General features: G+C 41.9%; 1 protein-coding gene and 1 long non-coding RNA gene across 3 annotated transcripts; both read left to right on the top strand.

Moving 5' to 3' along the window:
- Nucleotides 1-51,492: 51,492 nt before the first annotated feature.
- EPHA5 (EPH receptor A5) lies at nucleotides 51,493-248,261 on the top strand. The gene is made up of 18 exons (XM_015861732.3): nucleotides 51,493-51,973; nucleotides 65,880-65,944; nucleotides 91,031-91,694; nucleotides 153,261-153,416; nucleotides 159,801-160,136; nucleotides 191,445-191,569; nucleotides 194,578-194,737; nucleotides 198,675-198,780; nucleotides 208,530-208,595; nucleotides 215,090-215,157; nucleotides 216,911-217,036; nucleotides 218,159-218,344; nucleotides 223,851-223,912; nucleotides 224,713-224,922; nucleotides 226,884-227,033; nucleotides 231,696-231,889; nucleotides 234,879-235,034; nucleotides 243,862-248,261. Exons 1-18 carry the CDS (start codon nucleotides 51,493-51,495, stop codon nucleotides 243,965-243,967), a joined length of 3,417 nt encoding a protein of 1,138 aa, XP_015717218.2. The 3' UTR covers nucleotides 243,968-248,261.
- A 6,371-nt stretch (nucleotides 248,262-254,632) lies between these two features.
- LOC107313333 (uncharacterized) lies at nucleotides 254,633-269,318 on the top strand. Of its 2 annotated transcripts, none has more exons than XR_014945886.1 (3): nucleotides 254,633-254,717; nucleotides 268,406-268,480; nucleotides 269,189-269,318. It is a non-coding gene; the product is annotated as an uncharacterized LOC107313333 (long non-coding RNA). The 2 variants fall into 2 exon arrangements; XR_014945885.1 differs by lacking the exon at nucleotides 254,633-254,717 and adding an exon at nucleotides 265,465-265,583.
- Nucleotides 269,319-288,358: the final 19,040 nt, after the last annotated feature.

Genomic DNA, 288,358 nt, shown 5'->3' with positions numbered 1-288,358 from the left:
ATTAATGGTTATTCTCCTAGCCCTATCATTTCCTGCTGTCCATGTTATCAGAGGTACTGTGGGATCACATAAACAGCTGGTGCCAAAGCAAAAATGTAGGGTCAATGGGGCATTGGAGAGATGTAAATACCTCATCCTCGTATTTCTTGCTCCTATGGCTGCTCTGAAAGTAATGCCTATCATTCTAATATGTTGGCCCACTATATCAGAGGTGGATGCTGATGTTATGGCAGTAGAGGTTGAACCTTTCTACCAATATTCAGTTCCATTTTGTCGCCATGTGACAGATGGCAGTCTGACAGAATGGCATCTGATGTGGAAGGGTGTCTGAAGCGAAGGTGTGTCACTGAAATCCTCCAGGCAGAATCAAAGGCACCTGCTGACATTCATCAGCACTTGCTGAATGTTGATGGAGTCCAAAGAGTGGATGTGAGCACGGTGAGGTGGTGGGTGGTACGTTTCAGCAGTGACATGAGAGACAAGACACATTCTGGACGGCCATGCACAGTTGTCACATCATGAAATGAAAAACATCTCTAACAGCTCATCCACACAAAGCAACTAATGATGGTGACCATGCTGAAAAATACTGTTTTATAACTTAGAATTTCATCAAACAGTGCTATTGTGCTCGTTGTATCTGCTGTAGTTTCCATGGAAATAAATAAAAGGCATAACTTTAACTGTGACTTATGTATTTATATTCAAAGCCAAACTTCCTGCAGGTGCTGTTCTCAGCAATCTCTTTTGTCAAAAGGATTTCCAAGTCTGAAAGTACCAGCAGTGCTAACTCACAGAAGGGCAATCACCTTTCATCTGGTCACTCCATCTAAGGAAATGCACCCATACAGTAACGATAGCTGCGGTTTGGGTCTCCACAAAATCCTTGGGGGGTACTGAAATATACATAGGTCTTAAATGCAAGCTTGGATTCCACAAACTCATATTTCACTTAAAAAGTCAGAAAGCACACTAGCAAATAAACTTAATGAAAAACAATTGCTCTTGCTTCAACAATCACAGAACACAATTACTTTGCATATGAACGCGCTATTTCCCCTACACCAAGACAGGACAAAGGGTTGAGTTAAAATGTAGATTGTAAAACAACAAATTCCCATTTCCCCTATGTCATCCAAGACAAGTAGCAAAACTGTTTTAAAACAAAAAACAAAACAAAAAAAACAAAACAAAAAAACAAAAAAAAAAGCCAACAAAACCCAACCAACCAAAAAAAAAAAAAAAAACAAAAAAAAAAAAAAAAGGGGGATGAGAGCCCTTAGCATTTCAGTACTGGGCTCAGTAATGCAGTATATATATTTTGTAAGCAGAGGAAAATTCAGCCCCCAAGCCTGCTTTTTCATGAAGGGGGTTGCAAGTCACCCTTCCTGGGAAGATAGCTCCATGACTGCCAGATGAGAATGTCAGCCAAATAGAGGTGAGTTTAATCCTGCCCCCAAAGTTATGCTATTCCCACAAAAACTCTGCAATTCAAGATGATCACACAGTCTTATAAGACAAAAACTAGAGGACAACTGAGAAGGTTGCTAGATAACTAGTAAAACTTCTGTAGAAGTTGGTGAGCACTCATTTACAACTTCAAGCTGCCACAACTCCCTCTGCAGACAGCATGGGCCAATGCATTAGCCACAATGACCAGAGTCGACATAGGACCTGATCTGAACGGTGTGTTTTAAGCAAAGTTCCTCTCAAAGTTGTTAGGGATGCTTTGTCATCTTCCTTGCACAGAAGCTTCTCCAGAAGAATTAATTCTGTTATCTTTCCACTTCCACAAACCTGAATGGTCGTTAAGAAAGCGGAATTGAAGTGTCATTCCCAAAGATTCTCAGGTGACTAAGCTAGCATGGCTAATGATTTTTTAATATCTTTTTATGCCTTCAAGAAAAGTGATGTAAGTAATGCAGTATTTTGTTTTTCAATTCTATAAACCCATTTGTTTTTGTCTCATTTCAGAGTCCCTCTGGAGCAGCTCTCCAATTGGGCTTATTTTGTATTTGTTGAAATATATATCCATTTATTGTCCTAGTAACAGAGTTGAAAGGCAGGAAGCATAATAACTTTCAATTTCTGAGAAGTCATTTCTTTCTGGCTAACCTGGTCTCTCTGACCCAGAAGAAAGTGTATCATCATTGAATTAATTTTCTTCCAAAAAAAGAAGAGCCTAATATGAAATAAGCTACAGGGAACTGTGTGGAATAGGAATAATAGCAGACTGATATATTCATTTTATGTAACTACTTCTGCTCTTTTATGTGCCAAGTAAATTATTCTATTCTTCCAGTTCTTGTGGCTTGTTAAACATTAGAGGTGTTATTATAGCTGCAGCGAGAAGAATCTTATTCCAGTACTATTTAAAACTGCTATTAAAAAAAAAAAAAAAAAAAAAAAAAAAGTAATGCAATGCATCTGTGCTTAGATAGAGATACTATTAGGTATAAAACAAAACCAGCCAAAGATAAACTAAAAAAGAATTACATAAATTGCAGGAGGTAAGTGCATTTCATAGAAAGTAATACAAGCAGTATTTTTCAGGCTAGTGACTACTTTAGAGAAATTAGAGACAGATTACCGCTCATTAGGATTTTTTACTTAGACCTTCATAAACATTTGAGCAAGCTTGTCCACAGCATTAAAACATCCTCCTTAGACCAGTTCAGAAAGTAAATACTAGGACACTCAGTTATCTAAAATGACTTATTTCCTTCCAAGCTTACGTTACTGCTGTCTTACAACTTACGGAGAACTCAAGCTGAAAATTAGTACTGTATTGGCTAATGCTGACTCCTAAGAATTTAGGAGGCCAGCTAAAGGAGATACCTAAAGAGGAATTCTACTTTTATGAAGCTAAAAGTTGATATTTCACTTTTTCCTTTTCTGGAGGAAACATATACTGACTCTACTTATGGCAATAATAGGTGCTTTTACCACAGGACTTAGCAACCTATTTTCATAAGACAATACAGTATTTTTTGAGACGTTGTTTAGCATATAGACTTTGTGCTTCCATACACCAGGTCACTGCTCCTTGTCTTTCCAAATGTGAGACTTTATTTTCTTTTGTGAGAGGGAGGCTTTTCCCAGTTTAGACTGCAGCTGTTCATCTTCTCATCAAGAACCAGAAGCTAGCCTGGCTCTGTGATGCTCCCATCAAGTGTTTCCACATTGCACATGGCTCCATATGGAGCTAAGGTTGTGCCAGCAGAAGAAAAATAGCTCTCATCTCAGATATGTTTTTCAAGCAGCTTGTTCCTTCCTCTGTGTGAACATGCACTGACAGCCTGTCTCTCTCCTGTCTAAGCTTCAGCATCCCAAAGATGGTTGTTGGACTGCAAGCAGCAACTGTCTGCTGATTGTTCTGCTTTTTTAATGATGATGTGGAAGAGGTGATATCACTGATACCCCAGATAGAGGCTGTTCAAACAGCATCTCCTAATCTTCCATCCCATTTCCTTTCCAAAAAAATTACTTGTCACGCTATGGGCAGCAAATCTCAAAATCCAACTGTCTGCTGTTTAGACTTTCTATAAACAGAAACAAAATAAATAACCCCCATTTCAATACTAGTCTCAGGAAGTCAGTACTTCTTCTGCCACCTGTTTTCTCCATAGTTATTCACATGAGAAGGAAGTGATGGCCTTTCCCTCTTCCTACTGTGCTATCTGGTACCATCAAGCTGAAAATAGTATGCTAAATGCCTTTCAAGAACCAGCCAAAGCAGGGTAATCCAATTCCACCTTCTGCTTGTGTTATCTGCACTAATGCTGACCTAATGGGGGCTTGAAGATCTGACTACAGGAGGTTCATATAGAAAACTCCCTTCAGATCTCCCATCCTTTTAAGCTCCTATTAGTGAAATAGTATATTATAGTTCACACACTCAGCTCCTGTCTGCCAGCTTTAGCAAGGGCCAGGACTGGCTCACTTCACCGCTGGAAAAAGTTCAGCTTGTGTACAGCATTTGCTTGCCAGCCATCCTGCCAAGGCAGCTTTATATTCCACTTCAGGCTTCCCGTACAGCCAAAGCAGCATTTCCATGAATTTGTTAGCTACAGATTTTTATTTTTTTAATATAGTGACAAGTGAGAAAGCTTTATACCAGAGGATTTATAAGGCAGGTGAGCCTTAATTGGCCCTGTATCTTTCTCTGGCCTTAACACTCATGCTAAATGTGTGTAAAAGCTGTTGCATCAGCAGTTCTTTGTTATATTCCCTTTGTAAACTATCACACATGAGACAAATTAAGGCAATGTCAAGTTCATCTTCCAGAACTTGCACTTCCCATTGTAAAGCTGGAAGGCAATGGAACCCTTGATTGTTGTAGAAAATAATGTCAAATGTAAGCAATATTAAATTGTTTTGCATTTAAAAGATTTCAAGTCAAGCACACTGAAGATAGCCCTATTTGCTTCAATGACTTTTCTAAGTACCCACGCTGTGGTTGTGCTCATTTGACTCCAGACCTTGTTTTTATGATGTGGTTGGGTCTTAAGTACACTTGTCCTTAAACATGTTATAGAAAGATCGATACAAATTAGATCATTCTGTCTTAAGATAACTCCTCCCCAAACAATCCCATAAATTCTGATTTTGTGATTCAGTGTAATTATGTAATGCTTGTTCAAGGCCGAATACACTGATAGGTTGACATTCAAGGCAACTTTGAGCTATTCTTGTCAGTAATGATCACATACCCAAGTAATAAAATTAATCAGACCTCTTGGCGCTGTACTCTAGTGCTTTGAGAGCTCCTCGGATCGCCATATTCAAGAATGCCTCCAAAGTAGAAAAGGCTGTAGAATTCCCATCAAAGTTGTGTTTTGCTGTCATATGCCCTTTCTTCTTTTAAAATACTTCCATCTGCCTCCTACAGCGCTTGATGCAGCATCTCTGTGTGCAAATAGCATGCTCCTCTATAATTAGCTTCCTCCTCTGTGACTTAATCAGTGATATTGTAAACCAGACACTGTGATAATTTGATCAGCTCAGTGGTGGTGAATTGTAGCATGACTAAAAAGTCCAGGCTGGCTCTAACTATAGGAGAAGCATCTGCTTGAGGGGAAGCGCAATTCAGTAGTTAGGGTCACAGCATATGATTGCATTTAAATCCTATAGCTAATCCTTGTTCCTACTCCCCAGGCAATGTCCCACTCCCTAGACCAAAGAGGCATACTTCCAATAGGCACGTGAACGTTCTCTGCCCCTTTGATACCCAGTGAATATCAGTTACTCCATACACTGCTTACACAGAGGGGGAGGGATACCTCCATCTTCTGCAGAAGAGGTCATCATCCCACAATTACATGTTTTCTCATTATGCAAAATTTAGGTTTCAGGGCTCTTTGAGCAGAGAGAACAAAAACATACACCTCCTCTGGCCATATGAAAGAATGGAAAGTTATCATGAGAAGTAAGGTCTTCCTCTTTGTGGAAAAAAAAAAAAGAAATACCAGTAGTACCACAGGATTTCGTGCAGCACACTGACCACAAGCCACACTTCACACATGGCAATGAGGCCAAGGTAGGCAAACAGGTGGCATAGCTGTGGGTCCTAATTGTGCCTGCAAGGAAATCTCTTCCCAGGTTTTGTTTTTTTTCCTTCTGGTGCTTTGTAACCTGTTAGATGAGTGGGCATATTATAGGGAACCTCTGCATTTCTTCTGTTTTAGCGGGGAGCTGTGCCCCACAAAAAAGATGTACCATTGCTTTGACCAAGCTCTTCATTGATTCTGTCATTACCAGTAGCAGGCAGTATGCTGCAATCTACATATTACCTTGAAAAATTTCAAACACGTATGAATAAGTGGATTTGTTTAGTTCTCTTCCCTACCTTTTCAAAACAGCAGCAGATTTCTGCAGTACATTAGGCGGCTGTACATATTCTGGCTTCAAGCCATCCATAGTAAGATGTCATTGAACCAAGAAGTTTCCTTTTGCAGTGTCATTCTCCCTAGCTTTCTTGGGTAACTCCTGGCTGTGTTACTACATGCAAATTGCACTCTATGATCTGCTAATGAGTTCTCAAGCTGGAATGCACACTCAAATAGCTGAAAGTCACTTACATAATTCATCTTTTTCAGTAAGCCTGGTTTCAGACATACACAGATTGTGCATGCCATTTGGAGCAATTTGCTCTGCATCGATAAGGTGCCATTGTTTCTATGTGTGTGTGTGTCAACTCTGTATTTGCAGGTGTATGCTTGCATGGAGGTAGCATGAGCAAGCTTCTTTGCCTCATGCTGGTAATTACTTCACAGCACTTAGTGCCAAAGCTCTCAATCCACGCTCTCACTCAATAGCAGATTTCTCTCTTTCATGTATGTCAGCTGGGTGTGAATTTCAGAGCATATGATACAATGAAGAATAATATGCAGTGCAATTCTTTTCAAGGAATTCTGCAGAGAATATTCAATGTTGGAGTACCAGGGCAGTTCTGGGAGTAGCAAAGGATGACTTGGACAAAAGAAAATGACCACACACTGTGAAGAAAATCCATAAACAGATGAGAAGTCAGGCTACAAGGGGAAGGTGGATTCATGTTACATGTCTGATAATTCAGGGCAGAGAGATTCTTTGGATGCAATTAGAAGAAACAGGTATCAACATTTAATGTAATTGACTACCTTCTCAGGACACAGGAGAAGCATCCTTAGGCTGTGTTTGCGTATCACCAAGAGGGAAGAAATTCATGAATGGAATAATGGAATACTACCTCCTCAGAGGTCAAATTCCACCCTTAATGAACCACAATGATACATGTCTGGTTTCTTGCCCCATCAGCTACCTAAACTGAAAACACATCATGCCCCAAACAGGGGGATCATTCCGTTCAAAGATCTGCCCTTTTCCTCATGGCAGCAAAATAAATAGTGCAAGCTGTGCAGGCTGTTGGAGATGTCATTGACTAATGGGATAAACATACTGCATCAGCCCCTCTACTGGGACAGGTGGAAGCATTCACAATCCACTTTATATTAAAGGCCAGAAAGAAATAAATGAGCAGTAATAAAAACCATCTTAACATCGAAGTCCCTGGAGATTTTCAAGAAACACATAGATATGGCACAAAGGGACATGACTAGTGGGCATGGTGGGAATGAGCCAATAATTTGATTACAATACCTTAGTGGTCTTTTCTAACCTTATCAATTCTAACCTTAATTATTCTAATGATTCAGAGATTTTAAATTGTTTAAATAAGAAAAGCTGCTACAGCGATGCAGAGCTGGATTGTGTTTCTTCTCCCTGAAAGGACTGTTACCAGGGACCCAATTCTGTGACTCCAAAGCACAAACCAAACCACACTCCCAGAGACATTGTCAAGTGCCAGTGGAGAACTGTAGAGACTCTGCAAGCAGTGCTGCAGCATGATTCCATGATTGTGTTGTCTCCTGTGGCTTGCATAGCATGCCAGAAAAGAACAACAACAACAAAAAAACCAGAAGCTTTTTAAGACTGAGAGTGTCTCAAGGAACAGGCACCTTGCCCAGTGTGACAAGCCTTTTTCTTTGCTTGGGAATGTCCAAACATTCTCAAGTTTTCATGTTTGTTTTGTACAAAGACAAGAGGATGGATTCTGTCTTACTTTCAGTGGATTGCTCTTGTGCCATGATAGGTCTTAGTTGATGCAGAACTCTGAAAAAACATTCAAAGAAGTTAGCAGCACAAATGCCATTGAAAAATTGCATCCCTGGCACTTCTAAATCCTTTGGCAGCCACTGGGAAAACTGCCCAGTATTAATACAGGCCCTAAATACTCAAAAGACTTTGTCACTGGAAGCAGCATTGCAGTGGGAAGTCACACTGGTGCATCTCTGTAGTATAAATTATTAGCCAAAATGACAACACAGCCCAATTCACTACGGGAAAGAAGAGAAGTCTTGCCAAACTTCCAAAAGAGCAATAAAGTTAGGATACAAGGATGAGCTCTGGAAGGATATTAAAGAAAACAAGACACCTCTAAAACAGTTACTTTTTTTTTTCTGATAAATTCCCTCAGAGTACATTCCTAGATCTCACCTTGGCATCCCTTGCTATTCTGAAGCATCCACTTTCTAAGAAAGCTCTCCAAGGCATCCATGTTTTAATGCTTTTCACAACAAATAAAACTCAGCCAGAACAAAGTTGTCTTTTCCTGGCCTCTCACTTTGGCAAACACATTAGGAGCCTACAGAGCACACTCTGCACATTGCAATTTCTGGAAAGGGTAAAGCTTATCCTTGCAGAAAGTCAGTCACAACAACAGCACCCAAACAGCAGGTTTGCATATGGGCCATGTACTGTGGCAAAGCAAGTACTTAAGGAGGGATCCAATTCTGGGTCTTCAAAGGATTCTTGAAATGTGTTTTACATATGCCATGCCTTAAATTATTTGCCATAAAGCTGTTGCATAGTTCTACATCTTGGTATCTGAGAAAAGCGTTCATTAGGACATGTCTGACACCACTGCTAAAAGAGCACAAACAGTGATTTTTTTTGTTTTCTGAAAAGGTGCTGGAAAGTTAGAGAGAAGGCAGTTTCACCATGACCATAGTTTGCAGAAGAAGAAACCTCTGCATCAAGAAACTGAAATTAGTGCACTCCAATTAAGTTACTAAAGAAAGTTGAGAGTGGAGCACGAGTAGCTTAATTAAGTTCTGGATTTTGAAGGTATTTTTCCCCATTTAACTAATGGAGAATGATGTAATGAAGTAGCAGCTGAGAATGGAAGGCAGATAGAAAGAGGGCTCAGATTTTAATAGTACTTAACAGGAATTTAATTATTGCAACAAAATATTGGACCTTGTTAACTACAGAAGTTCTAATCAAAACTGCACGTCTTTATGAAGAAATGCTTCTGTTACCTAGAGATTACTTTCTCACTAAGTGAGGACACTACCTACTATTGCAACATCTTGTGACAGCAGGGGTCATGTGTTCTGATACCAAAATGCCTGCATCGGGTTACCACTGCTACCCTCAACCAGATCCCATGACATAGAAACAAATATTTTAGGGATATTAAGTCCCTAAGTATCCTGTGCTCATTTGAATAACAGCTCACCTCCTTCCTCCCATCCCATAGCCAAAGCGCCACTTAGAAATGAGGTCTTCACAGAGTTTTCCTCTGAGGAAGCTACCAAGCTGACAAACAAAAATCTGATTTTGACAATCCTGTAGTGACATCTCTACATGAAGGAAGGCTGGTTTCTTGTTTGTTTTTATGTAAAGGACTGCTTCATTTCCTCTTGGGACAAAACCTTATACAATGACTTTGCTAAAAGCATTAAGAACAACAATTAACACATTTGTCGAACTTAAAGATGTGTATTTTCTACTTCATTGCCTCAGGTTCTTGAACATATAGCCAGAACAAGAGCCCACTGACCAGGCAAATCACCCAGCAAGACATACCCCTATATTATGGCCCTTCACCAGCAGGTTAACCTTTAATAATGTCTCATTCTGCAGTGAGAAACATCTGCTTCAAGGGAAGGGGTGGTTCCTTACATTGAGATAGTAAATTCTGGCAGGTATCCACTGCTGTTATACATCTTTTCCTAAATTCCAGCGTGAAACAACTTTCAATGACTTAAATACAAGAAGAACATAACATATTCATGCCCTGTTTAGCAGCTATTGCATTGCTTTATGAATTCACCATACACAGTTAAGTAACATATTCACATACATTGTGGGATCCAAGTACTCTATGTATCACAACATGTTTTTAATCACATGCCACTCACTCTAATCCAGTATCAGCAAAACAAACCTTTTGAAATACTTTTTCTTGTATCCAACATTTGGATATTGAATTTGGACAAATGGAAGGGATTCCATAAAGACAATCTCTAAATGATAGCAGCAGAAAGCATAATTAGATTCCTCTTTTGGATTAGCATAAAGTCATCTGCATGTACTTAAGTAGCAAGGCTTAAATACTTTGCTGCTCAAAGATTGATGGATATGTCAGATCTGCAACGATATGGAGATTTTTTTGATTGCTGAATTCCCAGCACTCCAACATTCTGATTCCAGTCTGAGTATTACTAGCTGCATTCAAGCCCTACATTTTTTCCACTGCCTGGATGAATTTTAGTAATGTAAGAGCTGCTGAGTAGATTTCCTACAAACTGAAATGCTTGAAGGGAGTTTGGCACCAAAGTTTCCTGAAAAAAATTCTCCTTAAGGCTGCTTTGCAGCAGTCTGATAAGTATCTAAGACGCTTCCCAGTAACAAGTAGCATACAACAAGCATTTACATATCAGTCCAATTAATGGTATATACAGATGTGAATCAAGATTGTCTATATTACACATGTCAAGAAAAAACAGTCACCCATAGCCAAGTCACCTTAGAAATATTAACCCTTATTCAATGCCCTCTACTATTAAAAAAAATAAATAAAGCAAATGCATTTTATGTTTTACCCTAAAGGCTTACTACAGAAGAGCAAAGCAAACCTTATCCAATGATTGGCTGAAAATTCAACACTGGAGGAAACCCCAGGTGACCAGTTACTGCTCTAATTTCCTTGTTCAAATACAATTCCTCTGTAACTAGAATTTCACTGTAGTTGCATGGATGTACAACTATTCGCATGAACAAACCTGAGCCCAAATCTTCATTTTATTATGACATAGCAGAACAGCCTTGAGTTGAGGATCAGTAGGCCGCTTCAGGATTCATCGCCACAACTGTAAAGCTTTGAGCAAACTAAACTTCTTATCCTTTTTGTTGCTTAATTGCACAGCAAGCTCTTAGAGGAAGTGGCTCTTCATTCCAGGCTATTCATACTGCATGTAGTGTGACACGACTCTGACTTCTGTCAGGGTTTGTATGCAGAACTTCATATGATAGTGATACAACCATTACATAGCCTGAAATCTGATTCCCTTAAGCTTAGACTCCACTTAGTCCTGTCACACCCTGTGAAATTTGCCCCCCTCTATCAAAATACCAGGATTCCCACAGGAGTTCATTCATAACTCAAGCTTCCTTTATAAGACTTCATAGCACTCACAGCAGGTGTCCGAGGTGTGTGAATTATTTAAACACCTTGGTTATTATTTTTTGTAATACTTCATTTCTTCTTAGCTTCCTCACAAAGTTCAAAGGCATCAGTTTAAGTCTCTGCAATGAATCACTTTAAATTATTTCTTTGAAGCACCATCTCACAATGGGACTCAACTATGAGTTTTTTCATATGTATATTTTTGTTTTTTTTTTCTTAAAGATGCTGCAACAGGTGAATGACAGATACTTAGCAAAACCCCCGTTGTTTAACATGGTAGTCAGCTACCCAGCCAATGCTTTTACTGTCTTGTCTACCACCTAGTGTTAACAAAACATTTAAAAGCTCTGAGTCAGATCCAGAGCCTGTGAATTGGGATGTGTCCTCTGACACCCTGGGCCAGATATTCACCTGCTTCACACCACGATGAGTCACCCCTGAGACATGCAAAAGGTAATTCCACCCAGAGAAGAGCTTTCAGTAGAGTGTGATTAGGGATCTTAAAGAAAAGAACAACAGCTTTTTCGTATAGTAATGGTTAACCTGTCCCATCCTAGGGAAAATACTGATATTTAACCTGACATTGGTTTCTTCTCTGGACCAAGTAAACAATTATTGAGCTTTCTGGCTTCAGTTCATTGAAAAACTTCCAGGAACATATGATTTCTTAGATTTTTTTTTTTTTTAAACAATGGTTATGGACACAAGCCAGGCCTCTCCTCAGACAAAGGAGATTTAGACTACTAGATTGTGATATGATTTAGTAACTTGTATTGCTATGTATTTTTTCACCTCAGCTATTAGATGAAGTAGTAACCAGGACAGGTATGGGTGAAAACAGCTAAATACAATAACATTATTATTTCAAAAGCAACTGCATTTTTGTTTTCCCACTACACTTGAATGTTGAACTTGAAAAAACAAAAAGTTGTTTCAGTTGACAATGAGCTTCAGAACTGTGGCACCAAGTTGTCACAGTCTTAATACACCATACATTTCTGCTAACCATCTGGCTGCTGTCGGTGCATTTGCTGCTCTGGGAGAATGTAATTTACAAACAACCTCAACAAATATCATGTGCATTAAAGTGAGAAACAAATGATATTTCAGCATTGTAGAGGAGCTTCAAGATCAAAATTATTATTATTATTAGCATTTTTATTGCTTTTTCTGTCTATAGCCCAGCAAGCTCAGAGACTGAGGGCCCAGTCAATAACCTTACAGGCACCTGCTTGGCTACACAGGATGAGGTGTGCAGAGACTGTAAAGTCATCCTGTGAGCAGTTCAAAGGAACCAGCTCCAGAGCCCAAGCTCCCTCAATCAGACAAGAGCTAGAACTTGAAAGACATATCAACCAACACTAGGGCTTATGGCCCTGGATTCAGGAGCTTTTTTCCACCTACTGCAGGTCACTAAACAAGCACAAGATCCCTTAATATTGAACACATGCAAGTCCCTGTAAGTATGCAGAGATTCAGGTGAGGGGAGGTTCTTTATAGCCATTCAGGACTTTAAGGAACAAGTATTAAGATATTTATGGTCGTCAGTTACCAAAGTAGAGACTTTCTTTAAGGAAACCTGAAGGAAAAAAATAAACAAAGTGGAATTCATTAATCTTTTAATGTTTTTGAAAGAGTTCAGATAGTAAATATTTTACCAGTGCTTCTAATTAGTGAACATATAGTCATCTAGTCTTGAAAATAGAATGTATGGAAAATTTCTAATCAAGTTGAATGTTAACAGATGGGACTTTACAAGCAGTCAGCATTTATCTAATCCTTCTTCTATTTAAAGAAATTGGAATTTTACCACTTGCTTCAGGAGAAACAGGTCTGGGCCAATTTTAAACATTCCTGTGCTATTAAATATATAACTACTACCAGATTGAGGCAAAGTTACAGTCTCACTTCAAGACAGCTAGATAACTAGATAAGAACTGATCATTTTTAACACCAATTGCATTAATTCCATCCTACTATTTTATATACAGGTGTTAATCAGGACTGAATTGCTATTCAAGACACTACAGGGTCTTACAATATGATCTTTTGAACTCCAGCTCAACAGCAATTTGAATGATACAAAAGGAACATACAGAACAAGTTCTTCTGGAGATACGGTTCAACTCTCAGACTGATCCACATGGCATTAAGAGTTGGACTCTTAAAAGTTGGTCCTTTCCAACTCAGGATATTGTATGGTTCCACTTGATCTGAAGGCTCATCCTTAGGTTACAAGTGCAGATTCCCTTGTAAGGGTACACTACCTTTGCAAGTGAACAGCAAAATATTATCCTACCTTTAAGTGTTAGCAATTGCATTCCTCTCACATATATGAAGCCTTACAGCAGAATGTGTCCTAGCAACTGAAAAAGCATTTCATACAAATCACTTCCACAATCAAGAAGACTTTGCACACAGGAACTCACATAACCTGATATTCCTCAACATTCTGAAAAAATATATATACTAACTTGTATTAATGATGGATTTTATTCCCCCACACTACTCATGAACATGTAGTTGGCTAGTTACAAATGACACATTATCTGTGGATTTAATTTTCCATGGAGGGTTGTAATCAGTACTCTTTTTCCAGTGCTGTTATTTCAAGGGAAGTGCTTTAGTTCAGTTAGGCACTTTGTGCCTGAATATCACTATATACAGGATATACCTCATTTTGTTCCTACAATGCAGCTTCTCGAATCATCATGGGTTTCAGGCATCTCAGAAATAGGTTCTCCAGAATAGGTGAATACAAAGCAAGCAGAGGAAATACTGCACTGTTATAGTTAATCTTTAGACACTTGAGTCTGAACTGAGTGCAGCTGCCAGCATTCTTGGCTATATTACACAATTTTTAAAGGCAGTGTCATCTTCAAGAAATTATTTATACTAAACTCCAATAAAACTCCAGAGATTTTGTAAGTAAAAATTCAAGAAAATGCACCAAAGAAATGTTTTTTGTTATAAGAATATTTCAACTATACAAAAGTGTGGTATCTGTACAACAGCTACATCAAGAATAACTGTATGAACCAGCTCCTCCAAGAGTTATTGTTCACATTCCGAGTCTGACTGGTGGCCTGTGTGAAAATGAAAAATGCCAGATGCAGTGTAGATAAAACTACTTCCCAATGCTAATCTGCAGAATTCCACCACAAGATTCCAACAGAAGATGCCTCAAAAGCATTTGAAACAGACGCATTTGTTTCAATATATAGAATGCTATCAGTGGTAAGGAAAAATATGAAATAAAGTTACTTTCTGAGTTGAATCAACTTGTACTATTTAAATACTGAAGAAAACTTTCTTTATAGAAAACATACTGCACTGTAGAATGTTTACAGCTCCCCCCAGTACTGGCCACCACTGTGGACAGACTTTGCTGGGGTATGAGGTTGATCCAGTCAAACTGATTCACAGCAAATAATCCAAGAGCCTTATTCAAATATTTAGAATAAAATATCTCAGGTTCACTTTCTATCAACATAACCTTTGTTTTATGCATCTCTGCCTGCCCTTGATTTGCAACTACACATACAGAGCGCTCAAGAGTAGACATCTTGTTTTTCTGCCCTCCTTCACAAAAGCAGCCAGTAGTAACTAACACTCTTATACAGAAAACACAGAGTCAGTTTTAATTAAAATTTATTCCTTGTGCAAAACAAACGTGAAAAATCAGGTGCCAAACTGCTTATTCTGTTTTTAGCCAGAACAACACTCAGGCAAGCATTTATCCATACAAACAGAATTTCCCAGCTCACAGAGTGCATGAGCAGTTGCTGATCAGCAGTCCATGGGAGGAGTAGAGTACATGGGAGCAGCAAAGCTGCTGAGGATAACAACAACGGGAGAAGCTGGTAGAGATATGGTTGGTGAAAGATGTGGAAAAGCAGCACTGAGAAAATGCTGTTATATCTACAGAAATAACTGAAGCAATTCACAGGCCCCATGGGGGCAGCCAAGACACTTCAAGGTCTTTTCCTCTGTGATCATCATCTTCCCAGAGTTCCCATCTTACGTGTCAGAGCAAGGCATGAAATTAACTCATCCAGAGCACAGGAACCAGATCACTCTCCACAGTTCTATGTGACACACTGTGCCAGGGCTACACCAGAGCTCTCAGAACCCAAGACTGTCCACTGTTCCATGATAGTACATGGGGCAGGAAGCATGGAGTGGCCACTCCATAGCTTCTGGAAGCTGGAGACATGAAAAGGAATGACATAACCTGCTCTGTGTGCCTTATAGCTGTGAATGTTTTGCATTTTGGTTTATGGCTGCCTCAAGATTGGAAGACATACGCTTGCACTGTTCAAAAACATGCTGCAGATGCACTGGATTTTTCAGAGGAGCATCTACCCCAGCTCAAGAACCCAAGTGCCTGGGAAAGCAGGGACCTTATGGTATTCACAGGCACAAGCTAACTGAAGGATTTCCCCCAGAAAATCCTTTTTCATTTAACTGCCCCTAAAGACAACACAAAAAAGCCAGAGTTTTAAGCATTAGCAGGAGGAGTTGAACAATTGCTGAAAATACATCACACTTTAAATCCAGAAAGCCTCCTGCTTCTATGCTTCCAGCTGTAAAAGCCCTGGCAGAGAGATCCAGCTAGAGCTGAGCTTCAAGCAGCTTGACAGGGGATGCTGGACACATTGAACAGCATAGACAGAAGGCAAGCAAGCAGGTGGCCCTGGCCTTAAACCCAGTTACCAAGACCCACACAAAGCTGCAGGAGTTGTCTTCTACTCCTTCAATGAGACATCAAGGGCAAGCTCTGCCTTCTCTTGGGGTACCATTGTGACAATCAGAACAGCACAGTCCACACGCTCCCTACCTAATCTGATTCTTCTTATCCTCTAACCCTTTCCTCCTCAATAAATGGAAGGAATGCAGAGTCACCATGAATACTGAGAGGCAATGGGATGAAGGCAAACCATTTTGTCATTTTGGCAAAAAATCTGTATTCCTGACTTTGAAGAAGGTTCCACCTCCTGCCACACTTCAGCCTCAGAAACAAATCAAACAGATCAAGGTTTTTTTTCAGCTGCTGAATCGTTCACTCTAATTCCCTCTCTCACCTCATCCCAGTACTTCTGCTTTGCTCAGTGTCTTGCAACAAAAAAAGCAAACACGTAAAAAAAAAATTCATGGATCTGTATAAGCAAAAATGCAGTTTTAGGAACATCTTGTTTTCCATTTATTTTTATGCACTGCACATTTTTTCCTTCTGTCTCTGGTGAGAGACCCAACCACGAGGACCAAGCTCACCATTCTACTGGTAATCTGGGAAAGACTGGAAAGCAGATTGGCCTCTGAAGAATGAATCATTGCAGGAGCTGTCTATCCTACAATGCCACTCACTATTTGAGAAGTGTTCTTGTCCCTGATGTGTAACACCAGATGCTCAGTGAATTAGAAGGGCAAAGCCTTTCTCCTCAGTCCTTCTGCATTATACCTAGAAGTTAACTGACTCCTTTGCCTCCTCTTAATACTTCATCAGAAAAACAGTATTCACTTTCTGTAGCCCTTAGAAAAGATGAAATATTTCATGCAACTCCAGTTCAACATGTTGAAGAGTCTCAGTAAGGAAAGGCAAAACCATTCAGAGGAAGTTCTGTTAAGAAATTAAAATTCCCACATTAACAGAGTAGAAGGATGTCACTTACTAGTGTTTGCTAATGAGTAAATAAAACAGGAGGGAAAAGCTGGACAAAGTAAAAAGGATCTGTAGGATTTAATGGTCAAGTGTCTAGCCTGCCACTGTCATCTTCCCTGTTCTTTACAAGATCTTGGCTCAGAATCAAGCTAAGCAGTTTGCAAATCTAATTTGAATTCTTAAGCAAGTCTAATTTATCATGCTCCTTTCTAAGGTCAAATACATTCTGTATTCTTTTTCAAAGTTTTCCAGTGCAAATACTGTAGCAGCATAATAAGAACAAACTCTTATTTTATGGAAAACTTCCATCAAAAAGAAAATCCCTGTTACGAATTTCAGCTTTTGTAGTGCACTTCAGTACACTCATTGGTTTTCACAGGAGCCTTGTACACCTTGCAACTGCCATTTCCAAAATGTTTATATACATATATTTGTAATGCTCAGAGAAAATGAATTAAGTCGAAAGACACCTGAGTGCAGCAAACTTGGGAATTGTATCCTCTCAATACAAGTGCTTTGCTAAACCTTAGAGATGAGTAGAACAGTAATTGATAGACTTGACAGGACCAAAGGATAGCTCAGGAATATTAATTGCTAAATATCAGGATTAGTTTCAAGTATGGCTCCTACTCTAATAAATGACAAACCAGAAGGCTTAAAATCACATCAGAAATAGTGGAAGATGAGTTTAGTATGTTTGGCTACATAGTGGAAGCACAAATTTTAGAGTACAAATCCAGTTCTCTTCTCTAAAGACTATCCAAGCTCACAAGGGATACAAAATTACCTGCAAAGACTTCATGTGCTATGGAAGGAACACTGTCAACTCTCAGACTTCAGCTGCAATCTTCAGAAAAGCCTGAGTGAGCCAGCACTAAATACCACTGAAATTAAATGCATACAGAATCTGATTTTCTTAAATAAGCACTTGTGCACAGCTACTAATAATTCAGGTAAGCAGTTCCGTGCTGCTTGATTCCATCTTGCTCTACAGTAGAATAAACAATTTTATTGAAAAGATTCTTCTACTCTTTTTCATTGGCCTTTTATTTTTCTTTTATATTTCAAACTTTTGCCATAACAGATGGGCTCTCAGGACAATCAGTCCAAACTCAAAAAAAAAAAGAGGAGAAAAAAATTCAGAGTAATTCTCTGAAAACGTAAACCTTCAGTAGCACTGCAGGATGCTGGAGAAGTAAGAACCACCGTTTGTTGTAGTGGGACATGACAGATGTTGCCTCCCAGTGGCAGTGGGATTCTCCTGTTTCTGAGAATATCATATTGGACTTATCCCTGCACCAGGACTCTACATGGCCCAAGTCTTGGAGCACACTATTTTTAAGTGAAATTACAAATTTGAGCTTGGTGACTGGAAGAAGCATAGCCTAACACGTCAAGCAAAGTGCTACTCTTCATTTTGCTTTTATCTCACAGTATTTAAAGCTGTTTGCAGTGTTAGACCGAATCCTGAGGGAGGTAAACTAAGGAGACTGCAGAGGAGAGCAGAGGACTAAGGAGAAACTAAGGAGAGCAGAGGAGAAATGTTTAAATGCATATAACATAGAAACTCACAGCATAAAGTCTCAGTTATCATGAGCATGCACTGCCAGAGCCAGGTGCATGACAAATACTCATTTCACAGTGGGCATTAAGTATGTGTGCATAGGTATGTTTCTTTGGCACCTAGTTCAAATATCATGGTGTAAGCATTGATCTGATAGGCTTAGAGGAGGAAGTCTACAAATACACATAAAAGCATACAGAGTTTCAGCCAAAGACCTGACCACAGAAGTCCCCATTTTGATGAGCTGACTACTGACTCAGAAATTCCCATCTCCAGGTGATTTTCAAAATCTGAAGTTTATTTATTCTGTGAGATGCTGGATAACTACAGGGCAGACAAAAAAGTCTTTGTGTCAAAGGCACAGGACTTCTGCTTTTAGTGGTGAACCTCAGCAAACTCAGTCCAGAGGTTAATGGACAAAGCACAATTTTAATGAAGCCTGTGCCAGTTGTTATACCAGCTCTCAAGTTCTTAAACTCATTAAGTCTTGACAGTTATGATTTTTCTCACCTTTAAAAGTTGGGATTATTTAAAAAAAAATTTTCAGTACCGAAGTGTGGTGCTCAAGGAAAACAAATCCAGCCCCAATTCTTCAATAATATGCAAGAGACACACTGAACGCCCTCCAGACATTGTTCTTACACTAAGTTCCAGTGCTCAAAAGTTAAAATTCAGGCTAGCTCACAAGGACAGGTTTCCCAGGTGGCAAACAAACACAAACAAAAATGAGCACAGGGAAAGAGTTTATCAACCAAGAGTCTTCATTAAGTCAACATTTACCTGGCTTTTTAAGACAGTGTCATATACTCTGCTCCAAATGCAGTCAAGCTCTTCTAAAGATTTTCATCAACTTATTTATTATATCCAAGCTACACCACAACATGATGGAAACAGGCCCCAAACTGACCCATCCCAGAGAAGTTACCACAGATGCTTTTTCTTGATAAAGCATTTGTTAGCACTTACAATGCTCTTTGCTCAGAAGCACATTCACAATCTTTCCTGAAGAGGGGTGTTTCCTTTGAATCAGGGAGTCTCACCCTGTTCCTATCTTTAGTCACATCTCACTTTTTTTATTCTTTTCACAGCTTTTGACTATTGTAACATCAGGATGGACCATTTTCTCCCACGCTGGATAAAGACATGGTATCTCACAACAGGGCTCCAACATCAGTGTAAGAAAGGTGTAAAACAAACAACTGAAACCCAAAATAGTCTCAGAACACTTTGGAGAAGATGTTGAACAAGAGAATTTATCCCTTTCTCTGATATCAGGACTAATGATTGATCTAAGCAAATTATGAATCACTGTAATCTTTACACTGTACCAGCGTATAATTTCTCAAAGCATCTCCCTGCATCTGTTCTTGGACATTTGGACACATTTTGACACTTCTGTCATCTCTTTCTGTCTATTTGCCTTGAGAAGCCTGTTCAATAACATACTGCCTTTCACAATAGTCACGACAAGGGAATTATAGGTTGTTATTCTATTCTTGTCGGCTGGAATGTCTTTTAACTACTTATTGTTTATTTAAAAACAATAATCCTCCATTTTAAAGATTCACAGAGCAAATAAGATGACTTGTTTTTCTGAAAAGAAAATTGCCCCGCAGACGTTAGATGGTCATGCAACCAGTCTGGGGTGACAGCTGGTATTTAAATGGAAAATTAATTCTTCTCAGTCTGTCAAAGCAGGAACATCATCTTCCAAAAGAAGTGTGAGATTGCTTAAGCCCCTGCATATCATAAAGCCACTGACAGCAAGAAACGAGTAAGGAGAAATTAGAAATCATCCTTTCCCCATGAAACCTGCAGCTCACTTCCAAACTCTGCTTCCAGATCCCATGGGGTGGAGGTGGTTCAGTAGGGTAGCAGAGGCTAGCTTTCATCTAACAATGGTGGCAACCCAACAAATCTAGGGAGACTGCACAACTAGAATAAAGTCACAAGTTTTGTTGTTTCTTTCTTTTTTTTTTAAGTCTGCTTTTAAGTGCTTGAGACATGAGGAAAGATGAGAGAATAGGGCTGCTCAGAGCCACAATTGCTCCTCACTGTGGGATGCCACCAGTAACTTATTTCACTCTATAGAGCAGCTTATCCTCTGCCATATCTCTCCAACCTGCTTTTAGGAGGAGCTGCCCCAATGAGTGTTCCCTGTTGGGTGCCTAGGAAAAATCTTTGTGTGCACTGTGCTGTGCAAACTATTTTCAGCTCTACCGCCTTTCCCTGTCTGCACCCTCTCTGCAAAGACTTTCTCATACAGCCACTGTGTAGCATAGCAGTAGAACCCAAGAATAAAATCCTCAGCAGCTTTTCAGGAGGTCCTTCATGCTGTACATACCAGAGAAAGAAATTCTCCACTGAATTTTCGACCTATGTGCATTTGTGATACTATGTTTAGGCTCTGTTTGAGGAGTGTCTCAATGGCTGACACAAAACAAAAGACCATTAATGCAGACCATTTCTTTTCACAACAATGACCTCAAAGCTGAAATATTCTAAAAGATGTATTGAAACAACCTTTAGCTGAAGTACATCCATTTAGTTTCTGGTATTTCGAAGTAGTGACTCCCACTTGAAGATATGTCTGAATACGTTCATGATCATCTTCAAGTCACAGCCTTCTAATTTCTATTATACAGATAAACCTCTGCTAATGAAGCACTTGCCATTGTCCCCGTCCTCCCACAGCACTGTAGTAGGGCACTACTAAACCAGAGAGACATGAGACATAGAGGAAGCTGGGGCAAGCCCACAGGCTCATCTTCAGGCAACCTGACTGAAGCAACACAAAACTCACTTCGCAGAGCTAGGAAGTGAGCAAACAGTAGGCATGTATAAACTGATGTTTATGTACACTAGATCATGCTAGCCTTTACTTCAGTAAAATACTCAGTTTCATCTTGAAGCCATAAGCTTTGCCACTGTAGGTTTTTCAAGCAGGAGATAATAAGCATAGAAATGCACATGTAGGTCGTAAGTGAACACTTGTGATGTTACAAACACCATGAGCAGCACACAGCTTTAGCTTGTGAAAGACCTGCTGTATACCACATTGCATGCTTCTGCCAAACTGATGATCTGGATGCAGATCATTGGTTCTGACTGCAGATGTTAGGAGTGCACCATTCCTAACAAATGCATAATCTGATTAAATATGAAATGCACTGATATTGTCAAAACCCATTAATCACTTTCAAGACACATTAATGTAGGCTTTACTGACAGCTGCGATGATTGCACTGTCTCCGTAGGTAACATGGCTCAAAGTTACCTCACTGAATCTCAAAGAGGAAAAGATAAAGAGTATGCAGGATACACTTAAGTGCACTTTACATGTACTTATATCATGGAAAACCTGAGTTACACTTACACTCATACAGTGGAGGAAGCTGTTAAATATCTGTTTAACTTGCCCAAGATACATGGATTCAGAACAAACTACAAGCATGGCAACTCTCCAAGTTAAAACAGCTTCATGGAGACACTCTGTGATCTCTCCACAGAACTGGGGGGAAACCTATAGATATTTCAAGCACAACAAATATTGCAAACTGACCCAGCAAACCAGAACTGTGCACTGAGTACATTGCACAGGAGGGCTTCCACATGATTAGGGCATAAATATTACAAGTGAAGAATTCCTGAAATAACTGCATGTCCAAGACCCATGCTTGGGGCAATCTTCTATCCCTATCTTCCATTCTCTACATCACATGACTACAGACCTGTCATATCATCACAGTCACTTCTCTATGGTTTTTTAGTTATTACTCAGAAATGGCCTCACTTTTTTTTTAATCTCCAGTTTTTTAATCCCACCTAAACCATCTTGTCAATCTAGGGACTTCATTCTGCAATTTACAGGATCGAATAGAGGATAAATGAGAAACCTTACAGCTTCAGAAGGAACAAAGATTAGCACAGCAGACCAGTGTGAATTGTTGATCAAAAGAACAGGGTCTATACTGTAAACTTATCAAAGCAGATACTTCTACTATGCATTGCCACAGTATTTGTTTCAGTGGGGCGTCATCTTATTGGAGACTAGTGGGTTAACAACTTAATAAATTGCAAAACACTGTTAGATAGAGGCATTTCAGGAGAAAAAATAAAAAATAAGGAATACTCAGTTACAGACCTACAAAGGTGCTGAAATGTGCATCAGGAAGGCATTACATAGAAGTATATCAGCATATAGCAGCAAATGAGAAATGGTGCTTTGTGCCACATAGGTGGGAGAAAATTACTACAAGGAAACCACGTTTCTGCTCTGCCTCGTAATGAAACCTTGAAAGCCTGAAAGATGCAGTGCTGCACAGTAATGCCAGAAGCAGAATGGAGGGGCTTTAAGTAGACACTGATGTAAGTTAAATGGTACAAGTGCCAGGCTCATTATCCCTAAGAATTTATGAGATAATCGCCAACATGCAAAACTTGAACATTGCTAGGTTTTTGTACAAGGTTTCTTGTTGTACTGAACTCATTTTTAACCTTCCAATTGCCTTGGCAATCAGAAGAAACATCATGGACTGTGATTCAAAAATCACTATAGTAACTGTTACCTGACACTACAGCTGAGGAATTCCTATCATGACCCCTGAGTAAATGCCTCTAATGGTGCTCCATAAAAGCAGACAAAATCCATGAACAGAGCAACTCAAAGTAGAATTTCTTTATGGTTGAAGATTCTATTATAACAGAAACATAGCACATTAGAAGAATAGACATCTGTTATTTCAGATAGGATCCATTTTTTTCTCCTTTGGGAAATACTGCTATCTTCTAGGCCAGAATCTGAGCTATGACCATACTTTCATGAGAATTGTATTTATAGGTTTTTCATGGATCCTTCCCCATCTTGCTTCCTTGCCAGACACCTCTCCTATTGGGTTTGCTTCTATATCACCTACACACTCTGCCATTAATAATGCAGAGGAAGGAGGTGAAGCCAGGCCCTAGTGCCTACATCAAATACATTATGTGAAATGCACAACATGCCACATCACTGAAAAGGTAAGCTCATTTTCCCAGCACTGTACAAAGTAAAGTGGGCTCAAACACCATCAAAGCTCACACACACACAAAAAGACAACTGGTCCACAGAAGAGAATACAGCCTCAGAATCAATACAAGCACACACTAAATGCTGAAATACCCCTAAAGAAAAAGTCAGGCTCTGTAATTACTTTCTACCAAGATTCTTAGCTAGTTGGGGATTTAAGCAAGGGTTTCATTAGCTTGCTACAAAATAGTAATGGTAGAGAATGGTGCAGTTCTTCATAGATAATACATAGAGTTTACCAACAGTGCAGACAGCACAGGCATTCAGCAGCAAGAAGCAGCTCTCCCCTTTGGAACTCACATGTTCCTGGTTGTTGAGGGCAGGAAAGGACTTCTGCTCCTTGCAGCATTTGAATATGCTGCCTTCCTTTTTATTAAATATCTCCTGCTGTAGGTTAGTGTTACTCTGGAACAACAATGGAAGCTCACAGCATCACTCACAAGAGAGCTCAACCCAAGGATCCCCTAAAAGGGTTCAGTGAAAGCCACATTCAGAGTGCTAATCCAGAAGCTATCTACTCTTAGGACCATTCCCCCCATGAAGGCCTAGAATACTGTGAAAAGAAAAGCATGTATTCCACAATGAACTACTGAAAAATATTTTCTACTTTTTGTAAACATTACATTATCAATAAATGAGCACTTAACTCCTCCACATATACAATACAAAGCACGTATCTGACCTGTAAGGCAACAACCTGAAATAAACCTAAGTAATCACTAGTACAGTCCATTTCATGTGTTAACATTTTTTACACAAAATTTGCATTTACGCTAAGGCTGTCATTTAGCACTGTTGCAGAATAAGACAACCACTCTCCCATCAGAGCACCTAGGAGTCAGTGACATAGTGTTGCACAGAGTCATGCTTGTGTTTTTACATTCCTATCTTTAATAAAAATATCAATTTCCTAAGCCTTTATTACAGCAGCACTAAAAATACAAGCTTCTCTGCCAGCTGTCACTCACCCAGTCTACCTCCAAATCACCTCCGCTCCTATCAGCTGATTGTCACTCCTAAACTGTGCTGCAGAGACAGTTTGTTCTCTCATTTGAGGAACTACTGGCTCTCAGGATTCACATGCAAGGCTGGTTAGGCCAGCAGTGGGCTCTCCCCTGTCTCTCCAGGGCAGATGTAAGGAACAGCAGAGAAGTGCAGCATCGAAAACCAAGACTGATTCATGATGCACTAAATAAGCCAGTAATACTCAAAGCTAGGATTATCATGACCATGCATTTATGTTTCATTTTCTCCCAAGTTTATTACTACTGCCACACCATCAATAGCAATCACAGAACACCTCACCCTGCTGGAAGCACCACCCTCTGAGCATGGGACACATCTTCCCTAATGTTGCCCTGATGCCTCTGCAGTTCAGCCTCAGGAGCCCTTGCTGGGGGCAGTGAAAACCAGGCTTACAATTGCAATGAGCCTTCCTGGATTCATCTGACCCAAAAAAGCACTACAAAGAAACACACATACCCCAAGGCAATGCTGGACATTAAATGGGAAATCATCTCCCCAGCATGGGGAAGAAGGAGGTGACTCACCCAGATATAAGGGTGACTCAATCATGGAAGGCAGATGGATACAACTCCCTCACAGGTCTCAAACTACAAAGCAAGCATCAGCAGCTGCACCCAGATCAAATACATTTCAAGTTTGTGTTTTTGTTTTTTTAAAGAAGCAACACAGACTGGAGCATACCTCATCATTTCTCATGAAAATAACTAGTTTTCATATTAAAACAGAACACTGATGGAGGTGAGAACTTCTGTGTGCTTGCTGACATTCATTGTGTCATAGCTCAGGATAAAAGGCTGCCACAGGAGCAGGAAAAAATGTTACAGTTATCAGATCTATTCTGGCTTGCACCCCTGCAAAAAGCCTTCTCCACAGCAGGAGAGCTGAAACCTCCTGCAAGTTCAGAGAGTTCTGAGAACAAGGTGATATTCCTCCCAGAAAAAAAAATAAAAAAAAGACGACAGGATCAAGCAAAGCATTCTGCAAATCCCTGCATCTCAGAGCGGAGAACGAGAAAATCCAGAAATAGTTTCAGCTACACTGCTCAGATGGCAGATCCCACTGGAAGCATTTTATCTTATTTTAAATAAAATCTATCCTGGGATCAACTTGCAACAAGCTGAGGAGGAAGCAAGGTGCAGCCATAGTTGCCTGGGTACAGAAGGCCACAGAACCACTATTTCTCCTTCACACCTTACTGAGCTGTGGATACGATCCCACTTTCAGACTGCCTGTCAAATCCTAGGACTTAGCCTAGCTTGTACAAAAACATTTTACTGCCTGAATATAAACTATTTAAATAAAACATATCAGGGAGCCTGTGTAAACTGTACTGATGGACAGCATCAGAAAAGCATTCCATTATTATTCATCCCATATCAAGATGAATGCAAGTGAAGTTTATAACAAGAGCTCAATCAAATATCAAAGTCAACACAGAACTGTCACAGAAAAACAAATATCCCACACACCATGATCTCCCACATGTGATAGTTAAAATGTGCTTAAAAGCGGGGCAAGAGTTGGAGCAAAATCTGTGCCAAGTGTTGGCTCTGGCAGAGCACAGTTCCAGGAATAACACAGCATAAGCAAGAGAATTATTCACAGAAGATAACATGGTCTGAATTTTTATTATTCTGGAATTTGCTGAAATGCAGCTTGGAGAGAAGAAGCCAGGCTGCTGATGTGTGTGACAATAGTTGAGAATGTTGTCGGTATTTCACAGACAACACGCTGTCCTTTTCAATAGCATCAGCTCTGTGTCTCCATGTAATCAGTTTAGTTTAAGATTAGAACTGGAGCCTATGGCCAGAGAGCCTTAACACTTCCACAGCACTTTAACAGTCAACATTTTGGGGAAAAAATGATCAGGTGATCCAGAGTGCATGCACTTTGCTAGCTGTCAGGAGGTTAATGGTGTGCCTCAAGCACAAGGCTAAATTAGGATGTGAACACCTTAATCTACAGTTGCAAATGCTGACAGCAATGGCACTTCATCAACTATTTTTGCAGTCTTATTTGCTACATATCTCCCTGATTTCTCAAGCCTGTGCAACCAGCCCTCCCTCATCTCCACATAAATTAGCTAAATGACCTCTTGTAGCCTGCTTGAAATGAAAATTGTCATCCGAAAGAGAAAATAGCTGTTCTAAATGTTTGCAGGGAATGGAGAGGGTGTTAAGGATTGCAAGCTTCTCTGCAATACAAAAACTTCAAATTCATGTGTGAGAAAGTCTTACCTAATATTTGGAGCCAAGAAATTAATAATCTTCTATAGAAAAAGCAGTTTTTTCCCCCCATATTTGCATTTAATATTTAACATTAACAGGTTACAGACCTTGTTTAGGAAAAGCATTGCCACAGCAGAGATTAAATTGGTCTTTATTTGTTACATGCATTGTATAACAGATTCTGTGCCATGCTTCTAAAGAAAAGTGATGGATAGAGATGTCTGAGTGGCCACCAGATTCAATGACACTGTGCTCTTAAAAGCTTTACTGCAAGTACAGATTAAAGCCAAAAGGCAGAGACAGCTTTAACTTTACACTGGTGGTGTTTGAGACGAGAAACCCAAGTTAGAAAACAAATTCAAGTACTGGCCACAAGTGCAATAAAACACTAGTTCTTCAGTTTGTTATATGCATCCCTGAAAGGATTAATTTAAAGACTGCAGCAGAAACGAGTCAGTGGACTGACCCAGGAGTAAATTATTTCCTCCAGGACTGAGTGCCTCTGAGCACATTGTTATCACAGCAAAATATGAAGTAGTTTTAGCAAAAGAGGGAAGCCCCTAATAATCTCCTCCCAGGAGGTTCCATAACCCATCAGGTAGGGAGGAGGGGAGGCTGTCAGCTCCTCCCACCTGCTGCCTGTGCTCTTACACAGTCCAAGATGTCAGCAGTCTCTTTCCACCGCCAGAGCACAAGAGTGGCTCACACCTAGCACCCTGAGGTCCTTTCTGGCTGAAAGATCCCCTCGGAGATCATGCACAGCTCTTACTATTGCCCTATGAATTTGAGATATTCATTACTACAAACAACTTGAAACTTTGCTGCACAAAAACCTAGCCACATTCACATTGTACTGACTCATCCTCTGCTGGACAGGACTTGACATTCATGCTGGCTGAATTACATAAGGTCCCTGGCATACACCCCATCCTGCATTGGGCCTACTACATGACAGCCTTACACATGGGCATATTACTCATCCCACCAAATTGGGGTCAAGACTGCTGCCAGCATGTTCCATCCCTTTGTACAAAGGATAGGTAGAGGAGTTCAACAGCAAACATCCTTGTACAGATTCCCTTGTAGTTCTCTTGTCACCAGTATCTTGGAAAATTATGACTCATGAACCACAACTCATCTCAGCTTTAAGAGTTTGAGAGCAATGTCCAATGCACAGTGCACTAGCCTTCACATTTTTCCAACTGTTTGGAAACAGGAAAAGCCACTTCTCCCAAGTTCACCAACTGCTGAGTGTTTGTCAGACACTCTAAGAATCCCACTATTCACTGGCTGAGTAGGCAGCCATCTCACCTTTAATGGTGTGGACCAAAGCTCGGTAAGCATGAGTTGTGATCTTGCACCAACACTACCTGTCCACATGTGTAGAAAGCTAAACGGGATGGAACAAAAACATATAGTAGTGATATATTCAGTTATGCCTTCATCTCAATTAAGATACTCACCATCCACACACTACACCTGTGACCAAGTCTAAAGTGCGATCCCCAGATGAGACTGAAACTGAAAAGAAAAATCTAAAGTGCTTTAGCTGATGAAGCTCTTAAGAGGGCAGAAAGAGGGAATTCTCACCAGAAAAACATCCTCAAGAAAAACAGAAACAAGTTAAAGAGTATATTATATATCCACTACTGCAGGGCAAACAATTTATTTTCATTCTAAGAGCCAAACAGGTCTCTAAATTTGACTTTTAAATGAGTGAATGATACTTATGGCAGAATAACAAGACTACAGTATACTTGTTTGTTGAAAAGCCTAATATACGGCCAGCCTGAGTATTTGCACATCTCTATACAAAATGGCACTTCAAGCACACAACATACACTACCTGAACAGCATGATAGAGGTCCAAGCTGCCCCACCCCACCTGTGATGCTCACTTGGTCAGTTCACACATAGGCAAGGCTATGACTGGCACATATGATTGCAGCAGGTGAGACCCAGATATCTGAGAAATGCCCCAGGTTTCTTTCCACATTACCTGCATAAGCAGAATTACTCACAGAAGGTGAAATGGTCTAAATCAGAGGAATACCTACAGAATCCTAAATAATGACCAAGTATTTGGAAATCAACTATATATCAAAAACCATTTGTTTCATCAAGTCACAGCTTAGCCTGCCTATTATTCCTGCTGTATGAACACTGAGTTTCTCTACATCCAAAAGATGGATATTTTCTCTGGAGAAAAATAAATAGGCACAAGCACCCCAAAAACTCTGGGACAACACACCATGCATACCAGAAAGCGATGCAAATTATCCAAGCTGACCCTAGAGCCTGTTCACCTTCCCCTTTGGCAGAGACACCTGCAGCCATTACACAGAGAAATACAACTTCAAAACTGCCAGACAAGTAAATCTTGGAGAAAAAAGACACTGTATCAATGAGGCTTGGAAAATTCTGCGCTATATTACACATCACATATAACCATACAAGTTTTGCATATTCTGTCAAGTGCCCCTAAATCCCTTTATGCAATATCACTAAGCTGTATTAAGAAAATTTTTCACTGGCTGAGAATCAGACACTGAGGAAAATACACAATGTATTTGGGGGTCATCTTTCTTCATAACGACCATTAACACAATGCTATTAAGTACTTAAAATTATGCCTGAAAGTTTTTCTTCAAATAGCAAATGAAAGTAAATCAGTATTCTTGTCTTGAGATCTTAAGATTAGCATTGCTCCAAGATGAAAATAGCCTAGAAGGAAGGGCTTCTAGTACAAATTTAGAGTACTTTCTACCCAAAATAATTCAGTGCTAAGATGTTCTTCCTCTGTACACATTTGCTATAGGGCTACTTCTAAATGACTTTTGTGGCACCTCTGACTTACAAGAATTCTACCTGGATGGCCCAAGCCTCAGCCTTCATTTGTTTGCAGCTGGGTTTCCCGAGTCCTAAATCCTATGGGGGCTTCTGAAGTGACTGCCCTACACACCCAATTGTTCTCTAATTGCAGCCCGTGCTTCAGAGGGACCAGTGAAAGAGTACAGACAGACAATTCAGCAGCTCCATCACAGCCCCAGAGTGCCTCAAAGACTGACCAAAACCTCATTAGTTTCACACAGCTACAGTAAAAGGGTAAAGTTCCACAGAGGCAAAAGATTGAAGTCTGACTAAGCAGCAAGGTGTTATAGCCATTATTTCCCAATGCAATAGTGAAGGGCTTATTTACATTTGTTATCCAGAGTGCAAACTACTGGCAAACACCCCACAGCAGGTTTACTGAGTGTTTTATCTGCAGGAGAAATTTTCATCTCTTTGGTGATTCAAGTCCAGCAAGCACAAGATGTAAAAAGATAACTTTCATTATTACAACAGAATGTTTTTTCATAGCAGTTGTTACCCCATTTGGAAAATATTGCTTGATATCCTGTAATCCCTCTGCATCTGTCATTTCAGTTTATTAGTTCCCTGAGTATATTCAAAGCTGTAAATGGAGAAACTGAGCTGTCCGGATTTCAAATTGAAGATGGGAGCCAACTGACAAAATACCACATAGCTGTTTCAGTTTAATAATCCCGTGTGGACAGATGATGCATCTACTATTCTCTCCGAAGCTTATTTCCTAAATTCAGTTATTATGCAGATGGTAAAAATCTATTCTTTGAGGGTCAGGATTAAAGCCAATGGAAAGTGCCATGTAATTCACTGAGAGAAAAAAAATAGCTATTACTGCTACCTGGAAGGTAATACCCATTTCCAATATAAAACACTACATTTTATGACAGCTAACGTTTTCCAAACCCTTCCTAAGCACCCAAACCTTAAAAATCACCTAATGCCAGACACAGCAGAGAAGCAAGCAGTACAGTATGACAACGGTTGCTTTCCATACCACATACTCCAAGCCAGCAAATGGCCTGTGGGAAGATCATTCTCTCTCTCCTTCAAAACTGAGTGCCCTGGTATGCAGAGCAGGGCACAGGTGCCTACCCTAACAAAACTCCAGAGTGACTGAAGAGCTTCTGCACATACCAAAGCTCCCCTGGCAGAAGAAACCAAGTAGCCTTTTCCCCTTTAGCCTCCCCAAGGACTTCTCAAGCAGAGCAATGCCTAGGTCCTGTGAAGAGTCGTGGCATCCTCACTCAGCCTGAGAAATAAACACATGCCACCTGGGCACAATGATGCGTAGTATAAATCAAGTGATTGGTACAATAGCTTTAGGCACCTCCATGCCATCTCTGCAGCATAACAAATACAGCATATGTAAAAATCACCTAATGATCCAAACCCAGAAAAATATTATGCTAGTGTCTTAGAATAAGTTGACAATATTTATTACTTTGGAAGTTACTAATTCATACAGTTAGAACACTATTTTTCACTAGAAAGAAAAGGAGTTCAATTTAACCCTGGTATTTAAATATACTTGCTAAATGTAGTAGGGCATTGTTGAAGACAAATTAATTTAAGCATGAGGCTGACTATAAAACATCACAATCGCCCTTCCAAGACAAACACACTTGAAGAACATTTAGATCTTTTTAAAGAAAATTAGTCATTGACTTAAAACATCTTCACTTGGTCGCAATAAAACATAGTTCTCCAGCCCAGATGCATTTTCCACACTTTGTACACCTGCAAAACAGGCACTGACCAAAGCTCCATTTTTGTATTCCGAGTTCTTCCTCTCATCTACAGAGTTGGCTAACATTCAGTTTTACCTGAGGCATTTGCAGTCTTATTAAGGGGCATAGTGAGCTAAAAAAGGTATGACCTACTCATGGAGGCAAACTGTGATTATCAAAGAGAAAGCCACAGGGTATTCATCATTAAAAACTGAATTAACAAGGCATTCTGCATTTCCTCTGTAGAGCTTCCTTTGACAGAGAATTTAAAGGATGCTCTGGATTCAGGAACTCAATAAATACATTGAATGTCATAGCAAGCCTTCCAGTGCACATCCTGACCCATACTGGCATAGTACCACACTAAGTACAATGCAAGATCAGGCTTGGAAGTCATCCTTTAGAAATCTAGACCTTGGCCAGTAAATCCAGGTATACTAAATACTGCTTCTAGTGCCAAACATAAGAGCTTCCCCATGCTGGCTACCAGCAGATATACTTCTTTTTGCCATCCCCCCCCCCCCCCCCCAAGGAGCTCCGTTTAGCCAGTACTCTGCCAATCCCAGAAGGGAGAGGTGGGAAGCATTTGTTACAGTATCCATCTGAATTTCATTTTTCTCTAGCAGGGGTTGTTTTCAGTCTGCCTGCTTTGTGTGTGTATTTTTTATACAATCCTGTTCTTTTCCTCAAGTTAATGCACTCCACACAGACCTTTTTGACTAACAGGTATTGTGTTTTTAATCTAAGTTCTCTATAGAGGGACGCAAGCTATCAATATCTTTGAGCAACTCCCTACTGCAGTCAGCAGGGAATTCTTCCCAAAAAGAATCAATGGCACAACAAACCCTATGGTTGTTGGGGCTCTTTATATATAGCGTTATAGCTTTTAAATGAATCCTGACATTGATCCTTAAAAAAAATTAACAACAATAAATGAAAAGAAGGGGGGAAAAAAAGAAGACAAAATACTTGTGGCAGTCAAATGGCTGTTAAGGGCAAAGATAGTACCATCACGCTGCTAGAATATTATATGTAGAACCCTGATAATGTCATAAAATACCTTTACTGTAAGCCCAGCAGGTATTTGTGGGGATTTGGATGCATCATTTGATTATTTATTATAGAAGCAGCTGAAAAAAAAAAGTAAAGCAGAACTATCACTACCAGAAGAGAAGGGCTGCAAAAAATTTGGTCTGACACAACGATGTTCAACAATATGCAAAAGCCTTCAAGCACAACTCCACCACTAAGAGCATAAGGACTAGCTCTGCTATAGCATTAGGCACTTGGACAGCCTTAACTATTAGATGCGAAAAAGTTAGTGTACTGTGGGGCTGGCAAAGCTTCTCCAAACTACAAGATTCATTTTTTACTATCTAAGAAGTCTCCTCCACCCCTCAGAACTTTAATGGGGTTGTGATTAATTGCACTAAAGTGGATTTGGCCCAGTCTTTCCAGTGCAATGCTATTGATTTACTCCCATAGTACAAGTAGCCCACCAGATCTTGACATTGAAATATGATCTTATTTAATGACACCCTCTTAGTAATTTCTTCCAGATTTCTCTGTTGTTCATTCTAGGATTTAGATTTAATTTTGGTGCTGTTATGTTGCATATACTTTTATTGTGCTGTTTACAAAATGATTCTTGCAATTAATTACAGGCAATAAGATTATGGCTAAAATACTTAGAGAATACTGATTAGATAATTAATGATTGGATGTTGATTGTAGCATTTTATTGAACATACACTGTGGGATGGCCTCCTCTTTCCTTTTTTGGTCTTTCTTGCTCAAGTTCTAATAGGTAATTGAATAAATGATTAGTGAGAAAGTAGATTACATGAATCATATTTAACCCCTTGGCACTAAGACAGAAATCCAGAGTAATATAATGTGAGGAATATAAGGAATCAATTTCTTTTGTATTTTCATTGTAGTAATTACAGGCTGAAAATAGTTTTAAATCAGACAGTGCAAAATTGGCAAATAGGCTGGACCTGAACTAAGAAGCCTCTGTGCAGTAGCAGGTGGTGTTAGAGTAGCTGCCTGTCAGCAAGGACAGGACCAACCAGCAAGCAAAAGGACTGGTAAGGACACAGAAGAGCTTGGCCATGTCATCTGGTGTGATCACACCAGAAGTCAAATTGTGGACCACAGGAAAAATACATTCTTTCAGGGTCTGGGTCTGAAACAAGATACCAAGTTGCCCTTCCCCTGCTGTCCCTAAGCTTCTCTGCAAGCCTTCTGCCAAGCCAAACCTCTATCTCTTCCCCAAGGTGAAGCCATAACATGGACAACATATTTCTAAGCAGGAGATGGATGAGCAGCTGGTGCAGCCACAAGGAAGTTCAGCTTGACCAAAAGCCACACATCAAAATAATGCAATTGAGGCCATCTGGTGTGCTTTCAGAAAACTAGCAAGATGTATAGAATCACAAAAGCAAACACTGTGTATACATATTATGATATAGTCTAATTAAGAGAGCTCCTATTGACTTCAGCCTCAGCTTTGAAAACTCATCACTTCTGAAAGTCATGTCTCCAACAGACATATGTCAAGTGAGTAATCTGTATTCAGGCCACTGAAGCAAAGGTCCTTGCAGCTGTCTTCCCTTGACAGAGCCACAGAGAAAGTTCATTCCATATCATAACAAAAGTAGGGGCTCGTGACAAAAAAAAAAAGTCAGCTAGTATTTAGACACCTGTTGATTCTTCATATACAAAATTGGACAAATGAAAGCTGCCAGGCAGCCTTAACTGCAGTCCTCTCGGAAAAGCAAAGCACATTTCCCCAGGTATTTGGCTTCCTTCCCTACTACTTCCAGCTTCTGATGTTGCTCAAAAAGCACTGATGTCTTCTCAATAGGACCCAAGAGATCCTAGGTGATCTCAGTAACCCTTGTGTGTTCCTTTCTTTCAGCTCAGGATATTCTATGAAATCAAGAATAGGACAACATGACTGACAACTTACATTTACTCAAAGATATCAACCCACACTGCCAGAGGATGAGTTATGGTCATTTTCTACCATTCTATAGAAAAAAAAAACCACAAGTGATAAAACCTCAAACTGTTCAGGAATTACTTCACATGATTTCAGCCAATACAGTTACCTGGCACCCCCAGTAAAATGGAACACACAGAAGCAGATGGAACATTTGAGTCTGGTTCTGCAAGACATTTCAGGCAGTTTCAACATTGCTGTGAATCCTGTAGGAGATGCATCTTGCTCTGTACAAAGATGCCATTTACCTATCCCTAAGCCTCAAGTAGGCCCATCTCATGCCTGAAAACACAACTTCTTTTTAAGCCAAAGCCTTGGAAAGAAAAGTCACCATACTGCAAAGGAAAAGATCATTCAGACATCACCTTGTGACCTTTGCTTCCAACTTTCAGCAGTCAATGAACTGTAGCTTATCATAGAAAAACAGATTTAAGTACTTAAAGGATTATTTACCCTCTTTAGGAGCTGTACAATTGGGTCCAAAGGTGTAGGCTTCCCTAAAATCCCTCTGTAGAGGACAAAACATTTTGTGCTCAGCCTTCTGGTAAAGCTCAGGCTTCCACATACTTGCCTAGGAGGTAAAAGCTTTGGGAAAACACCTCAGCTCCAGGTGCTGGGTTGTTGTTCACAATTGTTCTGATGTCAGTCTCCACGGGTAGGTGGAAGCATAAGCTTCACAAGGATGCAAAATTTCTGTGGTGTGCCTTTGACACAGGTCTCTATTTTACCACTTATGTGACAAATTGCTAAATTCACTGAGATAAGTTGCATGCATTAACATCAGAGCCCAGCTGTACTATGATCAACATTATTCCACTATGAGTCAAACCACCCTGAGTACAACAGATGACATGCCAGCCTATTCTGAATATATTCTCACATTGATTTAATGAATGAAGATGAATTATCTTGCCTCAATCTACTACCAAAGATAGTAGATAAATATACATTCCTGCAAGACAGACCTATTCACTCATGAAAGAGCAAATTAAGCTATCATTTGCCTGAGGCATGTAACTTTCACATCTACCTGTATTTCTTCAACTGTCAGTTCAGTAGTATTTTCCAATGAAGCAGATATGTCAAGATCCATTTTCAGCAGACAAAGGAAACTAGCAGGGAGACGAGTAGGCAAGATTTCTCTCTGCCTACAATTAAAAACCCACATTACCAGCTGATGATGATATAGTCATACATTTGAAGGAAATTACATATTGGGCACAATCTTCCTCTACACAGCATGATCATGGATAATTAATATACATTACTGCTAAGAACACTACTACAAGCCCCTGGCTAGAACCTGATTTTGTGAGAATTCCATTCAAATTGAGAGGGTCACAGTCTGTTCTATCATATTATCGATATCTCCAATATGTGTAAGACAAGGCACAAGATTGTTACTAATACAACACAAGCTTTCTCAAGTTTCAGAACCCTGTTGTCTTGGAGTAAAACCAGCAGTGCTGCTGGGTTGTGTATTCACAGCTAACAAGGAATTCAATGCATTTTGTTCTACCTATGTACAGCATCCAACATCTGATAGGTCAGTAAGATTTCAAGGAGTAGCATCTATCTTTAAGAGGAAGAGCATAGGAAGCATTTCATTTTAACAATTCTGTCCTGCAGTTGCACTTGCACACCAGACTGTGGCAGCCACCAGGCTACTGGAAGCTTGCCTGCGCTGTACAAGCCATTTATCCTTGTCAACCCACAAAGCAGCTTCTCACATCAAGGTTTAACTGCTTCCCATAGTGCTCCACCAAGGGCTAGATCCCTGCACCTTAAATCACCTATGTCCAAAGTTTGTATGAACTGCATAGCAAGACAGAATGTTCATTTCCATTTCACTTTGGAGTCTCTAGCTATTTTTCACTATATGCAGTATCTGTTTGCAGGCTACTGCCGCTCTGCAAAAGAGAGCACAGGATTGAATATTAAGAGCACACCATCTCTATCCCCTCATCCACATAACCAAGAGAACCATTGTCAAAAATTCAACATCTTAATTCATGGCACATACATCAAAATCAAATAAAGTGGAGTCACAGAACATACTATGAGCCATAGGAAGACAAAGGTGCTACTGTATGTTCACAAGACCAAGAGCTCAGCATCTCCAAAACAGGAGCACTTTGAATTTACACTCCTTCCCTATCACCACACAGGTCAACTCCACATGTATCACCAGTTACCATCCATCAAGTCAATTCACTAAATAAATGTCAAGCCTTTGATTCAAGTGCCAATACATTTGACACAGCCATTAGAATTTACTACATTAATACTGCACAGACAATAAGTTGTCCATTTTAAGCCCATGCTTTGTAATAGCAAGAAAAGTTACTAACTTCCCATGTTAAAAAATCTCACAAGAAGCAGCAAGTCCTTCGTTGCTCCAAGCAGCAAACAAGATACATCAGAAAAGAAACTGGCAGCTAAACTCTTGCTGAAGATTTCAGAAGAACAAGTAGAATTCAAGAAGGAACTACATTGGACTCCTTTTCCAGCCTTAACTGTACACAACAAACATTTCGAAAAATCTATAACTGTTCTCCAGATATATGTATAGATAGGTCAGGAATAGCAGACAGCATAACCAAGTGAAATATATGAAATAATTCCATCTTCTCTATCTCCATCTTCAGTCAACTTCTACTTTGTGGCATCAAGAACCCCTGTTTATATTAATTTAATTATTTGCCTTTGACTTACTAAGTCAAATTTCTCATGCTATTTTGCAGTCCATTAATGAGATTAGCTAAACTTCAGCTCTGAGCTGCAACTTATTCTTCTGTACACTGCAGGAAGTCAGCAACCCTTGAGTGGTATTGATGGGGCCTCATTCAAATGCCGTTAAGTTCACATTGAGTATTTAGCCACATGTTGTTTTCAGGACATGTATAAGCTATCTTATGCATTAATCACTAGACAGAAGTTACCTCTTGTTCAAATAGCTCAGATAAATGAAAAACTTAAGTTCTAGTCTCTTCTACAAGAGACTAGAAGTGCAAAAACATCAGTATGGAAGACTGGGTATCCCCCATCTTCAAAGCAGCCTGCTATGTAATCTAAAGAACTCAGTTCCTGAACTTGGTTAAGTCTTGATCTACTGACAACAGTATGTTTATGGTCCACATTTGTTATTGCAGGTTAGGCTTGAAACATATCAATTAAAAAAAAGAAATTCCTACAGACTGAAAACAAGAGATTTTAAGCTTGTCTGGAGATGCATCTTAACTTCTGGTTAAGTCAAATGTTTTACTCCAAGCATTTCCATTTCAGAGAATTGCATGGATGTTTTGATCAACCAGTGAATAACTGGATTAAGAATGTTAGTCCAATGGGCTGCCAAAGCAACATCTTCCTCAGGCAAACTTCTTCAACCAAGCCCAACAGCTTCTTACTTCACCAAGAAGCATGCTGTGCAGTTACCACTAGCTCTGCAGTGTTTCTCAAGATGGAGAATACTTTGAGGAAAACCCATGAGCATTCATACTATCTGAAATGCAGCTTAATAAATATTTTGCCCTGAGGCTAGACTGCAAAATGCTATGAAAACAAGAGGAAATCAGAAGCTTAACAGGAAGAAATACTTGCAAGTAATTACTTTATGAAGGACCCAGTACAGCATAAACACCATGAAGGCAACTTATATTTTTCTCACCTGTAAAGCAAAGAACCAAGTAACAGTCACATAACAATCACACTTCCAGAAAGTGGGAACACCTCTGTCATATATATTCACATGCACCAAAACAACTAACTGATCTCACCTGAGATGCCCTCATACTACTCTGGTCCCCAGTGGACAGTTAAACATACTGTTGGCAGGTAGAGCCAAACAGGCATTAAAATAAGAATCAGAACTTTGGCTAAAAAAAAACCCTTATCATCCCCATCTACATAATGCATAGTTTACTTGACAAGTATTACCTGATTTTTTTTACTAGTCATCTAAAGAGACAAGAGTCATGCTCTTTTCTAATGGCTTTAATATGCCCAGCTCTAAGTAGAAGGGAAGAGTTGGTGGTGATCTGCAACAAGCCTCAGATTTTATACTCATAAGCCATGATCCATTTTCCAGAGTCTTTGCCATGTCTGGCATATCATAAGCCAACTCTATGATCCGTATTTCTTACTTAAAATACAAGTCCTATCTTAACAGCTTGCTACCAGAAGTTGATTTTTAGTAACTTCTGCTGTTAATCCACATTTACTATCAGATACAGCACAAGCATGTGGAAGAAAACATACAAAACAGAGAAGCCCTCAAAATCAACTGGCCATGGCAGCTGTATGTTGAAGGAAAAGTAGCCCATCAATTACTTTTTCCACTACAGTAACTTCTATAAATTAGAATGTGAAATAGCCCTTTTGAAATAAAAACCATGGAAATATCACCAGAAAGAAAAGTGAAATTGTCAAGGATGAAGTCAGGAATTACATCAAGTTAAACCTACCAAGGGGAACAAGCACTTCTAGCAAAGATTCCCATACATACTGCGCATTACACAGGTTAAAGGTGCCAAAAATCACCTGTGCAGATCTTACCTATTGCTTTCAGGTATACATCCATACTACAGCTTTTTGCAAGTATTCCACAATTTTCCATTGGGATAACTTATACTCTAAACTTAGCAGTAAAACAGTTGCTTTCCAGAAGGGCCTTAAGGGTATTTCCTGCACCCATCTTCTCCACTGAACACTAACAAAGTTGGGGAGGCAAGTCCACCGCTACTGCAGTACTACAATATATCCTATTATAGCAATGGAGAGATAAGCAACCAACTTTGCATACCCTGGATTTTGCCAAAGAACTTTCCTGATGAGGCATCACAAACACTCAAAAACTGAAAGGCAGGGATGGGTGCCTGGGCTCCTCAGGCTGGGCTGTTTCATTCTTCCCACATATATAGCCCTTGCTTCTCCCCTAGCAGTATACAACTAATGGAACAAGAAGGGCACCTTACACTCACTGTTAACATGGCAAAAGCCCTTAGGGAGCTGTACAGTTGCAATTGTACAATTGTAAAGTTGACAGATAACCAGAGGTTATATAGAAAAGAAGATAAACAACAAATGCTCACCAGTGTTGAGACCTGCAGTAAGGATGGGTGCTCACTGATGCCAAGGCTCACTACAAAACTCCACACAGGAACAATCTCCAGAAAGAAATCCTGTTTAGTGGTGGTCAGCCCTAAATAAAATATAGGAGAGGTGGAGCCAAGCTCCACTCCTTCTGGGAACACAGCTGAATTACCTTCACCTGTGCTCCCACAGCTGACTCATTGATTGCCTCAGGTGGTTAATCAGAGATTCGGGCTGTGATCAACAGTTTCCCCTACAGGAGTCCAGTAAGAAAGTCTCTTACACTGCATAGAAAGAGTAAGGTATCAATTTCTATAAGTTTCACAAAACCTAATATCACCATATGCGTTCTAGACTGTAAACCCAAGATATGCAGATTAATAGAACAAAGTGAAGTGAAACAGTTAAATGCTATTAACAGAATTCTAAAAGCATACTAGTAGCATGAGTAAAGATGTTTGGTACTGTGCAATTGTAAGAGAAGCTATTTGCATTTTTATTTAGTAAAGACCATATATGAAATCTGGTTGGCAGTCCTTGTTTAATACACAAGAATCTTAACCAGGAGAGGGACAGTTAACATAAGACCATCAAGGACTTAAATAACCCATTCAGCATATTATGTACAAGCACATACAACTTCCTATTGTAGGACCAAAACATTTTTCCATAGTTTCTTGCATATGCCTAGTTTCATACACCTGAAACTTCTTCAGGCACACTAGCAAAATTAGCCACAATATTAAGTTCAGTATGTACTTCAGCAGAGAAGCAAAACCAGATCAGTGCATGCACAGCTGAGTATGGTGTACTGAATCACACAGAGTGTTTTCACCTGTACGTAGCAGGCAAAGCTTAACTAACTCAACTGAAACAATCAGGCTTTTTACTCCCTAGGAAAAGCATCTTATAGGAAGAAAATCACTATTCATATGAAATATGGAAGTAGAAGAAGAGGAACTCAAAGAAAGGGTTACTCAATTATTTCTGAGAGAAAACAGAAGAGGTTATTTATTACCACATTGAAGAAAAGCTTCCTCTACATCCTAAAGCCTAGAAACCCTGTCTTCGATATCTAACATGAAACATATATGTAACTGAAAACCAGTGTTCACCAGCACACCTGAATAGCTCCAGCCTACTCCTATACAGCAACTGCTTAAGAAAAAAGCCCACAAAATGTTGCTTACAAGAAAAGAAACTGAAGAGTTTATCAAGTGAAGATGACCTATAAAAGTTTTTAAACACCTCAAAACCTATACCCCAATAATGAAACAGTCACAACTCAGAGGTTTTAAAGGCTTGTAGCTCACTACACCTTAGTCCCTCACAAGAAGCTAAACAGCAGCAATCTCACTTACCAAAAAACAAACAACAAAAACAAAACTAAACACCAGAATAACCACTCAATTTAATGAATAAAGCATCCTTATCTTCCTGATGCTCATAACGACTCCCTGGGAGCACAACCCCCTCTTACTATGCTAACAGACAAAATGGCAGGAACTCCACATGGCAACTTTATATTCTTTGAGTTTTATCAGTTTCTTTAACATTTTATTTTCTATTTCTTGTTGGTTTTTGTTTTTCCTAGTTCAGAATGCTATGGAAGTTGTTAATTAAGATGTTTTAATAAGGGCTGATATTTCCTAACAAAGGGAAATAAAGAAAGGAACAGGCAAATAGACTTCTAAACTTTGCTTAGCTGGCACAATGTAAGGTTGTTGCTCTGACTATAATTGGAGTTATGTTTAAAAATAAAATTTTGATCTATTTTTCTTAAAGGTTTTCAGTTCTGTTTAACTGCATGTGGTATTAACATTTCTTTAGTTTACATACTGTTACCAGTAATAGTCTGAGTGGTTCAGATTTTCTAATTATAATTAATGAGGCAGAATTTCAGTGCTCTCCTGACCTTCTGGAAGAGTCTTTCTGAACATCCTTCTATCACTATAGGTAAGCTGTAAACAGCAACTTGCATTAAAATAAAACTTAATTACATTTCTGATTGGAAAAAGTAATGGAGATACTTTGAGTAGCAGCTTCCTGCTCTATGAAAACAAGTTGTTCAATTTCTAGCTCTGTCAGGTGTAAGGGTAGCTAATGTAAAGATGTCAACAAAGATGATGGTAGATATTCAAAGGGTATTAACAAAGGAAAACTCACCAACATGAATATCTTGACTGGAAAGCTGAAACAGTCTCCACTGGGAAGCAATCTCCAAGAGATGCTGCCTCAGTGGTGGTCAGCCCTTAAATGAGGTCATAGAGGAGGTGGAGTCGAGCTCCACCCCTTCCGGGAGCACAGCTAAATTACTCTCACCTGTGCTCCCACAGCTGACCTGACACTTGCCTCAGCTGATTAATCAGAGGATCAGGCTGTGATTTCCCATAGTCAGGACAGTAGAATTTAGATACCTAATAGTTTTTTAGTTAGAGGCTTTTGGTTCTTTATTGTTTCAGTTGCCCTATGTTTCAACACTAAACAGAATTCTTTTGGAAGGTAAAACAAGCAGGACTGAGGCTGTTGGGCAGTTCTTGGTTGCCTCTCTTCTACTTGAATGAGTTTCCCCACTTACAGCCTAAAAATTATGATCCTTTGCCAAATGCTGCATCTCTAATCTGGCATGCCAGTGCAATGTGATTTCCAGTTTGCTGGCAGCCCATCTTGCTCAGAGTAATTGTAAACAGTGATGCTGGTATTTTTATTGGCTAATTTTACAAGCTGGCATCTGCTGTCAGCAGCTTCATGTAAACACACTCCTGCTGCAGCATCTGTTCTGCTGCATATTGCCCTTACCCTAGAACTTGCATGGTGCTGGAGAAGGAATGATAAAGCTCTCTTCTGAAAGGAGGTGTATTGGAAACTGGGAGCAGAGTAAGAGGCTCAGACCTTCTCCTGGAACTGGATTTCTAGAAATTGAATGCTTGAGTCTATTCAAGAACAGATTTCTAAATGGCTTTCAGTCTCTCTGTAGTGTCCATCCCCGCTCACTGGTTGAGCAAACTGACCTTTTCTTAATGAAAAGTTTGAAAATGCGTGAAGGTGATCAGAACAATGGGCTGCTATATAAATAAAAGATGAATTTTTTGTGTGAACAAAATTTGACAGACAGAATTGACTGGCTAGCAGGAAAGTTAAGGCCCAAATGTAATAGATGGATATGGACATCAGAAAAGATCATTCTCCAGTCCATCTGGAGACCTGTATAAAGAGGTAGGTATACATTTAGAGTTAAACTTTTCTTCTCAATGGATGAGATGAGAGCTAATCAGTGGCAATATCACACAGTCTAGATTTTTTTTTTTTAAGCCAGGTCAATGAAATAACAGATTTATGCAAGAAAACTTAGTTGAATTTTAATAAGTATATAGTGAGCTAGTACCATAAAGTTTCCTCATGCTCCTTCATTCATGTCTATCATAAACATAATTGCTTGGAATGCCTAGTGTATGCGGTGTATGTCACTGTCAGATTTCCTTGAAGAAGAGAGATGGGAAAGAAAGCAGTGGTAGAAGTTTGCTTTTTAGTTTTACTGGGAAGTGTTGAGACTTTTTGGCTTTAGAAGTTCATATGAGGTCTTGGATTCGTGCTAGAAAAAAAAAAAAAAGAAGTCGGTTGCAGACTGGAGGGATCTACATTACTTCATAAATATGGACTAGGAAGTAGGAGCCTTTACTCCTGTGTTGCACCATGCCCAAGTGAGATTTCACGGCTGTTGCTGCTCTCCTGTGAAAATTAGGATTTCTTTCCTACTCAGTATGTTTCTCTGCCTCCAGTGGGAGGAAAAAAATACTGAGAAAGTTGCTGATATAAAAATTGAGCACATTCTGCTTTCCTGGAGGTGTGGGCAGACTGGCAGTGGCCTCTTCTCCATGGATGTGAAGATGTTCCCTTCTTCCAGATTAGGGGCTCAGACCCAGAGGAGCTACCTGATTTACAGGTGTCCAGATCCAGGAGTGGCAACTGTGAGGAGTGTTAGTAGGCCCAAGGTTCTTGTAAATGAAATAAAGAGCTTGGTGTGGAGGAAATAGCTTCATAGTATCTACCACCAACAAAGCATACTCCGGGTGATTATCACAGTACTTACTAAAATGCTTATCCTTGGCGCAGATAGTTTTCCTGGCCAGGTGATAATACTATGTATCTTGTGGATGCTGATCTACATCTCTGAGATGAGCCCTGCTTATCTTATTTTTGATCCCTTTTTGCTTAGGGGACTTCTTGAGAAAGAAGAGATGGTGAATTCTGTGCTTCCCTTGAAACACAGAGCTTGCAGCAGAATAATTGCATCTTATTTGAGGGAGAAAGAACAAACATGCAAATTCCTGATGAGCTGGCTAAGTGATTGCCAGCAAGACAGAAGTAGATTTGTATCTCCTGATATGATTCTTCCCTCCCTTGTAAATGCGTTTTTTAGTATTTCATTACTATGTGGGGAAGAGTCATATTTGTTGCTATAAATATGACAAGTGAACTTGCTTGTTTGTGTTGAAGTGGTTATAAGTATGTGCATAAACAGTGCAGACCTGCAAAAAAATGTTTGATATTTAAGGGGCTTAGGTACTGTGAAATATGAAGTGAGAGTGTGTGAATGCTGTTTGATTTAACTAGGCTTACCATCATTGTATGGTGCATTGCTAAGATGGGATACATCTTGTGATGGTTCTTGTTCAGTGACTAGGCTCTGAACTGCAATAATGCATTGACCAGAAGCTGTAGTAAGGATGAGCATTCAGTAAGACTTCGTGTAAATGGCTTGATAATGACTTCTGTTCAGCCTGCTCTTTTCATTATTTGCTGCTGTATGTAGTTTTGCTGTATAAAGGAGCTATGCAATCAGTGCATATGTAATGGTTTTATTAAAGTTTAAATGTTTATAACAGGCTCAGTATTTCCTGAAGTTAATGTCTTTGGGTGACTATTGCGCTCTGGGTAAAATGTCTATTTTGTGCCCTGGACCAGAGACCCATTACGAGTTCACATTATGAAATATTCTGCTCTAGGCTACAGCTGTAATCTGATTGCCACTCCTTTTTCTGCTTTCTCTGCATGTGCCCCATGTCTTTCAACTCCTAACTGAATGGAATTGTAATCACCTACTCTTCTGTTTAGCTGTGGGCAGAATTAAAGACAGAAAACAGGAGCCAGAAGTGTCTGGGAGTTTGCATGTGGGAAGGTAGAATCTACAAGAGGATGAACTGGGATTAAAGCAAAGGTGCTAAAGCTCAGATGATCTCAGAAGAGACAGAAAAGGGAACGAAGTTGAGAGAATAAAAAGAAGAAGCTATAAAAGGAGAAATAATTCATAATGAGAAGCCAATTCTTATTTATAGCCATCTCATGATGCTGATGGTGTTTATACTGCAGTACTGTCCAGTACACTGGGCAATACTTCAGAGAGAACTGGAAGAAATGCAGAGAAACTGACTCAGGGTTGAGGTTAGGAAGCAGAAGTCCAGCTGGAATTGGGTCTTGCAAAGGATGTCAAACATTAAAAGGATTTTCTGAAGGAAATGGGTGACAAGAGGAAGACCAGAGGAAAATGTGGACCTGCAGCTGAATGAGTCAGGGCATTTGGTGACACAGGACAGAGGGAAGGCTGAGGTACTGAGTGCCTTTCCGGGCTCACTCTTTATTAGTAAGAATGGACTTCAGGAATCCCAGGCCCTAGAGACTGAGTGGAAGTGTAGAGCAAGGAGGAAGTGCCCTTGGTACGAGAGGATCAGGTCAGGAAATAGTTAAGATAATTGAATTTGCATTTAAGTTCATGGGCCCCAATAGGATGCATCCATGTTTGCTGAGGCTGCTCTGTCTTTGAATGATGATGGTGATCAGCAATGCCCAAGAACTGGAGGGAAGTGTATGTGTATGTTACTCTGTCAGTCATATCTACAAGATGGGAATCTAGGAAACTGCAGGCTGGTTAGCTTCATCTTGATCCCTGGAAAAGTGACTGAGCAATTAATTAATCCTGGGCATGCTTCCAGGTACATGATGGTCATCAGGAATAGTCAGCATGGACTCACCAATGGGAGATTGTGCTTGACCAGCCTGATAAACTTAGAATGAAATGACTGGCTGGGTATAAAAGGAGAGAGCAATGGATGCTGTCTACTCAGATTTTCAGTGAGACTCTTGGTACTCATTCCCATTAGATCCTCCTGAGAAGCTGTTACAAGTATCAGCTTTGTGAGTTGACAGTGAGGTGGATTAAAAGCTGGCTGAATGTCCAGTCCCCAGATGCAGACATCAGCAGCACAAAGTTTTGTTGAGCTGTTCCTGGAGGATCAGTACTGAGACTGATTCTGTTCAGCACCTTCATTAATGAAGAAGATTTTTCTAGCTGTAAACAAAATGCTGGCTGGAAGGCTTGCCTCTTTATTGCAACGGGACCCTCAAGCTGGGTGGCTGTGTGTAAAAGGCTTAGGGCTTTTTGCTTTTTTCCCCCCCAGATCGAACACAGATAAGCTGTTTAGTAATAGATTTTGTTTACAGCTTTCAGATTTTCCCTTTTTCATTCTTAAAGTTGAATGCCAATGCATACACATGCACTATGTCATTATTTCTGCCAGAATTCCTCAAGACAGTTTGTCACGGATGACTGAGACCAGTCCCACCTTGTCCCTGTGTTATCTAAAACTATTAAAAAATGCACATGTAAATTAAATATATTTACACTTGCTGAAGGACTTCTCCATGAGGAGATGCTAGAGTTTTGCAAGTGAAATATTTCTGAGTTTGGAACTCAAGGCTTATTAATGGCCCAACTCGAACACCGCATAGAAATGAGAGGAAATAAATATGTTCCTGTGCTTTGAAAACAGTTGCAATTAGCTGATGGAAGGGACTCAAAGACTATAGCTGTGATCCAGATGCCATCTCATAAGAACTTAAATGAATGTGTTGGCAGCTGAAATTGCTGAGCATTTGCAAATATTTGAGATATGAAGTGACTGACAATGATGTGATTTATTTGAGAAATCATTAGGGGTAGGTTGAAATAGAGAAGTGAGTATCAAACAGCTCTGCTTGGAGGAGTGGTGCATGATGAAATGGATTTGCTTTCCCCAGATGATCAAAGGATAGATGCAGTTGGCCTTAGTGTGGAATACAGGGCAGTAGCTTGAGTTAAAAAAACTGGTCTGCCCATGATCAAAGAAATTCAGAGTAGCCATCCAGATTACCCTTAGAGATTAAAGAAGGTGGCATTGACCTTACGAAATACAGTTCAGGAAGAAACAGAGTTCTGGACAGCACTGTATGCAGGAGATTAATGTACTTCACTATTAAATGATACATTAATACAGTGATTTTCATCATTATATCCATTATTGTGTTTGTACCTTGAACAAATGTTCATTTAATGAGTGAAGTGCTGAATGTGAACCCTTGAACTCTAGTAATGTCTATACCTGCTAGCATAGATCCTGATCCAAAATGACATGCTGGAAAAGGAAAAGTGAGAATGAAGAGCAAATGGATGCTTTAATGGCTTTTGAGCTCAGTTCAGGTCTGTCACACACCTTCTGTATGACCTTGAGTAAGTTATTCAAGAGCTAGGTTATCACAAAGCACTCTAGTGCCTGCAAGAGTATCCAAGTCACTTGCCCAAGTGTGTGCAGTGACTACTAAAGCTCCTGACCGAGTGTCTCGAGGAGATAAGCCAGTTCCTCTTCAGATCTGCTGATTCTTATTGATACAAGAAAAAGATCATTTCATTAATATTGTAAGGATGTTGTCCTTGATCTAGAAGAGCAGTAATCAATTCAGCAATCTTTATCTGCATCTTTAACGTCTCTTCTGCTTCTATCTATCTGTACAGGAGCGGTAACGCTGCACTCCCTAACAGAGGTAGGTTGGGAAGATGGATTCAAGAGCATGAGGTGCTGAGCTTTTGCTGTTAGTGAATACAAATAGCTTATGATGAGAAATGTGGAAGTGAGTCTGTTATTAAATTTATACAGGTCTAACAATGTAATCAAATTAGCCTTTGCACTTTCTCCTGTGCTCCACTCTCTACATTAGAGTATCTTCATAAATCTCTTCAAAGCTATTTCATTTGTTCCCTTTAATGCTCTCCTGGTGTGATGCAAAGAAACACCTAAATACTTGGTAAGTAGTGAGTGGGCTGCAAGCGCTAACAGCTGTATCTGCTGCTATGCCTGGTGCTCAGGAGTGCAACTTGGATCATTTTGCTGATCAGTCTAATCGAGATTAACACATGCAATGATACATGCTGAGCCCTCTGGGCCTTTGCTCACAGATGGACAGTGTGATTTTAACACCTAAGATCTGGCTCCATGGGGGGTCATTACAGTGCAGTGATAGAAGGGAGCGGTGACACAGCATTTGCAAATGAGTACTGCCAGGTTGAGGGTGTTTTACCAGGACCAAAGGCTGGTGATGAAGCACTCCAAAATAAAATGCCAGGCTGAAATGTCAGGCTTTCTCTAAGCCTTTTCTGTCTGAAACCAATATTCACATACTTTTCCCATGGATTTTCACAGCTTTGGATCTAATTTCAGGCTGTAAATGAAATGAACAGATTTAAGGCACTCAGTTTCCAGAAGCTGCTGTGGTTCTTTGTTGCTTTTTTTTTTTGTGGGGGTGGGGGAAGAAATGTGGTTTTGGGGCCATACAAATGTTGCGATTTTGAACTTGCATGGGCAGTGCTTTATTTACCACTTGCTCATTTTTCTTCATGCAAATACTGGTTTGTTGGTTAACACCTTTCTCTTGCTGGAATACGAAGATTTCAGTAGTGCCTGAGGGGCACAATCACTGACATACCTCATTTGGCCAAGGGGTGGCCCACCTGCACTTGTCCAACATTCCTGTCCGTGCTGATCCCCGGTACTGAGCTTTCTATTGTCTGCTGTGGCTTGCTACTGCTTTCTGCATTCCTACACAGGCTGCTGTGGAGTTTCTTGAACACAGCCATTTTGTGTTAAACTGTACTTGCAGTCGTGTTACAGATCAGAATGCATCTATCTGCTACGCAAAGCTGCTTACTGCTCCCAGACTCCTTTTGCTTTTAATATGCATTTGTTTGCTGTGGATTTGTTGTTGTTGTTTTTTTTTCTTAATAAAAGGCAGTCCTCCTATTTCAAGGGGACTGGGGGGGTGGGGGCTGAACAGTAATTACTAAGTTTTGTGAGGGTATTCCTTAAAGGTGTAATTTTCTCTGGCTCTTGGGGGGGGGATGGGAGGTGGGGTTGGGGGAAGACCTTTCAAAGTAAAATGGAAAGGCTTATATGCCTAATTAAACAATTGGTTGTATTACAGTGGGGCTTCTATTCCATTAATGTAATGAAGATGTGGTTTCAGTGGGACTGTTTACATTTATAGTATGAAACTGAACCTTTTCTCAGACAGTGGTCCTATTGAATATGGGGATGCACTAAATATGATCCCCCTATGCTTTAGCAAAGATAAGGATATAGGGCATGTATTAGTTGGCAGTTTGGGGTTCCTGAAATAATCTGAAGGATAAACTCTTCTATTGTTTCAGTGTGTTCCGCTGATGATAGGATAAGCAGTACACCAATGAAATGGCAATGCAGAATGAGAAGATGGTCAGGGCACGGAAATGATGCACAAGAAATAACATATGCGGGAGAGAAATGAAACTGAACTTGTAAAACTGAGCTTTTGTGTATCTATGAGAAAAAATCAGAAATGCACTAACTCTGGTTTAAAAAATAGTTTGTGTTGCCTAATAGCTAACAGCAAATTAGGTATGAAGTGGCAAGGTATGTTGGGCAAAGCTGTCATTTTCTGATACCATAAGCAAAAGCATTTTAGAGCTAGTTGCTTATTATGGCTTTAGTATGATTACACTTCTGGGCAAACTATTATGAGATGTTGGGAAAACTGGAGGGGGTTTGGAGTATAACAGTACAGTATAACACTAGAAATGACTCATGAGAAAAATTTAAAGGATGAAATACAAGACCTTAGCTAAGCAGTGATTAAGAGGCTACACCGTTTGCAGAAGTGAAAAGGCTTAAATGTCAGGGGCAGAAAGGAATTAACAAGATGCAAAAAGAATAACTTGGACAGATTATAGAATACAGTCATCTGGGGACAAGCGGCATGAGCCTGAGATGGCTGAATAGTTTGAGACCCCCTAGATTGTGACTTTTTAAAATGTTAATTCTATTCAAATCCATGGCATACTCTTTGGTGGGAGATGGGAAGGGATCCCAGAAGAATATCCAGCTTCTTTTCGATTACTCACCTTTTCTGATGCATGAGTGCTGGTGAATGCTGGACAACTTCCTACCACTCAGGTGCTGCAGAGGGAGATGCTTCTGAACAGCACCATTTCAGCATCTCTCTTCTTGGCTGCTGTTGCGGAGCTAGGCAGATGGGCCATGTGCTCAGTGTAGGATGCCTTTGCTGTTGAGAGAAGGCTACCAGGAATGTTGCAGCACCGTGCTAATCTTTCTGTCTTCTCCTGAGGGGCCAACTGCATGCACTGAAGAAGCAAAAGGCAGGAGGCGTTGTCTGCTGCAGGCACCAAAAAAGATGTGTGGCAAAACCAGGAGCTGTAGAAGACTGAGCCAACAGAACCCATAAGTACATGAAGTTGCAGAAGCATTTTATAATGCTGAATTTATTACTATTTTTAATGGTACTCAATGACAACTTGGGAAATCAGTTTGGGATTCTGTAATGCAACCTAGAGCATGGTGGCTGCTCTTAAATAGGTTATGAGTCACGTGAAGCTCATCTCAGTGTTTCCCAGAAAATTAAGATGTTGCTAATGTATCATTTGAAATGCCCCTAAATTACAAGCCTGCCAGTCCAAACAATAGCTAGTGACTGTCAAATAGCAGCTGAAAAAGGGGAGCAAACAAGTTTGTGACATGAGATTGTGATAAGAGACCTGTCTTGCCCCTCAGCTGGCAGAAGCTCCCATGGAGCTTGGCATTTTACTTGTTCTTTGTCATGCTACCCCTTTCAATATACCAGCAAGGTGCTGTTTCTGAGATCATTTTTGTGCTTTGCCTTGATTTCTGGGGGCAAAACCTATGGTGCTTAGTGGAAAAGCATTGGCATAAGTATACCACATGGGGCTATTACCACTATCAATCTCATGCAGGGCTGCATCGTGATCGATATGCTCAGTCACGACAATTTATCTGTTCAAGCAGCTACACAATGGGGATAGTTCTGATGGCAAACCTTAGCTCCTTCTGAGCTACAGATGAGGAGGTGATTTGAGTAGTGAAGATCTGACCCACTGCCATAAACAGATGCGTGCCATGCCTTTCATTTACTCGTTACTTAAGTTATGTACTTCGTGCTGTAAAGCAAAGCCTCTTCCTTGTCCTCCTGGTGGCAGTAAAAATGTTGGATTGCTCGTGAGGTACAGCATCCTCTTGCATCACGAGCAAATGCTTCTGAAAACAATACAGTTCAGGATTACGTATATGTTTTGGTGATAGCCCAGATGGTTCACATGTGGTACGAGGGTGCAAAGAAACACACTGTCTAGCTTCTGTTTGAGTAAAGAATGAGTGATGCCACTGTAGAGAGCCTGCATAATCAGAAATTCCTGGTTAAAGACTGAATGCATAGAAAACTGGCCATCTGGATCTCCTCTTAATGCTGGGACTTTGTGATGTAACTTGCAATTTGCTTGAAGCTCTGAACCTGAAACGTGCCCTTTGGAGAGACAGCCTTGCATTTGCAAGTACTCAGTCTTCAGTACTTTTTCTAACATGAACAGGCCAGAATCTTGGCAATGGGGAAACGCAAAGTATAGTTTATAGGGCCTTACAGCGTTATGATTTAGCTAATCCTGCAACGTGGCTGTCAGCCTCATCTGGAGCTGAGGAGGCTGAAGGGTCTCCCCACAGAGCAGTGGCACAAAGGAGGCACCGCAAGGTCACCCATCACCTCTGCTGCAGGTGCACCTACCAGGCTCAGTTTTGTTATTTAGTTGTCCTGAGGCAGGGCTACGGGCTGCAGGTGAGGAAACCTCCAACGAGTAAGTTTTGGTGTATATGGGAGTTGTTGTTGGTTTTGTTGCCGTTGTTCGTTTGTTTTCAGGAAGCAATTAGGGCCTTGTCTTGACCAAAAGTCAGAAATTTCACCAGAGGAAACAAAACTGTGCCCTGCCGGCAGAAAGGTGGAACATAGCTGAGAAACAGCATCCCACCTGCCAGAAGCGCACCTAGCTGTACGCCGGCTTGTGCTGTTCTTGCGGTATTTTTGTTTTAATGGATGGCGACCACCCTTTCTCTGAGGTTTGCTCAGAGATGTGGGTGGGATGAGCTGAGAGTGAAGCCGTGGCTGGGGGCGCGCGCACAACACGGGGCCACCCCGCAGGCACCCACAGCCGACCCCGGGACCGCTATTTTCGGGCCGGCCGCCGGGGCGCCCCCCGCCGCGGGGAGCTCCGTTCCCGCACGGGGCGGCAACGCCGGGTCCGCCCCGTCAGGGGCGTCTCCTCGGCTGTGGCACGGGGCCGCCTCCCTCGTCCCCGCCTCCCGGCTCCCCAGTCGCGCCGGCGGCTGGACGGGAGCGGAGCGGAGCCGCGGCGCGCTGCCTGCCCGCCCCGTCCCGACCCCGACCCATGCGCTGAGGGGCGGCGGGATGGGGCTGCGGGGCGGTGGCGGCCGTGCCGGGGGGCCGGCTCCCGGCTGGACGTGCCTGCTGCTGTGCGCCGCGCTCCGGAGCCTGCTGGCCAGCCCGGGCAGCGAGGGTGAGCGGGGACGGGGTGGTCGGGGCAGAGCCCCACGTCGGGCTGCTTTTATTCGATGTCGTAGCATTTTACGGGGGCGAGCTTGGAAAGCGAGCGAACGCGTTCTGCCGGGTGCTGGTGGCTTGCACAGGTGTGCGTGCAGCCGGGGAGTTGCACAGGTGAACGGGCGAGGAGCTCACGCAGCTCGGGGTGTCCGCGGGGCTCCCGCTCCCCGCAGCGCGCTGACTTCGTGCCTCGGAACGCAGCCACGCTCAGCCCGCAGCGCCGCATCGCCGAGCTGCGCTGCTTTGGGGCGTCTGAAATCCCCGGGAAGCCGGCAGCCTTAAATACACGTTGAGCTCTCCTGTCCAGCGGGGCGCTTCCATGCTTTTCTTTTTTATTCCTTAGTTTTTTTTCCCTTTCCCTCCTTCCCCCCCCTTTTCATTATTTTTTGGCATCCTTATGCAGGCTGAGGTGGTAAAGCAGGGGATGGGGAACTTGAGCATCCCGGAGGGGGATGCAGGCTGCTTTTGTGATGCGCAGTAACTGCAATTCGCAGTCATTTGCGAAAGTCCTTTGGTGGGAGGAGGGATGCGGGGGGCGGCGAGGAGAGCAATCGGCAGCATGTCAAAGACGCGGCCCGAGGTGGCCGGCGAGCTGTAATTTGTTGTGGCAGGGTGCAAATAATGCCAATCGCGACTCGAACGAGAAGTACAGAGGGAGGGGAAAACGCTGCTCTTTTAAGTGCATGGATGTTTCACGTTCAATATTAGGGCAAATCTCAGAGGAGTGAGGTGTGGGCACAGGCTGCCCAGGGACGTCACTGTCCCCGGAGGTGTTCAAGAGCTGTAGCGATGTGGCGCTGACGGACGCGGTCGGTGGGCACGGTGGGATGGGTCGCTGGTTGGGCTGGATGATCTTAGAGGCTTTTTTTCCCAGCCTTAGTGGTCGTGTGTTTAGCGTCCAGGATATGCGTTGCTTCGGGCATTCTTGAAACGGCTTTGTCTCTCCCCGAGTGGGACAGCAATGGGCCCCATCCTGCAGCCCCGCGCTGCTCTGGCTGCTGTCAGCCGACTGCTGCCGAACAACCCCGCTCCTGGGATGGGTTCACCTGCCTGTCCGGGTGTGCTCACACTTGACGTCGATTTGGGTTTAAAAAGTTGGCTTTGGCTGCTTACGGGTTCTGCAGAGAACCCCTCCCCTGGGACTGGCTGTCCTGCCCAGCTGGTGGGAGGTTTTGCCTTTGCTGGGGTGGAGGTGGCAGTCTCAGAGCTGAGAACGTTTTATGAAGTTGTTTGCATTGGTTGTCGTGGGTCTTGCTGTTATCCATCGTTCTGCTCAGCGTGGTTAAAAAACAACTAGCAGTCTTTGTATATAACATGTATGAACATTTCCCATCCTCTGTGCAACTATGTAATTGCTGTGTTCACAAACTCCACGTTTTCTGTTTTACTAAAGCTTACTGTGATACACAGTGGCGTTGCAGGACAAGATACGTACAGTTGGCAACTCCTTGTTCCTGTCTTACCCTCTAGCACACAGAGACTATGGGGAAAGCTCTTTAGTAATCTACGCTAAGATTTGAAGGGAGAAAAGAATGAGTTGTTTGGGATCCATAGGCTGAAAATAGCTTTTGGAAAGTGCAGCTGAGTTTCAGCAGCTCCTGACATATGTTTTTTTGTGTGTGGAAGTATTGTTAATGTCCATTAGGTATCTTCAGTTACAGGTTGCAGAGTGAATATTGGGGAAACTGAATTAAATTTCTGCCCTGTTTTCTTCTTCTGAAGAAATAAAAGCAATTTGTATTTCGGCTGCTCTTTTCTCAAGCTGTGTATTAAAAGCCAGACGTGCTGTGAAGGATGAGGGCTCAATGCTATTTCACATCCCGGGTATTGTCTAGCTGTTAACAGAGTTCATTCGTTACAATTAGAGGTTTCCCTCCTCCCTTTGACTGCTTTTACAAATTCAGAAACCTGTTACAATGCAAATATTCCAAAGAGCGCTGTGACAATATTACATATAATTTGGAAACGTGGGTATTTCACAAGTAGCTGACTGCTTTCAGATGCATTGCCTATGAAAATGTGCAGGGAGCTGCTGCCCTCAAGTTACCATTGTGCTTGAATGAACTTAGGGCTTTCCACAGAAATAAAATACGTTTGCTATTGTGATAGCAATCAGAAACACATTGCTTCAGCCTGGGAGGGGGTGAAAAGGTGTTGATACTGTAATTACTTGGATTATATATTTACGGTAGCCTTGCACTTTTGAAGCAATGGTCTGTGTGAACCTGAATAGATTTGCTGTGTGGATTGAGTCTTTTTTTTTTCTTTCTTTCTTTCTTATTTTTTCCCCCACTGGCAGCACCTTGTGACCTGTCCCAGGCACCAGAGGCAGCCCTGCAATGGACAGATGGGTTCCCTGTACCTCCTTTGGTTTAGAAATGCATGTTTTAAATCATTCTGGTGCTTGGGAAGTGGCTTTTATAAATTATTTATGGAAAAGATAGAACAAACAAAGGAAATACTTGGAGACATGCACCCCATGCCTCCCGTCACCCCAAACTTCATGGTTTGTTACACATAGCCTGCGGGTTGGAGTTGGTTTGCAGGTCTTCACCCAGATGATCTCAAAAAGTGCCACGTACGCCAAGTCCCAAAAGAATAGAGTATCTGGGATATTCTGCATGCTTGGAACAAAGTAACTCAACAACTTGCAAGCATAATTGTCCTTAAATAGAAGGTGTATTTCACTTCAAGGGCTTTTCAGCATAAGCCAGCGCTGAGAAGGAGGTGCTATCACAGTGGGTTACTTTAAAGCAGATGAGAAGAAATGCAGTTTCAATAACGGATATTGACTTAGAGGGAAGGTGAAGAAGGCAAAGTGTCTATGACGTGTGGTATGTGTTGCACTGGTTTTAGGGATTTAAGCTGAAGAACCACCTTCTAGTCCTAAAGTCCTGAGTTTGATCCTCCCCCTCTGAAATCTAGTGGGGATTTTTGAAGCACAGTTTCTCTTGATGTATCATTTTTTGATTTGAATAAAGGAATGTGAATGCAATTAAAGGGGCGGGTCTGGTAGAGGCAAAAATAGCGGAAGGTGGTAATTTGCAGATTATTCATGACAGAGCCCAGAATGAGCCTACCTGTTCTAAATGACTTGACTTCAGTGTGTTTTGCTCCATACTGATGTATAATTTCTGTCGTGGAGCACTGGCTAAATGAATATTTAGGTGTAACATCACAGTGTTTATCATTAACCATTGAATGCAGTTCTTTTTCAACGTGTTTTGTAGAAGCAGGTGTGAAAATCCTCTTATTTCTCATCCATCCATTTCTATTAGTCAAATGCTTTGGGTAAAAATAGACACGTGAACTTTTTGTTTTGCATATATTGCTCTGTATAACTTAGCTTCATCTGTTGCACGTTCACATGGCTATTGCATTTTTTTTGCAGTGTTGTAGGTGCAGGTAGCGTGTGCATGCTTTGTGTATGCAGGATGGGCAATCCTGGGCACGTGGCACTGCTCAGCAGAGTTCTGAGAGGAATTTATTCTTTTTGTGTACTGGAGCAGCTCCTTATGTGCTTTCTGTAACAGCGCCACGTAGCCTCGGCGCTGTACATTTATTTTAGTTATAGGAACGATCCCATTAACTTGAAAATTTACTGCGGTGGAATTACTGGAATGAGGAGGGACAACTCATGTCTAATGGTCTTTTTGGGATCAGCCTGATGTGATGTATGGCTTTTCAAGAGGTTTAGAATGACTCAGTCATAATTTTATAATGGAAACTGCTATCCTTTTGACAGTAAAACGGCATTTGAAACGCAGCACTTTCAAGTATATGACTAAAAGCATTACTGCCTAATGACACATGTTTTATTTAATAATAATAATAATAAAAGGAAATCAGCAATAAGTAAAATTGACTGCAGTACAATACCTGTTTGCTTTTGAGGTATATTTTAAAAATTGGAATAAATAGTGGAAAACTGGCAAACTATCTTAAACAGAACCGCTGACAGGCCGTCAGCTTACCACATCATAAATGTTGACACCATAATTTGAAACATAAAGCAGCTATTTGCAGATCAATTTACAGGTGGATAAACTGACAGGTACTATGGGGGAGCAGGAATAGTCAGTGGGCTCATCTGGCAGTTTCTTTCTCCTCCCTTCCCACTCCCACAGTTACCTCATGTTTTGGCCCCACCACCTCCTCATCCACCTCCTTATCTGCTCTGCTGTTGCTGTGAAATAAGGAAACTGAATCTCACCAATAAATGTGTGTTTATTCTTTCTAGTAAATACAGAAATAAACATTTTGTAGCAAACAATGGGAGGGAAGGTGGGAGCAGGATTTCATGAGTTGCTTCAGAAATTGGAAGGCCAGGACAGTTTACTACATGATGCCTTGTTCTCCAGTCTCACTGGATTTAAGCTTTATTGTTCTGAGGATTTCTGTCCCTTGTTCCCAACATGCAGCTTTCTCAACCTGAGGGAGAGTAGTTGAGCCATGGTGTTGGGTCCTGCTGTGTTTCAGGTCTCACTTAGAAGTGGGCTGGCAGGCCCCAAGTATTTCTGACCTGGGGTTGCAAGTAAGTTTTTAGCAGTCCAGTAAATCCTGCCACAGGTGTATCATTCTCACTGCCATAAAGGTTAGTGAGCTATGGGGCCTGATTTCAACCACTGTGGTCTTACACTAGGTATTTTTCCTTACCCAGACAATGTTAGAAAAATACATAGAAATACTACTTTAATGATTGTATCAGAATGAACCATTTTTAAAGTAGCTTAGTCCTTACTAAAGTCATTTTCTTTGATCTGTTCTGTAAAGTTGCTACGTATTTTAAACCAGAAGTGCTTTTTCTTTGAAAATACATTTTGTATTTGACATGTCTGTGTATTTTATGGGACAAATGGAATGGAGAGATGAAAAGTCCTCTGCTCATATGGTGCTTGTTCCCTCACCTTGCTCTCTGGCTGGATGTGGAGGTGACAGATTTTGAGTGTTTGATGCCCCAACAGCTCTCGTGGCTGACTATATCGACAGACTTGAGCACTGAGTCTCAGTAGCTTAGGTCTCTGTAGGGATTTATTACCCTTTTAGTCATCTTTCTGACCTGTTATTATCACTTTCAGTTTCAGTTCTGGTATTTGCACTGGCTTTGGTCAGTGCAGTATCTGAGTCTCTCCAAAGGTTTAAGGCACTTATCCTCCTGGAGGTAGAAAGCAATTATCCCTATCTTCTGTGGGGAGGCTGATGGGGAAGGGAGAGGAGCACTGCCAAATGCAGCCTTGCAGCATGTGGCTTCTGGGTTCAGGAGGTGTGGGCAGGCTGCCCTGCGCTATGCATATGGGTACAGCCTTCCTCTCCTTACAAATAACAGTAAGATGCTTTTGGCCAGAAGTATTGAAGTTTTCAGCACGTACTGTAACAGGCTTGCTTGGGTTGAGACACTGGTGGGAAACACTACCTTTTTTTCCCCTCCTTGGTATTTGAGATGTGCAGGAGATATTTAAGGAGTCTTTGGCCAGTTTGAGCTTCTCTGGTGACCATTAGTTGGCTGGATGAGAGAGGTCTCTTGGAGAAGGTGATGTAGCATTTGCTGTCATGGCAGGTTGGGGAATACATCTGTGAGAACATCTGCCAGCCTGAAGGACAGGGCAGTTATTGTCCCTTTTCTTTCTCCTGGCAAGCTCCCAAGTAGGGTGCATGTGGAGAGGAAATGGTTTTCTTTCTGGACATCAAAGCTACCTGCAAGCAGGTATTTTCAGATGTGCTATTTGGAATTCAGGCATGTCAGTCCCTTGGAATTTACTCCAAGTCACCCAGAGAGCATTTAGAAGAGAGAGTAGGACACTGGAATTGCATGCTTCTGTGCCAACTCCCTGTGCAACTTCATTGCAGCATAGCAGGCAGTACTTAAATTGTTTTGCAAAGGTATCTGCTCCTTGGTTCTCTAATTTGAATCATTTACTGTAAGGAAGGATTTGGAGCAACTGGTTTAGACTTTGTGATTGTCTGAAGGGACAGAGAAACTTCTTAATTATTCAGAATTGATAATGTGCATTCCATGATGTTTCTGAGTGGATTTGTATCAATTTCTGTTTCACTGTCAAAACAGCGAAATTAGTTGAAATTAGCTTCATATGGGCCTTCTGTTATTATCTCCAAAATCCGGTCATTCTATTATCCGTCTCATGTTCATACATAGTGTCTTCCTAAAACGTGTTGGCAGTCTGCTCTTTCCACTAGCAACTTCCACTTTCTTCCTTCTGAAATAGAAGGGATAAGCTGTCAACCCCCTGAAAAGCCAGTAGATCATCTTAAACAATTTTTTGCTCCCAAATGCTATCTAAGCATTATGTCAGTTCTTTTTTTTCTACTCGAGTGAACTCAGTGGCAGCAGAGTAGTCATTATTGTCAACAGGAAGGCTTTATTGGTGCTGGACAGTGAGGTCTTGCAAGTCCACTGGTAGTGAAAGCTGACAGCCTTGACAGTTCTGGATGTGTCTGGTGAGTTTCTTTCTTCCTGTTGCATCTAGTTATGTGCACAACAGAATTTGATGCCAATGTCTTTGAGGACCTGTTTTCAGAACAGGGATCGAGTTGCTTGTAGTTGGCAATGTTCTGAATGAGGGCAAAATGTGAGATTTCATTTCAACACTGCCAGCAGGTGGTTTGATTGCATTGGGAATCTGCTGGGATTTTAGGGCTTCACTTGTGTGTGTGCTTAATGAGGTGCTTGATTTAAGTAGCGTCTCAAAGAAATTGCCTCTGTCCTTCAGCCACTTGCAGAGACCTTGGTAGTGGTTGGGTCTGCAGGCTGTGCTGGTGTTTTCTTGTTCTGCTTAGACCTCTGTGGTTCTTGCTGGCTGTTTTGCCTTCTCAGTGGAAGCTTCTTTCTGGTTGCCAATAGCAGGGTGTTAGTAATTTCCTCCAGTACTGTTTGCCACAACCAGTCTCAGTCTGGAGAGATGCTGTTGTGTTGGCATGGTATTGTTTCCAGTCAGTCTTACAAGTGGGGCTAGGGAACATTTTACCAACATTCTCTCTTCCCTCACCCTTAATACATATATATATTTAAATTAAATAGCGGTTTTGGTGGGAGTAAAAGTTTGCCATTAAAAAAAAAAAAAAAAAAGGAAACCATACTGAAAATTAAGTTTCCAGGTTCTTTGATGTCAAGTTAATAAATGTGCAAATGGCTGCCTCTTGCCTTGAGTGCAAATCCTTGGAAGGGGGAAAACCTGTGGTTTCCTATTTGTTTTTTTTTCCTGTTTGTTCAGTAAAGCTGAAGTGAGCTCATTGTCCCAGTCCCAAGTGCTATGGCCAGTGCTGTGCCTGTGGAAAAAACATGGCTAACCCAAATAACTTGGACAAAGGGCAGGATCACACTCCTTTAAACAGTGTGTACAAACAGCAATTATCTGGTGTTTTTTGCATTATGTCTGTAACATTTTCTGGCCATTGTTATGATCGCTGTTGTCCACCTGCCTTCCAAACTTATGAATCCGTGATGTAGATTCTAGCATTTTGGCACTTGCTATGAAATGGAATCATTAGAAAGCTAAGAGCAGAACAAAGCCAATGTAATAAAATATAAATCTGCAGTTAATATTAGTTTGCAAGTTCATTAAGTAGTGTATTTTTTTCTTCCTCCAGTGGGCTATAAATAATAGGTACTGCTACAGCTTGCACTCTGCTGTAGCTGGTTTTCACTGCTGGAAATATCTCTGAGGTTTTTTCCTGCTTGTTTTTGTCCAAATTCAGTGTAGCTAATTAATACAAAACATCTGCTCCCTGGTGACTTTGATTTCTTTCAGGAGTTTATTTTTTTTCATTTGTTTTTGCTATCTTGGATTATTTTTGACTGTCAGTCATTGGAGCGCCTTGGATTTATACTTTTTGAGGAAATATTTGGCAGAACTGGGAAAACAGTTGGAAAACAAATGGTAACGATACTGCAATAAAACAAGCAAAGATTTATGAAGCAGAAAAACTTCCACTCACGATGATGAAGAGTCCTCTGCAGTCAGTGCATCCTAGTGGTGCTGTGAACTCCAGGTGTGCAGGAGGAAGGATGGGGAGGTTTGCAGTGTAAGGAGAAACCAGCTCTGCTAATGGTGATGAGTTTGGCAGCTCTACCCCCTGCCTTGGGCTGGGGGAAAGGGGTGGAGTGTGGAGGTGCAAGGTTTGGTGGAGAGCTTGAGATGCTATTCAGGAGACCTCCTGATGAGGTCTTGTCATGCACCTCGACCCCCATCCAGCAGAGCATTTCACCTCATGTTTAATTTATAGTGTGTGAATATTCTCATGGGAATTTTCTCACGACTGTTTTAAATGGAGTTGCTCCCACAAGCTCCGAATGTTGGGTCAGAGCTGGGGCTACCTTGATTTAGCTCTGACCTTTCTGTGGATGGTTACATCCCGTGGAGTACAGTGCAGAGGAGGCCAGGAGCTGCGGGAGGAGCCTTGAGGATGTAGGAGCACTTACTGGATTTGCACCTTTTTTCATATGGGAGTTCAGACTTGGGTTACTGAAAACAGTGCTCAGATTCCTGTGGAATTCATAAGAAATGTATTAAAGCGTTGTTCTGTTTCAGTTTTTTTTTTTTTTTTTTTTTTTTTTTTTTTTTTTTTTAAACCACTTTCTTTCAAATGCTTTTCTTTAAAAATGTCCTACTTAGGAAATCGTGATGTTTTGAAATATTCATGTGGGCTTTAAGTGGAGGTTTCTTTACTCTTGCTCATGTTGTGATGGGATATTGATTTGGTCAAAGAGGATATTTTTCTTTCCTGCTTTAGTTGTATTTCAGTGAAATAATAAAAGCAGATTGATATGACTTTACAGCTTTGTGGTATAAACTGTCAGTTCGTGATATCCTGACTGTTTTGCCTGTTCCAGAGTGATTTCTCATTAATAAGATCATTAGGCTGTGCCATGCGGTAAATCCTTTGCCTTCAAGTGGTGAGAGTCTGTGGTATCTAAGGAGTAATGGGCTCAAAGACAATTGCAGCCCAGAATAGTCAAGTCTTTCATATTCCTACAGGAGCCATGAATGTTCTTCTGGTAGATCCTTGGATATTAAAATGGCAGGAGGACATGTGGCTGGCAAGTTGAGAAGCACTCAGTGTTTTATCCTGCTTGTGGGGGGTTTCTGTTTTTCAGGTAGCTTTCTTTCCCCTTCTGAAACTGGATCAGAGCAATTGAAATTGCTTCAGCTGATTCTGCTGCAGACTAGAGCTAGAGAAACCATCTCACTTGGGTGGAGTGAATAAAGTCGTGAGTTGCTGGCTTCAACCTCAGACTTTGTGCTATTGTGATAGCACGGCCCTGCTTTCAGTTGTGCCATCTGATGCTGCCACATAGCACTGTGTACTAGGTGGCTGCATCAGATGGGATGCTCTGCTGTGTGGGCAGGTGCGTTGGCTTAGGTCAGCGTTGAATGCTCTCATCATTTCTGTGCTTCCTTCTAGCTACAATCCCAGCGTAGTCATGGTGAAGCTGCTAAATGCCTATTGGATGAACATGATGAGGACATCTGAATGAAAAGTCAGACCCAGTCTCCCATTAGAGATTCATGAGTGAAAGGACAGCAGTAATTCACCAGCTAGAGTTCAGGGCAGAGGTTTAGTTCACTTCTGGTTTTGTTCCAACTTGATTGCTCACCCGTAGTAAGCAGTCTATCTGAGAACAAGAATGTATGCAAATTCCCTCGGCTATTATTCTGTATTAAAAAAAAAAAAAAAAAAAAAGGAAAAAAGGCTGTGGTATGACTTTAGACTTAATCATCATTTATCCTACCCTGAAGGCATGGAAGTTAATGATGATATAGATCTGTGTGGTTTTGTGTTCCCCTTGACTGAGCATTAGAAATAATTAGGGCTTGTGGGATGGATGCACTGCTGGTGGAGATGAGCAAAACACACTTTTGAATCAATGTATGTGGCTCTTCCAAGTTCTCTGGCAAAGATACAGGTGCTAAGTGTGTACTTATTGGCTCTGAGGTTTCTTGCTTGTTGAGACACATCAGGCTGATGCTGAAGAGAAAGGAAGTGGGAATAAATGAGTTCTGTTCCTTTGGAAGTTTTTGAGGTGGTGGGTTAAGCAGAGTTGCTAGCAATTTCTGGAGAGTCTTTTTTCAGTGGGATGAGCTCCCCTGCATCCCAAGGGCTGCTGAGTGCGGGGCTGGGCTATGCCCAGGGCTCCCAAACTGTACAGGAGCTGACATTGACCCTCCTGAAGGATGAGAGATTTTCCTGAATTACCACCTCCCTATCAACAGAGCATTTGGTAATTAGGCAGCAGTGGCCAAAATGCCTGCTGCTGATTGGCACAGGTTTGATGGGGAGGAACTGCTTCAACTGTTTCCGCTGCTCCTGAGGAGATCTGTAGTCTTTTTTTTTTTTTAATCCTGTTGTGGGTCAAACCAGAGGGACTTTCAGCTATTTTTGTTCAGGTGCAGAATAGCTTCACATGATGAGTGGTGAAAGCATCTCATTAGGATGGCACCAGCTCTTTGGGGAAAAAAAAAAAAAACAAAAAAAAACCTGTTTTAGTAGAGAATTTACACACTGTAGCTATGTACTTTACCTGCCATTTGCCCACTGTTTTTCTCCCAGCCTGGCCAATCTGCTTAAAAGCTGTTTCAGCAATCTGCAGTTTCTTAACAAAAGCCATTTCAACAAAAATAACATTGCTGCTGCGGTTGGGAAGGAGGGGAAGGTGACGCTGTCACCCTCACCTGCAGGCGCTCCTGCAGCTGAGACCTTGTGGGATCCTCCCTGGGATGTGGCCGCAGGGCTCCAGCCTGCTCTGGGGCAGGATCAGGGTGCGTTTGGGTGCTGGCAGTTTATATAAATGCATTTCCTGAAGATGGCTGGGTGGGTGCTGATGGGGAAAATGCAGAAGCCTTGTGTCTGGGTGGAGTGGTGTAATTTCTGTTTATGGAGGGATTTCTGGGATTCTGAAAGCAAAACATTTCCGTCTTAGCAGGCAATTTAGCGCAACTACTGGCTGAATACATTCCTCAGCAAATCAATACAGTGCAGTATTTTAGAAGATATACTGCAAAGGCAGTTCTGTGCAGAAGCCCATGGGGCACGCTGTGACCGTGAAGGCCCATCATGCAAGGAGCTTTTCGAGTCTCCATCCAGAGCAGCCTAGAGTTTTGTGTCACTGGTGGCTTTTGTTCTCTTGGCATGAATTTCAGGTTACTGCACTGTGCCTGTCTAAAGGTGCATCTCATCCCTTCCTATTTATTTTGCTCTGTTTGCTCTGTTTAGAATCCAATTGAAGAAAGAGAGGAAATGTCTTTTTTTTTTTTTTTTTTTCCCTAACTGGAGATTTAGTATTCATCTCTGCTGGCTGATTTACCGATAGAAAAATTCCCACTGACTTGAGTTAGAGTGGAATGGATTGTATTATCTTTTCATATGCAGAAAATTATTTTGAAATTGAAGTTAATAACAGCAATTTAAAAATTGTCATTGTTGGATAATATAATATTTATTTTTATCGTGTTCTTTTTATGATCTGATGTTTGAATAAAAGCACTTTTCCTGCTTTTTGCTTAATTAGCACATCATGAAGAACTTTGTGGCATCAAACATGCCATCTAATTACATTCATTAGTAGCATCTTTGGGACAAGTTTTAATTAAGTTGTACAGTGTAGATCAATACTTGTTTTGCATCCATTGCATTTTACGACAGGAATATGCTCTTCTGCACAGTTTAATTACAGTGATTGTAATAGGAGGAATTTGGGTAACCTGCCATTTTGTTGGCAGGTTTCTCCTCTTTTTTGAAATGGTTTACGTCTGTAATATAGAACGTGTTTGTTACATGTCCTGTTTTGAAGAATATTTTAAGATCACCTTTGTGATCTCAATGAGAATATGCAATAGGATTAGGAGCGCTTGGGTACTAATCTTTGACTTCATCTGAACTAGGAATAGAAGATAACATGAAGACACATCAGGAGGGCAAAAGCTGGCTGTTATTGGGTGGCATCTGTAAGGGTGGATGAAAGCAATATGTTTATTTTACATAGGCTGTGGCATGGAAAGCCACCTAATTTTGCTTCTTTTTTATGAACATTCAGTAAAATCCCTCAATTTTGTTTCTGGTGAATGTCCTCTGATTTGGTACCATTATGAGCACCCAAGTGTGGTTTATGTTTTAGAAACAACACCCAGACGAGGCAGAAAATCTCTTGAGTTCTGTCCAAGAGCAAGTTCTAGTCCAGAGCATGCTGGACTAATGATTGCAAACACTGCAGATATCCACATAGATGAATCTCCTTTAGGCATCTGGCTTCCTTAAAATTTCAAAGGAAGTTGACTTCTATTTTAGTGTAAGATATGTCCAATTTTATTATTTGTGCCTCTGTGTACATAATACAGCTTGCTGTTAAGTTCTTGAGCTTCTGTACAATTAGGTCATTGACTCTTTAGGGAAAAATAGACACTCTGAAGTGGAATGCCACTTACAGGAACTTGGGGAGTCTTTTTCTTGTCTTCTTGTGCTCTCTAAATACTGTATTTGTGATGTCTGGGGTAATCAGTTGGCAGTGTTTTAATTTTGTTGATGGTGCAGCACAGGTCACCCTGCTGCTTTGATTGGGTTTGCACTGGTGTGTTTGTGCAGAGATGGAAAATGAACCTCAGATAAGTACTAGGGCTGAGAATTGATATTCCCATTCTTTCTGCTTCTGTGTACGTGCTATTTCTTTTCTCTACCGATTTTTAAGTACTTAAATGGGCTTCTTCCTAAAGGACTGGGCATGTATCCTCCTCTTATTTCCAGCTTGTTCTTGGGTTAACTCATCTTCAGCCTGAAAGTCTTGAAGTTGGACTTCCTGTGGGATTTCTAAATGATGCAGATATTGGAGACCATGAATTGAAGACTTGGGGAGATTTGTTCCTTTTTTTTGGGGGAGATTTGTTCTTTTCAGGCTGAACATGGATGTGAAAATGAGGTTGTGCTATGCAGATAAATGTACTGTGGAAAGCAAGAATTATAGTTTGAAGGATTTTTGTGCTTTGTAAAGTAGATTCCTCTTAGACTGAATTTCTGTGTAACAGCTATTGATTTGGAGGCTAATTGTTAGTCTGGGAGACTGAAAATCCCAAGTACAGGAGATGACACTGGAAAGCTCAGCACCAAAAGCTACTGTAATTTTCCTCAGCTGAATTAACCGAGTGTAGATATATTTTTTTAATTATTTCATGCTCTGTACTCAATATTTCAGGAAATATGAGGGGAAATATTGTAAGCTTGAGGATAATTTTTATTGCTCTTTAATGTAAATTGTTTGTTAATTGCTCTGACTTAACAGACTCGATGTATCTTTGTATCTTTGGGCGGGGAGAAGTCAATCCCTTGGATGTGTTATAATGAAGTTGTTGAGTCTTGGAACAGCATGCAAGGGAGAGAAAAGAATAGATTCCCGATAACTGTAATAATGTCAGACTTCTATGTAGAGTACTTCAAAACTTGAATCCACAATAACCAGAGTACTCTCCATGTTGTTTCTTGTTTTGTGTTTGTCTTGAAGGCTTGATTATGCTAAAGACCATACCAATATAGAAGGAACACCGGTATCTGCTGCATGTCTTATAGAGAGTGTATGTAGTTACTTCACTCCCAAAAAGTGCAGACCCAAAGAACTTAAAGCAAGAGTCTGGATCTTGTAGAAATTTAGAGCATGTGCAACTTTCAGTTGCAGATACCATAGAGTATGACCTCATTGTGAGAGGAATTACTGCATTGTTGTTTTGTCTTACAGAAACTCAGCTTCCTTGGTTAATTATAAACAGCCTATTTACCATAGCCACCCAAATCATGACATATTTACTGAAATTTATAATACATATATCTTACCAATTTTATTTTATTTTTTTTCTTACTTTCAGTGAATTTACTGGACTCACGCACAGTAATGGGGGATCTAGGATGGATAGCCTACCCAAAAAATGGGGTAAGTCTCTGTTGTTGTTTGCTTTTTCACTCTCAAATTACACTAATCGTTTCCATTCGGAAAGTAGACTACTGGGTTTTAAAACTCCCTGGAGTGATTTGTCTGCAATGGAAGGAAAAATACATAAAACAACGTGCTGGGACTGGAAAAATGGAGCTGTGTAGCTGGGGGATTGATTTATTTATGCAGTAGATCCAGCCACAAATATCTTAATAATAGAAAAAACTGAGTTAATCCCCTCACTTGTCTCCTTACCAACAAAACCATGAGATTATATAAACTTAAGTGATGAATTCAGGTTCTTTACTTGAGCATGTAGGGGTAAATGTACAACAGTTCTCTGCAAATTTTCTTTTGAAACACAGGGTTTGGAACATTACTGTTAACTTTAAATGAAGAGGACTGTTCAGGGTCCAGATAAAATTTTGGCAGCTGATAACTCTGGAACATGAGGTGAGCTTTAAGCATGTTGAAAAGTCTGTGTTCCTTCCATTAACAGTTCTGAGGGCTGAAGGAACCTGGCTTCCTAATTTAAAACCAGTCCAGGTACATTAATACTCATCAGTGTGCCCACTTGGCCTGACTGAGTCATATGACCAAAATTCACAAGAATTGGTGTGGCTGAAGCACCCTTGATGCTGTACTGTAACAGAGAACTTTGATAGCCTTGCACACTGTTAAGTATTCCTGTCAGTTCCTGGGGTACAAAAGCAACATCTGATGTATCCTGAGATAGAAATACTGCATAGTTGTGCTCCCTGATAAAGCAGCTTTCAGGAATGTGGTATTCTAGAGTTTTAGATATCAGGTGTAATGGGCTGCAGAATTATCTTGCACTCCAGTTTGACTGCCATAAAACAGGGTGGTAATGTTTATACAGTGTAGCTAACCCTGTGCATATATTCTATAGGCTGATTTACAGTCTGGCTTTCCATATTTTGTGCAGATAAAAGGCAGTAGAAATGGCAGCCTCACTAAGACAAGTTGTCTGCTTGCAAGCCCTGGTCATGGCAGAAATGTAAAAACACACAGGGAGCTTAGTGTGTCCTGAAGCCAGTTCCAGAGCTACATCACGTTGTTGTCAAAGTCGATAGCAATATACTTTTTCTCTTGATTTAGAGATGAGAACTGAACTTGCTCCCCTTGCATATGTGGGCACCAGAATAACTAGTTCCAGATGTGCAGGCAGATCATTATGTTGGTGCTATGTCAAACTACAAAGATTCTGATGTCTACATCTTAATGTCCACTTTGTCCCTTCTGCACATTTGTCAGTATTCTCCCCAGACTATAAAGCAGTGGCTGTATAATCTTGTGTCCTTGTAGGAATGTCAGTAGAGAAATAACTAGGCCCGAAGTGTTCAGAATGTATCCAGATCTGTGTGTGTAGATGAGTAAATGAAAAGCTACATATTCTATGTATAAGGCTCAGTTACTTTTTCATTATTTAAATAAACTTTTTTATACTTACAAGCTGAGGTTCCCACCAGCACCTGGAAGTGCACTTATGAATGCCAAGTTAATGGTTACTGCCTCAATTGGGAGATTTTTTTTCTTTGATTTAACTAATGCAAATAATAAATGAATCAGACAGTTGGTTTTTGAATTTTCAGAAATCTCTTGTTAATCTTCTTTGTTTTCATGGGACTATAAAAATCCATGAGCTTAGCCCAGTTGTTTCCTTTGGCCTAATATATTTGCAATGTTTTATAAATACTGGGAAAAAAAAATCTTTCCAGACCTAATTCTTTAACCCCTTTATCCGCTCTCAATCAGCTGTTCTGCAGTCATATTCCTTGGCTTGATTTAGAAATACACACACACACACACATATATACACATATATTTAAGGTCTACCTTGTGTAAAGATTTTAAGTCTTACTTCACTATTTGAATTTACATAGAGGTAGATTAATTATTAAACCATGACAGAGATAATGTAGGCAAGTTTGTTTGAAGTATTCTCATCCTAATTTTTCTCAGGACATCTAGAAATATTTGAAGTTCCTGCACAGTTTCCAATCAAGGAAAGGAGCAGAAATCTGATAGTGTCGTATGTATGTGAGTTTAGTAACTTAAACTGTTCGGTAACAATTTCAGTGGTGATGTAGTTCCAGCTACAGATATATCTCCTTTTGAAGCAACCTTCAACTCTGTTTTGATAATTCTCCAATTGTTTTTTATTGTGAATCTTAAGGAAATCAGTATTTTTCTTAGAACCACATCTACTAGAAGTAGGAGGTTATTGGCAGCAGAGTTCCTCATGCAAAGAAAGTAAGCAATTTAGACTTTGTAGATTTGTAGGATTGTCTGGGAGAAGTCATAAATGCAACACAAGGGCTTAAGGGGAGAAGTTTTGAGAACTTCTGTGTTTATTCTTGGGGAAAAAAGAGGCAACAAAAGAAAGCAGTGGGGTAAGAGGTTCAGTCATATGAAAAGAACTTGCTTCTGGCAGATCCTTTATGGTAACTGTCATATTCTAGATTTGTTTCAGATTTATACCATGGTGTTCTTTGTGTATTGAAGCTGTACGTCTTTCCTTCCATGCTCCATAGAGATCAAGCTACACTCACTTAGCCTGCTACTTACCTCATGTTTGCTGAACACAATGGAAAAAATGCACACTGCTCTGGGAAACGAAGGTAGCCATGGGGGGAGGAGACTGACTGGCCCATCTGGAGACAAATTAGGCTTAGAACTACTTCAGTTTCATAGCTGTAATTCCAAATAAAGCACGTTTTCTGCTTTAGTCCCTGTATGATCAGAAGAATTTGGTTTGCTGCAAAATAGCACGCATCAGGTAACCTTTGGAATAACAGGCTTTGGGGAAAAGAAGAGAAGCACTTTAGGGTTGCCTCAGCAGCACTCTGCCTAGCGAGGTGCTTGTTTGGTCCAGGTTTTGGCAGTGTCTAGTATTTTTTTTAATGCTTGCTGGGTTTCATTTTGCCTCTGGTTGTGGAAGGCAAGAAAAATCTCCATGTACAGACACACACAGGTGTCCTTCTGTAGTGGAAATGGGAGGTCACGGTTTGAAACAGTGATTGAGCAGCTGGTGGGAAGGCAGGGCCAACCCAGAGGAGCTCTGGCAGGTGTAATGTACCTGAGTGATCAGAAAGGGTGGTGCTAGAATCCACCCCTTCCCAGACAACATTTAAGTGTTGGCAATGGAGGCAGGGCTATCTTGTTAGAGATCCCTGTGTATCTGAGTCCTCCTGAAGGTAAGCATCTTCTTTCCTTTATTTCTGCGCCCATGGCTGTTGCATTTGAGCAAACTCTCACTTGTTGCAGCCTAGGACCTTGCTACTCTGCTGTCATTGCTGTGCTTCTATTGTGCTACAATTTGTATGTATATGAAGCATTGAGAAACCAGCAGAAATGAAACGTGATGTGGCCAAATGTACTTGGTGTGAGGAACCAGATGTTGTACAGAAGGAGGTGCTTTTTTTCTGCTGCTTTGCTCTAAATTAATGAATTCTGATAGCATGGCTTTCTTGCTACCCCAGGAGGGCTTCCCTGGCAGTGCAGTGTTTGGCAACTTGCAGCAGTCATATGTGACTCTTAAGCCTGTTGTTCTATTTGTTGAAGCATGAGCAAGGCCCGCATGGGGTCTGCATGGTGATGGATCTCAGAAAGGGGACCTTCTCTCTGTCTGTGGTGCATAATCATTGTGGAAATACTGTTCCTTTTGTAGCTTGTGTGTTGAGAATGTATCATGTTACTACATGCCAGAGGGTCAATTCCCACTTTGTTCTGCGGTGTAAGTTTACCTTAATCTGGAGAATGTTGCTGGGATTACTGGAGGTGATATCAGAAATATCACAAATGTTTGGCTCCCTCTTTATTAAAATATATGCTTCTGTAGCAAGCATCCAGTACCTCTTTTACCTCCAAACTAAATTGGAAAGTTACCAAAACTGGGCATATCAGGAATTTGTGTGCATTATATGAGGCCGTGATGCTGACCTACTCGGACTTACAGAAACTGCCTGTACTTGCCTGTGCTAAGTATAGTTTTTTATCAAATGGAGACTCCCAGTAGAAGGAACAACAGGAAGTACTGTGAGAAACAGCTGGGTCAGATCGGGCAGTGTTTGTAGGCTGTATTGCTGCCTCTTCTCCTTTGACTTAGCAGGAGGCTCTGCAGGATGCATTTTGGCTCCCCACAAAGCCAATGCTTGGGTGGAAGTTACAGAGAGTTCCAAGTAAATCTCTGCTGTTTGGCCTTGGTCTGACCATGTAAAAACAACCACTTTAGCAGTAACCATGCAATTGCAAAAGTTACTGATTCAAATCGGCGCTTTTTAGATGGCTTGACTTATTCATCAGTTATGCCTGATTTATTTCAGTGGCTGTGACAGTGCTGATTTACTTGCTTCAGATCATCCCCCCCCTTCAGGATTTATTTTTAAAAGTTTTTTTTTTTTCTTTTTTTTTTTTTTTTTCCCCTTACTCTTTTCTTGCCAAATTGGAGCACACCTGCTTCACTTATGTGTCTTCCACCTCCCATTGATTTCCTTGAACTTCCTGTAGCTCAGAACAGGAAGGCTCTGTGGTCCTTGGAGTATTGGCTATGTGCTGCGGCTCATTGCACAGCTCATGTTCAGGGGTTTTCTAGGCTCAGACAGGAAAATAAACATGCACTAAGGAATCTTATCCTGTGGAGATGTTAAAGGATGCTGGGATCGCTCATAATTCTTTATTCACTGCAGAAAATGAGAGCGATAGCTGACTTACTGCAAGAGGAACAGCAGTTGCCCTGCTTTTGGTGGTCAATAGGGCCAAATAATGAAAGCAGGGGGAGTAAATTCAGCCACAGATTGTGTGAGTTGCTTGTTATTTATGTGTAGGATTTCAGTAAGCTTTCTTTTATTATTTTACTTTTATTTTGGAGGGGGTGGTGAGCAGCGTTTCTGGCTCATTCTTTTGAGGACAGGTACCCTAGGGTGCCTCTTTGAAGTTAAAAATAATGGCAGTTTAGATTACTCAGCATGGTTTGCGAATACATTCATGTTTTTTCTGTCGATCTCGGTTCAGATAGAGATTTTATACAGAAATCCTGGATTGGAAGCAGCATTTGCCCTCGGGGTTAGAAATAAAATAAAGGGGAGGAATAGGGGGAATGAGAGGAGGAGGAGAATTCTTGGCACCATTGAGCTGTGTCATGTAGCTATGATTACAACTGGCATTTTCAGGGCAGTACTTTTTGGCAGCTCATGTTTTCTCTTGCAAATGCTGCTGCTCGGCTGTGACCAGTGCAGCAGAGGAAGCAGAGGGATCCGTACTATGGCAAGAATACATTTCTTGCTGCAGCAGGGAGTGTGCTGGAGATTAAAGTAATACTCAAGCAGGTGAAAAAATATTTTAATGATTCCTGAAAAACCTGGTGTTTGGCTGTTTATTTGCACATATGTTTGCTCACATAGACATTAGAAAGAAGCATAGTCCACATCTGCAAATTATTTGACGCAAGCTCAAGTAATCCAAACCAAAGCTGTACTGGGCGTTTTTCATTATATACAAGATAAATCATTTTTACATAAGGAATTTCTGGGATGATATTGAGAGATAATATACACGTGAGGGCATTGTTTTCCCCTAAGTTTCCTTATGGTAAAATGTAAATCTATATATATCTTACCTTCTGTCTTCTTTGAACATTCCCCTTGTTTCTTTTGTTCCTATATAGTCATCTCATATCCCGCAGTGGTGTTTTCTTCCTCTTTTAGTATATCAGTGTGATAGATGCATTCTATAGCATAATTGTAACAAAAGAACTTGAGCTTTGAGTCAGAAAAGGCGGCAAGTTAATAATGTAGAACCTTTGTGATAATTGAACTAAATTACGTTTGAGGTCATGTTTCAAACACTGAAAGCTCTCAAAGTTGCTAGAGTTAAAGGAGAAAGGTGACCCTGAGAGCTGAGTTCAGCCAGCTGACTGCTGGTAGAATCTGTAGGTTTGCCTATTGTGTTAGAAGCACTGGCAGTGCTATTTCAGCTACTTTTGTTTCACAGAGCTCGAATATACCAATCAAAATCTAAAAGATGCTCAGGTTTAGTGGGAGAAATGAGAGGTTCCTATTGTGTGGTGAGGATGATGGAGGTGGATGCAGCAGTGAGTGTTGGATTGGCTCATAACAGTCTTGAGGAAGGGAATGTGCTGTTGCTCAGGTTTGCAGTGGGTAGGACAAGAAAAGCAGGATTTATTTCAGCTAAGCTGATTCAGGTGAAATTTGATGGAAAGTACTTTGTCCTGCTCCAGCTTTGAGGCAGATAAGGCATTTCCTTCCCAGGAGGTCTCTGATAGCAGATCAGGCTGCTGTCTGTTACTTTGGACAAGCAGTATTCATCCCTTCTGGAGGAACAGATGGATGATCTTTTTTGACCTCTTTCAGCTCTATATACAAATGGCAATAGATTGAAAGCACACATCCAGAACAAGATCTCTGTCTTTCAAATGTTGTTTTTCTCCTTTCCCTGCTTATAAAGCACCTTCACTCATCCAACACCCTGTATTTAAGACCAGCTTTTTTAATGTCTGGAACATATTGCCAATGGTATGTAACTTCTTTTAGATTAGAATACCTCATGCTGTAGAACAGCTTTCATTGAACTGCCTTGCTGTTCTATGCATGTCCTTTCCCACGTCTTCTTTACTATCTGAAGTTAAATCTTCTCCACTTGTGCACACTCTTAATTTTTTTTGTTTTGGACTCTTATCTACCTGTTGTTTGGTTTCTGTGCTGTTGGTGTGAATCAAGCCTTTACTGGATAGCAGCATCTGGCAAGGCATAGGTCTTATTAAAAGAGATCAAAAATGCCTGGAATACTCTGAAATACTGTGAAGATAAATTAATACTAGCGAGATTAAGAATAAAGCAAATCTTTATCTCTGTTAGAGCTGTATTAGTAGAATTATACACTACAGTCTTGGTCTTGAAAATCCACCACAGAAGAATTGAAGGCTGATCCTCCAGTATATCTTTTTGTAAATACAGTTGTCAGCATTAGGTTCCTCTGCACAGGCTCATTGGGCAAACAATAATCTCCTTTCATGCTAAAAAGTCTTTTTTCTCCAGTGTCTAAGAATTACGTTTGGGGATAAAAGAGCTTTGAAGAGCTTTATCTTCTAAAACCATTGTTTTCTCTGTTACTTTTGTGCCGGCTCCAGAAATATTGGTGTCCAACAGTTAGAAACCGTACAATTAAAATGCATAAGCATAGTGCTATCATGAAGAGTCTGAAATTTTGCAGAATAAGAAGTTATCATTATTGTATATGTGTGCCACAGCTCAGGGTTTATAAAATACGTATTAGGATTTTATAGTTTATGTTGATGGATTTGTACTACGTTACTTATGCTACTTACTACTTCATATCCTAATATATATATATATAAATCACTGGAGTACTTACAGTATAATCACATAATCTGTTTATATGACTGAAAATGCGTTGGCCTTGGTCTTGCCCCCTTTGACGGCGTATATTTTTATTCGGATTAATAGCTTTTTGGGCTAAATAAATCAAACACAAGACTGCAGCTTTGAATTTATTTAGTGTTCTTTTTATAATGAGGACAGTTGGTTTTCTTTTCACGGTACTCATTCAGGAAAGCCAGATCAGAAAGCATGAAAGAAAATGAGTGCTAACTTGAAGGGGAGAAAACAAACAGACATGGTAAGTTTTAGTCTAGAAGGTGAATATCTTAAAATGCAGGTTGCCTGAAAATAGCATGTAAAAACAGAAGCTGCTTTTGTTTGTGGCTGCTTTGTGTATTGGACAGGGGGAAAAAAAATGACAGTAAAAGTTAGGAAGTCCTTCTGAAGACCTATTAGCTACCTTACAGCCAATAAGGAAAGCTTTTTGACTGACTTCTGATCAGTGCAAACTCCTGTTATGTGGCTATACAAGAAATAGTTTAGCAGCCAAATGTCTCAGGCTGCGCAAGCAGACCTCGATTTGTTTTCAAGCTCTTTAATGGGAATGATCAGAATTCTCAGAGGTAGAAAATGGCAGCTGTCCTGAGTCCTGCTTGTTGGTCTGTGTGGCAGAAGCAGGCTGTCTTTTCAGTTACTGAAGCAAATGCATGCGCATACAAAATAGGAGGGCTGGGACTGGGTTTTTAGGCAGACAAATAAAATGCTGGTCTTTTAGTTAGAATCTTTTTACCTCAAAATATTTTTGTTTCCTACAGTCTGATTTATCTTAGATGTTTTGATAGCGGGAGAAGAAGCATGCTACAATCTATTATTTAGTGTGCTTCACTAAAGCAGTCAGTATTCATGAGATCTGTCAGTTTTAATGTTGACAGTACTGTGGCAAAACAGATGTGAGATTAAGTACCAGGGTACACATGGATGTAAGTACATATTTCCAGGGATTGTGTCCTAGCTCTTTTCCAAAGAAAAGTGGTAGATTTCTAACCGCCTTTTAGGCTCTTCTCAACACAAATGATGAAATGCTGTTAAAGGGAATGTGAGTGACACCCAGCTATCAGTCATCTCTGTTCTACCCCTGTGATGTTGTGCACTGCCTCACCGATGTGATCGATTGCTTGCATCCCACAGACTGAATAGTGAGTATAAAAGAATTGCAGAACATGATCGGATTCTGGAGTTCATTTCAGTGCTGCTTCACCTGTCTTGACAGAGGGTTTGGAGAAAAAAGAGGCCTTGTTGTCCTATGAGGCATTGTGAAAACTTAGGAGAGAGAACAGTTATTTTTCCCATGCATGATGGGAAACTAACATTGCTGATTTTTATTTTACTTTATAACTGGAATCACATCAGTGATGTAGTGAAGATTTAGAGTTGGGAGTAAGACTTGCATAATACCGGGCTCCATCACTGCCTGTTCAGAGCTACCTCTGAATACTGCGCAGGAATTGTAAGGAACAATCTATGAACAAGTTCCCATATAGCTGCAGGCAGGATCAGACCCCGGGGCTGGCTGGAAGCTGGCCCTGCACAAGAGTAGTGCCTGGTGCTCCCTGTTGTTTCAGTGCCCCAGTGGAGGGGCTGAACAGGTTACCTCTGGGGCAGCATTGGTGAGAAGCAAAGACTACTCATGTTATTCTGAAAACTGAATATATCAGACTAGGCTGAAAGTGACTCAGTGCAGCTCTGGCTTCACCTTCTGATGCATTTCAAGAAGTGAAGTGAGAATGGCTACTTGGTTCTTGCCAAAATTCTCTGATGAGCATTTGACTTGCACTTTCTTGCTTATTTATCTTCTGTGTTGATTATGCCAGCAAATGCCAGGCCACTGCTTTCATTATATTGAGTTCTGATTTAATAAAATGACTGGTAGAGAAAATCAAATTGTTCATTGTATTATGAGAAGAGATGTTTAATTTGTAAGAGAAGCTATCCAATTTTAAAGCTAGTTTCACTTCAGGAGAGTGCATCTTATTGACTTTTGGGGTAAATGGGCTACCTATGTGTTGAAACACATCAAATAGTGTCCTGTAGATTTGTTACTGTGCCGAAGTAAGATGAACCAGAAGCTTGTGAAGCTGTGTGCTTTCTGAGGATAATTACCCTCCTTGGGATGCTGTTTCACAGCATCAAAGGAAGAAACTCTTGGCTTTGAAGCAGGGGAAGAATTGAACCCTTGTGCTGTACAAGTTCTGATTTGACTTCAGCAAAAATTTCTGGGGGTCAGTGACCTGTCCCTCATCTTCCAATGTCTTCCTGTAGTATTATTTACTTGTAGTATTGACAGTTCCATAATGTTGTGCAGAAGATCCAGTTGGCAGAAGATAATGTAGTATTTTCTAATGTTGTTTGAGACGCTGGTGTACACTGTTAATCTGTTTGCAGTCATTTTCCAGTGGTGAGGAATTGCTGCATGCTTGGCTGCTCTCCTGCCTTGCCTTTGGCTGTGAGCTACATGAACAATACATGAGTGAGAACCCCAGGATGGAATCATAGAATTACTAAGGTTGGAAAAGACATCAAAGATCATCAAGTCCAACCGCAGCCTAACCATAGTACCCTAACTCTAACAACCCTCTGCTAAATCGTATCTCTGAGCATCACATCCAAATGGCTCTTAAACGCATCTAGGGACAGTGACTCAAACACCTCCCTGGGCAGCCTATTCCAGTGTTTAACTACCCTTTCTGTAAAGAAGCGTTTCCTAACATCCAACCTAAACTTGAGGCCATTTCCCCTCATCCTGTCACCAGTGAGAAGAGACTTGCCTCGCTCTTACTGTAAGCACATTTCAGATACTGGAGGAGAGTGATAAGGTCTCTCCTCAGCCTAGTTATCCCCAGACTAAACAGCTCCAGCTCCCTCAACCTCTCCTTACAGGGCTGATTTTCCAAGCCCTTCACAAGCCTTGTTGCCCTTTTCTGGACCTGCTCCGGTACCTCCCTGTCCTTTTTATACTGAGGTGCTCAAAAGTGAACACAGTACTCAAGGTGAAGCCTCACCTATGCCGAGTACAGGGGCAGGATGACTTCCCTAGTCCTGCTCACCACACCATTACTGATACAAGCCAGGATGCCATTGGCCTTCTTGGCCACCTGGGCACACTGCTGGCTCATATTCAGCTGACTGTCCATCAGCACTCCAGTGGGGCCTTGGTTTTTTTTGCTAGCTTTTTGAGCTACCCTTGTATGCTCAGTCTACAAAATCCTGATACTGACACTGTGGTTGTCCTGGCTTCTTGTTGTAGCCTTGGAGGTGTTCCTGAAGTTAGCCATTAGAATTTTAGAGGACTGTCAAAACAATATGGCTGTGTATGACATCCATTTCGCATCGCTTGCTCCTTGTTCAATCAGCAGAAATGGACAACAAAATGTGGCCCCTGGTGTTCTGTTCAGAGACCTTGGGGTGTTCAGTTTTGTTTCATTAGCTTTATTTTCCTCCAGAAGTAGAAATATGTGTACTTCAGCATGCTTTGCCTTGGTTTCAAACCTCCCAGCTGTTTATGGTTGGGCAGCTGTTGAAGCTCTATGCAAGACATCATTTTAAGTGCTGTTAGGTGTTGTGGGGCACGCACTGACTGTTCTTGTTGATTGCAATGCAAATGTATAGTAAGCCTGTAAATCATAGCAAGTGTTGTGATTAAAAATCATTACAATAACATAAGATTATTTTGTTTATTGCAAATCCTTCTAGACTACACAATTAAAATCATAACCACAAGTATAATCCTGTGAGATAGTCACTTCATTACAATCTCCTTCTGGTGTACTGTTTGTGTTGTTTTGATGCCAGATTGAATAACTGAGTGCTCCTCTGTAGTTAACTTTAGTGGGAGCCTATTTTGATTTCTTTTGTATTCCCTGCTAATTGTGATGTTTTTTTTAACGTGATGATTTCAGTTCTAGTGGTGTGAAAATCAACCTAAAATGGTAAAAGAAGTTTTAGAAAAGAATTGCTGGGTTTCATGCCTATCACAATAGATGTTTTGTCAGATGATGAGAAAATAAATGACTTGCAGCCATTGATACCTGGTGGCTGGGAGCAGGTCAGTGGTTGCTGCGGAATTACAGCATGTCTGATTTGAGCTGCTGAACAAGAGTGGAACAAGTAGGTCACTCGGAAACAGATTTCAGACCTGATCAAGCCTTCCCCTGCAGTTTCAGATATTAATCTCCTTTCTGGTGTGGTACCTTTTATTTTTTCCCCCAGCGTGTTACACATCCTGTTTCCCGTGCAAAGAAAGTGTGAGTGGGATGAGGAGCAGCTTGTGCCAGTCGGGCAGAGCACAGCGACTCTGGGTGTTGGAGCGATTCTGATAAATGCCCAGATTGAGATAATCAAAGTCTACCAGGGGATTTAGTTGTTTCCCTGCTTATTAATTTTAATGATAATTGAGTATCAGTGCCCATTACACAGACTGTACAGCTCAGCTCCAAGCTTCCTAAGCCCTGTATATTCAGTTTTAAAATGTTACTTATTCAGAGCCTGGTATACTTAATGTAGAGGGGTGGTCTTGGTGTGGATAGGCGGGAGCTACTGTGTCCCTTGGAGTCACAGTAATGCAGTCTGGCAGAGCCTGTTTCTCAGAGCTGTGCAAGTGTATTGAACTGGCAAATGTCTTTAGCCTCCAGGGGATTTGGTTATGATGCTGCCTGTATAATGTTTGTAAAAGGCTTCTTCTGTGAAGAGTTGGAGAGTAAGCAGGGAATCCTAAGCAGCCCTTGCTTGGTATTTGCAAAGCTGTTCTGTTGCCTACACAAGCCCTTCAGGCTCCCCTTGTGTTTGCTTTTGAGCTCTCCCACTTCTGGGCCCAGCTCTTCCCCTCCTAGTCTGGGACATCTTCCCCACAGCTCTGCAAGGACAGGGCTCTCTGACAGGCAGGGAGTGAGTCCCTGTGCATCTCTGTAGGCATCACACGGTCTTCAGCAGAGGCAAGAATCTCCGAGATGAGCTTTTTGGGTGAGAGGTTTTTCCCTTATGAATTCTGTGGTGCTTTTCTCCCTGCAGTAGTATGCTTAGTGTCCCTGTTGAGCAAGAACAGAGTGAACAACTGAGGCCCAAGTTAGGTGTTTGTGCCATAGGCCCCTCTTGGGTTCTCTTCTTAAGAGAGGGTCTAGGTTGGCAGAGCCTAGAAGGCTTCATCTAAAAAAGCAAGCAAACAAAACACATGGGTCTGCTTCCCACTTTTTTGTTTGTTTTGCCTATTCAAAAATAAAGCAGAGAACAGAAAATAATGAAGACAAATCTTTTTCCACAGACAATGCTCTGACCATAAAAAAACACTGCTTGGCAGGTTTCCTTTCTGTGCTCTACATGTGGATTTGAATCAGAGAACCACACTACTATTCTCCTATCTTACAGTCTAAATATATAAGTAATCAAAATAAAAATAGGAAAGTAAGTTAGGCAACTCCCTGCTGTTCAAATATGTTAATTGCAAACTATTGACATTCTACTCATGCTGTTTCTTACTGACTTACAGTTTCCTTGCTTGTGAAGTAAAACAATCAATTAAAAACACTATCACAGTATTAGCTAGTTTTCATTTAGGAATAAGAGATGTATGAATGAGTGAACTGAAGATAATGGTGGTTTCATTGGATTTAAGGCCACTGGGGCTATTGCAGTTACGTTGGTTGATCTCCTGTGGCACGCACAGTGTGGAAACTTGCACAGGGGTCCTTGCAACAGGTCTGCAACTTTGCTTTGACCTACATCGTATCTTATGGAGATTGATTTCTGCTTTGATTAAAGACTTCTTGTGGGGAGTATACCCTGTTCCTTTGCATCTTGTGCCCAACAGTAAGATGTTCTTGTTGCAAAACAAATATTTATATCCTGAATTAGTCCAATTTCAGTTCTCACCGCCTTCTCCTGTTAACTTTACAAATGCCTTCTTGTTATTTTTCTTCTCCTCTTCCCCTTGCCCTTTTCAGGCAATTAGAGGCCACAAGCAGATCTCTTGTTTGCTTGTTTGTTTTACAGATTTCTTCAGCTGTAAAGGCAGGCTTTTGATCTCTAGAGTAGTTGTAGACATTCTTTCCTGGGCCCTTTACAATCTATTGCATCCTTTTTGAAGTGTTGCCATTTGAAGTGAGAGCAGCTTTCCAACAGTGGCCTTAGTAAAGCATTGCATTATCTTCTTGTTTGCTCTGTAAGGCAAACGGATCAAGTGCTGAAGAAAATCACCCCTGAGCTGGGTGCCAAGTAGAAAGCAAGCAGTATTTCAGTGGTTGTTCAGATGGGTGCTGTGACAGAGGAGCTGGAGTATGGTACCATATGTGTCTATGACCAGGAGCTGTGCTGAAGCTTCTGCTTATCAGCTGGACACTTGTTATTTTGGAGGAGGGGTGCAAGTTCATTGATCACTGTGTGGTGGGGTTCAGTCCTTGGCTCAGCACAGCCTTAGTGCAGGTAAAGGCTTCGTGCCTTCAAAGCCAAACCCTGTGTGGTTCCTTGGGACACCATGTTCCTGAGCAAAATAAATTTGTGCAGCCCATGCATACACTTGGTGTGAACACCCATGTGGCACATACTGTAGAGGGACAGGTGATAGCTTTAAAATGTTTGTGATAAGGAGACAGAATGGGAGAAGACAGCTGTAAAGATGCAACAGTAGGTTTTTTGTTTGTTTGTTTGTTTTAATCTTTCCCCTAAATTGTGTGTTCTTTTAGCATAAAGTTTCTTTCGCAGCGTAGTGCTTGAAATTTCTTTGTGCACCACAACTTATGGGCAAGGGCGCTCATTATAAAAAGCTTTAGACATTGTGCAATATGGGGGCAACTTCTCAACATCTGAGTGCCATATTTTTAGTGTTGTAACTTTCTGTGGATGTGTGTTTCACTCAGAATCGTGTCAGTTAACCATGTAACCTGGAGAAGTGCTGTTTCCTATGCTAATTAATTATTCCCTTGAGAATTGAACTTTTTGTTTATTTTTAGAGTGCATTCGTTCATCTCCTCCCTTTCAAATTTCAACTCTCTGTGAAACGCATCCAGTTCTAGTTAGAGGAACAAGTCTGAAGCTGAAGAGACAAAGATTGAAAGGGGATTGATTTCATGGTTTAACTGCTAAATAATAATGAATCTGGGTTTGTAATTTCATGTTTGTGTGAAGTGGTCAATCTGTTCTTTCTGTTGTGACAGCAAGCTGTAGAATAGGAATAAATAATCATCTTGTTTGTGTGCTGAGTAGTGCCTTTCCTCCAGGGGACCCCTGAAATTCTGGTGAAACAAACTGTTTTAAATAATCTTCAGGCTACAGATGAGGATTATCTTGCCTGGCAGTAAGATGCTGTTGCTGTGATTCAGCTGTGTTACATCTGCACAGTGCACAAATCTGAGAGCTGAGTGCATTCAACAGTGTGCTGGCTGCCCAGATGTCTCTTGCATGTATCCAAGGAAGTCCTTGCTTGCAGTTTTGAGTGGCCCTTGGTGAGCCCAAGTAGTGCTGAAATGCAGCTTTTCCAGATCTCCCTTTGAAGGTTTCAAGTAAGGGTTCAACTCCTGTGGCAGGTTCTCCATGTGGTTGTCTGTCCTCAGCACATGAAATGACAAAGCTCTCCCTTACCTTCTTCAGAAGTTTTTAACTTCTAAAACAGTTTTCCCCTATTTTGCAGTATCACAGCTGTTTGCTGAAGCAGCATTTATGTTTGAAATGCAGACTTCTCAGCTCAGTATTTAGCAGGTTGTTGTATTTGTGTTCCTGGCTGTGGCATGTTGATACTCAATTGTTGGATTTTTTGGTTTTTTTTTCAGATGATGTCAGAAACCTGGGAAGAGCAGATGGGAGTTGGTGTCAGGTTGTGGGTCAGGAAAAATGACTGATGAAATATAGAACCTCTTTGGAAATGTATCTCCCCTGGGATGGTTTGAGCATAGGCATCCATCATTTAACAACCCCTTGCCCCCTAAAAACAAATGCAGAAACTACCACCACATCCATTTCTTCTCAGCAACAGTGGTGATGTAATGGCACAGGCTGCCCAAGGCAGTGGCGGATTTGCTATCCCTGGAGATAGATGTTCAAGAAATGTGCATATGTGGCACTGAGGGACGTGGTCAGTGGGGATGGTCTGGGAGTTGGGCTGGATGATCTTAGAGGTCTTTTTCAACCTTAATGATGCTATGTATCTGTTTCTTCATTTCCACATTTAAGGCCACACTGAGGGCAGATGGCACCTCAGTCTTGTATGTTGACATCCCTGTAATTCCAGTTCTATATTTAAGAAGTAACAAGTCTGTTGTAGTGGGGATTAAATCCCATGGAATAAAAAGTAACTAAAAGTTACATTATGTTGTAAAATAAGCATGACAAGCAACCACATATATAATTTACTGCCTATAGTGGGTAAGTACTTAACAGTCATAATAAACGCATTCTGTTCATTCATTTTTAGATCTTAGCATACTGATTCAGACCATAACTAAAAGTGACTATACAATCAATCTGAGGCTTTTTATGCTGGTTTAATAACATAGAACTGCTGAGGGTCTTTTAATTAAATAATTATTCTTTGTTCAATATGAATAGATTGCCTCAGTATAGGGATTGTCGGGAGGAACGTGCAAAATCCACCCTGAACTGATCACGTTTTAGCTACTTACTGTAATCTGCGCATAGACTTTGTTGTGCATATAAGTGAAAGCAGTGCAAAAACCTGGAAAAAATGTAGTCAAATACTAAAAATGCAATGACTAATTTGCAGCTGATCAAAGAAAAGTGTGTTAAGGCCCAATTTGATGGTGTGGTGAACAAAGTTATAGCTGTCTAACAAATAGGAAAAGCGGATTTTCTACAGGGTTCGGCTTCCAGCAGCTTTCTTTGTTTTTGGTGACAGTTGTAAGGTGCTCAGCACTTAGGAAATAGAGCTGAGCTGCCTTTCTAGGAAACAGCTCTTCAGAAAATCTGGCTTTCAGTTTTCTTACAAGTAGCCTCATGTATTAAAGAGTTGGCAAATGGAGTTGTTAGGAGGAGTTACAATAAATTGCATGGTGTGTTTGCCTGCTGTGCAGGGCAATTCCCATAAGAGGATCTGCACAGACAGGCCAGCCTTTGCATTTCTTCTGTCGGGGTGCATTGGAAATGCAAAGTCTGCTTGGTGTCGGGGATGACTTCAGATGGCCCTGCCACCATGGCACATCATTAATGCTGCTCACGGTGACCGGACTGAGAGGGCTTCAGTGTTTATTAGGGGAATATAATCATTTAAGCCTGAATAAGCTTCAAAGCTCTAATGTGGCTGTTTGGCCAACATAAATGAGATGTAAATTTGTGCTGAATAGCCACTGATGACAGAAAGATGATTAATGCAAAATTTGACATTGATTTATGGGTGCACTTGTCAGGACCTGAGCCATGAATGTAATATTATCTCTATGAAAAGCTTTGGGTGGATGAGAGACCAGGGAGCGGGGCTAAAATAGAGCATTTGCTGGAGGGTGTGATACAGTGTGAGGGTTGTCTGTAATGTAGTCAAATCTGGCGTATGCCTGAGAGGTTGGGCTCTTCCTGCTTAGTGCATGTATAATTGTATTGCTTTGAAGCATTTCAGAAAACTATTTTACTTCCACTAAATGTGCTTTAGTTTTTCTTCTTTTACTCCAAAATATTTTTTAAAACATGTAAAATCTCACTCCTAGGAAATGATAAGTAGCTGATGGCCATGATAAAGATGAATGACTCAGTACTGTGTTTTGCAGAAAGTACTTGTTCTCTTCCCCTACTGTGTTGCATGCATTAAAAACAGGCCAAATGTATTGCCATCCCAGTTGTAGACCATGAGAAGCCTTACATAAGTTTTTGTTTTTCTATATGTTGGGACAAACAGTAAGAGGGAAGGCTTCCTTTCTCATCTAATCCTTTTGAAAGTTGTTCCACAAGCCGCTTGGTATCGTCAGATGAGAAGCACTGTCCTGAAAGCTTTGAAAATGGAAGCTTTTGGTGATAAATCTAAAACGTATGTCACACTGTGCTGAGCCCTTCTAAAAATCTGCCTCCGTCAGTCTTCCGGTGTTAAACTGTGCTGCTGCTGCTCTTTGCTGCAGCTCTTGTTAAATTGTTCTGCAATGACTGTTACATTAAGCAGTGAAAAATGATTTAATGGTATTGTGTTTCTCCATTGCTACTTTCATGCTCGTCTCCATTGTCTTAGCATCAGATGCTGGACAGCAGTGTGAAATGTGCATCTGATTCAGATGCATGAAGAATTTAAAACATTAATTAAAAAAATAAATAAATGAAAAGGAAAAAAGGAGGGGGAGTAAGGGGGAGTTTGGTGAGGAACACAGTGCTTTGTTCTGGGAACAGGTCAGAGCAGCTGCTGATTAGGCATGCTGGAGTGGGGCTGATGCTCCTTTTTATTTCAGCTGCTGTAACCTCCAGCTGGGTTCTCCTTCCAATTGGATTTCAGTCCTGACATCTTTCATTGATCATGCAAATGATCAAAGTCTGAGCAAAACTTCTGTCCCATTTTCATTTTCCTGTTACACGTTACAGTGCAGCACTGAAGTCTAGGTGACTTTGTCCTGGTGTTACATTAAACAACTTCAGTTGTGCAGGTCTTGAAACAGATAATATATTTCATCACAAGCATGTTCTGCAGAACATTTTTAACATTTTAATTGCTCTCCTTTCTTACAGACTTTCAGGATGGGATTTGCTTTAGCAAATTACCATGAATGTTTTGTGATATTATCTCAACTTTGCAGATGCCTGCACTGGTATTCATCTTGTAAGCAGTGTGGAGCAACTGAAGAGTTACCAAAACCTTTGTGTTGTATTACAGTAAGGAGTCTTCAGCAGTACCCATGGCAGAAATGAAAGAAAGAGGTGTGGCAGCAAGCTGTGCGTGTTATGGATACAAGGGAACTTGGGAGAATCATTCAGGTAGCAAGATTAAATGTTTAAATCATAGAGAATGGTGAGGCCCTGTCATGGGATGTCCAGAGAAGCTGTGTGTTCCCTGTTCCTGGAGGTGTTAAAGGCCAGATTGGGTGAGGCCCTGGACAGCTTGGTCCAGTGGGTGGCAACTGGGTGAGCTTTGAGTTCCCTTCCAACCCAAGCTCTTCTATGATTTTAGCAGAGGGTTGTTAGAGTTAGGATACTATGGTTAGGCTGTGGTTGGACTTGATGATCTTTGAGGTCTTTTACAACCTGAGTGATTCCATGATTCTATGAAGTTCTCCATGCAACTTCAGGTCACTTCAGCTGTGTCTTCATGTTAAGCACTTCCTGTTAGTTGCAGTCTTGCTTAGTTTCACAGTTTCAGCATGAGTCTTTCCTATTTCTTGCGTTTCCTTATGCCTCTGAGCAACCTGTGTGGGAACTCTTCTTTGTATTACTTTGGGAAGAAGAGGAACAGTTTTGTCATTGGAAAAATCTGGGAAATCCAGCTTATATCACTTCTAGCATCCATGACTGTGCATGGGACCTTAAAATCTTTACCCTGCTTGACTTAAAAAATTCAAAATGCCATAAGAGACCAAAATATGCACCCTGTGACTTAAATCCTAGGAACTGTGTTATTTTTTTGTTTGGTTGGCAGCAGTGGAGTTGGGATGGGGCATGATGGCACTTAACTTTCACCAAACACATTTATCTAGTTCTCTTTCGTAATGGAAATCTGACATTAATAATTACCTTGTCTTTATTAATTCTACTCCTGACCTTGACTGTGTGGCAAGCAGTACATAAAACCAATTGAAACTGAGACTTGGTAAATCTGGATACAATGGTAAGTAGCCTGTAGCATGGATTAGGACCCTTTTTTTCTGTTCCTAACACCTTTGCTGACCACGTGTTAAAAATAATCTGTCAAAAGCTTATGTCTGGCTGTTCCTTTAAAGTGGCTGCAGTGAGAATTTGCCTTTGAGTTTTGTGGGGGCAGTGAAAACATGATTTAGAGAAGTCTGGTCTCTGCTAGGCAGCTATCATCACCTGTGGAATGGGGAATATGTGAGTGCTCGCTGGTTAATAACAAAAATGGAGAGAAAAAAGTTTGCTAGTCAAATGAAGCATGTCTCAGAGACATTTTAGATTTCCAGTTCATAACTTTCCACTTTGCAGTTGGCATCTTCTTCCCAGCTTCTGTTTATGAAAAATGATTCCCTAGCTCCTGCCTAGAAAATTGACTGTAGCAAGTGGGGAAACTTGCATTTACTTTGGATAATGTAGAACCTGGTCCCAAGATATTCAGAAGTTAGCCAGACTGTTCAGCTTGGGGGCCAAAGAAGAGTGGCGCTGAGAGAAAGAGAGGACTGCCGTCCAGTAGGTAAGGGTGAAAAATGCAGCTTAAAAGTTTTGGTATTGTTATTTGTGCATTTTCTGAGGTGACAAACTGAGGAAAATGTTCCAAACCATGAGAAAATCCTCAGTTCCTTCTTTGGGAGCTTTGCTTTTTAAATCAATTTTATTAGAACAGACTTTAGTTTGAGCAGGGAGATTGATCATATTTTTTCTGTTCTCTTTGTTTGTTCTCTATCAAGATTTGTGCTTGACAAGTAGCTGTTGTCAATGGAGTTATGTATCTCTATGTATGTATAAATGCTTTAGTTTAAAAATGCCGTCCAAATGAAGTTTGAGGGAATATTGTACTTACGGAAATGCCAGGATCCCTGGTGGTTAGGATTGCTCTTGATATTTAAAAGTTTTAATGAACATGAGGCCAAATACCATTTTCATTGATCACAGAAGTCTCCTTTTGTTACTGGCTCCTGTCCTGAAAGGAGCTCCAAAAAGCAGACGCTGTGTAGCTGTCTCTTCATCTTTCATTGTATGAAGGGATGCTGATGTGAAACAGAAGTCTGTCTGTACAAGTAATACCTCTTTTGTTTTGGAAGCTGAAATTTAAGAAGTATATTTGAGGTGGAAGAAAAAGTTTGGGTTACTCTACAGCAGTCTCTACAACTACTCTACAACTCTACAGTATTTGTTTTGTCTACCACCTACTTTTCCTCATTTAAACTTAGGCTGAGAAGATGCCAAATACCTGCCTGGGGAGGTTATCAAGATCACTTGTTTTCCTCTTTACTGTTTTTTCACTTCGTTTCTCAGTTTTCTTTGTGTTCATGAGTGGTTTTGGTCTTCTGATTTCTGCTGTTGTTTGGAATCTATAATTACCTGGAAAGTCACCTAGCTATGGTTGGTGTCCTTCCACTGTCTGGCTTGTGGGAGGGTGAGCAAATACCCTAATTGAGGGTAGTGCCCCAAAGCAGCACTTGGTCTTAAGCCTGAGTCCTTATATTGGCATAAATGCTTCAGAATTTTCATCTGACTACTGCTTAAAGTGGGCCCCAGTGACCCAGCAGTGGTGGAGGGGAGTTGGGCAGAGCCATTTAGCTGTGTATATGGAGGTGGTGTGCAGTGGCACGCTTGTTTTCAGCTGCTTGCTGTATCCTTGTTTTTCTTTCATTGAAAACTGAAATGCCCTCAGTGAAAACCAGCCTGCCATCAAATCTTATGGCTCCAAAAAGCTGAAAATGGGCACGATGGCAGTGGATCATAGGATGTAGGATAAAACCAGCAATATTGGTGGTAGGCTTTGAAAACGTTAAAATTTGGCCAATCGTGTTTAAGTGATGTTTTGTAACACGCAATATGGTGATGCAGTCATGATCACTTTATAGCTAGCACAGTGCTACGAAACTTCCAACCCTGCAGAAAATGATGTGCAGAGCTCTGCCTGGCTTTCACTAGAGATTTAGCCTTACACAACATTGCTGAAGTGAAGCCATGCAGAGGAGAGCCTGCTCAGGTGCACTTATTTGCTTTAATGCTGGAAAATGATAGCAGGGGGAAAGCTGGTGAGCAGCTTAAAAAAATAAAAAATAAAAAAAAAAGCCTGAAATTGTGGGGCTCTGGGATGAGGGAGAGCAACAAACCGATGGAAGGAGCTGGCTGGGAGAAGCGAAAACATGCGTGTGGGAGCAGGGCTGGGGACTATCGATTTGCAGCCAGGTCTGAACATCAGCTTAATGAAAGGTAATTGAAGAGCCTGCCCAGATATCGCTGGGATGGAAGGCAGAGGGAATTGCACAGAGCTGAGCACTGTGCCATCCTGTCCTTCTGGAAGGGCAGCGGGTTTCTCTGGGTAATGCCATGCTCTTCTCTATGCTTGAGGTACACGGAGTTCAAGTTCTTTGCACAATGTAGGAAGGAGCAGTCAAAGAAAAGGGTAGGAAAAGGCAAGTTATGTAATGGTATGGAGCTTGTGGGCAAGTGCAGGTGAAAGAGACCAGAGCTGCTATAGAGATGTCATGTTAAGAGACAAGAGGCAGAAAGTTGGTTATATTGGAGAGTGTGAAGGGGAAAAAGAAGATATGGGGGAGGATGATGTGCAACAGGAAACTTAATCATTTTTCTCTGGAGGAAAAAGGATGAAAATATGTACAACTTCTTTGAATTTTACATCTTTGATTCAGCAGCTTGCATAGTTATCCAGCTTAAGTTGCTCAGTTCTGTATAGAAAAATGGGAGAGGACTAATAGGGAGGAAGTGAGGCATCTTGTACCCATAAACCTATGAAGTAAGCAGTGGTAGCAGAAGCAGCTTGCACAGTCCTCATGTAGAATGAAGGAAGTGCTGTAGGGGTTTCTGGGCAGTCCTGGGAACCCTTTTGTCTAATGCTCTTAAGATTCCCTTCCCTCTTATGACTCCTAGGATTTAGTTAAATGCCTAATTGTTTTTAGCAGCCCTAAAATGTGTGAAATTGGGTTTGAAATGTGTGTGCCAACTTTGGTGGCTGCTTCAGATGGAGATGAGTAACAGAAATTTCCCTTAAAATAAAAATAAATAAATAAATCACCAGAGGCCAAATAAGAGCTTTGAAATCTTCATTTCCTGTGTCAGTATTTGTTTTTGGGGCAGCAGCTTTTGCTGTGCTGCAGTAGCACGTTGCAGTCCTGGAATCCCAGAGATTAGAAATACGCCTGACCAGCGGACAGATGGTGAATGTTTTAGAATTGTCCATTTAACCCAAGGCTGCTCCACTGAATGCTTTTTAGCCCTTATATGTGTATTAGTTGGACGTGTGATATCTTTGGCCTTTCCATAGGCAGACGATGTGCATGAATTACTTGCTTCCTATTGATGAAGCCGAGTGCATCTCGAGCGCCTGTTAACTTGCCAGCAGTGGCGTACTGGAAATTTCTGATTCAGAAATAGGTCTTCTATGAATGATTTAACATCAGGCCATTGAAATGCATTTGTGTTTTCCTTCTTACAGCTATTAAAGACTTAGAGAAAACATTTAGCACCAAATTAATGTTGCATTTTTGTTTTAATCCTGCAGATGGGGTTGATTTATATTTCAAAAATATGTGCTGCAGAGAGGAATTAAAATGTTACACGTTTTGTTTAGTTGTACTTAATATTTTTTCGTGCAAATATTTTCAGCTAGATGCTGTCATTTTAATGTGCTGTGTTTTCCTTTTCATTAACCATTACGGTGCAACATTTCATCCTGCACTGTTTCTAGATAGTTTGTATTCCTTTATTGTTTGGAGGAGTTGTCTGGGGTCTGCAATAATTGGGAAGCTGCAACCAGGCAGAAGGTGCCAAGGCTCTCTTCCCTTGTCCCCTCTTCAAGGAGGGATGAAAAAGCAGAGCTGTGGCAGGCTGCCTGCAGTCTCATGGGTGAGGCATACCCAGCTATGCTAACTGGAAGAGAAAGAAATGGCACACTCTCACATGCAGATAGGAAGGAGTGAGATGGGATTAGATGGCTCCGATACAGTCTACTTGGTTCTCCCTTGATAATTACACAGAAAATAAGCAGGCTTAAGTCATTAGCATTTCACTTTCCTCTTGCTCTTATGGCTGCTTTAGGTCTGATGGCAGGTGGTGATGGCAGGATTGCTTGGATTTGGGGTTCCCTACTAGAAGGTCAGCATGGCCTGAAGCCTGAGATGTTAGAGGATGTGGCATTTGTTGAAATTGAAATGAGACCTCAGCTCAATACTTTGTTCTTCCTCCTCATCATTAATTGCTCTCAAGGAATGAAAGCAACCATTAGTACCACTGGATTTGATTGTTGAACAAAGGAACTTTCTTCTACTACCACTAACACAACCCTTGGAGCTGAGCTTAACTCTTGGAAATGTGCTTAATTTTGTGAGTGAAGAGCATAAAGGTTGCCTTTGAAAATTGATTTAAATTAAAGAAGTGTTTTTTCTGAGGATGTTTGGTATGCTGTCAAGCTAAATCATTAATGATATAATTGCAACATCACAGTCTCTGCAAACATCAGTTCTCTAAAAGAAATGCCCATTAGATACCCTCTAAATGTCATATAGAGTTGTACTGTATTCTGTGGCCTTCTGTAAATGTCTCCACTTCCTAGAGCAGTTTGGCCTCAGCAGTTCCCATCTCAAACTTTTTTCACTGAGCACTTCCCCTGCCTGCTGGTTTGATGGGAAGATGGCAGAGGATCACTCAAACCTTCAGCTGGAAAGAGCAAAACTTACTGGGGTCGTTGCAGCAGGGACCTACACCTCAGGTGGGAGAAGTGGAAGAGTGAAACACTCCTCCTTCTCAAAAGGAATCTCCAGCTAGATCAAAATAAGACCTTGCATTTCTATGGTTTCATATCGAAAGAAACTGCTTCTCCCCAAAGATAGGCAAATGTTCAGCTTGGAATATAGCTATTACCTTGTATCAAAGCGCCTTTAAATTACCTTCTCTGTCCACAGCGGTGATTAGAAGCAGGCAGCAGTGTGGAGCAGAGGCTTTGGGAATTAAGCTCTTATAGATGAACAGTTTAGAAGTAGGAGAGAGGAACATAACTGATATCACTAGTTCTCCTGGCTTCTTTACTGCTTGTGGGTTAATCTAATCTCTTAATGTGATACTGCACTTGTCAAAAGCAGAAAGGAAATGTTAATGTCGTGTGTTCCTATTGTAGGCATTGTTGCAGTGCTGAACCAGGAAAAAGCGTTCTTTCCAAGTGATTCAGTCTAGTATGTGACCAAAATTAAAGCAACAAAGCAGTTGCTACAGTTGCCATAAACAGCTGGGAGAAGTGATCTTGAAAACCTTCCTTGCATGTTCAAAACAGACCAAGCTTTTTGTGTTCCTGTCACAGATGAAACTATTCTGCTCTTTCCATGAGCAGAAACTCTAGCACTCTTGGGAAGGAGGGGCACATTTACTTCATGCGCCACTGCTGATTTTACGGCAAACTGTTCATCTGGAGAGATCAGCTGGAGAAATGTGCTTGTCTTTGTTGTGCAAGGCAGCAATTTGAGGATGTGATAGAAAGGAACCTAGGGAAGCAGGGACAGATGGACTGTAATGGCTTTTCACCTGTGTGTATGATAGGAAAAGGCCAACCCATGGCCCCATCTGCTTTTGTTTTGCCATTTGGAGTGCTAGTGGAGAGACCTGGTGGTATGTTTTCTCACTTCTGAAAAGTCTGAACCAGAAGGTTTTAATTAGCATCTTTTTATATTTCTAAAGGGTGTTTTATCTAGTACATTTATTATTGAGTATGTATCAAGCTTCCAGTATGGAAAACGCTGTCATATAAAACATTTTTTTCTCTATTAAGCATCCAGCTATAAAACTCTGAATCTCAAGGTGATCTTCAATGGGAAAGCTAATATTTGGGGAAATTGTAACTTTTAAAAAAGTGATATTTCTTCTCTTTACACAGTGGGAAGAAATTGGTGAGGTGGATGAAAACTATGCTCCGATACACACATACCAAGTATGCAAGGTAATGGAACAGAATCAGAACAACTGGCTTCTGACCAGCTGGATCTCTAATGAAGGGGCTTCCCGTATCTTCATTGAACTCAAATTTACCCTGAGGGACTGTAACAGCCTTCCAGGAGGACTTGGGACTTGCAAAGAGACTTTTAACATGTACTACTTTGAGTCAGATGATGAAGATGGGAGGAACATCAGAGAGAATCAGTACATCAAAATAGATACCATTGCTGCTGATGAGAGCTTCACAGAGTTAGACCTCGGCGACAGAATCTTGAAGTTAAACACAGAAGTGAGAGATGTTGGGCCTCTAACAAAAAAAGGATTTTACCTTGCTTTCCAGGATGTGGGTGCCTGCATCGCCCTGGTCTCTGTGCGTGTATACTACAAGAAATGCCCATCAGTGATCCGCAACCTGGCACGCTTTCCAGATACCATCACAGGAGCAGATTCCTCGCAGCTGCTAGAAGTATCAGGCGTCTGTGTCAACCACTCAGTGACTGATGAGGCACCAAAGATGCACTGCAGCGCTGAGGGAGAATGGCTGGTGCCCATCGGGAAGTGTTTGTGCAAGGCAGGGTACGAGGAAAAGAACAATACCTGCCAAGGTAAGGGTTTGCAGGGGGATGCTGTGCTGAAGTGGCCACAGTGATGTGCAGCCTTGGCTTTTTTTCCTCTTCCTTTCATTGTGTCTGGTTGAGGTGACTGTGGCAGGTTGGATTCCCTCTTCCACTGAGCTCCTTTGAATGGCTGTGGCAGTGAAGAGGCCTTGGATGGATGTAATGGGACTCCATACTTATGTACAGGTCTCTCCAGTGCTTTGAAATTTATTTCCCACTATGAGATGTGTTTTTCATTTGCATGTAAAAGACCTTTTTTTTTTTTTCCTATTGCTCTTTGAGGTGAGGGCGGAGATGGTAGAGCGGGGAAGGTTTGGTATTTTCTTCTCTGGTAAATATTTAATATAAAGCTGCTCGGAGTTAAATGTGAAGCCCCACTGGTAACAATGCTCTCATATATGCTCAAGTTTGCACAGAAGTGGCTGACTGAGGTTTCTGGGTTGATGTTCAGTATAGGTCTCCTGAACTGGGGCCTCGAGGAAGTGATCTAGGGTGTCTTGAAGCTTAAAACTTGAATACTTTTTGAAAAGTGCAACATACAGTGAGGTGGTACAGAAAGTATGGCGTTTTGTATTGCACATTTGTTTGTAAAATTTGTCCTTCTGTTGTAGATGTGTAACTGTTTAAAAGAAAACCTGTTTTGGAGAGATGGGGAAAAGTTTTGCACAGACTTCCTTTTGCAAAACTTACTTTTTCATCATCATTTGCATCTCCTATCTTCTTACCTTCTGCTTGTGGCCACTTAGAGGGAACCTGTGGAGAAAGACGAAGTATTCACTTCCAGCTGAAGGCAGTGTTGTGTTTTGTCTTCACCTTGGTTCGGAAAGTTATCTTTGGCACTTACTGTTGATTCATAGGATGGATATATGCCTATCTGAAGTGACCTGCGGCCAAGATCCTGTAGTTGTCAGCTTAGTACAAGTCTATTGTATCTCAATTTTTCCTAAGAGTTAATTAACTGGTAAACTTTCTTTTGACTAGGAGAATCTCCTTTTTCTGCAGTCAGCATTGCAAAATGAGGTTTTTTGCTTTCATGTGCCAATAGAGGTATTTCTCCCATATGTGGGTGAAGACATCTGGCTTTTGCTGTTTGACACTGCACAAAGGGGTACCAAAGGTGAACACTGGCTCAAGTTGAGGAAATATAGACTGTTGCAGATGAAGGAGATGTGCCAGATATTTCAGCAAGAATCTGCCTCATTATGGCTAAAATTACTGCATACTGAAGTAACATGCCTTTGACGTGGCCATGTGGTCACACACCACATCCTTATCTCTAAACTATAGAGAGATGATTTGGAGGGTGGACTATTGTGTGGATAAGGAATTGGTTGGAAGTTTGCAGCCGTAGGGTTGTGGTCAATGGCTTATGTTCAGGTAGCGGCCAGTGATAAGCACTGCCCTCCAGGGATCTGTCTTGAGACCAGTAGTCTTTAACATCTTTATCAGTGGCATAGATGTTGGGATTGAGTATCCTTCCCCATACACACACGCAGGTTTGCTAATGACACCACGCTGAGTGGTGTAGTTGATATGACAGAAGGAAGAGATGCCATTCAGAGGGACCTTGGTAATCTCAAGAGGCGGACCTATGTGAGCCTAATGAGGATCAACAAAGCAGAATGCAGTGTTTTGCACTTGGGTTGGAATAAACCCAGATACATATACAGACTGAGAGAACTCCTTGGGAGTAGTCTGGCTGAGAAGGTCTTGGGGTCCTGGTAGATGAAAAAGTTAATATGAGCCAGAAGTGCATACTTGCAGCCCAGAAGGCCAATGTTATCCTGGGCTGAATGAGAAGAGGGGTGGCCAGCAGGGAGAGGGAGGTGGTTGTCCCTCTCAGTTCTGCCCTTGTGAGGCCCCACTTTGAGTACTGCATCCAGGCCTGGGACCCCCATTACAGGAAAGATGTAGAGCTGTTGGAGTGGGTCCAAAGGAGGACCAAGAAGGTGATCCATGGGCTGGAGCACTTCCCCTACGAAGACAAGCTGATGGAGCTGGGCTTATTCAGTCTGGAGAAGATAAGGCTGCAGGGAGACCTCATTAAGGCCTTCCAGTATTTAAAGAGAACTTAAACTTGAGAGAAATCAACTTTGGATTTAGATTAGATGTTAGGAGGAAGTTTTTCATTGAGAGAGTGGTGAGGTGTTGGAACAGGTTGCCCAGAAAAGTTTTAGATTATCCATCCCTGGAAGTGTTCAAGGCCAGGCTGGATGGGGCTCTGGGTAACCTGATCTAGAACTGGATCTAGCTGATGGCAACCCTGCTTGTGGCAGAGAAGGGTTGGAATTTGATGATCTTTGAGGTCTCTTTCAATCTAAGACATTCTGTGATTCTAAGTGCCTATGGCAAAGTCAGTTTGAGGGCCCCATTTAGATGTCCCGTGTTTAACCCAGGTCACAGTGCCAAATGTCTCCTGATGGTTGTCACACAAAGGTGTTCAGATGATAGAAGACATCAGCCTTAGGTTGTCCAGAATGTCTGCATTCACTGAGTTCAGAGTACACGCTGATGTTGTTTGTGACTGAAACATTTTCTGGTTGGGATGTTGCTATATTTACAAGGATGAGGTTTTTTATAGGAGAGTAAAGGAAATCTGCAGCCCGTCAGCAGGGTAACTTACAATTAGGAAGGTGCAATGCCAGTTTTGCTTTGATACTGGTGATTCTTTCACAGCCTGACTCATGCTTAGGAAATGCATGCTATGCTCCTAGCAGACATAATGGTAGTCTTGGCAGTGTGTTCTGTAGATCTGACAAACACCTAAGTAACTTCTGACCTCTGGTTTGTAAATCTATTGCAAGTGGTCTCCCCTTTTGCTTTCTTTTACAGTTAAGGAGGTTATTACTGCTTCGGGAAACATTTTCAACCCTGAAGAGCCTGGCTTTGTTTATTAAAATTTCTTGTGCAAAGATGACATTTTCCAAGCTCTAGTGTCATGTCTGGACAAAGCAAACTACAGTCTAATAAGAGACGATGTAAATCCCAGTCGCCCTCACAGACATATGGGAACTATTGAAATCCCTTCTGCCTACAAATCATTAATTGGCAACGATGTTCTGAATTCATCATCTTGTCAGCAGGGTTCCTGTTTGAAGAAGGCACTGACAGTAACAGCTGAGCAGTTTCTCTCGCTGGGGACACTGAGGTTGTAAATATGACATGGCCTAATCTCCTTATATAATGTGCTCGCTCTCTCAATTAATAATGGCAACTGGGCTGTATTTACTGTAAAGAACCCAAACTACTTGTATTTTACACCTCCTCTGGCAACTATTAGCAACAATGAGACAACTGGAGGTAAATGGTGACTGTTTTGGGACACATTTATAAAGAACCAGTTCTGAGGTTCATTATTCACAAGAATAAATTATGGTACTAGTTTACAATAAAAACTGAAAGCAATTGTTCTGAATTTCTATGCAGTCTTACAGAGCAATGATTTGGTGCAGCTGAAGGACTCATGGTGATTGGCTTTACCCTAGTTCACCTGGTACTGTCTGAATGGATCCTTTAGCAGTGCTCCTGAGCATTTTTGGTTGCTTGAAAATGCCTGGTGGTGGTCGCCCTGTTAGCAGGCAGTATGTTCACAAAGGCCGGACCCTAAAATGCTGTAAAACCAGTGTGTTGCCACTGAAGTCTGTGAGGTCTTCACCCATTTAGGGTTTTGGACAAAGAAATATATCAGCTCTGCTTTTCCCATTCCATCTTTTCTGCTTTGTCAGAGGCAAGTCTAGTTGTAAATTCAGGTTTAGTTGCTTACCATTTGGGGTTTGTGTTTTCATCCTCACTGAACACAGCCCAGTGTTTTCTTACTCAGAACCAAGAAGTGCTTGTTTTTATCACTTTAGAGCCTCTGGTGCCCATCCTCCTGGAAAGAAAGTGATGCTGACCTGTTGATCAGGAGAGACCCAAATACACACTATTTATTTCAGCGGTGAGGTTCCGGTAGTCACGTGGAGCCACAGAGCTGTAACTGCAGATTTAATTAGTTAGCAGTGCCTGATATTTTTTCAGCTGCCTTTCAGAGCCAAATCACAAATTAATAAAATATTTGAGTTAAAACCAAACAAAACCAAACAAATAAAAACACCCCAAACCCATGAACAACAGCATTGAAAGAGAGCCAAGCTGAAAAAGCAAGTAATGATTTCAGGTGGGTCACCAGGTTCTCCTGTCCAAGGGTCAGTGTGTACTGCTGCTTGAGGAGACATCAAAGGAGTGTAGACAGTTTTAATCAGCTTCAAGATATGGACAAGATTACAGATGTAGCAGGTTTTTCTTAACTGCTTTCTGAGGAAAGAACTTTGAAACTGAGGGGTGGGCAGTGATGGGTCAGCATATGGCTTCCTCTTTCTAGAAAGGATCTACTGACAGAGGAAACAGTTGGATTATTTTTGTAAAACAGCTCTACAAGATTCAAGTTCTTCTGCTTTCTTCAGCGTTGGTATTTGTTGTTTGATTATTCTTTCTCTAGTCAACTTTGCTAAATATCACTGTGCTTTTACAACCAATATTTAATTTGATGATTGTTCATTAATTGTGTTGAAGTTCAGCCCAGCTCTTGCCAAGAGAAATAAGAATTTCCTACATGAAACAAAGACTGCAGAAATAAATGCTGTTGGCAGAAATGTTTTACTCTGGATATAATTAAAATCGGTTGACAAGGGTTGCTAGCTTATGCAGATCAGAAATTTTCCTGCCAAATTGATGCTTGGGTCATTTTGTTGGTAACTGGTCAGAATTGAAGCGGAGTTACTCCCGCAGAGTTACCCTAATCTTCCTATTTTGCAGAAAAACAAACAGGTAATGTTCAGTGTGTGTGGTTTTTCCCAGGAGGCAGTTGCTGCAGTTGACTTCTCCATCCCCTCATTTCTAGGGGATGGAAATGTGTTGCTGCACAGGTAACTTTGGAGTTGGGGTCTGACTTTGAAGCAGCCTGGGTTTCTGGTTGTACACATGATGTAGATGCAGAACATGGGCAACTTTTCTTCTGCCCTCTCCCCAGCTTTCTTCTGTTCCTAGGGCTGGCTGAATTCTCACTCCAGATTCCTTGTTATGGATACCAGAAAGGCAGCGTGTTACTAAATCCTGCCTGTCTTCTCGGGGCCTTTCCCAATGGGACTCGGTGAGCAAGGCGAGCACACTTTCACCCTCATGGTAGAGTAGAATGCAAGCCAAGTCTGGGAATAACAAAAAATCTCTTCTTAATTGTTCTACTGGGAGGTGATTACATGGCAAGAAAAACATTGATGGAAATGTTCAGTATATGGAAAATACTGAATTTGGAAATACTGTTGCCCCTCCTGGGAGTTCTTTGCCCATCATTCATCCTTCTGCATTTTTCTGATTAAAACAAAATTGGCTGGGAGTATAACGTAGTAGGTGTTTATATAATTATGAGCTGAAGCGCCTAGTTAATTTTAATTAGGCACAAAACCAACCAGCATCAAAATAGCTGAGTTTTTGGCTACACAGTTTGTATTATTTTTACAAATTTAAAGTAAATCACTTGACTGCTACATGGCAGAAATACGTAGTTCTTAGTGGAGGGTGAATGGTTTTATTCTGCAGAGGTGTATGCATGTATATATATTTAGGTGGTCTTGTTCTGCAGCTGACATATTTGAGAGCAAGGGGGTGTTAGCTAGAGATCAAAACTTTTGCAGCAGTACTGTTTGTATAATATTACTTGTTTCATTTTACATGTCTCTTTGCCTTCATGGGAGGCATGGTTTGTACTTTAAGGCAATATATTGTACTTTGATAATGAGTTTTCACCTTCTGCACTACCTTGCATGCTTGGAACCCCTTGTGATTCTGAAGATCTTTCTTCATTCTCCAGCAGTGCTTTTAGGCTGTTACTTTTCCTAACTTAACTTTCCTATTCCTTCCGCTGTGGCCACTATGCGCTAACAGGACATAAAGTATACAAGTAGTGGTTGGCAATGCAGAGAACTTCACTGGTAAAAAACTGCTGGTAATCTTTAGCAAAAGGGTGGCTGCGAGCTGTCAAATTGCCATAGATCCACCAGTGCTTGTCTGTCAGAACCCTCATTCCACAGAATTTATATTGAGTGTTAAAATGAAGATGTGCTATTGCATATTTTCTTCATACAGTAGGTTTTCACTTTTGTCTTATTCATTTAGAATCACTTAACAGTAGTTAATGATGTGTTGACATTTCAATTATAAGCTTTTCTCAGTGCATGCTTTATTTCTTGACCATTTTAACTTGCTTTGAGTTAACACTGAGGTTGAAATGTAGGTTTCAGAAAAGAAGGGTGAATTTTGTCTTGTCTGACTGTAGTTGCAATTTACCTTTTTTTTTTTTTTAAGCTTCATAAATGTCTCTTGTATAAGGTAAGGGTTTAGTAGAATGCAGTGCGAGGGAGGAGACTGCAACACAGATGTCTGCACAGAGAAGTGGCTGGTTTTCATCTGAACAGGGATGGCTGTGTATTATTCTGAAAGCTTGCTCCCTTTTATCACTGGATTTAATCTAACATAGACACTGTGGTGTCCACAGACAACACATGGTTAAGGTTGCATTGAGCTTAGTACTGATATGCCACCATTTTTTATTTCCCTCAGGACGGTGATAAAATTTTTAATGCTGGAGTGAACTCAGAGACAAAGGCTGGGTGTTTTATAAAACTCAACTGTATATCCAAAACAGATTAAAGAAAGAAAAGGCAAAAGAGAAGATGCTGCTGGGTCTGTGGAAGTCCCTTCTTGCTTTCATATGCTTGTCCTACCTTTATAAATATAGGTCCTTAAACTGTTGTAGTTTAAAGAATTGAGCTTTCAGATGACAACTTTCTCCTTGCTGTAAATGACAGCAAATCTGGTTAAGGCCAAGAAAGATGTTTTCCTTGTAAAGTTTAAGCTCTAAAAGCTGCAGCTCACATCCACTGGCTGGGGAGGAAACAAGGCCATCACTGCCCTGTTCTGCTTCAGGTTACATTCCCTGAAAAGACTGATGGGAGAGGATATACACCTGCTGCTCTGCTGCCTTGCTTTGTAGCTTGACATCCTTATGCAGCCCAGATGGTGGAGATGGACTCATGCTCTGCTCCTGTGCTGTGTTCAGCAGCCAAAATCCCACTAGCTATGGGGGCACAGGAGACAGCGCTGGCCTGGAAGCTGGCCCATCCTAGTGTGGCCTGTTTTCATGGTGGGCTTTGAGTGGCTTGTGAGAAGATTCAGTGGCACTTGGGTTTCTTTACAAGGAAAGAAGTACTTGATACAGACCATGACAGTATTTGCAGTTTATACAGAAGGCTCTTCTCAGGATCTCAAAGGATCTGCTTTACAAAGGAGGCTGCAGTCGCTGTTTCCCCATTTAACAAATGCTTTTGGGCTGATGCTGAGGTGCTCATTGACAGCCAGAGGCTGGGAAGTGCTGGACAGCAGCACAGAAACTCTAAGCTGGTATTGAAACAGAAATTGTCCTTTGCAAAATATTTTCCAAGCTCTGAATTTTTTTTGTTTGTTTCTTTAAATACATTATGTTGTGTAAAGGTTTTTTGTTTTGTTTTGTTTTTCCTTCATTGAAAGCTGTGCTTAAAATTAGGTTATTAAATCATTACTTTGGGACCTAAAACTTTCTTTTCAGGCACTCGTTAGCATTTGCTGAAGCCAGTGGATGCTCGGCAGTTCTAGACTGTTTGTTTTCGTACCTCAAAATTAGGTACTTCCCTTCAAAAAATGTTTGGCCTGGAGATATGTATTCTGAAGGAGGATCTCACAGCAGCTCAAGCTTCTGCCTGGGATGGAAGCTGTGCCAGGGAGTCTGTGTCAGCCTGAAAGTCCGTTTTGCTGCCAAAGCTGTGTGGTAACTGAGCACCAGACCCCCTACGTCTAAAGCATCCCTTGCATCAGCAGATTCATCTGTCCCTCCACATGTGTGACTGGTATCACTTGGACAAAGTGAGCCCGCCTGAGGAGCCAGCATCATCTATATTGAACTCCAGAGTCGTGGTTGCTGCCTGCCAAGTGAAACGGCTGCCTCCTGCGTGGTTCACAGGGGTCATCCTGCTGCAGTACTAATTCCCCAAATCATGCATTAGATGTCTTGCACGTGGTTGGACAGTCTGTCATCCCATTCCAGCAGTGATGGAGGTCACAGCCTCTGCCTTGGAAAGCTGTCTGAGAAGGAAGCTTTTTTAATTACTGCAGAACAAGAGGAAAAGCAGCTCCCTATGAGCATGGGGAATGTGCTAATTTGGTATTCGGCAGAAGCAGCCTCTGGGTTGCAGCTTCCTAGCTCCGAGCTGCTTTGTAGACTGTCTGCTGCCCAGGCAGCTGCACAGCCAGCACCGTGGGCTTCATTGCTTCATTGCTATGTCAGTTCAAGAAATGCTAGCAGTGCTGGCATCTTGGGACAGGGTCCCTCACTGTGCTCCTACAAATCCAAGACCATTGTTTGTGTTAATTACCGGGATGCTCAGATAAAAGGCTTTCTCTTCTTTCTACAGACAAAGCCAGCCAGCATTATCCATTTATTTTTAAAGACATTTTTTAGTAGAGCTTTTACATTATTTTGCTTTGCTCTCACAGTTCAAGCATGATTTAATATGTCAAAACTGGTTTGCTTAGCTGGCCTTGATTGTCTTGCATACTTCCACTAAAGCAGGGCAGTCATCTTTCCAGGCATGCTGCTGCCCAGACAAATGAAGTGTCACAGCAGTGAGGACTTGCTCTTGTGTTGTGACAGCGGTCGCTTCCTCTAGCAAAGCTGGCAATAGGGAATTTAGCCTCCAGTGATGCCCATAGATGCTTCTTGGGTCAGAGCAGCATGGGCCCACACATATATACATACATGCAGAGACAAGCTTATGCTTGAGAGATTTAATAAATCGTTCATGTGAAAAGAAATTTTGGCCCAGACTGGGATTCTAGCTAGTACATGAGGAAGAAAGAAAAACTGTCCAGTTGATGCCCATGCTTGTGGAGCCTCAGGAATAGCATAGGGAGTTCTTACTTCAGAGTAGTGCCTCTGAACTGATTCACGTGGGTACAGTTTGCCTGAAAGAAGTGAATTGCCATGTGGTGTTGTACTTTCTGCGGTCAGTGGGAATTTTACCATTGATTTTGTTAGGAAGGAGATGATAATCCCATTCTTAACAACTAAGATGATTTCCTGGCTTAGATCTTGAGTGATGCACTGACTGCCAGAAGAGCACAGCCTATAAAATAGTTATTAAGCTTATAGTAATAGACATAGCCAAGATCAAATAATGATAGGGTCCCGATCTCTTCTGAACCTCCTGAGTATTTAGAGAGATGCTGTCTCTTCCTCATGGTCAGTGACACAGGCTTAAGTTCATCCATAAGTTTCTCTCCAGTGTACTCTAAGTAAGAAGTTTTGAGTCATTCTTTGCTCTTCTGTGCCTTAAAATAACACATCAGCCTTACGGTCCTGCTTGCAGAACTTGGTGCATGGCAGAAAGTCTTCCCTAAGCTGCTGCTTCAATGCTGTGAGCTTATCTGACTTCTGCTCTACACATGGCATCCTCAACACTGCCACCTTTGGGCTCCTTCCTCCTGGACGCATTGATGGTAAATCCTCTGCACTCAGGTCAGGCATCTTCTGGTTGTTTTTTTACTGGTGTGTTCTGGGTGAGGGAGTTCACTCTCTGTTGTGTGGGATGGCTGCCAGATGGAAATCTGGTGCTTCGGGACAAGCAAAATGATTGTATGTTACTGTTATTGACTGAGGTCTGAGAATGGCTAATGGCATTGACAGGAGCTGTGTTATCCTGGTGGTGAGGGCAGCCAGTCGTGCATTGACTCTGAAATGCAGTGTGTTAAATGCATTGGTGGTAGGAGGGGGGCCAGTGGCCCCTGCCTGTCCTTGAACAATGTTGTAGGGTGCTGTTTGGTTTGGTTTGGTGATCTCCCAGTGATTTGAGAAGTGCTTGGAGGAAGCCAAAAAGTCTGTTTTGCTGGTCTCTTGCCAAGAAGAAAAGATGGAGAAAGATCTGACCTTGGCACATTTAGCAGTTGGCCAGCGCCACCTGAAAATCTGATCCTCTGACTGAAAACCTGAGGTTGAATGTGTGCTGTTAGGGAAGATGTTTACCAGGGTTTCTGTTTGCGATGCCTTCCGTGCATGTCACTGAAAACTTGGCTTGGTTGTGGCTGGGCAAGTCTTTGGCTGTGCAAATCCTTGGCTGCACTGTGTGCACCGTGAATGGTTGAGAACATGCTGGTTCTTACAGCCACCCATGTCCTTAATGCCACATACAGCTCTGGGCTAACAGGAACATGAATACATCACAGGAAGCACAAGGTCAGACAAAACCAGACTTGGTGCTTTCGGATGGAGACATTTGCTTTGAGGTCAGAAGTAAAAATGTCTCAGCTTGAAGCTAGTGTTCATTTTCAGTGAGCTGCTGCTGGAAGCTTTTTTCCACTCTGATCAGGGGAAGCCAAGGCCATGTCACAGCAGTGCTGCACATATGTTGAGTCCCTTTGTGTTTTGCATGGTGTACACTCATGCAAGCAACGTGTGCTACAAGTACACAGAGAAACAAAAACAACCTCTCAGTTTATTTATTGAGCAAAGGCTTTTGGTTTAACAAATTCATATTTTACATGTTCCAAAGGCTGATTTCCAGATGCCACTGGGAAAAGAGTTGGGCCACATTCAAATTAGCCTTATTGTTCCGTAATATCTTACTGGAGTACAAGGTTAATTAGTACTATAGGCAGTATGCATTATTCATCACAGCAATCAGGCTTTTCTTCTGTTGGGCTGTCGTGTGCGGCAAATTGTTTCCCTTCCAATAACAAATCCATGATATATTATTTTCATATTTAATCCTGCCAAATGATTTTTGTGATATATAAATTATGTGGGCACTCTGATGCTGATGGAAAACATTTCAGATGTCAAAAAAGACTATAATTTTTACGTTTAACTCTGGGCTTCTTTAGCTGGTTTGGGCAACCTCCAGGACAATAGGAAACAGAAGATGATTTTGTTAATGCCTATTTTCAGTCTGGCCTGAACTGGAGATAGTGATGTCAGTAGATCTATGTTGTTTTAGATCAGTAGTGTTTTTGCTGCTAATGATCAACCATATCTCACTGTAGGCTTGAGCTGCTGAAATCACGTTGCTCCTGCACATGGCTGCCTGCAGTACCTCAGCACAGACTTCTGCTGTGTCTCCCTTCCCTCCCAAGGGTTGTAGCTGGGGAAAGGGCTCCTCCAAGCACTGGGGCTGAATACAAGGCATCTTTGGTAGCAGCCTGTGCCAGCGGTTCTGCCAGCTACAGCATCCCATTCAGGCTGCAGCTATCAGCAGAGGAAATGCTGGCCAACATGCTTGTAGGAAAGCTGTGGCTTTCCCTTGCACAGCCTGCTCGCTGTTAAGTGGATTTGTCTGCCTTCCCTTCTCAGTTCAGGGACAAAAATAAAAGCCACCATTACTTCATCTACTGCATGTAACGAGTCCACCTGAGACAAGGTAATACAGTAGGGGGAGTTGCTCAGTGCTGAGTAATATGATTCTTCCTTTCCCTAAAGGTAAGATGCTTTCACCTCTGCAATCCTGCTGCCTTCACTTGTGCTGTGTTCAGGAGGCTGAATCATTCCTACAGCCCAAGATCGTGGTGGTGCAGGTGTCAGGTGCCTACACTTCCTGGGTCAGCACTTGGAAAATATGGTGAGCTATAGTGGGCCTTCTCTGCTATAGTGTTTACTCAAAGAATTAATATTATTCTTTAAGTATCTTTGGGAGGTCTTTCACTGCTGCTTTCTAACTGTTTTTGATATGTGGCTCAGGCTGCCTTCTGGATGAGTTTTGCAACTGCAGCCTTCCCAGTCAGCTGTACATACATGCATTAAGTGTGTAGATGGGATGCTGGCTAGTTGGAATTACTGTTGATGTAGATAATGTTGGACCCCAGCTAAGATCAGTTTGTGCAACGTATCCAGCTAAGTGAAGCTACCTCTGGAAGCAAGGAGTTTATATTTTCAAGAAGCAGATTAAGAGACGTGAAGGTACAGAAGGCTGGGTGACTTGCCGGGGGTGCACAGACCCTCCTGACTGCATAGTCAGTAGGCTTTTCCAGCTTCTACCACTCTTACTTCAAGATCTCTCTCAGTTCTTCCCATCTCTTGCTTTTGAGAAGGATGTAGGCAGGCATGTTCTTGCTTTCCTATCTAATATGGCCCAGCCTCCTTGCACAGGCCAGCATTCCTTGCAGAGCAATGCAGTGCTATCTGGGCCCTTGGGAGGAACTTGCACTGATGTCACTGGAGGATACAAATGGCAGATTTTGGCTTTAAGTAGCCCATGGCAACGAATCTACCATATTATGCCAACCTTGCTGATGTGCTGGTGATGAATGCTTGAGATTCCTTTGTGTTAGAAATGCAAGTAAATATTTTCCAGCAAATCTGACTCATTTCCTTTCTGCCCTTCTTGTTTTGTGTGTGCTTTATTTTCCCTTCCTGAGTTTTCCTTCAATAGAAATAGAGCAATCCATTTCTGTGGCTGCTCTCCTGCTTGCCTCCTCTTGGCTAGGAAAGAGGAATTTCAGGGGTGTGATTTTTTGCAGATGGGTGTAGAATATGCATTTTGAAAGCGAGCAGCCTGATGTGTCTGAGGGTTTTCTGGTGCATTTGGGGAACAGATTCTCAGCAACAGTCTATTGGTGGATAAACTGCCCTATTGCACTTCTGTATGAAACAACGAGCAAATGTCTCTGGGCCTTTGATTTAGGTGCTGCTATGGTAGAAATAATCATAGAAATGAAGAGGTGATGATCAGTAATAGTCTTCCCCCAATTGTTACGCAGCACTTAAAACAATTATTGAGATGCCTTTCAGCTGATCGCTGCCTTCAGGATTGCAGAAAACTGCGTTTGTGAATTAACTTGAATTGCTTCAGGTTAAAATCTAAGGATGAGAACAGAGTGTTTGCTTAAAAGTTGATTATAGGCAGCAGAATAATAAGTAAATTGTGCCTAAGTTATAATTATGTAAATCACCAAAAGTAGAATGGCTTTGTCAGCTTAGTCCTTAAGAGTTTCATCAATAACTTATGAGCTTCAGTAAATGCGCAGTGCTTGTATGCTACTTTGTTGCATGGTATAATGACATAAAGGCAAAGAAATTTTAATTTTTCTTAAGTATTCTTGGGGACAAAATAAAGAAAAAAACTCTCAGCAATCGGTGGCTTGTGAATTTAGTGTTGTAGATCAGCATGGTAGGAAGCATTAATGAGAGAATCTTCTGCAGATGCTGTGTCCATACATCTCTGAAATAGCTCTTGGGGGCAAAACTAGACTGTGTGGCTAATAAATAATAGAATAGCTTCACTCCCTCTCCTCTTCCTTTTCTTAGTTTTACATGAGATGAAGCACTGCTTGGAAAAAGTAGTATGTTTTTGTCTACGCCAGAATATAACAACCACCATTGTTATCCTAGAAGAAAGTTATATTTCTGCCGTCACGTTTTGATTTTGAAGCAGTCAGACTATGGATCTCCTGAGTCTAAAGGAGGGAAGCAACTATCAGATGTGGTGAGGCTTTGTCATTCCTTTGCTGGGAAGATTTTCTTTGTGTACCTGAAGCTGAAACAGCACAAGGAGGAGCTGTGTGTTGCCAGGCTGAGTAGAGGAGCAGACTCTGATGCTCTGCTCAGATGTGGCCTACAAGTACAAGCACTACCTACATCTGATGGTGGTGCTCCAGCAGTGGGGAGTATTCACCACTGCCTGGGGCAAAGATGTGTGCTCCTGGCTGGCAGGTCTGTCTCAAAGAGTGGCCTCTCAACATAGAGACAGGACTGAGCACAGTAAAGGGAGCAAAATACTTGGGGACTCTGTGTTTGGCTTTCTTTTTACTTCTATTCCATGCAAGTTTTAGGTACATTTACTCAAGAAGGATATGGTGCTAACTGTGCATGGGTCTGACCCATGGTTTCCTGGAAAGTGATCCCTAAAACTCTGGCTTATTTATTTATTTACTTATTTATTACAGTGCTAAATTTTGGACTCCACTTTGACTTTTCTTTCAATGCTAGGAGATCAAAATCACCTAGATAGTTTAAAAATCACCACATTTCTACATGTTTCTGATCTTGATTTTTGGAGAAGAATCAGCTTCTACTTTAAATAGCTCATTCAGATGTATTGAAAAATATGTAATTTCCTGGGCTTTTACACAGCAACAATGAAAAGTTAGTAGTGCTGACATGTGGCTGATGTAGCCTTTCCAAAGCCATGAAGGTTCTGCAGTGATAATGAGAAGTTGAACACTCAGCCTCAGCTAATTCAGTATACCTTTGGATTGGAACTCTCAGGATCTTTTTTCATATCATGACTTGTGTAAGATATTTTATCTCCTTGCCTTCATTTTAACTGGGAATGTTCAGCCTGGAGAAGAGGAGGCTCAGGGGAGACCTTATTGCTCTCTCTAACTTCCTGAAGGGAGGTTGTAGTGAGCTGGGGGTCAGCCTCTTCTCTCGTGTCATTAGTGATAGGACCAGAGGGAATGGTTTCAAGCTATGGCAGGGGAGATTCAAGCTGGACATTAGGAAGTATTACTTCTCAGTAAGGGTGGTCAGGCACTGGAATGGACTGTCCAGGGAGGTGATGGAGTCACCGACCTTGGGGGTATTCAAGGAATGAGTGGTTGTTGTGTTGAGGGACATGGTTTAGTGGGAGCTATTGGTAATAGGTGAATGGTTGGACTGGATGATCTTTTAGGTCTTTTCCAACCTTGGTGATTCTATGATTCTATAGGGAAGCAGTGAAGATGGGAGTTGCCATGATCACATACCATTTAATGGAGACAGACTTCTAGGCTTTGGACATTAGCTTACTCGGCTGCACGTCCATGGAGGTACAGTGACTGTTCCTGTTCCTGTTAGTGTGCATAGATGTGTATCTACTGTATTTTACAGAATCTCCAAATTGAAGGGCGTGGAAGGGACCTTAAGAGATCATGAACTACCTGCTAAAGCCAGTACGCTACAATAGGTCACGCAGGTAGGCATTCAGATGGGTCTCGAGTATCTCCACAGAAGGAGATTTAACAACCTCTCTGGGCAACCTGTTCCAGTGCTCTGTCACTCTTACGATAAAGTTCTTCCACATGCTTGTATGGAAATTCCTGTGTTGAATTTTTAGACTATTATTCCTTGCCCTATTGCTATGCACCACAGAGAAGAGCCTCATCTGTTCATCCTACTTCCCTTTAAATATTTATAAATATTAATTGGGTCCCCGCCCCCAACCTTCCTCCAGGCCCATAATAATTTTTGTGGTTCACTGCTGGACTCCTTCCAGGAGATCCCCATCTTTTTTGAACTGGGGAGCCCAGAATTGGAAACAAAAGTCTGAATTTGGCCTCACCAGGGCAGAGTAGAGGGGGAGAGTCACCTTTCTTGACCTGCTGGCCACACTGTGTTTAATGCAACCCGGGATACCAGTGGCCTTGGCCACAAGGGCACACAGCAGGCTCATGGCCAACCTGTTGTCCACCAGAACACCCAAGTCTTTCTCTGCAGAGCTCCTCTCCAGCAGGACTTCCCCCAGCCTGTACTGATACATGTGGTAAATTTTAGCTGCTCTCAAGTGAGTGCCCTGCAGTTCATGTAATGCAATTTGTTAGTTTAGAGTGGAGGAATTTTTTTTGTTTTATTCTTTTGCTGTTTACCTGGGTCCGGATTTCCACTGTAGCTCCAAGATATTTCAGTGAGGTTGGGAAAGCTAGAGACAAGAGAACAACATACATTTATTGTGTGAGTATTTTGTTTCTAATATTTCAAGCTATGGAGAAATAGGAGTTGTTTAACATTTCATAGCAGTTCATCTAAAGGTATGTGGTATTACTGAGGTATCTGTATCGTCAAGTTTAACAAAAGGATGGATTAAGTATTTCGCTCTATGCCGAACTGTAAGAATGATTTGCGGCCTCTTTCCTTTTGCTGAAGCACTGGACTCTAGATATGCTGCAGCGTTTGCTTTAAAATAGCATTTCACTGAGAATGGTGTTTCCACATACTTAATTATCTCTTTAAAGAGAGTGAAAGCAGATCAGTGCCTTACAAAGCAATATGCTTCTGTTTTACATCCCGTGGCACTTTTCTTCTCACATGGAAATGAAAACAATGGCTTTGTTTCCGCTTCACACAAAGCTGGCTATCTGCTGTTGAGATGAAATCCCTCAGACTTGCAGCTTTTGCAGTCAAAAGATTAGCGAGCCAAAATATACCACAAGTGCAAAGTTACCAATAAATGATGATTAAATAGTGTTTAGAGGGAAGCCTGCTGTGAGCTTTCAGTACCTTCAGCTGAACCATTTTATAACGTTGTGTTACCAGGATATTTCATTGTACGCAGGAAGGCAGGGGAATAATAAAATGTATGTGCCAGAATTCCCATGCGCTGGTGAATTCCTTGAATTTATCAGGCTCGCTGGTGTGCCTCCAGATATTTTCCTCAAAATGATGACTAGTTCTTTAATTACACTTAGAGCCGTGTTGTTGTTGTTTGAAACTACAGATTGAATTTAGCAACGTAAGCGTCATTAATCTGGTGAAATAAAAATGTCTAGTTTTTTAATAAGGTCTCAATTTAATGTTTTTAAATACTCTGAAGAGATTTAATGCTAAAACAGCTGATATAAATCTGCTCCACTCCTCTGTAATTCTCTCTCAAGCATGTGCCTCTTTCCAAGGGAACTTGGCTCACACTAATTTCAAAGCTGTTTACTGCCTGCATGAATTTGATGGTCTATAACTTTTATTGTTAGAAGTTGTTAACATCAGAGCTGACCAGGAAGCTGAAGTGGCGGAGTCTATATATAGTATTAATTGTCCTATATTTATTTATTTATTTATTTTTGTGAAGTACTGCAGAAAGGTCCTGGTCAGGAGTTAGATCCCAGATACCATACTGAAGCCTGTTTGAAAGAGTTTACAGGCTTACATTGTACTGCATTCTTAGCTTGACAGGTGAGTTGCTTTCTCTGGCCTCCATTCTGCTTTTGGTGATGTAAACTGAGACAAATCAGTACCACTGTGTTGGTGTTGCTGGCTGCACAAGAGTGGGAGCTGGAGCTCTGTCAAGCCGTGTAGCTGCCTCAGCCTGGCACATGAAGGTCTCGTGCAGTGCTAAATGGAGTAGAAATATGCTATTGTTTTTGTGATTACATTTGCAATGCTTTATTCCTAAATAAGCTCCTTTTTCTTTTTTTCCTTTGGCATTTTATTTTCCCCATTTTTAACTAAACAAATCATCAGATTGGTACATTTCACATGAGGAATGGAGTGTATTATTTGGGTTTTGTTTTTGTTTAGAGACTAAAAAAAACAAAACAGGCACAGCATTGGTATTCCTTCCTATGTAAATCTTTATGGCCTTTTCATTAAGCTTATGTTCATTCAAGCAAACTTCTTACTTCTGAGGACCTTGTCACCGTTTATGCCAGCATAAAGTGAGTCCAGATTAATTCCCTTCTGCACTGTTTCCTTGTGTGAGGCAAGGAATAGCTGAGAAAATCTTGCTTTGTAGGTTAAAATAGAACTGCCTGCATAGCACTGAGGGTATTTAGCTATCCTAATAGTAAATATTGCAGTTGAGAGGTGGTGGTATTCACAGGGGAGCTGAATCACTGCAGTCACTTCTGAGCAACAAAGAGCGGAAACTGTACCAGCCTTAAAGATGAATCGGTGCTGCAGTGATTAAAAGGATATATGTTTCCCATGCTCCACGTAAGAGTCAGCATTGCTTTCCCTGGGGATTTTGTCAGTCTGTAAATAAAAGATGCCTCTGGTTTCCTTGGGGAGCAGCTTAAGGTCTGAGAACATCGTTTGCCGTCAGATATTCCTCATTAGGCAGCGGCTGGCGCAGTGCAAGGAGGGTTAGGTGCTGAGCTTTGGCTCTTTTCCTTCCCTCACTGAGTCAGCCCTTCCCTTTCTGGGGTTTGGTGTCCCACTGTTGGTTGGGGAGGAGGATTTGGCAGGTATCTCCTCATTTGTGGAGAGGGGAAAAGAGGGTTTCTTTGGGAACTGAGTGTTGTGCGAGGCTAAGAGAAGGTTGAGAACATCCTCTACCCCTCACTGTGGGGGGCAGGGAGGCTATATGTTTGCTAGCCCAGGGCTGGCAGGGCACAGGGGCTCCTTGGTACTGACATGTGGTTAATGAGTGCTGCTTTTCTCCATCTATGTGTGAGCTACTTAGCAAGCAAGCTGGGGAAGGCGAGGGGCACCTCGTGAGCCCAGGCACTGTCCTGCTCTTTAATTATTACTCTTTCCAAATCCCTCAGTATTCACAGCTCAATTTATGCGCTAATTGATCCTTTTAATAATCAAAAGATAGAGACTACAAAGGTAGCACGGGGGTGTTCTGCCGGCAGTGCCACTACGCAGCTCTGATAAATTATGTGTGGCAAATGTCTCGCTGCCTCATGGCACTTGGCTTCTATCAACTGGCACATCATCTGCCCGTAGCTTCTGTGGTAGAAGCTGCTATGGGAAAGAAGAAGGGCAAGGGGAAAGCAGCTGCAGTGTGCTGTGGTTCTGTTGGAGTTGAGGATGCTGAGGCACAGGGGTGGATGTAGCTGGGGGCTGCAGCACAGAGGATTTCTGCCACTAGTGACTGTTATGGAGGGAGCAGAGGCTCCTTCCCCAGACGGGAGCAAGGAGCACAGCACTGAGTTTGTCAGTTAGCCCCAGCTCCTCCCAAGGCACAGAAATAGGGTTCCTGGTGTTCGCTGCTTCCCTTGGCTTCTCTGTCAGCATCTTGCTTTTGTCTCCAGTGAGATCCAAGGCAGAGCAAAATCTCACTTCCTCAGACTGTTTGGCTCCTCTCTCTGCCATAGCATACGCCAAGACATTTAGCTGGAGCTGCTTGAAATGCAGCTATAATTATCAAGTACACATCTACTCTCATCCTCTCCCACTCACCCTCTGGTACCTTGTGCTGGGTGTTGCTTTCCCTGCAAACCACCCTGCTTGTTGCTGGTGCTTCCTGCCCTCCTCTCCCTCCCATTGCTCCCCAGTGTGGGAGAGCTCACTGCCGCATCCTGCAGACCTGCTCATGCTGTCCCAAGACTGGTTTCAAACTGGTAACCACGAAAAATGGTTTCTAAACCACCTATTTATAATTTTGGGCCATTTGCACTCAGAGCCTGTAAGTATTTTTCCATGGAGGCTCTCTGTGATATTTAACCTCCTTATCCAGAGCTGAGTATCTGTATCTTTGGAAAAGTCCTTGTAATTTTGGAGGAAACTATTTTTGGTGCCTTAGCTTCAGGCAAGATGACTGTGTTGCGAGATGTTAAGAGAAACTGCTTCCCTCCAGGGTGTCTTGCTGCCTGCTGATACACGGTCAGCAAGGCCAGCCTTTGTGGAGAGAAAGCAGGTTTGCTGTGTGCGTTCTTTACTTTTTAATCGGTTCTTTCACAGCATTGGCAAGAGACGCTCACCATGGAAGAAATACACAAATATTTTCACTCTGAACTATAATGGAATTGGTAAGAGCCTTGAAGTGGAAACTGCTTTCTTAATTTCTTGGTAAGGTTGTGGAAAGTGAAGAGATTATTTGATTTGCTAACAGGGCTTGGAAAGCTCACCTGGGAGATTCTGCTATCCATAATGGTTGCACGTCTGTGCAGAAATAAGAGTCGAGCAAAAATAACCAGATGTGCCTAGTACACTGAAAACAGTCATGATACTGTTTTGAATAATACACAACTGAGGGATCTTGCTGGAGGTGAGATAAGATGTAAATATAGAAGAATAAAGATTGAGGCATGAGTGGTGCAAACTGGGAGGATCAGCTAGGTGTGCCACATCATTATTTACAAATACATCAGTTTATCTTTTTCAGAAGCTGCTGAGAATCAGAATTTTCTGGCCTTTCTCGAAAAGGGGTGATTTTCTTTTCCCTTTGTTTTCATGGGAAGTAATGAACTGAGCACAAGCTGATTTGTTTCGGGAAAGCTTCTACCCTGTTAACTAGGGACATAAAGAATTTATGCTGAAGATGTTGTGAGCCAGAGCTGCTTATAGCTCACAGCTTTCCTGTTAACCCATCCTTTGACTCTCTCTCTCATTTGCGATGGAATGGATGTTGGTGGGAGGGGAAGATGTTGGCATTCCTACAAGTGCGTAATGTGCTGAGTATAACAAAAATAGTTCATTGTTTGAAAACAGAATTTGTCAAAAGCAGTTGGTGAACATTTATTGAGTTCTTCCTGCTCTCTCTGCTGAAGGTTGATGGGAGTTGTGGGTGGCTGGGTAAGGGCTGGTGACTGAGCAGCCTGAAGGAGGAGGTGTTTTAGCAACATCCAAACTTTAGAGAAATGTAACTCAGCCGCACTGCTATCATACAACCTCATTGGCATAGGCCAAATGTTAGTACAGGCGGGTTTTTGAATAGAGTAAGCTTCAGACTGTGATATTGATTAGTTTATTGGGGGGGGGGGTGTGGAGGGGAAGGAAGAAGCTCTGAGATGTAGGAACTTGTGTGGTTTTCTCTCATCTGACCTTTTGTTTGCTTTGCAGAATGGTGTTTAGGAAAGAGAATGGTTTTAGGGGATTGGATATTCATTTCCAATTGATAGGTCCCAGTTTGTCTCAAGCCAAGAGTGACCAGATATAATTACCGTACGGTGACTATATAAAAATAGTTATTTGAGTGTGGGAAAAGAGGGAAAGGAGAGGAAATGGGTATTGGCAAAGTGTTTTTGCCTCTTGCAGTTGTCAGTATCACAGTATTACAAATGTACACATGCAGAAATTGTGTGGTTTGCTTAACAGGCATTAATTCTAAATCCTACTTTTATGTCAAATTCTTTGATTTGCCTCCCAGATTTTGTAAAGCCTGCAAACATAACTGGAAAAAGGATGGAGGTTGTGATTCTAATGGGTCATTTAATTAAAAATACCTGCTGTAATGAAAATAAGAGACCTGGCAAGAGTGGCAACAAAACATAAACATTTTGCAGCTGACAACTGGTAGCACAACTCTCCAATGGGGACGTGTGTTCCAAGAATAACTGGGATGTTTTTTCTGGCCTGAATTTGCTCATAGGTAAGACTAGATTAGCATAATAAAACCTACTTGGCTTTAACGTTTCAGTGCTTGCAGCTAATGTCTTCTTCATCAGAGGCAAACAACTGTACGCATATGAAAATCAACCTTGCTGTCCACATCAGTAATAATTGCTAAGAGGACTTGAAATAATAGAGGTGAGTTTTGGGAATATGTGCTGCTATTACCTGAGCTATATGAATTCTTCATTGAAAAGAATGTTACTCCTCAGAGCTGCCATTCTGTCACTTTTCTTTCCCAGCAAATTAAGATATTATCTGTGCTCTAGTAAATAATTTAAGATCAGTACACTTGGCAAGTTCTTATCTTGTCCAGTATGTTTAAGATGAAATATTATACAGTGTGTTTCCAAATGAAGTGTTGCATGCATGATAAAGAGTCATTATATTGTGCCTCACAGATGACATCATACCTAGTAATACATTAGTGTGGGTAGTTGTAGCTGTGCAGCTCTCAGGAGTCAATTATTTTGTCAGCCAGTGCTGCCTCATGAAAACAGCAGTTTTTTCACTGGGGCCAGGCAACTAGCCATGAAAGATAAACTAAAGTGGATGTTTGAGTGTGAAATGTGGGATTGCAAGGTTAGCGCAGGCTAAGTCGCACATAAGATGTAGAGAGATGTGAGAGTGATGCTTTTTTCTCTTGTCCAGCTTAATGACAGTAGCAGATGGCCAAAGTGCAGAATCAAGTGTTCCGCTTTAAACACAAGGGGGAGAAACAGAATTGTTCTGAACAGGTGCTCGTGCCTCCTTCAGGATGAATACATGCTTAATGCGTTTTTGAGGAGGAGGCAGTGTGCTGACATGCTTCATGCTTAGAAGGAGGATTTTAGCTATTGTGATTAATATTTATTAGCTACCCAGTTGTTGTGTCTACATGAGATGTAAACTTGGTCCAGGATAGAAGCTTCTAAGGAAAAACTGAGGACTACTTCTTACCTGTATTATTATATATACATAATATACATATTGAGTTATATTTTATGTATTTTGAAGATACTGTTGATGTTAATCTGCGAACAGTCAGTGTACCTATTTAAATTATAACGTGGCATACATCATTTACACATTAGCTGGTTTAGCCTTGTTTTATGTGTTTTTCCATTTCCTAAAATGATAATGCTCTAAACATCTCATTAATCTGGGGAGACAATGGACATTTTCACATGACATGACAATGTGACATTGACCCCTTGTCAAGGGGAATGGCAAATCATAGGTCACCTAGCGTAAACTTTGAATTGCAGATTGTGCAGGATGGCTGCAGCACGGTCTCTTCCTACACCATCAACAATGCCACCTATACTGCCGATGAACTGCAGGTACCGCATTAGCTTGAAATCCTGTCTTTCACCACATTATTTCCTTTGGTGAAAGTTGCTTTCAAATTTTGCTCAAAAATTGCACATAAGGTAGTTCGTTCTCATGCTTAAATAGGCCCACAGCCTACTTGAAGTCCTGAAGATGCTGATGCCCAATGGATTTAGTATTAAATTGGTACTGATGAAGATGGGAGGAATAAAAACTTGAAGCAAAGTTTTTGATGTTCTTTAGTACAGGTGAATCCTTGTTTGCTGCCATAACACTGTTCATACAAGTCCAAAAGCTTTTGAGGTAGTCAAAATTATTCCAGAGTAGATTGTGGCTGGAAAATGAAGCTCCATGTGAAAAAGAAACACTTGTCCTGATTAAAGCAAGAATGCTCATTGGAAATGTTCGTGACTTTAATAACCTTTTTCTCTGGAGTCTGTGTACTACATAGTGTGTGTTTCAGATGATGTCATTCTCTAAGGAGGATGTTGGGCCTCCTTTGGAGGCTATCCACATCAGGATGACTATTTTGAGACTTGCTGCAATGCAACCTAGTGAGGTGCCATGCAGTTAGGTTATGTTTCTAATAGCAACCCAGCAGGTTTTGTTTAAGTATCCCAGTGGGATGAAGGAGGTGAAATGAGAAGCATGCAGGGTTTGCTGATGTGCAGAAGCAGCCTGAGGCCTGGCATGCTGGTTCTTGGCATCAGTCAGTCTGCAATCTCATTGCAGATGGTGATGGGGAAGCCCTGCTCATGGCATGGGCCATGTGGGGGCTGCAGAACTTAAAGGAGTGGGTATGGTCAACCAACAGATGCTCCTGACTGCTTCTGCGCCATGGGCTTTCCTTTCTGTTCCTCCACTGCTGTGAATTAATTTGGAGCAGCGCTGTGCTGTCTGTCATGATTTTGTTCAAAAGGAGGAGCTGGTAATTGCATTAAATCGATCTTGCAAACAGCGGGGGACTGTGGCCATTGTTTTCTTCTTTCTCATCTCGCAGTCTTAAGGCCAGCATTTCTGTGGGTGACTTTCTAAAAATTAGGCCTTCTTTCAGGTATTTGTGTTGGCTTCTAAAATATGTAGTTACGAGCTCTTGCAAATCTACCTTTTCCACCAATTATCTCATAAAGTTTTTTTCATAGATTATTTTCTGGCTAGAAATTACGTATGCAGATTCAACAGCAGGAATCATTCCTTCTCCCTGCATCCAAAAGGGCAGGAAGGGAATGTATTTCCCCATCAAAAGACAGGTTTTAGAAACTTTCAGTAGCTTTTAATGCTTCTGGAGATGGAGAGCTTTTTTTGGTACATGCTGCTCATCCCTTTGCACACTGGCCAATGGAACATCTTGACCCCAGTGATGCTGGGGTAACTGGAGAGCCTTGTCTCACCTGCCACACTAAGTAAAAGTGAGGGTGCTCTCACCCTTCAGAAAAGGGAATTTAACCCACCTTGTTTCCTGCCAAGTGATTAGAGCAAAGTTTGGTTAATATAGAAAGCTGTTCCCTTCTCCCATGTTTCCTTGCACAGCGTTTCCATGTGCTGAAATACAGATAATATTCCAAGAAAAATGAAAAAAATGAAGTAGTACTGCTTCCAGAAAGTAAAAATTCTGTTCTCTCACCATCATGACGAAGTACTGGAGAAATAGTTCAAGTATTCAGGATAAACTTATGTGCAAAATGAGAACTAACTATGAAAAAATAGGTCCTCTGAATCACCTAAGTCTATGCTTGGGCTCCTGTGCAATTATGCTGGCAGTCAGGCTTTGAGTCAGAGTAAGTAGAAGTTGACAGAGTAGTGAAAGCTTTTTCTAATTAGGTGGTTTCTGCAGGTGTCCAAATAATGATTAAGAAGGGTAATTTTAAGTGAGCCTTTTAAAAAAGGCCATTTTGGAGGCAGGATTTCATTCTCCCTCTGAAAATTCAGATGTTTGAGACTTGATGTTTTACTGCAGGTGCATGTTTAAGAAGTACATCCTGATTTCTGAAAGCTTAATAGGAAGTTCAGGGAATTTATCAAAATCTGGAGAAGGCATTGCAGCCTGCTGTGAGCATATCCATCTCTCCATAAATAAAGAGTGGAGCCTAGGATATTTAAAGTACTGCTTTTGACCTTGTACAAGTCTCTTTTTCTGCCTGTTTCCCACTTTTTTTCAGATCAGCCTGGTTATACTATCTTTCAGGGTGAAGTACATCCAATGGCACAGACTTCCTGACCTTATATGGGGCATAATTGGTGCTTCTCAGTCACATCTAACAGTGTGCTTGGCACTCAGTTTTTGTGTACCCATCTGTTTGCCCTCAATAATGCTAGCTATCATCTGAGAGTCCAAGAGCACTTCTGCTTTATCCTGGCCGTTTACATCCACTAAGGTATTAACACTAAGAGGTGTTGAGCAGTAGGAAAATGAGATATTTGTTGTTAGCAATGGGTCAAGTCTATGGGTTGATCAACCAAGCCTGGAATTTGCTGAAGCTCTTGGGGCCAGGCATGCGCTTGCCACACAGCAGCACACAAGCACCAGGGTGCGGCATCGGCAGCCGGATTGCTAATATTTATTGAAAATGAACAGCCTGTGAAATCACTGTGAAAACACTGCATTGTGGAAAGGCTGCAGAGAGACCTGGGGGCAGCTGTTGGGACGAGACATCACAGACGCTTCTTTGGAAATGAGCAATGCGCCACTAAAGAGCAGTCAGCTCATTTGTGGAGTGTGCCCTCGGCGCTACCCACACAGAAGAATCCACTGTGCTTGTTGCTTGTGTTACAGCAGGATTGAGCTGACAAGCTAAGTGCTTCCCTTGGAGTTTTTACAATAGGACTTTCAAATGCTTCCCAACAATGCTGAATTGGTGAGTTGATAGCTTGCTGCATTACAGAAAGCCCCGTTACTATGCATTAATTCACTGTCTGTCTGGCCTCGATCCTAAATTTTGCTATATTTATAGATGAAAACTAGAGAGGAAAGAAGGATTGGTACCGGTTTTAGATTAATGCAGTCCAGAAATTAACACTGGTTCAATAATGTAAAAGTTAAAGATAGACATAGACATTAAAAGTATTACTTTACAATGGGGCGTATTGTAACTCTAACAGGACCTGAGCTGGGAATCTAAGGCTTTTTGTAATAAAAGCAGTTGTCAGACCTGAGCATCTCAAAGGGATAAGTCCAGCCATCAACTACCTGAAGAGTAAAGACAAGCACCTTAGAAACAACTTTTGAAAGGCACCCACATTCCGTTGTGCTCCCTGGAGGCCAACATCTGAAAAGCAGTTCAGGTGGTTTTCTGGAGCTTGAAATCCCATATGCCTTCCCCAAGGACTCTGTGAAGCAGTGTTACACCCACGAGGTGCCAGACCTTTTTTGGTGCCTCCAACTCAGATAGAAAAAATCTGGCACCCATAGAGTTATTCCTGCTTGGAGAAATGTATGTTACATACCTGGGTGCTGCTTTGGGGCACAATTGAGAGAATTTGCCTTCTCTAATTGTATTTATCTCCTTAATATCCTGGGGTTTCTTACCTCTTTAAACTGGATTGGTTTGAATTAGGTTCATTCCTTAGATCTTCTCTCTCCTGTGCTGCTGCTGCACTTGAGGTAAATGGCAAGTCATCCCAAATCATGAGCTTGTGGGAAATGTCAGGACTGTGGATAGTTTTAGTATCTTTTAAAGCAAGTCTGCTTTACCAATCTGAACTTTTTTCCTTTGTAATTTTGACATGAGAGATATTTTGTGGGGGGAGAAATTTGTTCAGCTTTTTTACCCTCTGGCAACTCTACAGGAGGTGTTGAGTGTGTTTCCTTTGATTTTCGCTCGTCCTTGTAAAAAGGCTGCATCAATAAAACAGGTTCCAGGTAACGAATACCTTTTGGATATTTGCAGCTCAGTACCACTAAGATGGAAGAACAGTTGTTTCTTTTTGCTTGTTTGGTTGTGTTTTTTTGGATTTTTTCCCTCCTAGGCAGTTTTTACCTTTTTCAAAACTCTCCCTGTTTCTTGTTTATTTAGGTCATCTGTTGGGGGATTACGGGAGGGAGGCTCCCTGCTATCTTAATTTCAGCTTTATTTTCTACTTAAATGTCATGCTGGCATCACACAGGACATTCTCAGTTCTGAACCTGAGACGTTTCGCTGTTCCGCTTGCTGTTGAGTGGTAATGCCCTATCAACTCCAAAAGGCAATTAATGCAGTTTCCCCAAAATGACTTCTGTAAAAATGAAGTGTAATTGGAAAGTAGTTGCCCATTACAGTGATTTATCTTGTCACCGACTGATTTGTTATTTAACTCTAAAGCATTTTATTCATGTCTTTGGAAAGTAACTGCGTGACCTAAGTAAAAATGTTAAACTTATTAATCATAGTAAGTTTTCTCTGCTGGGTTTATCATATACATGAATTATGTAGCTTGTAAAACAGTTGTTTATTATTCTAAGAAAATACAGTGCCGTGCTACAGGCAGCACATAATTTTCTTTCTAATTTTATTAATGTTAAGTTTAAATTCTTCAATAGATAAAAAGGTTACATGCAACTAGGTTCATTTTTTAGAGTCCCTTTGAAGATAAAGATGCTGCGTCCACAGTGAATCCGTTTGTTATTATTAATTTGCAAAGTGTTCTTATTAAGTTGCTCCTGAGAAGAGAATCACCCTCTTTCCCTCAAGACCTCCCCCCACACACACACTCTCTGGGTGATGGATTGCAATAATTTAGGCCTTTCTAAGCTTTATAGATTCCAAAATTTTTACAAATGTGTAATCTTTAATATTAGAAAATAGCCTTTATTACCTATTGGATTCCTTTACGCTTCTGCTGGAAAGGAGTGTGACTAATAACACTACCTTCCCTGATTGCTGTAAGAGTAATAGCTGTGAAGGAGGGTTTTGAAAGCATAAGTGCCAGCCATGGCAGGGCTGTGGAATTTCTTATGGGAGCAGGAAAAGTTGAAGATGATCTGCTACACTTCTGTACAAAACAATTTAAAACAACAGTAACAACAACAAAAAGGAGGGCAGCTCTGGTTGTGATGAATTGCTGAATTGCTTGAGGTTCCAGAAATGAGCCAAATGACATTGCAGATCTCAGGAGAAACGGTGGCCTTGCTGTAGAGGAGGAGCTGAAGGACATGGCCTTCCCTGTCTCTGCTTGCCAGAGTGGTGTGTGATTCCCAGAAGAAGGCACTGTGCTATGTGCAATGAGGAATACAAATAAATCAGTTTTCCTTTTAGTTGGAGAATTTTCCGGTACTAACAGGGAAAGATGAGCTCGAACAAATTCATTTAGTACATAGCGATGCTTAGTTTGATTCAGTCCTTTGAGATTTGTCGTCCTCGTGAGGACTAAGTGCCAGCAATAGGAATAGATTGCAGTTGTGCTGTCTGTGTTGCAAGTGTCCCTGGATCAAACTGAGGAACAAAAGAGAGAACACAGCAGCACGGCCAGCTCTGAGTGCTTGTTGTGCTGCCCTGTGAGGGAGATGAACCTCCATATAGTAGGATATATGGTATCCTGCCATACTAGAGTGACATCTCTTTGATTTCCAGGTCTGATAGTTAAATTTGAAAACTCTCCTGATTTATTTTCAGGGTCCTTTGGAGTAAGATTGCTCCAATCTGTGGGTTGCCACAGTTTTGTTTCATGCTGCCATGGGACAGCAGTAGTTGTGTGTCAGTACCAGAGCCTCTTTTGCTTTCCATCTTTGTGTGGGCCTCAGCAAAGTAAGATGAGATACAAATCCAGTTTGTATCTATTACTTACCTGGTTTTGTGCTCCATCACTGGAGGATCTGAGCAGTTTATTTATAGGACCATCCGCATCCTTCTTTTTCCTGCCTGTCCCTGTGTCATTGCAAGTGATAAGGTGAGGCTCTGATTTGGGATTTGAAGACATATGTGTGTTAATATCCTGTTGAATAAAAAATGCAGCTCTATGGATCTTTTTCTAATTTCCTTCTATCTGTAATGTCAAAGATATTCATTATATGATCTCATTTTATTTTATTACCTTACTCTTTTTAATTTTTATTTTATTCATAACAAAAAACATAGGATAAGCAGAAAAGATGAGGATCAAATACAAGACTAGCAACAGATAAAGAACTTGTAACATGAAAAAGGAAATTTCAGACATTAATATTTAATAATAGTTGTAACAGAAGGGGGAAGTTTTTGTAGGGAGGGAAGGATGGGAGGGAAAAGATGTAGGAAGAACATTGGGTTTGGAGGGACTGATCTGCCCGAGTAGTCTGGATCCTACTGTATACTTACCCTGGTTCAACTTGAGGCCATTTCCCCTCATCCTATTACCTGTGAGAAGGGACTTGCCCCACTCTCGCTGTAAGCATCTTTCAGATAGAGGAAGAGAGCAACAAGGTCTCCCCTCAGCCTCCTTTTCCCCAGACTAAACAGCCCTAGTTCCCTCAGCCTCTCCTCATAGGGCATATTCTCCAAGCCCTTCACAAGCCTTGTTGCCCTTCTTAGGACCTGCTCCAGCACCTCAATGTCCTGTCTGTACTGAGGTGCTCCAAACTGAAATAGAGCATTTGAGGTGAGGCCTCACCAAGGCCGAGTACAGAAAGTCATTTATCCTATTTCTTAAGTGAGATAACAGATGGATGAGCCTTTTGCTTTTTAAGAAGCATGCTACAGGAATGTGGCCTCTTGGCCTCCTGTCCTGCTGCAGCTCACAGGGAGCAGGGTTATGTCTAGTCAAGGTTCACAGAGGGCTCACTCTGTCTCATCCATAAATGTTATCCAAGAGAGGTTGCACTCTGTGTGGCTTGTGTGTGAGACTCAGCTCTTGAATGGTCCAAACAGCTGCTAATTTGTGATATAGCTATATATACTATTGTATCCCAATTTGAGTGCCAACACTGGGGTAGATTTTGGTGCCTCTGAGCAGGGCATGGCTGCTTTTATGTCCATGAATGCAGGACAAAAGAAAGCAAAAAACATGGGTTTTACAGGTGAATACCCAGCATATTGCAATTTGTGAGTTGAATATTGATGATGCGAAGTAAGAGGCACTGTGGCTGCTGTGGTTTCTGGCCTTTAATATTGGCCAAACCATTGCTGAAGCAGCCTTACCATGTTTGTCTTGTCTATTATGGATCTGAGGGGTTTCCCCTCAGGCACTCACAGAGGCCACCGCTGTGTACTGCCCCTAGCAGTCCCATTGCCAGCAGTGCATGGCCCTGTCCTGGCCAGGCAACCTGCACAGGGCAGAAGGCTGACTGACATTCAGATGACTGTTTGTCACAGACCGTCTCCCCATGTTACTCGACATGCTGTAATCCGCTTTTGTACTTTCCTAGTTCATTTCATTAGCTTGGCACTCCCTGTCTAAATATAAAAATGCACGCTGAAAAATCGATTACTGTCACTTGTCTGTGTGCTTCATTTACCCTGCCTCATAAATGCCTGGGGATAATTGGCAACAATGGAAAAGTTAGCAGCCTGCCTGTGTCAGCAAGGTCGTGGAAGCGCAAAATGGGCTCCTGCCATCACATTGCAGGTCAGCTTTGAGCAGAGGTAGGGTTCTGGGGATCATTTTTGCTGGGAAAAGCTTTCTTTCCCATAACTGATCTCTGACCATCCCTTTTTCACAGCTGTACGGACAGCTTTCTGTTCAGAGGGCTGGCAGGGCGCAAGCCTTCTTGGGTTTATAGCAGTGAAATAAGTCCATGCGCGTGCATTTTGAACGTGGTTCCTCAGTTTGTATCTGATTTGAAACTTATAGTTCTGTGGAGATCCAGTGCATAAAGTTTTCCAAAGGGGAATAAGCCTTTGGCTGTATTTGCTGTACTGCTGTCTTTCTAGCCAGAGATATGACTTCAAGTATAATGTCAGGCAGATTATAAACTCTCTAGGGTGCCTTGTATTGTAGTCTTCCTAATCTGTAATATTCTCAGGCTCTTCGTATTGATTGATTTCTCTTTTTTCATTCTTGATGTTTAAAGTGAGGAAAAATATAATTACTGAAATGCAAACGTTAGTGCTAGACATTTCAGCTGCTTTGATCTGTTTTGTATTCCTGGTTAATCAGCTGCAAGTCCCAGGGTGTCAGCGGGTGGTCCTGTATCACCACTTAATGCGGCTCTATGGGCCGAGCCTTGACATCTTGCAATTTAAACTGTATTACTTAATGGGGCAGCTGAGGTTTTGCCCTGTCATCTTGAATAATATTCCACGATATTATTTAATGTGGTGTTAACTTTCAACAAGGGCATGACTAAACATTAAAAATTAAATTTTTTTGACATTTGTCTGTCGTTCATTACGGCTGGTGAGCAGTTTGGCGTCCTTTTTAAGTAACTCTGCATCCAGCATGGATAACATGCTTGGAACATAATGAGCTGTTGAAAGATTATAGCAACGAAAGGTCAAATAATCACTTGAACATGGATAAAAATTATTCTTGAAAACCATGTTTGGCTGCTTCGTCATTGGACACAGCTAAAATGTTTTTAAACACAACAAACAAAAACTCCTATCATTCTGCTTTCTTAAGATAAATATCACAGAAATAGATAACAAAAGAGGAAGAGGACAAACTTATGTTTTAGCATTGTTTTAGAGAAATAAAAGGCTCTGACTTTCCAGGGAGACTTGCCGAATGTTTTGCGAGTGTGTTTTTCTCTCAGTACAAATTAATTACTAATTGCCTGTTATGTGGTGTGTTGATATTAGTTCTTTCTTCCTCATCATATCTTGAGACATCTTTGCCTCCCACTCCTTAAGGAGGTCAGGGCTTCGGCCTCCACTGGAATCCCAAATGAGGTTTGTCAGTCAAGCGTAGCAAAATCTAATCTCATCCAGAGAAAAAGAAGAAAACAGACCAGAAAATGATCTGATTTTCCGATTTCATGGCCAAGGTTACCCCGGGAAGTGCTGAAAGTGGCATTTAAAGCCCGTAACTAAGGTGGCATGCCAAACTAAGCACTAATAACAGAGCAACCGTGCGGAAAGATATCGCTTTAACAATTTTACAGTTGCTAAGTGTGAAAATTGTAGTGTGGGCAAGCTCCTGGAATCTGTGGCAATTGGTTCAAAGAGCTGGAATCACTCAGCGCGAAAATGCTCTCGGCCCCTGTAACTCTTAAACACCGATGTGGTCGGCTCTTGCTTTTGCTGTTCAGACATAAGGCTGAACAGCTTCATTAAAGACACATGTGGTTTTTTTCTCTGAAAATTAAAAAAAAGAAAAAAGAAAAAGAAAAAAGCACCAGCACTGCATGAAATGGGGGTTGTTGGCTTGATACGATGGTGTATTAAGTATCAGCCTGTGCCATGCAAGCCTGAAAGAGGAAAGAAATAAGTAGCTTCATTTAAAAGTGTATATATTTTTTGAGCCCTGTCCTATTTTTTTTTTTTTGCCTCTCAGACCTGCATTAGACAGTGCATATTGGGAAGGTGCTCAAGGAGCAGATTCAGAGCAAGCACACATTCGTGTTTCTGAACTTATCTGCAAGCTGGTTTGTGCAAGAAGTAGCAAACTACTTCAGAGAATCATCTGTCAAATGAGATACTTGGTGAGTTTAGTTTGTATATCAAAGGGGTGGCTACTGCAGAAGGCACTAGGTTAGAAGTTGAGATTTACGTTAGGTGGATAGCCAGAACTGATGTCTGTAATAACTCTTCCTGTGAGCACGCAGTACCTCAGAATAAGCATCCTCATGGCTGATCCAGTGTCGGTGTCCTTGTAGCTGAGGTCATTTGTGTGCCTAAATGAGGCTGTGGGGACCAAGCTGTAGGTGGCTGTTAGTTAAGGTCATGGCGCTTGATCAGCTGACATTACACCGAGGCTGGGGAAATTACCCCTGCTGCTCTTGGACTCAGGGAGGGAATAAAGTCTTATTGATTTGTCAGCATAATTATAACATGCTGTTGAAAAGTCTGTCCTGGTCTGTGTGAAACACAGACAGGGAACTCTTCAAGGGCAGTGTAATTTTTATGTGAAGATTTCATTGTCAAGAAATTTTTTGTGCTGTGTTTCTCACATTGAAAACCTTGCAGACTTTGTGTGTCTTTTCTCCCTGGCAAGTTTTAACTCTCACCTTTTAAAAATGAAGGTTCTTGTGTGATAGCACTAGAGAGGCAAAATGTGTCAGTTGCTGGTTGGACGGCAATGAGCTATTTCTGCAGAGATTTCTTCTCTCACCTCGTGCTGATGTCAGTGTCATGCCTTCTCAGCCGTGAGAAGTCTAAAGCAGCTTACATTTAATACTGCCTCCTGGAGCCCGGTGAGGAACAAGTTCTTTTGTTTGAGGGATGATGCAAACAGATGTCTGCACCCTGCACCGCCTTGTACTGTGGGCTGCCTGATGTAGGGTGAGGAGCATTTGGGCAGGCAAAATCCTTGCTTAGGTGGCTGGGAAGCAAGTAGGATGCTTCAGCACAGCCTTCTGCAATTGCTGCTTAGCTTGGCAGCAAGGACTCAGAGCTGACTCACTTAGATTAAAGATCATTAGTTGCTCTTTCTGTTTTGCTTTCAGAGGAACTCTGTGTGCAGTGCTTACACCTCTGTTCTTAGGGGTTGTGCTACCTGCATGAAACAGGAAAATAAAGCAGTCCACTAGCATTTTTTGGGGGGTAGTCTATTCCTTCTAGCTCCTCCAGAGGGTCTGGGAATGCTGGGAGTGTCTGCAAAAAGCTACCTTTGTTGGGGAGCTGTCTGAGCAGCTTCTGAATGTGGGAGCAGTAGCATCCTGCTGCCACCAGCTCTGGTGTGGCGTGGCATCAGGCTCTGGTTGGGTTGTTTCTTTTTTGTTTTTTTTTTATTTTGTTGTTGTTTTGTTGTTGTTTGTTGTTTTTATGTTTAGCATCAGCAGAAGAAAGAATCTATTTGCAATCAGGCTGCATTGTAGTTGTAATCTGTGGCAATTGTGGACATAGATTTGTCAGATGTTCACATGTATCTTCTTAAATGAGGAATCTGTCTAGGACTGGCTCAGTTTAAGGACAGGAGAAAGGCTGTTTCAGCGGGTTTGGCCTCAAAAATATGATGGGCTTGTATGAGTACTTAAAACCACATCCACTGGCATGTATTGCAAGCGTTTTTCTGATGCCCAGAGTGTATAATAAGTATTTACCTACATAATTGTCTTTAGAATGCATTTTACATACTTTAACCCATTTATCACTTATTTCACTGTATTGTTGGAGTTTCTTACAGCAAGAGGTATCTGGAATTCTTTCTGCCTCCTAAATGAGCTGGTGTGACTTTTTAAGTTCTCAGTGACACGTGGTAGATATTTTGGGGTTTATCAGTAACAGAGAGCAAGGATTGCTTCCTTTCTATCTAACTGTTTTGGGTGGTGGGGGAGAGGTGAGGCTGACTGTCACCAGGCTCTCACTATGCTCAATGACTGTCTGTCACATGGCTGAGTCAGAGATTCCACTGCTGGCTGACCGCTGGTATCTCTGCGGGTGGCAGAGGCAGCTGTTAGAGGCTAATGTGTGTTAACCTGTGTTTTTGTATCACAGTCTGCTTTCTGAACCCTAGGGAAGGGTGGAATGAGGAGCAGACCTCAGGATCAGGAAGAGAGCTGGCTGGGAAGCCTCAGAAGAAAGCAGAGTGCTTTGAGTTCAGTCCCTGCCTGCACTCATGGAGGATGGAAAAAATAAGGCTGTTTTTGTAAGACATCATTTTGCTGTTGTTTTTCTGATAGATGCTTTGAAAAAAGGAAGGAGCCCAGACTGACTGCTTCCTGCTTGTACCTTCTGTTGCATTCCCTGGCAGCTGTGTATTTAAGTGGTGAATCTGTGCACCCCTTCTTCCCCAGGGAAGAGCAGTAACCCTTGAGTAATGTGCCAGGTCTGCTCTCCAAGGTGTGCTGCATGCCCTGAGTATGTTTCATTGAATTAAGACACGTGGAGAGCAGCTGTTTTATGTTATTTGACACAAAAGAAGGTGTGATTGAGGTGGGGATGACAAGGCTGTTTGTTCTTCCTGGGTGGATAGAGACCCACGTGGTTTCTCTTCTGCTTTGAGTTTCCCATTGCAAACTTGCAGTTCATCCCTTTAACAACAGGGAGCTTATGCTGTCAAGTGCCCAGCACTGTTGTAGCTTTGCCCTGCAGCAGCCTGGCTGCTAGTGCTATAGCACTGGGTCTCCATGCCACCATCAGTAGAGATGCTTCCTGTAGAAAAGGGTACAGAGACAGGCACAAGATGAAAGAGGATTTCATAAGTCTGCAAGGGGCACTTAGAGGTGATTTCTCTGTCCCAAAGTCAATCTTTCTTTGCATGACACTGGTGAACAGAGAAATGGAGGCTGTTGATAACAAGGAGGGCCTTTGTGCTGCCTGCACTGACATACAGTTTTAGCAGATTGCCCAAAATCCAGTGAAGTACAAATTGTATCCCATTGCTACCTGCTGCCTGGCTTCCATTTTGCATTAAGCACAGCTCCTCCAGAGTCTCTGGACTTTGGTTTACAGCCAGGCAAGTCAGTTCCTCCAGGTTGTCTCCACTTCTGAACAGGTGGCTAATCCACTAAATAATGAACCTCTTTTTCTAACAAAAAAAAAACCAAAAAAAAAAAACCACCCAAAAAACCCTTCAAATGATGAAGCATTAGCTCCTAAACCACCTAGGGAAGCAGCATCTGGTGTGTCTATTAAGCCATATGCACTCAAATTCAATATAGCAACAGAAAAAGACAGGGTGAACATTAATTAAGAAGTCCACTGATGATAAAAACTGACTCCTCTGGAGAAATGATCTGTACTTAAAATAGTGTGATTTAAGGGAGAAAGAAAAAAGAAAGAAAGAGTCCCATTTGGCACATGCTGAAATGTGAGTATTCTAAAACAAAGGATGTCTTAAGGAGAAAAATTCGAAAAATGGTACGATGGGTCCTTTCGAGTGTCCTTTACTGCACATCACTTTCAGATCAAAGCCTGGTTCCCAGTTATTCCTTTATGGAGATTTTGTTCTGGAAGCATTGATCTTACGTTTAGAACAGTCCCTGAGCAGTCTTTGTGCAGGGTAGTTGCATTGGCTCTTCTCTGACTTTCTCAAATGGATGGAGTGACCAGGCAAGGGACTGTTTGGTTTTTTAAAAAGCAAAAATAAACCCTTGTATAAAAAGACACCTTCTTGGGTTGCAGATGGGTGTGTGCTTAGGAGTGCTGGCGTATAGGAAACTGTCTGATACAGTTTGTGTATGTGTGTTGGGCTGACAAGCAGGTACTGCACAGCAGTGGTCTGTCTACCAAGACAGGTCAGTACTGTGTTCATGGGGGCTTCAGACCTTAAGTCATGATGTGGTGGATTCCCATACTGTGTGTGTTCTGATCTCTTGGCTGTGTCTGTAAGCCCATCTGACAACATTCTGATCTGTTCCTGTGGGGGTTTTTGACTCTAGAGGCTGCTATAAATTAACCTAAATGAGCAGCCGTGGTACTGTGTGAAAAGAATGTAGCTAAACATTTTGAGGGTGCATGAAGTATGTGAGTCATCAAGAAAGCTCATTGCTATGGACATGGTTATGACAGTAGGAACCGAGTGTTTACCATGAATGCTTCTGAATATAAAAAAAAGCTTTTACATTCTTCCTGTAACTTTGGCTAAGATAATCTCTTTGCGGAGTGAAAGCGTTTGGGTTATGGAGAACCGATGGGAATTATTTAAATGCATGAACTATCTAGCAATTCTTAGAGGAAAGATCATTTAGAAATAGTTTCCAATGAAAAGTTTTGAGTAACCATAATTGTAGGTGTGTCTCAGTACTTTGCTCTGACAGGATCCAGATGATGTGTAGCAGGAATGTGCCTGAGTTCTCCCTCAGTGTCCAGCGCTCTTCTTTCCTACTGAATTTCACAGATTGTAGTATTTTTGTATTAAAAGTCTCGCATTTTACAGACAGACAGACCTTTTATACACATCTTTTCCCTACTGGAAGATCCCTTCTGTGTTATTTTTATATTTTCGATGTATTTCATTATGAATAGTTGTGTCTTTGCTGTCATGCCAAACCAGTGGCAGAGAGAAAGCCCTCTTAATGGTGTGACCAGACACCCAAAACCAAGACTAAGACCTTGACACGAAAGAAATGACAGTAAATATATTTTAACATACACACATGTTCTTATATGTACACTTACAAATGCTTATAGGTACTCTCATACTAAATAAAGGAATCCTGAAGGCAAATTGAGCATTAAAGATAAACAAAACTGATTTTTTGCCTGACTCCTATACTCCAAAACTCAAGAAATAAAATAAAACAATCAGATATCTTCCATAATCTCCACATGGAAATGATTCACCAGCACAGATCCCAAACAGACATGATGCACATTTCTGGTGTTACAAAAGAAGCACTTTCTTGTCTGCAGTGGGAAGCAATAGCTACTTTCATTCCTTATTCGCATTCATTGGGGCAGTCACTAACCTCTTCCCAGATATGAACAACATCGAAAGAGCCTCGGGGTTATGACAATAAGTGGAGTTTTAGTCCTGAGGCTCAGAGACACGCAGGACATGCATAAGCTCCAGCTTGCCTTGAGACTTGGGCTTGTTTGCTAGCTGTTGAATGGTAAATGTGCTTATCTTGAAGGCAGAGTTTTGTTTTAGAGTATTTAGATACTCTATATACTCTAAATATACTATATTTAGAGTATATGCTGTAATTGCTGGTAGGCCCAGAATGCTCAGTAGGCTGCTATTCACTGTATATGTGGTACAGAGCGGTCTGCAGATTGACTTTCAGAGTGGAGCTGAGCTGTAGGGGCTCTCTCCAGGGTTAAGCCATACAGTGAACGCAAACTGGTTTGTGGTCAGCTGTCATCAGCAGTGTCTGCTTGCTCTCCAGAGATACAGGCTGAGCACCAAGGTACAGCACATTGTCTGCTGTTCCACTGCTTGTTACCATGGTTGTCCTGACTCATCCCTCAGACTTTGTGATTCCTGTTCCCTTGACTGTCCTCTTCCATTCCACTTGCCAGAAATGAGCAAAAAGGTAAATTTTGAAGACTTTTTGCTTCCAGCACTAAGCTTGGATGATATACAGTGTAGAAGTGGCCTTCCTGTGCCATAGAGAAACACACAGCCACGTGCCAGTCACCAGGGGTAGTTCACTGCACAGCTTGAAGTGGATTTGCATTAAAAGCATCTAGCAAATTCACCTGTTGGTGGTCTTAAAATTCGCCAAGCAAATCTGTGAATCTACAGGAGGACTCTGCTACTTAACTCACCTAGAAGTAAGGTTGGCAGTTATTAAAAAAGGTCAGAAATACATTTGACGTTTCCCGTGCAAACACAAGCAAATCTCCCCCTTAAGGGAGGCAGAGCCTTCATGTAATGGGATTTAGGAAGTTTCTCTCCTCTTTAAGACCTTGTTAGGTGATGTGATTGCTTTGCCACCTAAAACAGGCCAATATGAGGGACTTTTGATGGCTGTCAATCAGCCAGGAAAGTGAATGAAGTCAGATGATGGTGATAAATTGCTTGCTGTGTTGGCTGCAGAAGGGGTTAGGACAGGGCAATTGTCTGCCTGGAGCGATGTGGAGCAGGTGCACCTGCACCTTCACACGGTAATGGGAAGTGCATTATATTACACTTAATCTGTGCACGCATGTGTGAGTCAGTGCTTCAAGGTATTGTGGGCTTATTACTGTATCATAAAATCTTTAGCAGGATTTAAGCAGGGAAACAAAAAAAAGAAAAAAAAAGAAAAAGAAAATAGGTAGCAAGCAAGGAAAAAAAGTTAATTTCTCTGGCAAGGTCAGTACAACCCCACAGAGAGCAACACTGCTGTATTAATCCACGCCAGCAAGTTTCATTTCTTTTCCCTTTAAGTCTTTTTCCCTGGCTTTTTCCATGCAATCTGTGTTTTGTGTACCCTTTCCATCTCAGCCTTCATTCTCTCATATGAATTTTGTGCTTTCCTTCTTTGTCTTGCATGTGAGGTGGCACCAAACTTGACTTTTGCTCTGTCCCATCAAGGGAGGTGATGCTGATCCATGTTACTGAGCCCAGAGTGATGCTGCAGGGGTAAAAAAACCAAACATCTGCAAAAGACTATGTCTGCAGGGATGCTAAGAGTATGTGATTGAGCAAAGCTCAGTAGGGAACATCCAGAATAACACTGCAATTCTGTATGGGAAATAATGTCATTTGGAAAGATCCTCATGGTTGAGGTTGGAGCTGCAGGTTCAGCTGAAACTTTTGCTGACTGGATCTCTTATTGGTAGTTTGTTTGCTTCTCTGCTTTTACCATTGGTGGAGGCCAAGAAGACACACTTCCTTTGGTCCCTGAATGCCAAGGTGCAGCAAGTGAGGTTACTGAGCTGTATCTGTACCAAGCTGTATATGAGGTAAGCAAACGCTCTCCCTGCTTAGGGTGGTGTTTGTAATGCTAAGAATGTGAATGCTTTCTTGTTTTCAGTGCAGTTTTGAAGAGTTAATCATTGATCTAACGAAATCATAGTGCAAATCCTAAACCAGCAAATCCTCTTCTAGTCTTTCATGCTGACTTCTTAGAAATACCCATTCAACTGTGTGTGTTGGCATGTAGTTACACAAAACCAGCTAATTTTGGTTTCCTAACTTAAGTCCTTCTTGGTTGTTCCAGTTTTTTAGAGTGAGATTTCCAAGGGAAGCAATCTAGGCCTGTATGTAGACATATAAGTGAAATACATGGATTAAAAGCCCGGTCCTCTGGTAGCTAATGGTCACTCCTGTTTTTCTGTAGGGGTTTAAGTCACTAGGAGAGCCTGGGCACTGACACTTACCTTATAAAAATAATAATCTAATTTCTTGTGCTATTATAGAGCTTTTTGAAGCAACCAATATTGCTGCAAGTGATTTTATCTTAGCTTGTCAAATCAATCAATGTTGGGCTTCCAAATGCATTTATGTATTTCACGATCAGATATGCAGGGTTTCTGAAAGTCTGATTCTACTTGGAAAGTTTTCACCCAAAAGTTGTTGTAAATGTTGTAAATGAATTTCTGTAGAGGGTGCTAAGTATGCTAAGCCTTTGTTATATTGGTGCTTTTTGGTTATTAAAGTCCAGAAGGGAGTATGGTCTGGTTGTGACTCAAAAGCATCTTTTTGCAGAATCCAAAGTCAACTAGAGAAATATGCTGGACTCACTTATGGAAAAAATAAAAGTCTGCTTAAGCAGTATCCTTATTAAATTAGAATTTGTAGCATGGGATGAAAAAATGCCTCACTGCGAAGGGATATGCTTGTAATTATCAATTCTCTGCAGTAGTGCTTGATGAAGGTTTTAGATGGAGTGTATGTCTGGGAATTCAGCTTAGGCACAGATGCCGCAATCAGTCCCATGGCAAGCAGCAGCAATTTTCCCCATGTCTCTCTTGTGAAATCCTCGCAGCAGCATTTACCTGCATTCATACCTCAGCAGCAAGTGCTCGCACAGAAAGGAGATGGTAGGTACAATTCTCCCTTCAGGTTACTCTTTTCTTAAGAAATACTAGTTGCTTGTAAAGCTAAGTAATGGAGATAGAAGGAGGCATTCAGGAGGAAGTCTGTGATCCGAATACCTGCACAGTAAGGGGTTCAGCTGTAGGCACTCTCAGATCACAACTAGTCACACTTTGATGAAACCCAAAGGTAAACACCCAGTGTCCCAGAAACAAACATTGCTGCATTCACCCGTTAAAACAGGCTTTTGTAGGTGTGTGGCCTGGGAGCCTTGCTTGGATCCTCACTCTGAGAGCCAGTGGTTCTCATCCAGGAGCTGGAATGCTGTGGTTTTAATGCAGTCAAGGTTTTAAAAACACTTTGCTTCTGAATTACAAATTGTGGTGCTGTTATAATGTGAGAATAGGTAGCTGAGGTGACAGCACAAATTCTTCTGGTGCATGTAGACCAGCACAATTTCCCATGCATATGGATGAAAAGAGAGCAACTATTTGTATTTTCCCCAATAGGTTCTACCAGTGTCTGACATATTACTATACATCTTCCAACAGAATAACAAAGAAAACAATAGTTTTCCTCTGAGGTCTCATTGGCTCTCACTAAGAGTTCTGGCTTGGTATTAACAAGTAAACAATGTTTGCTTCTCCTAGATTTCCTTATGCTACAGAGACAAAATAAAATTACCGGGAAGAAGTTTTATAAACGAGTTACTGCTTTTTTCCTTTCTGAAAACAAACCAAACGCTGCGCGCTGAAAGGAACAAGGGGAGAATCACTGAAGGAGGAGGTGATTGGATATATATTTATTGCATTTGTAAGAGTACATTATTGCTGATTCAATGAAATAAGAAAATTGTTTAGGCTTGCCTGAATGAGCATTACTTTATCTAATCAACCTTTTCTAAATTGGTCTTAATGTACTTCTATAAATACATTACATCCAAACTCCAGGTTGTGTGGGCAGCATCAATTCTGCTCTACTGTGGCACCAAAATATGCCAACCTTTTATTGAATGCTTCAGAACATTATACTTCTTTTTTTTTTCTCCCTCCGCCCCCCTCCTGAAATTAATGGGAATTAGCTGACAAGCAAATGCTTTGTGAGAGCCGTTCTTTGGTTGTCTGTAGTGGGATGTTGGCTTCTCTGAGCACAAACTTGGGCTGCCTCATGGATAGTGCTGGTGTTGCTGACTCTCTGGTAGCCATTTGCATCCTTCTGACCTAAAGGATCTGGCTTCCTTACCTCTGTGTGGAGGATGCTGAAAGTACAGAAGCCAAACTGCTTTGGCATTTAAATACTGAGGATGCTCTGGCTTGGGATGCCATGCGCTACTACCTATCTTGATTTTGTGACTGTTGTTAAGAGCAGCCCACAACTTCAAAGACAAAATCTGAGATGCACACAAAGGGGTAAGATTCTAGGAGGCACATGTTGTGTTAGCTTTTGTCAGGGCTCTAACAGCAGCATGTCTGAGCTGTGGTTTATGGAGAAGAATTTGTATCTCTTGGAAGATAACTCCTAACATGTGACCCAGAGGGCTGGTTTCACTCCACCGAGAAAAGAAGCTCAGTAATTTCAGGCACCACTGCTGTGGTGGCATTGATCCAGTTGTGGGCAAGGGAGGAACCACAGCTGGACTCAAAAAGAAGCCCCATGGGCTTTGCCATGAGGAGATTGAGTGGGGGCTAATTCTCCTGCTTGTGCTGGTGTACAGGGAGTTTCTTCATAAGCAGATAAATGAGGGACTGACTGTAGGCTGATTGTTTACGCCTTTCTAGCACAGCATGCAGCTTCTTGCTTCTACTGGAAATAAAGCTAGGGCTGTTCCCTTAAACCCATTAAGTGCTTGTAATTGTGTTGTTATTAAGTTGAAATGATATATCTAAAGGTCTTCATGCATGGATCATGAAGAAGCTAAGTAGCATTACAGGGCTGGGAAGCAGTAAGCCATGGATTCATGCAAAAAAAAACAAACCCAACCAATAAAAAACAAATAAAAAAAAAAAAAAAAAAAAAAAAGCCCACAAAACCCTTGTCAGTTTTGCCTTTGATAAGCAGTTAATTTAGCTCAGAATTGGCGGAATTCCCTGTAGTTTGTGTAGGGAATTTCTAGGTTATGCTGTGAACATCAGAGTAATATACAGTTATCTGAGACAACTGACAAGTGTTCAAGCATGACAGCTATTGGGAAAGCAAATTCCAGAGACAGGTTGAATCTGAATATATTATCATGTATAGGCTGCTGTATGTGTGTGTTATGACAGAACAAGAAGCGGTAGCAGAACAGTTTTAGTTCATTTAATGATACTAGAGCCTATATCAGCATTAGTAAGTGAGGTGATGCACTGGGAATAGGTCTATAGAGTTAAGAAGCTGCAGTAGTAGCCTCGTACTTCTTGCAGGGCTCTTGCTTTGGCTCTGGCCTGGTACTTTGGAAAACCCCAGAGCTGTTGAACATGGAAAGTGCACTCCCAGGGTACACCCTTGGGTTGCTTCTTCTCCCCCCAAGGCTGCTGTGTACGTTCAGTATTGCATGCTAAAGCACAGTAAAATGAAATAATCAAGAGATTTAGCTCAGAAACATTCCTGAGCCGAACATGCAATGGAAAATACTGTGAAAATGTACTTAGATTTCTCTTTTTTTCCAACCCTGTACCTGTAAACAAGGTGTCTTTTGTCTGACAAACCATGGCTGTCTTCATTTTGCTCTTTTCTGAAATACATTAGTGTTGCAGGAGTGGGCTTTCAAAATACCGTTGTTAGTTTACTGTTCAGGTAGTGGGTCAGTCAAAGGTGACACCTTTAGCAAACAAAAGTATGGACACTGCAAAGAGGCAATAAAAGCAGATGGATGGTGTTCGTCAGGGATTGGTATCAGTACTATTTAATATCTTTGTTGGCTGCATTTACAGTGGGCTTGAGTGCATCATCAGGATGTCCAGCCAGCTGAATGGGGTGGTCAGCGTGCTGCAGGGAAGGGATACCATCCTGGGGGTACTGGATGGGCTTGAGACGTGGGCCTGTACAAAAGTTGTGCCAAACAACATGTGCAAGTGTAAGGTCCTGCATCTGGCTTAGGGCAGCCCCAAGCAGAAATGCTGACCAGGCAAAGAATGGATTGAGAACAGTTATGAGGAGAAGCACTCGGGGGTACTGGCTGATCTAGAACTCATCATGAGCCAGCAAGGTGTGTTGCAGCTCAGCCAACTGTATTCTGGACTGCACAGGAGGAAGTACAGCTGATAGGTCCGGGACTGTGTTAGAAGAGAACCAGAGGAGGCCACGATGATGATCAAGAGGGCCAGAGCACCTCTGCTATGAAGACAGACTGAGAGAGTTGGGGTTGTTCAGCCTGGTGACTCCAGGAAAAACTCTCTGTGGTCTTCTAGTACCTAAAGGGGCCTGTGGGAAAACTGGAGAGGGACTCTTTATCAAGGAGCATAGTGATAGGACAAGGAGTAACGGCTTTAAACGAAGGTAATTTTATATGATACGAGAAAGAAGTTCTTCATTGTGAATGTGGAGAGGCACTGGTTCAGGCTGCCCAGAGAAGCTGTGAATGTCCCATCCCTGGAGATGTTCACAGCCAGGCTAGATGGGGCCCTAGCAGCCTGATCCAGTGGCAGATGTCCCTGCCCATGGCACAGGGTCTGGAACTATGTGATCTTTTAGGTCCTTCTAACCTAAGCCATTATCTGATTCCATTTCTCTCCTCTGAGAAGGATTTAGGAAGCCTTTATTTTTCCTCTTGACGTTGATGTGGAGGTATCTATGATTCTATGTCAATACGGAGAAGATAAACTATTTTACATAAATTCAAGTCTTGTTTGAAATGGAGTTCTCTGTGAGAAAGGAGGACTTGAAACAAGATGAGGCTAGGCATGAAGCTTTTTGTTCAGAGCTATGGGGAAAGCTTTATGGACTAGCATTCTATTTTTCTGATGATACCTGGGATTTTGGTTCATAACCAGAACTCTGACAGGGTATTTCTCACTTCACTGTAAGACCTCAGCAGGTTGTGTCCTAGGGGTGTGCAAGCTGTCATGTTTAATACACAGACATTAGGGAGCAGACCAAGGTGTGGCTGGCTGTAGTTGACAACAAATTTTTCCACACAAAGTCACACCAACTGGAGAACTGAGCTACAAGAAACTCAAAGTTAATGCAAAATTAAATAACTTAGAAACTGCAGCAGAGGATCTCATGACTATTCATTTTTGGTGTTAAAATGTCTGTAGGATTGGGGGTTAGAAGGCAAGACACTTGCATGGTAAGGTCTCTTGGGGCCAAAACACCATGTAGGGAAGTAGTAGCTATTACATTTGGAGGCTTTGCAGAAGTACAGGTTCAAGAAACCTGACAACAAACAGATTATATTTGATCCCTACAAGGAGATATGAGAAGTTTAATGCATAGCCTTCTGCAACAGCAAAAACGTCATCGTTTATAACCTTTTAAGCAGCAATCTCATTGAAGGGAAATAACAGATAGCAATCTGGTTATTTATTTATTTGACATACTTTAAAAAAGATGAGAGCTAGTTTCTACATTTGTTCATCTTCAGAATGACATACAGCTCTCAGAGTCAGCCACACATAAGTTTCATAGACCGTGGCGGTATATTTTGGCTTTTAAGAGCTATCGGGTAAATCCAGAGACTAGCAGATAATATACTCAGCTTGAAAATGATAAGCATGGAGATATGAAAGCCATTTCTTTTCCTGCTGTTGAAATGGAAAGATTAGTGGAAATGTCATGGCTTAGAATTCATGAAGCAATGTTTCCCTAATCAGCCATCACTCTAAATTGCCTGAATACAGTATGTTTGTCTTTATTACTTTTATTTAAGTAGACTGTGCCTGTGTGAAGGTAGGCTGTAAAAAGTGTTATATAAAATATGAGACTCTTTCATATCATATTCCACATTATCAGGCTTAACTACTGATTGTTGTTATGTCTGTGATTAGCTATTGTAAAATGGAATCATGGAATGGTTTAAGTTGGGAGGGACCTTTAGGGTCATTTAATTCCAACTCATCTGCTATAGGCGGGAACACCTCCCACTAGACCAGGCTGCTCAAAGCCCCATCCAGCCTGGCCTTGAACGCCTCCAGGGAGGGATGATCCACAGCCTCACTGGACAACCTGTTCCATTGTCTCACCACCTCACGGTAACATATTTCTTCCTAGAGTCACATATGGGTTCAGCTTTTTAGAAACTGTGATCCAAAGACTTGTGTGCTTATCAAAATGCAGCACTGCTTGCCATCCATTTCCCTTTGTCCAGGATCTGGCCCATGTATCTCACTGCTGCCAGCTTTTGCTCCAGAGTAAGTAGGATGTAAAGTTTTGCTTTGCTTTGAAAGAGATTTTGGCAACATGGGAGTAACTTGCTGCTTTCAGACACAAGTGGTGACAGCTGGGAGGACATGTTTGTAATATTGCACCTGTTGTTCTCAGGAGACACATCTGCATTAGAAAATGCCTGGCTTCCAGAAACAGAATTTGCATGATCATGTACTATATATATATAAATTTAATTATATATACATCAATTGTGTACCCAGATTTTCATCTGTGATGCTTTGAATGGCTGCTCAGTACATCATGGTGGTGATGTTTATAGAGAATGAGCATTTATATGGCTTTCTTGCTTTTGCATGTTTTTCGAGGCTCTTGTGATGTCATGCTGATCTATGCAGGCAGCCTTTCTCAAGGAGCAGATGCTACTGCACAACAGTGGGTTCTTTCATCTTCAGTACTCTAACTTACAGTAGACTGTAGGCCGTTTGCAAGCTGCAGTATCTGAAGGAGCACGGTGGATTGTTCTCTCCACTTTGCTTGGGGTCGATATCTCTCCTGTGCCTACAGCAAGCTGTCACCAGGTATGCTGGGCAATAAGCAGGTGAGCAGAGCTGAGGGTGAAAATAAGCAGGTGAGGAGGGTCAGTACTCTTTGCCTTGTGCATATTAGAGCTAGGCATGGAAAAGAAAACATGCTCTTAGCTCTTCCTGGGACTCAAAAGTGCTTCAGCTTCCCTATTTTTAAAGGAAGCAAGCTGAAAAGTAATTCTGCTTACTCCTAAATGTGTGGGGGGAACAGAAAGAGGGGGATATTCCCTGGTAAAGAACGCTTACAGGCTAAGTAGATGATGAGGGGCATAAAGTGGAAAAGCACAAAAAACTATGAAATGATATGGGATACCTTCCTAGCTAGTGACTTTGTAATGGGAACCCCACAGGCCCAGTGAACTTGCCAAAAAATACTGCATGCTATTTTGAGGTAATATTACCTCTTTTTAATCCAACACAGAGAAAATTCATGTTCTCTGGTCTGTGCTGAGATTTATGGCAGTGCAGGATATTAGTACTTTTCCGATTACAGCTCTGTGGCAGTGGGAGACTTAGATGCATGCCTCTTGCTGCTAGAAAGCTGACAGCGTATGCTTATGTCTGCATGTGTATTAGCAAGGGTTATTAATTTCTTTTGGATGCAAAACTAAAATTAGTGTCCCTTGGCTTTTTCCTAACTGAAAATGGCTTTTTAAATATGTAAGAATCAGAAATCATTTTCTTGATACCTGGGTCCTTTTCTGAGCCTATCATTCACATGATCATTTGTCATTAGGCACAGTGGGCAGGAGGTTAATTGTAATTGTGCAGTCACCTGGACTATTGTGTGATTTGAAGCAGAGTTTCTCTGCTGTGTCAGGTCCAACAGTATATTATTTGAATGCGTTAGTGCCAGGCTGCTCTTTAAATCTGCCAGGGAACTGAGGAAGAAGTGATTTAAGCGTTCGATTTAGTGCTCTCTTCTTGCTGTCCGCTTCAGGCCACTTTACTAGCGATAGCAGAATGTGAGCAGAATTAAAATACAGATGTGTCAGAGTTTTGGGAAAAAAAAAACAATCAAATCAAAAGTAGCCAACAAGAATGAAGAGCCCTTCATCTTGGTAACTTAATACCGTGCATCTTTGTTGACAACTCTATATGTAAATCACTAATTATTCTAAACTACTCAGTTCCCCTCCAGGAAATCCAGACTTCAACATTAAAGGCTAGCGGTAATGAATGAAAGCCTTACACTGATTCCCCACAGGTTTTATTAAGCTGCAGAGAAAACCCAAGGTTTTTTGCATCACGAATAACAGTGATAGAGGGGTCAGCAATTTACCTACATCGGAGGAGATTACTGGGTTTGGGGCAGTAATTGTAAGCACTTGAAGGCTTAGGTAATGCATACTTTCTGTGGTGAAATGGTGAATGAAAGAGGGCAGCCTCTGTTAGGCTTGAGTTTCCCCCTCATTGCTTCATGTCAGAGCTGTGGTCTAGGAATATGATGCAGGTGTGCAGCTGATCCAAGAAGCCCCATCATTCATCTTTTTTCTACATGCTTTACCCCAGATTTCCCAGTCTTCCCTTTTTCAGGCTGGCAATTCATTTGCAAAACTACCAGGTAGCTAGAACTGGGTTTGTTGACTTAGCTGATGGCTGATCCAACTCTTGGGCTTGCAGAGAGTGTTTCTGAAGCCACATGCCCTCTCTCAGCATGCTGTACACCAGAGTGCGCTGCAGCGTGTGTATGCAATGGTGGGTGAGTGAGAGGAATGGCACTCAGGACAGTATAGCTTACCTGGTTGTGGAAGAATTATGATAACATGGGAGAGCTCAACCTGGGTTCTTGGCTTTAGCAGAGCTCCCACTCGGAGCTGTAGGGCTTCCTCTTCTGCGTAAGTACCAATATGTCTCTTGTGTGGCTGACTCTTGTCCTTCAGTGTGCCGAGCGACACCTTAGTGGTCCCATGTGAGCTGCAGGGCTGCAGCACGTGAGGAAAGAATTGTGATTTCTCCTCTTGTGTGGTTTGGCCTGCAAACTTCATACTGGTTTGCAGGATCTTTGAAAGGAGATGGCAGGGAGAAGATTCACAGCTGGTGTGGCTGTGTGAGCAATAGGAAGGCGTGAGCAAGCAATGGGGAGGCATGATTAAGCATCATGCGGCCCAGAGAAGGTGAAGGTAAGCCTTTGTTTTTCCTGGCCATGTTGGCTGGAGGCAGCACTGATGTGGCTGATCCTGCATGGAGGCCCTGTAGTGACTTTGTGTTTCCTGAAGGGTGAGGTCAGGTTAAAACCCTGTTGTTCAACACCTTGCTTAATTCTAGATTCTAAAGTGAGTTATGTATTTACTCCTGTTCTTAAATCTGTCTTTATCACAATCTTGCAGAGGTGCAGGAATTATTCAGCTATCAGAATTCGTTTGTTACCTTTATTCACCATCTGGTTATCATAAATCACTAAACTCTTATTACTGTCTAAATGCTTTGTTCATTTTATATGCTTTCATTTTTGCTCATTCTTACTGTATTTTATTGTAGCCCAAGTGCTTCTGATACAAAGCAAGCTCTTTGCAGAGGGGAGACAAGCTGAAGGTTTCTAAATTTGGGACTGTAAGTAGAGCAAATTCCTACATTATTTCTTGAGAAGACAGCTTCATTGCATTCTGAATCCTTTCTGCAAGCGGGAGAAGGGCAGACCTGGAAAGCAAAATTCCTATTTGGATTTCATTTTAAATCCAATTTCATGGGAGCAAAGGAAAGCTTTCTTTTTTATTTTTTTTCTTCTCTCTTTTTTTTTTTTTTTCCCTCCTTCTCTTTAAAAAGAAAAGAAGTGAGACGAGCCAAAAAATCTTCCTGTGAATGAATGTGCTGTGCTCTTGATGTCTTCCCCATTGCTGACCTTTTGTCTTTTCTCTCCTCCACTTTATATTATCCTTGGCCACCTTTCTTGAAGGAGCTATTGATTAAAGGATGCAAACCGCTTCAGATCCTGCATATCAAGCTGCTCTTTTTTTTCAAGTTGTTCAGTATGTGAAGAGCATCCATTTCTGCACTGCAGTGCAGTTTTACCCAGAGATACCTGGTCTCTCCGGCAATCATTTTTTTTTTTCCCTTTGCCCTCCCATCCTGCTAAATGGACATCCTGTCAAATACTGTTTGCACAGACTGACAGCTATAGAGGTCTTGGAGTAAAAGCCAGATCCGTGCACATACTCTAACAAACAGAATCAAAATGTCAAGGCACATGTGAGATATATCACTATGCTTCCCTGTCAGATTTTGCTAATATCACCTGGATAAATTGACAGAGGAACACCTGCAGCGAGTTAACCTATTTTTATTAGTGCTTGTTTCACATATTTATATTTGGATAAAAATACAAGGAAAGCTTTCAATTATTTGATGACAGGATGGAATGCCCCCTGTTCTTCATACGGATAGACAATCAGGTCAGGGAAGCCACTTTCAAACAGCAGAGCAATTAATAAAGAAAAAAATAATTTCACAGTCTGTTGTTAAATTAGCAATTCTTCAGTGTGTCTGTAGTTCCTGGCAGAATTAATATGCACTCTGAAGCCTTGGGCAGTCTTGGCGTGTATCATTTACCCAGCAGCTGTAAGAGCAAAATGCAGAGGAAGGGTACTCCATTGCAAGGGAAATAGCGGAATTATCTATTTAGTAATCATTCAGCAGCCTATTTGCTTATAATCAATATGAAAAGAAACAGTTGGATTTGGGTTGCATCTCTCATTCTTTCAAGGCAGAAGTAGCAAAAACAGAGGTTGGAAAACGATGTGTTAAGTAACACAGAGGAAAAAAATAGGTAGGGAGCAACATACATTTGAGCAGGGAGAAGAAAGTATACAATAAGAGTGCAATAAATTTCCCCTGTGTTGAAGGAGAATATTTTATAGCAGCTTTTTGCAAATTAAATGCATCTACATAAATAATGTAGCAGCACATTTAATTGCAACTATTTATTTTTAAATTTGCCTGGTTGACAGGAGAATTTCTTTGCAGAATAATGAACCCTGGGTTTCTGCCACTTGCACAGCTTCTATTAAAAAAAAAAAAAAAAAAAAAAAAAAAAAGAATACTATTTTAGCAAATTGTCAGAGCCACAGAAGTACCTGGCTCCTCTCTAGTGCATCTAGGGAAAAAAATAACCAAAGCACCAACAGCAGAAATAACCACCAAAATCCAGAAGTACATCTGTATGTAATCATTGTTGGGTGGAGTTTGAGAGAAGACAGGGAAACAAAATATAACCAATCCTTACTTAGGTCAAGAAATGCCTAATTTGTCTTCCAGTGTACCACTTCAATTAGAGGATACATAATGGGCTCTTTGTCTGCCTCCTACTGTTGGTGTTGGTTTTCCAGCTTTCTTCTGAAAAAGACAAGAAGCCCATTCTCTCTTTTGCACAAGACTGATTCTTCAGATTCTCATGGAATCTCTAGGTCTCAGGGCTTCTGAGAGGAGAAGAGAGAGTGTCTTCACAGGACATTCCTACCTAACACAAGATACGTATCTCAGTATTTGGTAAGTCTTAACGAAAAGATGTGGAAGATGACCTGTGGGATGGAAAATTGTTAGGAGTGGTCTTGTATGAGACAAGTTGCAGTCTTCTCTTGCAAGGTATTGGTTTGCCAAAACTCCCAGTTGGCTTCCTGCATGCTGAATCCAGGGCAAAATTCATGCCAATGCTGCTCTCCTTCCTCCCCTCTTGTTGTCTTCAAGTCTTTCCTTGAACAAATCAACTGTGGATGTCTTCTGCAATGCAGGGTTCTTGCTTTTTTTTCTCAACCAGTCTTAGGAAGACTGTTTCAGTTGACAGAAAGTGTAGGTACACAACAGGAATTTCAAATACACTGCTGATTTCCAGAGTAAACAGATTCATGCAGGCAGTGCTTATTTCTCTGGTTGTAGCTAGAGAGCCAATTAAGGAACAGTATCTCCGTACAATAATTTGAGAATAAAATCTCCATAAATCAAGCCTTGGAAGCTCAAATTCAGACTGTGAGAATGACCAGTATCGCAGCTGCAAATTTTACATCAAGATAGCGTTCGTGTTATTTTCTAATCGGTTAGGGAGAAATAGGTTTATTGAGGAGAGATTTGAGTAAGGGTACATGTAGCAAGCAGGAAGGTAGCATTTGCTTTGCCTTCCTTTTACTTCACATCTTAATTTTTGTTGCAGCCAGTTATGTCCAACAGCTATTTGGGGGGAAAGAACCAAGACTGTGAGACTGTGAACAGGGACACCCGGCTCCCAAGAGTAGAATGCTTGAATGTGTATGCTTTTTTCTCAGAATAATACTGTTTATAGTCTGGAAAAGAAAATACTTTCTTGGGATATAACTGCATGTTATTAGTGTCAGGAGTTCAGGAGTTTCGATGTTTTTCTCTCTGGGCAAGGTTCACAACAGTTCTTAAGTTCTACTTAATGTCAAGAATGATCCAGCTCCAGCATCCAAAAGCCATGAGGCAGCCCATCCAAAGAGTACTGCAATTGGCTGCAAAACCAAGAAGTTTGAAGTGTCAAGTTGTATTGATTGAACTTGGATCTGAGCTGTTGTGCTCACATGCAGCAAGTTCTCCTTCAGAATGGGAGAGTTCTTAATTAAGTTGGAAATTCTCTTGTTGCTGCAGGACTAGAGCTCAAAGAATTGCTCTAAATATTGTTGTGGCCAGAGCTGGCTAAGCCTCAGATTGTGCTCTGCAGTGCTTGTTTCTAAAGAGGAGCTATTCGGCAGAGGTATTTGGCTAGGCAAATGAACTGTGGATACTTTTTGATTTGACCCAGAGGAGTAGTTTAGTCAACTTAACAAATAGTTTCAGTATTTTGGTGTCCAGTCAATTAAACTGAAGTCACAGAGTGCTGTATTTGTGTACAATTAGGTTAGTGGTTGATGTTTCAGTACTGACTTTGTAGCACGTGTGGAATGAAGTGCTATGTTCAGCTTTCCTAGTTAAATTTCTCTGAACATTAATCATATAATCACAGAATGGCTTGGGTTGGATGGGACCATGAAGACCATCCAGCTTTAGACTCCTGCAATGGGATAGTTGCCACCCACTGAATCAGGCTGCCCGGGCTCCAGCCTGAACACGAACATCTTCAGGGATGGGGTTCTCTGAGCAGCCTGTGCTAGAACATCACCACCCTCTTAGTGAAATATTTCCTCCTAACGTATAATCTGAATCTCTCTCTTTTAGTTTAAAGCTGTTCCCCCTTGTCCTATCACTATCTACCTTTGTAACACATCAGACTCCCTCTTGCTTTTAAGCTTTCTTTATCTACTGAAAGGCATGCCTGGTCTTTCTGCCTGGAGCTGTCCCTTCTCCAGGGTGAACAAGCCCAGCGGCCTTGTCCTTTCTTTGTAGGAAAGGTGCTTCAGCATTTTGATCATCGTCATACCCTCTTCAGGACCCACTCCAGGAGCTCCATGTCTTTTCCTGTAGCTCTTTGCCTACCAGGACCCCCCGAGTCCTTCCCCATAGGGTTGCTCCCAATAAGTCCTTTTCCCAGTTTGTATACACATATCTGGGACTGCCCTAAACCAAGTGCAACATATTGCACTTTGCTTTGTTGAATCTCTTAAGATTCTTGTGAACCCACTTTTCAACCTTGTCCGTGTCTCCTTAGATGGCATCCCTTCCTTCTGTTATATCAGCTGTACTGCTCAGCTTGGTGTCATCAGCAAACTTGCTGACTGTGCACTTGATCCCACTGTCTGTGTCATTTATAAATGCTAAGGAACATTGGTCTCAAGAGCGATTAATACTTGCCTTATCTTTTTGCACATCCCCTTCAATTTCTTGCAGCCTAACCAAAGCATCAGAATTTAGCTTGGTGACAACCCCATCTCTTTAACTCTGTTTTGCATGCTCTTATCCAAAAAAAACCACCAGTTTCTGAGGGAGGAGACACAACCGAGGGGAAACATTCCCCAGGAGTCTCAACTGCATTTGTGACTTTCAGCCTCCTGCTCCTCTGGCAGCACTGCTTAGCATCGCCTTTGCTTTACATTTGTAAATACACTTCCCTAGAGTCACTTTTACGTGCATGAACCCAATTTAACACACTTAGTTCAGGCAACTCTGGATAAACCCTTCCTGCATTTTGTCATAAGGACTGTAAAAGATCCATCTACGTCGCCCTCTGATGGAATTTGAATAGATGTGTCTGGAGTGACATATGCCCAACCATAAATTTTAGGGAAACAATTTTAGAATAAATTGTCTACGGCCAATCCTACCAAATTTACCTCCTGAGACAGATGATCATAAAGCTAGAAGCAAACAAGCCCTTAAACATTTGTGACAGGCTCTGAAAAGAGCCTTTATTGAGGTACCGGCATCTCCATAGATTGGATGCACTGCCCAGTTTAGACTGAAGTGCTAAATGAAGTCACCAGAAGAAAAGGTGTTTTTTATACCACCTGAAATTCTGGTCTATGCAAGTGAAGTTGTGCAAGATAGTCAGCCAGAAGGAAATACTTCAAGCGTTTTCGTTCTTCCTACTGTTTTCACATGTTCAGCTTACTAGTTGAAGCTAAATCCTTTAAATGTTGGTAGAGTAAACACAGATGACATAAATCATCAAAATAAATCCTCCCAAATGTCATATTTCTTAACCACAATTGGTTGCAATTGTCCAAACCACAGCATAATTAGAGAATCTTTCTTTCTTTGGCCAGGCTCCAACTCTGTATGGCTGACTGACTCAGAAAACTAAAAACCTTTTTGCAGAGGTATGCCAGCAAACATGTGGCTTTGAAGAACTCTATTTTCCAGGAGATTTTACTGACTGGTTTTTGCACTGCTCTCTGTAATATGCGTATACAGACGTACACAGGGAGATTTGGGCTGGATCATTTTCAAGTTTGATCCTGTCCCACTGTTGCCACTAGAGATGATGGTTGTTATTGCTATTCAGTCAGCACTGCTATTGAACTCAGGGGAGTCCTGCGGCCTGTCCATCAATCCTCCCCTGGCTTAGCACACAATGCAGCTTGCATGTTTAAGTTACCATTCACATAACAAAGGATGCACTAGGCTGTGTCTGTTTGTGTGCAGAGCCCTCAAAACAGTCTTGTTCCTCTCGGATTACTCAAGAGCTAGGCATCTCAAGTTATGTTTACAAGCACGAAGAAACAAATCTGTCTGCCTTCCTCTGTATCTTAAACTGTATTTTTCCCCTTGGTGCAGCATTGTAAATCATCGCTTCTTCTGTTTAAGTTAGCAAAATGATTTCAGTTTGTCATCATTAAAAAAGAGAGATGGTAATTTAAGCATAATTTAAGTGCATCTTGGTCTCACACCTCAGGAAACAAAGAAAAGATGCAAAGATTTTATAGATGTGTAGATTCGTGGAGATAGATATTTTATAGCTATAATAGCAAGAGGATGCAGACTGCCTTTCATTGTTATGAGATAGATAGCTGGGGCTTTCTGAGGCTGTCCTAGGTCGCACTTTGTCACCAGAGGTGTAAGGGCTGCAGACACACCCTGGGCTGCCTAAAGGGCACTGGCACATCACAGGGAAGGAGCACCATGTCCATGAAGCCATGACCCAGCTCAGACACTGATATGAGAGCATCTGGAGTGAGCCAGTTGGCACTACCAGCCTGCAGGCGAAGGTGGTGAAGCCACCTGGGGAAACAAAGTGAAACTGCATGTTGGAGAGGCCAGGTTTTTTAATGTTTGTGTCATCATCTGGACCTGCTGTCACCCTTCCAGCCCCATCAAAAATGTAAATGGAGGACAGAAGTGACGTAAAAAGGTGCTTTGCGTCAAATCAGCTTGTGCTTCTTGTGAGAGCGACAAAGTCCTTGTGCATATGGATGGCTTGCAAGAGCACGTACTTGCCGGTCACAGAAATTCCATTTCTGCAAGGAAACTGCTTTCATTTGGAATGTACAACTTTCTCCTAGTTTGTTTTGAACAGGGTTTTTGGAGAAAAAGAAAAGTAAAGCATGTGGCATTCCTCTGCTAAGGAGACTTGTGAGTGCATGTCCATGTAGTATAAGGAAAGAAAAACATAATTTCATGGGGTTTTTTTGTGGCAAAACCTGTGTTTGCAGTGAGTGTCAGGAAGTCAAAGTACAGAAAAGAATTGAGTCATAGAATGGCATAGAATGGCTTGGGTTGGAAGGGACCTAAAGGATCACCAAGTTCCAACTTTCCTGCCACAGGGTTGCCAGCCACTGGTTGAAGCACTAGGTCAGGCTGCCCAGAGTCCCATCCAACCTGGACTTGAACACCTCCATGGATATCTACAATCTACAGCACAGGCTCTCCAGGCAGCCTGTGCCAGTGTCTCACTGCCCCCTCAGAGGAACATTTCCCCCTGGCATCTAATCAAAATCTTTCCTCCTTTAATTTAAAACCATTCCTTGTTGTCCTATCGCTATCTACCTGAGTAAAAGTTGAGTCTGGATTGCAAAGGTGAGTAATTTGAAGATTACTTGGTATTAACCCTGCTTCCAGCAAAACCAGGAGGAGCATCCTCGTATAGTTCTGAGTGCTTCTGAAAAATACTTTGTTTCCCCTCAGAGCATTTATTTTCCATAGCTTGCTTTCCTTCTGTGAAATCAAACCCAAATGATAGCATTGTTTTCGTATGTATGTGAGGATAAATCTCCTTCCTTGTTCCTTTATCACACTGCTGAGAGTTTAGGCTTCACTCAGAGGTTTTGTCTTACTAATCATTCCAAAATCTACTTTGGAGCAAAGTCAAAATGTACAGAAATATAGTCCATTAAGGCCTTAACATAATCGCAAGCATTTTCAAATGTATTGTGTTCAAGTTATCTTTATGGCTTGCAAATGTGGCTGACTTGGGAATTGGATGAATTTTTCAGAGCAATGCCATGTGATGAAGTTTTATACCATTTAGAAGAAACACATTAATGTCATTAGTAGCAGTTAATTCTTAGTTTTCCAGCAACTATGCTCATGTCATAAATTTCTGTGTGACAATTTAGTGAGTCACGTGGGGGAAAAAGTGGTGTTTGCAAGGGGAAGAAGTGAAAGTACTAATTTATTTATATTCTGGTTTTCAAGGTTGTTTTGGTATTGAGAGCTGGAGTACGTTTCAATGCATAGTGGCAGTAATTTAGCCTGATTTAGCATAGGCTTGGTCAGAACAGTAGCAAAAGACACAATATTTTCATAGAATCACAGATTCCTTTGAGCTGGAAGGGACCTTAAAATGCCATCTGGTCCAACCCCCCTGCAGAGAACAGGGACACCTACAGCTACACATCAGGTGCTCAGAGCCCAGTCCAGCCTGACCTTGAGTGTCTTCAGGGATGGGGCATCCACCACCTCTCTGGCCAACCTGTGCCAGTGCTTTGCTATCCTGTAATAGCCCAGATACGTGGTGATTTTCTTAGAACAAAAATGTTCAAGACTTCTTCCTGCTTGGGATGTGTGAATCATCTTTCCTTCAGGGTAAGGTCTTGAGTCTGTCTTCAAGATGTGAAGCCCTCCAAAAACTCGCTTATTCATCCAGCTCTAGGAACCTCTTTTAAAAGACTTTTAGCAAGTCTCATTGTGGCAGCATCGGGTGATGGAGTTGCTGAAGGTTGCTGGCAAGTCTGCAGGATTTGGGCAAACTGGCAGCTTTGAATTACAGAGTTTTATTAGTGGATATTTATTTAATTTCCTTCAAATCCCTAAGGCGTGCTGCAGGAAGCAACAGAGTGCTATTGCAGATAGAATGGCTGACCCTAAAGGAGATATAATCAGGGCATTTTACACATTTTCTATAGCTTTATAGCTTTGGCAGCAATTTCAGTGTCAGCCTGCAGCTCAAGGAATGCTGTTAGGATGGGCAGGATTAGCTCTTGGGAGCCCACTTGTAAATTCTGCAGGAAGAAACTCAATTGTGGGCTGTTTTTTTTTTCTTCTTCTTCTTTTTTTCTTTCTTTTTCCCAGCATAATTCCTGGTTGTTTTCAAAAGAGCACAGAGATCATCTGTTTATATTCATTGGGAGACATGAAGACAGTCTGCTGTGTTTTTGTTTTGTTTTGTCTTGTAAGTAAAAGTGCATGTTAGGAGCACAAGCTGAGGGTTGGAGCCTCTCAGCAGTTTAATTGATTCCACATTGTAAAGATTGTACCTCACTAAACCCTTTTTCTTTAGGTTTTGGGCACATCTAAGAGGCAGCAGCTCTCTCTTCTTGGTTTAAGTGCTTCAAGGCATGGCAGCTCCAGAGACTAGAACAGGGGTTAGTTTATTTGTAGCTTGTTTTTGCTCAAATCCTTCAACTCACAAGGCATATTCCCTGCGCTGGTGTGATGTGCTAATGAAGGCAGAGTTGATGAGCTACAGAGCTGCTCTCCTTTCTGCTGAATACACATAACACATCCTACTTGGGTTTCATCCGAGAGGCAGCTTGGTGTGGATTACAGAGCTCAGATATATCCATGGGGCAGAGTTTTCTGCATGTTTATGCTGTGGTTGCTCCTAAAAGCCGTGGTAATTTGACAGTCCCTGCCTGAAGAAGTTTGCAGTTTGAAAAGGCTAATCAGTCTAAAGCATGAGAAGGAGGAACAAAAATAGTTTGTGGTTTGCTCCTGGGCAAGATGTAGTCTGGGAAGGAAGCAGGTTTCAGTTGGATAACCTGTGTTGTCTAGAGTAGATGTTCTTATCCTCATTAATTTTTGTTTTCATTCCTTAGCTTTATGGATTAGCAACGCTACCTTATGAGCTATATTTGTAGTTTCTGATTACTGTGGAGACTAATTTGGTACTCTGCAAGGAAGATGGTGTAATTCCTATTTGAGCTTTATTTTCTGGGATATACAAAAGGTTGCTTTGCTGATACTAAGCATTTAAGTACTCCAGGCTTATCCTCCCAGAATTACAAGAGTGTGAAGGGTTGGACCTTTCTCATATCCCCTGGGCTTTCAGGGCTTTATAAGGTCATGCTCCCTGGCTCTTCTCTCCACGGGGACAAGGTCTAGATTCAGACCAATATTAATTTGATGTCATGATAGCCGAGTGCTTCCTGCGTTGCAGATGATGGATGCTTTTACTGCTGCGGCTATGTACATGGGTTTGGTTCTTGGTCAGGTGGGGAGGCTGGGAGGAGGTCCTTATTCCCAGCACCCATGCCTGAGCAACTTGCTGGGGGCTGCCTGGGCCAGTGTGCATCGTAGCCAGGGAGGAAAGGAGGTCTGTGCAGTGGATGCAGCATTCAGCTGAAGTTCGGGTATGGTTACAGAGCTGTGGCTGCAAATCATTTGATGGTAAGGCTTGCAGAAAATAACCTCAAGTAGTCACAGCTATTTGATGTTACTGGCTTGTTCTGCCTACTTTTTCCACTCACTGGTGCTCTCTGTCTTTAGTACTGATAGAGCACATGAAAGTTCAGCACAGCATTTGAAGAGGCCAATTTATATTGTAAGAGTCCCAATGATTCCTCCTTTGTTTACATGCATTATAAGACCTGATGTCCTAGTAGCGTGGCTCTTGGGAGATCCCATCTATAAGATACGAAGCCAAGTTCTAATCTGACTGCCAGCTGGAGGGATCAGCTCGTGCTGGTGTTGTCCTGAGAAGCTCTGGCTGCCATCACTCACTGCAGTGATCTTGTGCCGGCCTGGCCCAAAGCACTGGCATCAAGAGGCTGCACGGCTGCTAAAGCTCTGTGCCTGTGACTTTTTGTGGTTGCTACTGAAAATGAAAAAGTGAAACTAATTTGCTGGTAATGGATGTGCTGCTAACAGAAACACATCCTCCCTAACACCCGCAGGTTGCTTATGGCATATTTTCTGTATCTAAAAATATTCTTTTTTTTTTTTTTTTCCCCAGCAACTAATTTCATTTAAAGACTGTTTTCACACATCAGTGGCTGTTAATCAGTTAAGGAGTTATCAGTTTTAATATTAGAAAGAAAGAAGTAGGTGTCATTGACAACTTATAACCATTTCATTTCTGTTCAGCTGGCTTGCAGCAGATTATGAGGAATCTTAGGCTCATCTTATTTCTCCGCCTTTTCCCACCCTCTTTCAAAGAGAGATAATACCATTAAATGAATGGCTGTACTGTGCTAATTCTACATATCTTTTGAAGAACCATTGAATTAGAAATACTGAGATAAAAATATAAGACTAAAATAAGATTTAATTAGAAATTAATCTCCAGACTCCCATGTAATTTTAAATAAAATCATGTATACTTCATGAGAAGATTTTAAGGTTGACTGTCAGAAGAGGAACGGTAGGACAACAGACTAAAACCCAAGGTATATGCTTATAAGGCACAGGCTGCTTATGGCTCTGTTTTGCTGCAAATCCAGATCACAAAATCATAGAATCATAGAATCCTTAGTGTTGGAAGAGACCTCTGAAGACCACTTAGTCCAGCTGTCCCACAGTGAACAGGGATAAATATCCAACTGTTTGTCAGCAAAGGCAGAAAAATAATATGCTAGCCCTTGCTTTTTGGCTGTTGAGCTTGTCCAGGACTGTGCTCCTCACGCTATCATGACAGAGGGACCTGTCTTGGGCAGAGGAGGGACCTGTCTGGACCAGGGGAGATTCAGATGACACAAAAATTGGTCTGGTTTAGTTTGATTTCACATCCCTCATTAAAAAGAAGGGTTATTGGTGTTGTGAATCTGTTGGCAGTACATTTACTCATGAAAACAAAACATTCCCTTCAAGCTGAGCTATGTATCATACCGTCGTTAACAAACTGCACCTCGTTGAAAATATGTCGAGGAAAACTGATTTACGTTGCATTGGCTGCTTTGCACACAATAGAAGCACAGTAAACTCTCGTGCCATAATGATTTAATGATTTTCTGTCTGTCTTGATGGGTCATAATGAGATAAATTCAAGTCCTTTTCTGAAGGCTAATTACTTCGAGTACACACTAGACGTGGGCTGCACTCTTTATACTTTGCATTTGTTTGTATTTTCATTTTGCTATCTCTGTTGTCTGGGTGTGCAAGTGAGTGTTGATCTGTCTTTGAAATACAAATCAGAGGCTAGCAAGGAGCCATGTCATGGTCTCCTCTACCTGAAGACCCTCCAGAGAATTTGTAACAATTCCTGCTGTACAGATAGGGCAGCATCTGAAGATAGCTGTGAAGTAAATAAAGTGTTAGAAACTGAGGGATGTGCCGTCAGATATCAGGGCAGCTTGCGGCAATTATCTAGAATAAGTTTGGCCAGAGGTATGTTCACTGTGCCCCATGCTTGGATGCAAGATGATGACTGTGTGCTCCAGTACTCGCAGCCTAAATATGGAAAAATAATTGAATGCTGAGCAATTTTGGAAATTGCTTGCAAGGTCCAGGCAAAACTGGAGGTGGAGCCTGTGGAGGTGTATGGTTTGCTCCTGGATTGCCATCCCTTTTGCTGCATGGGTGGCCTCCATCAGCAAACACTTGCTGGTTGATTCCAAGGGATTTTTTCCCTGTATTGTAGAGAGCTGATATCAGAATAGCTGCCATACCAAATAAAATACCGTGTGTTTTTGATACGGGTTGGTGTGCAAGAGTCTCACCTTCGGTAAAAAAGTTTGTGATGTAAAAGGGAAGATGTCAAGAGAGTTTCTCTGGTACTACAGGAAGCAGAGTCAACTTTAGAGCCAGTTGTCCTACTTGGTCCTTCAAAGAAAAAGGGATTAATGATAAAAAAAATTACACTTAATCTGCAGGAAAGTTGAACTCAGTCATCACATCTTTTGGCTGAGTTTTTAGCGCATGACCTTCATGCTGTGTTTGACTGGGACATTGATGGTGGGCTAATATAAATGCTTCTGCTGTGAGCCCGTTTTCAGCTGGGGACGTTTGAGTGCAGATGGAAAGGTTCTGGGATTTCCAGGTAACTTCATTAAGTCTTTATGGCAAGGCCTGTCCATCATTGATACTATACTGGACATAAGAGCATCTCTGAAGGGAAAAATGTGGCAGCTTTTTGGAGTCAGGAAGCATGTTTACATATCTTTGCTTTTTGAGGTGACCAACAAATCAGGTTTTGCGCAGGTTTTATCTGTGCTTTGTTTTTCTTCATGCTAACTGTGGGCTTGTAATTCTGCATACCAACTATATGATTACAGGTCCACTTGGCTTTTTTCTAAAGGCAAGGTGGAAACACGCAAACCTGTGATTGTCACTGCTTGTGCTGCACGCACACAAAGGTGAATGAATGCAGACGTCATTGCTTAGGTGAAACAGTGCTTGTTCCACAAGCTTGGAAACAAAGTATTACTGTACTGAGTTCAAATTCTGATAAAAGAAATAAAAATAAAGAAAAAACCAAGCTACCCTTAACCAATATATTACATTTGTGAGAACACAAGAATTTCTTATATAGAGCCTTTGTGCTTTATCGTGCATATATATTGGAGCCAGAAGGAGCACCCTGCATGGCAAGCATGAAGTACTTTAAAATTCATCATAGGTTTTCAGAGTAAGAAGCCCTAGGGAAGTAGCCTTATCACAATGTCTTAAAGCTTTCGATCTCAAGATCCCCTCCACCGCTGTATTGTTACTGTTTACCGAGACATTGATTTCTGGGTATAGAACGTCTTAAACAAAAACCACAAGATGTATTTTACGTGCTTTTCTAAAACTGAATGAAGAAAGTCCCAAACTCAATAATGTTTTCTAAAGCAGAAAGAAAAGATGTTACCTCATGCATTCAACACAGAAAATAAATACTCAGCGAAGGCAGATGCTAGGGGGGAAATACAGTCAACAGATTCTCATTCTCTTTTCATGCAGGTATTTAAAGATGCTTGTACACTGGTGGAGTAGACTTGTTTTGAAATATACAAACCAAATAGCTTGTGAGTGTTTTTCTGTTTTCTTTGTAGCTGAAGACGTGTTTTTAAAAGGAAATGTGAAGACACTAATTTTATGATGGGAGAGCTTAGTCTGTGGTTCTTCTTTTTACAGTATGCAGACCTGGGTTCTTCAAAGCTTCACCCCACAGTCCATCCTGCAGCAAATGTCCCCCTCACAGCTACACGCTTGATGAAGCATCCACATCTTGCCTGTGTGAAGAGCACTATTTTAGGAGGGAATCAGACCCACCTACAATGGCCTGTACAAGTAAGCATGTGCTTATAGGGTTGTTTTTAATCCTTTTGAGCTATTCCTGTACTGTGACTAGACATTATGATCCTAATGTGCTTTTACAGGCTCTGGGCTTCAGTCTGAGCTAGTCTGACACAGTCTTAATGTCACTAGCTTTATCCACCATACCTCCAGTTACATGAGGAGACTCAGGCCTTTCATTTGGAAAGCTGCTGTTTAGCTTGAGGGGCACTTAAGTAACAAACAGAAGCTCCATCTCTTGCAGTTTGCTCTTCAAGCAACCAAAGATGTTCTCAGCCAACAGCACTGCACTCAAGTGTGTGCACGGGTACCTGGGTCAGGCACATGTGTGTAGGAAACTATGGGTAGTTATTGTCTGCTCTAGCTATAAGTGGAGTATATATGGGCCTTCTTAGCATCATTTCTCAACTCATTTTCAGTAGATAGTGAGGGAGAGAGCCTTGCCTTTCCAAGCTACCTGGAGATTGTTATTCTTCAAGGTAGTCTCAAAACTTGCAAGGAGAAAATCCTTCTCCAAACCAGTATAAAAAAAATCAAAGAGCTTATCTCCTGTTGTGGGGAGGGTTGTATAACAAGCAAATTGGGGTGTTAGGAGTAGTTGAATTGGTGAAATCAGAATCACTAGTTTTACCCTTGTCCACTTATTCTTTCATCTGTAGCTTGAAGGCTGGTTGTTCTGTTTGTTTTGTATTTTAAGTATGTAGGGCATCAGTTTCTGTACCCCCACCTAGTATCCCTGTATATTGCACAGGCCATGGTTTTTTGTGGGTCCAGGTCTGTCAGGATCCAAAGGTAATATTGCAAGCAAAAGTGATTAGAAGGGACTGAAGAGGAGCTGAATTACTGCAGTAGGAGCAGGCAGAGCTTCCAGGGGACATCAGCAATAGATAAAAAGCAAATGTGTAAGTTCAGTCCACATGCTTGCTCAGAGCCACCTGGAAATGGTATAGAGATGACTTCCATCCTGTTTCTTTTGCATCATCCTTTCCAGGAATGGGAAGTTCACAGCTGAATAGATGCTAGATCCCCTTAAAGTTGTGTCAGTGGCACATTAGTGTGCATCATGTCACAGGGCTTTTCTCCTGGCTGTCCTCCCTGCAGGGATGAGGACAGATTTATAAGCAGAATGGAAAAGAGCAGAGAGCAAAGAACTGCAGAGACAGACATGAAAACTGGGGTTGGATGTGGCACTTACTGTGCCTTCATCCTGTTGAATAAAGCTGTCTTTTCTAGCTTCTTAAATTGGCACTTCAAAAAAGAGAAGGAAAAAGGCTCTTCCCATTGGAGAGTCTCTTCACATAGGAGGACTGCCTGCTCTCAGCAGATCTCTTCCCACCTGGAATAGTCACTTGGCAGAGGAAACACAGGAGAAACAAGGCCCTTGATCTCAATATTTACCTTTTACCAGTTAAGGAACTTGAAGCACATGGCTGTTGAAGTTGTGCTACAGGGAAGAAGACAGCCTCAGGCAGTGTCACAGTGGCCAGTACTGTACCATCAAAGTGGTGGCTAGGATGGGCTATGGCATGAGAAGCTGAGAACAGGACTCCCTGATGGCTATTTTAACCTTGAAACATGTCTTTAAAAACTTTGATAAATGAGAGAAAAGACCAGTATTGGTGCTACTGGGAAATGGGAAGAGAGGAGAACTCTGAAAAGGCACACAAAAGCAGCTTCTTTTCAGCAGACAAAACCAAAGCCAATGCAGAGTAATGCCACACAGTCCTGTTGGTGAGTTAGCACAGAGAAGAAGCAACCAACCCTGAAGAAGAGATTTATGCAAGCCCATGACCTGAGCATAGAGGTTTCTGGCACAGTCTGAATCCTGTAAGTAAAGACTGTAATTTATGATGCCATGAATAGTGTAGGGTTGGTATTCCTTTTACTTATTTTGTTTACTTGGGTTTTATTTTGTTGTTGGTAGTTTGTTTTTTGTTGTTGATGATTAGTTTGGGATTTTGTTTGTTTGTTGCTGTTTGAGGGTTTTATTGTTTCATTTTTGATTGATTATTTTGAAAGCTTACTATAAGCTTGTTTAAAGTCCAGGCAGTGGTGTGTGAAGCTGTATTTGGATGTGACTTGGCAGGATACCGAGTGCTTCTGAGGCAAATGAGAGTTTTAATGCTGACCCAGGCACTGCTTAGCTTTTCTAGCCCACTCTTTGAGAGGATGCTGTTATGCCACATATAGAGTGAACTGGTACATTAGTATAAGGTATTGAAGCATCTCTGGTGAGATTTATACTTACTACTCCCAAAAGCTGAGTGCATCATCTGAGCCCTGTCTGTGTGCTAAGTCACCCTCCCTTGTCCTACACATTTTTTCTTGGGATTTTGTGCTAATCCAGCTGTGTCTGTGCTAGAGGTGGTAAGGAGAGCCTGTGCATTACCCCAGCTCAGTTGCAGACAAAGTAAATTTTGACAGGGATAGTAAAGAGTAGGTAGGAACACTAACATTTTGAACCCAATCCTGTAAAGATTTGCAGGATTGTCATGAACTGAAACACAAGCAAGACGGACTGAAGTCATGATGGACAGGAAAACACTGTTAAGTTTTGTGAATGTTTCTATTATTTATTACAGCAGAAGTTAATAATATTCATAGAATTCCCTCAACTTGAAATCTAGTTAATTTTAGAGAACACATCAATGTTTGTTTCCAGCTCTACACCTGCAAGGTCCCCATGCCAGTTGGTGTAGCTATAAAATCACATTTTCTTAATTTAAAGTTAATGCCTTTTGCATTCAAGATGCCAAGAGTCTCTCCACCACTACCACCATTGCAAAAGAAAACTGCTAGACCACTGTCAACTGTTCAGATAAGCATAAGGTAGGGGACGCAACACCAATACATACCAGTTCCTTAAGCATGTTTTATAAGTAATGCTTGGCAGTTTTTAAATTTATAGAGCTGTGATGCGGTCCAAAAGAGATGTTACCATCAAACAAAAAATATTTGGTCCTGACAGGCTTTTGAGAATTCTTAGTATTGTTATATGTATCTCCCACAAAGTTTTTGAGCTCGATTTCTTCTTGATAAGTAGTCCTAAATTCAGTTCTTGCAGAAGAACAGTTTAAAATGAAAACATACAATTTTGCACTCATTTTCCCCTCTCCCATCTCTGATGATTAATCCTATTGTAGTTCAAAGTATACAGAGAAAGTATGAGTGAAGGTGAATGGCACAAAAAACATAGAAGGAGGAGTGTGATTTATGGGATGCACTGATGTTTTTGTAGTGTTTGGTGTAACATTCTGTTCTCAAACTCTGTGTACACACACATATGTATATAAAATACATATTTGTGTCTTAGGGGAAATTTCTCTCTCGAGTTATTTTTTAAAAGTATGCATATCAGCAAACAACAGGTTAGCTGGCCATCAAGGAAAATCATATCTTCAACAAATTAAAAAAAAAAAAAAAAAAGGCAAAGACGAATATGTTCTTCTTCAACGAAGGGAAGTTATAAATGAAAACAGAGCTTCTTAACAGATCTAGGGCCCCACCTTTTCAGAAGCTAAAACACTGGTTTGTTCTCCCAGCTGAGATTTTCCAAAGCTTTACTCATGTGCAGTTTTAGGATTCTTCAGGCAGGTCCTGTTAGATATGTGCAGACAGCTAAAGACCTTTCTGAGAGCCCCTCTGAGAATGCTAATTTTACAGGTTACCCATTCCCACTATCTTCAAAGTGTGTTTTTAAGTCATCAAGAAGAGCAGTTGACTCTTCTGTGCAAAGCAAGTACAAACCTCCGCTGCCTTTACAAAAGTGATTATTTATCCCCTGTTAAAGGCATGTTGTCCAGTAAATGTTTTTTGTGGGTTGGGTTTTTTTTTTTGGAGGGGGGGGGGGTTGTGTCTGAGTTCTTTTATTTTTCTCTTAGAGTACTGGTAGCAGTGAAAGTGCATTCATCCAGCAGAAGGAAAGATCGGACAATTTAACCAGTAAAAAAAACCCTGAGTGCAGTGGATATAACTCCACACAGCTCTTGAGATGGATTTCATAGCTCCCATTATATCAGTATGAGGATGAGAGGCCAGAAAATAGTTCTGACTGCTGCTGTCCTGTGGTGTCATTAGCTAACCAGCACTGTCCCCCCGTGGTGCTACTGGCAAGAGGCGACTTGTAGGAATGCTCAGCCTGGGCAGGACCAGCTCTGCCACCAGTACGCATCAGCTCCCTCAGCTGCCTTCTGCCCAGGGAGGGGGTACTTCTTCCCCATTTATACCAATGTGAAGCTGTTGTTGTGGTCCTCTTACAGAGGAACATCCTGGCTTCGCTGGGAGTTGCTGGCATGGCTGCTGTTAAGCTTCTGCTCCTCAGACCTGAGTCCGTGCTTCACCTGGGCCATGGCAGCAAGTAGGCCCTCAGCTTTAATTCAGTGTGCACAGATAGCTGGCAGCCAGGGCACTCACTGCATCTCCTCACTGCATCCATCTCCCTGGGAGGTGATCTCCTTCCAGCCCTACCCAAAGGGATATGGACCAAAGCTAGCAACCTGCTTACTTTCCACATAAGCAAACAGTTTTCATGCATAGGTCAGAAAATGCAGTGTATCTCTGACAAAGCTGAGCTGCCATTTCCTTAACTAACCTAGCTTTGGTCTTTGACTCTTTTTTTCAGAAGGAAAATAAATAAATAAATAAATCAGGAATATTTATTTCCCTCTGGCGTTGAGTTTCTTGTTGAATCAGAATAGCTTGAGTTGAGATCATTGCAGCGTTTCATAAGCACTACCAATTTATAGACTTAAAAAGGGGAGTAGGGAGGGAAAATAGTGCAAAACCGAAGGTAGCTTTGGTTTTGCAACATTTCCCGTTTTAAATAACAAATTGAATTCAATCATCACGACAAAACTAGAAGACGACAGACTAAGACAGGCTGTTAAATTTGTATGGGTTTCTGGCTGATAAAACCAGCTGACAGGCTCTTTTCAAGGAGTTGCTCATGGGTTTTGATGACTTCATTCAAATTGTGCAGGAGGCTGTTGCCTTCAGTTGTCTGCCTTCTTGGAAAAATCCCAGTCTTAGCTCTATAGCTTCTGGTAATGCTGCCACTAAAACCTGTCCCTCATTTCTTTGATCAGTTTCTCCATGCTAGTCACTTGCATGAGATTCTTGCTATCCTTTCACATTGTCTTTAGGGCGTATCGTCAGCTTGCCCTTCATCTCCAAGTCTATTAAAACAAAAAGTTTCTCAAAATATTTTCTGGGCACTGTTTCCCTTTTCCTCGCCAGATGGTTAGATTGGGTGAAGCGTGAGCATTTCAAGTTGGCTGTGGCCTCTGAGCTGAGAGACCTGCCTGGGCTGTCCTGCTCATCTCACTGGGAGACACCTACAGAGCAGTGCCAGGGGTTGCAGGACTAACTGGTGATAATGCACACTGTCAGTTGCCTCTGATTTTTGGAAAGGTGCATGCCAGCACCTTCAGCATGTAAGTGGTATTGAGGATGTCTTCAGATGGGCAGCACAGCCACCTGCTGAATTGGGAACTGCTTTTGGAAATTGCGACCTGAGCATGTAATGCAGCTTTCTTTGCCCAGCCACAGCCTCTCCCAGCAGGATGAAGGAAAACCAGACCACATCTGCAGGAGCTCTGATAGTTCCACAACAGCTGTTCCTCCTTAGATAGCATTGCCAGTGCCATACTCACATATACTGAGTGTGGAGGCTTGGCAAAATAAGCAAGCACAGTGTGACTAACCAACCGTGCTAGTGCTGAGAGCTTGGCAGGGACCACGAAGGCTGCTGTTGAGTAGCCAAGATATGGCTGTGTTTCCAGTGGCCTGTGTAGATTACCATCTGCTTTGAGGTACATAGAGTGGCTTGCTTAGGTATGATTTGGATGCCCAGACCTAGGTTTTACTGTTGCCAAAGAGCTAATTGGCAGAGGTGGGTGGATGGATAGAATTCAGTGTCTGAATTGACAGAGTAGTGGGAATACACCAGTATGTATCTTTTTTAAGGCTTTTTTAAGGCTAGTAACACAGGGGCACTGGGGCAAGAATGGGGAACCTTGCCTCCCAGGTAAGCCAAAATTGACTTGGACAGAGCAAAGATTTGCAGCTCCCTTAACAAGCAGAACAAAGAGAATACCAGGTGCAATGCCCCAGTATGAAATGTGCTGTCATTATTATTTTTGAGCCAGACCCGTGTCTTGCCCTCACTTAGAGATGGCTGTGTCCCAACACAAACCCCTTAAGGTAAGGTGGGAAAGCTTGAATCCCCATCTTCTGTCTTCTTTAGCTGTTGCTGCAAAGTGTCTGTGTGCTTTTTGGCACACGAGCAACACAGCATCTCTTTTCAACCAAAGAGTAGTAGAGAGCAGGATGACTGATAATACTGTTTTTACCATGTGTTTTTCTCACTTTGCAAACCAGGACCCCCCTCTGCTCCCCGGAGTGCCATCTCAAATGTTAACGAGACTAGTGTCTTTCTGGAATGGATTCCCCCTGCTGATACTGGTGGAAGGAAAGATGTGTCTTATTATATTGCATGCAAGAAGTGCAACTCACACTCAGGTCTGTGCGAGGCATGTGGCAGTCATGTCAGGTACCTCCCCCAGCAAACCGGCCTGAAAAACACCTCTGTCATGATGGTGGATCTGCTTGCTCATACAAACTATACCTTTGAAATTGAGGCAGTGAATGGAGTGTCCGACCAGAACCCTGGAGCCCGACAGTTTGTGTCTGTAAATGTAACCACAAACCAGGCAGGTAAGTGGATCTTCAACCTGGGAAAATGTCTGGGGTGGGCGCCTGAGCAAGTCAGACCCATTGAGGGCTTCTGCTTGAAATGGGTGGAAATCCCCCACATGTAGGGCTGGACTGTGGACCTTTTGAATATGTTGGGTGGTGGGGTGGTTGTGTCTTGCAGGCTATACCGTAGTCTTCAACGTGTTTGCTTTCAGCAGGACACATGTAGCATCTGTGGCTTTTTTCTGTTATACTAAGTAGCAACTTGGAGTTCCCACCACTTTGCAGTTCTATGTATCTGCTCACTAAAACAGAGGGAATATAATTACCTCTCTTGTCGGGAAAGGGCAGTCCCTAAGAGTTCATTTTGACTCCACATGTCAGTGGCCTAAAACAACCAAACTTTATGCTTACCCTAAGAAAATAGTCTTGAGCGACTTCAGGAAAATCAGTTCCTCTCCTGCATTGTGACATACAGTGCAGTGTCACTGCATCTCCAATGAGGTAGGACTGAGATGTCATTGCATACTGTGTCATTGGCTTTGTACTGTGCAGACAGATCTAGTATATTGGTTTGTTCCTTTGTCTAGAGCTCAGATTTGCCTGCCATCCCTTTGGAAGCCTAGAGAGAGAAAAAAAAACTGCTGTGTTTGGGGCAAGCTGCTTTGGCGCTTCAGAACCCTGTGCCTTGAACACAGGCAGGCGTGGAGTTGACATTGTCACTTGTCATTTGGAGGTGTGATCGGAGAGAAAAACATTACTACTTTTTCTGTGCACATCAACACATCAGGCACATCACATAACTTCTCTAAGACCCAGAGAACCCGCCCATACACATACATTTCCATTCTCTTTTAGTCTCTTGTATGCTCTGTGTTTTAAGTTCTTTCCTACTGCCTACTTATTTTGCTTCCCGCTACTTAAATTAAGGCCCCCAGTGGCACTTGCCTGCTGTGGACCCCACGAAGGAGCCTGAATTAGTAGAATTTGAGACCTTGTAGACTGTGCTGCCTGATCAGAGGATCCAGTGCTTGCCTTCTTCTTACGAAGATTTAGCCAGGAAATGTGGTGTGATATGTAGAGTAACAGCTAGATGGAGATTGGCAGATCCTCACTGTGAAGCAGAAACGAGTTAGCTGGAGCAGGACTGCATTTCATTCCTGCTGCTCAGGTATACATGTGTGGGCTTGGCTGCCAGCAGTGAGAATGTGATTGTATTGGACTTTCTCAGATACCTGCCCAGATAATTAGACTGAATTGTCAAAATGTTGGACAAATTGTTCAGATATATTTCAGGGAGAGCAGATAAAGGCATGCTGGGGTTACTGCTCACTGCTAATGGATATAGCAAGGAATCTTCCAGAGGAGCTTCAGTGGATGGCAGTATGACACCTGTTGGAGGCACCTGTTTAGTGCAGATCAGTGGGAATCTTGGTCCTAATGCTGTTTACTGTTGTCCTCCTACTGGGAAGGTTGCTGCCAGTAACTACTGCTGGAAAAAAAAATAAAAGTATTTTCTTGTTAGTGGGCTTGTATTAGCATTTCATTGCTGGCGTTACTTTTTCCCTGATATATGGAATTAAATCCACATAACCCTCTGTAAATGTAGCTTTATGAGAGAAGATGTCACATTGCTGATCACTTCTGTCTGGGAGGACATGGCTCTGTTCTGAGTTACGTGCCAAATTCCTGATAGTTGCAGCTAGATTTATCTGCATAGCTGGCTTCTTGTGTCTCAAGCCTCCCTTGCACAGGTATTGCCTACAGCTTTGTACTGGAAGATCAATTTTAGGAAACGGTAGACCTGTTGGTTTCATGTGATAAATACAACTCCTGTTAAAGACAGTGGGTAAGTTTAGCTTCTGGTTTAGTCTCTGTGCTACCCTTGCAGAGGTGCAACGCAACTAGGGGAGACATAGGCAAGAGTAGTACTAATGGATCAAGCCACAAGTGTTTAATGAGCTGTGTAGCATTCAAATGGCATCTGTATACTCTTGTGTTTGAGTCAATAGGAGGTGCTTGCAGAGTCCACCCATCATCCACAGGGATTGTGCAGGGGATTTTGTTGTTGCTGGAGCTGGTCCCACCCAGTTCATTATAAAAAGAGAGCCAGGCTTGTTTGTTTGAGCTGTACAATTTCTGCATCAAACATGTTTCTCAGTAATCTTCCTTGCTCTCTGCTCTCTGGGCACTCCCTGGGATGACAGTCACTTTGTGCCAGAAACAAAGCGGCTATAGACAAGGATTGGGCAAATCATATGCACGTGTGGAAAGTGGCTATCTGTTTTATATAGGTTCATCTGAAAAATGTCCTTTGGTGTTAGTAATGGAGGTGTGCAGGCCGAGTGGTCTATGGTTGGCCATAACCAGAGGTGCTAGATATCTCTGAAAGAGCCTCACCTTTAGCTGTTCTCTCAAATCAAAGCAGGCACAGCACATGGGGCTTCAGCAGGGTCTCAGCAGCCTCATCTCCACAGGAAACCAGCACCAAGAGATGCTGCTCTGTGGACCCATTCTTTCTCTCACATGGATTTTCTGCCTGTGTGATTACATTTCTATGAAGGCTGGTATGATTAAGTAGAAAGTCACTAAAGAACAGGTAGTGTTACAGGGCCAACTGCAGCAATAGGAGAACAAGAACTGCATGCTGTGGAAAATGAAAACATTTCTGCCATGGGTTAGGTCTAGCTGTTTGAGGCCTGCTGGCTGGTAGACACTAACCCAGTTCTGTAGGGAAATGCCAGGATTTATTTTGCTGTTTTGGCTTTGGCCACCAAGAAAAAACATGCTAATTTCAGGACTGCAGAGAATGTGCAAGCAGCAGGATGTTGGCTGTGCTGAGTCTTCAATGCATGGGAGCTTTTGGCAGTAGAAACTGTGTCTGGTTTGGGTTCTTGAAGGGATTGCTTCCTGAGGAAAATGTGTTCCTCTCCAAACTAATTTGTTCCCCTTCCTTCTCTCCCCAATTTGAAATAACGATAAAAAGAACTGGCACTGGCAGTCAGTCTGGCATTCACAGTCTGATGTAATTTTCCTCCAAACTTTTGAAATCAAGTTTAGAAGTAAGAGAGAAATAATCTTTATGCACAAATGAGGCAGATGAGCACACTTCCCCAGGGATGTGATGGTATCTGGGATGGGATCAGTCTATATTGGATTCAGTGTCCTCCATCCGAGTAGTGATTCCCCTGTCACAACCTTCTTTTCCTTGCTGATCCCCAAGCCTTTGTTATTTCTCTGTGAGTTTGCAGGTGTTTTCTACTAGATACCTTCATGGATCTGGAATGGTTGAACAATGCAGCCAGTCAGGAAAGGTGGAAACTGCACTGACCTCCACCATGACACCTCAAAGCTGCAGGAGGCAAAAAAGAGGACTCTTTATGCCTCTCCTTTCTCTTCCTACACCTCCTAAATATCTGGTGCAGGTCCCTCCTCAGGTCTAAGTACTCTGTCCCTGCCCGCCATGCAGTTAGACCATCTATTTCTGATAGTGCAAGTAGAGGGCATTTCTTGGATTCAAGAGTCAAGAAACCTTGTGTGGATTGGCCAGAGCATGGTTGTCCCCACTGGGACAGCTGTAAAATAAGCACACATGGGAGTTCTCGGCACAGATGGCACGGAGCCATCTGTAATGTGGTCTGAATGCATTAGAAAGTGTGCCTCATACACATGGGCTGGAACCCAGTGAATAATTCATAACTGGCAACAACAGGATTAAGTTAGCCTTCCTTTTCATGTTGGTGGTTTTACTCAAATTCTTATCTTTTTGAAATTGCCACCTAATGACCATTTCAACACTATTTCCAGAGAGCAGTCTGCCGGTGCTGCTAATACTGAAGTTGGCTTTTCACATGACAATGTATGATGTTTATTCTTAGAGATTTCACCAAGCTGGGTGATTAAGTAATGCTATCATTCTAGACAAAGATGTGCATCTCCCCTGAGGTCTTTCATCTTATCTGCCCTGTGCACAGAAGGCACCTACCATGAATTCTCGCTCAGGGATGTGTATCTTGTAATGGCCCTGTAGGGAGCAAGTGGTTGTGATTCATGGTTGCCTGTTTGCCCATTGTATCATCATCCACACACACAGTGGGAAGGCACAGCATTAAAAACCCTTCTGGGCTTAAAACCAGTTGTAGCCAACCTAAACAGTGGAGCAGTTTTTTTTGCCTTTCATTTCTAGCATCATCCATGCTGGACATGGGCAAGAGGTGGGGGGCCCAGGATTGGGGCAGTTCTTTCGCTGATTCCTCACATGCCATGGACACTTTATATTTGAAGACCTTTTTTCTGTGTGTGTGTGTTTTCAGATAAGCCCGTTTTCTACTTGAAAAGCTGGAAATCAGCATTCAGTCCAACTCTGTGACCTGTATGGTATTTTCACGCCTTTTGGGGAAAAGGGGGAGGAAAGGTCTGGATGTGCTTGGAGGAGTTTGTGTGTCTAATGCTTCAAGAAACCTGCATGCCTGAGGCCAAAACAGAGATACAAGTTGTGTCCTGTGGTGCTGCAGTGATCTTTAAGCAAAGATGTTGGAGGACGGGACCTGACAACCCATGCTGCTGCCTGGGAAGCCGTGCCAGGTTCTTCCTTGACCAAAAGAAAATGGTAAATGCTTGGAGCAGCTAGAAAGCTGTCAGGAGCAGAGAGGTGCACTGAGAGCCATGACCCTCACTCTGACTATGCAGACTGTGACACTGCAGTTGCAAGGAGCAAAAGAGAAGAGATTTTCCTTAGCACTCAGGATGAACCAGCCTTTGAAAAGCAGCAAGGTGCAGTTTGAAAAAGGAAACCTACAGTGTAGGGTTTGTTACAATCTTAGGTCAACAACTGCATGCTCTTGAAAGAGTCAGACTGCAGCTCCTCACACCCTGAGAAGAACATACCAGAAAATGAGGCAAGTAGATGGCAGTACTCAATGCATTGGGAAGCTGTGTTCTCTGAAATTGCCTTTGGGAAAGGTCCAGTTCAAGACCTATAAGGTTCAGGGTCTCATTCTGACAAATTGCATGTCTCACCAGCTTGCTTGGTTTGTCCCGCAGAGGGGAGCAGCTTGCTTATTTTCTTTAGGAAAAACAAAACATTTCCAAGAGGATTTTCCAGTAAGTGCAGCATATTGTATGTGACTGTCTCACACAGGAAGCAAGACTCATTTTGCAACTCTGCTTTGTAACCAGAACTTCAAGCCTAAGGCCTGCAAAAGCTTAAATGCATGCTTATTTCTCTGAAAGTCCTTTTCCACAGCCAGGCTGCTGAGCAGAGCTCAGCTGTAAATGTCAGTTGTTACAGTACTCGATCCATTGAGGTGCATCATCTTCTGGACAGTGGATGCCATAAAAAAGGTGTGAGCACAAGGCACACTAATGTTTCCATAGTGTGCTCCCAAACCTCCTGGGAGACTCTCTTTGTACTTTATAGCCCTTAATGGATTTTTCTTCCATGAATTTGTCTAATCATTTTATGAACTCCAAGAAAATTTTAGCAGCTGCAGGCAATTCAATATGAATTTGGTATGTCTGATAGTTTAAGCTATGCTTTAAATTCACGTTGGTCAGAGATGAGCTTTTAGTGGCAAAAATAGAAGGTTTAAGACTTGCAATTAGATGCTTATTTGGAAATCACTGTCATTTAGAGATGCTGCACTAGCTTCCACTGTATTAACGCAGGTATTAAGAACTCACCATTTAACTTAAATTGCACACTCCTGAAAGCAAAACGTTGTCTTGCAAACCACTATGGACTGATACAGGGATATTTTAATAAATAGAAGCATAATGGGTACTGCCTTGGAGACCACCTTCTGCCTTGTTGGGAGGGTTTCTGTGTTGGAAAACAGGTGTTCGGGCTTTATTCTCTGAGAGGAAGGATCTTCCATCCATCCTTTCATGTGGCAGTTAAGTCCGCAGAGAAATTTTGAGTGGTTCTCAGCCCAGCCCTTGCTTCATCTCTTGAAATTGCTGGAGTTTTTCCCACTTGATTGCAGTGGGAAAAAATGCCCACTATGGCTTCAAAGTCTGGGTGTTCTTGAGAAGTCTGCCTTTTATGCTCTTCGACTTTTTATCTCCAGCTGAATCTCAAGCCCACTGGGGAGCTTTGCTGTTTTGCTATGTATCAAGCTTACAGCGAGTGATTGAGCAAGGAAAATAATTTCATTTGTGGAATCCTATCCTGTATGCTATCCATCAAGTATTTTATGTAGGTAGAAACCTAAATAGTGTAAGAAGATAAGTGCACGTAACACCAGCAGAGGCAATCAGTGGCAGTTTTGTGACAACCAGGCTGTCCTTCATTGAATTTACTTTATCTTTGAAGCATGGTTGCATGTAGTTATAGCAATTGTAGGTAGTTAGAGAAAAGTAAAGCCTGAAAACCGGTGATGCACAAAAGGTCTGTGGGTTGTTTTTTGTCTTTTTTGCTTTTGTTTTTTAGTGGCTGCATTCATTCTGAATGCAAAATCTTTTTCAGTCACTATCCTATTCCAGAGTTGCAAGTTCACCTCAGCCCAGATGGCTGGGTGTCTGCTACCAAATGAATTATGGATCAATTGAATATTTTATAGCTTTATGTGTAACTCCCCAGGTGGTAATTGCCACTTTCTCATAGTTTGGTGTAAGCATTTTTATTATACTTAGAATATGAGAAACACATACCTGAACATTGAAGGAATTAATTGAAATTTAAAAACAAACAAACAACAAAAAAAACCCCACCTAATTCTGAGTAATTTCAAAGATTATTTTTATTCTTAAAAGTATACTAATCCTGTTGATATATTAGGACATTAAAAGAGGAAATAAAAACATTTTCCTGCATCTGCAGACAGACATTCCATTTTTGACACTGAATTATGTATAGCTGGAAATAAAAATAGTAAGTAATGGTTGTCCACCCTCTCCCTAAAAGAAGGGCAGAAATGCACTGAAGTTCTCAATCCCCAAATTTGACACTGCTGATGAACTTCAGGCAGTGTTGCTTATTGCATGTTATGTGATATGTTTTTCATTCATCTTACTGCGTATCTTTATAGGAAAGCAGTTAGGGTTCCCTTCAAAGCATGCCACTTGTGAGACAGTCACATGAGCTACAAAAAACAAACGCCTGGTTACACATGAGGAAACTTCATGTGTGGGATGCACCCAAGTAGTGCCACACAGCTGAGTATAAGGGAAGGAGAGCTGCCCAAAATCATAGAATCATGGAATGGCCTGGGTTGAAAAGGACCATGATGGTCATCTAGTTTCAAGCGCCCTGTTACATGCAGGGTTGCTAACCACTAGACCAGGCTGCCCAGAGCCACATACTCAACTGGAGGTTCTGCAGCCAACAGGGCTGACACTATTTCCCACCTAACTCCAAAGCCATCAGCAGTGAAACCTTAGACCTGGGCAGCCATAGCAGAGGCTGGGCATCCCCAGTCTGGGTTGTTAGCAGTGCATCAGGTGCAAATGCTGGGATTTTTGAAAGAGCACAGAGCAGCCTGTGCTGAAATTAGATATTCTTTTCCCACACTAAAAGCTGAGCATGAAAGCTTCACAAGGTCAGAGCCATATGAAGCTCATGTTTTTGCAGAGCACCCTTGATGTTATATTGCATGAGTGAGAAAGCTGCTTTAAAATTTTATTTCCCATTTTGCTGGCATTCTTTTAAAGAATTACCAAGTAATCTTATATTAATCTAATTCTAATCACCTTAAAACGCAGTCTTAGGGGCCAAGGAGTTCTTTGTGTTGCGCTGAGCACAGTACTTGGCAGAGAGCAAAAGTAAAGCATCCAAAATGATTTTGCTGCCCAGATGACATCAATGTATAGATTTTTTTTTGAATGCAGCTTCTGAATTTTACTGCTAATAAGATCCTATTCAGCTCTTTAGTCTCCATCTGCAAGCTGATAATTCCTTTGTGTGATACGTTAATTCTCTGATTTTAGCACTAAAAGTAATTTCACAATTTTAGCAGCCTGCATAGATGACATTTCTCAAAGTGCTTTTATGATACCAAGGCTCAAAAATAGCCAAAAAAAGACTGTAAAAATATTTTCAGAGCTGCTAAATAAATAGCAGGGGACTAGTAGGTATTTAATAGATGTCCCATTTGCTCTCTGGCTGCCGTATCTTTAACATACCACGTAAGCTCTTTATAGTAATCTTCCTCAAAAGTTAAATATGACAGTGCAGAAGTCAGAGTAGTTGGAAGCATATGAGTTTCAGTCCTTATGCACTGAGTGAGCTGTGGTACAGGAATGCCATTCACGGTGTAGCAACTGCACAGTACTTCTTTTCTTTCCTGTGAAACTCTAGTGATGATAAGAATGCAAATGAATGTGAAGCTGTAAGAAAGCACACAGCAGCATGCTAGCAGGTCCTGCGTCCAAAGAGGGCTTCCAGTCCTGCAGCATGTCTTATCAAGGTGGGTCACTTTAATATTCAGGTTGTAATTTATCTATTTATTTGTTCACATGACTGGGTTTTTCCTCTTGTTTGCTTCCTCTTATTGCTGATTCATCTGGTGTCTGCCCCCCCTCCCCTGGAGCAGGCTGGCTCATGCATCTTAGGAAGGATCTCACTGTATCCAACCTGAGCTCCAGCTTGCAATGTGAATGAATTACAGCCTCCTGCTCAGGATTTTACAGCATTGCATAGGTTGAAATGCTTTTCTCTCCTGAATTGCTTGTTATTGGAGAAGTGCAATTCAGCAAGGGCGTAAAGATTTTTCCAGATCTCCTTTTGTGGTTGTTGGTACAGTACACTTCAAAAGCTAATTGCCCCTTGCTTGTTGCTGGAAAAACATCTGAAATGCTACTTCTAGCACTGAAATTTCTTGCTAAGGGTTAATGTAATAGCAGAGCCTAGGCTGGTTGTGCTTTATTCCAACCTGCACTCTCTCCTCCTTTGAGGCTGCAGAGCTCTATCGAGAGAGCTGAAAGCAGTTCCAAGGTGACAGGCATCTGAACAATAAACTCTATTTCCCTGAGAGCAGCTGGGCCAAAGTTCAGGTACATGCAAATACTGCAAAAAGCTCAGGGTTTGAAAGCTTTAATTAAAGCACGCTTCAGATGTACTCATTTGCTGGCATGGTGGAATGCTTTCTGCATCTCCTGATCCTGGAGGAATAGTTCTGATCAAAGCAAGTAACTAATGGGATTTCTGGTTAGATCAGTACAATAGAAATCACCAGAAGGAAAGCAGCATTATTTATTTACTTGCCGCCTTCTTCAAGATTGATAATTTTATAAATATGGGGTCTGATCAAAAGGCCCTGTCCAAACTGCTGCACAACACCCAGTGCTGCAGTGGTATTGGTCCAGGCCTGCAGTGAGCAGGCACCAGGCGAGGGATTTTTGTGCTGCAATGCAGCAAGCCAGGCCAATGTGCTTCTCTGTGAGAAGCACAGAGCATGCTGGCCCCATGGAGTAAGTGCTTCAGCTTGAACAAGCCTTTAAGGGAGAGCTGCCTCATGACAATGGATGGGAAGTAAAACACAAAATGTTAAGCATCTGGCAAAATCTACCCTGTGTATTTGTGGTCTGAGGACAGGTCAAATGATTGGAAAAGACCCTCTGCTCAGGAGCTCAGCTTATACATGGCCATATTTCCAAAAGCAAACCTGCATGCCCATTGAGTTTGGAGGCATCCCAGGGATGGCTGCCACAGGGTGGACAAGTGTGTCATAGGGCAGAAACAGTGCTGGAGCTCTGTGTCAGCCATCCTGGATGGCAGCCAGAGGCTCTGCACAACTCTGCTTCCTGTCTCCCTGCACATCCAAAGCCAGGCAGCTCCAGTGTGAGCCACAAGGACTATGCACCAAGCAGGCTGTGCTTTAATTTCTGCACAGTGCTGAGCACTGCAGGGTGTTTGGCAGAGAGAGCCAAAGGTGCCTCAAAAGCAACCTGGTAGAATTAGGTGGAAAATGCCTGCACCTGCTCACTGCCTTCCAGAGGGCATGCATAGAAATTGCCCACCATGCTTCTGCACCCTGCCGTATGGAACTTTTTGTATGTGCTTTCTTTGTTTCTGCTAGGTTCGTTTGACATGCAGTTACCTAAATCTTTGTGACAGTACCCTTGAAACAAAAAGTCTTTGGAATTATGTCTCCTTTTAAACTGGCATTAGTGGCTGAGGTAAGGTGTGCTTCTTTGCTTTGTGCCCTAAATGAGATGAAAGGAAACAAGGTTGAATCAGATAGTAGCAATAACAGTGTGTTTCCCTTCTCTCTTTCACTTCGGAAAGGTTTACAGGACCCTGTGTGCAGCTCAGGGTCTTCAAAGCTTCTTCCCATCTTTTCTGCAGTATGCCTCAAAATGAGGAGAGAAACCATTTCTCAGCCAAGTAAATTATTAATTGCAGTATTCCTTGAGTTGACTGTCATACAGTTCTGCATTGGTGTGGCTTGTTACTGAGTATAGGCCTTTGTGACCATTGTCCTGTCACCCCCAGGGCTCTGCCCTCCTAGCAGTGGGTTCCTGCCTTGAATCATCAAAACACTCTGCTCTGAGGTTCTGCCTCATTCAGAGGCAAAGGGTAGCACTAAGCATGAAATCACTCGCTGACCTTGGCAGAGACTTACAGTGTGAGCCTCTAAATGCCTGGCCATGCAAGGGCAGTTTCCACAGAGAGATGCTCTCACCCAGTTCAGTAAGCTGGAAGGCCGTTGCTGCAGAAATTACCAGGTTATTTAATTTATTGTATATCTCTTGGTACCAGGTGTGACTCAGTTACCGCAAGGAGGTCTAGGGGAGCTGGAGGATGACTGGGCAGGATGCACATGAGGGCACACACCCATCTTCACCTTTTCCAAAATTGCACACAACAACTAGCAAAGCTGGATGTGCGTGAAGGACAAAATGCCCTGTGCTCTCTGTGGAGATGATGCACTAAACTCACTGCTGTGTGTTGGCTGAGGCTTCAGGAGGAACTTCTGCCAGTCAGATAGCTTTGTAGGGCCCTAGGTGCTATGTGCAACCTCTTCAGAGCACCTCTATGAAACAAAAAGAGCTCTGAGAAGTAGTCGAGTAATTGAGAAGTATTTCTTGTGCTCAAATAACGACTGTGCATCTATACTGGCCTCACACTGTTCCTGTAGCCTCTAATAGTAGTGATTGACTGATGACTGCTATTTTAAATTCTGCTTGTGCAATTTCTGCTTCTTTATTTGGGACGAAATATGAAAGGAAAATACACGGTCATTATGCAAATTAGTGCAGTAAATAAATTCCAGTTGGCTCAGCTTTCTTGTATCCAAACCTGATCCACACAGCACATGCCATTTCTAGCAAAGGCCAGGGGAGGTTTAACACAGCAGGTCTGGCCCAGTGACAGTTTGTAGTGGCAGATTCAGATACATTTTGGGGGGATGCCTGTCTGTGCCATGTGCTCATTATGTGTGGGAAGGAATGTCTCTTGTCACTACATTGCTCTTGTGGTTTTCGTTGCCTGCTACTTGTGAATCACCTCTCATCAGGGAGGCTCCTTGGGCATCGTTTTTCCTGATGGAGAAACAGAGGCACAAGGTGTGGTGTGAACAGAGGGCGCACAGGGACTGGAAGCCTGCTGGAGCCCTGAGCTGCACTGAAGATGCTTCCTAGCCAGTTTGCCAAAGCCGACTTCAAGAGCAGATAAGAGATTCCAGTCACAGTTGACTGGAGGTGAGCCGAGGAGCAGCTCAACTGAAAACGGGCTCAGTGGTGTTTGTTTGTTTTCTGAATTGCTTTCTAGATGGTATGGTTTCAAGATTGCTGCTGCATTTAAAGTGAAAACCTCATGCTGTTGTAGTTGCAGCAAGAAGCTGGTTTCCTGGCAGTGACATGAAGGGGGCTGATTCCCAGCCCCCCTGGGCCAAGTTTCTTCTCCCTGCAGCACCACATGCAGAAGACTTCAAACATGGTTGTAGCTTGGTCTGCCTTTGCGAAAGGATATGCAAAGTACCTGTTTTTCCATCTGGAGTGTAGTGAGCTAAGAGTGCTGAAGGGCTTGGAGGGAAGAGTGTGGCATGGGGTGCATTTGTTCCCAAATATTTTCTGCAATAGTGACACTTCCCTTTTTCCTTCATGTACACTGTCAACCAGGAAAGACAGTCTTTGATCCAGGTCCAGCTGCCCTTCCTGGCTGAGTGCAGGGTATTGACTGGAATACATTTGGATGGTGAACTGTGCTTTGTCTGCTAAAAACAGAACCATTAATAATATGTCTGTTCATTGCAAGTGCTTGCAAATTCCAATGCTATTGAAATTCAGTGTAACTAAAATCCTGATCCCTTTGACTTTCTATCCAGGGGGACAGCAATTGCTACCTCTTCAGTAAATAGGTTTGGTTTTATTTGGCCTTTAGCAGTAATAGTATTTAGAGTATCTTGGCAACTATTCATTGAGGAGGGTCCAAAAAAAGCACTTAACAAAATCAAGCCATAGCAGTAATGAAGTGCTAAAGACACTGACACTTTGTTTATCCTCTTGAGAGCTGAGAGAAGGTTTCAGCGGCTCCTCCTGTTTTCTCTGTCTCTTAACTTTTGAACCCGGCTCCTGGGACAGTGTCTGCCGGGGGTGGAGTTGAGGCTGCCTCCTGCATCTCACACAGGGCTGTTGGGATGTCTTCTACTGGGAGGCTGCAGCCAGGGGGGTCACACAGTTATTGCTCCCCAGCCCTATGTTTGAGGTCAGGCATGTGCTTCAGGGGCTCAGCCAGTGGTTTAGCAGGAGAATATCCAAATATCTGAACTGTATTGCTGTCTCATCTGCTCACGTCTGCTGCTACAGCTGCTCTGCCTCATATGAGTAGAGCTGTACTCATAGGGATGGGATGCACAATGTCAATCCTAAAACATCGGCTCTGTAAGGTCAGTTGCGCAATTGTCACCTGTCTCCTCTGAGGAAGGAGAGATCTGGGTCTATGTCTCCTGGAGCAATGCTCAGGCTACACATAGCAGCTGCTTTGTCAGTTTGCCTGGTGGGTGCTTGAAAACCTCGGAGGTGCCTCAGGTCAGACGTTTTTGTAGCAGGCATTTGGTCCAGTTGGGAGTGTTTTCCTTTCCGAGAGAAGCAGAGGCTATTTTTCACATGCCAAATGAAGCCACCTGTTCGGTTAACTGGTCTTCATTCAGTCCCTGGGCAGCCCTTCACAACCTTTAGGGCCCAGAGGAGTCTTTGAAGTACCATTGAATTTCATTGTTAATGTCTCAGTCATTTACCCTGAATAGAAAAGGGTATTTTTTCACTGCAGGCATGAATAAACTCTCTAGATTGCAGGAAGTAATCCCCCTTAGAGGAGAGTTAAAAGCACCTTCTTTTAATATAAGATGTGAGGAGGCAAGAAAAAGGAAGCCTCGTGCCAAGGTCTGCTTAGGACCGCATCAGCTCTGGATTTTGCTCAGTGATTAGAAACTGAATAAATCAGATGAAAGGAAGAAGCCGATGACAGGGTGATACATGTGTTTCTAGAAGGGGAGGGAGTGGCAAAGGAAAAGCATAATGTGGGTGACTTTAATTATGTGGAAGGTGGGAAGATTGGCTTCCCAATCCTGAACGGCCTGTGTGAAGATATATTAGTCTGTATTCTGTGAGGGGTTGATGAGGTCTTCTGGAAGATGCTGGTAGTTACTTGGAAGAAAAAAGGTACACGCTGGCGGTATTTATGAGAGCTTTAATTACATTTTGCAGACTGAGTTCCAATTAGAAGGGAAGAGAAAAAAGAAAAAACAAGGAAAGATGTACAGCTTAAGAGCAAGGTGATAAATCTATGGCTAAGGATAATGGTAAACAAGGTAGCTGTATATCATAGCATCACTCTCACACTTCTATTTTTAGGTGTTTATTCCTCCTCCCTCCCTCCTCCCACCACAAGCAAAATGCTCATAAAGGGGTCAAACGCAGGCTTCCGTTATTCATCTTCAAAGAAGCAAGGGAAAGATCATTTGCAATTGCTGCACTACAAGGCTATTACTTTTTGCCAAATCATTAACTGTGTCGTAAAACAGCACTCTAGAAAGGCAGACAGAGACAGATTGCAACATTTGTCTCTGTGCTTGCATGAACGGTGTAAAAATATTGCTGTCATTAGTGCATCCTTTCACATTGTGTTTAATGCTACAGATTCCCACTCTTTGGGATTACCCAGGTTATAATCTCACCCAGGTGGCTTCTTTCTCAGGTGACTGTAATGGTCTGATTATGCATTTTAATGTTAGGAGGGAGCACTGAAAGAAGATCTCTAAAAATTGCTCAACACTGGCTTAATTCTCTTCCTATTGAAGGCAGCTGGGGATTTTGCTGTTTAGTTTGCTGGAAAGGTAATACCTCTGAGTTTGGACAGCTTTGACACATCTGTCTTCTGATAGCCCTCTCTTGTGCCTTGAAAGTAAGCATTTCTGTACTTTTTATTTATGAGTGTAAGGTGTTTGCCAGTAACATGCCAACAACGAATGTAGGTAGGAGGTTTATCTTATCTGATGATGTTGTGTAAGATATGGGGAATACCTCGAATCTTGTTAAGTAAAAGTAAGTCTGCAAACGGTTCATGCCAAACACTGAAACTCTAGCAGCAGGAATCAGCTAGTGAGATTGCTTTCACTTCAGATAGCATCAGTCCTCCCACTGATTAGTAAAAGGACTAACAACTGTTCTTAAGAGTGGTGAAATGGCTGCAATGAATCCCTGTCAGTACTTCCCAGTGAATGGGAATTTTTACTCTTCTGTAATTCCATGGTCACACTCAAAGTTAAGCAGATCAAAGGAGAAACTCCCTTTTATTTGGTGCTGTCAAACCATAATCCTTGTTTATTTAAAAGAAACTATGTCAGGAGTAAGGTATGATGGAGTATAATCACAGAGTTCTTATTTGGTAATTAGTATCTTGGAGCCATCTTAATGCTATTAAGAAACAGGCATAATTGCATGTAGGAGGTGTATATTTATCATGGGAGCTGGCACTTCAAACCATTAGGAAGCATCTATAGCCTTGCTGCATTCCGCTCAGAGATTAATCTAGTTTAGAATACTTAAGAGCCTGTCAGAGAGACACTCTCGTCATCCAAGCAGTTGTACAGTCAAGTGATAGGAGCTCAGAAAGGCAACAGATGCTTCCCTGGTACAATCATGTTGCAGACCCTTGATACTTATGCCTTTCAGGAGGCTTCCTCATTGCCAGCAGCAGTATACACCACTGTGTTTTGTCCGCACACACACAACAGAAAAAAAAGTGAGGGACAGGAGGGAATAGGTTCATTTCAGTGTGAGTTCTGTCTTGCAGGTATTTCTGAGTGCCAGCATTGGAGGAGAGGTGCTTGGGCTCCAGGGAATGTGGAAGAGACATGCCTAGGAAATAATTGAAGGCACAGAGCTGTGCTGCATTCAGTGAGAAAAATTGTTGTTAGGGTATAAGCATGTTTTCTTGTCAGGCCACCAATGTGTAGTTAGAAGCAACTTGTTATGGAAATAAGGCTGGAAATCATGGCTAGGCTAAGACAGAAACAACTTGCCAGGAAGGGAGGCTTTTCAATAAAAGATCATCATTAGCAGCTCAGCAGCACTGTGGGCTTTTTAATTAAATGTGTTTGGGAAGGAATGGACAATGAGAGTCTTGGGGGAGAGATATTTTCTGTCACAGAAAAGCTACCACCAAAGAGGAGGCTGAACACGCTAACTGTGAATGTCACCATACTCTGCAAAGAACATGAATGTCCTTCCCACAGATTTTACAGGTGGCAAGAGGGATTTGCCAAGATCACACAGCAGGACTGGGAAGAGACCACAAGCAAGCAGGGTCTGGTGGCAGTGCATTCCACTGAAGTCGGGGTTATGCCGTGAGCCTAACAGTTCCTTTGTGTCCTCTTCTTTTCCCCTCCGTGTTTCTTATCTACCTTTTAGTGCTTAGCACATGAACACAGAGTTATCTGAGTCCTTCCCAACAAAGGCTGATGAACAGTTCAAGACCATGCAAGTGATTGCTTCCAAAGTGGAATGATTGTATTTTTCTATGTTAATTTGCAGCTGGTCATAGGTTCAGGCAGTTTTTTGGGGCATGTTTCATTTGTTACTTTGGCTAGTTCAGTGTCTAGTGGACTACATTATACTACGTTTCCCTATTCCTTGGTGAATCAAGTTCAAGTCTTAGTTGCACAGGAGCTATTTCTGAAGGTGCTGATGAGAATAACCTTTTGTGTAGAGGAAAGTAAGGTTTGACCTGATGACTTGGGTAGATTTGAGTCTTCCTACTTAATTCTTCTGAAAATGTGTGCAGCCACAGCTTGCATTTCTGTTTGAGGTCAGCCTTGGAATTTCTATTCTAAAAGTCTTTTTTTGGTTTTCTGTCCTCCAGGATGCCGAGAACACAAGATCTTCAGTGCATGAAAGTATAATAATCTTGTTATTCATTCTTTTAACAATGTACTGTCTTGCTGACCTTTGCCACAATTTTCTGAGAATCCTTTTGCCAAGTCGTTTAGTATGTAGACATAGTATATGATCTGACGTACCTTACTGAGGAAAAGATGAAGTAGAGAGGATCGGGTTTATTATTGGGTCAGTGAGTGAGATATTTTTGGGTTCCTAGAGCTTGTCATAATGACCGTCCTGCTCTTGACAGTAAGGAGATGATCTTAAGAATTAGATCACTGAGATAATAATATACTGCTGTGTTAGACAAGATTTATGATCAAGAGAGGGTATGGGCATTTAATGGCCCTTTTAAAAGTCACATCCAGGCTTTAAAGGCTATATTCCAAATAAACAAAATAAGACAGCAGCTATCTCCAGCAGCTTCAAAATGAAAGCAGCACCCAAATGATGCAGGTAGGAACTTCCAGTCCATATGTATGCAGCAGATGCAATCCTTAAGTGGCCACTGGAAACCATGAAAGGGCGATAGCAATATCTTTCTTGAGATACAAGGTAAGATGTGCCTATGCGGTCAGAGTGCCTTTCATTTAACAGGAGAAAGAGGTAAGCAATACAAATCTCTTATCAGAGTAGTACACAAGGAGTTTGACAGCCATTAATGGCTTAAGTAATTTTGGTTGCTGCACAGTAAATAAAACGATTGCGTACCATGTGAGGTAATACATGCCCTTGCAAACAGTTGTTCAGCAGCTGTATGGCTGCATGGGATTTTTTTTCTGGCTACGTAGCATTTTCAATGAATGATAACACTGAAAAACAAACAAAGAAACAAAGAAACAAACAAACAAAAAACAACCAAGACCAAAACATTTCTAGTTTTCTTTAATAAATTAATCACTAGTAGAAGAAGGCCCATGAGAGGGTAGTCCATGGAGCCTAAGCAGACAGCACTATTAGGTATAAATGTTGGGGTTTTTTTTGTAATTAACAGCATAGAGCAAGATGGGCAATACTTACAGTGTGGTGATGTCTGATAATATACCCCCAGGGATGAATTGTTATTGATTGAAAAGAAGATGAAAACTCAGCGGTGTTTTGTGTAAGGGCTAAATTATTTCTTCTGGCCGTAATATTTAGAGATGTTGATTTAAAATTGATTAGTTTGCTTTACCTGCTACCTATAAGCTTGCTAATTCATTATAAGTGAACATAAAACAAGTTCTGGTTGAAATCAGATTATCTGCACTGTTTTAACTAAACTGTTTTAAATATTACTCTTTGAGAAGCCTGCTTGGCTATCGTTAGCTCTCTTAAGGTAAGGTTACTTCTCAGTTTTAAGGGGAAGTTTAGCAACATTTGAATATTTCACTGTAATTGAATCTTGATTTAAACCCAAGTCTTCTTTATTCTTGCATTCACTGCAGAGACTTTAGTAACCTGAATGCTTTACCCTTGCTACTGCTTGGAAGGCAGTCCTGTAAAAATAGGATCAATTACCTGCATTGTTAGAATCCGGTTTTCAATACTGCTGAATTAGGAACAGATAGAACTAGTTAATGATTGTTTTCCCTGTATAAAAGGAGGAGTAAATAAAGGAGAATAGAAGCTGAATTGTGAGAGAAGCTAATCTCTGTTTTGTTTCCGCCATAGCTTAGTGTTAATCAATTATTGTGTCAGAAGGCAGAGAAGTGAATATATCCCAGTATCTACACTTCGTTATTTAATCATCCTGCTGGATGCCTAACATTCATCATTCACATTTTTAATGCCATTTACTGTTAACTCACATTTATAAAGGGCATATTTAAAGAGATGAGAGTCATCCTGATAGGCAGTGTCCTGTGGAATATAGAATAGTGATAAACCAGTAGGGCTCAGTTTCTCGCTTTTCAGTCCAAGTATCTTGAGCTCTGGCCCCATGAAGATAAACTGTTGACATGTTTGATCTTGAGATGACAGTCCTGTGGATGACTAAAGACACTGTCTGAAGAGTCTTTATGAATTCCCACATGTATCTAAGTGGGAAGCCCTCAGTGGTAAAAAAAATAAATAAACAAAAAACAAACAAACAAAAAACCAAGACCTGTAAAATATGTTTTTTCCAAAAGCAAGTGGGAGCTGACAACATGACAGACCTGTGAAGGAGGAAAAGGCAAATGCCTCTCAGCAGCTGATATTTGTGCAATATGCACTAGCAGCCACTGCATCCTGTCACGATCTGCGCTGGCATCTTCAGTGCACAATTTCAGCCAGCCAGTGGATGAAGTGAGCACTTATAGTATGAAGGTTAGTGAAGGTAAAATTGTAAATGTGCAGGATAATACCAAAAAGGGAAGTGTTTTTGTGTTGCTTATATGGAAACAGGCATGTATAAGCATTGATATTTTCTCACTGAGGTTTAGGATAGTTTAGTCCACACTCTGAATCTGTGAATAGGGATGATGAGTGTTGGAAGGAGTGGGACATTTGCTTAGGGTTGTTCCTCTGCTCCAAATCAGACAAGGAGACAAGCAGCATCTCTGAGGGAGAATCTCCCAGTCAGGATTTTTGCAATTACAGAGCTGAGAGGATGTGAGTGAAAAGTAGGACTGCAGCATTTCCAAAAGCAGGTCTGCAACTCATTGCAGTGGTCACTAACAAGTTACATGCTTCAGAGCTGAAGAGGCATTGGCTACACATCGCAGCTCATGCCTGTGCCTGGTTGAATCTGTCTGGTGTCTTGGTGCTGTGTGGAGCCAGGGGATGGAATATGTGAATTTTGTGGGTCCCTTCCAACTTGGGATATTCTATGAATTGGTATGCAAGGAGACTTGTCTCACCTTCATCTTTTCATAATGAGTTTGTGGCAGTGCTGGATAAGAAGAGATCATCAAAGCCTCAAGATATATTTGGGAATGCAGCTTCACAAATGATTAATCTGGAGCATTAGGTTACATGGTTCCTACAAGCTTCTATCTAGCCATTTCTGCAAGTAGTAAGCCAGTAGTTGGCATTCCACAGCTGAGAAGTGAACAGATCTAGAATGTGAATTCATGGCTTATTTTTTCTCTAATGCTTTTGAGAGCAGCACTATCCAAAATGCAAGCCAAAGCAGGCATAAAATCCTTGCTGTGCTATTCCATGTGCAGATATCTTGCTTAATATTTGATCTGATATATCCAGCAAAGCAGAAAAAAATACTGCAGCAGGAGGACACCAGTTCAAGCCAACAACTAATATAGATCACATTAAGTGTGTTACAGGTGGAAGCCGGTTTGTTGACCACAGTTTTGCTAACACTAGAGGAAAGTTAAAGATAGGCCCATTTATTTATCACATACATGGCTAGAATTTAAAGCATTTGAAATCTGTTGGGACCATGAGAATCCTGAAGTCAGGTGCTTGGAATGTTTTCCTGTTCCTGGAGCATTGCTCTGAACTGCGGAGTCTGTGATGACATGGCTGAGTAGAGGTGTTCAGGACATAACCTGTCAGCAAAAGTAGGAAAAATCAAAGCAGAGAGTCCCCATGCAGTCAGCAACTGGATTTTTACATCAACAGCGCTTTGATTTGAAGCTGTTCCTGGAGCATTCTTGAGTTTGTCTTTAAATCCTTTTCAACGCCTTCAGAAACCAACCGGACTGAAAAAGCCTGCCATGTTTTGTCGGAAGAGAGCTTGTGCTTGTAACATGCAGGAAGCTAATGTCTCTGCAGAGTGGGGGAGTCAAGAGCCCTGCTTTCATACACAGCTGCTCCTATCCCATTCACAGCACTGATGTTCATCCTGTGCTTTGTGTTGCCTGATTGTGATCTCTGCGGTTTCACCTCAGCAAAGCAATTTACACAGCGCTCATCTTTAAGCACTCAACTAGTGCTTCTACTTGGAGGCAGAAGTTGGAGAGTTATTAAATTAAGAAAATTAAGCCTTTAACACAAATTACTCTGTAATTTTACTTTTTGTCACTCATGTAGGGCTTTTGTTCCACGTTTGAGCTCAGCATGGTGTCGCCAAGTTGCTTGTGATTTAAATAGAAGAAGCTGGCTGCCAGGAGTAATGCTTGCAGGTATTCCTTCTTTTCTTTATTTGCCTTAGAGCAGAGCCTGCAGGACAAAGCAGAGATTGTGCTGGCAGCATCTGAATTGTTAGTTCCTGCCCCTGAAGTCAAAATAGATAAAGGAATTATCATTATCTTCGTTACACAGGTAACAGCAGCGAAAGATGAAATGACTTACCCTTGGTCATGCTACAAGTCTCTGGCAGTGCCAAAAAGCAGGGTATTATCTCCTCTGGGCTGATGCGTTTATCATGGTGCCATCCTTGCATGACTAACCACTTGCAGCAATTCAGATTTTTGCCTTATGTCTCCTGGAACAAACATGGGGGCTGGTAAATGACATGAAATGCATGCTTCCCAAATTTCTGCCTTTCAACATCCATGCTATTTTTGTCACTCACCTTACGATGCCTGGCTGTTTCTCTGGAAAGATCTCAGGATATGTTCATCTAATCTACTTAAAAGCCTTCAAAGAATGATGCCACAGGTTCATGGGGTGGTATTATTTCTTTTCTGGTTCATTATTTTTGTCCTTGGAAACTTGTCTTAAATTTAATTCTGTGCTGTCTTGCTCTAGGGGGAGCTGCTTTTTTACTTACTTGAGATTAATGTTCTCTTTCAGTCCTTTTTCTTCTGGACTGAGCAGTTTTGCTTCTTTGTCTCTGCTCATAGCTCATGCTTTCTCTTCTTTTGCTTGTCCTCCAATTCCACCTTGGATTCCCTCAAAATGAAGCATGCTTTTCCTGACATGGAACATTCAGAAGGTGGCACAATAGGGAGCTGCCAAATCCATTAAGAACTTTCCACTTCTCCCTAAAAATCTGATAAATCAGCTCTTTCCTCTTGGGAAGCCATAGATTCTAGCTTGAGTAGCAAGAACCTAGCCAGGTATCTCTTGCAGGACTCCCACTGAGGATTCGTGGCTATGGCTGCTCACCTCGTGGGGTTGCAGATTTGGCAGGCCATGCAGCATAGTGCTTTCCAGCAGAAGGAGCTGGTGTGGGTTTTATTCCTTTCATTTTCTTGCAGACACTGCAAAAGTTAGCTCTTGGGAAGTGGGAGGCGCCAAGATTTCCCTTGGTAGTATCAAGAATTATTTCCCTAGCACCTGTAATACAATATGACATACACTGAATTTGCTTGTTAGCTTCATTTCAGTGCTTGGAACATGTGATTTTAGGGCAAACAGATACCCCTGGTCATGCTGAAATGCCAGATGTGGCCAGGGTGTCAAGGTTGGCAGGCAGAATGAGATCTGTTGGATTTTGTTCTCTGCCATTTCCTTTAAAAAGAGTGATAGACTGGGCTGAGTGATAGACTTGACCTGACTCAGAAAACCACCATTAGTCTGAAGCCAGGGCAGGGCACAGAGACCTGCCGGGTAAGGGTGAGATCGGTGTGGATTGGTACATCAGAGGTATATAAACCTTCTAACTTAAACTCTTCAGTCACTTTGGTGTTTTACTACTTAATTATTCTAGTTTTTTGTTCTTACATAACCTATTAATTTCAAGGCTTCTATTCTTCTTTATGTAACTTGCTTATGGAAAATGTCTGGTTCGTGGTTGTGCAAAGCTGTGTCTGGCTCAGGGTTCTATCAAAGGTGTGAGCTTATGCTTTTCTTGCATTTATATACAAGACAGGAGAAGAAGGATTGTGATAGCAGAGAAGGAATACTACAGGAAGTCCAAAACTATGTTACCACGGGAGTTAAGGACTTACTCTATTCTTGCCTCTGACCTGCTGCACCTCATCAGTAGCTGTTCTTCAAGTGGAAACACAAGGAATTTATTTGGCTGCCCCTGATTCCGCTGGAGTGCTCAGTAATTTGGCTTTAATATTAGAATTCATCAGCAAGACTGATTGGTGTATCATACAGAGTGGCAGGCTTGGCAGAGAAGGAAATTTCCCACGGAGTTTAAAAATGGTCCTTGCCTTTGGTGAATTTAGCACATTTAGAGTCTCATAGCAGCAGGGAGAAGGATGCAGCAAGACTTGTATGAAAAAAGGAACCAATCTAGGAATTAAGAAGGTGACTGATGGTAGCAAGCAGGAACATGTACATTTTGTGCATTTTATTCAGTAGCTATGGTTTTGTTTTGTTTTTAATGACCCGTGATTTTTAAAAGGAACCTTTTGCTTAAATGCAAATAAGAAATTAGGCTACTAATGATAGGAGAGGGGCTGTTTTGTGTGCGGGAAGCTAACCTGATAAATGCACTCAATAATGAGGATTCTGCTGCAAAATGCTGAGCCCTGTGGCTATGATCCAGCAAAGTGCTGACAGCAGTGTTAGTACTCATGCGCTTAAAGTTAAGTGTTTTCCCAGAGCACTTTGATGGATCAGAGCTAAAGTCCTTATCACCTTGCTGGGAGTGAATTTATAACAAGTGTTGTGAATCAATAGTATTTATTCTAAGGCTTCACAACTAAACCACTAATGGAATATAGGGAAATTACAGCTATTCTGTGACATGAAGGGAATCTGACGTTGGTCTTAACCATAAACTGTTCCCCAGCTTTGAGAAGGGCTTAACATCCTGATTTCTAGAGGCTCTAGAAAAAGAAAAAAAAAGATGAGGTATTGCAGCTCCCTGTGGATCTGTGCCCTGTGTGTAGAGGTTCCCCATGGGATACACCAATCCAGCATTAGTTCGATGGTGGATACACCAATTCAGCATGGTTTCAATGTAGCCTTTCTGTCGGCTGTCACTCCAGGTCATCATACCAGGCACAAGGAGCTCTACTGGCCTTATAAAGTAACCAGGTGAGTTCCTGTTGTGAATATGACCTTGAACCAGAAATGATCATCACTATAGGCTGGACACAGAAAAAGAGGCAAATTACAATCTATCTGGGACTGTCTTTGTAGGATTTGACATATATTCATTTGTACTTAAACCAGCATCACCCCTGAGCCTAGCAGTTGGAAATAAGTTCTCCAAATGGTGAATTTTGGCCATGGCCAGTCTTGCTTGGCCTGACTGGCTTTGGAGTCCCTGCAAAATGTGGATGTTTGCAAAAATTCAGGTTTCAGGGGCAAAAAAAGCCCAACAAACCAAATTGGACAGTCATAGAACATCGTGCTCTTCGTAGCCTTCATTGCATAGCCAGTCAATCCTTAAGATTCTCATAAGTTGAAATTCCAGATAAGGCCTTGAATGTACTTGTTGAGTGATCAAGCCTGAGTTAATACTTTCACTCCCTTGAGGTCAGTGTATTCAGTGTTCTAAAACTGTTTGTGATACGTCATCTTGGAAATTGCAAAGGAACTGAAAAGAACAACAGAATGGAGAATTTCTCATGACAAGTGAAGTGCCAGTAGAGTTCTAACTTCTGAATACTCCAACAGTGCGTGTTTCCAGTGGTGACTGTGCTCATTAACATATGCTGCTAATGCAGTAAGAAAGCGTGTACATTTTTGACTTACACAAAGTTTGTAAATCAGAGTTTTGTTTTACAGCTTTCACTTTTTGTGTAAGAGAATGCCTTGCATCTGTGATTGTAAGGGACTGAAAGCATGTGTATTCTGCTCAGTAAACAGATGGCAAAGGGCAAGAATCCAATTCATTTTTTGAACTCTTGTTCTTTCTTAACAGTCTTACCCAAGGTAATTCAGTGTTTGGAGGTGGCAGTGATATATGATAGATTCCATTAAAAATTCTCACTCTTGTACAGAAGGTGGTGTGTACATAAGTCTGACCCCAAGAGATTTGTAATTTAGTGTCCAGATCCTGTGATGTCTTAGGCAGTGCTAGTAATCCTGTCACAATCACAGTGTGTTGTAGCTGTGTCATGGTTTAGTTTCATTAAGACACTTTAGACATTATTTGCTTCCTTTTTTTCTATGCAAAAGTGTGATTTTGGAAAAATGCCTGCAGGCAGCAAAGAGAGTTCGTGTGTGCTCTGGGTAAGGAGCCATCTTTGGGCTCTGTAAGGGAAAAGCCAGGCTGCCTTTTGTATTGCAGAAGAGGCTTGGTAGGGATGGCGAGCTCTCTTGAAGATAGGCCCTTCAGGCACTGTTTTGTCTTCAGTTCTGAAATCACAGGAGCCTCTGGTCTGTGGGATGTGTGTGTTGTCTCTGGGTGTAAACTTAACCAAGGATACTAGAGCGAGAAAGCTGTTTTGTTCTGCATGGGTGCCATGCCCATTACCACTGAGCCATGAGCCCAGAACGGGTCCCTAAGTGCTCCTTTCATGCCAATCAGTGTAGTAAAATGTTAGCATGGAAAAAGCAGCTGGGCTGTGAGCTCTGCCCTGAATCTGCTCTGTTCCCTCTGACGATAAGGAAAGCTGAATAGCCTGTTACACTGATGTGAACAGCAAAGCTTGCATTGACTGCAGCCACTGTCCTTTAAAGAGTAGCTGTTGTGTGCTGCTTTTTTATATTTAGTGCCATATTTTGATTAGTAGGAGAAAGCTGCATGCAAATGTTTTAAAGCTGTGTGTTTTACTGTCTTTGCAATCTAAGTGCCAATAATCAGTAATTAATTTCAATAGCAGTACATATTTTATGGATATATTTTCATTACTTAAGTGAACACAATGAGGATTTGAGTAGTGGTTTTGTATATGTGGTATAGCTACTGTCTTGCTGTCTGTTCTGTTAACACTGTTTACATGACTGGCTACATGTCGTGGCCCGAGCATTCATACACAGATTTGTAGCAAGAAGCAAATAGTTTTTTATGGGTAGATAAGTTGATCACAGAATTATAGAATGGCTTGGGATGGAAGAGACCTTAAAGAATGTCTAGTGCCAAACCCCTGCTACAAGCAGAGTTGCCACCCACTAGATCAGGTTGCTGATCAACTCATGGTTGGGCTTGATGATCTTGAAAATCTTGAACAAACTAGATTATTCTATGAATCTATAATGTATATATATATTTTTTTCTGTCTTATCCTACTCTGCTTACTTTCTCAAGCACCTGTATACGCATGCACAAGTTGTTCTGCTGCAGGGGAATTAAGGTAAGAAATAGGATATTTGGGTACAGAAAATCTAAAAACCTTAGATAACACTGGCTCATTGCAGTCTCAGTCTCAACTGGGTGTATCTAGTCAGTGTTACACAGATCACAAGCAAGAGATTAACCTTTATCCCTGTGCTAATGCAAATTGCAGGCAGATTACTTGTATTATCTCTCTAATGTGATCATGAAATGGAGGATTTTTTTCTGTTCTGTATCTTCTAACTATGAACGCTTCTCTGTTGCGGGGCTGCTGACAATTAAAGGCATCAGGTTAGTAGTGCCTGCAAAACTACGGTATCCATCCTGCTCTCTTTGCCTGTAACATAGGTACTTTTGTAATATCTTAGGTACAAGGACTAGAAGCATAGAGAGAAATCATCTGAGAAAAGCTTTGTCAAAGAGACAAAGTGATCTCCAAAATGAGAACTGGGCAGCAACTCGGCTTTCACATTGCACAAACCCAACACTGCATCCAACTGGAAGGCACAGAGGTCTGGGAGCACCTCCACTCCATGACCAGCTCAGGCTTTAGGTCATGTCTTGCTGTCAAGCCCAAGGAGCTTCATTTAATCTTTCAGGGGCTGGAGTGATTTCCGCCCAAAAGATTCCCCCTTTTTGCATAGGGTAAATCTGGTTGCGGGTTACTGTGGAATCACATTACAAAAATGGGGCCCTGCCTTTTCCCATGGCCATCTGGGGCTTGAATAGAGTTCACTTTTCTGCATGACACAACGTGACCTCTGCGACTTCATGGCACACATCATGGCATCTCAGGTTTTGGTATTCAGAATGGAGGTGGGTAACTGAGACTGAATTGTTCAGAAAGCTGGCATTTGCCTCAGGTGGTGTTCTTGGGAGGCAGAAAATGTAGATAAACACTATATGTTTGTTGCCAAGGAAATTTGAAGATTGTGAAGGAAATTTGAAGGTTGTGTTCTTGTTTTGATATTTGAAGTGTGAAAAGAAGCTGCATGAATTCCCTATTTAGTCAAGCGATACCTTGAAAAATCATTCAGGAGGAAGATTTCCGTATTTGAATTGTGTTTCAGGACTGAATTTGCATTTTGCAAGTTGTTTGGATTAAACCTATGGCAAAAACAGAGCCCTCGCATATAGGGCCTGTGAAATCCCATATAAAATCACTGGTAGGATTGAAATGATGTTCAGTCTTACAAAGACCAAGGACTTCTCATTTTCTTTACTCTGTTTGCAAAAGTGCTTAGAAATAATTGCAAATTGGGATCTGTCCTGTTTGTCTATGTAGCCAGGTGGGTGCTGTTACTGTATTTCCTCACAGGGAAAATTGTGGCTCACTTTGGATGTCAGAAGTTACAACACAAAAGGGAAGTTATGACTTAAATGCCAAGTTCTGACCCAAGTCTAATATCCAAAGTAGTAGTTCCCTTGGGGAGCTGTTGGGTTTTGAGCTTTTCCAAAAGCATATTGTTTCTATACAGAGATGCAAAGAGACGGTACAGTGAAGTCCTCCTTTTTCCCACTTCTTTTCAAAAGAGTATGTGTGTTTTTATTAGTGTGCATATTTTGAAGTGTTCTGCAGATTCACATGCCTGTAGTGTGGTTAATTGAATAATGCAGGTGTTACTCCTTCCTCCAAAGTCACCAAAGCCCTGAGAAAAAACTGAATAATGTTACTAATTATAAACTGAGTGAAAATTGCATCAAACCAGACTTTTGAAGGGGAACCTCAATTACTTGTCTTGTGGTTGCTCTTTTGCTGCATACAGCTTTCATTTTCTTCGATTGAACCTAGCCTTACATGTGCATTAATGGTAACATAAATATTTGTTTCTGTGATGACAAATGAAGGTATTGATTTAATCACAGGTGTACATTTGACTTTTAAATCTTCTGTCAGACTGCAGAAGAAACATGGCATCAGATATAGAAACACCAGAGCTTATGAGAGGTTTGAAGTGTTAGATCCCCAAATGTTTGCATGTAAGGGAGTGTAATCAGGTTAAAAGAAACTGCAAATGCATGTAAAACAGACATGAAAAATCCATAGTGTAGCGAGGGTGCTGTGAGCTGGTGGGTTTTGCTTGGTTTTACCCACGAGTTAATGGAAAAGCGTGCTCTCAGTGAAGGTAAGGGTGAGATGGGGAGCCATTAGCTGTTGTTTCTGCCAGAGTGAAAAATACCAAGGCAAAATAATTGGGCTGGAGAGAGCATTAGATAGACCATGAGATGTAGAAACTGGATTATTTGTTTTATCTCGCTGCAGTGGTCATTCACCTGATAACATTAGTTTCCCTTAAAATATAATTAACATTTTATTCCCATAAGCATCGTTGTATATTAGATGTTAGTGGGACACAGAACAGTATTTTGTAAATACTGAGTTTGGTGCATAGATGGCTAATTCAGTGCTAATGTCATTATCAAAGGTTGTGGAGGAAGAATGTCCTAAAGGGTCTGTTCCTCATGAAATCATCTCCTGTAGTTATTCTGATGTAACTACGGGTGCATCTTCTGCAGAGTCTTGCCTTTATTATTCTCCGTAAGAAATGTTAGAAAAGGAAATTTTAAAAATTGTCAAATCAGTTGTGTGATGTTATTTGCTTCCTGATTAATCCTGGTCTCTGGAAAGCAAAATGTACATTCCCAATTTCACACCTAGTTACATCCTCTGTTTGCTTTCATCACACGCATGGCTGTTCTCAGGAATGGTGAACATAAGCATAAATGATGCAATATCCCTCTTTGATTTTGAATGTTTTGCTTTGAAATTAATGCAAATGTGCAGATTATTTGTAATGCAACATATAAACAATTGCTATGTACATCCACTCTTTGTAGTATCAAGGCAGACGTTTGAACAAGACTTCTGTCTGTTTGCATAAAAACATAAGAGATTACAGCTTTATATATCCTGACTCTTACGTCAACTTGGTTTTTTTTTAACGTTATACTCAAATGGAACTACTCTGTGGCTTGACTTCTTTCTATTAAAAGGAAGCTGCCCTTGCAGAAGCAGTGACCTTTAAAAAGCAAGTTTCGAGTAATCCCTTTATTTTCCTGAGATCATATAGCACAGTATCCAGTTGCAGGCTTTTAAGATGGAATGATTGCAGGCTTTGTCTGGTCACCCAGATTGCATTACGTTTTGTTTGACAAAGAAAACTCTAAAATACTTATACCTTTTTTCCTAGATTCAGAGCATTGTACTTTCCCTGTGTTGAGGATGCTGAGTAGTTGCCATATCATCCCAGCACCACTGGGATTTATTGAATTTATTTAATTGGCCTTTATCTCACAGTTACACTTTAACGCTTCTTTTGAAGGAGATTCAAAAAGGATACAGTTACTCCTTTTCTATTTCACTTTGAGAATTCGGTTACTCATTTTGTTATCTTCCCTTCTTTTCCCGGTAGAATATTCTGCATAGCCACAGCTGAGCATTTGAGACTTATGTAGCGAGAGATTTAAGTCCATGGAGCTGCTAACTAGCAAAGCAAAGGCCTATGGCAAAGCAAACTGCATTTTAAAGTGGAAGCTGTGTCTTAGTGGAGTGTGGATTCTACCACCAGCTATGGAAGCCAGTGGTAGATGTTATAAGTATCTGGGCATTGGAGAACAGACCTGGAGGGTTGCAAGCCCATTTTGCCAAGCCCTCTTGTGCCTCCATCACCCGCAGCTTCCATGTGGCTCTTGGTGTCCCCTGTTGAAGTTGAAATGCCTGTTATTTGGTACCCCCACCCTGAAATGGGACTTTTGATGTGTGTGAAAACTGTGTCACTTCCTTTACATGAGGTGGGAAGATCATCCTAATTAACAAGCTCATTGCTTGCTGTGTCTTCTCTGGGCTAACACATCTCACAGAACACACACGCACAACTCAGCTGTTTTTGCACAACACTCATATAGACAGCTGGACTAATTTTGGGAAGGTCCAATATCAGATTAGTGGAGTTAAGTCTAGGTTGCTTTTAGCTTTCACATAGTACAAGAAATTGTGAAGGACGTTAGCTGGAGGATAAGGTGACATTTGTGGATGAAAGCACCATGTGGTGCTTACCTAAATAACATGATCATCGTTCAAATCAAGGTGTTTTTTACTTGCTCAGTGGAGCAGTTGTCAGCACAGTGGTATATGCACTGCTAAGAAGCTAACATGTCTGTGCAGCTGATGCCAGCTCTCCAGCAGAAAACAATATGGAAATGCCCAACACCTTTCAGTATCCTCTGAGAGCCAAGTGAGTGAGAGATTAGTAAACAGGAGTGAGAAAAACTGGGATTGAAAAGAGGCTGAGATGCAAGAACTTGCTTAAAACAAGAAAGCTCACTGCTAACCTTCAGGGTTTCCAGGGATAATCGCCTGGAGCAGTTCCCCTACTTTTTTTGGCTGAAAAACAGGCTTGGCAAACTTAACTCATTTGTTGTCTTTATTTTACTTAATTGGTTTGGGGCTTTTTTTTTTTTTTTCTTTTTCTTTTTTTTTTCTTTTCTATTTTTTTTTTTTTTGGGGGGGCGGGTTATGAAAATCAGTCAGTCCAGTCTTCAGGAGAAGTGATTTCCAAATAACTTCTAGGAGATTAAATGTGTTCTTTGCTGCTTATCTCTGCACTCAGTTCTCAGTATTGCCCCAAGGGATTTCGCCATCAGTCCCCGCAGTCCCTGCGCAATCCTTGCTGAGATCTGGCCTGTCCAAAGGGTGATTCAAAACTCTTGGCCAGGCATGGGCTGATCTTCCTCAGGGGAAGCTGCTCGTTCTTCCTCTGTGAATTTTTCCCAACCCTTTTTTTATTCTTTTTTTTTTTTTTCTCCTCCATTTGACTGTATTTTCCTCATTTCTGGCATGAAGCAACTGGGGTTTTGTGGTTGCATTTCCCACAGCAACTTTCACCTACAGAGCTGGCAGGGTTGGTTTAAAAAAATAATAATAATAAATCCCAAACAGCACAACTTGAAAAGTCTCTGCAGAATCAGACTGAAAACAAAGAAGTAAGTCTGTTTCCCATGCACATGTTTGCTGCGAAGGGCAGATAACCTTCCAGGGCTGCATCTTATAATAATAAGCAGAGCTGTATTGCTGTTTGTATTCCATGGCTTCCCCAAGTGCAGTGTGAGCTTCTGAACTGTGAGCAGGGATTGCAGCTGGGTGATCACTATTTAAATACTTGTGGTTGCCATTTGCAAGGAATTAGCATCACTATACAAGCTGCAACACCTCGGTGATATTTATGGAGAGCAATTGAATTCTAAAGATCATAATGGCCTGCTGTCCTGTTCAGTGCTTCCAGAAACAGGCACTGGATGGTGCCTTGGTTTTAATGAGTGCACAAGGCAAAATTAAGAGGCCTGCATAACTAAAAGTGTTCTGTATGTGCTGAAATGCATATCTGCAAAGCAGCTGAAGGATGGCAAGGTGTAATCAACATGTAATTCTGTTGTGGTAATACAGGCCCATGATGAGTTGGAAAAGTGTTTGGATAGACAAGGTGTGGGGCTGATGAATATAAAAATGCTCGAAAAGACAAGGTTGAGGTACAAGCCACTAACATTAGTTCCTGTCTTTATTTTGCTCAAGTGGGCAATGCTAGTCAGATCCTCAGCTGCTGAAAATCTGTGTGAGCCCACTGCTTTCTTGGGATCCAGCTGAATTGGTTTGCTCAGATCAAGCTCATCCTCTTGAATCTCATTTCTCCTTGCATTTTGTCAGCTGTTGGTTTATCTAAACCAACACATACTGGAATCCAAAGCTTTCCAGAAATGCCAGCAATGGCACAAGTTGGTTGCTCACCATTTGTAACAAGTTCTTCATGCAGCTGAAGCCCTAACCTGGGGTAAATGATTACTGCTCTAATTGTGGCAGTAGGCAGCATGATTCCCAGCTGTTAAAAATGGCCGAATACCACCAGAGTGCCCCACTGATTTGCAGTAGCTAAGGATGACGTGCTGATGAGTTTGAGTTCAGAAGGGGTAGACTGTCTTACTAACCATGGTTTTGTCTGTTCTGTTTTTCTCCTGTCTTGCAGCACCTTCTCCAGTCAGTAGTGTGAAAAAAGGGAAGATAACTAAAAATAGCATCTCCCTTTCCTGGCAGGAGCCAGATCGACCCAACGGCATCATCCTGGAATACGAAATCAAATATTTTGAAAAGGTGTGACGGACTGATTGCCGAGCATCCCAAGTACCTTCTCTTTCCTGTCCTCTTCTTCTGGTTATAATTATCTGAGTCATGGAAAGGAATGGAGCAGTTTTATGCGTAAATCAATGTCACATTGATTTTGCAGTAAATGATTAGGAAGATTTGAAATGAGGGTGTTGTTTTCCATTAGTGTGCCGCTTCTCTTGAACAAATACATTAAATCTGTGTCAGATTCCTCCTCAGCCTTATCACATTAGGGTAGAACCTGTTCAGTTGTTAAAAATAGAAGGGTTTGGGGATGAGGTTTATGTATCCTCTCAGAAACATCAGGCTATCCCTTGCACTTGGTATTACAGTTCCTCACTTGGTTTTGTGTCCAGGGTATTAGGAAGTGAGGGAGGGTTAAAGTGAGACTTTGTCTGTTCTGTTGTGAAGAAGGGCATCATGGCTTCTAAAAGCTTGCCTTTTTTTTTTTTTTTTTTTTTTTTTTGCCAACTCTAGATTTCTGTGTAACGAGAAACAGTTTTCCTACAAAGGTTGACCATCTCTGCCCCTGTTTCAAATGGTGACATCTTTTCTTATTGAAAAATTAGTGACGTTTAAAAGGAAATGCCAATAAATGAAGGCTCCACGGTGATGTGATAGCAGTCTTTAAGTATCTAAAGGGGAGCTATAGGAAAGAAGGGGACAGACTCTTTAGCAGGGTCTGTGGTGACAGAATAAGGGAAAATGTTTTCAAGCTTGAAAGAGGTAGATTTAAGTTAGATATAAGTAAAAAATCTTCTACAGTCAGGGTGGTGAGGCACCAGAACAGGTGGAGGTGACCTTCATTTTTCCAACTGAGAAGGAGGAGTGAAACCAGATTCCAGAGCAAGAGTTAGAGGAAGTGTGAAAGGTCTGTGTGCAGAGTGGCTGACATGTTTATTAGGATGTGTGGGAATGACACAGAGCTGTACAGACTGGGCTTTATGAAACATTTCTTTACCATGAGGGTGATCAAACACTGGAACAAGCTTCCTGCTGAAGTGGCTGGTGCTCTCCATGCCTGTCAGTGTTCAGGAGGCATTTGGATAATGCATTCAATAACACGCTTGATTTTTTTGTTAGCTCTGAAGTGGTCAGGAAGCTGGATTCCCTGATCTTTGATGGTTCCTTCCAGCTGAATTATTCTATATGCTATTTTGAAAAAATCAGTTGAATGTAGTTTCTTGGGGTACTGGCAGAACTGCTATAGCAAAACGGAGAGATTCCAACAAAGCACAAAGTAAGGATATGGTTTTTCTGGAATTGGTGAATTTCAGACTTTTTTATTGACTTTGAATGAATGTTGTGGTGTACTGTCTCCTTACCTTGGAGTAGCCCAGGAAGATTAGACTCTAAACTTTAATGATGAGCAAATAAGTAAGGCCAGAAAAGTCCATTTATATGTTTGTTTTGTCTAGTTTCTTTTCAAACAAATGATAGGGTTTTAGAATCTTGTATTTGTGATTCAAAATTTATTCACAGGTAGCTTCAGTAAATAGTTCTTAAAGTGCAAGTCATTCATGGGGAGATTGTTACAGCCCGTCTGAGTCTATACTGTCTTGATTTATTTGTTTCAGGCTGATAGCAAAGCTTAGTGTCTTCTGTAGGAAAACTCAAGTGTTTAAATGTTTGCAGAGCCATCAGTGTATTAAAAATCTAATTGGTCTGACATACAAGCAAATATGTGAACTAATATTCACTTAGTGCTTTTTAACTATTCATTCAGTTATATTTGGGATGTCATCCTTAATCCTTCTTGTTTGTTGTTACTGTCATTTATATTCTCTTGGGTTTGAGCCCTTTATAACAGTGAATTCACAGTGTTCATTTCCAGTGGATGAGAATGATCAATATAGAATGCTTCAGAAAACGGAGAATCATCAGATCACATTCCTTTAAGAGAATTCATTCCTTAACAAGAAAAAAAAAAGGGGGGCAGGTAGACATAAATACTTCCAATACAGCCCTGCTTAGCTATAGGCTTCAGTGAGAAAATATGTGATCCTACATTTGGAGATTCCCAGGGCCTCAGACAGATGTGTTACTATCTGTGGAAAGTTGCCCATTAAGTGAGAAAGAAAAAAGAACAATCAGTTCAGATCCTAATAGAGATGCAAAAATCTTGGTGGGAAATTGCCCCAGACTCCTGTTTACTTCATAATAATTTAGATTTGAGAGGGTATGGTGAATAAAAAGCAGTTTCCCAATTCGTAGTCCTTAATTTATGAGCTCTTGTCAAGATTATGTGTTACAGTAAATAGTTCTAAGAGTAATTACCAAGCATTTGAGTGAAATTTTAATCAAAGAACTGAAACTCTTTCACATTAGAAACTGATTTAAATTAAGATTTATTTCAGCAAATTTTCTTCACGTTCATTTCTTCAGAAGAACACTGCAAAATTAGTTGTCTTCCTGTAGTTTTAGTTGGCTGTTCCTGGCCAAGATCTAATTCGTGGGTCTAGAAATGCCAGCATAAAGTTGTACAATGTATAATATATTATTCTCTTTTAGGCCTAATTGCATTACCGAGAAGTAGCATTTGATATAAATCAAAATCCCTCTTTAAGGCAAAGGAGCTGTTTTCTACTTTTCAGTGCCTTGGGACTGATTTTTGTTTGTAGTCTGAACCTTTTAGTTGCCCCAGGCATCTCTGTGCCAACTGTACTGCCTTTTAAGATGTGCACATCCAGAGATACAGAAGGCTGCCCCCTCTGCAGTGCCAGTTCTGGTCCTGCGTGTCATTATTTATGGGTGGAAAGTACTTCGTGTACTTCCTAGAGTCACTGGCTATAAAAGCTGCAAGGCAAGGGAAAATCAGATCTCTCCTTTTGTACTGTAGGAAGTGCCTTCAGGGGGTTTTTTCAAGGGGAAGAGATCCTTAAAAGTGCATATTTCATTAATTCTCTGTAACACTGTTGTTGGAGATGTTAAGTCTGTTCCATGAGAGCCAGTATTTGTGTGTTTGAACTCGTGTTTTTTGTTGGTGTTGGGAAAAGGACCAGGAGACAAGCTACACCATCATCAAATCCAAAGAGACCACGATTACAGCAGATGGCTTGAAACCAGGCTCAGCATACGTCTTCCAGATCCGAGCCCGGACGGCTGCTGGCTACGGTGGCTTCAGTCGAAGATTTGAGTTTGAAACCAGCCCAGTGTGTAAGTCCTTTTAATTACTGTCAGTTCATGACCCTGAAATGGCTACCAGCAAGGAGTCAATTGATATCTTTATAGAGAGTTCTGCTAGTCTTGTGCTCTTCTCCTTTCTGGTCTCATCCTCTGCCATATTATGCATCAGGCACACCATGACTGTACACTGGGTGGGTTAACACACCTGTCCTTACTGCCTTGTTTCACATGTTGGGGCAGGAGTTGAGGCTCCAGGAGATTGTTATGCTCCAGAAATGCCTTAGAAAAGTTTAGAACTGGCTTAGAAAAGCCCTGTATTTGGGAGAGATGTTAGTGTTGAATGGTTGGTTTGCCAGTGTGTAAGTGAAGGTGAGAATACTCTCAGCCACACTCTTGTACTCCTCATAGGAAGAGAGGAACATGCAGCACCTGTGCAAGGGGGAAAAGGCCTGGCAGGAGATGAAGGGCTGAAACCTTCTCCATGCCCTTCGTGGCCATCTGCAGAGGACAGTGAGCTCTCTATTAAGTATCTGTTGATTACATCTGAGGGATAATGTTCTTCTCCTGAAGTGGAGCATCTCTGTGAGGGGAAGAATTTAGCCAGCATTCACATCTTCTGGTGCAAGTTACTGTCAAGTTGAAAGATGGCTTCTGATGGTTGCCAATGTCACAGCCTTGAGGCAAGGGATTTGACTTGTGATCAGAAGTGATAAAAATGTGCATTGCAGGCATAGAACTTTGCTCAGCCTGTTAAAAATTTGTGGAGCTTGAATTTATTTGTTTTTTCTTTCAGTGTATCTGATCACTTGGGTCTGTGTTCTGGAGCAGATCTGGGGCTGAGAGCACAAGGGTCCAGCTGCTGAGGGTTGTGTGCAGATGCCCAGCCATTCTTTCACATGAGTTCAGGCATGGCTGAACTCTTTTTGTCCTGACTGCCAGATTTTTGCTGAGGTGTCAAAGATGCACTTCCAAAATATGTAGTTTTTATGCCTATTCTGGTTTGTACAACTATCATTTAATAATCTTTTACACTAATTGTGTAGAAGAGGAAAAATTACAGTGCAAATACTCAATTTATTCCTGTGGAAAAGAGCCAATTGGCTCTGTGTTTTCTGTAGACATTAAAATTCATCAATACTTCAATTTCTGGTATTCCAGTTCATTTAAAATTCATCATCAGTTCTTTGAGAAAAAGAGAGCAAGTTGTCATTTCAGTGCATGCCACCTTTGAAGCCATAATAGATGTTTAAAGGAATCACTATATGTGTACAGATACAGCTGTGGAGCCAGTGCTTGAACTACCATAGTGCAAATAGCATCATGGTGCAAGTTGTAATGCAATAAAAATGGACTATTTGATGTATTTCTTATTGTGTTAAGCATTAATCGTATCCTGTAAGTAGCAACAAAATCATGTTAGACTGAAGATTAATTCCATGTTTATACTAGGAAAGTTTGCTAGCAGTTGGAAAGTTCCTAGTTTAGAGTAATTCGACAAATAGTATTTCAGAATATTAGTGAAATCATTTATTAAATGCATGTACATTTGATCCATTGCCATAATCGCCTGCAATTCTAGTCCTAAAATAGTGATAATTCATCAAAGCTTACTGTGAAATGTAGAGTAAGCCTCAGTATCTTGCACAAATGAAGCTCCATTTGACATTTTAGACCTCTCAAAAAGGGTGATTTTTTTCATTTCCCAAAGCCCTATACAAAGTCAGCCTTAGTGCCAGAAGAGTGAGCAGACACTTCACTGCTTTCCCGTGTTCCATTATCCCAGAGAAACAGACACTTAGAAAGCAAATGCAGTCTGAAGTCCTAGTGTGATGTTAGAGTTCAGAACTGAACATTTTGGAGAACCCAAGCAATTAATTTTGATTCCAGCACAAACAAAAGCCTTCCAGTGACTGTTGGGGGAATGAAGCATCTACTCACCTTCCAAAACAGTTTGGACCAAACGACACATTTTGTTTCCAGTTCACAGCATTTCTGTAAATTTGTTTATATACATTTGGAGGAAGTATCACAACAATTGCTAACAGCTGCATGATCTAAGCATTGAGAAGTGGACGGGGTGAAAAAATCTATAACTTCTTTTGGACCTGTCTCTTTTTTCAAACTTTGGCTTTGTTTTACATACTCTTGCCTGAATGTGCAGTTCTGTGTTGAAGCCAGATCTGCAATTTTCAATGGAAGCTTGTGTTTAGGTGGAAGCTGTAGCTGGGTGTGCCCAATTGCTGCTTCCCCCCTTTCTGAATGCCACAGAGCTCACTCCTGACCTGGCCACAGACTAACACCGCTCAAAGCTATTTTTCTGCTGTATTGGTGAATTAGTCCAGCTGATCACTCAGGAGGGAGCAGGATCATGTCACAGATGCAAGGTAATGAAGTCCCCTCCTTCACATGGCAACAAGGTCCCAGACTGGTTTACAAATTCATGCTCCCCTTCTCCCATGTATCACAGCAGAGTGTATCTTACTTTGCCTTCCCTCAAGCTGTGCAAAAAACCTCCAGAGTAATAGCTTAATGTTCTCCTTTAAATGTTTTTCTTTTTAATTATTTTGTCAAGAAAGCAATAAAGCATCATCTTAAGGAGCTTCTATAAATTCGTGAGGCTAATAAAATCTCTGGATGATGGCACAGGTTTGGAGCTGTTAACATTAAATTTTAATGTATTGGGCCAGTCGTTCTGAAATCATTTACTGTTCCTGAGCCCACATCACTTGCAGTCAAGCACCGTATAAAGAGATACTTGAAATCCGTTGCATGCTCAGTGCCTCACCTTTTCTTCTTTCTTTTCGTTTAACAATTAATATAGGGCTATATTCAGCTATTTTATAGCCTCCATAAAATTAATCCTGTGTTAAGGACCCCCTTTATTTCAGTCATTCAGTTAAAGGTCTTCTGCAGCTCAGAAATCAATTTCTGCTTCTCCCTGGAGTGGCTGGAGTTGCATCTGGGACTACCGCCAGGGCAGGCACTCCCCAGCCTGGTCAGCAGCTATAGTGAGGTTTTACCCCTACAACAGCCAAATGTGAGCCAGGGAAGAGGCCAGATCTGTACCCTAGAGCAGGGATGTGCAGCTGAGTAGCCAGTGGTGGAGAGAGGAAGGTGAGAAGGCTTAGGTTTCTGCTTGGGAAACTGTGCAAAGCTTCAGGGAGAGGTGGGGCTCTTCCCCTGTGGTATTAAGCAGATAAGCACAGTACAGGTGTTGTTAGCATTTCCATTTGTCAGGCTTCAAGAATCTACTCACTTGCTTAACATAGTTAACATATGGCAAAACCCGGTTCTTGAACATGGATTTCCTGACCTTTCTGCTTGTGTCTCTACCATGGGACTCATCTCCTGCATTTTGTCAGGAGGGATTTTTACAAGGCATGGGCTGGCACAGTTACACTTCCCTTAGCAGATAAAACGACCAAGCAGTGTTTGTGGCTTAGCAGATTCCTATTTTACAGCAAGCACATTCTGGCCATGTGATATAGATGCTTCAAGGAATTAGGATTTAATTGTTTATAGCTTCTTGAAGCACAGATAATGCTAATTGTCTCAGATCTTGTTCACATCACCTATTTAGAAACTGCAGCAATATCATTCCATGAATGTTTTCTCTGCCTATTTTGATTTTCTCTTTTATCTATGTGATTTCCAATGCAGCTGACCTGGGAAGGACGAACTCCAGCTTGCTCTCTCAAAAGCTGAGTTGTTTTAGCACTTAGTTTCTGAATTCAGTGATGAGATGCAATTTAGTTTGGGTTTTGGCTTGGTTTTGTATGTGTTTTGGTTCCTTTCCACCTATTTCCCTTCCAAAGTAGAAACAGACAGCAAAGAGGGAAAGCACAAACCATAAAAGAAGAAATGAACTGGTAAGACTGAAACCTCATTGACAGCCTCACAAGAAAGACGCATGCAAGTGCTGACTATAATTTTAACCTTAATCTCCATTTTCTGTTTTTCATCTCAGCAGTAGCTGCATCCAGTGACCAGAGCCAGATTCCTATAATTGTTGTGTCTGTAACAGTGGGAGTTATTCTGCTGGCTGTTGTTATTGGTTTCCTTCTCAGTGGAAGGTAAGAGAAGAAGCTGTGTATTTACACTTCTCCAACTTCTCTAATAACTTTTATCTGACCAGCTGATTAGCACAATTTAGGCAAGAGCAGCATGTGAACAGAGCTGTCAAGCAGTAGTGCTATAAAGCAGCATGAGGGTGGGCTGATTGATCTGTTTGGACAGACAGGAATCGCGAATGTGTGCTCACAGATGTAGTTCACTTCTCAATGATTTTCATCTCTGTGTAGACTGGCCCTGATTATTAGATTTGATTCTCACTGGAGTGTTTTCCTATTACTTTAAAAATAAGCAGAACTTGTTGTAATAGGTAAAATATTCTAAAGCCCATATGTTTGCACTCAGACCTTGCAGTAGGCTTTTCTCACAGAGGAAATGTGACTTCAGTAAACGCTTGTGAAGAAAAAGAGAAGAATTCTATCCAAATGGCTGAATGCCCTAAGTTTGGTCAGGTCTGGATTTCATTTTTCATGTGTAGGATGCTAATATTTTCCCCATGCACTAATAAGTTATGCAGAGAGATCCTCATGTGGAGGGAATTGCTCAGCTTTAAGCCATCAAACAATCCCATAGACTTCTCATGTGCTTAAACATAGGCAAGTGATAAAAGGCTGGACTATACAATCTTTGACAACTATAATGGGAGTTGATGGAACTTGTTGGTGAACAAGGAATTGTGGTATTGGGGGAAAATCTGGCTTATGTCAGGATCAGTTTGCACTGCGTCACTAAACTTATGTAGCAGCCAACACACAAGGCAATTTTTCATATACTACACATGTATTCTTCGCAGTCAGTGCAGTACCTGTCAAAACATAGTGCATTTATTTTAATGGCAGCAGTCAAACAGTGCAGCGTCATTCATGCATAGCAGTCTGAGGTGCCTTGCCAGCATAGTATCTATTGGTGATGCTGAATTTGTTTTCAGTGCAAAATAAACACTTCAGCTTTGAAAGTAGCTCACAGTCTTGCTTTCTTGAGCTTGGGTCTAGCAAGGTGACTACATGTTTCAGGACATTGTGTTAGTAATAGTTAAAAGATACTGGCAGAGGAGCTGCACCGATGCTGAACGTAACAGCTGAGGGTCTTGTTTCAAAGAGGAATTGGAAGTGTTTGTCAGTGATCACACCTCAGTGAAATCCAGCCAGGCTGAACAGCTTTGTCCCCAGTCATATAGCATCTGTAGAAAGGCACAGTTATTTCCTGTCCTGACAGGTAAAAGTGGTTGTCAGACTCCTCTCCAGTAAAGGTCAGAAACTGACAAACACTTCCAACTCAGCCATTCAGGTTCCTGTCACCTGCTTTGAGAGACTTGTTGGGCTTAAAAATATGAAAAATGCTCTGGTTTGCATGAGAAGCAAGCAGCAGCATAGTGGCTACAGAAAAGCTGTAGGCAAAACGACATGACTCCAAACTCTGTAAGCTGTTGTTCATATCCCTCTTTAAAGGCTGGAGGGTTTGGGTCAGATCCTTGTTCCAGTTAGACAGACAGGAGGGACATTTGTGTGACTGCAGAAAAGCTGTGGGTGTAGCCTTTGCAAGTGCAAAAGGAGCCTTTAGGCATGAATCTCAGGTAGAGGGACACATGTCCCTTTATAGCCGTATCCTGTGGCAGCTAGTGGCTACGGCTCTTCCCACAGGCATTAATAGGTAATAGGTAATAGTCTCGTGCAGGTTGGAAGGGACCTTAGAGATCATTGAGTCCAACCCCTGGGATTCGAGCCTCTGTGCTGCAGAGCAGCACTTCTACCACTTGCGCCACAGGGGGAATTCAAACACCCGGGCCCTGGTGTTCCAAGGCGGCATTCCTACTACTGCGCCACCAGGGCACACATTAGACATGGTAGGGACCCCTTTGTTGAGGACATGCATCCGTGCTTGGCCTTTTTGTTCTTACCCTGCTCAGATCTGAGCAAGAAGTTGCGCAACTGAGCCATTTGTCAGCATTTTTAGTTAGCTACGGCCTTCTGTCCTTTGCCCTGATGGGCTTTCCAGGATGTGTTTCCTTATCGCTCTTTATCCCTCGACATATTTGTAAAGCCCTTGACTGCTATGGCTGGAGTTTTATCCCCTCCTGCTCTGCTGCCTTAATCTTCCTGCATGAAACTCAGCTGTAGGCTTCTGGGAGCTTCTCCATGGTACCACGCTGAGTCTAGAAGGGGCAAGTGCAGGGATTGCAGGTGTTTGCTGGTTTACATTCATTCTCTCTGTTACCTGGATGGAGCACCAACCAAAGCAGGCTTGTGGTAGGCCAGCCTGGGAACGAGCCTGATGAAGAAATGATTAAGGAAGATTAAACTCAATTTGGAACAGCTGCCATCCCACTTTGACACAGGCCTTGGCCTGAGACTGCCGTTGCAGACCTACAGGTACTACATCTCCATGCCTTGTACTATCTCCAGGGAACAAAAGAATAACTAGGTTCATTTTCAGATTTTTAATCCTTCTGTTGGACTGGTAAGAAACCGGTCTCTCTGCTTGAGATGGTAGAGGAGCCTCCAGTGCCAAAGTTTGGTCTGTCATTAGAAAATTAGTTTCAACACTGCAGGAGTTCTTGGCCACTTTGAGTTCCTTTGTATTTTAAAGCCTGTCTACTGTGCTGAGTAACTCTTCAAAACAGAAAAATAAACCCCAGAAACCCAGACAGCTGGCAGCCGATTTGAAATTAAAGTGAAACAAAAAATTTGCTCCTGTATGAAAGAAGAAGAAATGCCAATGAAATGTGTCAGTCATGCAGCTTTGCCTTGGATACAGTTTTAAGACAATTCGTGGAGTGACTCCCATGCTGTGACATTGCAGGGATGATAAATGCATTCCAAGTCATAGGATAATCCCTTTCTGAAGCTGTTAACCTGTTTCTGTTTCTGGAAGACTTTCCTCTATCTTTAGAGAGGTTATGTGTTCCAGCGCTTAGTACTAGGGAGTTAAATTTCTTTTCTATTTCCTTCTTATAATTACTTTTAGAAAAACAGACATTTTGAACTCCAGGATTTGCTCCAGCTCAAATCACGCTGCTTTCCATGTCAAGCAAGCTGTGAAGAGTCCAAGCACTTTCTCTTCTCTGCATAATGTGGGAGGGCAGGTACCGTCCAACAGCAAAGCTACAAGAGAAACCTCTCAGTTTGCTGCAGTGAGGACATAGGCCAGCCACTACTGCAAATGAGCACCTCATCTCTGGCTCCATGCTGTTCCTGGGCACCATGGGAGTTCTTAGGCACCTCAGAATTAGGATATTGCTCTCTAAGATGTTTTATGGTATATCTCTTTGTTCTAGCCCTCCCACATGCTGGGCAAAAGCAAGCATCTCAGGAGGCAGGGCACTGAGAGCACTTTGGGGAACTGGCAGTAGAGTGTAGGGACTTGAGAGCAACCTTCCTCATGCTCGCAATTCAGAAAGTAATTTCCTAGCAGTAGGCCTCGGGAATTTGCTGGCTCCACAGGCTTTTTATTTTCTGCAGAGGCCCTGGAGGCAGAAGTTTCCACACCTCTTCCCTTTTTGCTTTCAAATATCTCTACAGCTTCTCACTTCTTTTGAACAAATGTAAATAACAGCTTGGCATTTCCCGTTGGCTGCTGGCCCTAAACCAAAGGTCAACTGAACGTTAGTCACAGTGGCATTTCCACAAGCCAGCGTCCATCTGTGGAAATGAGCTTTGTTTCTGAAGCTGGAGGTTCCTGGGAATTTGAAACTGAATGCGCTTTGCCCTACACAATTAAGCTGCATTTCCGAGCTGATGTACTTGCAGATGCTCAAGAAAACGCTTCCTGTAAATAATGCGTCCTCTGACCAAGGTCATAAATACCGCTAAGCAAAATAGCTGGGAACCGTTGAAGTCTCCTGCTCTGTGCATCAAGGGCATATTAATTATATAACAATCAGGGCTACAAATCAAAGAGATTCACTAAATCAGACTGTGCTCATCTAGGCAAAAAAAAGAAAAGTGGATTGAAAATCTATTATTAAACCAGAAACAAGTGTTAAATTAAAGAACATAGAGTGACTATCTTTGTTTTCTTAGGAATGTGTTATTCCCAACAGCAGAATACATTTTACAGATACAGGATAGCTAAATTTTGCTTTTTTAGCAATGCTTTAATCCATTACGACTTGCATTGTTGTATCTAATTGAAGTATATAGTAATCTAAAATTGTTAGACTTTTGCTTCAGACAACACCCGTAGCTAAGATGCGTGCTACATATTGCAAGGGGAATAAGGTGCTGCATCTGCTGTTGTGCAGCCCTCAAATGCTACAAATCCAGACAGGAGGTGAGGCACAGCCCAGACAAAGCAGGTTTCCATCAGACTGGGAGGGAGACCCACAGCTCCAGAGCAGTTTTCCCTGCGTTGTCCCTCGGGCGCTGTTTACAAAACTGAAGGGATATTGGGGTCAGTCTTCAGAGACTGCAGCTCCCTATGGTCCTCCAGGCAATAGAGCTTTGCAGCAGTAAACAAAGGAATGAGCTTTTACAGAGTAAAATGGGAATGCTATTAGGTCAGTGCTAAGCATGTTTGTGAAAGCTGCTCAAAATAACCAAGAATTGTACTGTGCATCTGCATTTATAGCCAGCTACCCATTGTGGTTGACTTTTCAATCGAAAGTGATCTCCCAAAGAACTGGATAGAGGTTTTTATAGAACTTAAGAGAAATAAATTTGAAGCAGCAAAAATTGCCCATCTCCCTGTGCTGTGCGTACATAGAAAGACACTTCTGGCAAGAAACTAGCTTTGGAAAGACAAAGCAAAGACAAATCTTCCCACCTGGGTATTGGCAATTAGAAGCTTCTGCACCAGAGTATCCATCCTTGACCTTAGCTGATTTAGACTTTTAAATATCAGCCCCTGTGGTGGCAGAGGGCTAGTTTCTGGACACAAATATGTGCATCTTGTTAAAAAGTGACTTTCATAGAGTACGGAGGTTGAGAGGACTGTGGTGTATGTCGCAGGTCCCAAGCCAGCGTGTGCAGCCTTCTGTGATGTGGAAGGTCAAAATGAATTTTTCCACAGCCCCCTCCTGACTCGCCACGTCTTTTTCCAAGATGTGTCAGGGCTTAAAATAGTTCACTTCTTCAATATTTCCATAGGAAACAGGAGACAGGTTGTACATAACATTTTTCATAGAGAGAATTTTTCCGGCGTGAGTCACAGTTTTTGTTAGTTGTGACTTTAAAGAGGATTTTATCTCTACATTCCTGCCTATTCTTCCTTCTTCCTACAGGACATTGTCTCCCATGATTTGTAGTCATTTAATTGATAGTACCTGTTGCCAAATATCCCCTGTAATCCATCTGGAAACAGGAAGGATTTTGCTGCAGAAACTATTGCTCTTGCCAATTCAAGATTCCCATCCACCAAGAGGAGGCAGGGTGTAGTGCCACCTGCTTTTGGGTCAGCATTTTTACTATCCCCATCACATTAAGAGTTTCTTTGCTCTTTTTTCTCACCTTTTGCAGGAGAGGAGTGTTAGCAGCATTGTTACTCAGAATCCCTCTCCAAAAAAGAAGCACTCGGGTCCTTTCCTTTCTCCACAGGCTGATGCCATCCCAGAGCTGGAGTGGAAATCTGCTGCCCATAGTCCTTACATCTAATGTCTTGCCTCTGGGCTACCTTGATCTGTTTGGCCACTTTGCTTGCTCCAATACCTTATTTCTTTTTCCTTCTGAACACCTGTGGGGTTAGTACTTCTGTACAAACACACAGCAAGCCAGTCTAAGTTGCTGCAGTTTAGAGAAGGACTTAGGGACCCAAGCTAATCTGCTTTCAGATGACCTTGGCTTGGTCAGTAATTAAGCTCCAAGAATGTATGAATTATTCCAGTAATAGCTGAGGGAATGACAGAAGTACCAACACAAACAGAAAACTGATTGGCATGAGCTCTGTCTGATCAGAGAAATGTGGGAGAGTACAGCAAAAGCTCCTTATCCAGATGATGCTTTTGATGGCATTGTGGAAGTCCTTTGTCCATTTGGGCAAGAGAGCTGGGGTGCCTTTCAAGCTGAAAATGCAATTTGACTCAAGTGGTGGCAGCTCCAAGTTGCTGCCAAATGCTGATGAAAGCCCTGTATGTGCATGTTTTGAAGTTTTACAGTGTCTCTCTTGGCTGTGGAGTGGGTAGAGGATGAAGAAGATCAGGCTGTTGTCCTGCTGCTTCACTGGATATGTGAACACTCCATTCTCCTTTGGACACTAGATGTAGGAAGTGTGATCTCTCCTGGATGCACATCATGTTGCAGCACTTGGCCTTTTATCTGCTGAAAAGGTTGTGTGTGCACTTTCTGTGGCCTCTGAGTGTAATGCAAGGGATGTTTCCAAGTGTGCTTCCTTTCCCTGGAAGTGTCGCTCTCTTTTCCCATAGCAATTGTGCATATATTGCCTGCTTGGGCTTTTGCATTCTCAGTTATTGTCATTAAGAGACATGCTTTAGTATATAAACTATAAATAGCTCAGTAGGATGAGGAGGTGACTCCTTAAATGTTATATAGATCTGGGCTAAGTATAAGTATATTCTCTGCAGTTGGCAGTGAGCATTGATGTTTCTCTGGTGACTGAAGCAAGCACGTTGATTGTGGAGATGCTTGGTGCAGAGCTGGCATTCTGACCTGGAGATGCAGGGAATAATCATGAGCATTGCTCAAGGCTGCAGGAAGGATTAGAAAAATCTTCCCAGAAATCCTCAAATATTGTGGTTTCTAATCACAAACCTCTAAAGAACATCCCATTAGAGCAACTTATTAAAAGCAGCAGATGAGGCTTTCATTTATCATGACTCCAAGTCTTCAACTTATAACTTTTTAAGCCTCAGCTCTGTACGGCAGTCTCACTGAGATGCATCTAGAAATTTAGTTTAATTCCAAATGCTGTCTGGGTGATCTGAAGACCTGTGGTAAATTAATTACATTGATTGAAGGCACAGTTGTTGGGGCCTATCTTATATATTTCATTAGCAAAACATATAGCTCAGGATTTGAAACAGTGCCAGGGGTGTTCAGTACTCCTAGCACAAGTTTATTAAAAGTTCATGCTCTGGGCGCTTGGGCTTGCAAACCACATGAGCATGAGTGGGGTCACCTTTGCTGGAGCTGGAGAACTGTTAGTTTTGCCTGTCCAAGATCACTGAAAATGGTAGTTGGGTCGAGCCAAGAAGCTGGGCCATGCTGGCAGACCCAGCTCTCCCAGCGGTGATCTAAGAGCTGTGTTGCAGGCCTGGGTTTCCCAGCCTGGTCTCTGACCATCTGCAGCCATTCCCCAGTAAGCAAGGCTCCAAGCATTCAAAGCCAGCCTGACACCTGTAAACGCTGCTGCTTTCTTTCACAGAAAAGGAGTTTTAACTCTGCAGGTGTTCTCTCAATAATGTTCCTTGTTTTGCAGAAACATCATCTGTTAACCTTCAGCAAATCTGAGGGACCCCAGCCATCTGCTGGAGCTGAGGAATAGCCCCCACAAGCTCTCCTTGTGCTTTGCTGGTTGGTTCAGTAAGGCTGGAGGAGACAATGTGTATGTACAGGTAGTTTGAGGTCCTTGGGTCTGAACACTTCCCAATAAAGGTCTGCTTGCTGGTTAAAGATGTTAAAACCTTGAGGAAGCCCAGACGTGTTTCACTGCGTGGTGATCTCTTACCTTGTCACAGCATTTGATCTTGTCTGGAAAACATTTACTTTCAAATCTTCAGTTTCTAAACTAAAAAAATCCCCACATGGTGCGAGCAGACCAGGAAACGTTGCTCCTCCTGGGGTGCCCATCAGGGCACGGTGCGTGAGGGGTTTGCTGGAGTTTAATGTCCAATTCTGTTGCCCTCAGAATTTTCATATCTTTATCTTAGCCAAATCAAGATGTCCTTTTAACGTGAGCAGTAATGAATGCTTTGTGCTGTCAGGTTTAAGTACTCCATTGACTTACCTCTGCAAGTGCTCCTGGGACTGGAAAGTGAGTTTTGTTGTTCACTGAACCAATTTAGTTTGTTTCTAATAGCTTTAGATTTTCCCTCATGTTATACTTCAGAGTATTTTGACTCAAAGTGACACAGCCACAGCACTGTGTGACCAGAGTGCAGGAGTAAGGTTGTATCAAGGCACACCTCCCTTGCACTTGAGCATTTTTTCTGCCTCTGAAGAGTGCAAGATTTGAAGTATACTGGGTTCAGTGCTGGGAGCAGGTTTTATTTCAGAGCAGCTCGGTTTCTGATGAGGTGCTCGGGTAGTTTTCTTTGTTTCAGAAACTAGTGAGCTCTTTTAACTGTATGGAAGTCATTGCTTTCAGGTTAATTGAACTGTTGTTTCAAAAACCTTCACTTTTGTGCTGAGCAGCGTGGGAATGTCTGGTGACAGCAACTGTTAGAAAATGCCTGAGGGGAGAAAAGGACTCCATGCTAAAATGTATGCTAACTGGGAAGTAGTTATAGTTATCATAGCTGCAGTGATCTTTTAGAGACTTGTCTGCACTGGGATCTTGTGTGGTCGAACCCAGGAAACAGCAGAGTTGACACAAAACAAATTAAGCATTGGTTCCTTCTGGCCTTTTTGGGGCTTTTGAGTCTTGGACATCCAGGGTTAAATTGGATCAAGATATTTAGTGAAAGCTGAGCTTCTTCTATATTAATGACTCCACAACGTGGGGCATTATGAGAATACCAAATATTGTCAATTATAGTGCTTTTTTTTTTTAAAAAAAAAAAGATTTTCTGCTTATAAAATGCTGGCGAGTTGTTGTGCTGATGTGAAAGGAGCTTAGAGAGACATTCTTCACCAGTTCTAATTTAAGTAAGCACATAATCCAGTATATAATTCTGTAAATCATTGCATGCCTGAAGTTATTTTGCATCATAATTTAAGATGCTGCAGTTGCAGAATGTTAATTTTGTCTAAATAGGTTATTTTAATGTGTTTAGGCATTGTAGGGTATACTTTAAAACTCAGAATGGCACATTTTTTATTTTCCCAAGAACACGTGATGGTTATAGGAGAAATACTAAAAGATCACCATCTGACTTTAGCTGGGCTATCTGTCTACACTGCTGGGCTTGTGCCTGTGTGTGCTATTGAAGATCTTCCTGTTGTTTCTTCTGCCCTATGTTCCTTTTTTGACTTTAATAGTCTTACTAACTGAATATTGTCCACGGCACGTTCTCTGACAAGGCTGAAGGGCAGTTGTTGAAGTACAGGCTGACGCCAGGCAAATACATACTCTGATAAAGGTAATGGCTTGGCAGTCTCTGAAAGTGAGCCATGAGCATACGGTGCCTTTCAGCTCACCATGCTTTGACTTGATGTGGGTTGGATGCTCTCACACAACTCATAAGGCTTTGCTCCTGCAGATGCTTAACGCACGTGCAAAACACTAGGACTGAGTGAGCTCGTGCATAACGGTCTGCAAAAGCAGGCCTTGCAGTCATCTACTGCTTTGTATTTTAAAGGTGATAGTATGAGTACTGCACACATGCTTGTGGAAATAGTCACTTTGCCTGCTCCAAGGTTTAAGTTTAAGCACATGGGTGACCCCATTAACAGTAATGGTGGTTCTTAGGTATGGGAAGCACGTGGTTAATTGTTTTGCAGGACTAGGATCTACCTGATCTTTCCAAGGCATTTTTATCACAGGTAGCCCATGCCATGAAATCCTTGCAGCCCAGAGTGTTAAGAGCCAAATAATTAAAATAGAAGGGAAGAATGGCATATAAAAATGTTGCTAATGTGTTTGGGCATTGCCAGGGCAGTGGAATTATTCCTTATTCTGGGCCTTTTTGTTTGCTTTTCAGTTGCTGCGATCATGGCTGTGGGTGGGCTTCTTCTCTGCGTGCTGTTGCCTATCCGAGCCTAATATGGTCAGTGTTCCTTCCTGCGCTGGCTCCTATTTTGTGTCCCACCTCCATGTTTCTGTGCACAGTCTGCCTCTCCCTTCCTTTCTTGTATTGCCCTGGAAATCACTTTCTCATCTGCCCTCTGCATCCAGCTTGTCTATCTCAACAACTGGAAATAGCATGACCCAAGGCAGAGTGTTCCCCCCAGCAAGAGCAGGGTTCCCAGAGGAAAAATCTGATACATTATCCCATGATCGATCCAGACAACACACTGGAGATGTTATGTGTCATAACAGAGCTTAACATCGTGCGTGCTGGACAATTCATCAAATTCTGCTTTCTGTCACCAAAAGTGGGGCATTTGTCCCCTAAAAGGGGTGGAGGGCAGGTGGGTATATACAGGTTATGGCATTTAAAGGCATGTAATGTGCATGTCAGTGGAACGAGCTGTATGTCATTGGTCTGATGACATGGTGCAATTTGCAGCGATATGTCCTGGCAGCTTTGGGCATATCTCTGCGGGCGTTGGGAGCTTGGGTGTGTGTGCTGCATGCTGCCATGTTCTGCCACCACCTCTTGTCAGGCTGCCTCACCAGTTTCTGCTCTTTTATACTCTCCCCTCTTTTCCAACTCATCAAAGGAAGTGTGAGTTTAATTTCTCTTGGTTTGACTGGATGTGCATTGAGCTGCTCCCTGGAAGGAAAAGTGTTTTTGATCTCTGAATCAGCTGTAAGCTCAGCCTGCTAGGAGTCTTGCAAAATCTCCCCTGTTGAATACCTCCTTGAGATCATCGAAGTGCCAAGATGCCCTACTCCCTTGTTAAGCTCTGAAGGTTTTGCAGTAAAGCTGAGTGAGACATGTGAAGTTGTTCTACTGTGTTTCCTGGGGGATGCTGAGGCTCTGCATGATGTCAGCAGGCTTATGGTCTCTGGTAGTGAAACATAGCTGTCACCAAATTGGACCATTTCTGCGTCCTTTAGTGCAATATTTTGGGGTATCTTTAAATTGGTTTTCATGACTACTGAGTGCTTAGGAGCAGCAATAGCAAGCTCAACTGCTCAGCTTGAAGGGTGTGACTGCAAAATGCTGTTCTGATGTGTTTTTCAGCTATAAACCTCCTGGTATTTCTATTTTCTGTCATGCCTGTGACACCAATGCACAAGCGGTCCCTTTTTGGGATTTGTGCTTCAGATTTCCTCAGCTAGGACCACCGGAAGAGAGGGGCTGCAATGGAAGTATTGGAAATGTCTCCTCGGAGGAACAGAACACGAACAGAACAGGAATGAACTGAACAGTTTTGAATAGAGAGATGTGCAGGGAACAGTTGGCTGACCTGGAAAATACTCTCCACAAGTTTCTTCCTAAGCTGCGGAGAATAATGTGGCGACAAGCTGCTGTTCTGGGAGGGGAAACGGGAGAAGTGACTTCAAGGCACGGATGTCATCAACTGTGCTATAGGAAGGCATGACAACCTTTCTAAAGAGATTTATGGAGATCACTTCCTGCAAGAGGAGGAAGCAGTATCTTGTTTAATTGTTTATGTGCTGATTTAGGAAAGCAAAGAGTCATTCAGTCCAAAGGCAGGGAAAGACTAAAGACAAAAAATACCACTACTGGGACTGCAGAACTTCCTTTGTAAGGTGTCCAAGTTAGTTGGAGGTCAGCTGCAGGACTGCACAGTGGAGGGGGGAGAGAAATTGAGAAGCAGCCCTTAGGAAGGGAACGTGCCCTGGTTCCCCTTGGGCCAGTCATCTGCAATGTCTTTGACCTGAACTGAAGGTCGTAGCTCACCATCTCACAGTCTTTTACTGCTCTTTCAATCTCATTCTCTAAATTATAGGTCTTTGAGAGTAGGTAGAGGAGGAGCTGAATGAGTCACATTCCCAGCTACGTGTCTTGCTGCAGATTACTCGTGGTGAAAGCTTGGTCCAGTGTAATGGAAGTAACTCATTACAGATACCTCATGAAAAAAAGCAGGAGGAAAGTGGATAGAAAAATAGGAGACAACTTTCAGTATGAAAAAATGTTCATTTTACAATAGTCCCTTGAATATTCTCTGGTTTTGTGGTACTAAGTACATTCTCAGTTTGCAAGCAGCAAAGGTTAATGCTGGGCATGGACCAGCATCACTGTAGGAAGGCTTTTTGCCTTTGGCCCTTGATATCAGCATCATTTATCTAGCATAAAACTATCTGCCCTACTAGCTATTGTCTTCACACAAGCAGAGGAGGCAGGATCTTGGCCAGATGTACAGAGCCCTGTTTGTTTGTTCCTCTGGATGGAACACTGTCCTGCCCTGAAACACGTATGCAGCCTTATTGCTTTAACATCTTAGAAAAAATAGCCTGAACTGAGAACTAACCCCTTGTAAACAACAACTTTGGGGTCCTTGCAAAACTCTTGTAAAATGACAGCTTGAGGTGGGTTGGGTGCACTCTTTGAAGTAGACTTACAGTAAAAGAAATGCTTCTGAGTGAAGGTCTGACCCCTGAAAAGCAAGTGGGGATTCGTCTCTGTTTCAGATAAGTACAGTGGGTTCATTTGTCTTGTCCGTAAGGGACAGAATACACATATAAATCTCTGCAGGAATGGGACAGCAGTTTGCATGCTGCTTCAGGACACAGACTGTTTTATGGTACTGGCTGCACCTAGCAAAGTGAGGTCCCTTTCCGCACTGAAGACTTCTAAATGTTATCCTCATGTTTCAGTGATACTTTGGCCATGTGCTGAAGTGCTTTAGCATTCTACTGTTAACAAAAAAAAAAAAAAAAAAAAAGAAAAAAAGAAAAAAAAATTACATAAAGACTGCCATATCACCACCCAGGGCTTGAATGTCTGAGATCCAGATACTTTTATGCTTTTAGAGACAGTTCCCTGGCTTTCTCTTGCATGGGTTTTGTCCAGGGTAGTGGCCCAAGGCAGAGACGTGGAAACTCCTTCCCTTTGGCATTCTGTGGCTTTTGTGGGTGCCCCAGGCAGCTGAGGAGCCACACCACCCAGCAAAGGCATTCTTTAGTGCTCGTTCGGATGCAAGTATCCCAGTCTGTCCAGGGAGAGCAAGCATCTTCCTGCCTCCTCTCTTGACATTGGAAAGATTCTTCTCCGTTGGCATCATGCAAGGCAGAGGGCATTGGTTTCGCAGCTGGATTCTTCATCTTTCTACCTATCCGTTTTATATTTTATAAACCTATATAAGGAATCATTTTACAACTTCACTCTAATAATCTGCTCCATAAATATTTTATGAGCTGCCTGCCAATCTGCAAGTAGTTTTTAAATAAGACATGACGCTTGAAGAATATTTGAAGTCTCACTTTTTTCCTCTGATACCTTTATTGAAATACACAGAGCTGTGCAAAGAGGACATCTGTTTTCTAGATATAAAAACTGGGACAAATCCACAACAGGAGTAAATGAGCTGAGATCCAGGTGTGCTGCTCAATTCCATTAACTTTTTGGCTGAGTGTCTCCAGCACAGTGGGAGGCAGTGTCAGGATCTTTGTGCTTTCACTGTATGTGATACAGAAAAGATGAAGGAAATCTGTTTTGTATAATGACAATAAGTTGGAGAATGAATCTTCATCAGGAGACTTCAAACTTGCAGCTTTTACGATAAGAATTAAGAGCGAATATGCAGGCAGAAACAGATTATTTTCCCAAGCAAATGAGAGCTTTTTCTATCAAAGAAACATATTAGAAAACCAGAATTTAATGTAATTTTATCTACTAGTTAGATTCACTTACTGAATCAGGACTCCTAATGTGAAATAGCATGTTTTTGTGGGATTTAGGTAGGGAAGAAAGTCAGAAAACTTATTCCTTGTGTGGTATCCAAACCAACTGAAGGTCTAGAATGGAAAAAGTGAGGTTTAGCCCTGGACAGGATGTGTATAGCCTGATTCTCTGCGTAGTTCTATGGAGGGTACAGCCAAAGCCAACTTGTTTGCACAGGTCCTTTAAATGTATCCCTGTGTGGTACAGCAGTGCTTTGCATTATGGTGTGCTTGAACCCTGTATGTTGGTAGTCACACATTCCCTGTCTTTGTCTCCTCCCTCTTGATGAGCAAGATATAGGGTAGTGGTAGAAAGGTATGTTTTATATGAAGCACTCTAAGCCTGAAGAAGAAATAGGACATTTGCTTGAAAAAGATGAAGAAAATAAATTATTGTTTTTCATATAAGCCAATGTTGGTGTACGTGCTTTAGGTAGAGCAAGGATGAATTGAGGAATTTTGAGTTTTTAAATATACACCGCAAAACCACACTCTCCTTTACGTGCACACCCCAGTGCCGAAATTTAGTTCTGCAGAAACCTGATTCAACTTCTGGCAACCTGCAGAACTAAAACGTTGGGGTTGCCAGAAGGGGGAATTGCTATTGAGACCTCTTTAGTTGTTAGGCTTTCAGGGGAGGACGGCACGATGAAGGAGGAGAATCCATTTTCCCCCAGGGATCATAAGCACCAAAATACCCTTTAAAATGACCCTTACTGGGAGGGTCTCAGCATGGGAAGTGGTACTGCTACTACTAGAAGCAGGAGAAGAGCACTGCCAAGAGCAAAGTGGGGATAACCCACGAGCTGTGTCTCTGGGCTGCTCTTTGCTTCTATGATCGGTTTTGCATTCGGAGCACAATGGTCTCTGCTTGGCTGTGGTTCTGTCACTGCTGCTGAAATTGCACCCTGCATGGATAGCCTGGCTGCTTACTCATTACACCCTGTGTATAGGCCTTGTCATCTTTGTGCCTGTGCCCCTGCATTGCTTGTCACTCCCCCCTTATTTTTGCATCGTGTAGCAATCCATTGCCCTCTACTTGCCTCTGTGTTTTCCTGTCTCACCTTGGCACCTTTCGTAGAGGTAAGCCCACGTCCCTGCTGCCCTCCTGGCAGTAACCACGTAGCTCATATTTCTTTGCCCTCCTCAGCCCTCTGGGGCCCTGTGCTGCCAGACCCAGCCTAGCAGCCCTTCCTGCATCCCCTTACCAGGCTTTTTTTTTTAAATCATTTCACAGATCTGGTGCCAAAATCCTATAGTCAAAAGGCTGCTCGGCCCCTTGCAACCAGGCAGGCAGCAGTTCACAGTAATAGGACTTCATGCTGAGGGCATGTTTCATGCAGATGCCTATTACCACCTCCTCCTAATTGCAGTTTTGTTTCTGCTAATCATACACTCTTCCTTGCTGTGAGTTATTCTGGAGCATGTGCATGCCCTGTCTCGAAATCCTGGGTCATGAAAGAGAAGTCTCCCAAGTTTCTCAGTTTCAAGTGGCAACCCAAGGCTTTCTGATGGAGGTGTAACACCAGCTGTCCAGCTGTGTGCTGGCTGGCTTCTGAGCGTTGCTTGTGGGTTTTTCACTCATACAAGCAATGTCCCCGTATCTCATGTCCATGTGATTTGCTTTAAGGATTATTCAGTTCCTCTATCCAGTTATTATATTGGGTCCTTGAAACAATGACAGATACGATATTGGGTCCATTGGAAACAATGACAGATACGTCTTAATCCTACACACCTCATCCCATACTTTAAAATACATACATGTGTGTGTATACAATGGTTGTCCTTGCCCATGAAGTTACCCTGTAGCTTCCAAAGTGGTTATGGATGTGAAGCAGGTCTCAGAAATGCCACTGAAGCAGCCACTTACTGCTGGTGTGGTGGCATCCCATAGAGAACCAGTGCAAAGGCTGAGGGCTGAGTCAGGGCAGGCAGCCACAGACTGACAGGAAGGTTCTCTGGGGGAGATGTGACTCCCTTATGGCTGCTCACAACTCTATTGTGGGATCCAGCAGCATCCTTGCACTGCCTGGTGCTAACGCAGGCATAAGATAGGTCAGGCAGTGACTGTTTGCCCTCCATCTGACTTGGTGCTGGTCAGAAGGGATTGCATGAATGGTAGCTCCCCTGGTTAAGGTAGGAGTTGTGGAGGAAGCCCAGTCAGAGCCAGGAGTGTGCAGCAAACCCTGGAAGGCAGTGAGCCAACAGGTAGACGTTTGTTTTAACCCTATCATTTTGTATGTTATTTTGGCATAAGGCTATTTTTACAATACCAAAAAAAGTTCCAGTTCTGTGCAAATGCAGTGGGTAAAGGGACAGTGCAGCACGTACAAGACGGTACCTGCAAAAGCTGGGGTTTGAGCTCTGTGGACTAGGAGATCCCATTTCTGCAATTCTAATGTTTCATCCCATTCCCCTTCCATTGTCCTTCCTGTTCTTGCTTTTTTCTTTATAATAATAGCTAAATTAGATGTATGGCAGAATGGAGTTTTCAGAGGCATCTGTGGGATTTAGAAGCACAAGTCCAATTGAAAGTCAGCGGGCCTTGGGCCCTGAATCCCATTAGGGAAATTGCAAGTAGTTTGATGAGCTAAAACTGGGACAGCAGTGGTACGGCCACTTGAGAGGTTGGATTTGTCACTGCTCTGGGTTTTTGTGCTTTACCCAGCTGAGGTAATGAGGGAGGTTCTGCTATTCCAGAGACAAAAGCACTCTTTTTTGTTGTTTTTGTTTTTTTCCCAGGCGGTGTGGCTACAGCAAGGCTAAACAAGACCCAGAAGAAGAAAAGATGCATTTTCATAATGGCCACAGTGAGTAAAGATCCAACATGGACATATGTGTTTTCTGCCCTGCCTGGTAATGAGAAATACAACTGAGGATTGGTGTATTTTTTCAGAACTCATTTTGCTGTTAATTCACAAAAGAATCCAGATAATTCTGTTGTTCAGTAAGCCCCCATCTGCCCCTGCTCCAAGCTGCACGGAGGACTAAGCGCAGACTTGAGAGTTGGAACAGTTCTAACTTGTGCCCAGCTACTCACACCTGCACATTCTTTTTCCAGGATGGAGCAAACAGAATGCTGTTTGCAGTGGATCAGCCTAACAAGCCATTTTGGTTTGTTTCATGGCACTGGGATACGCACTGTTACTCAAGATGCTTTTAATTTTGCCTGGCTGGCATTTAACAGCTCTCAGTCTGTGCTCTGGGTGCGTCTGTCCAGAATACTTGTTGTAAACCTTTGCTCCACTCAGGCCAGCCCACAAGTAGCTGTGGGGACTGAGCCCCCGGCTACTCTTTGCCTTGGATGCCTCTGCAAGACATGAGGAATTAATGTTCACTTCTTACTCTTAGGAAGCTTCCAGAAATGCCATTTTAACAACTATAAGGTAGTCTGAATAAATGAGCCTCTGTGGTAATGCTGAGAAGTACATATTGCAATTACTCTCAATCCTTTGGTACTTCCAAAGCCAGCATCTGAAAAACCTTCCTTAATAAAATGTTGTGGGATCTGTGAATCTGTAACAGTAAAGTGCCATTTGGGGTGGAAAAGGCAAATGTATTGTGAGCAAAAGTCAGATTTCCATTAGTGCTATGTAATGAAGGCAGCAGGAAGCAAATCAATTAAGAGCCACTGTGTAATGTAGCTGTCTTATTAGACTGATGAGCATTTCTTCATCTGAGTAGCCTTAATGATTGTCAAAACAAACTTATAATAAAGATAATGAAAATACTTTTTTTCCTCTTGAGTCCTGTAGAGAAAGCCTGGTATTGATTACATTTACACTGGTACAACCCACAGGCTTTGTACTGCAAATATTCTGTTCATTTAAATTTCAGTAACTCCATCTGAAATAATGTGGCTGATTGATTAGTTAATATATGAGTGGTAGGGCATAACTTATTGCAGCTCTCCATCAACTGCCATCCATCTGACTTGCTTTGCAAGTTGTTCCTCAGCATTCTGCATTTTGTACTCTTCTTCCTGGAGTCCCCTTCCTGCAGAAGGGCTGCTCATTTGGGTTGTAACTGGCTGACAGGGCTCGTTCCAGTGCTGTCAAACACCTCAAAGCCTTTATAAACCTTTGCAGTGGGGAGAATTACAGATGAGGCACTACAGTGTGCAGAGGCAGAGCTGCCTGCTCAAGGTCACCCAGGCACTCTCTAACCATTCCTCAGCACTAAGCAAGGTCTCCCTACAGCACAGGTTTGCACCACACCCTGGACCAGCCCGTTGCTCAGCACCAAGAGGAACTTTGAGCTGCACGTCTTCCCAGCTGACCACTGTCATGGGTTTTCCTAAATATGATGAAGATGCGTGTTTGTCACATGTAAACTAAATGTCTTTTCTGAACGCACTCACTTGCATGGTGTCTCAAAGCACAGGGCATCCTCAGAGTGCACTCAAAAAGCATTATCTGTTCATTTTTACAGTAGGAATAGATTCCCCTGCTGCCATGTTTTTTGGCAAGGCAGACAGTGCAAGGGGTAGGAATGGGTGTCATCCTCATCTCATCCTCATCTGCTGTGTCATGTGCTGTTTAACACCCTAATTTGTGTTTGCAGTTAAACTGCCTGGTGTAAGAACCTACATTGATCCCCACACCTACGAGGACCCTAATCAAGCTGTCCACGAGTTTGCCAAGGAAATAGAAGCTTCATGTATTACCATTGAAAGAGTTATCGGAGCCGGTATGGAAATGTGTTTTGTGACCCCTAGCAGTGCGGAGGGCTGATGTTTATAACATTAGAAACCAGAAAAGGGCTGTGAAATATTTGTGCTGTTAGGCACTTTGCAAGGCATGTGGAGCATACCTTTGTTCCAGCAGAGGCCTGGGACAAATCTGCCATTGACTGTAGTTTTGAATTTCAGTGACTGTGTTAAAAATGGCAAAAAACAGGCAAGTTTGGACTGAGCTGAGTGAATGCTAAGGGAAATTAGTCACTTAATGTTCAGATTCTTTTGCACCACTTTCATCTTTTTCTCCTTGTCGATTAAAGCAAAAATAAAGATTGAAAGTTCATCTGATATTTTTTAAAAAGGGGGAAGGACAAATGCAAGCACAAACTCAAGTCCAAAGCATTTAATTCCCATGGTTAAAAGACTAAGTTTCCATTTCTGTTCAAGTTAAGCTGTGTGTTTGGATTCACATCCAACAGGGGGAATATCTGTCACCCTCTGATACCGTGTCTTTAAAGATAATTTACTGTTCACAAGGAAAAATAACCATTTAGGCTACCTCTAAAAAAAGGTAGTTGTAAAATTGGAAAGAGTGCTCAGTCCATAAAAATGTATGTTGCTGTGAGAGGCCAACAGCATCCCATCTATTCAACTTAGCAAAGGAGGGTTCAGAAGCAACTGGTTTGTGTTTTACAGCTGTCTACACAGAGAATGATACAGCATATGACAGGAGTCTTTAATCTAGTAGGCAAAAGAATCATGAAGTGAGAAAAAAAAAAAAAGAACCAACAATGGAATTTGGAACATAGCTCTTTAAATTTCGGAAAATTACATACTGGAACAGCTCACCTTTAGAGTGGGATCAAATCCATTGCCAGGAGTGTTTCATTCAGCTCTGGTTATCTTTCTAAAAGACTGAGATTTGCAGCTTCCTAGTTTTCTTATGTCTATGGCTTGTGCTGTGCTGGCTGTTTGTGATGTTTATCACTGTGATGTTCTACTTTCCATATTCACAAACGTAGGACAGCCCTGGGTATTTTTGATTAGCTTTCTATAGAAGATAGGCTGCATCCTACAGATATGTGCTCTGCATTCCTTAGGCATACTGTGATCCTTTCTGATTTCCTCTGAAGGTGAATTTGGAGAAGTCTGCAGTGGACGACTGAAACTGCAGGGAAAACGCGAGTTTCCAGTGGCTATCAAAACCCTGAAGGTGGGCTACACTGAGAAGCAAAGGCGAGATTTCCTGGGAGAAGCGAGCATCATGGGGCAGTTTGATCACCCCAACATCATCCACCTGGAAGGTGTCGTCACAAAAAGTAGGTGCAGCCGGCTGCAGATTGATGTCTTTGAATGCTGACTGATGGGAGAGGTGGGGGAGGAAACACTGGGTAACTCACATTTTCAGTGCGCGCTTCATCATTTCTCTAAAAGCAGCAAACTCCCTTTGCCTGAAATTTCACATGTAGTAGGTCTGGGAACAGAAATGATGAGAAATACTAACTCCTAAGGTGTAATACACATGGGCTAAGAGAAAATCCCCATTCAAAGGTCTAAAGTTAATGAAATGGGAGATTATATGCCTGCCTATGTGCAGATGGAGTAGATGGTGGGTACAGAAGTAAGCTTAGGATGCCTGAGGGCCATCAGAGCGTACTGCATGACTTCTGCCTTCCAGATAATTTGGTTGCACCCTCTACTTGAAATGAGGCCACACAGGAACATTTTGAATGCTGGGACACTGAGCCATCCTCTCAGTGCTTACAGCAGATTCACTTCCTATTTTTGCCTATATTCCTTTACTTTTGGAACCATGTGAGCTCCAATGTGAGTAAAGAAATGCCAAAACATAGAAAGCAATTTCCCTGACAGGGAAAGGTAGAGAATTTTGCTATCAAAAGTCTGGGTAGCCAAACCAAATGATTTCCAGCTATCATATTTTGAGAAACCACTGAAGCAAAGTGCTGGCAGAGGGTAACCATGGGATCTCATGATTGCTCACAGGGGATGTGAGCAAGAATGGAAGTTATCTGAGGTGCCAGAGTGCAGGAAGGGTACAGAGGTGTTATTGCTGTTATTACTGGAAGCCTGAGGTCCTCTAGCATTTCATAGTTTGCTTTTTTTCAGCCCAGTATTTTCAATATAGAAATAAGTGTGGATAAGTTATTTGCATCAAAGTTTGTTTTTGTTTTTGTGGGTAATAACTCCTTCGTTTACAAATATATTTCAAGTGTTTGGAGAAGTTTGTAGCTAGCCTGAGAGACACAAGTCTTACAGGTATGAATGGTGGAAACCCCTTCTGCCTTCATGACTGGTAATGTTAATGTTGGAACTTAGCCACCGCCTTTGAGATGCTGGTATCTGGGGCCACGTGGCTGCTGTTAGTACCAACCATCATTCACCAGAGCCATCTTCTCCAGATTCATCTCTTGTATGTAGCTCTCAGAGCTACAATAAAGAAGGTGCAAATGCTGGCTGTCTTTCCTGTTCATATCATCATGTCATACTCTGAATCGACTTTAGTTTGCAGTCAACAGCCTTGTCTTGAAATTGTATTTTCCCAAAACTTTTAAGAAAAAAAAAAAAAGACAAACATAGGTTTCTCTTACAAAGACATTTTATAAAGGCAGGGAAGGAAAAATAGGGGATGAATTTGGCAACAGTGTGTGTGCTTTCACAGAGCCACAGCCTGTGTGCAACAGTTCTGCCCAGGGGTATGTCCTCGTTGTGTGTCCTGATCTGAGGGACATGTCCCATTGTGAGGGACCCACCAGAGCAGCATATGAGAGTCTGACCCCATAGGCTCAGCTGAGCGCTTCAAGTGAAAAGAACCAAATAAATGGAGAGGCCTGTGTGTGGGACAAGGGTTGCATGTTAAGGACTGGAGCTTTTGGTTGTGTTAGGAGAATATGAAAGAGTTCATTGCTGAGCCTCACCACATCTGTCTTTCCTGGAAAGAAAGTGTCCATTTCTAGCCCTGTAGGGATGTGGGCTGTTGGGCAGGAAGTGAGTGATGTTCACACAGCCATAAAAGCTGCTGCTGACATGGCTGTGAGTCTTTCTGGCTGGCAGGGCCTCGGAAGATGGGTGGGATTCACAGTTAGAGAGAGGATGTGGCTCCCCAGCAAGCAGGTTTTGCTTAAAGCAGACATCAGATTCAAAGGCCTTGGGAGTGCTGGGGGCTTTATAGCCTAAGCTCTGGATTTGTTCTAAGAACTGAAGCTGGGAATAAATGGCAGAGGGGAGCTGAGGACAGCAGTGAGTGCAACCATATGATCTGGCTGTTGTGTTCTACTGGTTGCTCTGAATTTTGGGTGCTTTACTTAAAGATGAGGGGAAAAAAAAAAAAAAAAAAAAAAAAAAGGTGTAGAGAAGGAAGAGGTGCTTCATTTCACAGGTTTCCAGAGGTTGTGGTATCCAAGGTAGGATAGATCCAGGTGTTGGCTCCCCGCAGGGGAGAACTCAGTGCTCTGAGTTCTGGTCGGTGCCCTCTAATATCTGTGCCTATAGGTGTTTCCTTTGCAAAGATATAATCCCAGAGCCAGGATGGGTGTTTGGGAGTGCTGTCTCCCTCCTGAGGTCCTTTGCCCCACCTTATATCTCAAGTAGCTCTTCATCTGTGCTTCTGGAGCTGTTCTCCTTTACACACAGCCTGAGGAGGGGAGACTCAGCAGTTCCTCAGCCTACCTCTTCTCCAGTCCCTCTTCCAAAATAGACTGAAGTTTTCCATATGAACTGTGGCAGCTTTTCGGGAACAGGTCAGAAACCCTTTTTCTCCTCGCTGGAGCAGATCCACTTCTAAATTGGACTTGGAGCAAATGGAGTTTGAACATACCAAAACAACTCCATGAATCCCAGACTAAAATTCTGTCTCTGAGTACTTTTTATCTTCTCTTCCTGCTTAGCAGTTGAGTCACTGCCCTATCGTAGATTCAGAATTTTAGGGTAAAATGTCTTTGATGCATCATGATTTACTTCAGACGTAAATTAAGTTAAACCGAATTAATCTGTTCTTAATTCTGAATGAGAATATTCATGCGGAGCCTCAGTGCCATTTAACTAATTACTTCAAATTCCCACCTTTAGTTAATTTGGATTAATTGTCTTCATTGTGCCCATGCAGACAAGCCCTTAGCTATTTCTGTGTTACAGTGGCAACAGTCCTGTTTTCATTAGCATTCCATTTCATTGCTCTGACAATGTGTACATGGGTAGGAATGACATCTGCACACATTTCGTGGCCCTGAACCACCAGCAGGAGGGATTCCTGCTGTCAGAGCATCAGACCGGCACATTAGAAGGGCCAGTCTTTACTTTTAATTTATTTTGGTTAAAAGTTAATCTGTTTGTGTCCTTATTTCCATGCTCTTGGATATGGGAGTAATTTATTTCACAATTAGTGTCAACCTGCGGCCATCAGATAATGAAACATAAGTGCAGAAATCTTCTTTTATTTTCTCAGATGGAAACCCGAGGCAGGATCCTGCAGGAGGTTCCTAGGGGCATTGAGGTGACAAGATGCCAGTCTTGCTGCAGTGCGGACTTTCTGTATTAGAGATAAGGGCCCCATTCCGCAGTTGCTTTGCAGCAACTCGTTAGACTGGGCACATCAGAAATGGCAGCACGCTCTCTGTGGAGATTGTATGATAGGTGGCGTAAAGAACCTGGGTTTTACCTTAAATCACTCATCAGTGATGCAGAGAAACACCTTGCCAGTGCACGTACCGTCAAACAGCAGCAGCTTCACTTCACTGCTTCTCTGTTTTTCCCCACTGAAAACAAAACAACTAAAAGAACCCCAGCAACTTGTGAAGATTAACATGATGGGAATCTGTGCTGCTGAGAGCAGGGGTAAATTTTTGTGGAAGAAGAAAACATGCATTTGAAGGTTCACATCCTTGTGGCCAGCTGCAACTGTTCTCCTGGCACCAGCATCAGCACTTCCCTCTCTGGCTCTGCTGTCTGCACACATCACCATGCTGTGTTCATGCAATCCCAGAATGCTTTTTTAGTGTAAAAAGAGAGTGTGTACGTGGGATTTTCCTCCTCAAGCACAGGGTCCATTCTGTGCACTGAGCTCTGCATAGACTGAAGTTTGCCATCCTTGAAGACAGGGCTTGCAGTGTTTGGGGAACACGATATTATTATTCCTGGCCCCAGAGTGCAGCTCTCATTTCAAAAATAATACTTGTGGTGAGCTCTGAGCTCAGACAATAGCTGCGATAAGAGCTGAAAGAATGGAGGCAGCACAAGTCCCTTTTGCTTCATAGGTAGGGTCTGCACAACGGCAAGAGCTCTGATTGACAAGTTCACAATTATCTTTATTATGTAGATAATTAAACAGTAAATTAGGCAAATGGTTAACGTAGTGGGAAAGTGGGAAGATTAAGATCGGTCTTAATGGTAGAATATGAACTGATTTTAGGAGCATTTACCTCCGTGTGCATGTTATGACATGTGGCAGCTCTCGTTGATCGTTTCGACAAAAGACACTTATAATGCACTTTACGAATAATTGACAGCTCCTCTTTTGTCTGTGCTTCATGCTAGCTAATGCAAATTGATTTGAATAAAAAATAATTTACATGTTCTTATAAGATTTCATTGAATTTACAAGGGCTGGAGCACACCACATTAATTATTGCTATGCCACTGTGGCAAGCTAGCGAGAAATTAGATATAAAAACTGAGCAAAAACTATATATATAATTACCATTAAAATGACTCGGGCATGAAAATTAATCAAATGGATTTTGAAAAACATTATTATTCCTGTCAACAATGGGAGGCCAGGCCTTTTGTTAAGAACTTTTGTTTTGATCCTTTTTTATTTTTTTAACTACTGCACCGAATCAATACAGCACACATCTTGGGAAGAGATCTGGTTATTATTTAGGGAAGGTGAAAAGGAATCGGCACAGCAAAGAGCTTCCTGAAATTGTAATTGCAGTCAGGCTGCCAGTGCCTCCCTGCATGCAGACCCGCTGCTGGTGTTAACCCAACGTCTGCCCTGCAGCATGCTGTGCCCTCTGCTCTGGGATGTAACCAAAGGAGGGTGCATGAGCTCCATGCCGGCGCCAGGGAGCAGTGGGTGTCCCAGCATATCCACCAGGAGTGGGATGCAGGGAGGTCAGCGTGGAGCTGGAGAAATGGCATCTGGTCCCATGCTGGGGGGGCTGATTGACAGCTTTGTTCTTCTTGTACATAGAAACCTCCTAATTTCCACTGTCACTCGCTCTATGCTTATTTGCTTTAGTCCTGCATCATTAATATTCCTTTTCATATTTCCAGAGGTATTTACAGGGATGGTCACATGGGATTTCTTGAATTACACAGGGTGTAATCCCATCCTTTCCTGGCCTTGATGCTTATCACACTCAGATAGATACCTCAGATCATTCCGGTTGCTCCTGTTGTGCTCATGTAGTTACTTCAGATTGGGAGGCTATAGTATTGCCGTGTGCATTTTAGCTCTGCTGGGGCAGCTGTCAGGGCTGTAGGGCTGTCAGGGTTCAGCTCATAACCTCTTTCACAAATGCCATCTAAACACTGTAGGATTTGCTCCCCATCCATGGATGGGGTCACCTTTTCTTGGCTTCCTTGATCCCCCTGTCTTTATGTACGTGTCGGCAAGAAGTGTGATCATCCTGTAGATCCAGTGGATTCTCAGTTTAGATTTGCTATTGAGTGGCTACACACTCACATCCAGAAGCATTATGAAAAGACTTTATTTTTGTGGGGTTTTTTGTGTGTTTTTTTTGTTTTGTTTTGTTTTGTTTTTTAATACATTGCTACTAACACTTGTTTGTTGTTTTTCTTTTCCAGGCAAACCTGTAATGATAGTAACGGAATACATGGAAAATGGTTCTCTGGATACATTTTTAAAGGTAATGCTTAGACACTTGTTCGAGGGGGGCTGGATTTAACTTTGCGTTCTTTGCAGAAGGTTAATATCAACAATAATGTTTGCTGGGTGCTGGTCCAGCCATTAGTGCAGTCTGGAGGCAGAAGTATCTGTTATCTGCTTCGTCTGTATTTATCCAGCCTCATGAAGGACATGGTTCATGCACTGATACAAGCAGATAACAGTGAGCTGTAGAATGTTGTGTTTGTTCTAAAGAGCAGAGTGCTGTGTGGAAAGGACTCATTTAGCCTGCCAAACTTCTTGATACATCCATACTGCATCGTGGCAAAAACCAGGCAGTGTCAAAAACCAGACAGTGTCAGGGCTTTTCATGAGACCTCCTTGAAAAGACAGAGGAAGTGTTTAGAAATGCAGTGTGGTAGCATGGGGGGAGCCCCTGCCCCAAATATTGACACGTGGACTTTTGCAGGTAGGATTTATAAGCAACTTGGTGCCGTGCAGTCGGCTGATTAAGAGATTGTCCGCCCTGGTGTTTTTATACATGTTCCCTCCCTGTAGCAATCTTTTCATCAGTCACCATTGGAAATAGCTCGCTGCTTGATCTCCAGTTAAAAGAACTACATTTCCTTAGCTTTGTCTCTAGAGATGCTTATCCAAACAATGAAACTTTGAAAAGCTTCATGGTCAGAGCATGAAAGTAATGAATTATTAATTTTCCTGTTTTTTATCCCTAGAGACTCGCCTTTGCATTTTTATTTGTGCACATGCAATGCTGAGGGTGCAGAGACTTTCATCTGATCAAATGTCTCTTTCCCTTTGCAGAAGAACGACGGGCAGTTCACGGTCATTCAGCTGGTCGGGATGCTGCGAGGCATCGCATCAGGGATGAAGTACCTGTCTGACATGGGTTACGTACACAGAGACCTCGCTGCCAGGAATATCCTCATCAACAGCAACTTAGTCTGCAAGGTGTCCGACTTTGGCCTCTCCAGAGTCCTAGAAGATGATCCTGAAGCAGCATACACTACCAGGGTGAGTTGTATCATGGAATTGCTCAGGTTGGAAAAGACACTCAGGATGATCAAGTCCAACCACAACCTAACCGTACTATCCTAATTCTAACAACCCACTACTATATCATGTCCCCAAGCACGACATATATGAATACTGAATGGGCTGAGCCTATGAAAAATGTGCTTCCTGACACATTTTGGTATTCGGGCTGTTCGGCAAAGAGGTTTCTACAAATCCACAGCCCATAAACAAGGCATGAGTGTTTGACCAGATGTTATCAGCTAATCAGTATTGGATCAGTCTATACCTTAGAAGTGAGAATGGCCAAATAAAGCAGAACTTAATGGCAGCCTCATTACTTAGAAGTCTTGTGCTGGGCACCAGCGTTAAATAATGAACTTTGTTTGAACTTTGAATACAGCACACCCAGCTGTATTCTGCTATCTTTGGTGAATATCTAAGGTCAGAAGGATCAAGAGTGGCAGCCATACAGAGATCTTGGCCGTGGTCTCCTGGACAGTTTAACTCTTTCAAAACTGGCAAGCACATAATATCTATTGCTAATGAGATGCGTTCTCCACCTTCCCCATCAATGGTAATTTTCCAAAACCTGAGAAAGGGCTGCTCCAGCCTGTGGTAGGATCCATCCCTTCTGGGCATCAGCTCACCTGTGTGAGGCCACGTGGCCCTGATGCCACAGGGAGAGGTGGACAGCACCCAACCCCACCACCACAGGCCCTGGAGAAAGCTTCCAACAGTATTTCAGGTTGGCACCCCTCAGTGTTACCTATTAACACATTTTTCCATGGGTATTGTAATGGGAGCATCCTGAGTCACATTCCCTATTCTTGTAAAGATTTTGCTATTTGGGAGAGGCATTTCAGCTCTTGGCAGCCCCAACCCCACAACAGGGCTCAGAACACTGCTGGACCAGAGCTTCCCTGCGGGCTGGAGGGCTCTCATCCAGCCCTGCTGCGACTGCAACGTGCTGCTTTGTGCTAATTGGCACTGCTGAGAATCTGGCCCTTCACTTAAGGCACGCACTGATAAGCCTGTGAATAAATAATTATTGGAAGAAGGAACTTTTCTAATTTGCTTTTTAAACATGTTCCAACTTCTACCTTTTTCTAATAACAAACAGCATTAGGGGACATTCAGGGAGATTTTCCAACATGTAGCTCAGCACTGAGAGGAAAGGACTTCACAGTAAGATATATTTTGATATATATCAAGAGAGACAAGTCTTTAAACCCAATGAGAAAAGCGTTTCTTAATCCAAACTCCCCTTCCCCTTCCTTCTCTCAGAGTTGGTCTGAAGTTTGATTCCTAAAATCAAAAAGGGGAAAAGGAGATACCAAAAAGCATTTGACAGCTCTCCCTGTGCCTGAGTAATAGTATTTGTAAAATAGATGCGACGAAAGATAAACCACAGTGATCTTTGAGAGGTGACATCGTTTTCAGTCCTGCAGCCAAGGCCAGGCAGGCAGGTCTTTGCATGCACAGATTTCTGTGCCCACTGTGCAGATCTCTCTGCAGGATTGGGACTGCATTGAGGGGAAAAAAAAGGCATTACTTCCGCAGCAATTTGCATGAAGCTCTCATTAGATCAAAGTCTTCCCTGGCTTCAGAGCTGTCTGTTCCTCCCCCGCTCTCTCTTAGAAATGGAAGAACTGTATTCCCCTACCAACCAGTGCAACATAATTGAGATGTTGATCCTATACATGTCCCAGCATTCAAACAGCATTCAAACAACAAACCTTCAGGACAGCCAATTAGTAGGCAGCCTACAAATGCTTATGGGCTGAGATAATGTGGAAAGGGGCCCCATGCTGTCAAACAGATTTACTTTAAAATTCGATGTCTCTTTCCAGAGAGAAAATAACATCCCTCAGTGCTTTAAGGAGTGCTGTTTTGTCCTCTTTTGCATGCTGTCTGCCCTCCTCTGCAATCTGTTTTTTTTTTTCCCCTTCTCATTGCAGGGAGGGAAGATCCCCATCCGATGGACGGCACCTGAGGCCATTGCCTTCCGCAAATTCACGTCAGCCAGCGATGTGTGGAGCTACGGCATTGTGATGTGGGAAGTGATGTCCTACGGAGAGAGACCTTACTGGGAAATGACAAACCAAGATGTAAGCACGTGTGGGAGCTGCCATGTGGGGGGACTTGAGGGCTTAGTCTTTATTCTACAAAGAGAGAAGTGGGATGGGAACAGAGGAAGTCTGCCACTGCAAAAATGTCTTTGCTCCCCACGTCAGACCTGAGCAGTCCTCCCATTTGATGCTCTGTTTTTCACAGCAGCCCAGAGCAGTCTGTGTGCAGAGGGAAATGTGTCCACACCGAGGCAAGCCTGGTTCCCCCGGCAGACTGCTGGAGCTTCACTAATGCTGTTAGAGCTGGAGCCTGTCCCTGCTCTGCTTAATGACAAAGGTCTGCCAGGGGATAGATGCTGATAACTGGCAGCATTTCAATTGTGTGTTCAAACCCCTGCTGCCTTGTAAAACAGAAACTCAAGAGAGTCATGGTAAGGGCTTGTTTTGCTGCACAAAAGCTATACAGTTTGATCAAGTGATAGCAGTCCAAACTGGCAGTGCAGAGAGCTGCATCTCAAGTCATCCTTGCATCACTGATCTTGAGGACATGGTTCTGCATCTTTTTCTTTTTTTTTTCCTCTCATCCTTTGCTTTCTCTTATTATGAAAGTCTATAAATCTGTGTTAATGCAAGCTCTCATTTACTTGTGCTTAAGGTGCATCGCCTTGCTCCTGGGCTCCAGTGTCCCCTCAAGGCTCTGACTTCCCAGTCACTCAGAGATGCAGCCCCAAACATGCCTGGGGACACTGTCGTCCTCCTTACGGTAGCTCTTGTCCCACACTGTGTAAGGATCTCCTGTTCTTGCTGCAAGACTTCTCTGTACCCCAAGTTCACCATAAGCGTCTGTATAAAGCTAAAAAAAAAAAAAAAAGAAAACCTGAATTTGCCAGATTTTCCTGGGCTGCTTCTTCCTATTCACATCCCTGAGAAGTACGAGATCTGGAAGTCTCTCAGGATGCCATCTAGTGCATGAGGTAGGGGGCATCATGCAGCACGCCAGGCCCCAAAGCAACTCTGTGATGGAGGAAAATGCAGCCATTCTGCATATGGCAAAGAGCCCTTCCTCATCACTCCTGCTTTGATTTTGCATCCCCTCTGCCTGGGGAAGTGCTGCCGCTGGCTCAGTGGACAAACAGTTTTGCTCTGCCACGAGCTTCCTCAGTCAAAGCACAACACCTCATGTTTCATCCTTTTTTCCCTACATAAATGTATTTTTATTCGTTTTGAGCAGTGTCCCTTTGACATTCTGCTGTTTTGCTGGCAGCAGAGGCTCTGGCTGAGCTGTCCGTTTCTCCTCTGTTGGTCTGTGTGCCTCTGCCATCGATGAGTGTGACTGCCTGTCATGCTGTCTCATCCTGACTGCTCACCTCCAGCACGGGCAAGAAAACAAGCGGTGCTTTTGAGATGGTCACACAGCACTGCTTGCCAGGGGGACAAGTGTGTTGTTTGGCATGAATGCCCCACTGCTTCTATGATGCTGTTGTTGTCATGTTTGTAGGGAATTTGGTAAAGCAGCATGTGTCTACACAGGCATTTATCTCAATCAAATACAGAGGCTTTCTTTTGTACCCTGGATGAAGAATGCAGCAATTTAGAGCCAAGCTTTTTCAGTCACACTAAGCACTCTTAACTATCTAATGCTGATGTACCAGTGTAGTACAGATGTTCAGTAAATGTCAGCCTGAGGTTCAGGCTGGTGCCAATGAGATAACACTCTGTGGCCAGGGGAATCCCTTGTCAGCTTAGTAACACCGTCAGCACATACACTTTGCAGAACTGCTGAATTAAAATAAGTACCACCTTGTCCATCCTCTGGGCATAAGGTGAATTTCACACCCAGGGAGAGACAGTTTGGGGGATGGAACACTTTCTTTAACAGCAGGAAGCAGAACACTGGTGAGATGTTGATGAACATCAGTTCCTGATCAGGCTTTGCTTTCTCCCTGTAGCATGTGCAGATAGTAAATGCCTCAGTTGTGGCAGCCTAGGAAATTTAATTCAGTGCTGTGGCAGAAAAATATTTCTCCTTGTATTTATCCCTCCTTCTTTCATCCCCTAAAGGTCCATTGTCTTTCTTCTTTCCTCCCCTGCTTGTGTTGGCAGAAGATTCAGCAGTGTTAGATGTAGCGTTGGGTGGAGGTCTGGTGAGCTCTGCTCACGTGAATTTCAGACTCCATTGCACAAGAGTTTTTTGTGTGCTTTATAATTAAAGTATATTATATGCAGGCGCAGTCAGCAGTGAGCAAAACAGTTCTCACCATGTTTCAGCCAGGCTGGTTTCCCCTGTGGTAGTGGGTTGCAGTGCCGCAAGGCAGGCAGTGTTGTAACTTCAGTGCTACAAACCACATTTGAAAGTCATGCTGATGACTGCATGGCTTTCTAAAAATAAGTTTTGAACCACAAGAGAAGGCTCAGCACAGGAATTGAGGGGAATTCTGTGACCTGTTTTAGGATGGTAAGTTAAATGATCATAGTGGTTGCTTTGTGAAAACAGGGAGCTATGTACGTTACTAGGTTTACTGGGATAGACTATCTCAGGCTGTCACCTTCCAAAAATCCCTAGTGTGGTCACCCCATCCTTAAATGAATAGTGCTTCTCCAGAGGAGGTAAAGGGGACAAACATGTCTCTTTACCTATGCAAGTTTTAGCTCTTCAAGTCTTAAAAATGCTATACTTACCCATGAACAAAATGGCAAATCTGCCTTTCTTTTTCCTAAGCATTGCAGTTGCTACGAGTGACTTAGTCTTTATTACATAATTCTTTTACTCCTGTTACAGCCAGACCCTGAAGGCACCTTCAGATCCAAGAGCGTACTTTAGCTCCTAGCCCTTGCAGTATTTTGATACCATTTACATTGTATCACCAGAATGAATGACATCCTGTAAATTGAGTTAATGCTATTGATTGTGATGTTACTGCCAGGAATATAAAGCATGCATAACCCCGTTGCAGATGTAGTTCAGATATTCTGAGCTGGTGCCAGATGGTCTGCTACCTGTCCTGCTACTATTTTCTTTCTGCTACAGCTGGAAGATAATCCATTATTGTTATAAATACAGCAAATAATGTTCTCATGGCTGTGCCATACTGAGATTTTTTATAGGGCAGTTGTAAATCTGGGGCCAGGGACCAGCTGAAGTGCATGATGCGAAGAATAGACAATGCAGACAGTGCAGGGTGGTGGGCCTGGTGTTTGATGCTGTGAGCAAAAGCCATATTGGCTTTTAGTAGTCCAGCAGTAGACAAGATCACTTCATAGACAAAGGTTGGGTAGAGAGCAATGCAACTGCTCCACCCACAGATGAAATCTTAGATAAGCCTCTGTCAAAGCACAGAAGGATTGCAGGTGTTGCACACCAGATCTTCAGACTGCTCAGTAACCTTTGAGAAGACTGCAGAGCCTCAGGACATTTCTTCTCTACTACATATGTCCTTAGAGAGTTCCAGGTTTCTGCTAGTACTGCTCAGCCAGCCCTGCTCATTCCTGGGACTATTCCACCTGGCAAGAAGCGATATGGTGGAGGATGATTTGAAAATGATGCATGCGGTCCTAAATTTCGGAGCCTTCAGAAGTGCAGTGCTAACCATAGAGCATTCTTTTTAAGCACAAGGTGTTTTCAAATCTTAAGCAAGAGAGTGCCTAGAATGAACGGCATTTGAGGCAGTCCTTGGAGTCAAGCAGTGAAGCATTGTGGTTTTACACAGTATTCACCATCAGCAATAGCTGCTTCCAACTTCTGTTGGGCAGTAAGTCTTGGGAGTAGAGGGTGTAAAGATGGGCTGCTAGGACTCCGCTGACATGGTCGCAGACCCTTGTGGCCTGAAATGAGAGCTGTGTTCTCCTGAATGCTGTTAACAGTTCAAAATGGGAACTGCTGGGCTAGGAACCCTACTGTAAGTCTGTCCAGAATGAGGGAAAACAAGTTGCTTTATTCAATTCTGCCCTCATTTGTTCATTTCTGCCTTTCCAGAGTGCAGGCAACACATGTGCTTACCACTTGTTTTGGATATAGAACCATAGATGGTTTGTATTTGAAATCAGTGCAACAAACTCCCCCTGTTTTTAATTTACATACTCTTAGGCTGACATTTTAAATTCCTGGCAGAAACATGTACGCAGTAAGAAACGACTAAACCCAGACAGTATTGAATGATATATGAGATGGTTGTTCTGCCTCTGCCTTGAATCCATCCATCAATTAGCATTCAAAGTCTCTTTTGAAATACAGTCAGGCTTTTATTACTGTAATACAAATCTGTGGTTGAGCACATGCCTTTTCATTTAAAAAGAAGCCAACATCTGAATAAACAAAATCACAGTACTCCAAGACAATGCCAGAAAGCCCCATAGGCTGCTGTTGGCAGACAAGAACAGTCTCTAGGAGTCTTCTGGTGTGACCTACAGACCTCGGCTGAGCTTTGAACAAGTGCAACCTGAGATCTGACCCTCTGGTTACGTTGGATTTCTGGACTCGTTCTGCAGTGACTAAAATCAATCATTCAACCTATGCCATACATAGAAGCAGTGAAAGATAATGGAGTTTACTTGATTTGTCTCCTGTATGCAGAGGCTGGGGGGAATGGTTGTGTGTGAGCATATTGCTAGACCCAGAGTTCTCTATTTAAACCGATTCACATTTAGGGAAAAAGGTAAGAGGAAGAAAAGCAACCCATCAGCTTTGTGTTTTACTTCCCATAGGTAATTAAAGCCGTGGAGGAAGGCTATCGCCTGCCAAGTCCCATGGACTGCCCTGCTGCTCTTTACCAGCTGATGCTTGACTGCTGGCAGAAAGACCGCAACAGCAGGCCCAAGTTTGACGAAATTGTCAGCATGTTGGACAAGCTCATCCGTAACCCAAGCAGCTTGAAGACGTTGGTTAATGCATCGAGCAGGTACAAAATCAGGCCAGAGCCATTTCTCAAAGAAAGATTCTTGTCTGGATACCCACCCATGGTGCTGAATTACTCTTTAGCCTACATGCATCTGCAGGTGGATGTTCCTCCAGCTTCATTATGTCCAGGAGAGTTTTCCCAAACCCAACTTTTTCTGTTTAAATTGGCAGGCCAGTCAGCAATTCACTAACTCTATAAATGTAGCACTACTCCAGCAAAGAAAATTACTGTGGCCTGCCTTTCAGAAACTGCAGTTTCAGCAGTATTTATAGGTCTGTGATAAAGCTACCTGCGCTCTACCCCAAGGTGAGGGTGAGCAAGAGCAAGATCGAGTCTGTGAAGTAGATAGTAAACACTGCACAAATTATCTGCCTGTTGACTTTATCTTTGTAATGCGAATGAGGAAGTCTCTTGGGAAAACTTAGGATGTACAAAGCTCATAGATGTCTAAGTGCACCTTCCCACAAGCATTCCCAGGTGTGCTGGCTGCCACCTCCAGTTCCAACAGTTCTTGTAATTGTGAGGGGATCTCTGTGGTTCCCAAAGAGTCGTGCACGAGCAATTTGCTAAAACCACATTAAGTGAACCAAGCAGCCAGTCTGCAATTCAGCATGAATTTCAATAGCTACACCGCTACAAATAAGGGAAGTCTGAATCAAGAAATAAAGCTCCACTTGAGAAAAAACAGAGAGGTTAATATTTTTTAGTGAGTTTTGGTAGTGGTCTCTGCACCATACTAGATTTCATTGTAAGCGCACATGTATTACTTCTGCACCATCTGTGTTGCTAATCACTCAGTCTCTCACACGTTCATGCAGGAGTGATGTATATAAATCATTGCTGCTTCCCTGATTGATGGCTATGGAGTTCCCTTATTAATGCTGGAAGAGGCCCATCAGAAAAGCTTATTGTCAGAGGACTAAAGTAAAAAGATAAAATAAAAGGGACGGCATGTCCCAGTGCATAACATCTAATGCACTGGAAGGGAAGAAACATGAAAACTTTACATAGTTTCATCTTTAAATACAGAATAGCTCTGTTTGTTTCAGCTATTTCACATGCATCATTGAGTCATATGAGGAAGAAATTGAAGAATGACTCTTATTAGTGATCAGTTGTAATGTTAGCCCTGGCAAATCTGTGGGAACATGTTTATGGTAGCACAAAATGTGATGTTTCTCTTTTATTCTCAGTTGAGAACAGTAATTTCCAAGGCCTGTTAGATGACTATATGTACTGTTATATCAACCTGCTAGGTTAGAAATGATTAAAACAGGCAGTAAACCATCTCCGTGGGCTGTTAAACACTTTGCTGATATTTTATGCCATTGACAGGCCCTTGCAGTTCCCAGCTTCTTTTTAAAGGTGCTGTGGGTATATTCTGTGTGGATGGAGTATGTGAACAGGCAGGCTTTGGTGCTGTTTCTATAATCATAGATTGCCATGCCCAGACCATAGTAATTCCAAATGAATCATAATTTCGAAGTACAGCAGCTGTAAAGGATTTTTTTAATATATGTAATGTATTCTTTATGGAAATTCTCATTAATGCAAATAAGGGAGGAAGTCACTCTCTACATTACAGTGCATGCATATCAGTAGGTGCCTCCTGACATTAGTGTTAAAAATCCACTTCTCATTATGATTACTTAGGAGTTTTGAATTCCTCATGTGTATAAAATGTTATGGGAAGCCATTATGCTCTTGGTACTGCAAGTATTCACATTTTATTGGACCCTTCAGCATTGCTATTAAATAAACAAATAATACTAATGTGATCATAAAATATATGAAGATTCCTTAAGTGCTATAACAATATAAAATCTCAGCTCTCCTTCGAGTTGAAAATCTTTCAAGCACAATTCTCACAGTCAGAGGCTGGCCTAGCAAATGTTTTTACCTGTGGGTACTAATCTTTATGCAAGGCTTATGTTAGCTGTGTGTCTTGGTTTACAAAATGGGAGAAATCTGGTTGGTTTCCTGGATGACCTTGGACAAGTCCCTTCATGCTCTGCTCATCATTCGTGGCCCTGCTCAAAACACAGGTTACTTGTACCAGGTTTTACTGTGGGGAAGGTTTGTTATTTGCCTGAATTGCTTTTTCTGTGCATGACATAACCAAGCAGGTAGCAGTTGCTGCACGGAAGTCTGAGCGAGGCTACAGGAGCCAGAAATCTCACTCTGGTTTCAGGACTAAACGTGAGCCTCGCCAGGAGGCTGAGGCATGGTTGGAGCATTGCTGCTCTCTGCAGGGCTTCCTGGATGCTGCCTGCATGCAAAATCCTGGCCTGACTCTGCGGGAGCAGCCCTTGAAGTGTTAACAACAGCCTGCCTCTGATGGCTGCTGCTGGGAAATGTAATTTGGGTTTCAGTTTCCAGTCTCTGGGTTGTTTTAAGTTAATTATGAGCTTTAAAGAAAGAGGAGGAAAACAGAGCAGGAAGAGTGAAACTGAAGACCTTGAAGTAAGAGTGACAGGGAGAGTGTTGTAGAAAAGGAGCCTGCTTGTGTGTGAGAGGTAACGGGGATGGACACTAATCTGCTCCTCTGTCGAAGCAGACACTTCCCACTTGCAGTGTGCAGCAGCAATGGCAGCAACTCAAAAGCAGGTGAGGTTACAAGTGAAACAGTGTGGATGATACATTGTGAAACCTTGCCTAACTGATTCTACATGATCTTTTTGTTCTGCTATGATGGTTGGTAGTTTTGAAAGCTTTTACGCTATTCTTCCTGAAAACTGAGATAAAACTGAAAACTTTGGGAAATCTCACACGGAGATCAATAAGCACATGGTTCTCTCCCTCTTATTTAAGTTGCACTGCACTTCCAGGGTAAAGTCAGCAACTTCCATTGGGTCAGAAAATGTACAGCTGCACAGGAGGAATTGGGATGCAGCAATTACTTAAAATGCCACAGAAGAGCAATTTTGTCATGTTGGGTGCATCTTGATACTGATTTTTTTTGCTTCTCTGTCTCTCCTTTTGTCTTTAGAGTATCAAATTTGTTGGTAGAACACAGTCCAGTGGGGAGCGGTGCCTACAGGTCAGTGGGAGAGTGGCTGGAAGCCATCAAAATGGGCCGATACACCGAGATTTTCATGGAGAATGGATACAGTTCGATGGATTCTGTGGCTCAGGTGACCCTAGAGTGAGTAGTTTCCAGATCATTTTCACCTCTTCTATTGCAGCTGGGGAGGGAAACAAGCTTCAAAAATATATAAGGAGGAAACTGCAGAAAGGGAGCAGTTTGCCTTTGTTTGCAGTCATCAGTTTCTCTTTTAGCATCTGTATTGATGATAACAAGTGCAGACAAGACTAAAACTTACCGTCACTATGCTGGCAGCCAGTACTTTGGCATCTTTACTCACAGAAATTAATGCTTGAGTCTGAATAATTGACAAGCTGTCCTCTCATCATAGCAGCGGTTTATTAGTCAGGATTATCAACAAATAATAAAAAAATAAGCATTCTAGTAAATGTATAGGAGATAGAGGTTCCTATGAGAGCATTACACTGCATTAGCTGCTTGAAGAGTTGATCCAGACATAGCTAACTTCAGAGTTAAGCCTAGTAATGCATGAAAATAATTTTCAACATTACTCTAATAGAAATAGGAGTAGGTACAGCCGATGCCAACTGAATACCATCGACAAACTAACGGCTCTAGGGGACACGCTACCTGGCCAGGACTCTTCCTCCTGTGTGCGCTCTTGGTTTTTGCACCTGGATATATCTGAGGTCAGGGTGACAGCACTGAAATGATTTGATAAATGCCTCGAGGCTGCTGGTTTGCTGTGCTCCACCTTTAATTGCTGGTCTTGTTTGTGTAACTGTTTGTAGTTTCTTCCTGACATGTACTCAGTCTTGCCCCAGAGCCTGCCTTAAATTGAGCTTAGGTTGTTGCAGACATTGGGGCAAAATGGCAAAGATTATGCTCCATGTTTGGTGCTTCTTTGGAAGAGGTAGTGACTTCTCTGACCACATGCAGATCAACAGCGCACTGACAGAATCAGTGCAGAGGATTAGGAATAAAACACAAAAAATACTATTGCCCTACAAAACCACAGCATTTTTCCTGTCTGCCACAGGGCTTGCTGTGGAGCTCACCCTTCAGCGTGAGAGTTCCTTTGCACATGTTGCAGGTTTCCCATACAGTTTAGTTTCAGCTTAAGAGGACAAATCATGTATGGATGGAGTGCAAGAACGTCTGCGCTCTCTCTGATTTTGTTTACTTCATCCACTTGACCAGTATTTGTCCCTTACTTCTGGACTAATCCAGCCTAATTTCAGGTATTTGCATGAACCCCCAACTGAAAAACAAAGTCTGTTCTAGAGACTGTCTAAGGAACCAGGGTGCTTACATTTCTTCTTAGTTCCATTTTGGGTTCCTGAGACTCTTACATACATTTGGTATTTCATTTGGACTGGTGTACACACTTTGACCAAGGAGGAGGTCCATTGCCAAGGCAGACAGGTGATTCTAGCCAGGGGATGGATGATGAGGATAGTAAGAGACAGTAACATAAGAGAAAAGGGGAGCATTCTTCACTTATGTGACACCTTAATCTTAGAATCAAAGGAAGTCCTAGTAGAATGGCTGAAATACATCATAGGCTTCTTGCTGTTTGGCTGAATTAGTTATATCAAAGAACAAAATTAAGTTTCACAAAAACTTCCCGTTTGTTCCTTTTTAAAACTGTAATTTCAAGTGTTCCAAAAGAAACGCTCAGATCAAAAGTGAAAGGCTTTGGTTTGATCAGAGAAAATGTTGAGTACAACTCCAAATCAATGCATATTTTTGCTACCTGTGTAGCGTTATACAGACTTAGCATCCCTCTTCTTAGCACACCGACAAAACTATTGCTAGCCTCACCTTTTGGAAGTGACTGTATCTCCCCCAGATCACTTAAAGTGCAGTGCATTGTGATATGACATTTCCTGGGTTGCACATCTGTGATTGATAAATAATAGAAAGGACTATTGCAGCTGTGCCAGATTCATACCTTCTTCTTGGATGTAGTACTTCAGATTGTGAAATGATCTGTTTAATTTGACTTTAAAACGTAAACATTCCTTTTTATTTACTGTTTGGTATTTCAAACATTTCAAAAGTAACCCCCGTAAGTCTTTTCAGGCTGCCCCAGAGGTATTTCAGAATGGTTTTTCAGATTGACAGGGAGTCAAGAAATTCATTTTCTGTATAGTTCTAGCCAAAAAAGGCAAGTTGTTTTAAGTAGCGTTATAGCTGTCAGAGATGTTCAGAACCTCACCAGCTGCAAACCACATCTCACCCACCTCCACAGGGTCCCAGGATGTTCTCTGTAGCACAGACATCATTCTGCTCTGGTCCTTTATTGATCCCCAGTGAAAATGACGTGTTCTGAGCTTCAGCTTTATTCCAACTTTTACAGTGGTAGAGTGATGCAGAAGAACTGATGTCTGGGAGCCTTGGGGGATTTTTTTGAAGATGAAAGTAGGCATCTTATTAATCCGTCTTGCATTTCATTGAATCACTTCTCTTGAAAATGAAAAAGGCAAGAAGTTGAAAAGCTCCAACCTCACGTACTAGATGAGGTGCTGCATGAAGCAGTCTTATGGGAAACAAAACTGTCCATGAAGGTGTATCCCACAGGTATACACCTGCTGGCTGTATTCTGGCTAGTTTAATGCTAGGTAATACAAGGAAGGCATCATTGGGTCCCCAGTGTTTAGCCTGGATTTGTTCATTCTCATAAGGCTGAAAACAAACCCCGAGATGGTTGATGTGGCCATCACCACCTTATCTGATCATATTGTGAAGAACATGCGTAAACTACTATTTTGGCTCCTAAAATGGCGTGGGAAGCTCTTTTCATGTGCAGCTGCACCTCACCTTGTACAAAAAAAGCTGAATACATCACTGCACTACATAACTCCATCAGATTCCTGCCTGGCAAATACAGATAAGTTCTGCTGATTTCAAGGTAATTATATCAAGTTTTCAGAGTTGGCTCCAGTTAGCTAGTTATCCATGCTAGTGAGTAATATCCCTCCCTACCCCCAGCTGCCTTGAGATGCGTAAGTCAGGCTTGCTTCTTGAACACATCACGCAGCTTTGCATTGCAGTTATGGCTTAGTGAAGAGGTCTTGACCCCATTAGAATCTATGTAGGGGAAAACTGTGGAAGGTTCATTAAAAGCTAACGAGCCATCCAAATCAAGACCTCTTTGATTACTCTCAGACATAGTAAAAAAAAAGGCAGAAGACCTGACTCTCAGCCATTAAAAAAGGAGAAACTACCTTAAACTTCAGGGGCATCAGAAGAATGCTGTCCCATACTGAAGAGCTTAATCGTGTGCTCTGATGGAAACTGGCAGGTTGCCTTTGAAATCAACAAAGTAAGGGAGAGAAATGTTGGCTTCTGTGGGGGCTCAGATGAAAGTTTCATGTGTTCTGCAGAGATGCTATGGAGAAGAAATAAACATTGGAACAAGCGAAGTTCTTTAAAGGTTAATATATTTGGGGTTTTGTTGCTTCTGGAGGTTTTAATTTTTCTCCCTGTAAGAGGAAACAACAAAACATTTTGTGCTCTGCAAATAAGAATTCAGTCTAAATGTTCCTTTTTATTTTGGTTTTTGTTTTGTTTTGTTTTGTTTTTTTAATAGAGGCAACTGTTCAATATATTCCAGAGCTGGGACTTGGGGGGATCAGGTGAAAAGAAGATGTGAACATTTGCAACTAGCTTTCTTTCCCCAAATGACATAGGTAAAAGATGCTTTACAATTTAAGAGGTTGCCTTCAAATACCTTCCAAAATGATATTCCCCAAATTGAAACCGCTTAGGAAATATATGGAAATTAGGTAGAGAAAGGAGAACTGGTTAATCACCCCCCAGAAAACACTGAAAAAATATGAGGAATGTAAAGAATTCCTAAAATCTCCTGGTTAAAGCTACTAGTTCTGTAAGAGAGGGGATGGCCATAGCATTCTGACAGGACTGGTGTCTGTGGGCGATCTGCTTGTGTCCTCTTTAGGGGACCTGGTTGAGACGGTAGATATTCAGCACTCTTTGAAAATCCCTCCTAGCTTGCAAATCAAAATCCCAGTTACCACCTTGCTTCCATTCAAAGTAATGCTTAATGCATTTGTTACAGAAAAGAGTAGTGCCAGTGACAAATTACTGAAGATAAAGCTTTTAAAAGCTAAAAATGGTGAATAATATCGCCCCAAGTCCTGAGCTCTGCTTGCTTAAGCAAAGACCTGAAAATGTATGTTTTCAAACAAAGAGTGATTTCTACATTTAGCTCTAATTCTTGCAAAGGGACGAATCACCTTGTGAAAAGTGGAGCCTCACCCTCCACCCCCTCTTTCCAACTGGATATCAGACTTGAAGGAAACCTTTCCAGTGGACCAGACCTGCTCTTTAAGCTTGTGGACCACCTAGTGACTTTGAGTGTGTCTGGAGCTCTTTCAATCCACTGCAAGAATAACTTTACCAGGACAATACTCAAGAATAGATAGATCCATGACATGAGTTTCAGTCTGATACTTGACTGGACCAATTACTAACAAAATGTGGACTGCATACTTACACCTTTTGAAAGATCTGTACTCACCGAATCTCAGGACACCCTGTTGTTTGTTATTAGATGAAGAACTCTGAATATTTGTAATAATATGTGATGTGTTGCTTTGCATTGTATTTTTTTTTCTTATAAAATAAAATAAATTATTTATTTAAAGTTATACTGGATGAAGAACATTTAAGAGTTCACCTGCTCTAGATGCTTATTCTTAACCTAAAATCTCAGTTCTGGATAGTGGTACTGCATATGCTTGTGAGCAAACCCATTCTCACGTCATAATGAAACAGGATGGGAGTAACAAATAAGAGCAGATGAACTCTTAAAATAAGAAAGATCCTAATCTCGTGCAAAGGTCCCTTGCAAGTGGACTCCTCTCTCCCTAGTGTCTTCTAAAGGTCTTTGAGGTAATTCTTTCTCCTCTTTCAAACTGACAGCTAACTCTGTGAGTAGTGTCAGTCTGCATGGGCCAGTGTAGAACTGCACCGTGTGAAGAAGAGTGCTGCAATATGGCTGGGGTGGGAGATGAAATTCAAAGTAATCTCTGGTAGGCTGATGGCTTCCAGCCATGGAGATATTTCAGGAAACTGGCCCTTTTGCTTGCATGAGTAATGGAGTGGTGAGGAGTGTTGTATTTTATGTGGCAATCCAGTCCTAGTCTACACTGTGTTTGACAAATTGGTCCATGGTGTATAAGTAGTTCTATTTGTAAATAAAATGTTTTAAATATATTTCTTACAACGTGGAGACCATGAATTCAACTATCTCAAATGGAGGATATTGATTGCACTTAAGGGAGTACTGTATTGTCACTTGCACACTGCAGCTGGGCTTTCATGTAAGGCCATGGTAAGAGCATGGCAAGTGTGCAGCTGCTTACAGGCTGTTTGGAATGGGCCGACACCTATTTTCCCCTTTATTTCCTTGGCTTTCTGGTTAACGTAAGTTGCCCTCGTAGTACTGTGTCAGCATGTGATTTCAATTCCTGTACATTTCTGTTTTCCACATTATGTGAAAGAAAGAAATGAGAAGGGGGGACTTATCCCAGAAGAGTGAAAGTTTTCTTGTTGCTGCAAGTCAAGTGTTTGGAAGCAGGGAAACCTGCTTCATATGACACATTGGGCACCCTTATTTTCACAGCCTCAAGAAATGCCCATGCTGCTGCCACATCAGCACACACAAACCCAGCACCTGGGGTAGAGTCACTTGCATGGCAAGGTGTAGCCTGGATGCTGACTGCAAGTGCCATTTGCAAGGTCTCATATGTGCCTTTTGTTGCTGGGAATTGCATGTTTCCTGTCACCCCCCAGACATTTGCAGAGCCCGTGTGGATATGCTTCCATACTTCTCTGGGAAGCTGAGCCCAGTGAAATTGCCAATTAACTGTGGTAAAATGGAACAACAAGCTCTGGACTGAATTTTTAGGACAGATGTGTTGCAGCACTTCAGCACAGAGATCTATTTTGTCCCTAAACTGGCTGTTTTGTTACCTAGTTGTTTAAAATTGGCTTCTGTCTTCCTCTGCTTTAAGCCCAGTGCTTTGATGCTGGATGTATGGGAGGCTGCAACATGGTGCAAGTCGCACTTGAAAAAGGGAATTAAAGCTCCTGCATTCTTGAGGCTTTATTTATGTATTTATTTATTTTCCCCCTCAAAAGTTTTGTTGCTGGCTTTGCAAAGTGCAAGGTAGCTTTTGAATAAAGCTGACAGTTTTCTATTAGGTGAGCATCTGGCTCAGGAGCTGTTGTGTGGATTAGGCTTTTGGTCAGTCTTTGCAGAAGTAAAAGACCACACAGCAGTTTTTTCCCCTCTCTGAGGAGTCTCCACACTTTTGGCCAATGGCTCCGCATTCAGGAGTATTCAATAGTCAAAAAAATAGACTAGATCCCCTGGTGAGCAACTAATGGATTGAAACTAGAAACTCGTTTTTCTTCTCTCTGTCTGTGCCTCTCTTAAATCAATGAGGCACCGCTCAAGGATATTGGGTTATGCTGGATGCTATGGGGAAAAAAGGCTCTGTAGTGAGTACCCTGAAAACCTGAAAATGGTGCTTGGATCCTTTTGATGAGGATTCCTGCTACTGCATACAGAGAGCATGGACCTTTTCTTACTAGACTGACTGGGCTGTGTATGAAATGCAAATACATACATTGCCTTGCTGATAGTTTCAGGCTGGCTTTTCTGCATAACATGCAAGAGCAGAGAGATATTACCAGAAACAGTACATATGTGAAATGTGTGGTGCTGGATTTTCAAAAGAGCTCAGTTTGCACTTTTAGATACCTGGAAAAAAATAGCTGAACTTTCAAAGAGCACCAGCAGAGCAGCATTCAGCAGGGGGGAAGATGGATGTTGGCTCTCCTAAAAATCTGGTCCTATACTGTTTTTTTTTTTTGATCTTTGGTGTGAACTTCCAACTGTGCTGTGTACATAAAATAAATTGCATGGAACAATAGTATTACTACATTTTCCTTCATTATTAAGCTTGCTTGCTGAACTAGTTTTGCAATTCAGTGGAGGTAGAAATGAAAGTATGTCCCCCCCGAGAAGTTAGACACCTTTGTAGATGCTGCAGCCTTTTCTTCCAGGTAAGGAGTGTGCTGATGTGTCTCATGGACCTCTGTTACTCCACACCCATTGTGTTGTGATTTCCGGTACACATCAGAGAGATGCTTCGCTGAAAAAGGGTGTGATGATGGAATGTAGAGTTTAGCCTCGAGCAGAAAATCTGGGATTTTCCAAATCAAAAGGCTGAAAAGTGTGACAATCCTATGGAGGACAGATCTAGCTTTTGGCTTCAACTTGGTTTTTGTGTTAACACATCAAACTTCACTTGGGATTGCTTTTTATTAGAAACAGTGTTTTTCTGAAGTGTTCGTCTGTGTAATTTTTGGATGTGGATGGTTGTGTTTACACAGGAGTTTCTGCCCAGAATATATATCTGCAGAGAGACACCTTGATGGTTAGCTCTTGTGTATTACGTAATAGCTTTCTGGTGTTCATCGCATGCATCCACCTGCAGTCACCTGTGCACTGTGGGCCAGTTTTTCCAGTGTGTCTCAGGTGGCAGCTGGGCTCCTGGGAACAGCAGGTGGTACCAGGGAGCTGCAGTTCTGAGTGTCTGGTGATCTTATGTCCCACTAGCTTTCAGTGGAGAGCCTTCTCTTAAGTGACTTGTGAGTTTCTGCATACTCTCCACAAACTAATGTCAGCAGCACTGGGATTCACATCTTTATTGGCAAAACAGTAGAGCCCTTCTTTGAAAACATATTCAGTCCAGCTGGGAGGTAGAAAACAAGGAGCTCATATTTCTGTGGTGTAAGTCTTCAGATGAAGTATCACGTCTCCTCTAAGTCAAACTGCTTCCCTAACAATCTGTGTCTCATGTTGGAAACATACAGGCACCTGTCTTGATCATTCTTCCAAATGTCACTCCTTCAATTTCCTTGTTATCAATTTTCACTCTTTAATGAAATCAGTATAATTGCACAGCCATAACCCACTGTGTGGGAGGCACCCCACCTGGCTTTTAGCTGTCATTAAATCTAATCACCCAAGATCCTGCTGTAATATCTCCAGGGAGCAACTCATCCCACACTTTGAATGGGATAAATCATCTCATGGAGGTGCTTCTCTCACAGTTCTCACAGAAACTCGGTCATTAGCTTCATCTAGATACCTACATTTTAGAAGGCTACATTTCTGAGAAGACAACTGTTCTTCCCAGTCGTGTGTTACACCTTTCTTGTAATGGCACCCCTACTAGACAGACTCAACACAAATGCCTTTATCTTTCAGAATAGTCAAAATAGTCAAGCCTGGGTTTACAGCAAGATTTGCAAAGTCCCAGAGGGGAGCTGCTACAAATTCCTGTTGACTTTAGGAAGCCGTAACAGTGGTAGCTGTGTTTGTGGCTTTTGCCGTTCAGCTCTCTCTAGGAGCAGGCTTTAGGATTGTGGTTTGTGTATCTTTGGCTTTGTCTCATCCAAAGAGGAAGGAAGCATGGATTGACCTTACTCCTTGCTGCTCGTATCCAAGATCAAATACCAGTCTCTCCCAGGAGAAGAGGAAACTGCAACACACATTTTCTTACGCAGGTTTTCTCTTGGAATAGGACTTGACACATGTAGTGGAGTCCCTTGCCAAAGCCGGTGCTAACACTTTGCTGTCAAGCTATTCCCCTTAGTCAGCAAGGTGATCTTGGTCAAATGAAGTCATGTCATCTCTCTGAGATGCTATCAGCCATTTGAAAAAATAGGGAAAATTAAATGTGCCTCCTTATATAAAGGGCTTCAGGAGCCACAGGTGGTAAGAGGTTGGCGCTGGCAGCAGCATCGACGTGTGCGATGCGTAGTGTGTGTGACGGCATGTGCCTGAACGATCCCTGGAACCAACATCTGCTTTCTCCCACAGGGATTTGAGGCGGCTGGGAGTGACACTTGTTGGTCACCAGAAGAAGATAATGAACAGCCTTCAAGAGATGAAGGTCCAGTTGGTGAATGGGATGGTGCCATTGTAACTCGGTTTATAAGTCACTTCCTCAAGTGGTCGGTCCTGCACTTTGTATACTAGCTCTGAGATTTATTTTGACTAAAGAAGAAAAAAGGGAAATTCAGTGGTTTCTGTAACTGAAGGACGCTGGCTTCTGCCACAGCATTTATAAAGCAGTGTTTGACTGAAGTTTTCATTTTCTTCCTATTTGTGTCCTCATTTTCATGAAGTAAATGTAACATGCATGGAACATGGAAATGGATCTACTGTACATGAGGTTAACCAATTTCTTGCGCTTCAGCGATGACAACAGCAAGCCTTCCCACCACATGTTGTCTATACGTGGGAGATATATATATATATATATATATATGCGTATATATATATATAGCACCTTTATATACTGAATTACAGCAGCAGCGCGTGTTAATACTTCCAAGGACTTACTTGACTAGAGAAGTTTTGCGGCCATTTGTGGGCTCACACAAGCTGCGGTTTACTGAAGTTTACTTCAAGTCTTACTTGTCTACAGAAGTGTATTGAAGAGCAATATGATTAGATTATTTCTGGATAGATATTTTGTTTTGTAAATTTAAAAGATGCTGTTACACAGCGTTAAGTTATAGAGACTAGTGTATAAACATGTTGCTTGCTCAGTGGCAAATACAATACAGGGTGTATATTTTTTTTCTCTCTGTGTTACAAAGTTCTTTTAGTTTGCTCTTCTGTGAGGATAATACATTATGATGTATATACTGTACAGTTTGCTACACATCAGGTACAAGATCGGGGCTTTCTCAATGTTTTGCTCTTTTTTCCTCTTTTGCTTCATTTTGTCTTCCTTTTGTGTTAACCACTGTGCTTTGTATTATTGCTGCTGTTTGGTTTGAGCAACATATAAAGCTTTCAGGTGTTTTGATTATATATATGAGGTGGAAGGAGTCTGCTTAAATAAAGAACACCATTCTCCATTGTGGGCTGGGGATATCCCGAAGAGGAAAAGTAAAATGGGAGATAAAACATCCAGCCTTCATCATCCGTCAGCAGCGTTGCGGCATCTGTTTTCTTTGTGCGTTTCATAACTTGCACCTGGTGTGCCCCTTCCTGGAAAGAGAAGATGCCCATGGAATGTATCTGCACCAGTGTTTAAACCCGGTACTGTCACAAGGTGGCCTTTGACCTGCTCCCTTGCTTTCCTTGCTGTGAACCTGCACCCTTCCTGGCCCAGGAGAACCAACTTAGGGAAGGTTGGGCAGGTCAGCTGCAAAACACTGATTCATCTTACAGAAATGGGTACAGACCTGGTCACTGTGGGGCAGGGCACAGAGAGGAGCATAAAAGAGAGAGCAGCCCAATATGGTGATGGCGTTGGCACTCCATGGTAAAGATGATCTGTCTGAATCTGACACTGTATGTCAGCACTTGGTTGTAACTGGGGGTCAGTGTGCACACTGCAATTTGAAGATGATGTTTTCAGGGGGACCTAAAGGCCACAGTAAGATGTTGAGTCCTTTAAATCTCACCAAGAAATAATTTGGGGCTGTTCTCCTTTAGCTGTAGGTGGGAGTAATCAGCGCAGTTAATTCAGTATTCATAGGTTGTTTTGTGAAGCTTTGGTAAAGATAAGGATTAAAGAATTGCTCGGCAGATGGCAAGTGTTTACTGTAGATATATTGCTTCCTTAGAGGTGTTGGATAGCATCTTCCTTGATAATAACATCGACGTATTGACTTACTGTGTTTCTCCTTGTCCCCTGGCACTGCAGAGTAGAGCCTGAGCACCTCACCTATGCCAAAAGGGAACCATTTTCCTTCTCCCCTTGCAAAACCATGTGTTGAATGCCAATTCAGCTGGTTTTAAAGGTCTTTCTTCAATTTCCTCAAACCCCTTTGATGAGATTTAATCTAACAGTTTCTAAAGAAAAGGGGTGGGAAAAGGTATAGGAGGAGAGGGTTTGCTGTGGTGGTTTTTTTTCTTTCTCAGGAGCAAGGCTTGCTTTCCACAGGGCTTCTTGCTGCAAAATGTGTCCATTTTGAAACAGCCTGCATGCTCAGTGATGTCCATTTCTCCTCTCATAACTGCTGTTTTTCTGAGTCACAGGCAAAGTCTAAAAGAGCAGAGAGAAACAGGTGCGTGGAAGGGCAGGAGCACGTGCTTGCCCCCTTCACCCTGCTGCCTCGGCTCTCGCTGCTCATGGGACCATCGAGCTTGCCTGGCAGCACAAGAAATGGGACAGAGCTGAGTTGTGCACTGAGACACAGCCAGGCAGAAGGGGAAGGTCTGACAAACCTTGATTGTGTGATTTCTCATCCTGTTGCTTCATTTTGTCAGCCACCAGGCCACAAAAGCTGGGGGAGAAGGAATCAAGACATAACAATTTCGGCACATAGCAGAGATTTGTCAAATAATAAATAACATTATTAGGGCTGTCAGCAGAGCTGTCTTGGGATTATTTGTGCCTCTCTGCCTGTAGCACTTTGTAAAATAACCCGTAGGAAGACAGAAAGAACAACTCGTTTCCTTGGGAAGTATCGTTCGGTTTCCACATGCATCCATCAGCTGCACTGAGGGAGATTTTAGTTGCAAATTTCAGCACTTAGCCTTTCTGCCTATTTTCTTTGGTCGTTCATTAACTGCTGGCTTTGTGTAAGGATTTGGGTTTGTTCTTTTTTGTGTACTTCTACAAGAAAATCCCATCGCCGTTTGTGGGGTTTTAAAGGCATACACAGTGCTGCTGGGTGCACCGCATGGAGGTGAGAATGATGTTCCTGAGACACTGTAGTAGCTGCCTGATACTGGAGTGGAGCAATCTTCAGAATACTCTTCAGAGGGGCCCATGGAAAATGAACTGTTCTTAGAACAGACTGCATCTGTAAATAGGGCACCTACTCTCAGTTTTCTGAATAAATAAATACATGATCTTTTATATTTATTTCAAGAGCTGTTCATGCTACAGATCTCTTTACTATAGGCTTTGTCTCTGAACTGAAAAATAAAGACGTTTTAACAAATATGGTCCAAAAGTTACAGCTTCTACATTCATGCACAAATTCCAGAGTTCTGACAACGGAGCTACCACCGAGAGCTGCAAGTACTCAGTCTTATGGGGCAACCGGACCATTTATTCGAGCCTCTTATGCAGATTTAGGGTTGTAAAGTAAAGCTCCCTTTCTAGCATGATGTTTTTGAAGGGCTTGAGGGTGGGATCTGGCAGCACCCCTTTGAAACTTTCTGCCTGTGGGCTTGGCTGGGCTGCCACTGTTTTCACCTGCTGAGCCAGGGCAGCACGAAGCACAAGTAGAAAAACTTGCCTTCGAAAGGAGTGGCAAATGAAAATGTATAGCCCGAAATCAGACATTGTGAATGGATGATTGTATATATAGGTGTGCAGTAGGAGATGGCAGTAGTATTTTGTTTGGTTATGCTCTTTGTAAGCACAGGGGGAGATAAGGATGGTAGTTAGCTGACCTTGCCAGTTGTGTGCTGGACTTGGACACCACGACAAGGCAGTGGTTTTCATTAATCAGTGAAATTGGAGCTGTAGGTGGATTTCCTGCCTACGGTAAGTCAAAGCAGTTTGCTTTTTCAACTCGCTGGTGCTGCTGTTGTTACAATGAATAGTTATTTCCAGTACGTTTTGCTGCTAATTGTGAGGAGGTATTCAAAGGGCTTACGAGGTGAAGAGGCTCTTTTCAAAACAGTTTTTCATCTCTGGAGAAGGAAGTCTCCCCAAGCAAGGCTTGTTTAGACTGACCTCCAATTCATTGTTTATTTATCATTTGGCTGAATTACCTAACCTTAAAAAGGAAGATGATTTTTTTAAAGTAATTTTTATGTGTTCTTTCTTCTTAATTCCTTCTACGTATTAACAGCAAGAAGAACAAAAAGCAAAGGTAAAAAATAAATAAATAAGTTGTCTATTCAGTATTGAATATAAAAATGTAGAATTCCCCGTGGTCAAGAAATTGTGACTCCTTGGACTGCTGTAGTCTTGTAATTAGTCATTAAGGCGTGTGTGATACATCAATAGCAGTCTAAGAGTAGCACGTAGTTTCTGATCCTTTATTAATGTTTGTTGCAATTCCTTAGGCCGGGTAGGTCAGGAGTTTGTATATCCAGTGCTACTGGTGCTGCAGCATTTGTCTCAGCTCTTTGCATCACCGTTTCAACTCATAGGAGACCATAGTGTCACTGTATTTATCCCCTCCTTTTTCCCCTCCTTGGATGCTCTCTGTGCATTTTGTTTGTGTACATGTTTTTAGTAGTGTAAGATATGAAATTTTATATATTTTTTCATAAAAATAAAAAATCTTTGAAAAATGGCTCCATCCAGTTGTGGATCACACACGCCGTTTGTGAGCCTGCCACGAAGCTCTGGGTTCTCCTCCCTCTTGCAGCAGTGAAGAACAGCTTGGAAATGAGGCAACAGAGGCAGTGGTGGGATCAAGGAAGGCCTTGAGAACTGTCAGCTTCTGGCTCCTGCAAGGTAACCACAGCTGGAGGACAGGAGCTGTGTGGGGTTTCTCCTGGCCTCGTAGGAAAACCACAGCAGACAGTGGGTGATGTGGGTGATGCTTCTGAAGCCTGGTGTTCATGGCGGCAAATGGCGCGGTAGGCTGGGATGGCAGGGGAGCAACACTTTGTATACTAAAAGGAGCGCCAGGTCAGTTGTGTTAACAAACTGATGCTGTCAGCAACCCAGATGAAATGTCGGTCTCGACCTAATGCAGTATTTTCTTAAGTAGTCCAGCCCACCCAGGCTGAGATGGGCTCCTAAGAGGAACACACAGGAATAGGAAACTTCTTTAAAGAGGCTAAAAGCAAAATAGCTTGGCAGGTGATGGGGAGGCTTCAAGCAGCCAAGGCTGGGCACTCTTGGGGAAAATAAAACTGCTCACCACCTCTAGCAACTTACATTTAAAAAGGAAATAAGGCAGATGAAGATCTTGAGGAACAAGTGTGTTTAACATGGCTTTGTTTTGATAGGTTCCTGATTTCAGCTGCTGTAGAAATAGGGATGGTACCCCCATGAAGATGCATCCATGAGAACAACTTCTTGTCCCCATTTCAACAAATTCAGTTCTGCCAACATGAGCAAGTAGGAGATTCTCAAATGAATGGTGAGTGGACAAAACTCACTACTGCTACCAAGCCTTGCTTCTAAGGATGAAATCTGTCTGCAAAGCCATAGAATCACTAAGGTTGGAAAAGACCTCTAAGATCATCCAGTCTGCCAACCACCTCCACCATGCCCACTAGCTATATCTGTCAATGCCACATCTCTGTGTTTCTTAAACAACTCCAGGGATGGTGGTGGAATCTTAGTACTGAAGCTGAACCTCCCCCCTGGCTCAACTTGAGACCTTTATCTTTTGTCTTGGAAGAAGAATCTGCCTCTACCTCACTTCAACCTCCATTCAGGTAGTTGTAGAGATCTACATCTTCTGGAATGCTCAGTTTTCATTGACAATTAAGGAATTATGCAATTTCTGCAAGACTTTCTTCCTCTTATTTCCTATCCAAAAGCAGGGCCAGAGGGTTATTAATCCCCCTCCCTGCAGGCCCAGCAAGATCCAAGCGTATAGCGCTGACATGCCCAGAGGGTGCCCCAGCCCCAGGGTAAGAGCAGCAGGGAGGCTGCTCCCCATCACCCCGTGAAGACAAGCCATTGTGCAGAAAGCAATGCAAGATTTATGAGGCCATGGGGAAAGTGAGCAAGGGACTCTTCATGTATTTTTCATGGGCTGAAATGCATAAATAGCATGCAATGCATAAACTGTGACCAGATACTTAAACAAAAAAAGGGAATAGAGAGCAGGCTGGAATAAGGGGAAAAGTGATGAAGGAATGAGGGAGATTTATTCAAGTCAACAGGGCCTGATGAAAGTCACCCCTGAGTGCATTAAGAAGCAGCCAAACAGCACAGCCTGAACCCAAGGTGATTCATCTTCACCGACGTGAGGATGGAGCTGGACCCTGAGGACTGGGGAAGGGCACACGTAGTACCTGCTTGTAAGAATGGATGGGTAGGAGGGAAGAGGCTGCTCATCTGCAATTCTTCAGGTGCAGCACGGTATCTGGGGAGATGCTAGGACAAACTATTGCACAATCGGTTTATCATGCCGCTGACGGGCCATGCAGAAAACAAAATAGCATCAAGGGATCAGAGAAATGAAATGGCACACAAATGAGGGGAAACTGGGAGGGAAGGGCTGTGCACAGATGTAGGGTGACTGTCACAGAGGTGTCAGCCGACCCCACACTGGGGGTTACATGAGTAATGTAGCAAATGCTGAGTTTTGAATGGTAAATCTAACTGAGGAGGCAGAAAGGGATCTCTACCAGGCTAAGGAGGCTGACTGCATCTCACCCGCTGCCTGAAAACAGCCTCTGCAGAGGAAGGTGACAAAAGGGTAGGGGCCTAAAGAAATAAGGGGTGAGAGGTGGGGGCTCTCAGGTACGTGAATGGCCATTGCAAAGAGAAGATGGGCAGTTTCTCTTGGCAGCCACAAAGAAGAAAGGAATTTACATTGCTTTTCTGTAAGCTGAGGAGGTTATTTGGGGTGGAGAGAGCACAGTGCCTTTCTGCAAGTAGGGAAGATCTGCAATAGCTCTTTGTAAACCCAAAGCTATTTCAATAGCATTTATGTGGTGCACACCACCCTTCCTGGTGCTTCACGCTATGCTGGCACTCATGGCATTCTGCTAATTAGGTGCACGTGTGTTTCCAAGCGTGCATTTTTAATAACACATCCACTGCCAGAGGCCAGTTCTCATCTACATGAAAATGGGAGAGCAATCTGATACCGGTACCAGGGAGTAAGCAGGAGCCAGAGCACACGGCTAGAAAAAGGCTTTTCCCTCTCTTGGTGAAAGCTGCTGGTCACTCATTTTGCACCCCTGTAAGCAAACATGAATTGCAACACAGTAGTAAAATGATGCTTAAAGCCAAAGGGAGCCGCTGCATTCAGGGCATGCAAAGGCTCAACAGTGCTTGCTCATGCTGCAAGATCCCAGGAGGCAGTCAGGGCTCCTCTTTCGGTTCAGCCACATGTAGGAGGCCACTTAGAGGTCTCTGGCTGTGAATTGAGATGGCTTGGAAAGGAAAGGGGCTTTTTTAGTGCAAAGAATCTTTTAGGTGCCTACTTTCTCCCACTGAAGCCATCACTGTGTGTGTATTTCATGCTGTAGGGGCTTTGAGGGAAGCCATGGGGAAATGAGTGGCACAGTGCTCCCCAAAGACACCCATTACCTCTGTGACAGGACTTCCAGTTGGAGTACTTTGGTCATGTCCCTCACGACCCACTGGATTTTGGTAGCTGCAGATTCTGCCTGAACAGCATTTCTCTCTTTTCTCTCCCTGATTTTTGTTTTTGTTTTGTTTTGTTTTTTTTTTCCTCTTCCATCTTTCAGAAAATCTTTTCCTTGTCCAGGTCGAACTTTCATGATTGCTGAAATGAAGTGAAAAAGATGCTTTACTACACTGATGTGCCCCTTCTGGAATCTATTAGCAGAGCCAAAAGGGAGTTTGACCACAAAATTCCTTCAGCTTCCCAATAAGTAGGTGCCAGATGCATTTGTGTCCCTGAAGATGACTTATTTCTCCTGGGGACTGTTCGACTATAAAAAAGAAGATAGAGAGAAAAAAGGAAAGGGGAACATTTTGGGGGTAAACCGGGGTGGTTGTATGCAAAGCTGGAGGAGATTTAGGTCAGCTGACAATGTTGGAGAGATTTTCAGGAGAGGATATAGAAGGCAAAAGCCCACTTTGCACCTGCTGAAGGAGCCCATACACCCTTCATGCGATAATCAGGCAGAGAACAGGTGGGAAGTAACTTTCTAATAAGAGCTTGGCTGCTTTCCTCCCCAAAATAATGGCAGGCGGAGACTGAGATTTGAGACTGAAAATCACTTCTCTGATATATCTGTTGCATAAGGGAGGGGGAACAAAACTGTGAGATGGGTTGACCGACGTTTTCTTGTTTTGCTACCAATAAAGGCCGTATTTATTACAAGAAAATTGAAATCCTATTGATTTTTCTTCTGAGATGATGTGTTCCAAGCTTGACATTTAAACATGAAACTTTGAGCTCCAAAGTTTAATCATTTACGCCTTGAGAAATACAGTGTATGGAGCTGCTGAATGAAAGGGCATGCAAGGTAAAAATGATCCTTCCTTTAAAAAAAAAAAAAAAAAAAGAAAGAAAAAAAATAAAAGAAGAAGAAGAAAGGGAACAACCTCTCCTGTATATCGGCACTGAAAAATGATGCTGGAGCCAAAGGGAGGGAGGGTAAGGAAACCTGAGAGAGCCAGCAGAAATAGTGGGGAAGGCAGCAAAGAAAAGAATGACAAAAAAAGGTTATTCTGAAGAATGTCATGAGACGTTTCCCCCCACAAATAGGCAACATTTGCAGTCTCTGGCTTTAGGGCTAATGGAAAGAACTTCTCCAACAAATTCAGAGCTCACCAACACCACGATGGGAAAGCAGCCACGATGGCAGTAGTGTTCATTAAGGAGCAAAGCCCTCAGGCGCCTCCCTAATATGCACTGAGATCAGATGGTTTCTTTGTCACTCAGAGGCAAAACGCGGGGATGGCAAATTAGCATTCAGGTGCTGTTGTTAGCATAATTAGAGGGGCAAAAGGCTGACAGTGATAGCTGCAAAGCTGGGGCCCAGGTCAGAAATGTAATGGAGAAATAAATTACAGCAAGAGAATGCATTAAGAGACAGAATTTAGACACAGCAGGCACCAGGATGCAAAAGAGCCCTTCCTCCTGCTGGTTCATCATTTGCGCTCTGGTGATCTCCATGGAAATAACCAACAAGCCAGGCTGGATGTGAGCTGGGGCTGACATTTCATGCACACCCAGGGTTGGGCCCCGCAGCTGGCAAGGGCATGGCCACCCTCCATCACCTTTTGACTTGGCATTTCTTACAGCAAACCTTCAGCTCCAAACCCAAAAGGTACATCCAAAAATATCAGTCCTGCGCGTGAGAGACTGAGAAGCAGAAGAGTTAATGTCTTAAACACTCGGTAGAAGAGTAAAAGGAGATGGCCACATTAAGGAGGTAAGGAGCAGGTGGAGGAGTGAGCCTTGACAGGTAGCATTCCTCTGAACCAATCTCTATCTTGTGAAGAACATGCAGACCTGTTGAAGAACAGCACGTGAACTTAGTGGGAGTGGGAGAGAACAAGACCTCCCCGGTGCCCCTCCTACCCACTGACCCATTTCCAGAATGTTGTTCCATCTTTATGCATGTTTTATATTTGCTTGTATTCATCAGGCATCTCAGGAAGCTCAGTCATTTTCCCCACCCTGAGTGCCCATGTCTTTGCCAGCTGAATGGTTCCCCCTTTGAGTTACCTACATTTTGCCTGTGGGTGCTGGCACCACAAGCAGCATCCTGGCTTCTCTGGGAACATTACCAGAAGAAGAAAAGAAAAAAAAAAAGAAAAAAGAAAAAATAGAAAGGCAAAAGTCCAATTTTTCTTGCAGACAAAACCCCAGGTGCCCTGGCTGCTTCGACTGGCAGAGGGGAGCAGTGCTGCCACCCAGTGCCCCCCATGCGTGGTGTCACAGCTGGCTCTCCGGCTCCGTGTGCTGAATGCAAGAGTGCGCCGAGCCAGAGTCGAATTGAAATGTGTCCATCAGCAGCGGCATTGTACGGGCATCTGCTCTCTGGAGATGGCAGAGGATTGTTATCCCAGTGTAATCTCCTTTTGTGCCGACATTATTTGCCTATTCAAGGTGGGGAGGAGTCCATTTTTCTACAAGAAATATGGAAAGGATGCATATAGGAGCTGTGCTACAAGCAGAGCAATTCCAGGAGGTTATTTTTATGCTATGCAAACATCCCACTGATCAAGTGGCTGCTCCGTATGAGCCAACAAATCCAGAATTGCATCACAAACAGTTTTGTGGTTACCCTCAGCCTGTGCAGACTGGTAGGTTTGATTTTAGCCCTGTTTGAAACTGACCCTTGGCAAAACCTTAAAGCAATGTGATTATTTTACGGATGGCTCGATGCTTTGGGCAGGCTGGAAAGAAGCACAATGACTCCTGCACGTGGCCAGGATGGAAGGATGCCCAGGAATGCCCGAGGATGCTCTCTGGTATTCAGCAACCCTTGCAGGGTGCCCCAAGCTGCCCCATGGGTGCTGTGAACCCATGCAACAAGGTGTCCCACATAGTACCCAGCAAAAGGGTGCGGCATGGCCCAGGCTGGAGGGTTTCTCAGCTAACACCTCCAGCAGCACGTGGGAAACGAATTGGCCCTTCTATGGGGGACACTGGCCCATGGGAGTCAGTGCAGAGAGAAATCAATCCTGGGGATGCTGCGTGGTTTTGTTTGCTCACTGCGGCGTGACAAGCGAAATAAATTCTTTACAAAGAAAACTCATTTCAGGAAACCTCGGGGCATCTGGCTTTGTTCGTCACTGCAATGGCTCTATGAATCAACTGTAACCGATCTGATATTTAAAAGACAAGGCAGTAAATATTATATATTGAAACATTATTTTTATGAGGCTGAATTTGTTCCCTTTTTATATTCCCTGGCAATGTTTACAATACAGCACTGAAGCCTCCCCCCCGCAGCAGGAAGGAACAACTGGCAGCATGGGGAGAGGCTGTAAAAGTGCACAACAGAACGGAGATCCCACACTGAATCAAAGCTGGAACTCCAGAAACGTGATCTTGGTCTTCCCTGAGTAACAGAAAGCAACGTAATCTTTCCAGGCCTGCCACACTGAGGACTCTCACCTGTGTAGATTTGTGAGTTTATATATATGTGTGTTTGTATGTATATATACATTTATGTACATAGATATGTTTGTATGTATACATACACATATACATGTCAGGGAGTGAGCATGACAGAAGGGCTGTGCACATGGGCCTGTCTGCAGAGGATTTCAGGAAAGCTGGCACTACTGCTTGCTCATTTTCTTATTGCCTTTTGTCACGGTGTGGGTCAGAGGGCTGCTGGACAGCCATGTCCAAATACATTTCAATTAACTGCCTGCATGGCCACCAGCAAGAAACGTGATGAAAAATGGATGAATTTTTGCCTTTCTTTAAAAGGGGGCAGGGGAGAAGGGAAATTAATCCCTTCTCCATTTGAACTGGCAGGCCTCGTAAGGCTTGGAACACATCTGAGAGAAGCAGAAAGGGATCTGAACTTGCGGTAATAAGCAGATACTCAATATGCCTTGATGAGTGAATGCATTTGCTGTGCAAAGAGCCTATAGAGAGCTAAGTGTTTGCAGCAATGAGAATGGGAGATGATTCCCCTTCTGTGAATTTGCCTAAGTACAGAATAAACATCTATTTTGTTTCTACTTGCCTCTTTTTCTAAAGACCAGCTGTCTGGTAATGCATATAATGATGGTCTCACTAGGGATGAAAGCCTGAATTCCTATTCATATGCAAAATAATAAGTGACAAACTTCAGATTTGGTCCAAATGCTGTTGTTCACTTTTCCAAATGGAGGAAATTCCAGTTTGCCTCATGTCTGCTGCCCAAATGCATGACAGGTGTCTTAGAATTGGATGTTTGTTGTCATTGATTATTCCCCTTGGAGGATATAGTCTGGCCATAAGGGAATGTTGATATATTGAAGAAATGGAGCAGTGCCCCCACACCAGCATCACAGGGCAAGGGACAACCCAGGCTGTTCCTCCCCTGGGGCACTAGCTCACTCAGGTACCACCATAGTGCTGTTTAGAGGAAAGCATGGGTTGTATACCCAGGTGCTGGACAAGGCTTGTCTTCAGACTGGATACTTGCCTTGGAACTGCATTCTTCTGAGGGAGGAAGTGATTTAAGAGGAAAGCAGGCAAATGTGGTGGGGGTTTTTTTGTTTTTTTGGTTTTTTGGTTTTTTTTTGTGTGTGTGTGTGTGTTTTAATTAATTTATTATTATTATTATTATTTTTCCCTCAGAAGGGGAAATGTTGGGACAATATTTCTTTCCTGCCATCTCAAGATGAATGGAGGCTTCATGGCAATGAGGCAGCTGCGGTCTGTTAAGAGACTTGGGGATTTAGGCTGGCATGGGCTTTATGCTTAGCCTCACAGCTGGTGCAGGTGCATTTCCAGCCATAAGAAGCAATAACATTCCCGGTGGAAACATTCAGCTGTGGTAAAACAGACAGAAATCTATTATCCATGTGAATGCAATGTCAATGTTTACAGAGAGAGGTCAAAGAAGAGAGCTCTGCTCGGTAAATGTCAGCTCTGGAAGAGGAGGAAGCATTACTGGCATTTGCATTCACGTCAGAGCAGTCCCTGCAATGCTCCTGAATATTAAGAAGGCTTTGTAACCTCGAGCCCTCTTTGCCCCCTCTTCTTGCATCATTGCAATGCTGACTGCACAGGCTTCAGTCACCTCTCAACCACATGGCAGTGACTGTGGCTGTTTCCACCCCGTTTCTCTCTTCACTGAGGATACAGGTCACAGGTAGTTGTGCAGCCACCGCAGCTGGGGGCAGATCCAACCCAGGAGATGCCTCAGGTATCTTCCTGCTTATGGGAGGGTGGCTAGAACAGCAGCCTAGACCAATGAGTGTCCTCAGACTACTTGCAACACAAGATGCATCTGACTATTTTGTGTGCATCACAATGTCGTGCCAGATGAGTTGTGTGATTTTCAGCAGAGAAGATTAGAGCATATCGTACACTAACGCACAGACCACGGGAAACAAGCAAGAGTTACAGGCATGCACATGCCTGAGTGTTTGAGGCAGCCGAACAGCTCAGCCAGAGTCCTGCACCTTTCTGTGGGTTTGCAGATAAATTATGGGGGCTAGCACACTGCAAACTGTCACTCTGGGGTCCCAGAGATGCAGGAAGATGCTGACCCACATCTCCCTCACTTCTTTGCTGAAGAGCATGATCATTCCTTTGGCAGAGAAGGCCAGGGCCACATACAGGTTGAAAGCCAAGAAGCGAAGCTCCTCTTGCTCCTGCAACCCAGAAAAGCTGTTCACTGTGTCATGAAGACACCTCCTACCAGCTTCTCTGCAACAGCTGAGTACAGCAGAGAATGGCCACCTCTGCACATTCTGACCCTTCAGGCACCAGTAATTCAGCATATAAAATAGGGATTATCAAATCAGTGCCCTGCCTGGCATTACCTTGCCCTGCCCTGGGCCAGTGGCACAGATGCAAGCTCCCTTTACCTTGTGGTGGCACTGCAGCAGCTATGGTACAAAGTTTGTCATTGGGGTTGACCATCTGAAGTCTTTTCAAGGTCCCCAGGAGGTAATAGAGGCTCTACAAGAGATGGAAGAGGATGAACAGGCTAAAACCACCTAAAGCTGTGTGGGAAGGAAAGAACCCATAATGATTGGGCCACTTGAGCTGCCAGGAGAAGCACAGAGCACCTTCACAGGGCTTCCTGATCACCCACCCCTTGGGGAAACATAAAGAGGGTCTCTTTCCCCTGAACTGAGTTCAATTGTGAAGAGGCTGTCTGGAGCTCAGCATTCCCCAGTGTGCCTTTCCACAGAGAGGGGCTTCCTTTTCACTTCTGCCCTGTAGGAGAAGGGCTTTATCTAGAAAATAATAAGCATTCCCCTGCCAAAAGTCCCTGGGATCTGTCCACTTGTTAGCAAGGAGTCCACAGCCCCTGAGCAGTTGGGAGAGAGGAGTGAGAAAGCTGCAAGAGAAACAGCCCCAGTGCAGAAGGTGCTCCCAGCACAGGGAATAAAGCAGTGCAGACGTGAATTCTCAGTGAGAGCACCTTTAGACCAATGGAGAAATCATCCCATTTTGTGTTATTTTGTTTCACAAACAAACCATGCAGTAAAGCTGATCCACTTGGGACTTAAGGTACTCTTAAAAATTCACAAACTTGGGATTCACAGCCCTGATTTATCAGCAAAGCTCCACTCAGACCAAAAGGACTCCACTGCTCTCCATCTGCTTGTTACTTCACCGTCACGCTTCAGTACAACATCTGGGGGAAAAAAAATCAGCTCATAGGCCTTCCCAAGCTCAGAATAGGCTTGCAGTGAAAAAAGTCCTCATGGCTCTGAAGGTCTCAGATGGTACAGTGGTAGGGGTAGATGAAAGAATATACTCAGCCAAATTTCAAGCTGGTGGCAAAGGGAATGAATGCTCATTGTGGTACCCAAGTGGAGGAGACAGATGTCAGGTTTAGACAAGTCAATTTATCTAATTCCCAGAATTATTTGCAGGAAAATTATTTCTGGGAAATAATTCTGCAGTACTTTGCAAAACAATATGTCTTACTTCTACCTTCTATTTCTTATAATTCTTTTCTTATGATTTTTATTGAATATGGTTATGTGTTAAAAGGAAACTTTTTATCTGCATCTTTCACTCTGTTCTGAGGCACCTTCCTTCTCCACTGTCTGGTTACAGAGTTAAAGTCAGAAGGAATCTTTAGAGTACAATGAAGTGAAAAACATTCCTTGCCAAATACATTAATGAGGGCTAAAGGGTGTAAGATATTATCACAGAGCTGACCTACAGGAAACATTTACTATAGCTGCAAAGACTGGCAGAAAACAGCTCCTGAGGCTACAATAACTCATGCTTGATACACAGAGACTGAAATGTCATACCACCGGCATTAAGAGATCTTAATGAATTAATAATGAGAAGTGATAAAAGAAGCTTTGTCCTTGTTTCACCCTAAGGATGGTTCAAAGGAGTGCTAGGAACTTACGGGTTATGGTTTTTTTATATCAAGTTCTCAAGAACATATCTATCACTGCACTGCATAGAAGTGTCTCCAGTATAATTTCTCTTCAGTCCACAATTGCACAGCAGTCTTTAGTGAAACATTCAACTCTTCTCACCTAAGCTTAGGTATATAAGCTGCTTAGATGATCCTATATGGTGCTTGGATGGGATCAGGAAAGCCAAGGGGCAGATGGAACTAAACTTTGCATGGGATATAAAAAAAGGCATTTTACAGGGACATTGGTCAGAAGAGAAAAGACAAGGAAAACATAACTACTCTGAAACTTCCCCTCCAACAAATGAGAAGGGAGAAATAGCTGCAGTAGACATGGAGAAGGCTGGGGTACTCAGCAAGTTTCTTTGCCTGAGTCATTGCCAGAGTCTCAAGTGGACTCTGTTAGAACTGAAGAAACAGGAACATCTATCAAAAGAAATTTGGAGGGCAAAGCTGCTGATTTGCAATTCTGTGCTTTGGCAATAGATGAAAGTGCTGACGTTACAGATAAGGCTCAATTTGCCATTTTCATTAGAGGTATTGATAACGAATATAATGCCACTGAAGAAATGTCTTCTTTGGTGCCATTGAAAGACACAACCAAATCTCTTGATTTGTATGAAGCAGTAAAAAAATACATTGAAGATATTTTCTTTAACCTTTGTCAGCATGCCTGGTGTAGATACTGGTGGTGCCCCAGTGATAACTGGCAAAAAAGAAGTACTTGGAAAATTAATAGAAGATGATGCAGTTACCAATGGTAACTCACGGTTGCAAAATATCACCACATCAGGCAGCAAGAGCATCTGTGTGCAAAAGCTTTAAAGATGGATAATATTATGCAAATAATCATCAAAGCTGTGAATTCCATAAAGTCCAAGGGACTGAATCATCAGCAATTCCAGGAGTTCCTCAAAAGTATTGATGTTAAGAATGGAGTCATTATTTACTTTTTGGAAGGAAGGTGGATAAGTCACAGTAAAATGCTGAAAATCCTTTTTGATTTGTAAAGTGATATCAAGTTCTTTATGGAATTAAAAGAGAAATCTGTTCCAGAATGTGAAGATTAAAAATTACTCACAGATTTAGCACTTCTGGTGGATTTGTCCATTCATTTAAATGAGTTAAACATACATCTTCAGGTGAAAATCACCCTATCTGTGCTGTTTCAAATTGCAGCAAGCTCATGTTATGGCAGATAATTTTGTGTATTTTGATACATTGGCTTAACACAGTCCTGTCAACAGTGAAAAAATATGCAGCCGTATTTTCCATTTTGATAAATAAATTTGAGAATAGGCTTCAAGATTTCAATATATATATATATATTTGTGTGTGTAATCGTGACAATCATGACTCCATTTTCAGTCAGTGTATATTTACTTGAACATTTTCCCATGGAATATATAGAGTTGCAATCAGGCCTCCAACTCATAGAAAGATTTTGTCATGTCTCTGTATCAAACTCACTCTTACCAGAGAAAAATATCCCTCACTTCACAGCCACACCTTATTCACGTAATCAGTTTTTGGCAGTATGTACATTTGTGAACAATTATTGTCAAGAATGAAGCACAGGAAGAGTAATATTTCATCAAAAATCTCTGATGAACACCTTGAGAACTCACTAAGAATGGCAGCCACTGCTACCAAATCAGACCGATGCATCAGTTTCACAAAAACAAGGTAAAAAAATCCCACTAGTTTTATGTTTTTGTTGCATAAAACAAAAACATAAAAAATCAGCTTGTTACCTAAATACATTATATTTGTTATTGATTTTATGTGGGACCCAAGGCACTTCCTGTTTACTCTATGCGGCCCAGGCAAGACATAAGTTTGGACAGTCATGGATTAGATGTTAGCAGGAAGTTGTTCACTCAGAGGGCGGTGAAGCACTAGAACAGGTTGCCCAGAGATGCTGCGGATGCCTCATCCCTGGAGTTGTTCTCAGTAAGACTGCATGGGGCCCTGGGCAGCCTGATCCAGAGGATGGCAACCCTGTGCACAGCAGGGGTTGGAACTGAACGGGCTTTAATGTCCCTTCCAACCCAAGCTGTTCTATGGTTCTATGACTCTCAAGATGCTTAGCTTCCATAGAAAGCAAGAAGACTAATGAATGCTTGAATTCTCACTGGAAATAGTGAGTGTAATGAAGAAATGAAACTGCTGAAGAACTCAAGAAAAAAATTTTGTTTCATATCCTAACTAGATTCTAGCAATCTTCTGAAGATGCCAATTATTGATTTTCCTAATGACTTAGAAAAGTCTAGTCAGCTTTTGATTGAGCTTTACAGTGGCATGTGAGTCTTGGAAAACAAAAGGGTTAATTTCTCTGCAATCTTTTTCTCCAAGTAAACAAAGCACATTTCCCTAGGTTCTCCATAGATCAATTGCATCTTCCGCACTGTAGTGCAGGTTAAAAAGGTCAGCCACCTTTAAATAAGCCCTAATTGACATTTACTTCCCAGAATGAGGGTTATCAAAGGTTAAGGTACATTTCCCTAGGCAGTCAGTGACCTAATTCTAAACATCATTAATCCAATTCACTCTGAAAAAATAACACTGGCCTTTTGAAAAGCCCACTACCTTGAGGTACATGGCTGCTGCTCTTCTGGAGGTGGACAGTGTTGGATTCCTTTGACAACAGCTGAAGACATCTCCCATTACCACTCCTCAAATAATGCTGACGTTTAGCACCTGTGTAGTTCTACTACTCTTCTGGTTTTAGTTTCCTGCATGCTGGGAGCACAGCTGTGTGCTTCTGTTACTCTGCTTGCAGGTAAGTGACAGCTTATCCAATTCCCAATTGCATTCCTTCACCTGTTCTCAGATGGTTAGTGATAACACAGAGTATATGTTAGAGCAACTCCTGCCCTGCTCCAGCCTATACTGGAAATGCTTAGGCTCAGGTAAGGATGTTGTGATTTTGGCTGCGATGGAATTAATTGTCTTTATAGAGGATCTTGGATCTTTGATTAAAATAGTGGTGATAACACACTGGTTTCTTAGTTGTTACAGAGCAGCGCTTACACACAGCCAAGGGCTTTTTCTGCTTCTTGTACTGTCTTGCCAGCAAGGAGCTGGAGGTGCTCAAGAAGCTGGGATGGGACACAGGTGACCCAGACTGACAAAAGAGATGTTTTATACCATATGGCATTAGTTATGAAAGATAAAGAAAGAGAGGGATGTTCTGAGTGATGATGTTTGTTTTTCCAATAAACTTATGCATGATGTGCCCTGCTTTCCTGGAAGGGGCTGAACATCTGTCTGCTGTTGGGAAGCAGTGAATCAATTCATAGTTTCACTTTTCTTGTGCACGTGGCTTTTGCTTTATCTAGTAAACTGACTTTATCTCAACCCTCAAGTTCTCATGCTTTTAGTTTTCCAGTTCTTTCCCACATCCACAGAATCACAGAATTGTAGGGGTTGGAAGGGACCTCTAGAGATCATCGAGTCCAACCCCCCTGCCCCCTACACCATGTCGCACAGGTAGGCATCCAGTTGGGTCTTGAATATCTCCAGAGAAGGAGACTCCAGCACCTCCCTGGGCAGCCTGTTCCAGTGCTCTGTCACCCTCACCGTAAAGAAGTTCTTGCACACATTTATGTGGAACTTCCTATGCTGAAGTTTCATCCCATTACCCCTAGTATCCAACCTGGGAAGTGTGAACAAGCAACCACATCAGGTTGCTCAGAGCCCCATCCAGTCTTGAATTTCTCTGGGGAAGGGGCTTCTACCACCTCTTGGGCAATTCATTCCAGTGCATCACTATCCTTATTGTAAAAAATGTTACCTTTATACCCAATCTAAATCTCCCCTCTCTGAGCGTGAAACCATTTCCCCTTGTTCTATCACAACAGACCCTGCTAAAGAGTCTGTCTCTTTCTTTCTTATACCCCCCCTTTAAATAGTGGAAGGCTGCTCAAGTCTCCCCAGAGCCATCTCTTCTCCAGACTGAACTGCCCCATCTCTCTGAGCCTGTTCTTGCAAGGTAGGTGTTCCATCACTTGTATCATTTTTGTGGCTCTCCTCTGGATGTTCTCCAACAAGTCCATGTCTCTTCTTCACTGAGGATTCTACGTGAGGTTTCATCTGCACAAACTAGAGGGGCAGGATCACCTGCACTGATCTGCTGGCTACACTTCTTTTGAGGCAGCCCAGAAGTAATGCTCAGGGTGAAACCGTGAGGATGGGAAGAGTGAGCACTGTGTCTTTCAGAGCCAGCACCTCGTGTACTGGAGCTGAGTTCTTCTTGACTGCAGGCAGGACCATAAGACCACAGGTTGTAACGAGGAGTAGAGAGAAGTGCGCTGCAGGCTCTCCTGCCTGCTTACTGCAGTGTAGTCAGTCTGACACTTCTGAGAGCCTAAAAGAACAAGAGGTGGTTGACAAGATGAGCCAAAGAGAAGTCAGGATAATCTGCTTGAAGTAGAAGGTAGGAAAGATGGGGAACAGAGACTAGAGTGCTGATACCTCCCAGGAAGGTACATACACTCCCATAAGTTCTATAGTACTCCTCTTTGCAGCTATAGGGAAGACTTCAAGAGAGCTTTTTCCTTTTCTTTTTAAACAAGATTTTAGTAGCACCAATATGATGAGTACCATCTCTCAAGGCAACTCGCATCAGTTCATCAATTCAGTTCCTGTGGCTTTGAAAAACAAAAAAACAAACAGGTCACATTTCTCTCAGGATTACTTTGATCTGGACAGGAACAAAAATAGATTAAGAGTAAAAATAACCCATACTGCAGACACGATGTATTGAAATAGTCTTCCCAGCAAGGAGTTCAACACTCTGGTTGAAATGCTTGGTTAAATCACGAATTCATAAAGGACAGTTTTGTATTGAGAGGTTCAAAGGCAAGACAGAGTGTTTATTAGGCAAGGTAATAAGGTATGGCTAGTGTCTCTATCCTGTAATCTTTTCTAGATGGCATTTATATGTTGCTACTGATAGCCTGGAGCTTAGAAATGTTTGCAGAAGCTAGTCCTTTATTTCCACCCAATAGATAGTGCACCATTGTGGCTGAACATCAGGGATGTCTGGATGGTGTCTGATCTCAATCATTTCAGTTGATCAGAACATTCAGCATAAAAATCAGCAAAATCAGTGTTGAGAGAGCGCAGGAGAGAGAAGAAGAGGAAGAAAGAATAAAAGTACTTTTCATTGTATCCTTATTATTCAGCCAAGATCATGTTCTTTTTCAGTTTCTGTTCTGCTCAGGAGAGAAACTTTTGATGGAAAAAAGGATATGGATGTCTTAAAAAAGCTGAAGAAATAAAAGAAACTTCACAAAATGGTTTAAAGAAATTGCTTTTTGCCAAAGTTACAAAATTAATTCTCAGGAAAAGGAACCTCCTTTGGCATTAAGAACAGCATGACTAGCTCAGACCAAAGATCTCTTCCCTGTCCTTGATAACGGACAAACAATGAAACTATATGTTATGATGCTTACCATCAGTGATGAATCTTTCGATCTGTGTATCAGTGCAAGTCTGGTAACAATAAGCAGAGGACCTATGAAGGTTTGTTTTTTTAAATTTAGCTATTAAAGCTCTTTAACAATTGGGTTAGTAACAGGATATAGAATGAGATCCCAGCTGAAACCAGGACATCTGTTTTAGGCTCCTTTTAACTTCTAGTTCAGGCATCAGTTCTGTAATAAACAGAACAGTGGGCATTGTTGAGAAATACAAGTCTTACTCCTCTGTGAGAGGCAAAGCATCATTAAGGTGCACAAAGGTTCCAAATTTTGATTCAAACTTCTAGTAAATAAGCCTTAGCCTTCTACTGTAAATCAAAGTGATGAAAACCCATGTGTTGCAGCTTGATTGCCATGATGGCTATTTCTTTTTTCCCTTTAACTTCAGGAAATGCCATCCTACTCTTTACACGTTTGAAATATTTGCACTGTAGCCTATAGGACATGTTTCAGGACTTGCTAAAAAGATAGATTTCACTTCTTTCCCTTTTTTTCCTTAGTCTTTTGTAAACTGTTTGCTAATGGCTTTCTATTTCAGACTGTGTTTTACAAAGCACTGCTATGAGTCATAAAACTGAACAGCTAAGTAACAACTGTATTTCATTAATATTAGCGGTATTTTATCTAAATGAGGGGAAAAAAAATTCAAGAAAGATCCTCTTTCCAAGTCTTTTATTATTATTTCCACTTTATTCTACCCCATTTCAATTTCTCACAGTACACTTCTAAAAAAAAAAAAAAAACACACAAAAAGTAAGATTTGGTTGTGGCTGTTCATTGAGAAGTTACTTTCTGACTCTTACATTTATTTTACTGGAATAACTTGGAATAAATCAATTTGTACAGAGTAAGCAAGAGTCTCAAATTTAGCCTTTTAATATCTTCCTTTTTGCATGTCAAGACTAGGGTGGCTGTAGCAGATGTTTTCACTTAGATGTATTTTATACCAGAGAACTGAGTGCTGATGTGGAGCTCAGGTGGGGGAAGAGCATGATGCTGCATTTGCATTGATAAAATTGAGTCAGGTGAACTGACATCTTGCTCTATCCACTACAAAGTAATAATATTACTCTAGAACTGCCAGAATAATATCTCAACACTTTCAGAATTACCCCTTTTAATTCCAACCATTTGAACCAAATTAGAAAACTGGTTTTCCCAAAAAAACTTCTGTTTTTTAACAGAATTTGCTGAACAGCCTGTTGGAGAACTGTTAGGTCGCGGCTTGAACTGGTGATTGTGCACCTGGTTAAGGGGTGTGGTGAGCCCAGGGAACACAGATAAATTGGTTGTGCCTGTACTCCCCAGGTGACCAGAAGGGGGTAAACCCCAGGGTGGAGCTATTCTGGGCTCATATAAGGGCCAGCTACTGAAGAGAGAGCATCTCTTGAACCTGTGGTTTCCTGAGGGGGTGCTGCATTACCAGAGATCCTCTTCACTGTTTTGGTGAGTTTGACTCTTTTTTCTGTATGTCATTATAGACATACTTTTGCCTGGTATTGCTTTGAACCTGTCAGAAGCAATTTCACTTCTTTGTGTGCAGAGCACAGTCGTAGTCTACCTTTAGTTATGCTATAAGGTCTCTATACTTTGTTCTCCCTGGACTTTGAGTCTAGTAAAAAAAAAAAAAAAAAAAAAAGGTTTTATAAAGCTCAAAATAATATCCTATGTTAGAAGAAGAATGGATATGCCCCGTCTCCAGCAGAATAGGCTGTAATCCTTGTTTGAAGAAGGAGAATCTCTCCTAGTACTGCTGAGAAAATACACTGGTTTGAAAACCAGTTGTTAAGTGCCAATCATGCCTCCTTTCTGATGCACATGATTACTGCAAAACAAGACAGAGAGTAGAAAGAAGCTACATGTTTTCCCAAAATTGTCTTAGTTCTGAGTGCTACAGGATTTGTCTCTGTTGCTGACCCAGGCTTTAAAAAGGTTGTTAGTATTACTGTCAATACCTTGAGTGGCCCTGCTTGTTTCATTGAGTCTTCCTCCAGCAGGAAGATGCTCCCAAACAGAAGTAACAGGCAGAGTCTGGCTCCTAATGAATTCCTTTGCTAGCAGAAGTGTGAGGCAATTTTCAGTGGACTAAGCCTAATGTACTAGTTCTGCAGCATGAGGCACCAATTCTTCAGTATAGGAGGCAGAATCAAAGCCAAACCGTAGCTCATTTTTATATAGGTGCTGGTTATAGCCGTGTAGTTCCTTTATCTGTAAATCACTCATGGAGGCTGTAGAGCCATTCTAGTGATCCAAGACACTTACCCACCAGGAGATGCATTGGCTCTCTTCTACGTCTTCTTAAATTTATAAAACCTATGTAAAAATTCCAGGTGTTAATTGTTATTAGAATAGAGATGCTCCATTCCTGTAAACTCAAATTAGAGTGTATGAATAGAAACACTGAAACTGATTGGTCAAGCAAGTGTAGTACAACTCTAAAATATCTGTCCTTATGCTGTCTTTATCCAGAACTGGTCCCACAAACCTAGATTACACTGTTCATTTTCTACATCTTCCTTTACATCTGCTTTCTGTGGTTGGACAATCTCAGAAAAAACAAGACACACTACCAAGAACAGTTCACTTCATCCCAATTTCAGAAACAAGAATGCAAGGACAGATACAAGTGAGGATCTAATTTTATACTGTAAACTGCATTCCCAGCTGATGCTAAGATTATTACTGAATCTACCCCAACTATTACCCAAGAGGTTGATGTGGTCCACTGACAACAAAAGGAAGAAAAGTATGAGAAAGAAACATACTAACATGTGTGCTCCAACATTCCCTCAGCTAACAAATGCCAACATATGTATTTAGATGCTGCACTTCTGGAAATCACAGATGTCAAAAATAAGGCTATATGACCTAGATGAATGTCTTTCAGAAAACCTCTAGAAATTATTTGCTTACGAAGAAGACTTCTGTGTTTAAGTCTTCAAGAAACTGGCATAGCATGCAAAAGTTATAAGATATCCAGCTTAGTACTGAATTGTTTTCACTCATACTTCTAGCAGGTACAGAAAATCTAATTCTCTATTGCCTTTAAAACTTATGGATCCTGCTCTGAATGCCACCACTCTCTTTTGTTCTAAGTATTGTACAGACAAATGACAAACCAGAAGCTCTAAATAATGTGAAACTGTAAAAGGAGATTTCATCCTATCTTTTTTTTTTCCCCTCGCATTTCCTCTATTGGGTAGTGGCAAGCTAATTCCCTTTTAGCTATATTCTGTTCCCTAGCTGGACTGCCATGGTCATTCACCACCTCCTGCAACAAGCTGTCAACTCTTAACTTTAATTTGTGATCACTCTCAAAAGCATCATGCAGCTCATTCTGCAGACTGTGCTGAGCTACTGCTGCTTTCAATTCCTGCTTTTGTTCTGCTTCTAGTCAGAGTCTGACCTCAGGGCAGCATCTCCCCTGCATCTGCACACCGAGGGATTCCAGAACATTTGAAAGCTTTTGGTGAGGCTCTCTGGTGGTTGTGCACCTCGTCCCCAGTAAGTAGCTATGAAAGGACATGGGTAGAACAGCTGGCTGCCCTGCCCAGACAGGGACTGGCCCACCTCCCCACTTTATCTCTTGGACCCCAGGCGATAAGTCAAGTTTCCTTGGTACTTTACACCTCTGTGTGTGTGTGTCTATCTATTTGTGTGTTCCTAAGCTTCATAAAACACCAGTCTTCCTAATGTGGCAGCAGTCAGTAAATTTATTTGCCTCAGCTAAGAATTGTGGCATAAGAGATCTTCTCACATTTTCTGCAACATCTCATGTCCACTGACCTTCAAGAACAGGAAGACTGTGTCTGGCAAAAGTTTGTTTCCTACTGTAGTTTTCTCAACTGCCTTTTTCCATTTTCAGACTCAGAATATTCTTCAGTCTTATCTAGTGCTACTAATATCTTCTACAAGATGATACCAACAATAGCAGATAAGGATGACTAGCAATTATTTTCCCTTTCTTTCAATTGGAGGCATATGATTCCCTGCTGTCTAGTCCTGCAGAGCAGATATATAAGAAGGTAGGGTAAATATGAAATAAATGTGGCTGCTCCAGGGAATGTGCGTATCTTCATCTGTGAACAAGCATCTTCCTATCTCCTTTATGTGCCAATCAAAATGGCAACAAAAAAGCACAGTCCTGTTCCTCACACATAACAGTTTATTTTCCTCATCATCTCGATTACAGTTTTGCAAAATGAATTCATTATTTGGCTTTTTTTTAGACATAGCTCTAACTGCCTTGATCATTCTTTGTTCTGCAGGGGATTATAGAATCACAGAATCGTTTGAGTTGGATCCTTAAAGGCCATCTAGTCCAGCTCCCCTGCAGTGAACAGGTACATTGTTGTGGTTTAACCTGGCATGTGGCAAGTATAATGCAGTTCCTCACTTACTCTTCCCCTTCCCAGTGGGATGGGGGAGAGTGCTGGGGGGAAGTAGAACTTGTGAGTTGAGATAAAACTAAGATAAAGGATAATAGTTATAAATATATAAATATATATAAAAATGTATGTAACAAGTGATACACAAGCAATTGCTCACCACCAACCAACCAGTGCCTGGCTATTCCCCCCCAAACACCCACCAGCAGAAGGGAAGAGATGAACCAGCATCCACTTCAAAATTACTTCTGCATGATGCCACATGGTATGGAATATCCCTATGGCCAGTTTAAGTCAGCTGTCCTAATTCTGTTCCCTCCCAAAAAACAAACAAACAAACAATCAGTCTTCATAGCAAGATATTAATATCTCCAGCTGCTTGAAGTTACTTCTGGGTGTATAACTGTCCTAATAAGATGTGGTCATACCCTGTATCTACAGGACACAGCCTGACAAGAAAGGACATAATTCTTGAGAACTCCGGTATTAAGTAGTCACCTCATTCTCCCCAGATATCAGAATGCAGACTGCATACCTTGCTTGTTTTACAAATAAACCACAAATACTACCCTATGATCCTTATTCGGCCTGCTTTTACCAGTGCTGGGTTGCTCTGAAACAAAAGCAAAATGTTGCTTACAGATGGTTGGCCTTTCTTTACAGGTTTGAGAATGGGCCCATCATGGAGACAATAACCAGCCCTTCAGTACTAATGCTGGTAAAAATCCGAAATATGGAGATGCCACAGAAGATCTTGCTCAAATCCAGTATGTGGAGGTACAGCTTGGAGGGCAGCACACTTGGGTGCAAATGTCACACTCCCACACTGCGAGAATCTTCTAAGCTAAATGAGATAAATCCTGACTATGACATGGGAATGCAGGAAAAAGGGAAGGTAGTACAAGTGGGGAAAAATCAACCAACTTACCCAGTTGCTTTGAAACTACATTTATGATTTAATAGTACTTTCTCTGTTTTGAAAGATTTAAAAAAAAAGTCATCTTAATAGCTTAGAAAATTTCCTTTTCTGAAACTCAAAACTCAGGATCCCCTTCTCAATTCCACTGCTGTATTTGACATTGGAAGATACAGTGCTATGACAGATCTCTTGTTTAATGTTTCTTTTTGTACCAGTGAGTTGCCAAAGGCAGTTTGAAATCAACTAAAAATTGGAGGTCAGATTCTCGTGTAAGCAGGTCTGGCATCATTAAAAACTTCTGAATCTCAGTGATTTACACAAGTCAAGATCATAGCCCCAGATTTTTTTATGTCTCTAGTCATGAAACAGGCTATGTTTCCAAATAAAGGGCTGGATTGTGACAGCATAAAAAATAAATCCTTACCCTGCTAAAACCAATACCAGTGACAGAAGCATGAGGTATTATATCTTGTGAGCAAAGCAATCAGCACCATGTAAACTCTAGGCTTAGTTGCTGAATGGCAGAATAAAAGGATGTGATTCTCACTGAGTAATATTATTCTACCACACATACAGTTCAAATTAAAAAAAAATAAAGTATAAAGGCTTCTGCTGGCAGCTGTGACAACAAAGGGTGACTAGTACAGCTGGATTTCTCTAACATTTTCTAGACACAAACAAAACACAGACCAGATAAATAGAAGAAATGTGGAGGAAAGGACAGGCAAATTAACATCCCTTGTTGGTCATGTTAAGTTAGGACTAAGAAGAAGAGCATTTGGAAAATGTAATCTTTAAAAATGTACTTGTCCTCTTGTTTTTACTCACCTTTACATGCACAAGACAAAATATTGCATAAAACTGATGGGAATCAGATTATATTTCACAATTATGTTTATATATTATCTCTTTGCTTTAGCTATTTTTCTATTAAGTAGCATTCTATGGTAGATTACTTCTTTCTGCCTTCTCCTGTCCATCTCCTCTGTAACCCAATGAGAAGATGAATCAGTTATTCATAAGGACCTGACATCATTTGCAGTGTTTTTCTCCTCCACTTTCATGCATCATCTTCATTTCTTTATTGTCATTCACATTCCTATGGTGCTTTCCCTCAAAGGTTGTCCCAAGCCATTCAGAGAGCAAAGGAAATTTATGCTTCTAACATGGAGCTTGAACAAAACCTTGTTCTGAGTTTCAGAGTACTAAGTATCAAAATAACTTCACCTACAGGAAAAACTGAGAGTCATGTGGGATGAAAGAGGGTATAAAGTAAGAGGTATAAAGTAAGGGTGAATATTAAGCCTAGAGAAAGGAAGGGTTCTTTCAAATCCGCTCTCCTCATGGACAATCAATCATATGCACAACACATACCATCACACTTACCACAGGAAAACAGTCTGGAAGGAGCACCATGCAGATATGTAGCGTGTCCCAATGCTACTCTGCAAATGAAAGAAACCTGTCTTGGAATCTTCCACCAAAGGATGTGTTTCAATCTCCTGTGTGCAAAGCAGCTGTAAAATTCTACTTTGAGATTCAAACTCCAAGTTCTGAATTTCTCTTTTCATCTGAGATGATGATTCCTTCTTTCAGGAACACTGCCATAACAATTACAACAATTTGCATTGGAGCAGCCAAAGAAAGGCAAATGATGGATCATCACAGCACAGTAAAAGCACTGTAGTAATTAGTTCCTTCCATGAAGAATGTGCAATTCCAGGATCAACCTAGAAGCAACAAATGGAAACATCAGACAGATGGGAATTAGAGGAACCCAGAAATAAAAATAAGACTATAATTGATAAGCAGTGATGCCATACACCCTCTAGTAGAATATCATTTGAACAAGACAGGAGTTTGATTTCCTTGCTACCTTGCAGGCTACATATCTAGCACATCAAAGCAACCATAAACTCAATTTAAAAGTCTTTATGACCTGCTTTATATTTGCTTTGTGCCATTGGGACAATGCTAGGCAGACACTGCCTGCCTGTGAATCTACCTCTAAGATTTTGAGCCAGGTGGGAAATAAGCTGGAAATGCAGCTGATTCTTAAGAAAGAGATGTGAGATTCACTGCTATGCAGGATGAAATTGAAACAGTGCAAGTCAGGGTCTGGGGTCCCTGGCTGAGCTTTTGTTTTAGAAGGCTGCCACTACTCCTGGTAAGTAAGTGCCACAGCAGTGGATAACCCCACCATGTCTTCAGACACTTTCTCTTTTGCTGGGGCAGAATGAGGAGACCTGAACCCTCAGAGTCCTTCAGAAGCCTATTAGCTGCTAAGTTCCCCTGAAATCCCACTCTCTTTTCATACCAGCAACTCACCCATTTCTAAATCATCATTGTCCCTTTCCTTCATCCCCTGAGCAATAACTGTGGCTGAGAAGCTCCAAGCTGTTCCTCCTCTGAGGTGAAGAAAATATGTTCCCAGAATTTAAGTTCCACATGGAATATCCAGACAGATTCCATAGGAAGAGGTGTAGATGGGCTGAAAGTTATTTTAATAGAGGAAAGTGTTCTTCCATGCACAAGACCACAAAGCCCTACAGACATTCATAAAAGGCCTCTATTGTGCAGAGAAAAGCAACATAACACCATTCTGATTTCCTTTCTTTTTCCCTGTCTTTGCTCTCTCCTTATAGCTTTGAGGCTCAGGCTGTGGAATGCAAACCCCAGGCATCTTTCAGCTGCTTCCAGTGCTGAGTGTCCTTGCATGAATTCCTCAAGAAAAAGTACCTCATCTCTTTTACTGGTGTAAAACAAAACAAAACAAAACAAAACAAAACAAAAAGAGGAGTGGGGAAGAGGAAAGAAGTTAATTTCCCTGTCAGAAAACTCCCATTAACTGGGTGTTTGTGCAAGGGTGATTGAGGAGAACACTCTTAGGAAAAAAAAAAAAAAAACCAACAGATTTCAGTGTCATAATTGCAAAGGGTTATTAATATAAACAGATGAGATAAACTATAATGATTGCTGAAAATGATGAAAAATATCTCACCAGTGTTATTTTCATGTTGCTTGCTCACAATTTGAGAGTTTAAAGGACAAAGTGATCATGCAGATCAAAGAGGCTTCCTGGAAAGACTCATATCTGCCTTCAAGCATACTCTTCTTTTCCTCAACATGATACATAATTGACTTGCTCTATTTAGCACCTGTGATTATCAAAACAACTTCCTTCTAGTTAAAGAACATAAGAAATAGCTACCTCAGTCCTGTTCCCACTGATATTAGGAGTGAGACCTCTGACTTTATTGAAGGCAAGGTGAAAAACTGAAGGATAATGAATACACAGCCTCCAATGTAAAAGCTATGGTTGTTGCATTGATCCAAGCATAATTACAGAATGAGATGAAATAAATCCAAGAAAGTTCATTCAGTATTCTGCTGGTACAAGAGGTGTTACAGAGAAGGCACAGGTAGCTTTGTGAATGAACTAATCAGCACTCATCACTGCGCAGAAATGAAATAAATATCTCATGCCTGTGCATGCACATCAGCTCCTTGCTCAACGAGCTGGAGAGCCCAGACTTTGGGACAATAGTAGAACATTACTAGAGACTGAGGTGGCAGCATGAACACAGCATTTCCATTTGTTAAACTGTGGGGTGCTGTAAAGGCAAATAATTCTGAATTGGCTACCCCATTAAAAAGAAGGCACAGATTTGTTATGCCTTAATTTTATGTCTAGTGGTACTACTATTCAGTTAAGAGGGCTACAAGATTTAGTTAAAAATTGTAACTACGGCATCAATAGATGTTAATTTGTCCATCACAGGCTGGTTTCACTGTAATGTGAGCTACTCTGTTCTTAGCAGGTGAAGCACTGAAATATGGGATGTAAAATACCCATTAATTCTTTCTTGTTTTGCTCAGTTTTGCACTTTCTTACACAAAGAATATGAGCCATTATCATTTTAGACACAATCAAGAGATAATTTGAGAACCAAAACAATAACCCTTGGCTGTATTTTGCCCATCAGCTTTCTGAAACGTAGCCCTTTTATCAAGTTAAAGAGTACTTCCACTCCTGTGAGGATGTAATAAATATCTCCCAGATGATTTAAACAGTACCATGTAATCAACTTGCTATGTGGACCATAAAGCTTTCCCTTCATTGATATGTAGAGGTGGTGGGTTAGCAGGATTGTCTGTTCACAATTTCATCCTACACTGGAGCTGCTGGTACACCCTCAGTGTTTGTGAGGCAGAGGAAGAGAGGTGGGGATGGCCAAAGGGCTGCATCTCAATAGATCACAGTGAAAGAGCTGCTTTGCTACATATGAAGCACTGACTCAGAATCAGACAATCTACAAACGATTTAGTATTAGATTCCCCACAGTTAGCAGTGCTCAGAATGTACTTCAGCTAACTACGCATACTTTGGCAATTTCTGTTAGATAGGCGGACTGTTTTATAACTCTTTTTCTGCAACCTCTGAGAGGGAAATCAATCCCATTTAGGATTGCTTCTAGTAAATCCAAGGGCCCTCTAGTCTGCACAGCCTGTTCCTGATGAATTTTCTCAACTTGCTTAACTGCTCAGACTAAAGATGGCTGAAGATTCCAATTCAGAATATCACTGTTCTGTTTCTTTAAATGCAAGTCAGGCATAGGAAGCCACACTACTGCCTCTGCTTTCCCTACCCTTTCAGGGGGAAGTTCCTTCAATTAGACTGTTACTTTATATCAGTGCAATTTCACACTTTTAGGGAGTAAAACTGTTTGTAAAAGTTTATCATCTACACAATTGTGGGTGAGAAAGGGAATTTATGGTTTTCCAGATTCACTATAACTTCAAGAATTTCAACCCATGCCACAGCAGAAATTTGGGTATTATGGCACACTGGTAATTTTTGCACTAAAAGAGTTAATGGCAGTGCAAAACACACACATTACAGCCTCCCTATTGCTTTTTTGTCTCCCAGTTGCTTTTTAGATGCATACCTGAAACACCAACTACTAGAAGGCTGTTTGGATTTGGGAACTTCTGACAGAATCTACTGCCAAGGCAATTCCTCTTATCCTTACAATATTTATACAACAGGTGCATTTCTGGTATGTACATTACAGTCTGGTGTTCTCCCACTGCTATACTGTAAGCAAATTCTGCAGCCAGGGCTGATACTTAAGCAATTCAAACATGAGGTGGGTCCAGGATCAGGAACACAGAGACGTAGGGATTTTATTTGACTCAGTGCAGCTTTTAGGTCTTAGCAAAAACAAGAAACTAGTTTAATCCTTCTGAAGTCCCATAGAGCACCTAGGTCCTAAACAGAGCAGATGGTGACAATGGATTTATTTTGCTTCTGGGAGCCAAAAATTCTTTTCAATGGCAAACCTGTAAGGTTCCACCTCCAGGGAAGAGAAAAGAAGTCTGATGCTACAGATGAGTGCCTAGGGAAACCAGCTTGATTCAGAGGTCCAGGGAGGCTGCTGTTAGGAAAACAGATATCTATACACAGTGTTTTGCCAGCAGATGTGTGCTCAGTGCTGACAGCATGGTATTAAGCTAATAAGACCCGATGAGAGGAAGAGCACACAAGGTAGTCAGCAGGAACCCACTGAGGCCATGTTAACATTGTTCATATAGCTCACTTTAAGCCTAGAGCTGGAGACAATGCCTGTAGTACGTTTCATAGACATACCCCTGGACAGCTAGGGATGGCAGCTTTAACTGAGATCACAGCAACAGCACTTCAAGAACAGCTCCACTATGAGATGCTATGAAGTTTGTCAGTAAGCAAGTTCCAGCAGCATTACCTGTGACTGACTTGGATGGATTTTCTAAGAAAACTACCAAGAGAAAATAAACAAGAATCCACTGCTTTTATCCACACTCCCCAAGACTTCTATGTGATGGTCTTTGCAGATCTGCCTCTTAATGCCATTAATAAAAAACTAATTCTCCAGGAAATTCTAAGTTCAAAGTGCATTTCTGAAAATCTCAGTTTATGTACACACTAATTAAAAAATCAATCTCCCTTTAATTTGCTTCCTAAAGCAGGGCTCCCCATAACCTGCTGAATTACGTTCTCCCACAAAATAGTAATTCCTCAGTAAAGTAGCCCAGACTCTTATGAATGGGAGAAATACAAATGGAATCATTCACTAGACTCTTGATTGTCTCCTTATTTTACTGTTTCACCAATTAACCAAGCTTGAGAGCCTTTGAAGTATCAGCTGTGATGAGCTGTTTGACACCGCTGTCAGCCTTCATCATTCCCAATGTCAAGTGACAGTCCTGAGATTAAAATATTCTTTCCTTATAAAGATGAGGAGTCACATTTACTTACAGTTAGTATGCAGGCTTTGACAGGCCAGGCATTTGTAACATAATTTCAAATTACCACCACCACCACAAAAAAACAACAAAAAAGCAACTCTCTCTAGCTGTGAATTAATATTTATGAGGTAGATGAATGGCTGAATTTGATTGTCTTCGGTGAGAGATCATTCCTTAAAGGAATAACGATCTCTTTCACGGGAAAAGTATTAAAAACAGAACTTGTGACAACATCTATACATTCTGTTCGAAGCATCTCTTATGCTTTAGTAAATGCAGGGAGAACTTGCATACTGTTGGAAGAATGCTTCAGAAGCTGTTTTCCACATGCTTGTCTCCTACCGCATTTAAAACAGAGCACAGAAAAATCTCAAGCAAGCACTACAGTGAGCAAGTCTGAGAGCAGGAATCAGTCTTATATAACAGTCTGGAGCTGTTGACAGTAACCACAAGAGGGAGAGCTAATTCCTGAAATAGCTGCAAGGGAGTGAGGTCATTGAAGTGCCAATAGTTTATTTAAATGACAGAAGTGATATCCAGGTTGCAATAACATTTGCAGAAGCAAGCTTCAAAAGTGTACAAGTGGCAGTAATTAACTCTAGCTCCCTCCTTTGTACAGACTGACCCAGACAAAGAAGGACTGTTTAGAACATACTCTTTTTCCAAAAGAACCTCTGATGAGGTAAACTATATTAGCAGGCACAAGCATTTCTGCTCATTCAGCCCACATTACTCTGAATCACATCCAATATGGTCAATACTGAATCAGCATTTACACGAGGAAGACTGCAATGTCTGCACATAACTCTTTCAATTAAAAAAAAAGAAATTAACAACTTAAAGCAAAGGGGTCTTTGCTGAGGTGATGTGAATGTGCATTGAGAAGACAGGAAGATTTAGCAAGCTATGCGTCATTATCACCCTTTTTTGTTGTTGTTGTTCATTTATACAACTGGAATGGTGATATTTCATTAATCAAATGCTTCTACCTCACTCAAGCGATTTCCATAGTGGTGGGCAATTCTTTCTATGCTGGATAACATTGTTACCAAGATCCACCTCAAGTTACATTATTCCTTCTTTTCTTTGCTAGAAAGTTCATCAAAGTTCAGCAGTTAAAAGAAAAGCAGAATATTAGGGAGAGGCCAATTTGAGAGCTACACCAATTATTTGGTCAACCTTTTCTTGCTGAGAGCCAGCAGGAGGTTTCCTGCACATGACTGTGCACATGCAGTGAAGCTCCTCATGCCCTTGTGAGGTGGTAAGATAACTTGCTATGTGCTTAAAAGGCCATGAACGATCCAATGCAAATACTTTGGGACAGAGACATATTTTCTTCTGTGCTTAAGGAGGCAATGATCAAGGCCTCCAACTCTTACCACAACCCACAGAACACTAGCAGCAGCAGTAAGTGATACAGAGCAGATGAAGGGCCATAAAATCTCACTTTCCACTATAACAGCATCTCTTGAAAACACTATAATTGAAAAAGCAGTGGTCAGTAAGCAAGTACTAAACAGACATAAGCTACTGAACATTCATTTTATTTAGGAGCCCTGTGCCGCTCCCTTTCCTTTAAATTAATTAAATGTAGAAGCCCCATCAATAACCATGCCAGCATCAAAACACCTATAGGCTGAGACTCTGTGAACAGCCATTCCATCATGTCACAGTTTCTTCTCTCTGGAAACTTTAGCTGCTAATTAGCTGCAACATTTCTGACAATGGACTATAATTCACCAAAGTCTTTTACAAGCTCCTGTTTTCTCAAAGCTAGTGAATTTTCAAGGCTTAAAATAAACTTGACTCCTTTAGCTGGTTTTCCATCTTGTCAGTAGTTCTACTTATCTTGCAGTAACTACATAGTGCACACAATAAGATACAGTAAAAATGGTAATAAAGAGATGATGGTGATGATGGAACTGTTTAGGTCAGTATTTCATCTAGGAAACATTTACTGTTAACTACAGAAATAAGTGAATATCCTAGTATTGATTCTCAGCTGGACTAAAGAAAAGTTAGAGAACTTCCCTGTAAGTTGATTACGCTTTACTAATTTCTGCAACGAGGCCATGGATTTCAGCAAGAGTAGCCTGATTTGCACTAGCAAAGAATTTCACCTGTTTCACAAAAATTTGCTGGTGTGCTCCAGGTTTCACCTGAGCACCTGATACCTCTTGGACCAACTGAAACTGAAGCAACAATTTCTGTAAAGCATATATGCTGAAAGGAGTGCTGCGATACTTCAGTGTCTGAACAGGGCAGCCCAGGCAAACCAGTGGCAGCAGCAGCTTCTATCACCTGGCAAAGTAACAAGTCAGGCCTATGACCAACCCAAAAAGCCTGAAAAACAATCTGTTAAAAAGATTAGAGCGAGAATGCCTACAAAGAATACATACAACATTGCTCAGGCAAAGACTGAAGGCTCAAGAGATTAAATAGGGCTCCTGGCCCACGAGCAGCATTTATGAGTGAAAGGTCTTAGTGAGGTCTGTTAGGGTAATTTTGAGTCCATTAGTGTACCCTGCACTCTGACAAAATGTGAAAGACTACATATTTTAATTACAGCATGACATAGCGTGACACAGTATGGACAGCATAAATTGAGTCTTAGCAATTATTTCCTATAGGCTGAAAGAAAATACTTGGTTAATAATTTACTAGGATGGAAAATAATCACTGTTGTTTGGAAACAATGCAGTACAAAAGTCTAAAGACCCTAAATTAATCAAATACATTATTAATTACAGTTATCTTATCCACTAGTTTTATCATAGCACCAGACAACACAGAATCATAGAATTACCAAGGCTGGAAAAGACCTCTAAGACCATCCAGTCCACCTATCCCCAGTAATTCCCACTGAACCACGCCCCTCAGCACAACATTTCTCCAGTTCTTGAACAACTCCAGGGATGGTGTCTCCACCATCCCCCCGGGAAACCCATTCCAGCACCTGATCATCATCAGTGCCTGAACATCATGGCTCTTTGCATTGGTTCCCAAAAGGACATCCACAGATCATGAAGGTAGTCCCTTAGGGATAAGGAGACAGAACCTTCTCCAATTGGAAGTCCCTCCACTGGTTTGTCAAGGTAAAAATTCCCTTCTTACCTCACCCTGTAAATGCATTTTTTCTGTATGTGAGAACATTCATTGAGGAAAACTGGCTGTGAAGGTTGCTTAGCAAGATGCTGTGACCATGAGGTTGGGCGTGTTCTGGAAAGCAGAGTGGTGAGGTAAGGGAAGAATATTTGGGGCAAGATCTGAACTTCTTCTGTAAAGATCTGAAACACTGAATTGGAGCAGTAAATGGGGGTAGTGATGCTTTCTCCCATAAAACATGCAGAAAATAACAACAGCATGGAGCTAAATCTGGGGAGGTTCACACTGGATATTAGGAAATAATTCTTTACTAGAGTGTGGTTGGGCACTGTAACAGGCTCCTCAGGACACTGGTCACAGCCCCATGCTGACAGACTTCAAGAAGTATATGGGCAGTGCTCCCAGCCATAGAGTTTGAATTTTGGGTTGTCCTGTGTGGAGACAGGAGTTGCACTCAATGATCCTTGTGGGTCCCTTCCAACTTGGGATATTCTATGATCCTATTGAATCCCTTTCAGAAGAGAGGGAACAAGCGTTTCTCTTCTGAATTGTGAATATAGAGGGTGGGGAGATGTCCCTTAGAAGCAGTAAGTCCCCCAAGACCTATGAAGGCTGGATTCATGTGTTATTTTGAATTTCGACACCCTTGGCTCTGCGTAACCAATACCTGTAGGCAAATGATGGGATTCTGGATTGTGCCCATGGGAAAAAGGAACACATATCTCAGTGCCAGCACTACAGCATTCAGCCAGGAGGAACTTATAGAGGCAGCTTAGAGTTTCAATGACAGAGCAAAGAGTGTGCAGGTCCCACAAGTCACAGCCTACTGCCTGATTCACTGGACTACAAACCAGATTGCTTAAAAAAGCCTTAAAATATATACAGCATGAAGCTTTTACCTATTACTCTATCAAGATCAATAGGACAATTCCATTCTGCAGAACTATGTTCTACTAAAACTCAAAAGACTGATTAGAACAAAAGTTTCAATAGTATATTTTTGTGATACCATTTATTATCCCACATAGTTTGACACAGTGTAGTATATTGCACCTATAAATCAGTTGCAGCAAATTATTTAATGATGCATTAACCATGGAGTTTCACATATATTACAGTTCTTTAGCCAATGTTGAATGGTTTTTCAATAGCGTAATCCATCCCAGAAGTACCAAAACAGGCATATTCATCCATCATCAGAGTGCAGAGTCTTCTCTTTGCTCTTTTTATTTTATTAAAGCCCTCGATCTACAGGCATAGCATTAAATAATTTCCTGGAGTTTTTTCTACATCATATTACCACCACCATCCTCACTCTTCTCTTGCAAAAGCCTTTTCATTCTCTATTACATTTTTGCCATCCTCTGGCACAACTTAAGCCTGGTTTGGCACTGACTTGGGCACCACTCCTGGGCACCCAGAGATGACATTGTGTTATCTCCACCATACCATGTATGTGAAGGCATTATACTTTTAGATTACATAAATTATGCACTCAAAAACTTGAAAATAGAAGCAGTAACTCTATCTAGAACTGGACAGATTGAAGGAAAAGATCTAATAGGTATGATTATAGAAGATGTTTGTTCGGGGTTTTTTTAAATTTCAAGGTACACTTTGCTGGAGATTCCTCTGAGGTCTTTGATGCATCCAGAGTCGGACCAAAACAGGTTTTTGGAACTGATCTTTAAGAATTTCAGACATAAAAATGAACTTATTAATTTTATTCCATTCAAGGTGCTGAATTCAAATAATGCTTTCGCAGTGAGAAAACAAGTTTTGCTCCTCAGCACAACATCAGGCGACTGTGTAAGAGGCAGAGCACACTGAACTTCCACGGAGTTCTAGCTTTTACCTCAGCAAGTTTCTCCATCTGGAGAAAATCAAAGTGCTAGATGTTCCTGAGCTGACTGTTCCCTCAATGTACTCAGTTTGCTGAATTTGCTGAGATTATTATTTGGAAGCTTAACCATTTGAGTCATCTCTCTCTCTGAAAAAAAATGGCTTTGTAGTTCTGCAACAGAAGATTTATTTTCCCCTCAAGATAAATATTGATATGTTAGTCAATATTTATTATTTGGTTTTGGAAAGGAGCAAAAAAGCCTAGCCTAAAAGTTTAATAGAGTCTGAGAACTGCTTTTATCTACTCTACAAACTATATCGTACTTCTGTCTTGGCAGAAAAAGGAAAGTTAGTTTTTATTCATATTAATGAAATACTACAGGGCTTTTTATGGCAGAAGAAGGATGGAAGCCTGGAGTTGGTGTACCAGATAGAGCTACATTGCCCACAGCCAGCAATATTCTGTTCTTTCTGGTTTTTGGGGGGCATCTACAGAGGTACAGTTGTATCACTCATTCTTAAAAAGATAGCTGTTTACAAGTACCCGATACACAATAGTGCTTGCTTAGGTAGCCCTTCACTGTGCTGTGTGAAAATGTGCATTAATTCAGCCTGGCATGAATTCTTAGTTCTTGACACTTAGAAAATTAACATATTACCTTATTAAATGCCGCTCACTCACAAATGCGCAGACCAGCTGTTGCCTTCCTCCACTACTGAACTGTAGCAAGCACTTTCTAGAAGAAAATTAAAAGTAATGATTACAATCCATTTAAAAAAAAATTCAATTTAAATTATTCTGCTACAGAGAGAGCCACAGAATATTTCAAGAACTTTGTATTACACTTTGTTAAAATGTTCCTATTTGTTATGTAGGGCCTCCAATAGATAAAATACCCTCCTTCAAAATCACTGATTTGCTTACTTTGGAAAACATGCATACACCAAGCAGAAAAAGAAAACCAGACCAGAGAAATATGAGACAGTCTTCATCCTAAAACAATTTGAAATTTTGGTGAAATAGGAACACAGACATTTTCTCAGGCAGGTAGGTAGATGACAACTAAATTCACTGAAATATATCTGTAATTCAGGCATACCCTATACCTGAGAGCTCTGATCATATCATAAAGGAAAATTCAAGCCATTACAACCAATAGCTTGCAGACTTTTGCCAATTCCAGTAATTTTGTATGCATTAACATGGAATACTATAACTTTCCCTGCACATAAAGTGCCCTTAAATACTGCTTACACTGAACTGCTCCTGAAGAATATTTTCAGTGGAGGCAAGGGATGATTCTCTAGTAGGGTTATTGATGTAGACAGGCAGCAGGTGCCACCTCCCTCCTATTATATCTGCACTGTAAAGTACTGCTTTTTATCGGTTACTTTTTCTCATGCATTTTAGCAGCATTGATTGTCAAACGCAGAAACCGAGTCTTGATTAACATGCATTCTGTAAGAGTGTTCTACATGGTAGAACAAATCACTGACATTGGAGTGAGCATGCAAATCTTGATTTATAATCACCGGCAATGCTTTTCAAGTGAAGGCACTGATGCAGCCAGAACAACCTTTGTATGCTGCGCTTAAGTAGGGCCTTCCTTCATGATGCAACTTTTCTTTCACATGTATGCAGGTGAGCAAATCTGCATTCACTTAGATAGGTGTTCCAGATACTTATTGGGTTTGTACCACATAGTGATCGCTGCTGATCCAAACTGCTGACATCTTCTTCTGGGTGCTATGGTATTATGGTTAGGCTGTGGTTGGACTTGATGATCTTTGAGGTCTTTTCCAACCTGGGTAATTCTATGATTCTATCCTACCACACCACTGATATTAAGTGATCTCAGCTTCATAGGTATTCAGTCAGTGTCAGAGATGTGCTTGCTCAAGCTGCCTGCACATGGCTAAGGAGGTGAAGGAAAGACCAAATGAAAAAGAGTTGTTAAGACCACCACAGCAAAATATTTGAAGCAAATTATTTTTCATTATGTACAGTGTCTCTGTATTGTAATCAGCTTGGATTCTTCTTCCTCTGAGGCACAAATAAAATGCAAATGTTTTTTGAATGAAAGGAGACATTCTTTATGAGATATTGTGCTATTCAGAGCAGCGAAACGGCTTGAAGTAAATGGGGATTAGGAGGAATGTTTTATGAATCCACCCAGAAGAAATTAATATAAGCTTCATGCAGAGAAAACCACAGGTGAGTTTTCCATCAGATGAACATATTACTGCTCAAGCAACTGGAAACAAGGAAGAGCTGACTGCTTTAGGTCTTATTTAATAATACTAATATCTAGGTTTTTTTCATGAGGAGATTTCAGTGCTCTTTACAGAGAAGGCTTATCTTACTTTGGGTAAGATGAGTTTAAATTAAGTATCTTCTCCAAGGCTCCTGATCCTCTCTATAGCAAAGTCTGAGAGGAGCATCTGCTGTGGCCCTCTTTACCCCATAGATCAGAGAAGCAGCCAGACCTGTTCTGAACAAGCTTATCCACACTGCAAAGCATTCAGCCAGACAAAACAGTTGCACTGTACAGTTCTTTCAGAAGCTCGGCCATCAGTGGGCAAATGTTTTTCCTACCAGGAGTACAGCATATAGAGATTGTGTCACACCTACCCATCGAAGTCAGGTCTCCTGTCTCACAGAGTTGATCAACCTGGGTGTAGGGCAATTATGCCAGCAATTGACTGGTCCCACACCCCAGGTTAGGGGAACTATTTCTCAGCTAGGCTAGCAAATACAGAGCTCAGCCCACTAACAGCTTTGCCATTCAAGGAGAGTGGAATTTAACTGTAGGAAATAGTCTCTTTGTTTTTAGCAATAACTCTGAAGGCTCATGTGTCTCCTGGTGGTTGCCCAGTACTAATCAGAGGAGTCGGGGAACATGGTGATAGATCTGGAAACAAAACATAAGCTGCATGTTTCTTCCAAAAGAGAGGGAGATCCTGGTACTAAGAAACAGCTTCCCTGTGTTTAATTGCATGTGCACGCAAGCTGATGAGAAAAGAAATGGCAAGGAATGCAGTAAGGTTGTATTGCTTGCAAAACACAAATAAATTTGCTATTGAATGACTCCAGGCTTCTTGGAGACATAAAGTCCAGGGAATGGGACCTATGCAGCATTAAAACCCCTTTAGAGAAGGGCTGATAAGAGTTGCACTTGATCCAAGCTTCAGATTAGAAGAAACTCAGCATGTTATAACCAGTGTAACATTAGGCTGCTCCATTTGCATAAGAGGGCAAACCATGGGAGTATATTCATTCAGTAAGGCAACTTCATTGTCAGGCTTCAAATCCTCTTTTCAGGTTTTTTTTTTCCATTACATGAGACAGAGTCCTCAAGAAGTGTGAGATAACCACAAGAACAAGGAATGCCTTGCTGTCCACACCTGGCTATTGCACTGACTCTTTTCTTACAGAACACAATGCTATACAGTCACTGGTACCAAGACAAGGGTTGGTTTTTTTTGTTTCATGCAGTCAGCTCACTGTCACATTACCAACACCTTGGCACTGGAGCCCTTAACAAATGTTGTCATTGTGTCTCAAGAAGTATGAAGTGACTGGCTCCTGTAGACCTTAAGCCAACATGTATGCTTAGTCTCAAACCCCACTGATTGCAGCAAGCCATGTAGCAGGCTAGGGATTATCTTCTCCTTTAGCATTCTAAAAATTAAGTTAGATTGTCAGTCTATGAGTTGAAGACTGACAGCTACATGGACCAACAACTACTGCTGGGGGACCCCAAGCTGTTCATGTCACACGTAACTTGCAGTGGGTATTCAAGTGTGCAACACAGCACAAATCAAGAAGTCTGTTCCAAGTCAGTGTTAATTTCGTTGTCATAACCTACAGAAGGGCCACACCAAAGTTGAAAATCTCAGCCTAAGGCACAGAACAGTTCCATGCACAATACCATGCTTTACATTTTAAGGACATGCTCTTTGGTTTTTCTGTCATGGGGATTTGTTGTTGCTGTTTTTACAGCATTCATCAGGTTAAATCTGAGTATTTCACTTTAGGATAATTACGACAAAAGTCAGTTGTTTAACTGATACCTGATATTTCTGTTTCACAACAGAAAAAGAAACATTTATATGCATGAATATACTGCAATGATTTGCATCCTTGTTTGCATTCTCAGGCCCTGACAAAAATCTCTGGGTATCAATTGACACCAGTAGCCACATTTTCATGAACCTTAATGTACATTATAAAAGTTATAGAATCTTAGAATGGCCTGGGTTGAAAAGGACCTCAAAGATCATCTAGTTTCAACCCCTTTGATGTAGGCAGGGTCACCACCACTAGACCAGGCTGCCCAGAGCCACATCCAGCCTGATTACACTTATCATTTGGGATCAGTGTTAGTCCCACACAACTCTTGCCAAAGTTTAAGTAACATTTATGAACTGAAATGTCTCAAGGACATGCACAATGCAGCCCTCTTCTGGCTCAGAAACTCATTCTCCAGAGCATAACACATAAAAAAAATATTAAATATCTAAGCACAATATTTCCAAGTTGCTTTTGGCTTACACAGTATAAGTTTTCTAGCATACTGAAGATGCATCACATTGAACATATCAAAACTATTTAATGTCCTGCAAAGGATGTGTATGGCAGTCAGGTCGCTGTTTTAAAAAAAAAAAAAAAAAAAAAAAAAAAAAGCATCTATTGCAAAATATCACTGAAAGAAAGATGATGTACAGTAAGAATCTGGATTGCTTTTCTGCTGAAACTGCAACCAGGACACGGTTTTCACTATGCCCTTGCAGAATATATGGCATTTTGCTAACTGTGAAGAAAACAATGTTCAGGAGAGGATAAAAGATGGTATGAGCCAAATTAAACCATTAATAGTTTGGAAACTGGAAAGACAGACTGTCAGTCAACCTAGGCCAGGTCAGGGCTGTGAAGTGTGACAAAGCTCCACCTCTGCTCTGACAAGCTACCAGCCTCTCAGCAAGGCCACTGCCTGTTTCTCCACAGTGTAGGAATTGTACGTAAATTGATTCTATGTAAATTGTTCTAAGTTATTCTAATGCACATTTATTTAGCTTTTGTTTAAAGACCTACCTGCACAGCAAGCATCTGTGAAACTTCTTACTCCCTAATGCAAAACACTGTGCTAAGAATTGCTCCTGAGAGTTCCAGGAGAACACTTATCTAAGAGGGTAAGACCAAAGCGAGCTTAGAGCACTATTTCCCACATGCACTCTTCAGTTTGCACCAATCCAAAACATAGAGCACTTTGAATGGGAAGTGGTGTTAGGGATTAATGCCCTTAGGTTGTTTTTTGTTTTTCCTGAATTTATTCAGTCACTTTTTGAACCCTTGCAAGCTCCCAGCATCACCACCGGCCTATGGTTACAAGCTTTAGAGACCCAACTCATGTTGTACAAGAAAGCATTTCCTTAGACTTGCTTTGAACATGTCTATCTGCCTGATTGCTCCCCTTTACGGAACCTGTTTCACATCCTGATGAGAACTTTTCCCACCTGCTAGATTTCAGAGACTGATACACTATCTTCAGGGCAAGGCCAATCTCTTGCTACACGCCTGGGCTCCTGACAGTAACCTTTATTAGTAGCATTTCGGGGTGAGGGGTTGGTAAATTCACTCTCAAAAGACAATATACCTCCAGATGTTCCTAACAAGACAGAGTATGTGTGTCTTGCCCTGATCTGAGAGTGTCAGCAGCATAAAGGGGAAAGAAAAAGGACACTGTCTACACAACAGCCAACTGCTGGCAATTTTAAAAGAGATTGTTTAGATTCATATTTCCACTTTATTGTTTTTCATGCATTTGTAGCCCTCCAAACCACAGAATCACAGAATGGCACGGGTTGGAAGGGACCTCAAGGATCATGAAGCTCCATCCCCCATATACCAATAAGAGGAAAATCAAGCTATCAATGTCATCATCCTTAAATCAACCTTACTAACAAAGAACAGAAAATGAAGGGTTCAAGAAGAGAATTTCTCTTTCCGCTCCTACAAAGCAGCCTAACAGTACTGCTATGACCTTTCTTTAGCCACTTGCTCCTCTCTGTTTCTCCTTTGGATGTGTTTCTGCTTCAGTTTGCAGTTGCATAAATAATGTCAAAAGGCCTCAAGTCATGGAAAGCTGCAGTGAGCTGTGAGCCATTCCAGCTTCAATCAGGTACACAAACTGCACCCAGCAGTAATGAATCTGGGGTACTACGAATATCAGAAACACAACTCCTTCCTTGGTGAGGGTAAAACATTTCAAGAGACATGAAGAAAAGCTATTATGAAATAAAGAAACAGGTTTTGATCTCACTGAAGTGTTGAGATTGGGGTTACAAAGTGACTTTGGGTCAGTTGCCTTTCCTGCCATGTGTCTGCTAGGTTGCTAGTCAAAGTGTTTTGGAGACACTCTCTCAGAAGGCAAAAGAAGGTGGCAAAAAGTAGGCTACTGAATCCATTGTCCTCAGCTTCCAGGTTCAACAAGATCAAGATGACCAAAGTGCGAAGTCAACACATCTCTCGTGGCTAGCTTGTGGTTTGGCTGCACTTCCAATGAACTCTTCAGATATGCATTCATATGAAACAGGTTCTTTGTTTTGAAAAATCAGTAGCAGCTTAATCAAATTAATTTGGCATCTTGCTGATGATATACTGTTCCTCAAAGCCCCAAGAGGGTGAGCAGATCAGGTTACCTTCATCTTTTCAGTACATGCAGCCAAGTGTGCTCTTGCTCAGCTCCGTTTTTTTCCTAACTCAGCATTCATCCATTATGTTTCACCTTATTGAAGACTGTTATCACATCTTTGGTACTGGCTTAAAATATGATGCACATTGGAGCCAAAAAATATAAATGCTTGAGTGTATTTTCTGAAAAATAATTTTGAGCTTCTGTAATATTTCCTGTTATTGGACAAAACTAAAAGAAAAACAGACTATTTCAAAATTTCAGGTGTTTTTCCAGTGCAGGGAGAAAGCACCCATGGAGAAACAGCCTGAGCTTCCATAAGATGATTTGAAGCCAGGCTCATTTTGAAGCAGAAGGGACTGAGAATACAAAAGTGTGTTTGTCTCCCAAACAGTTTTTCATCTCAGTGGTTTCGGGATGGAATCAATTTTCATTATGCTTTTGCAGAAATTGTTTTTTCAAACTTACGTCTTAATGAAGTCTGTACTTTCTGGGTTTTTTTTTTTTGTTTTTTTTTTTTTTTGTTTGTTTTTCCTTCTGTTTTCATTAAGAAAATCCCCAGAAATTTGTATACAATGATGCATAAAGGAGATATAAGGAGTGAAATGGGAGTGTAGGTGCACAAGGTAGGAAGGACACTCTGTAGCTCTCGCCGTGCTGCAAATCAGGCCTAAAGAGGCCAGGTTATGGTTTGTTTTTCTTTACAGAAGGGGAAATTTATCACCATAGCATGTAGCATTTGTAGCAGTAATGTGCTGAAGAGTACAGTTGCCCAAAAGAGAAGGTTGCACTGAAATGTTGGCTTTGTATGGGAAAAATATGCCTGGTGAAACCGCTTGTAGAAGGGAAAAGGAGTTAAAGTTGTTTTGTTTTAAACAAAAGACAAAAAGCTACATGAATTGATTGAGTACTTGGAAAAACACACAAATAAGATCTTTGTTTAGAAGAAACTGTCCCTTCATTAAAGTATAAGAATTTAAGGAC

This window comes from Coturnix japonica, chromosome 4 (assembly GCF_054131305.1).
Source record: "Coturnix japonica strain WE chromosome 4, WE-NBRP24, whole genome shotgun sequence".
NCBI classification, from domain to species: domain Eukaryota; kingdom Metazoa; phylum Chordata; class Aves; order Galliformes; family Phasianidae; genus Coturnix; species Coturnix japonica.
The sequence above is the reverse complement of the archived record's forward strand: the minus strand, read 5'-3'. Positions and strand labels throughout refer to the sequence as shown.

Excerpts from the sequence above, each read along its gene's own strand:
- EPHA5 (XM_015861732.3), top strand. The coding sequence starts at position 51,493 with ATGGCGACCACCCTTTCTCTGAGGTTTGCTCAGAGATGTGGGTGGGAT. Across the intron at positions 215,158-216,910 it reads GCATTTTCATAATGGCCACA|TTAAACTGCCTGGTGTAAGA; the intron begins GTGAGTAAAGAT and ends TTGTGTTTGCAG. Across the intron at positions 235,035-243,861 it reads GTGGCTCAGGTGACCCTAGA|GGATTTGAGGCGGCTGGGAG; the intron begins GTGAGTAGTTTC and ends TTTCTCCCACAG.